At 42.9% G+C, this 288,358-nt stretch overlaps 7 protein-coding genes across 13 annotated transcripts in view; 2 read left to right on the forward strand and 5 right to left on the reverse strand.

Moving 5' to 3' along the window:
- Nucleotides 1–13,294: 13,294 nt before the first annotated feature.
- Nucleotides 13,295–73,832, reverse strand: eef1akmt4 (EEF1A lysine methyltransferase 4). The gene is made up of 3 exons (XM_062976855.1): nucleotides 73,593–73,832; nucleotides 52,090–52,373; nucleotides 13,295–14,124 (listed from the first exon to the last, which is right to left on the reverse strand). The coding sequence occupies exons 1-3, from the start codon at nucleotides 73,762–73,764 to the stop codon at nucleotides 13,837–13,839; spliced, it is 744 nt and encodes a 247-aa protein (XP_062832925.1). The 5' UTR covers nucleotides 73,765–73,832; the 3' UTR covers nucleotides 13,295–13,836.
- A 2,721-nt stretch (nucleotides 73,833–76,553) lies between these two features.
- Nucleotides 76,554–87,749, forward strand: alg3 (ALG3 alpha-1,3- mannosyltransferase). 2 transcript variants are annotated; one of them, XM_062976854.1, is made up of 10 exons: nucleotides 76,691–76,803; nucleotides 77,993–78,087; nucleotides 80,046–80,145; nucleotides 80,260–80,407; nucleotides 81,124–81,284; nucleotides 82,130–82,250; nucleotides 83,597–83,802; nucleotides 84,850–84,925; nucleotides 85,071–85,216; nucleotides 87,323–87,749. In XM_062976854.1, exons 3-10 carry the CDS (start codon nucleotides 80,072–80,074, stop codon nucleotides 87,492–87,494), a joined length of 1,104 nt encoding a protein of 367 aa, XP_062832924.1. In that variant the 5' UTR covers nucleotides 76,691–76,803; nucleotides 77,993–78,087; nucleotides 80,046–80,071; the 3' UTR covers nucleotides 87,495–87,749. The 2 variants fall into 2 exon arrangements, with proteins under 2 accessions (XP_062832923.1, XP_062832924.1); XM_062976853.1 differs by lacking the exon at nucleotides 77,993–78,087 and having other exon boundaries at nucleotides 76,554–76,803.
- Nucleotides 86,702–171,303, reverse strand: vwa5b2 (von Willebrand factor A domain containing 5B2). 2 transcript variants are annotated; one of them, XM_062976850.1, is made up of 22 exons: nucleotides 170,722–171,303; nucleotides 154,281–154,457; nucleotides 145,326–145,487; nucleotides 144,202–144,421; nucleotides 140,197–140,351; nucleotides 129,850–129,981; nucleotides 125,305–125,429; nucleotides 119,218–119,394; nucleotides 116,072–116,182; nucleotides 113,881–114,083; nucleotides 110,820–110,934; nucleotides 110,305–110,490; nucleotides 107,651–107,840; nucleotides 105,591–105,880; nucleotides 104,203–104,425; nucleotides 102,451–102,792; nucleotides 101,140–101,277; nucleotides 97,210–97,329; nucleotides 93,666–93,734; nucleotides 92,897–92,966; nucleotides 90,701–90,812; nucleotides 86,702–89,561 (listed from the first exon to the last, which is right to left on the reverse strand). In XM_062976850.1, exons 2-22 carry the CDS (start codon nucleotides 154,417–154,419, stop codon nucleotides 88,896–88,898), a joined length of 3,945 nt encoding a protein of 1,314 aa, XP_062832920.1. In that variant the 5' UTR covers nucleotides 154,420–154,457; nucleotides 170,722–171,303; the 3' UTR covers nucleotides 86,702–88,895. The 2 variants fall into 2 exon arrangements, with proteins under 2 accessions (XP_062832920.1, XP_062832919.1); XM_062976849.1 differs by having other exon boundaries at nucleotides 144,190–144,421.
- Nucleotides 171,304–209,201: 37,898 nt separating this feature from the next.
- Nucleotides 209,202–224,210, forward strand: LOC103279721 (uncharacterized). Of its 3 annotated transcripts, none has more exons than XR_010004888.1 (3): nucleotides 209,202–209,413; nucleotides 215,800–216,162; nucleotides 218,216–219,615. XR_010004888.1 is itself a non-coding variant. In XM_062976841.1 (3 exons), the coding sequence occupies exon 3, from the start codon at nucleotides 222,250–222,252 to the stop codon at nucleotides 223,381–223,383; it is 1,134 nt and encodes a 377-aa protein (XP_062832911.1). In that variant the 5' UTR covers nucleotides 209,276–209,413; nucleotides 220,206–220,293; nucleotides 222,225–222,249; the 3' UTR covers nucleotides 223,384–224,210. The 3 variants fall into 3 exon arrangements, 2 of the variants coding, with proteins under 2 accessions (XP_016851173.2, XP_062832911.1); XM_062976841.1 differs by lacking the exons at nucleotides 215,800–216,162; nucleotides 218,216–219,615 and adding exons at nucleotides 220,206–220,293; nucleotides 222,225–224,210 and having other exon boundaries at nucleotides 209,276–209,413; XM_016995684.2 differs by lacking the exons at nucleotides 215,800–216,162; nucleotides 218,216–219,615 and adding an exon at nucleotides 222,225–224,210 and having other exon boundaries at nucleotides 209,273–209,413.
- Nucleotides 224,211–226,994: 2,784 nt separating this feature from the next.
- Nucleotides 226,995–235,782, reverse strand: phf13 (PHD finger protein 13). 2 transcript variants are annotated; one of them, XM_003224335.4, is made up of 5 exons: nucleotides 235,498–235,782; nucleotides 230,034–230,126; nucleotides 229,319–229,883; nucleotides 228,901–228,945; nucleotides 226,995–228,686 (listed from the first exon to the last, which is right to left on the reverse strand). In XM_003224335.4, the coding sequence occupies exons 1-5, from the start codon at nucleotides 235,555–235,557 to the stop codon at nucleotides 228,460–228,462; spliced, it is 990 nt and encodes a 329-aa protein (XP_003224383.2). In that variant the 5' UTR covers nucleotides 235,558–235,782; the 3' UTR covers nucleotides 226,995–228,459. The 2 variants fall into 2 exon arrangements, with proteins under 2 accessions (XP_003224383.2, XP_008114447.2); XM_008116240.3 differs by lacking the exon at nucleotides 235,498–235,782 and adding an exon at nucleotides 235,168–235,322.
- A 2,905-nt stretch (nucleotides 235,783–238,687) lies between these two features.
- abcf3 (ATP binding cassette subfamily F member 3) lies at nucleotides 238,688–271,710 on the reverse strand. 2 transcript variants are annotated; one of them, XM_062976842.1, is made up of 21 exons: nucleotides 271,558–271,710; nucleotides 266,838–266,985; nucleotides 266,298–266,377; nucleotides 265,013–265,065; nucleotides 264,186–264,283; nucleotides 263,182–263,304; nucleotides 261,895–262,161; nucleotides 261,717–261,797; nucleotides 259,792–259,851; nucleotides 259,292–259,348; nucleotides 257,823–257,845; nucleotides 256,545–256,600; nucleotides 256,055–256,255; nucleotides 255,439–255,515; nucleotides 254,256–254,300; nucleotides 252,905–253,037; nucleotides 251,555–251,643; nucleotides 251,054–251,145; nucleotides 249,891–250,023; nucleotides 248,148–248,235; nucleotides 238,688–239,837 (listed from the first exon to the last, which is right to left on the reverse strand). In XM_062976842.1, the coding sequence occupies exons 1-21, from the start codon at nucleotides 271,631–271,633 to the stop codon at nucleotides 239,679–239,681; spliced, it is 2,139 nt and encodes a 712-aa protein (XP_062832912.1). In that variant the 5' UTR covers nucleotides 271,634–271,710; the 3' UTR covers nucleotides 238,688–239,678. The 2 variants fall into 2 exon arrangements, with proteins under 2 accessions (XP_062832912.1, XP_062832913.1); XM_062976843.1 differs by lacking the exon at nucleotides 271,558–271,710 and adding an exon at nucleotides 270,667–270,822.
- A 4,960-nt stretch (nucleotides 271,711–276,670) lies between these two features.
- Nucleotides 276,671–288,358, reverse strand: part of LOC107983914 (cytochrome P450 2J2) — a 22,963-nt gene continuing 11,275 nt past the window's right edge. Inside the window, exons 4-9 of the mRNA XM_062976852.1 lie at nucleotides 287,317–287,477; nucleotides 284,966–285,142; nucleotides 282,223–282,364; nucleotides 281,930–282,117; nucleotides 280,169–280,310; nucleotides 276,671–278,347 (exon numbers count right to left, since the gene is read on the reverse strand). Of these exons, the coding sequence (XP_062832922.1) occupies nucleotides 278,157–278,347; nucleotides 280,169–280,310; nucleotides 281,930–282,117; nucleotides 282,223–282,364; nucleotides 284,966–285,142; nucleotides 287,317–287,477 (1,001 nt within the window). The 3' untranslated portion in view covers nucleotides 276,671–278,156. The remainder of the gene's footprint in view (nucleotides 278,348–280,168; nucleotides 280,311–281,929; nucleotides 282,118–282,222; nucleotides 282,365–284,965; nucleotides 285,143–287,316; nucleotides 287,478–288,358) is intronic.

Below are 288,358 nucleotides of genomic sequence, written 5' to 3' on the forward strand. Positions count from 1 at the left end.
TGCTGCTCAATCACATACCGTGTTTCCCTGAAAATAAGACAGTGTCTTATATTAATTTTTTCTCCCAAAGATGCTCTAGGTCTTATTTTCAGGGGATGTCTTATTTTTCCATGAAGAAGAATTCACATTTATTGTTGAACCAAAAAATTTGAACATTTATTATATACTGTTCAGTAGTTGTCATCACAAACCAGCATAACCAGACAAACTGTGAATACTATCTAGAATTTCTTGTTACTACCATTATTTCCATGTACAACACTCTGCAATACGTACATTTACTGATCCTGCATGCTCTGGTGTTCTGTTTGATGGGCATGCTTCCAAACAAAACCTTTGCTAGGTCTTACTTTTGGGGGAGGCCTTATATTTAGCAATTCAGCAAAAGTTCTACTAGGTCTTATTTTCTGGGGATGTCTTATTTTAGGGGAAACAGGGTAGTCATTTCTGACTCTTGGTGACCTCATGGACCAGTCCACGCCAGAGCTCCCTGTCGGCCGTCACCGCCCCCAGTTCCTTCAAGGTCAAGCCAGTCACTTCAAGGATACCATCTTGCCCTTGGTCGGCCTCTCTTCCTTTTTCCTTCCATTTTCCCCAGCATTATAACCTTTTCCAAGCTTTCCTGTCTCCTCATGATGTGGCCAAAATACTTCAGATTTGTGTCTAATATCCTTCCCTCCAGTGAGCAGCCATTGGGCATTATTTCCTGGAGGATGGACTGGTTGGATCTTCTTGTGGTCGAAAGCACTCTCAGGATTTTCCTCCAACACCAAAGTTCAAAAGCATCTATCTTCCTTCGCTCAGCCTTCCTTATGGTCCAGCTCTTGCATCCATAGGTTACTATGGGGAATACCATGGCTTTGACAATGCAGACCTTCACTGCCAGTGTGATGTCTCTGCTCCTCACTATTTTATCAAGGTTGGCCATTGCTCTCCTCCCAGTTAGAAGAGTTAGAAGATAACCAGTTAGAAGAGGCCATAAGGGCCATCCAGACTAATCCCATTCTGCCAGGCAGGAAGATGCAATCAAAGCATTACTGACAGGTAGCCGTCCAGTCTCTTTTTAAAAGCCTTCAGGGAAGAAGACTCCAACACAATTCCAGGAGCTTTGGCTACTGTTTTTCCTAATGTTTAGGTGCAATCTCTTTTCCTGCTATTGCAATCCATTGCTTTGTGTCCTAGTCTCTAGTGCAGCAGAAGACAAGCTTGCTCCATCTTCAATATGGCTATCATGTCCCCTCTCGACCTTCTCTTCTCCAAGCTAGATGTTATCTAAGAGGCTGGATCTAGCTTAGGGCTGGGGTCCAGCACTCCAAAAAGTTACTTTGAAAGTTCAGACTAAATTCCAGAGTGGATTTATCACCTCAGTGACAGGGAAGCCCTAAGCCATCAATGCAATAAAGATCAAGAGGTCAAAATTATATATAAGTGGCTCAGGTGACCCTGTGATAGATCCATCCTCCAACTCACCAACCCCAGTGAGCATTGGTCATGACTGGTCCTAATCCTGAACACCACAGTTAGTAGGAAAGAGAAAGACAAGAGAGATGGTCTCACATAGGAGAAAAACCAACAAGGTGCACAAACAGCATGGTGTCAATCACTGCATCTTAAACTGTGGGTCCTAACCCCAAATGGGATCCCCTGAGCTCAATGTTGAGGTTGCGAAACATTGTCAACAGTGAAAGGTTTCTGAATGCCACCCATTTACACAAATCTGTTAGAAATAATGTGCAGTGTTTACAGTGGACTCTGCAGAAAATGCTTCAGCTGTACTTCATTAAGAGTGAGAATCAGCCTGTTTAGCAAACTTTGCAATCAGTTTGAAATTTAATTATATTGGAAAGGAAATATGGAAGAATTTTGTTTTACGTGACAGTGGCAGCTCGGATAGTATACGCTAGATACTGGAAAACCCCTAAGGTACCTCCCTTAGCAGAACTGGAACAATATACTATAGAGTTGCTGATGATGGACAAAATAACAATGCACTTAAGAGGAGAACCTTTAGAGAACTTTGTTAAGGAATGGCAACCAATGATCCAACATTTCAATGTAAAATTAATCTAAAAATATACATAGAGGAAGCTAATAGACTGAAGGCAAGGAGGAAACGGATATAAATTTGGAACTTATAATATCACTATATATACTATACAAATAGAAGCCTGTGACCCCTTATTGTAAATATATTGTCTGAGAAATGATTATGAAAGACTAATAGATGAAAGTATTGCACTGTATGCAACAAACACTCGCAATGTATGTATATTTGAATGAATGAAAATAAATAAACATTATATATACAAAAAAAAGAAATTTGATTATATGGGTAGTGCAGACTCATATAATACAGTTAAACTGCATTAGATGAGTCTACACCAGGCATGGGCAAACTTTGGCCATCCCTCCAGGAGTTTTGGACTCCAACTCCCACAATTCCTAACAGTCTACCAGCTGCTAGGAATTGTGGGAGTTGAAGTCCAAAATACCTGGAGGGCCAAAGTTTGCCCATGCCTGGTCTACACTGGCCACATAATGCAGATTCAAACAGCAGTTTTGGCTTCTTCTCCAAAGGCAGACTTGCTGAAGGTCACTCAGTGTGTTTTCATGACCCGTTGCTTGGTCTCCCTTCCTAGAGAGAGTCGACCGGCACTCTTCCCAGCCTCCATCATATGACAGCCAGTTTTAAAAAATTTATTTCCAGCAAGCCTTTGGGAACTGACAGCTCACGGCAAAAGGGATTTTCATAATCTGCTGCACGGAATGTATTTGGTTTGTTTTTATAAATGTGCATGCTTTAAATGGCGTTTAAATTAGTTTAATTATATTTTAGCTAATGCATTCGCAATATAAATTTTTACAGTGTTAACGTTTGTAAGTTACCTCGAGTCCCTAGGCTGGGGAAAAAGAACAGCTATAAATAAAATAATCCTATGCTTGCAATCCTATGTTAAATTTCTAAAAGCCTACATTTATTACTGTATATACTCGAGTATAAGCCTAGTTTTTCAGCCCTTTTTTAGGACTGAAGAAACCCCTCCTCGGCTTATACTTGGGTGAGCTTATATTCAGGTTGGCTTATACTCAAGTATATATGGTATATTTATTATTATTTTCTATTATTATTAGTATTGTTACATTTATTATTTTACTCTGTTCATTATTATTACATTTATTATTTTACTCTATTATTGTTGTTACTTTTACATTTATTTTACTCTGTTTTTATTATTAATAATATATTTATTATTTTACTCTATTATTACATTTATTATTTTGCTGCATTTATTATTATTATTATTATTATTATTATTATTATTATTATTACTATTAAAGGGATACATAAGCACATTGACATTGAAGAAGATGAAAATAATGATTTAATAAGAGTTGAACAGTCATATCTTAAATTACAATTTGATGTAAAGATTCAAAAACATTTAAACTACTGATGCCTCAATTAATGTAATTTTATTGGTATCTCAGCTTATACTGGAGTCAATGTTTTCCCAATTTTTTGTGGTAAAATTAGGTGCCTTGGCTTATATTAGGATCAGCTTATACTCGAGTATACCATATATACTCGAGTATAAGCCGACCCGAATATAAGGCAAGGCACCTAATTTTACCACAAAAAAAAACTGGGAAAACATTGATTCCAGTATAAGCCGAGGGTGGTAAATTTCAGAAATAAAAATAGATAGCAATAAAATTACATTAATTGAGGCATCAATAGGTTAAATGTTTTTGAATATTTACATAAAGCTCAAATTTAAGATAAGACTGTCCAGCTCTGATCAAATCATTATTCTCATCTTCTTCAATGTAAATGTGCTTATGTATCCTTTTAATAATAATAGAGTAAAATAATACATGTAATAATAATAATAATAATAATAATAATAATAATAAATACAGGAAAATAATACATGTAATAATAAATAGAGTAAAATAATAAAGGCAATAATAATAATAATATCAGAGTGAAATAATAAATGTATTAATAATAATAAAAATAGAGTTAAATAAATGTAATAGTAGCAACAATAATAGAGAAAAATAATAAATGTACCATATATTCTCGAGTATAAGCTGACCCAAATATAAGCCAACCAGGACCCTCACCCGAGTATAAGCCGAGGGGGGCTTTTTCAGTCTTAAAAAGAGGGCTGAAAAACTAGGCTTATACTCGAGTATATACAGTATATGGTATTTGGCTGCCCTTACGAAAGCAGGACACTGTTATATCCAATTTACAGACCAGGAATCAAAGGCTGACAGATGGAAGATGGGTCCAAGGCCATACATTTCAGTCCATGGGTCAGTTGGCACCTAGATTCAAACATCTCAAGTCGGAATTGTGAACTATATGATAGTAACTGCTTAGTAATCCAAAGCACTAGAACAGATTTTTTTAAAAAAAAATTATCTAAAAAGCACACCACACATTTAAAAAAAATCAAAATACTAACACCTTTCCTTTCTTGAGCATTATATTAAACGCTTAACTGCTCTGAGAAATTATTTCAGCATAAATTGCTCAAACCAGGGGATATACGTAGATCATGCAGATTGACAAATGCTTCCAAGTAGCTTACGTTTTGCATTGCAGAAAAATAGGGAAGCTCGAGTATTCTGTGCATTGAAATGCAGTTTGCAACATTTACTGAATTATACATTTTATATTCAAAACAGAGAGATTGGGAACGGGAAAGAGATGCGTCCACGGATTACGCCAACAGCCTCGGATAGCCTTGCACGAGGAGAGAGACAACGCCGATGAGATCTTATTAAAAACCCTCGCTTTTAATTCACAATTAAAAGGCAGGTGTAAAATCAATTAATGCAGCCTGCCCTGCTCGAAGGAGGAGACGTAGGAAGCGGGCAGGGAGAGGAGCCTTTGTTTGCATTGTATTCCCAAACCAGCATGCCCGCAAAGTGCTGGCAGATGCCACGGCAAACATTACCAAACCATATTGGCCGGCATGAGCCTAGGAACCCAGCCAAGATCCTTCTTAGTTGCATGTGGACGGTGTAAGGGACTGCAAAGGAGGGAAACTGAGAGAAAAAGCAGGTCATTAAATCATATCCATGCCATCTGGAGAAGAAGAAAAAAGAGTATTAAATGTGTTGAAGGACAGAGGAAGGAGGGCGCCGAGGTTTTCTAACCGAGCATCATTTGCGCCGAGAAAATGACTACTAAGTACCCAGCGCTGGCTTTTTCTGCTGCAGCGCTGGGCCTCCCAATTATTCCAGAGGCAGAAACAGGATTAAAACAATTTGCTGGCAGCAGAGGATAAAAAAGAAAAAGCCTCTATCTCTGCCTTCCTCTATCCCGCTCCATCTCTTCCCCAAACACTCCTGTGAGATTTAAATCACAGAGTGAAAGAGAGCAAGAGAGAGAGAGGCACATCCAGCCGGGCAGTCGGCTTCCTCTCTCTTGCTCTCCCCGAAGATGGATGGAGAGCATTAAAATGATTCACCGCTTCTGTGGCACTTTCATTAACATCCATAAAGAGGCAGGGAGCTGGACTTCCTCCAAAATTAACCAAGAGGAGGGGGCATGGCGGGGAAGGGGGGGGGGGCTTTGCCAGGAACTGGCTGCCTATAATGCTCTGTGACACCAATGCCCTTTGCACAGCGCATGGCCTGCCCTAGACCTTGGCAGGAGGGAAAGGTGGGAATTGGAAAAAAACCACTGCTAGAAATGAGTAGGCAATCCCAGGCATGGTTCTTCAGGAGCCCCAGTAAAAGGAGAGTGAAATATTTGAACTCTTTTAAGGTCCAACATTACGGAATCATCCTGCCGCACCTCAGGTTAGCTTCCCCTTGCTATATACACCAGACTGTACACAGATTGAAGTCTTTAGTAGTTTATTAGAAAATACAAGATAAAAAGTTCTTTAAAAGCAAAAGTTGTTGAGAGTCATCCTGGACTACTTAAGTCTAAATGTAGTCAGATAGATGATAGAGTTAGATTGAAGGAATCCTTTCCCTGTTTCCAAAGCATGCCTAGGTAGGCTTTACTGTGTTTCACTCTATACGTCACATCCCTTACTTTGAAGTTAGTGGAAACGTGAATCTCTACGGACACTTAACTTCTCATTGGTCAGAATGTCTTTTATGGCCCCAATAAACTGGACCATGAGGTCGGAACCATTTTGGTTCTCTCTTCTCCCTTTGTTCTTCTAGCTAACAAGCAGCATCTCGCCATCTCTCCTGGCAAGATGTAACTATTTAGATGTTTGTTATTTTTCCTTTCTTATTTTTCCTTAGAAACCAGTCTAGAGTAGACTAGATAGCTCCCAAGCCTTTCTATCTACAATGGAGTTCTTTTTACCTGAATAAATACTTTTTGAACTTTTACTGAGACTCTGCAGTCCATTGCAATCCTAAATAGACAAAGACTTGCTCACCCCGTGTAAGTAACTGCTGCATTTGAAAGCTTTGCTTTTGCTACTCTGATGATTTGTGGTGGAATCTCCCCCAGAGAGGGTTAAATTGAGTCTAACCGCTCAGAGATTACCACAACAAAAGTAAAGTTCCAAAAGATCATTACAATATAAAGCCTTAGAGAATAATCCAAGAAATCACAAGGAATAAACAAAGTCCCATTAGAGCATGACAAATTCCCAAAAACATGAACACAAAGGCTGCTAGATAATCCAGGAAAACCTGAGCTTGCTTCTTGGTTAAACGAAAGTTGCTTTGACAAAGGTTTGTCTCCAAACACACTGCTTTAATACCCTTTGCAAAGCATGAAAGCATTCCCTTGGCCTCTGACCTCCTTCTTGTTTGCTGTTCTCACTCCTCACTCCTCCGAACCCTGAATTCCAAACAGTCAGCTCGATCTAAAGATTTCGTTTCATCAAGGTCAATCTGCTCATTAGCGTCTGCCTGCTTGCTATCAGGCTGAGAACTGTCCTCCTTTTCTGAGTCAATTTGCACCTGGCTAGTTTCAGTATCATCAACATCATTCCCTGCTGTGGGAAAACTCTGTTCCTCATCTTCTACAATAGGGACATCCTGAACCTGATTTTGAACCTGAATCCCATAATCCCCATCAGAGTCAATCTGAGGTTCTAGCTGAGTCACAACACATCTAGGCCACCGGGTTGCTGTGAGTTTTTCGGGATGTATGGCCATGTTCCAGGAGCATTCTCTCATGATGTTTCGCCTGCATCTGTGGCAAGCATTCTCAGAGCTTTGTTCAGAGGTCTGTTGGAAATGAGGCAAGTGGAGTGTAAATATACCCATGGAATGTGCATGGTGGGAGACAGAACCCTTGTCTGTTTGAAGCAAGGGTGAATGTTGAAATTAGAAAGCTTGATCAGCATTGTGTAGCTTTGTAGCTGGAGCCCCCAGTGGCACAGCGGGTTAAACCGCTGAGCTGCTGAACTTGCGGACCAAAAATTTGCCGGTTCGAATCCGGGCAGCGGCATGAGCTCCTGCTCTTAGCTCCAGCTTCTGCCAACCTAGCAGTTTGAAAACATGCAAATGTGAGTAAATCAATAGGTACCGCTCCGGCAGGAAGGTAACGGCACTCCATGCAGTTATGCTGGCCACATGATCTTGGAGGTGTCTACGGACAACGCTGGCTCTGTCGGCTTAGAAATGGAAATGAGCACCAACCCCCAGAGTTGGATGCGACTGAACTTAATGTCAGGGGAAACCTTTACCTTGTAGCTGAAAAACCAATCGGTGAGGGTATTTGCATAGAGGTACCCTGGCTGTTGTTGCCTGGAGGCATACTTTGTTTGGGTTAACTGGCACTTGATGTTTGCTATCTGGAATTCTCCTGTTTCCTAGTGTTTATAAAACCAGAATCAAGACAGCACAAACAACAAATTATGGGTACCAGCATTAAACTTTAGAGTTTTTTTTACAAATATACTGGTAGCCAGATTTTGTTCATTTTCATGGTTTCCTCCTTTCTGTTGAAATTGTCCACATTCTTGTGGATTTCAATGGTTCTCTGTGTAGTCTGACATGGTAGTTGTTGCAGTGGTCCAGCATTTCTGTGTTCTCAAATAATATGCTGTGTATACACCCCCCAACAAAGGAATCAGCCAGGCCTTGAAGCTGCAAGGCCTTTCAATGCTAGTCAATGTGGCCAGTTGCAACATTCACACTTGCCTCCAATATATAAGAGTTCTTTCTCCCACCCTGGACCTTCCACAAATAAATAAACTTCCATTGTCTAGTTTCCAATATACCTCACAAGCTCTGAAGATGCCTGCCATAGATGTGGGCGAAACATCAGGAGAGAATGACTCTGGAACATGGCCATACAGCCCAGAAAACTCATAGCAGTCCAGTTATCGGATCTCACAACCAAACGAAACCTCCATGTTCAGAGACAGCATGACACCGAATCCCAAAACTGGAAGAGGAGCAATGGCAGGGCTCACAGTTTTGAGACTAACCTTGCAGGCACTCTGGGAACATCTGGTTGACCAGATGTTGGCCGAGATGTGAATCTTGGTCTGATTTTTCATTGACGCAATAGCACTCTCTCTAGCAATGGAAATCTGACTGTTGTGTCCTTTTAGATTCTGAAAAGTGGAGCAGAGAGTGAGTACAGTTTCAGACTTTTGGGGGTAATATGTCTCCTGGTTGTTGTTGGTTTTTTTTACAGTGGTGGTGAAATGTCATAAAGCTACTTTCAAAAATAACAAGTATGAAGTGGGAACAGCAGAAATAGACAGATATATAAATATTAATACAGATCTGATGTAGTGAGTATTCTAGGTGCTGCTTATGTACTTTTGTCGCAGCATTTTTCAGAAGCATTTCGAGTGGAAATTTTCCAAATTTTATGCCAGAATGTTTTCTTTTTGAAATAAGGAGCCAGACAATCAGCATGCGAGTCTTTCCACTGTCAACAGGTCGGGTATCCCTTATCTGAAACGCCTGGGACCAGAAGTGTTTCTGGTGCTGGAATATCTGCATTTGCATATATGTACATAATGAGCTACCTCGAAGATGGGGCCTAAGTATAAAAATGGAATTCATTTATGTTTCATGGGCACCTTATACACATAGCCTGGAGCTACTTTTATACAGTATTTTTTTTTTTTGAAATAGTTTTGTGTATGAAACAAAGTTTGTGCAGACTGAACCACGAGGAAGCAAAGGTGCCACTAACGTAGCTAATCATGTGGACAATTTTGAATTTTGGAGTATTTTGGATTTCTGGATAAGGAATTCAGTGTTCCCTCACTTATCGCGGGACGCTATATTTATTTTAATATTTATTATTTATTTACAGCATTTATATTCCGCCCTTCTCACCCCGAAGGGGACTCAGGGCAGATCACATTGCACACATAAAGGCAAACATTCAATGCCTTTAACATAGAACAAAGACAAACAAACATAGGCTCCAAGCCGGGCCTCGAACTCATGACCTCCTGGTCAGAGTGATTCATTGCAGTGATTGATTGCAGCTGTTCTCCAGCCTGCGCCACAGCCCGAGCCCTATACATTGTTTTAGTAATTATACACTATTTTAAGTCTTTATAAACCCTTCCCACACACTTATACACTACATAACCCTTTCTCATTCCCATTCCCGGAGAGGGGTAATTTTATTAATGATTAATTATTAAGGGTTGCTTTGCTAGTGCTTTTGGTTCACAAAGGCAGAAGGGGTTGGACTAAATGGCCCAAGGGATCCCTTCCAACCCTCTTTTTTATTATTTTGAAACACAACAAGATGAGTCCACAGCAGACACTCTGTCTGTTGTATTGGATCACATGTTGGACACTTCCCAAATGTCTAGGACTGTGTGATGTATCGGCGAATAATGCGTGCAGATCCCAGTAAGGTGGCCTTTTGCAGCTGGCAGGTGGGGATTTTGTCAGTGCCAATTGTGTTTAAGTGCAGGCCAAGGTCTTTAGGCACTGTCTCCAGTGTGCCGATCACCACTGGCACACCTTGACTGGCTTGTGCCACAGTCTTTGCAATTTGATCTTTAAATCCTCATATCGTGTCAGGTTTTCCAGTTGTTTCTCTTCAATCCTGCTGTCCCCTGGGAGTGCAACATTGACAGTCTATACTTTGTTTTTTAACACGATCGTGAAGTCAGGAGTCTTGTGCTCCAAAACCCTGTCTGTCTGAATTCGGAAGTCCCAGAGTAGCTTGACATGTTCATTCTCTGTCACTTTTGATCCCACCAGTTCTTTGTCACAGGCAGATGGTATTTGTGGCACAAGTTCCAATGAATCATCTGAGCAATGGTGTTATGTCTCTGCTTGTAGTTTGTCTGTGCGATCTTCTTGCAGCCGCTGAGGATGTGATCTATTGTTTCATCTGCTTCCTTGCAGTCTACATTTGGGATCTATCATCGACTTTTCTATTTTGGCTTTGATAGCATTGGTTCTAATGGCTTGTTCTTGGGCTGCCAGAATCAGGCCCTCCGTCTCCTTTTTCAAAGTTCCACTTGTGAACCACAGCCATGTTTTTTCTTTGTCAATTTGGCTCTCGATTTTTCCCAGGAACTGTCCGTGGAGAGCCTTCTTTCGCCAGTTTTCTCTTTTGCTCTGGATTGTTTATTATTATTATTATTATTATTATTGACACAACGACGTTGTATGACACAGCAAACAAGATAGATATGCTGGATTTCATATCACAAAATCACAAATCGAACACTTCCCAAGTGTCTAGGACTGTGTGATGTATTTTCGGATGATGTGCCTTTTGCAGTTGGCAGAACGTAATTTTGTCAATGTCTATTGTTTCCAAATGCTGGCTGAGATCTTTGGGCACGGCACCCAATGTGCCGATCGCCACCATTTTGTTATTTTACTTCAAAATAATATATGTGCAGTGTGCATAGGAATTTGTTCTTCAGACATGGGCAAACTTCAGCCCTCCAGGTGTTTTGGACGTCAACTCCCACAATTCCTAACAGCCGATAGGCTGTTAGGAATTGTGGGAGTTGACGTCCAAAACACCTGGAGGGCCGAAATTTGCCCATGACTGTATTAAGAGTTTGGAAACTTGCTCCTTTTTGTCTGCAGTCCTACACAAATCTACCTGTGAATGAGTTCTGTTGAATTCAATGTGGTTTGTTTCTGGGTAGATATGTATAGCTATGTGCTATTTAAAACACTGAAAGACACACATTCAAAAAGTTGATTTCTGTGCCCAGAGCTACCTGCTGTGCTCCCTCGCTGAACTCACACATTAATCACAGCAAAAACTCAAGTTCTACCTATATTTAACCCAGCTACGATTTTCCTAAAACTAGAGCATGCCATTCACATGGGCAACTGTCTTAAATACAAGCCTCCTTCTCCCCATTGCTTCCCCCAAACCTGCACCACACTGACACATTTTGTGTCTTTAAAAGGAACTCGGTAGGGTTCTAGATCTCATTAGCATTCACAAATTAAAACTGGAGAGACGGCTCACGCTAAGCACCCAGAAAGCAAATGTGCAGTGCTTAGCTTTCCGATTTTCCTCTCCAGTCCATCAACAACTGCTCCCTTAGTCCTCAAATCTTAATTCCTCGGCACAAATGGACCAAATGCAAAAGGTCTTTACTTTGAAAACAGGAATGGGTAAAGTATGGCTTCCAGTTTGGGGACTGGAGGAAAACATCAGGAGGTGAAGGTAGAATTATTATTTGGGGATTTTGCCCTCTTCCCATAAAAACAACCCTGTTCAGCAGTGGAACTCTCTGCCTCAGAGTGTGGTGGAGGCTCCTTCTTTGGAGGCTTTTAAACAGAGGCTGGATGGCTATCTGTCGGGGGTGCTTTGAATGCGATTTTCTTGCTTCTTGGCAGGGGGTTGGCCTGGATGGCCCATGAGGTCTCTTCCAACTTTATGATTCTACGAGGGTTGAATGAAAAGTAATGCCTCCACCTTCGCAACTCCTCAACAGATGGCAGTCCTGGTCTGCGACAGGTACTGGCTTGTTCAGTAGACTCTCCTCTATAGTTCCATTTGGCAGGAAGCCTTAACATTGAACGGTTGTGTTGTTAAAGTGCCAAGTATGGAACCCTGCACAGACTTAAGCAACGTGCAGTCATTGAATTCTTGACAGCAGAAGGTGTCGCCCCAAAGGAGATTCATCAGAGAATGCAAGCTGTTTATGGTGATTGTGTTGATGTGAGCACTGTGTGTCGTTGGGCGAGTAAGTTTTAAAATGTTGAGGTGGGAACATCTGACTTGCGTGACAAACAAAGAGTTGGATGTCCTGTGACAGCAACCACCGAGTTTCACAAGCAAAAGGTTGACAGATTGATTTAGGACGTTCGTCGTATCACTCAGAGAGAAATTTCAAGCATAATTGGCATTTCACAAGAACGTGTGGGTCACATTATTGCTTTGCTTGGCTGTTGGAATATCTGAGCACAATGGGGATTGTGAGACGCTGGTTGCGGAAACAGAATTGACTTCTTCCGTGACGGCTTCAGAAAACTTGTTCATAGTTGGCAGAAATGTATCCAATTGTCTGGTGATTACATGGAAAAGTGAACAGTGGTAGTTAAAGAGCACATTCTAAGGATTATTTCTGCATTTGATTTATTAAAATATTCCCATCCAAACCGAAGTAACGAAGGTGGAGGCATTGCTTTTCATTCGTATGACTACAATGTTCATCATGCTGGTTTAAGATGATAGGAACTTCAGGAAAAACACCTGAAAAGCACCAGGCTGGCAAAAGGTGTTCCAGAAAACTCACCGAACACCTCACTAAGGTCCCTTCTACACTGCTATATAATCCAGATTATCAAAATCTACATTATCTGCTTTGAACTCGATTATCTGAGTCTACACTGCCATATAATCCAGTTCAAAGCCGACAATCTTGATTTTACTCGTATACAGTGTTCCCTCACTTATCACTGGGGTTAGGTTCCAGGACCACCCGCAACAAGTGAAAACCCGCAAAGTAGGGACACTATATTTATTTTAATATTTATACATTATTTTAGTAGTTATACACTATTTTAAGTCTTTATCAACCAATGGTGTGTTGATAAATCACCTCCTTCTCTTCCCGTTGCCGCTTGGGCTCCTTTTCTCTTCCTTTGGCTTCTCCTTCTTCCCTTCCTTAGGCTGTAAATTGAATTTTCCTATGATTTATAATACTCTTTTGGAGTCTATTGAAAAACCGTGAAATAGCGAATCCGCGAAGTAGTGAGGGAACACTGTATAGCAGTGTAGAAGGGGCCTAAGAATCCCACACTCATGGCTGTTTTCTCATTATCATATCCAGGATGATAAGGTGAAAAAAAGATGCAAAAGAGGGGGAAAAACATAAGAGACAATGACTATAATTTGGCAGTGCCAGCTGCTGTTTATTTAAAAAATAATTGAAAATAGAAACTACTCCAAAGTTGGCAAAGAGGATGGCTCCAAAGCCTGGATTTTTCCTCTTCAAAGAGAAGCCTGCCGGGAAACTGCAAAGCACATCCCAGCACCACCCCAGTACAAACGGGGACAAGATCATGGCACACAGATAAGATTAAAAATAATCCCAGGGATCCTTTTGGCCCTCTTTGCACAAGCTGGTTCACAACTCCAAGGTGCAAGCAGCAGGATCCATTCAAAGTGGGAGGGAAAGATGTTCTTTTCTACCACGGAGTTGGCATCGGAAAATGTCCCTATTCTGCTCCGAGGGGAGCTGGCACCTCTCGCGAACCGCAGCGATGGCATCAGATTTTTAAACAAGAACCGATGATTAAATACGCCAAAGAGACCTGGAGACATTTTGGCAGTGGACAGAGCAGGCAGATTGGTGTATTAGTAGCATGTGGTCCCACAAGCGGTTTGACATAAATGTCTGTCCGACATGCTTCCTCCTTCCCAGGAGCTCACAGCTCAATGGTGGAGAGGTAGTTCTCGCCGTCTGAGTCTTGGAGGAAGCGGATGGGGCTGGGGCTCCTGGGGCGCAGGTGGAGGCTCTGCCCCAGTGCCAGGTCAGAGGGGGACAGCTCCTCACCCTTCGCCATGACGTAGAAGAAGTAGTGAAAGCCATCTCCATATGTGGCATGTCGAATGGACCACCCATAGGCAGCTTGGGCATAATGGCGCTTGCGGAAATGAGGCTGAGCAAAAGTGATGGAGATGAAGCGCCCACCGGGCCGTAGGACTCGGCTCACCTGGAAGAGAAGAGGAACAAAGTTACAGAAGACTTACAGAAGACCATAGACACCAGAAGAGCTGCAAGAACAAGCCATGGGAGTAAAGACAGAGACCCACCCAAAGGAAAGGTGTTCTTACCATACATCAAGGGAAACTGATGAAGAAACACAACCTACAAACTATCTACAGACCCACTAAGAAAATCCAACAAATGCTATTTGTTGGATCCTCTCACCTCTGCAGGAGTCTACCGTATACCATGCGGCTGTGGACAAGTCTACATAGGGACCACCAAATGTAGTATTGCCCAAACATGAATCAAGGAACATGAAAGGCACTGCAGACTAACTCAACCAGAGAAGTCAGCCACAGCAAAGTACTTGATGGACCAACCTGGACACAGCATACTATTAGAGAACACAGAAATGTTGGACCACTCCAACAACCATCATGTCAGACTACACAGAGAAGCCATTGAAATCCACAAGCATGTGGACACTTCCAACAGAAAGGAGGAAACCATGAAAATGAACAAAATCTGGCTGCCAGTATTTAAAAAACTCTAAAATCAGAACAGTAATAAAGAACAACACTTTGAAAACAGTGGAATTCCAGACAAGAAATAATCAGGACCTCCCAACAAAGGATTCCCTCAGGCAAGAAGCAGCCAAGCTTTGAAGCTGCAAGGCTTTTCAATGGTTATAAGGTTATTAATTGCGACATTCACACTTGCCTCCAACAGACAAGAATTCTTTCTCCCACCCTGGTACTTTCACAGATATATAAACCTCCCTTGTCCTAGTTTCCAACAGATCTCACAACCTCTGAGGATGCCTGCCATAGATGTGGGTGAAACATCAGGAGCGAATGCTTTTGGAACATGGCCATATAAGCCCGGAAAACTCATATCAACCCAGTGATTCTGGCCATGAAAGCCTTCGACAACACACAGAAGACTCTACACTCGGCTGGACATCTCCTCTGATCCTCTTTCTCTCTTCCTGCCAACCACATGATAATTTTAGAATACAAACAGTTTTCATTTTCTATCCATCACGGCTACTAAGACCTCACAACCTGACATAATCTTGACCAAATCCATTATGGTTCAGACAATGTTTCACTCTGTGTGTTTGCATCATGGTAAGACCTTTGGTCAGGAGGCTTCTGGAAATTCCCCTCCTTTCTCTTCTCACAGCTGTCTCCCTTCCCAGTACATCTCATTTGGTATGCCTTTTTCTGGTTTGTCTCCTCTTTGTCTGGGCAACTGCTTATTATTCCTATTCCCTCCAAGAGTAGCCAAAGCTGAGGATGCCAAGAACCAAAGGGCAGCACTTTGTTGCTGTTAACTGCCATTAAGTTGACTTTGACATACGGTGACGCTACAAATGAGTCACCCTGTTATCCGCAGCCTTGCTCAGGTCTTGCAAGTTCAGGGCAGCCATGGCTTCCTTGGTTATGTCTATTCACCTATAATACAATCTTTCCCATTTCCTACTGCATCCTACCATACCAAGCATCCTTGTCATTTCTAATGAGTCATGTCTTTTCACAGTATATCCAAAATACTGTGAGGAAGATGTCAGTCTCAGCTTAGTCCTCTTGACTTCTAGGGAGAGTTCAGGCTTGATCTGCTCTAGAACCTGTTTGTCTTTTGGCAGTCCAGGGGATTCATACTTTAGCACTTAAACACAGAATATTCTATGACAGCAATTCTATGGATGCAATTTTGCTGAGGATCAAGTGAGAGATCTGAACATCATAAGGAGTGACTCAGGGGATGCAGACCACAGTTCAGTAGTGAAGGAAACAGTAGGAGACTCCTCCACTTTGTTCTTTCTCCCATTGTCCAATTTCAGACTGCAATTTCAAGCATTTCTCTTTGAGATCAGTGCACATATCTTCTCCGATACAGCTGAGATTTGGCTCCATCTAGTTACTTAGGTACTTCTTAGCGTAGTTTGATTTACACCACAAAACCAGGATTCAAACTTTCTCCACCAATCAAGGCTCAAAGTAGCTTACAAATTAAAATAATATATGGTTAAAACAGAAGAAGGATAAACACTGCAATGGAATGACAACTGTTTCCCCAAGTGTGCGAATGAAACATTCAGCCATTGTCTTATCCAATGTCCAATCGATTTCCTAATAGGTGACTAAACCATTTCCCGTAAGGCAGTGGTTCCCAACCTTTGGGCCTCCAGGTGTTTTGAACTTCAACTCCCACAGTTGAGAGGAGACATGATAGTCATGGATAAATATGTGAGAGGAAGTCATAGGGAGGAGGGAGCAAGCTTGTTTTCTGCTGCCCTGCAGACTAGGACGCGGAAACCACAGGAAAGGAGATTCCGCCTGAACATCAGGAAGAATTTCCCCACTGTGAGGGCTGTTCGGCAGTGGAACTCTCTGCCGCAGAGTGTGGTGGAGGCTCCTTCTTTGGAGGCTTTTAAGCAGAGGCTGGATGGCCATCTGTCAGGGTTGCTTTAAATGTGAATTTCCTGCTTCTTGGCAGAATGGGGTTGGACTGGATGGCCCACGAGGTCTCTTCTAACTCTATGATTCTACGATTCTCTTATTTGTCCCAATGTTCATGGTAACTTGCACAACAAGATAGTCTAACTCCAATACCGGTACCAGTTAATGGTGGTCTGTATGTGTATTCTTTCAAGACTCTTGTTGGCTTATGGTAAGCCTACACCAGGGGTCCCCAAACTTTTTAAGCAGGGGGCCAGTTCATAATCCTTCGGACCGTTGGAGGGCCGGACTATAGTTGGCCACCGAGCAATAAATAATAATAATAATAATAATAACAACAACAGCAATAATAATAAAAAGAGGGTTGGAAGAGACCCTTTGGGCCATTGAGTCCAATCCCCTTCTGCCTTTGTGTACCGAAAGCACAAGCAAAGCACCCCTGACAGATGGCCACCCAGCCTCAATGTTAATAATAATAATAATAATAATAATAATAATAATAATAATAATAATAATAATAATAACAACAGCAATAATAATAAAAAGAGGGTTGGAAGAGACCCTTTGGGCCATTGAGTCCAATCCCCTTCTGCCTTTGTGTACCGAAAGCACAAGCAAAGCACCCCTGACAGATGGCCACCCAGCCTCAATGTTAATAATAATAATAATAATAATAATAATAATAATAATAATAATAGCAATAATAATTTTAAAAGGGTTGGAAGAGACCCTTTGGGCCACTGAGTCCAATCCCCTTCTGCCTTTGTGCACCGAAAACACAAGCAAAGCACCCCTGACAGATGGCCACCCAGCCTCAATGTTAATAATAATAATAATAATTAATAAAGAGGGTTGGAAGAGACACCTTGGGCCATTAAGTCCAACCCTCGTCTGCCTCTGTGCACCAAAAGCACAAGCAAAGCACCCCTGACAGATGGCCACCCAGCCTTAATGTTAATAATAATAATAATAATAATAATAATAATAATAATAATAATAATAATAATAATAATAATAATAATAAGGGTTGTAAGAGAAGAAGAGACCCCTTGGGTCATTTAGCCCAACCCCCTTATGCCCTTGTGCCATGGGGGCCGGATGAATGGCTTCGATGGGCCGCATCCGGCCCCCGGGCCTTAGTTTGGGGACCCCTGGCCTACACATTTCATAGGACTTTTTTTCCATTAGGATCACTGCCTTTATGAATTGTGCACGGACACCCCAATTTGACTAAAGGCAAACCATGGAAGTGTGGTCAGATCCTTTCGACCTCATCTCACTAGAGTTTGGATCCACTTTAAATCTACTTCAAACCCACTTTAAGAGCTCAGCCAGAAAGGTCCTGGGCCTCACCAAACTACAAACCCAAGAATTCTGCAGAAGACAGAAACTGATTTAAAGTGGATCCATGCTCTGGTGTGATGAGGCAGTAAAAGGGATTTTTTTCCCTTGAAGCCACTACTCTGTGCGCTCCAAAATGTGGAGAGAATTATGGAAGTGGCTTCAACCAGGTCCATCTGGCACCCCAGTTCAATATTGACAAGTTGGAATGTGTCCAGAGGAGAGCAATCAAGATCGTAAAACGTTTGGAAACTAAGCTCCGTGAGGAACAGCTTAAGGAGCTGCGTATGTTTAGTTGGAGAAGATTTGAGAGAGGAAAGCTGAGTTTAAGAAACGAAGGGATGTCATGCAGAAGATGGAGTGAGCTTATTTTCTGCTGGTCCAGAACCCAAAGCATGAGATGGATTCAAATTACAAGAAAAGGGGCTCCACCGAAAAATTAGGAAGACCTTGACAATTATACAGGAATGGGCCAGGTTCAGCCCACTGGCTGCATGCATCCCTCAAGTAATATTTACAGCCCTTGAACAACTCAAGATCAAAAGGTTTTGTTGGAAAACACCCAATAATGCAATTGGGGAAGGGGCATTTTTGCCATATTAAAGACTTAAAAAAACCTCACACAAACCAGGAGCTATTTCTAATCACTTCCATTTGGGGGGGAGGAAAAAGGTCTCTTTTGGGTTTAAAATTACCCACAAGGGCTTTAAAACATGGTGGAAATGTCCCCACAACCCCCCGAGAGTTGGGGTGCACTGAGGAGTATATACTACCATGATACCTCTGATTAATAGCTACCATTTGTATCCATGTCCCATTCGCCCCGCCAGCTCAATAGACATTTGAGCAATGATCAATCTATTTGCCCCCAAGGAACTGGGAAATTGACGCTTCTGTTCAATATTCGATGTTTTGTTTTAAGTCTGATGTAACAGGTTGAGTTTTTAATTCAATTTAATTTGTTAAGTCATAATTTGTCTTTATATTTATGTTTTATAGGTTGTCGATTTTTCTTGTTATGGGTGTATTGTTATGTTCGGGCATTGAATGTTTGGAATCCATCCTGAGTCCCTCCAGGGAGATAGGGTGGAATATAAATATATTATTATTATTATTATTATTATTATTGACACAACGACACTGTATGACACAGCAAACAAGATAGATATGCTGGATTTCGTATCACAAAATCACAAGTCGAACACTTCCCAAGTGTCTAGGACTGTGTGATGTATTTTCGGATGATGCGTGCAGATCCCAGTAGGGTGGCCTTTTGCAGCTGGCAGATCGTAATTTTGTCAATGTCTGTTGTTTCCCAATGCCGGCTGAGATCTTTTGGCACGGCACCCAATGTGCCCATCACCACCGGGACCACCTGCACTGGTTTCTGCCAGAGTCTTTGAAGTTCAATCTTGAGGTCCTGATAGCGGCTGAGTTTTTCCTGTTGTTTTTCGTCAATGTGACTGTCACCTGGGATGGCAACATTAATGATCCAAACCTTTTTCCTTTCCACCACTGTGATGTCTGGTGTGTTGTGTTCCAGAACTTTGTCAGTTTGGATTCGGAAGTCCCAAAGTATCTTTGCGTGCTCATTCTCCAATACTTTTGCAGGTTTGTGATCCCACCAGTTCTTTACTGCAGGGAGATGGTACTTTACTGAAGGAAAATTTTAGGGACTTCTTGTGTTAGTAGGCTGTCAGTTCTCCTAAAGTTGCTCAAATCTGCTAGAAAAGCGGTCCAATAGTGGACTGAAGGAAACTGGACTCTTTCCCTGAAGGTTTTCAAACATAGGCTGGATGGCCATCTTCTTTGAGTGCTTTCATTATAGCTTCCTGCCTGGACAGGTTTTGGACCACATGGCCCTTATGGTATCATTCCAATTAGAGTAGTCTCACTTATCCAACACTCGCTTATCCAACATTCTGGATTATCCAACGCATTTTTGTAGTCAATGTTTTCAATACATCGTGATATTTTGGTGCTAAATTCGTAAATACAGTAATTACTACATAACATTACTGCATATTGAACTACTTTTTCTGTCAAATTTGTTGTATTACATGATGTTTTGGTGCTTAATTTGTATAATGATTACCTAATTTGATGTTTAATAAGCTTTTTCTTAGTGCCTCCTTTTTATCCAACATATTCGCTTATCCAACATTGTGCCGGCCCGTTTATGTTGAATAAGTGAGACTCTACTGTATTGGATTTTATAATTTCCCAGTTGAGGCTTTTAATGGGAAATGCCTGGAACTTGGGAGCTTTTGGCATGCAATTGTGTTTTCTCAGCTGTGCTGCATCCTCTACCTGTAAATAGTAAAAAAAGCATGAGCAATGGCCATGACGGTGCAGAGAAGGGAACAAGGCACTCCACTTTCCTAACCGCTCGGTAAGCAGCACCCAATTGCCACCGATTGCCGCCGCCCTCTCCTCTCCCCAACATCCCTGAGCCAAGATCTTAGAGAAACACTATGTCCAAGGTACACCCTGTTTGAAGCCGAGTGGACTTGACCCTTTTAATCATCATTTTTCTCCTCGCTGGAACTAAGCTCTTGCTAATAGGATGGAAAAGAACATCAATTTTCTTGCTTGGCTTTATCCAAAGTCAAAGGCATTTACGGCCAGCTCCGCCGTGCTCAGCATGCTAAGGCGGCCGCTGGGTTTCTCTCTTGGCGGCCAGCATTTTCCTGGCTTGCCTCCTTCCTGCCTTCCCCTCACCCCATATTTTGCCACGGCAAAGACGACGACTACGGAGCCGGGAAACACCCCCGCACTCCGCCTCCCTCCCTCCCGCCACCATGACAGGTGGGGATTGAATGCCCTTCATCTCTCCATGACTCACCCGCTAACCAGAACAGCCTGTAGCGGAAGGAAAGGATGGAAGAGTCCTCTTCCAATGGAGCACAGGGGACAAAGGAAGAAAGGCAGAGAGATAAAGAAATAAAGAAAGATAGACAGGTTTCTGAAGGCAGGGAACGAAGACACTCAGGACCCTAAAGCATGATGGTGACAGCTCTGGTTAGGACAGTGATGGCCAACCTATGACACGTGTGTCAGCACTGACACACCTAGCCATTTTTGCTGACACGCTGCCGCATGCAGCTTGATTGGATGACTAATGTCTTTTGTGGCCAAATTTGGTGTGATTTGGTCCAGTGGTTTTGTTGTTTACTCCATGGGAATTATGCACATTACATACATACATACATATACCTATATATATAAAAGAGTGATGGCATCAGGGCAGCGGACAAAACAACAAAACTACAGGCCCCCCAACCTCGAAATTTGACAACACAACCCATCATTCACGGCTCTAGGTTGATACAACAAAAAGAAAAGAAAAATAAAGTCCTAATTACAGGGAGAGGAATAATAGTTTTTATCCAATTGCTGCCAGTTAGAAGGCTAAGCTCCGCCCAGGGCCATAGCCAGAAAAAATTTTCGGGAGGGGTTTTGAAAATTTGGGGGGGGGGGGTTGAACCTCTAGCACACACCCCTCCCTGCTACAAACCTGTCAATATCTGCTTGAGATAGTGCCTGGAGGGACTCTTAATGTTTTGTGTCTCATAGACTTAGGATGGGGATTTGGTTAACCAGTTAAAATTCATGAGTAAACCAGATTTTTTTTATAACCTGAAAAATTTCGGGGGGGGGGGGATTTGAACCCCTAAAACCACCCCCTCGCTACAGGCCTGGCTCCGCCAACTTGGTCTCCTAGCAACCGACTCAGCCCAGGGGACAGGCACAGTTAGGCCTTACTTAGGCCTCTTCCACAGATTATCAGATTTTAACTGGATTATATGGCAGTGTAGACTCAAGACCCTTCCACACAGCTATATAACCCACTTAGAATCTTATATTATCTGCTTTGAACTGGATTATTTTGACTCCACACTGCCATATAATCCACTTCAGTGTGCATACTAAACATAAAGACTACCATACAACAGACATTCAATACCACCACTACCTCAACAATTTCTCACCAACACCACCAGACAATGCCACAGCAACGTGTGGCTGGGCACAGCTAGTGTGTGTATATATATATATATATATATATATATATATATATATATATATAAAATTATTATTGTAGAATATTATTATATTATTACTATTATATTATTATATTCATTATTCATGATTACATTGAAACTACAACCGAGAGAAATCAGCGTGGAAACTGCAAGAGGTACCATAGATTGTTGTACATGGTAATAACGGTAGTAAATAGTTTTTGATTTATTAAATACAGTTATATATTACAATTCTATATTTCTGTTATTTAAACTATATGGACAGGTTGCTCACCTGTAACCATGTTTCTTCGAGTGTACTCTGTGAATTCACACTAATGGAGAGGCTGCGCCTGCGCAGGTCCCAACGGAAACTCTTCCCAAGCTGAAGTTCAAATTTTGGCGGTAGCCACGCCCCTCCGTCCCCGGAGGGCATATAAGGCAGCCCTCGGCGTCTCCTCCCCAGTTCCTACGCCGCTAAGGCAACGAGAAAGGAAGAGGGTTTGCCAGAGGGGAAGGAAGGGCGGGCTTGTGTGAATTCACAGAGTACACTCGAAGAAACATGGTTACAGGTGAGCAACCTGTCCTTTTTCTTCGTGTACTCTGTGAATGCACACTAATGGAGACTAGCAAGCTTAGGTCTTGGAGGCGGGCTAAGCAAACCCTGACAGCGAGAAACTGTCCAAACATATGTTTATTAACATCAGAACATGGTCCGAGGACCCAATAAAGTATCGCATCAACACACGCCAGACACCGAGAGCAGCCCGGTAAGGCATGATATAACCCTTTAAGAGCACATGTGCAAGTAGGAACATCATTTCCCAAAGGGGGGGAAAGGTATTTGTAAATAAGGCACAAATTGTCAAGAGAGCAGTGCAAACATGTAACGAACAGGAGAAACAACAAAAAAGGGTTGCATGAGAATAAACACCCGCAGAGAAGTCATAAATGTATAAAGTTAAGACAAGCATGAAGATAAAACTGCCCTAGCAAAGGCTGAATCCTTCAGAGTCCTTTGGTCTACCCTATAGTGGGACACAAATGTAAGGGGGTTGGACCAGATCGCTGCCCTGCAGATGGAGTCTAGGGGAATGCCCCTTAGGAAGGCAGTCGACGTGGAGAGGCCTCTCGTCGAACGCGGGCGAACCGACGGAGGGGTTGGGCGTTTGGCTAGTTCATAGGCCAGTTCGATGGCCTGAGCAATCCAATGGGACAGTCTTTGTGAAGAGATAGGATTCCCCAGCTTATCTGGAGCGTGGGCCACGAAAAGTTTAGGGGTCTTTCGAATGTCCTTAGTACGGTCCCGGTAGAAGAGAAGTGCTCTACGCACATCAAGGAGGTGCAGTCTCCGCTCAAGGGGAGACGAGGGGTCTGGAAAGAAGGCAGGAAGGACAATGTCCTGGTTAAGGTGAAAGGCCGAGACCACCTTGGGAAGGAAGGTGATGTCCGGACGGAGAACGGCGCGGTCGTGATGAAAACGGAGGTAAGGTTCATCAACCCGAAGGGCGGCCAGCTCCGAAGGCCTGCGCGCTGAAGTTATGGCCACCAGGAAGGCAACCTTCCAAGACAGGAGACGAAGGTCGGTCGAAGCCAATGGTTCGAAAGGAGAAGCAGTGAGCTGGGAAAGGACGAGCTCGAGGCTCCAACCCGGAGTAGGAGGCTGAGACGGCGGGCAGATGTTATTGTAGCCTTTCAAGAAGGTTTTTACAAGGTGATCGGAGAACAGCGATGGTCTACCATGTTGTTGAAAACACCAGGATAGAGCGGCCAGGTAAGATTTCATAGAGGCAAGAGAAAGTTTTTGATCTGCCAGAGACATAAGGAAGTCCAGCACAATCGGTATCGAGGTTGGGAAAACAGTAATTTTTCGAGAGCGAAGAAAGGAACGAAAGCGAGAAATTTTATAAGTGTAGGCCTTGGTTGTAGCCGGCTTGTGAGCTGCGCGGAGGACCTCCTGTAGGTTATGCGGGAGGGAAGTCAGGCGAGAATCCTCCAAGCAGTGAGATGTAGAGAGGAGAGATCCGGGTGCAGGATCTGGCCGTTCTCTCTGGACAAGAGATGAGGTAGAAGGGGCAGAGTGAAGAAGGTCGCTTTGGAGAGGCGAAGAAGAGCCGGGAACCAAGATTGACGGGGCCAGGCTGGAGCTATCAGGATCGCCGACATCGGTACCGACCGGAGTTTCTGTAGGACCCTCGGTATGAGAGGAAAGGGCGGAAAGAGATAGATCGGTTCCGCCGACCAGTCCAGAAGGAAGGCGTCTCCCAGGCAGCCTGGAGAGGAAGATGGGGGAAGTCTCGCCCCGTACCGAGGCAGTTGAGCGTTCTGAGGAGAGGCGAAAAGGTCTAGAGTGGGAACACCCCATTTGAGAAAAAGAGAAAGAAGAGTCTCGGGATCGAGCATCCACTCGTGGGAGGAAGTCGTCATCCTGCTGAGGGCGTCTGCCAAGTTGTTCTGGGTCCCGGGAAGGTGAATCGCCGAGATTTGAATGTTGCGGGCTATGCACCAATACCACAGCTGGGAGGAGAGAAGCATCAGCTTCCTTGAGCCCGTGCCGCCCTGTTTGTTGATGTAGAAGACTGCTACTGTGTTGTCTGATTGGACGAGGACAGATCTTTGGGAGATCAGGCGGGAGAAGGCTTTCAGAGCCTTGAAGATGGCAAGGAGTTCCAGAAAGTTTATGTGATTGGCCTTCTCGGAGGGAGACCAGAGGCCTCGAACAGTGAGACCTTTCATGTGGGCTCCCCAGCCGAAATTGGAAGAGTCTGTGGTTATGGTGGTGGAGGGGGGAACCGGGTGGAACGGGAGACCCCTGCAGACGTTGGAGAGGGATTTCCACCAGAGAAGCGACCGACGAACGTGGGGCGGGACCGAGAGGAACCTCGAGTTGGGGTGGCGAAACGGCTTGAAAACGTCTATGAACCACCTCTGCAGAGTCCGGAGATGGAGCCTGGCCAACGGGGTCGTGAGGACTGTGGAGGCCATGTGGCCGAGGAGAACCTGGATGGACCGAGCCCGAACCCTCCGGTGGGTCTCGCAAAAGATGATCTGTTGTCGAAGGGCCAGAAACCTGTCTAGCGGAAGAGAGACAGTCTGAGCGATTGAGTCGAACAGAGCGCCGATGAAGCGGATTTTGTTCGACGGGGTGAGGTGAGATTTTTCGTGGTTTAGCTGGAGACCGAGAGATTTTAGAAGAGAGAGGGTGTAGTCGACGTGACGTCGGAGGAGGGCAGGGTCGGATTCGACCAGAAGCCAGTCGTCTAGATAAGGGAAGACTGTGATTCCCTGGAGCCGGAGGTGGGCCGCCACGACAGCGACGACTTTGGTAAAGACCCTTGGGGCCGTAACGAGGCCAAAGGGTAAAAAGGTGAACTGGTAGGTCTGGTCGAGAACTTTGAAAGAGAGGAAGCGCCTGTGGTTCTCTCGAATCGCCACGTGGAAATAGGCGTCTCGAAGGTCTATAGATACGAAGTAGTCTCCGCGCTGCAGCATCGGGAGGATGGAGGCGATGGAGACCATCCTGAACTTGGTTGGACGTATGAAGGCATTGAGCATGCGTAAGTCCAAAATTGGGCGGAGGCCCCCACCCCTCTTCGGGACCGTAAAGTACCTGGAGAAGTAGCCTTGAGGGTCCTGTACCGATGGAGAAGGCCGAATAGCCCCTTTGGCGAGAAGGGCGTCGACCTCTGCGAGAATTTCTTGAGAAGGGTTGGAGAGAAGGACCTGACCCGTGGGCGGGAGTTCCTCGAACTCTAAGGCATAGCCTTCTTGGACAATTTTGAGAACCCAGGCATCTGAAGTAATAGATTTCCACCGGTGAAAGAAGGGAGCCAGGCGATCTAGAAAGAGACCAGGAGGTTGATTCGGAGAAGAGGAGAGGAGCTGAGGAATGAGAGCTGCATCGGTACCGTAAAAAGAGTCTTTGGAAAAAGAGATGGCGTCAGGAACGCCGGAGAGGTTGACCAGCGGTGGGGGTGGCCCGGCCGCGCTGTCTTTGTGGTTGAGCAGCCCGACGGGGCTGTTGACGGTTGTTGTTGTTCGATACCGAGGGACGCCTGAAGGATTGATGGCGGTAAGAAGGAGGCGGGAAGCGTCGAAAGCGTTGAGGAAACCACTTGGTGCGGTGAGCTTGGGGTTGATCACCGCATTTAGTGGCCAGCACCTTAAAGTCATGGTTGGTTTTGAGCTTGTCGTCGGTGCCAGAGTTAAAGAGGCCCATGGCGTCGAAGGGGAGGTCCTCGATGACCTGCCTCGAGGAGGAAGACAAACCAGACGACCTCAGCCAGGCGTGGCGACGAATGGCGATGGCGTGGGCAATCATCTTGCCGGCCGTGTCTCCCGTATGCTTAGCCATCTGGATTTGATGATGCGCTAATGAATCGGCCTCTTGCTGGAGGGTGGACATAACCGACCGGTCTTCGTCGGACAACTTCGAGAAGAAGGGTTGAGCTTTTTCCCAAAGGATCTGCTGGTAGGCCCCCATACAGGCCCCATAGTTCGCCATCCTACAAAGCAGAAGGGCTCCGGAGTAGAGCTTCCTACCGACCGCGTCGAACCTCTTGCCTTCCCTGTCTGCAGGGGTAGTGGATTCACGACCGGAGGACTGAGAGGCTTTAACAACCATGGAATTCGGGTCGGGATGGTGCTTAAGCCACTCTAAAGTGTCGTCGTCCGTACGATACCAGGACTCGATTCTCTTCGAGGTAGGAGGGATCGAGGAAGGAGTCTTCCACGAAGACTGGATGACATCTAGGAGATAAGGCAAAAACGGCAGGAGCGTGGCCGGAGGGGCCTGGGCTTGGACCCGTTTGAAGACCGGGTCAGTTACTGCCTTGGAAGTCTGTTTGATTTCTAGACCCAGGGCATCCGCCATTCTAACCATTTGTTCGGAGAAGGCCCGAATGTTGTCGGTAGGCGAAGGAGGGTCCACCTCATAGACGTCATGAGGAGGAGAGAGATCAAGGCCCAAGGATACCACCGAGGCCGAGAGAGCGGAATCAGGTCGATCTATATCGATCTCATCGTCCCCAGCCCCTTGAGGGGACTGAGGGGGAGATGACAACACAGTCTCTGGGGGCGGCAAAACCTCAAGAGCAGGAGCCATCTGCGGCCGAGTTTCTTTGGAGGCCGAGGCCTGGGCCGCTCGAGCCAGGCGAGTGGTTTGTCTACCCCGTTCCGGTGTCGAGGTCGGGGGAAAAAGCTGTTGACGGGACGAACGCTGAGAAATAGCAGGTCGAGGAGATGGCACCCTGACCACTGTCTGAGTGGAGTGGTGGGGTGAGTCCTGCAATTCGCCATCCGAAAGTTGTTGAGGAGAAGGTTGGCGAGGTCGCTGAGCTGGAGCGATCGGAGAGGATCTTCTAGAAGAAGTCGCCGAAGAAAGGACATCCATCTTGGAGGAAGCGGAAGAGGAAGAGCGTTGGGTTGCCCTCTTCTTAGCGAGTGGTTGCTTAGATGGAACCCTCAGGGATTTACCCGGTGTGGGAGGGACCATTGCTGAGTCGGATTGGGTCCGACGAGCTTCCTCGTGAGCTCTTTTAAAGGCGATCTTCATCGCAGAGGACGACGGAGGAGCCCCGAGATGGGAACGAGCCGAGGACACGGAGGCCACCGAGCTCGATGTCGAGGAAGGGCCGACTCGACCAGAACGTGTCGACACCGTAGCCGTGGTGAGAGTGCACGGTGGTTTAGCGGTCTTAGACGACCTGGAGGCTCTGGACGCCCTAGACGAGGCCGAGGGAGCTTTAGCTGTTGAAGCCGACATCGATCCCGGATTAAGCGGCGGCTTCGTGCCGGAAGTCGACGGAGCGGGTTCAGGGGCAAGCGATTTTTCGTAGAGCGCCGCTCTAAGCCTCGCGGCTCTATTTTTTCTAGCCTGGGCCGTTAGGGCCAGGCAAAAACGGCAGGTACCGACGACATGTGCCTCCCCGAGGCAGTAAAGGCACTTGGCGTGGCCGTCGGAATCAGGAATTTTAGCGGCACACTGAGTGCAGCGCTTGAAGCGAGTCGTAGACATGAGAATCCGAAGTGAACCTTGCGGCGGAAAAAAAGGAACTGGGGAGGAGACGCCGAGGGCTGCCTTATATGCCCTCCGGGGACGGAGGGGCGTGGCTACCGCCAAAATTTGAACTTCAGCTTGGGAAGAGTTTCCGTTGGGACCTGCGCAGGCGCAGCCTCTCCATTAGTGTGCATTCACAGAGTACACGAAGAAAAAATATTGTGAAATTATGTTTTTTTTCTCCAAGTGACACACCACCCAAGTCATGCTAGGTTTTTTGGTGAATTTTGACACACCAAGTGCAAAAGGTTGCCCATCATTGCGTTAGGATATGAGAAAAATGCCAGGTGCTGTAGGTTCTATTTCAGAGGAAGGAACCGGCAACAGTACCCCACAGTATTCCTTGTCCAACTATATATTCATGGGGTCACCATAAGTGAAGGAGTCGCAGCGCTTGTGCTGTCTGGACTGCTGACCTAAAGGTTGGGTTGCTGACCTAAAGGTTGCCGGTTCGAATCCATGAGATGGGGTGAGTTCCCATCTGTAAGTTCTAGCTTGCAGGGACATGAGAGAAGCCTCCCAACAGGATGGTAACACATCTGGCCATCTCCTAGGCAATGTCTCTGTGTAGACGGCCAATTCTCTCACACCAGTATGTTCTCAAGTCACTTCTGACATGATAAAAAAAAAAAAACATAAGTGGCCAGGAAACTTGAAGGCATTATGCATCCATATATGCATGCATCCATACATGCACGCCCATACACATACATGCTTTATGGGGGCTTGTTCCTAAAATTGCCCAGAGTTTGGCAATTGTACTTTTTTAGACTGCAATTCCAATCATTTTTACCCAACCAAAGGACAATTTAAATGGTATTACCTCCAAAAAGTAATGTTCCCAAGCTCTGAAATGATTCCTGCTATCCAAAAATCCATATCCCTCCAGCATGGCTACTAGGAAAAATTCTTGGAACCATAGTCAAAACAGTAAGTTTTCCCAAACTCTGAAACTCCTGCTGACCAGAAATCCATCATTCTTCCAGCATGATGGCTGGATGAAATCCTCAGAATTATACTTTTGCAAACTCCGAAACTGCTCCTGCTATCTAAAAAAACCCCACCCTTCCCCAGTATGCTCAGTTATGTGAGTTACGTGCTTTCAAATTGCCTACTGACATTTAGGAAAGAAAATTCACAGATGGTTTTGTGAATTTTGAAATATTGCTTACAGCACCTGGGATTCATTCGTAGTTTCCCAAGTACCAACCAGGGCTGCCCTGTTTAGCTTGCAAGATGATGATTGACATTTGTTTATATAATGCCATTACTGTACATGGCGCATGACAAGAAAAAGAACAAAATAGATGCCTGTCCCCAGGTTTACAAATTTATTAAGGCATGACACACAAGGAAAACAGGATGGTAATGTGGGAAGGGAGTAAGTCCAGCAGATATTGCCTCTTTATTTTCTCTGCAGTCAGGACCTTTCATCTGCCTGGAGGAAATTCTCAGATCTGAAGCCAAACCACTCTACTTTTCTCAAGTTCTGAAGCAGCTCTCCCATACCAAAGCGTGCCCTTCCCTAGCATGCTGGCTGGAGGAAATCCTTGATGCTTTGCTTCAAAAGGTAACTTTCTCCAGCTCTGAAGTTGTTCCTGCTCTCTGGAAATCCATGCTAAATTTCCAGAGTTGGTTTAAAAAGAAAGTGGTGGGGTTGAACCACAGATTTGAAGCATTACTCTCTTCCTCTACCCCGGTGGAATCAACCACTTTATTATAAAAAGAAACTGCCATTTCTTGATGTCCTAGTCATCTACAAACCCAATCAATAATTGGGCCACAGTTTTCAGAAAACCTACATAAAAACTCCAACCATCACCCAAGTCAAAAAGGAAGCACAAGTAAAGCCCTGGCAGAATGTGCCAAAAAAAATAATCTGTGAACCCCACCTCCTCCAAGGTGGACTGAACCACGTAAACTGGGTTCTACAGGACAATGGTGACTGCAGCACAGACATCAGAAGAGCTTCAAGGCCAAGAACAAGCCATGAGAGTAAAGACAAAGATCCACCCAGAAGGAAAGGTGTTCTTACCAAATATCAAGGGAACCACTGAGCACATAGGGAAGCTGATGAAGAAACACAACCTACAAACTATCTACAGACCCACTAAGAAAATCCAACAAATGCTATGCTCAGCAAAGGACAAGATGGATCCTCTCACCTCTGCAGGAGTCTATCATATACCATGCAGCTGTGGACAAGTCTACATAGGGACCACCAAATGCAGCATTGCCCAAGCACGAATCAAGGAACATGGAAAGCACTGCAGACTAACTGAACTAGAGAAGTCAGCCATAGCAGAGCACTTGATGAACCAACCTGGATACAGCATATTATTGGAGAACACAGAAATGCTGGACCACTCTTAACAACCACCATGTCAGACTACACAGAGAAGCCACTGAAATCCACAAGCATGTGGACAATTTCAACGGAAAGGAGGAAACCATGAAAATGAACGAAATCTGGCTAACAGTATTTAAAAAAATTCTAAAATCAGAACAGTAAATAAGGAGCAACACTCTGAAAACAGGGGAATTCGTGACATGAAACAATCAGGGCCAGCTCACATCTCCCAACAAAGGATTCCCCCAGACAGGAAGCAACCAGGCTTTGAATCTGCAAGGCCATTCAGCGCTAATCAAGGTGATCAATTGCAACATTCACACTTACTTCAAACAGACAAGAGTTCTTTCTCTCAACCTGGGCTTTTCACAAATATATCAACCCCACTTGCCTAGTTTCCAAAAGACTTCACAACCTCTGAGGATGCCTGACATAGATATGGGCGAAACACCACGAGAGAATGCTACTGGATGATGGCCCTACAGCCCAAAAAAGTCACAGCAACCCACTTTATTATACATTGTTGAAGGATAGTAAGTGGGAGAAGGAAAGAGCAGCAAACTTGCACTACGTGGAATCTCAGAGGGATGAACCAACCAAGAGCAGACTTCAAGTGGATAATGCCTCATGCTGGTAGAATAATATAGCATAATAGCTAAGACAGTCCTAGTTGTAAGGTGTTTCAAGATACAGAGCTGCCATATAACAGGCCAGATTATTCACCAACCTGATCAAACACAGTCTATTCGCCAGCATCTCCTCTGTCCCAGAACGTAATACCTAGACCTTTTAAAACTAGTTCAAGAGACTGAACCAGTGACATCTCAGAATACACTGTGTGCATAACCACAGTGAAGTGGCCTCTTTGTTCCTCCTTTCAAAGACACATACCCATCTGACTTCCTTACCATGAAAAGATTTGGGCTGATGTTTGAAAAATGCTGAACCTCTAGTACAATGGTTCTCAACCATTCTAATGCCGTGACCCCTTAATGTAGTTCTTCATGTTGTGGTGACTCCCAACCATAAATTTATTTTCGTTGCTACTTCATAACTGTCATTTCACTACTGTTGTGAATCGTAATGTAAATATCTGATCTTCAGGATGTATTTTCATTCACTGGACTAAATTTGGCACAAATACCCAATACAAATTTGAATACTGGTGGGGTAGGGTGAGGTGGGGAATGATTTTGACATTTGGGAGTTGTAGTTGCTGGGATTTCACCTAGAATCTGTCAGAGTATTTGCAGCACAGCAGTAGTTAGATGGAAGCAGAACAAAGAGACACTCAGAGATGTTGGTAAAACTGTTTACAAAGTTTTACTGTATGCAGCAATAATCAACACAAACAGACTTGCAGACGACAGACGAACACAGGACTGCTCTGTTCTCCAACATAACTTGATTCGAACTCTAGGCAGACAGAACTCAACTGAACTGATGCAATCGTTATGCACAAACACTTGTGTCTGGATACTCCCTAGTTCCAGCCACACATCAAGGTCATCATAGCTTCTTGGCAATTAACTCTTTCCACATTATGGTACATTCTGGATGATGCAATCAGTTGCAATACAAGCATGGCACAAATTGCATTTAAACACTATCAATACACAAATCCCACATTAACAAAATCAAGAGCATTCTGAACTCCACCAAGGATGGAAATGAACCAAACATGTTGCACAGAACTCCCATGACCAACAGAAAATACTGGAAGGGTTTGGTAGGCATTGACCTTGACCAAATTCCAAACAACGATGGATCTGAACCAAACTTGGCACCAATATTCAATATGCCCAAATGTGAACAATGGTGGAGTTTGGGGAAAACACACCTTGACATTTGGGAGTTGTAGTTGCTGGGATTTATAGTTCACCTACAGTCAAAGCGCCCCTTGAACATCACCTACGATAGAATTGGGCCAAACTTCCCACACAGAACCCGCATGACCGACAGAAAATACTGGAGGGATTGGGAGGAATTGGCAGCGATTTAGGGGAGATGGAGATTCTAGCAGATTGGACTGGATGCAGATTCAGGGAGATATGAATGGGTTGAAGGACAAGAACTATGAAGCTCTCCAGGTACAATTATATTCCAAGTTCCAGAAGCCCTGATCAGGGTGCTGGGAGATGCAGTTTAACCACATCTGGAGGTGCACACAATTCCCAACCTGCTACATATCAGAATACAAAGTAAACTGGTAAAAAAAAATCCCCAAACTAAAACAGTTTAAATCTCCTTGATAATGATAAATAGCATCACAATACTAAAACATGCAGCTCATCAATTTTAAACCCTTGTCCATATCAGGCAGGCAGTTGCTAAAGGTCTGCTTGAGTAGAAAGGACTTTGCCCGCTGGCGCAAAGACAGAAGGGAGAAGCCACGGAGAATGTGGTGAACTGGAATATAATCAGAGAAAGCAAGCTACAGATGTCAAATACATGAACCCAGCCTTGTTCAAGGTCTCAGCAGCTTCATGCCGATGTGACCGCTCCTAAGGATCCCTCAGGGATCGAGGCCAAACAGGTGATCTGTGGCTCGAGAGTATTCCAAAAAGCAAACCTTGATTTTGCCATTTTATATAAGGGATACCATTTTATTACGCCATTGTTTATAACGGGATTTAAACATCTGCAGATTCTCATATCCACTAGGTGTGTGTGTGTCTAGGAATCAAATCCTGACAAATATCAATGGCTTGCTATAAGTACATTGTGTGTCGAAGGCTTTCATGGCCAGAATCACTAGGTTGCTGTGAGTTTTCTGAGCTGTATGACCATGTTCCAGAAGCATTCTCTCCTGACATTTTGCCCACATCTATGGCAGACATCCTCAGAGGTTGTGAGGTTTGTTGGAAACCAGGCAAGTGGGGTTTATATATCTGTGGAAGGTCCAAGGTGAGAGAAAAAAGTCTTGTCTGCTTGAAGCAAGTGTGAATGTTGCAATTGGCCCCCTTGATTTTGGTTGGTTTTCCCCTGACGTTAAGTCCAGTCGTGACCGACTCTGAGGGTTGGTGCTCATCTCCATTTCTAAGCCGAAGAGCCGGTGTTGTACGTAGACACCTCCAAGGTCATGTGGCTGGCATGTCTGCATGGAGCGCTGTTACCTTTCTGCCGGAGCAGTACCTATTTATCTACTCACATTGGCATGTTTTCGAACTGCTAGGTTGGCAGGAGCTGGGGCTAACAGCGGGCACTCATTCCACTCCTGGGATTTGAACCTGGGACCTTTCGGTCTGCAAGTTCAGCAGCTCAGGGCTTTAACACACTGCACCACCAGCATTGAATCACCTTGCAGCTTCAAAGCCTAGCTGCTTCCTGCCTGGGGGAATCCTTTGTTGTGAGGTGTTAACTGGCCCTGATTGTTTCTTGTCTGGTATTCCCCTGTTTTCAGAGTATTGTTTTTTATTTACTGTCCTGATTTTAGAGTTTTTTTAAAATACTCTAGGTAGCTAGGTTCATTTTCATGGTTTCCTCCTTTCTGTTGAAATTCCAGACAAGAAACAATCAGGGGCAGTTAACACCACTAAACAAAGGATTCCCCCAGGCAGGAAGCAGCCAGGCTTTGAAGCTACAAGTCTATTCAATGCTAATCAAAGTGGCCAATTGCAACAATTCACACTTGCCTCAAACAGACAAGAGTTCTTTCTCCCACCCTTGGACATTCCACAGATATGTAAATCCCACTCGATTAATTTCCAACAGACCTCCCAACCTCTGAGGATGCCTGCCATAGATGTGGGCAAAATGTCAGGAGACGATGCTTCTGGAACATGGCCCTACAGCCTGGAAAACGCATAGCAACCCTATAAGTTTGGTTCATTCCAATTCTCATACAATTCTTTGCATGATCCTGTGGTTGGTAAAATGAGAGAGAAAGCAAAAAAAAAAAGCTCCTTCCTGTTTTCTCTAAACAGAGTACCTGTATAGCACCTTGTATTCTTCCTAGCCTTTTTGTCACGTTTCCTTGAAGGGGATTCTGCTCTAGCCCCAGATCATTTTGACTGCCCCTTGCTTGGCAAGTCCTTCTCAGAGAACTCTGGGAGCAGATGAGGTTAAGAGATAACTCCAGCCAAAGAAGAGAGAGAAAGAAAGCAAGAGAGAGAGAGCGCACACAGTGATATATGGGAGTAGAGAGAGCAGGAGAGTCCGCCAGAAACAAAGGCATCACAGCCAAGAATGTCTCTCCAAATGCACACATGTCCAAGAAAGATTCTCAGGATGCTAGGCTTAAAGATAAACAAGAAAATTCTTCTCATCATTTCTCTTTGCAAGCAAAAGATCCAGATAAGAATATTTTGGGGAGAGGGAGACTCTTCATAAAATACTAGCGTTGTCCAGGTTATTTAAAAAAGTTAATTTTATAATTGTACAAAATGCATAACGTTGTGGGTGAATTACATCATGCCAAGTTAACCCCGAAAAGCTCCATCAGTACTTAAAGTTTGTTACGTTGGGCAAGTTTGGTAGGGTTCACTGTACTCTCTGGCTCTAGGGTAAACTACAACTCCCACTATGATGAGTTAGTCCTCTCAAACCCCTCCAATAGGTTGAGTTAGTCATGGGGGTTCTGTGTGCCAGGTTTGGACTAGTTCCATCATTGGTGGAGATCAGTTTCTCTGCTTGTGGGTGAACTACAACTCCCAGAAAGGAATGTCAGCTCCCTCCCCACCAAACCCCTCTAGTAATCAGATTTCGGCATATCAGGTATGTGTACAAGTTTGGTCCAGATCCATCGCTGTTTGGATTCACAGTGCTCTATGGATGTAGGTGAACTACAACTCCCCCAAATCAAGGTGAATTTCCTCCAAAGACCACCAGTATATATTAATTTTTTTGCTGGTCATGGGGGCTCTGTATGCCAAATTGGGTCCAATTCCATCTTTGGTGGATTTCAGAGTGCTCATTGATTGCAGGTGAACTATAAATCCCAGTACCGACAACTCCAAAATGTCCAGGCCAATTCTCCACAAACCCCACCAGTATTCAAATATGGGCATATCGGATATGCATGACAAGTTTGGTCCACATCCATCATGGTTTGGGTTCATAGTGCACTCTGGATGCAGGTGAACTACAACTCCTATAAATCCCTCCAAAAACCACCAGCATTTTTTGTTGGTCATGGGGGTTCAGTGTGCCAAGCTAGTTCCAGATCCATCGTTGGTGGAGTTCAGAGTGCTCTTAGACTGAAGGTGAACTATACATCCCAGTACGTACAACTCCTATAAATCATGGCAAATAGTATATTCAGTTGCTGATCAATTCCTCTGTTTGCTATGTGCCATAGAAAAGAATAGGAAAGGGTTATGGGAGAGGCAGTGGGTGGGGTCATGCAAATTCCACACCAATGGAGAGTAAGAAGCACTGGGATGTCTGTGGTGGAGGAAACACATGCAATTTGGATGAAATTATCCGCTATGAAAGCCTTCGCTTGGGTGGTGGGCAGGATGGTGTTTGTGGAGGACATTGGCAGGGCTCTTGGACATGTTCTTGGTGCTCGCTATAACCTGCAATGTCATTGGAGGGAGGGCCATTGGTGTCTCCTGTGTTCGCTCTTGTTTAATTTCTGTTTTGTTTTTATCTTATGTTTCATTATGTTATTGTTACTATTTTACTGTATTATCATGTTACTGTGTATGCTGTGCTTTTACTCTGTTGCATTTTTGTCAGCTGATGATGCGTATTATGTATCCTGAATTTTATTAGGTCCCTTTTATTCGGGTATTTTAACTATGATGTTATTTTTAATATAATAAAAATATATTATATTATCCTGAAGTCCCCCCCACCAATGAAGTCGATTGAATTGTACTTGGTGGTTAATTGATATTATTACTGCTGTATTAACTCCTGTTTTATTGTCTTATTGAGTTTTATTTTTTGTATATTGTGCAATGTATTTATGCTGTTGATTTTGTAAATTATGCTGGTCGGACCTTGCCCCATGTGAGTCGCCCCGAGTTCCCATGGGGAAATGGTGGCGCGGTATAAAAAAAGTTTTATTATTATTTATTATTATTATTTTATTCCGTTTTATTGTAATTGCCTGGGCTTGGCTCCATGTTAACCGCCCCGAGTCCCTTCGGGGAGATGGAGGCGGGATACAAAAATAAAATAATAATAATAATTATTATTATTATATTTTATTATGACACAGCAAACAAGGTAGATATGCAGGATTTCGTATCACAAAATCACAAGTCGAACACTTCCCAAGTGTCTAGGACTGTGTGATGTATTTTTGGATGATGCGTGCAGATCCCAGTCGGGTGGCCTTTTACAGTTGGCAGATCGTGATTTTGTCAATGTCTATTGTTTCCAAATGCTGGCTGAGATCTTTTGGCACGGCACCCAATGTGCCGATCACCACTGGGACCACCTGCACTGATTTCTGCCAGAGTCTTTGAAGTTCAATCTTGAGGTCCTGATAGCGGCTGAGTTTTTCCTGTTGTTTTTCGTCAATGCCACTGTCACCTGGGATGGCGGCATCAATGATCCAAACCTTTTTCTTTTCCACAACTGTATGTCTGGTGTGTTGTGTTCCAGAACTTTGTCAGTCTGGATTCGGAAGTCCCACAGTATTTTTGTGTGCTCATTTTCCAATACTTGTGCAGGTTTGTGATCCCACCAGTTCTTTACTGCTGGGAGGTGGTACTTGAGGCATAAGTTCCAATGGATCATTTGGGCCACATGGTTGTGCCTCTGTTTGTAGTCAGTCTGTGCAATTTTCTTACAGCAGCTGAGGATATGATCAATGGTTTCGTCGGTTTCCTTGCACAGTCTGCATTTTGTGTCATCAGCTGATTTTTCGATCTTGGCCTTAATTGCCTTTGTTCTGATGGCTTTCTCCTGGGCTGCAAGGATCAGGTCTTCTGTCTCCTTCTTCAGTGTCCCATTTGTGAGCCATAGCCAGGTCTTCTCCTTGTCAGCTATTCCTTCAATTTTGTCAAGGAACTTTCCATGCAATGTTTTGTTGTGCCAGCTGTCAGCTCTAGTTTGTAGTGCGATTTTCTTGTACTGGTTTTTTGTCTGCTGTGCTTTGAGGAGTTTCTGATTTTTGACTTCAATCAAAGCAGGTTCTTCACTTTGCTTTACATATTCTGCCAGGGCATGTTCTTCTTCTTCTTCTTCTTCTTCTTCTTCTTCTTCTTATTATTATTATTATTATTATTATTATATTATTATTATTATCATCATCATCATTATCATTATTGTGGGTGCTATAGCTTTTTGTGGAGGCAGGAGGTTGTCTGTGTAAGTGGACACCCCAGCCACATACACACACACATATATATTCACTTTTATTATGTGTATATGGATTACCAGGCATCCGCTTTTAGACAAGCAGAGGTACACAGCACCCATGTTTATTTGTACAGAAGCCAAACTAGGGGTGGGTATTTCATGAGTTACGATCAGAGCTAGAACTGAGTTCAGGGCTTGTGTAAATTGAACACAAAATGATGACAAGGGACTTAGTAGGGAAGATTAGTAGGGAAGGCAAATGGGGATGCCAGGGTGGGGAAGCATGCAAGCCTAATTTGCAGGAAAGGGAGAAAGAGAGGAAGGCTTGTTATAATGCTCAAAACAGATTTCGCTCTCTCTCGCTCTCCTGCACACTCACTCACACACATACAGCCAAACGGAGAAAGGAAAAGATGAAAGAGCCCAATCAGACCCCATCATACTCATTGAACAAAATCCAATACGAGCTCCCCCTCCGACACTGTGAACAGAACAGGGAAGGCGGTTGCTTAGAGACAGCTGCAAGGAAGTTTGCCAGCCAGCCGCTGCTATTCAGGCATCTCTGGGGGGCTCTTTAATTGGGGGGGGGGGGGAAGGAAAAACAGTAGGGAGAAGTCTTGCTTCTCTATCTAGGGTAGCGACTCCAGCATTAGTTCCCCTTTTCTCTATTGCTTTGGAGTTGTTATCTGTTTGGTAAAAAAAGCCAGGCAAATGATCCAGTCTTCACTCTGCTTCACACCTGTCTTTCCTTGGCTGTTGTGTTTCTAAATGCTCTGGATGTAGGAGTGATGGGTGTTGCAGTCCCGACAACTCTCCAGGGTATCAGCTTGGGGGGAGATCTAATGGAACGGTAAATCCATATCGAGGCTGCAGAAACTCAGAATGTACCAGATTTTTAGAATCCTAGAGTTGGAAGAGACCTCATGGGTCACGTAGTCCAACTCAATTCTGCCAAGAAGCAGGAAAATCGCATTCAAAGCACCCCCGACAGATGGCCATCCAGCCTCTGCTAAAAAGCCTCCAAAGGAGCCTCCACCGCACTCTGGCACAGAGAGTTCCACTGCTGAACAGCTATCAACAATTAGGAAGTTCTTCCTAATATTCACATGGAATCTCCTTTCCTGTAGTTTGGAGCCATTGTTCCGCATCCTAGTCTCCAGGGCAGCAGAAAACAAGCTTGCTCCCTCCTCCCTATGACTTCCCCTCACATCTTGATTCATGGTCCTTATCATGTCTCTTCTCAGCCTTCTCTTCTCAGCCTTCTCTTCTGCAGGCTAAACATGCCCAGCTCTTTAAGCCGCTCCTCATAGGGCTTGTTCTCCAGACCCTTAATCATTTTATTCACCCTCTGGACACTTTCCAGCTTGTTAACATCTCCTTTCAATTACGGTGCCCAGAATAGGACACAGTGTGATTCCAGGTGTGGTCTGACCAAGGCAGAATAGAATAGAGGCGGAGCATGACTTCCCTGGATCTAGACACTAGACTCCTATTTATGGAGGCCAAAATCCAATTGGCTTTTTAGCCGCTACATGACATTGTTGGCTCATGTTCAACTTGTTATTTCTCCATCTTTCTCCAGGTGCAAATTGTTCCAGAGTTCCAAAGGCAGAGCATCTATCAAAGTGGTTCTCAACCTGTGGGTCCCCAGGTGTTTTGGACTGCAACTCCCAAAAATCCCAGCCAGTTTGTTTGTTTGTTTGTTTATTTATTTACAGTATTTATATTCCGCCCTTCTCACCCCGAAGGGGACTCAGGGCGGATTACAATGAACACATATATGGCAAACATTCAATGCCAACATACAAACAACATACATTAGACATACTCAGAGGCATTTTTAACATTTTTCCAGCTTCACGATTCCGTCCACAGGGGGAGCTGTTGCTTCACCGTCCAGTAGTGGCTGTACTTCCGCATTCCTTTCCTCGTGTTTTGCTGGCAGTTTTATGATGTTGTAAATTAGCCTCCCACATAAAGCGTCCCTAAATTTCCCTAATTGACAGATGCAACTGTCTTTCGGGGCTGCATAGGTCAACAGCAAGCCGGGGCTATTAATGGCCGGAGGCTTAACCCGACCCGGGCTTCGAACTCATGACCTCTCGGTCAGTAGTGATTTATAGCAGCTGGTTACTAGCCAGCTGCGCCACAGCCCAGCCCCAGCTCTTAGGATGGAGACCCACATCTCCTTACCTATTACTGTGCATAATGTATAGAATTATGCATATGATGATTAACAAAATGTAGATCTGACAGATCCCCACCCTAAGGGATTTGCAGCAGTTCTTCTCCAACCCCAGCTGTGGCCCACAAATAAACTCTACTCTCCATTTGCAGCGCAATGCCCAGCAAAACACCCAGCCTGCACCTTCTCCCTCAAAAAAGAAATCCCAGGATCATTTGAGATCGCTCTGTCACCACAGCTCTTGGGGAAATGGAAGCACATCCAAAGCCGCTGTATACAGCCGGCTTCTGTGCCTAACAGCAGAGGTCAATTGGGGATGCCGCCTGGCAACTCCACATCTGGGGAGGTTCTCCGTTCCTCTGGAAATGCAGAGGGAAGGGACAGAAGGTGGCCAGGACCTGGTAAAGCATGGCTAGGACTTGGAAGCAGGAAGCCCATGTGCCTATTTTGGATTGGGAAGGGAGAAGGAAAACATTGATTTTGCCACTGTCCAGCTTCTATTAAAAACAACAACAAAAAGATCCCTGTTATTGGAAGAAAACCTCAATTGAGGACATAAAAGACAAATAAAAGCAGGACAAATAAAATGGGAACTAACCTGTTTGATGTTGACGTCAGCTACGTGCTGGGAGCTTTCCGTCAAGGATTAAAAAATCTTATATCCCAATGCCTGACATTTAAAATGGCTTAGTTAAGAACACTGCAGTCTTCGTGAGTAGATTGTTTTAGTTTCCTAGGGTTCCAATGACTTCAAATCTTCAGAGAGCCATGCTCAACTTTTATTGCTACTCTATTTAGAAACAGAGCGATGGACACATGCATTCACACTAAAAGCAATGAGGAAGGGGAATGGTGAGATAAGGGATCTAATGGAAAAGAATCACAGACCCCAATAGCCACAGAAATAGACAATCAAAGCACTCCTGATGGATGGCCATCTAGCCTTGATTTAAAAAACCTCCAGAGAAGGAAACTCCAGTGGTCTCCAAGGTAGGTATTACACTGTCAAACAACTCTGGTTGCCAGGATAATCTTCCTAATGCTTAGATGGAACCTCCTATTGTATGATTCCATTGCTTTGTATTGCAGTTAATGGAGCAACAGAAAACAATCTTGCTTCATTTTTGACATGGCGTCCTTGCAAAAATTTGAACATGGCTATCAAGGCACATCTTAATTGTCACTTTTCCAAGATAAACATGGCCAGCTCCTTAGGCTGCTCCTCACAGAGCTTGGCTTCCAAACCTTGGGTCATTTTGGTCATCTTCCTCCAGACACTTTCCACTGGTCCATATCCTTCTTGAATTGTGATGCCCAGAACTGGGCACAGGATTATTCCAGATGAGGTCTGCCCAAAGTTATTGTTAGGGATTCCTCTTCTTCAGAAGAGGAAGGGGAGCAGGAAAGTGTTCAGGAATTAGAGGCGGAGTTGAAACTTGGGCCCTCCAGGTGTTTTGGACTTCAACTCCCACAATTCCTAACAGCCTACCGGCTGCTAGGAATTGTGGGAGTTGAAGTCCAAAACACCAGGAGGGCTGAAGTTTACCCATGCCTGCTCTAGACTCTTTGATGGATATTCATATGTGAGGCACAAACAGAGACATGCTTAGGTTTCACCCCAATCCACTTGTTGAATTCCAGGGCCAGAGAAGCAGATGGAGAAAACAGAAGAACGGCCAGCCTCAGGGGAGCGTGCTTGCTCCATTAATGTTTAACATTTACACAAATGATCAGCCACTGCCACAAGGGACAAAGAGTTCCATCTACGCTTACGATCATGCCATCACTGCCCAAGCAGGAGCTTTGACATTGCTGAATAGAAGCTCTCTGAAGCTTTAGGTGCCCTTACTGCCTAAAACAGGGGAAACCAGCTGATTCCCAAGCCATCTAAAACACCTTAAGAACAGACAAGCATCTCAAGCTTTGAGGATTACCTGAGAAGGAATCCCACTGGAACATTGCAGAACACCAAAATACTTGGGAGTTACCCTGGACCATGCTCCGACTGACAAGAAGTACCGCTTGACTATCAAGCAAAAAGTGGGTGCTAGAAATAATATCATATGAAAACTGTCTGGCACAATCTGGGGATCACAATCAACACAATGAAGACATCTGCCCTTGTGCTTTGCGACTCTGCTGCTGAGTGCACATGCTCAGTGTGGAATACACCTCACCACATTAAAATAGTAGATGTGGCTCTTAATGAGACATGCCACATTATCACAAGATGTCTACGCCCTACGATGCTGGAGAAATTATACTGTTTAGCCGGTATTGCACCACCTGACATCCATTGGGAAGTAGCACCCAATAATGAAAGGACCAAGGCAGTGACATCTCTGGCCCATCCTCTGTTCGGATATTAGCCAGCAAGCCAATGCTTTAAATCAAGAAACAGCTTTCTAAGATCTACAGACTAAGGCCCGGGGGCCACATGCAGCCCATCGAAGCCATTTATCCAGTCCCCGTGGTGGCGGTTCCCTCCTCCTCCTCCTAGAAAGGCAAGTACAGCTTGGTGCACGCCTTCCAAAGCTTTGCTTGTTTATAATGGTATTTTAATTATTATTTAATTAATTAATTTTAAGACGTGCTCTGCTAGTGCTTTTGGTACACAAAGTCAGAAGGGGGTTGGACTAAATGGCCCAACGGGTCTCTTCCAACCATCTTTACTATTATTAATATTATTATTATTATTGACAGAAGGACACAGTATTACACAGCAAATGAGATCTATATGCATATCACAAAATCACAAGTTGAACACTTCCCAAGCATTTAGGACTGTGATGTATTATTATTATTATTATTATTATTATTATTATTATTATTATTATTATTATTGACACAAAAACATTGTATGACACAGCAAACAAGATAGATATGCTGGATTTCATATCACAAAATCACAAGTCGAATACTTCCCAAGCGTTTAGGACTGTGTGATGTATTTTCGGATGATGCGTGCAGATTCCAGTAGGGTGGCCTTTTGTAGTTGACAGATTGTAATTTTGTCAATGTCTATTCTTTCCAAATGCCGGCTGAGATCTTTTGGCACAGCACCCAATGTGCCCATCACCACTGGGACCACCTGTACTGGTGGTTGTTTCTTCTTCTTCTTCTTCTTCTTCTTCTTCTTCTTCTTCTTCTTCTTCTTCTTCTTCTTCTTCTTCACATTGTGGCTGGGTGGCCATCTGTCAGGGGTGCTTTGCTTGTGCTTTTGGTGCACAAAGGCAGAAGGGGGTTGGACTAAATGGCCCAAGGGGTCTCTTCCAACCCTCTTTATTATTTTTATTATGATTATTTTTGTTCCTATTTTTTTATTTCAAAATAAGATATGTACAGTTTGCACGGGAATTTGTTCTTAGTTTTTTTTAAAAACTATAGTCCGGCCCTCCAACGGTCTGGGGGACCATGAACTGGCCCCCTGTTTAAAAAGTTTGGGGACCCCTGATCTACAGAGATACTCGCAGGAACACCTCAGCAAGCGAGAGTCCAAAAGTGGCAGATTAAAACCCAGAGCATCAAACCATAACTGATACTGATGAGAGATTCCTTCCTGGACACACAGAAGACTGGGAGACTTGGACGGCACTGAAAGGACTGCGTTCTGGCACCACGAGATGCAGAGCCAACCTTAAGAAATGGGGCCACCAAGTGGAGTCCACGACTGTCAGGACCCAGGCTGCAGAGCACCAATAACCATACACAGAGGCCAGAATCTATCTAATATCTTTATTGTAGGATTATATAAAGTTAATAAAAACAAGTGTAGAAAATAGTCCAGAAGTAGACCTTTCAGGAAAGGTCAAAACTAGTCCAAAGAAACAATGTCCAACATGAAATATTAAGGTCCAAAGTTGTAATCCAGTAACCGAAACACTCACTTTGCCAAGCAAAGTGAGGGGAGATGACAAGGTCCTTTAGTCCATAAAACTTGAACAGGGCTAGGAAGTAAACTTGATTCTTGGAACGCTAGGCTTAATTCAAGGCAACAAGAAACGAGGAGCAAGAACAGGATCCGTGGTAAATACGTGGCGAGGTCCGGAAGGCAAGGCAAGGTCCGTGGAGCAAGGCAAGGTCCTGGGAAGCAAGGCAAGGCTGGAAATGGGAGCGCGGGAGTAGCGTAGTCCACACACAACCTACTCCCGAAGCTGACGAATTGACTCCGCAAGGTTCCTACGTGGGCAAAACACCTAAATAGGGTCTCGTTTTCCCACCAAAGAACAATTCTCTGGGGAACCAGAACCGAAAGCCATTCTCTGTGTCCAGATGCATGACTCCCTAAAGTTTCCCATGGGAAGCAGGCTTAATCAGCTGAATGCCTGGCAGCGATCCTAGCGCTCCTGCGAGAAGCCTCCTGAGCGCTTTTCTGTTGTTTATAATAATCACGGCGAGAAAATGGGGGAGATTTCGGCTCAAGGCTTGTTTGGCAGACTTCTGGAAGGCAAATCTCCTGCAGGTGCAAGGGCTCCAATTCTGGCTGAAAAAGCTCCAATTCTGGCTGAAACGGTGGGAAACCTAAGTTTTCCTCTTCATCTGTCACAACAGTGCTAGGAACAGGACTACAAGGCCCATGAGACATCACAACGACATGCGAGTGTGGAGCAGAGCAAACCATAGACCACCCATTACAGAGCAGCCAGAGCCCTGCCACATGCACAATGCAGGACCTTGTAATACCCTGTTTCCCCTAAAATAAGACATCCCCAGAACATAAGACCTAGTAGAGGTTTTGATAAATTGCTAAATATAAGGCCTCCCCCGAAAATAAGACCTAGCAAAGTTTTGTTTGGAAGCATGCCTGCCGAACAGAACATCAGAGCATGCAGGATCGGTAAATGTATGTATTTACCATAGATAGTTGTACATGGAAATAGTGATAGTAACAAGAAATTCTTGATAGGATTCACAGTTTGTCTGGTTATACTGGTTTGTGATGACAACTACTGTACAGTATATAATAAATGTTCATTTTTTTTTGTTCAACAATAAATGTGAATTCTTCTTCATGGAAAAATAAGACATCCCCAGAAAATAAGACCTAGTAGAGGTTTTGATAAATTGCTAAATATAAGGCCTCCCCCGAAAGTAAGACCTAGCAAAGTTTTGTTTGGAAGCATGTATGTAGCATAGATAGTTGTACATGGAAATAGTGGTAGTAACAAGAAATTCTTGATAGGATTCACAGTTTGGTTATGCTGGTTTGTGATGACAACTACTGTACAGTATATAATACAGTAGTCTCACTTATCCAACACTCGCTTATCCAACGTTCTGGATTATCCAACGCATTTTTGTAGTCAATGTTTTCAATATATCATGATATTTTGGTGCTAAATTCATAAATACAGTAATTACTACATAGCATTACTGTGTATTAAACTACTTTTTCTGCCAAATTTGTTGTCTAACATGATGTTTTGGTGCTTAATTTGTAAAATCATAACCTAATTTGATGTTTAGCAGGCTTTTCCTTAATGCCTCCTTATTATCCAACATATTTGCTTATCCAACATTCTGCCGGCCCGTTTATGTTGGATAAGTGAGACTCTACTGTAAATGTTCAATTTTTTGTTCAACAATAAATGTGAATTCTTCTTCATGGAAAAATAAGACATCCCCTGAAAATAAGGCCTAGAGCATCTTTGGGAGCAAAAATTAATATATGTCAGGACCCTGACTGCAGAGCACCAATAACCACGCGCAGAGACCAGAATCTATCTAATATCTTTATTAAAGGAATATATAAAGTCAATAAAAACAAGTGAAGAATAAAGTTCAGAAATAGACCTTTCAGGAAAGGTCAAATATAGTCCAGGAAAATAATGTCCAGAAGGTGATATTAAGGTCCAAAGTTATAATCCAATAACCGAAACACACACTTGCCGAGCAAAGTGTGGGGAAATGACAAGGTCTTTTAGTCCATTGGAGCTTGACAACAAGGCTGGTAAACAAACTAGATTCTTGGCAAACAAGACTTGATACGAGGCAACAAGAAGCAAGAACAAGGTCCGTGGCGAGGTCCGGGGAACAAGGCAGGCTTGGAACTTGGTCCTGGAAACAAGGAACTGGAGTTGCGCAGTCCACACACGATCTCACTCCTCAAGCTGACGAGTTGACTCCGCAAGGTTCCCCTTGCGGCAAAACACCTATATAGGATCTTGTTTTCCCGCCAAGGAACACTTTCCCTGGAGAACAAGAAGTGAAACCCAAACTGTGTCCAGATGCATGACTCCTTAGAATTTCCCAAGGGAAGCAGACCTAATCAGCTAATTGTTTGGCTGCGATTCTGGCGCTCCGGCGATTCGCCTCCCTAGTTCCTCTATCTCTATTATAATTGTCCCGACGAGAAAACGGGGGAGAATTCTGCCCAAGGCTTGTTTGGCTGACTTCTTGAGGGCAAACATCCTCCAGGTGCAGAGGCTCCGATTCTGGCTGAACCGGTGGAAATCCCATGTTTTCCTCCTCATCTGCCACAATAGTACTAGGAACGGGACTACAAGGCCCATGAGATATCACAATATAAGACACTGTCTTATTTTCGGGGAAACACGGTAGCAACACCAGAGGCACTCCAAGTGGCCAGCTACTGGTCAAAGGACATTTAGTATAATGCCAAGTTTTTAACTTTGTGTTTTTAAATACATTACACTTGTACCTTTGGTTTGCTTCTGATATAATAAATCAGAAGCAAAGGAAGAAAGGAAAACATATTCTGCACAATGACTCTGGAAGAGTGTCTCCCCACCACATTTGCTTTTATGTCCAGGGAGAGCGAGAAAGGAAGATGCTATCCTTGGGAAGCCACGGCTCCCGAGACCCGGCTCCCTGCCATCTTTCCTTCCGAACCCCACGCCACCGCCCAATCCAATAGAGTTGCCACTGCTTTGGACGCGGCATACCAATTAATAAGGGCCTGGAGGCATTGCCTGTCCCCATTGCAACGCCAGGGCCCAGTCAATACGGACGGACGAGCGTTTCCATAGAAACAGGGAGAACTGTCGCTGGTCAGAGGAAGGCAGGAAGAGAAAAAGGAAAAGAGAGAATCACTAAGCTAATGAGATGGAACTGGAACTGGGAGAAAAGTGGGGAAGTTAAGAAGGGGGAGAGGGGTGGAGGTTAGAAAAATAAACGTATCTCCAGAATCTCCTATGCAAGAACTCTCCCCCGGCCCCCCAAGGGACATTTTGGATTGAAAACAAACCCTCTTGTTTCTCTCCAAAATCTTACAGAAAATGCCCCAAAGCACCTCCCGAAGGCTGCCACCTCTAACCAGCCGACATAAAAGAAGTTCTGTGTCTAAAATACACTGCGTGTGCCATCTGCAAGCAAGCATTGGGGACAACGGGGCATCTCCATGGCAACTAGACCTGGATGTTCGGGTTTCTTTGGGGGAGAATTTAAACTATATTGCATATCCCGGTGTGCATGGATCATGCTGGCCTGAAGCCCGTTCCAGAAAGCAGTCTGTAAAGACCCTGAATATGTACCGCTGGGGTGGGCGATCAATGGCACTTTCTTGTCGAAGGCAAACCACCCATAGTTGTAGCGGTATGATCCCACTCTACACGCCACCAATTTGCACTTAAAACAGGGGCATTTCCCACCGTCATGGCTGGGGAGATTGGAAGTAATGCGTCTCAGGCCATCTGATGTGGAAGACAGTTGTTCTTATTATTGTGTGCCCTCAAATAGTTTCCAAATAGGTAAAGGTTTTCCCTTGACATTAAGTCCAGTCGTGTCCGACTCTGGGGGTTAGTCTCATCTCCATTTCTAAGATGAAGAGCTGGCGTTGTCCGTAGACACCTCCAAGGTCATGTGGCCGGCATGACTGCATGGAGCACCGTTACCTTCCCACCAGAGCAGTACCTATTGATCTATTCACATTTGCATGTTTTCGAACTGCTAAATTGGTAGAAGCTGGGGCTGACAGTGCGCGCCTGGATTCGAACCTGCAACCTTTTGGTCCACACGTTCAGCAGCTCAGCGCATTAACACACTGCACCATCGGGTTCCCCTAGTTTCCAAAGTACACTGACCTTAAGGCAAAACTAGGCTTTCTTGACAGGATTTGTTTATGAAGTTTGCCATGGCCTTCCTATGAGTCTGAGAGAATGTGACTTGCCTAAGGTCATCCACTTGGGAAGGGGATTCGAACCCTGCTCTCCGGAATCGTGATCTAATGCTCATATCACTATATCAAGAAATATATGTATACAGTAGAGTCTCACTTATCCAAGCTAAACGGGCCGGCAGAAGCTTGGATAAGCGAATATCTTGGAAAATAAGGAAGGATTAAGGAAAAGCCTATTAAACATCAAATTAGGTTATGATTTTACAAATGAAGCACCAAAACATCATGTTTACCACAAATTTGACAGAAAAAGCAGTTCAATACGCAGTAATGTTATGTTGTAATTACTGTATTTACGAATTTAGCACCAAAATATCACGATATATTGAAAACATTGACTACAAAAATGGCTTGGATAATCCAGAAACTTGGATAAGCGAGGCTTGGATAAGTGAGACTCTACTGTATATAAAACTAGGGACTAAAACTAAGTAAGTAAAGGTAAAGGTTTTCACCTGACATTCAATCTAGTCGTGTCCAACTCCGGGGGTTGGTGCTCATCTCCATTTCTAAGCCAGAGAACCGGCGTTGTCCGTAGACACCTCCAAGGTCATGTAGCCGGCATGACTTTATGGAGCTCCATTACCTTCCCGCTGGAGTGGTACCCATTGATCTACTCACATTTGCATGTTTTGAACTGCTAGGTTGACAAAAGCTGGGGCTAACAGCGGTATGGTGGTTGGTGCTCTTTAAAAAGGTAAAGGTAAAGCTTTCCCCTGACGTTAAGTCTAGTCATGTCCAACTCTGGCAGTTGGTGCTCATCTCCATTTCTAAGCCGAAGAGCCGGCGTTGTTGGTAGACACCTCCAAGGTCATGTGGCCAGCATGAATGCATGGAGCACCGTTACCTTCCCGCCTGAGCGGTACTCATTGATCTACTCACATTGGCATATTTTCAAACTGCTAGGTTGGCAGAAGTTGGGGCTAACAGCGGGCGCTCACTCCACTCCCCGGATTTGAACCTACAACCTTTCGGTCCGCAAGTTCAGCAGCTCAGCGCTTTAACATACTGCGCCACCGGGTGCCCCTAGTTTCCAAAGTCCACTGACCTTAAGACAAAACAGGATAATAATAATAATAATAATAATAATAATAATAATAATAATAAAACTTTATTTATACCCCGCCACCATCTCCCCACAGGGACTCGGGGCGGCTCACATGGGGCAAGGCCCAACTAGCACAATTTACAAAAACAACAGCATAAATGCATTTGTTTACGAAAGGTTTGCCATGGCCTTCCTATGAGTCTGAGAGTGTGTGACTTGCCTAAGGCCTTCCACTTGGGAGGGGGATTTGAACCCTGCTCTCCGGAGTCGTGATCTAATGCTCATATCACTATATCAAGAAATATATGTATATATAAAACTAGGGTCTAAAACTAAGTAAGTAAAGGTAAAGGTTTTCGCCTGACATTCAATCTAGTTGTGTCCAACTCTGAGGGATGGTGCTCATCTCCATTTCTAAGCCAAAGAGCCGGCATTGTCCGTAGACACCTCCAAGGTCATGTAGCCGGCATGACTGCATGGAGCTCCATTACCTTCCCACCGGAGTGGTACCCATTGATCTACTCACATTTGCGTGTTTTCGAACTGCTAGGTTGACAAAAGCTGGGGCTAACAGCGGGAGCTCACCCTGCTCTCCGGATTCAAACTGCCGACCTTTCGGTCTGCAAGTTCAGCAGCTCAGCAGTTTAATCCGCTGTGCCACAGGAGGATCAGAACCAAACCAAACTAAAACTAAACCAATGCTAAAACCCAATACCAAATTCTTCCCCAAAGTGTTAAGGAACAGGGCTCAAATTCATGTCCATTGTGTAGAATTGTTCTTTTATTTCCTGGAAAGGTTGCTTAGGACCAGCACTAGTCCAGGGACAACTGTCTTGAGTGGCACCGCTCTAATGCCTTGACAGACTACAAATCCCAGCATCCCACAAGAAGTTGCCATAGAAGTTAAAGTGGGATATGGTGCCATCAATGTGTAGCATAAATAGGCTATGAAAATCAACTTTGTCACTATTATCCAAGCTCTATTATTGTTGTTATCCCACTTTCCCAATAATGTCATTCAAGGCAGTTTACAAACCAGTTTGATCCCTTTATTCGTTGGGGAAATATTCTCAGACTTTCGGCATATCCATTCACACACATGTGTAAAACTACAGATAATAATAAACCCTACTGAAGTTAAGGATTTGTAGCTCAATAATATACATTCTAGAGGACTCAGAAAAGACCTAGAGGGAAGATATTTTGTTGAATGTGGATAACTGAAACCGCAGATACCAGTTCGGCAGATACAGGCCTCATACTATAACAGCACAGATGCTGGCGTGAAAACATCCATGGAAATGTAAATATGAAAGTTATATTAAAAAACCATCCATCTCTCTGTAGGGATAGAACCATCTAAAATCCAATAAAAGGCAATATAAAGGACAATACTAGACATTATAAATAATATATAACGAATGAATCCACACACAAAAAGCAAATAAGACTTTCCATTTGCCAGTGGAAGGAGAGCAAGAAACACCAAGGTGTTCCTCTCTTTTGTTTCCACTAAACAAGACTGAAAAGGAAGCGAGAGAGAGAAAAAATCACCCCTTTCCTAAAGACCTCAAAGGCCTAGATATGAACATTAATAGCGAAATAGACCGAACCTGAGACATAAAGGTCTCTATGTACGAGGGTTGAATGAAAAGTAGTGCCTCCACCTTCGTAACTCCTCAACAGAAGGCAGTCCTGGTATGCGGCAGGTCCTGGCTTGTTTAGTAGACTCTCCTCCACAGTTCCATTTGGCAGGAAGCCTTAGCATTGAATGGTTGTGTTGCTAAAGTGCTTAATATGGAACCTTGCACAGACGGTCCATCAATGCGACTTAAGCAATGTGCAGTCATTGAATTCTTGACAGCAGAAAGTGTCACCCCAAAGGAGATTCATCAGAGAATGCAAACAGTTTATGGTGATTGTGTTGATGTGAGTCCTGTGCGTCGTTGGGCGAGTAAGTTTAAAGATGTTGAGGTGGGAACATCTGACCTGCGTGACAAACAAAGAGTTGGACGTCCTGTGACAGCAACCACCGAGTTTCACAAGCAAAAGGTTGACAAGATTGATTCAGGACGATCGTCGTATCACTCAGAGAGAAGTTTCAAGCATAATCTGCATTTCACAAGAACGTGTGGGTCACATTATTGCTTTGCTTGGCTATCGGAAGATCTGTGCACGATGGGGACTGTGAGACGCTGGTTGAGGAAACAGAGTGTTGACTTCTTCCGTGACGGCTTCAGAAAACCTGATCATCATTGGCAGAAATGTATCCAATTGTCTGGTGATTATATGGAAAAATGAATAGTGGTAGTTGAAGAGCACATTCTAAAGATTATTTCTGCATTTGATTTATTAAAATATTCCCATCCAAACCCAAGTAACGAAGGTGGAGGCATTACTTTCCATCCAATCCTCATATCATAACACCTCAGGTTTTGCATTCAGAATAGTTGCTGGAAGAAAAAATAATGGGTGCTATTTTCAATGGACTTGCTCCTCAGTTTGTTTCCTTGCTTGCTCTGAGCTTGATATTTTAATTTTTCCAGACCTTGAGGGTCTATGCAAGCTTGGAGGTGGGTGGGTTTGGAACAGAGCCATGTGATGACAAGAGGAAGATTTGAGCACAAATGAGAAGTGCACAGAATAGAACATGACAGAACACCAAAGAAGAGAAGGGAAGAATACAGAGTAGGATGTAGAGCAAAGCCCGTACAGACACTGCTCATCACCCAAGATAAGATAACATCATAATCTTAACTAGAATTAATTCTAAATCACATCTGACTTTAGATGTACAGTATTCATTCCACTTTCACAAGGGTTAGGGGCACAGGACCCCCATGACAATGGAAAAAAATGAATAAAAAAACCCTGAGAGAAGATTTCACTAGAAATCTCTAAAAGTCCAACGACAAGCCTTTATGGTAGGTATGGGCCAACTTGGGTCCTCCAGGTGTTTTGGACTTCAACTCCCACAATTCCCAACAACCGATTTGGCCCATGCCTGGTCAAGAACCTACACAAGCCAAGGGTAAAAACAACCCTTCCATCCAGGTCAAGAGGACCAGACATGCCTGGATCAGCAGGACTTCTTGCTGCTCACCTCCATCAGCACCTTGTCCAAGAGCTGCGTGGCTTCATGGGAGACGTTCCAAGGATCCTTTTCTTCCACCATCAGGGAGTCCAGCGTACCTTTCTCCAAGACCACATCAAAGCTCTTGTCCGTGAAGGTCAACGCCCGAGCATCCATCACTGCCCAGTGCAAGCCTGGGCAGTGGGCATAACGGTTCTTCATGCTCGTGATGCATGCCACCGAGTAGTCTATGCTGGTGATGTTTGTATATCCAAGTTGAAAGAGGTCATAACTTAGAGCACTATTCCCGCAGCCTGGAAGAGAGAGGTGGCCTTGAGTTAGTTATTTTCAGGTGTTTTCTCACACAGATGGACATTATCAGGGCTGTTACCTGGAGACAAAGAACAACTAGACCTCCACATATTTTCCGTATCTATATGACAGTCAAGAGGTAGCCTGGCCTCAACAGTGATGTCTTAGCCTTAAAACATCCATTGCCACACTAGAAAGAAGCGTATGGATACAGCTACCAAAAAGTACTTCACCAACTTCACCAGTGCATGGTTGATGACTTTCTGGCAACAGAAGATCCATGATTAGTTTGCTATTAATGTACAAAATCTATGAACATTATGGTTTGCAACTCCTTGACCCCAAGAGCTGACAATTTATAACAAATACAAGAAAAATCATTGCTAGGGTATGGAAGGTATCGGATTCCAAGATTAATGTGTTGTTGAAGGCTTTCATGGCCAGAATCAATGGGTTGTTGTGAGTTTTCCAGTCTGCATGGCAATGTTCCAGAAGCATTCGTTCCTGACGTTTTGCCCACATCTATGACAGGCACCCCAAGAGGTTTTTTTTTCGTGTCAGGAGCAACCTGAGTTGCTTCTGGAGTGAGAGAATTGGCTGTCTGCAAGGATGTTGCCCAGGGGACGCCCGGATGTTTTGATGTTTTACCATCCTTTATGGGAGGCTTCTCTCATGTCCCTGCATGGAGCTGGAGCTGATAGAGGGAGCTCATCCATGCTCTCCCCGGGTGGGATTCAAACCTGGCAGCCTTCAGGTCAACAACCCAACCTTCAAGTCACAAGGCTTTTATCCCCTAGGCCACCAGAGGCTCCTACCCCCCAAGAGGTGTGAGGTCTGTTGGAAACTAGGTAAGTGGGGTTTATACACACACACACACACACACACACACACACATTTGTGGAATGATGTCCAGGGTGGAAGAAAGAACTCTTGTCTGTTTAAGGCAAGTGTGATCATCTTGATTAGCATTTAATGACCTTGCAGATTCAAAGGCTAACTGCTTCCTGCCTGAGGGAATAATAATAATAATAATAATAATAATAATAATAATAATAATAATAATAATAATATAAAACTTTACTTCTATTCCACCCTATCTTCCTGAAGAGACTCAGGGTGGATTCCAACAAACAACGGCATACATTCAATGCCTTCAAAAAAAAACAACAAATAAATATTGGCATAATAGCCTAACAATCCCAACACCACATATGAATACAGGGTTAAAAACCTAACATCAAATTAAAAACCTAATATCAACAACCTAATCCAATATAGTCAGACAGAATCAGACAAAAAATTATATGGTGATTTAAAATCTAAATAAATGTTCACAGTAATTTACAAAAGCTAACTGAAGTTCAACAGAGTTGTGTGGGTTGGATTATGTGGGATCTTTTGTTGGGAGGCGTTAGCTGGCCCTGATTGTTTCATGTCTGAAATTCCCCCCTTTCAGAGTGTTGTTCTTTATTTACTTTCCTGGTTTTTTAAGAGTTTTTTTTAATACTGGTAGCTAGATTTTGTTCATTTTCATGGTTTTCATGGTTCCTCAGACAGGAAGCGGCCTGGCTTTGAAGCTGCAAGGCCATTCAATGCTAATCAAGGAGATTAACTGCAACATCCACACTTGCCTCAAACAGGCAAGAGTTCTTTCTCCCACCCTGGACATCATTCCACAGATAAATAAACCCCACTTGCCTAGTTTCCAACAGAACTCACAACCTCTGAGGATGCCTGCCACAGAGGTGGGCGAAATGTCAGGAGAGAATGCTTCTGGAACAGGGCCATACAGCCTGGAAACCTCACAGAAACCCAGATTCTAGGATTGTCTAGGAACTTTAAGAAACTACCTTTGAGCATGTGCAAAGTGCATTCCTTCACCATGCTCAGCTGGCATTAAGTGAACAGAAAACATCTAACTTTGGGGTGAACCTCAACTATGGTGTTCTGTATAAGAAGTGAGCCAAGCAACCAGTTATCTTTCCAAAACTCCAAAAATGAACCTTTGAGCCTTCCCTCTAAAACTGGCAACCACAATTGGCTGGGAGGTTTGGGGAAGCAGAGCCGAGTGGGTGCCTTGGATTACAATTAGCTTAATTAGAGATGCAGCAGCATATAATGAGTGGGTTGCAGCAGGCACTTTAATTACTTTCTCACCAGGGTGGAGATTGGTACACCGGGTTCTTACACATACATGGGGGGACTCACTGGGATCCTAACACCCAAGGGCAGGCCATCAAAACCATCCTGGCTTTTCCCCGGCATTGCCTCCAGTCCCTGGGATTCTGGCCCAGTTCTTCCTTCTTCACCTCCTCTTCCTCCCACTCATTGATCCTAATGTACAGTGCATGATGCAGTCTGCAAAGTAGATATGTTTCGCTCAAGCCAGATATCTATGCAAAATTTCAACTCTAAGATTCTATTCTTCATCACTTCATACATTTGTAGTCCTTATGGATGCAGCTTACAGATGTTATCAAAAAATAAATGGTTTACTACTATTACTACAGTTTATTGGAATTTCTACAAGTCAGGAACTGAGAGAGGATGATGGGTTAATTGGCTACGGAAAAGAATTAACTTGTACGGCTATGGAAAAGAGTTATTTTTGTTGTTGCATGCTTCCAAGTCATTCTATATATCTGTGGAATGATGTCCAGGTTGGGAGAAATAGCTCTTTGTCTGTTTGAGGCAAGTGTGAATGTTGCAATTAGGCTGGGCTGTGGTGCAGCTGGTTAGTAGCCAACTGCAATAAATCACTACTGACCGAGAGGTCATGAGTTCAAAACCAGCCCAGGGCCGGATTGAGCACCCAACCATTAAATAGCCTAGCTTATTGTTTACCTAAGGAACCCGAAAGACAGTTGCATCTGCCAAGTAGGAAAATTTAGGGACTGCTTATGTGGGGAAGCTAATTTAACTAATTTACGTCACCATAAAACCATCCTGCAGTGTGCGTGTGGAAGAATGAGGAAGTATGTGTTGTCGAAGGCTTTCATGGCCGGGATCACAGGGTTTTTGTATGTCTTTCGGGCTGTGTGGCCATGTTCCAGAAGTATTCTCTCCTGACGTTTCGCCCACATCTATGGCAGGCATCCTCAGAGGTTGTGAGGTACCTCTGAGGATGCCTGCCATAGATGTGGGCGAAACGTCAGGAGAGAATACTTCTGAAACATGGCCACACAGCCCGAAAGACATACAGCAACCCAATGAGGAAGTACTCCATCAAGGACTCGGATGTCATGGTGGATGATGAAGCCTAAGCTCCCCCTGTAGCCAGAATTGAGCATGCCCTCATGAAGCCGGAAGCTGAAAAACATTAAATAGCCTCTGTGTCTCTGTCTGTATGTCGTATGTCTAATGACATTGAATGTTCGCCATGTTTATGTACATTGTGATCTGCTCTGAATCCCCTTCGGGGTGAGAAGAGCAGAATATAAATACTGTAAATAAATAACAAAATTATTAATCACTTTGATTAGCACTTAATAGCTTTGCAGCTTCAAAGCCTGGCTGCTTTCTGCCTGCGAAGCAATGAAAACCATGAAAATGAACAAAATCTGGCTACCAGTATTTAAAAAAAAACCTTTAAAATCAGGACAGTAAATAAAGAACAACACTCTGAAAACAGGGGAATTCCAAACATGAAACTATCAGAGCCAGCTGACACCTCCCAACAAAGGATTTCCCCAGGCAGGAAACAGCTAGGCTTTGAATCTGCAAGGCAATTAAATGCTAATCAAGGTGGCCAATTACAACATTCATACTTGCCTCAAGCAGACAAGAGTTCTTTGCCTATTTCCAAGTGGCCTTTAAAGCAACACTATTATGTTCGGTCATTTTATGTCAAGACTTTTTTAGATGGGGCTTTCTACTTTTTTCCTCTGAGCATAAGAGAAAGTGACATGCCCAAAATTACCCAATAACTTTCCATGGTTGAGTTGATATTTGAACCCATGCTTCCGGAGTGCTAGCCCAACATTCAAACCACCACATCATACTGTTTTCTTATTAAAGGAATAGATTTAACACAGAACTATCATACACCCACTGGATAAAACATACAGAAATGCAGCTTTTTGTAGTGTGTTAATCCCAACAATACCCGTCTACTACTCTATTTCCCGCACCTTCATTCAATAGCTGTGTGTGTATACAGTGAAGCTTTGGGGATTTCCCATTCTTCCACAATGAAAGGAAATTTCTACAATGATCCATTTCGATTTCAGAATGGTAAGACCAGAAAAACTGAGGCTAACTTTCCCAGCACGGCTTTGGAAGAATGAAACTACATCTGAATCACAAGCAGGCTCAAGGTTGCATGCTTTGAGAGCATTCAATTGTACAAGTGAGGTATTATTATATTCCTGTGTGTTGATGTCACACAATTGAGAGTTGATTAGAAACAGGAACTAGGTTTCCTCTTGGACAACGAAGGCTTTGGCTTAATTCTTAAATTCACACCTGCAACTGGAGCCAACCCCAAGGTCGTGCAAACACATTTGATTGCATCCAGTCTCTTGTTAGTTGAGCCCAAGCCTTTCCTTCTAACCTTTCGCAGCCTCTTCTGTGTTGCAATTTACAATAGCAAGGTGTTCACGAACTAGGAAATGCCCTTTTGCTTTTACATTATGTTACTCTGCAAACTATCACAGATGAGGTATGTGATTATCATTCTTCCTACCAACAAATTCAGGTAGGGAGTAGACAAACAATGACCACAAGGAAGCAAAGAGGTACAGGGGGTCTTTGGTATCTGTTGGGAGTTTCATTTCAGGACCCTCTGTGGATACCAAAATCTGTGGATGCTCAAGTTTCATCTATCTATATATATAGATATATAGATAGCCGGGCTGTGGCGCAGGATGTTGAGCGGCTGCAATAAATCACTCTGACCATGAGGTCATGAATTCGAGGCCAGCCCGTGGCAGGGTGAGCACCTGTCAATTAAAAATTAAAAATAGTCCCTGCTCGTTGCTGACCTAGCAACCCGAAACATAGTTGCATCTATCAAGTAGGAAATAAGGTACCACTTATAAAAGGTGGGGAGGCAAATTTAACTAATTTACACCCTGGAATGAGGAAGTGCCATCAGAGTGGATGATGAAGCAGCTGCCCCCCCCCCCTTTCGTGGCCAGAATCAAACATCCCCTCAGAAGAAGGTTAAATTGCCTCTGCGTCTGTCTGTCTCGGTCTCTGTTTGATGTGTTTATGGCCCCTACTGGGATCTGCACACATCATCCGAAAATACATCACACCATCCTAGACACTTGGGAAGTGTTCGACTTGGGATTTTGTGATACGAAATCCAGCATATCTATCTTGTTTGCTGTGTCATAATAATAATAATAACAACAACAACAACCATCATCATCATCATCATCGTCATCATGATGATGTTGTCGAAGGCTTTCATGGCCAGAATCACTGGGTTGTTGTGAGTTTTTCGGGCTGTATGGCCACGTTCCAGTAGCATTCTTTTCTGACATTTCATCTGTATCTGTGGCTGGCATCTACATAGATTCTGTTGGCAAGGAAGCAATTGCAGTGTGTGTGTGTGTGTGTGTGTGTGTGTGTGTGTGTATGGATGGATGGAGAAAAAACCCTTGTCTGTTGAAACCAGTGGTTCCCAACCTTTGGGCTTCCAGGTGTTTTGGACTTCAACTCCCAGAAATCCCAGCCATCTTATCCGCTGTGAGGAACTGTGGGAGCTGAAGTCCAAAACACCTGGAGGCCCCAAGTTTTGGAACCACTGGTTTAAAGCAAGTGTGAATGTTGCAATTAGTAAGCTTGAATAGCATTGAGTAGCCATGAAGCTGCAAAGTCAATCAGTGAGGGTTTCAATGACTCAGCAAAAGCTGCAGTTCAATAGAAGCAGGTGTGCCTGTAGTTTAGTATGGTTCAGTGTAAGAGAGGCCCCAGTGAGAGAAGGCCTAAATGTTAGTAGGCCTCAGTGTGAGGTAGACCTCAGTCTGAGAATGCCTCAGTGTGAAGAGGCCTCGGTGAGAGAAGGCTTCAGTGTTAGTAGGCCTCAGTCTGAGAATGCCTCAGTGTGAGGAAGGCCTCAGTGTGAGGTAGGCCTCTGTATGAGAAGGCCTCAGTGTGAAGAAGGCCTCAGTCTGAGAATGCCTCAGTGTGAAGAAGGCCTCAGTATGAGAAGTCCTCAGTATGAGAAGTCCTCAGTGTGAAGAAGGCCTCAGTATGAGAATGCCTCGGTGTGAAGAAGGCCTCAGTATGAGAAGGCCTCAGTGTGAAGAGGCCTCTGTGTGAGTAGGCCTGGTGTGAGAAACTTCAGTGAGAGAAGCCCCAGGTTGAAGGCCTTGTGTGTAAAGCTACTGTGTGAAGCTCCTGTGTAAGTTTGTTGTGAGAGGAGGCTCTGTGAGAGCGAAGCTGTTTATCTGCTTGAGAAAGAAGCCCAGCGTCGAAGCAAAGAAGGAAGCATAAAGAACTTTATTTGTGTTATGGAAACAGTGTTTTTGTAAATAATGCAACCATATTATTTTGCTACAAAGAAAAGCCTCCAAAGGAAGATAACATTGGTCTGTGCATTTTTACTGGTGCTGGCTCATGTTGCTGCTAATAAGTTACTCTCATGTACATTTATGGGGAAGGTCTTTTGTTAATAAGCCCACTCGCCCAGGCATAGCAGTATCATTCCTAAACCCAAAGGCAGACGAAAAACCATTCCAGCTGCCACTGCCCTGGATTTGGAGGCAGAGAAGACATAAATACAAATATATATATATTCTTTCCCCGCTCCCCCACGATAACATCATATTTCCCAGTATAGCAAATATTGGGCTACTGTTAATCACACATCAGGCAGACGGGTCCTCTAACAGGATCAAGCGATTAGAGCCAGTTAATCCCAACCTGCTTGGAAAGGCTGGCCTCCCTCCCCGCATCAGATTAGGGAACTACCAGGTTAAAAGCTACAGCGGCAGCAATCAGATGAGAAAGATAAACCATCAGGTGGGATTAAAGGAGGCCCTCTCCTTCCCAGCTGCACTTTCCTTTCCCGGTGGGTAAGCCGGGATTCTTTTAATTTGCTGGTTATGTCCAGGCTGGAGGGACGTGCAAAGCACACGGCTCTGCAGAAAGACACACACACACGCATGCATGCACACGCGATGCAAGTGAAGGCAAGCACGCCAATATCGCTTAGCGAGAGAAATTCCAAAATCCATAGTGTGGCATTATCTTTACTAGGCCAACCCGAAAAGAAATAAAAAACTTTTCTTGGAGATCATTTGCCCTTTTCCTGCAGAGATGATGGCTCAGAAAGGAGTATGTGATACTAAAAGTCATGTTGAATCTTAAAAAGTAAGGCAGCGGAAACAGTCCAGAGATGCTCCGATGGGACTTGCTTCATGCACAACGTGTTAAGCTGTACCTGGAGCAGCCTGTAGGCTTTCTGCGAATGGGGAAAAGAGCTTGATTATGGAAATGTAGCATCTATCTCCACACTCTTATTAACTGGCCGGCCAGTTAACATTCCCTCCCACATTTTGCAGAGGAAAACTAGGATACGCTTGGTCACATAATCCTCACAAGCATACTGGAGACGGCAAAAGGTATCCACAAGGCAGAACATGCAAACCAGGAGAGGCTGCAGCGGTTTGCTTCAGCCTGAGGCTAACGGGAAGAGCAAGGTTCACTTCATTTCTCTCCTCTCTGCCACCAAAACAGCAACAGAAACAGAGGCATGTGATGCCAAGTCATTGACCCAAATGTGCAAGCCAAGCCATGTGCTACCAAGGTAAACAAACAACAATGCAACGTGTTGTCGAAGGCATTCATGACCAGAATCATTGGGTTGCTGTGAGTTTCCCAGGCTGTATGGCTATGTTCCAGAAGCATTCCCTCCCGACATTTTGCCCACATCTATGTCAGGCATCCCCAGAGGTTGTGAGGCCTGTTGGAAACTAAGCAAATGGGGTTTATATATCTGTGAAATAATATTCAGGGTGGGAGAAAGAACTCTTGTCTGTTTGAAGCAAGTGTGAATGTTGCCATTGGCCACCTTGATTAACATCAAATAGCCTTGCAGCTTCAAAGCCTGGCTGCTTCCTGCCTGGGGGAATCCTTTGTTGGGAGGTGTTGGCTGGCCCTGATTGTTTCCTGTCTGAAATTCCCATTTTTTGAGCGTTGCTCTTTATTTACTTTCCTGATTCTAGAGTTTTTTTTTAAAATCTGGTAGCCAAATTTTGTTCATGTTCATAGTTTCCTTTTTTTCCTTTGAAGTTGTCCACCTGCTTGTGGATTTCAATGGCTTCTCTGTGACCACCATGACAGATTACAGAGAGAAGCCACTGAACTCCACAAGCATGTGGACAATTTTAACAGAAAGAAGGAAACCAAGAAAATGAGCAAAATCTGGCTAGGTAAAGGAAAAGCTTCCCCCCAAAGTTAAGTCTAGTCGTGTCCGACTAGACTTAATGTTGTCTAGATGCTCATCTCCATTTCTAAGCCAAAGAGCCAGCATTGTCCATAGATGCCTCCAAGGTCATGCGGCTGGCATAACTTTAACTATGCTGTATTCCGCCTCAAGTAGAAACATATTATTATTATTATTATTATTATTATTATTATTATTAAAATACCTTATTCCCTCAATTGAAGAGTTCATTGGCAGCTATCCAAGGGTACATCTACACTGTAGAATTAATGCAGTTTGTCCCCACTTGGACTGCCATGGTTTAATGCTATGGAATCCTGGAATTTGTAGTTTGGTGATAGACTAGTCTCCAGAGCAGCAGGAAGAAGCATGTCACCTCTCTCAATGGGACATCCTTTCAAATATGTGAACATAGTTTAGGATTTGAGATACACAGATGACTTTTGCATATACTACTGATATTTAATAGAAGATGCATAAGTTTGTATTCGCATGGGGTGGACTAGATGGCCTTGAGGACCCTGCACCCCATAATGTATGAGTCTATGATTGAATTATTATTCTTTTTGCTCTGCATGTTCCAAAAAGGCAATTTTGCATATACAAAATGCTGCACTTTTCTTTTTTTGGGAGGGTGAGGATAGCAAAGAGAATATGGATTTTGCATAAAACCATCTTAAGAGTACAAAGGCTTCCTTACCAGATTTAGATGTTTGGAGAATTCTGGGCAGGATCGTTTGGTACGACATAAATTTGTAATAATATTTTAGTTTGTAGATAAATATTAAAACAGGTATATTTTTGTGCTCGAGGCAGCCAGCCAAAGCTAACTTGAATATTTAAGGCTTGCGCAATTAACAATCTGCATAACATTTTCACGGCAGATGCCAAATTAAGAGTTGGCAGAAGAAGTTACTCTTACTCCACAGTATAAACCATTAGCGTGAAAAGCCTGAGTCAGCCTTGGAAAAAAGCCTGGCAAACTGCTTCAAATAACAAAGGCCAATAGAGGATATGTGTACATGGGGGCAGGGGGAATTAAAATATTTGTTTTTTACTCTTCCCACCATTGCGTTTCCAATCTCAATTGCTGTAATCACAAGGACTAGAAACCAGCCATTATGTGACCAAAGTTCTTCATCTTTACCTCTAATATCCTTCCCTCCAGTGAGCAGCCAGGCAGTATTTCCTGGAGGATGGACTGGTTGGATCATCTTGCCAAGGTCCAAGGCACTCTCAGGATTTTCCTCCGGCATCGAAGTTCAAAAGCGTCTCTCTTCCTTCGCTTAGCCTTCCTTATGGTCCAGTTCTCGCATCCATAGGTTACTACGGGGAATGGCATTGCTTTCACTATGGGGACCTTGGTTGCCATTGTGATGTCCCTGCTCTTCACTATTTTGTCAAGGTTGGCCATTGCTCTCCTCCCAAGAAGGAAATGTCTTCTGATTTTCTGGCTGCAGTCTGCATCTGCAGTGATCTTCGCACCTAGAAATATAAAGTCTGTCACTGCCTCCACGTTTTCTCCCTCTATTTGCCAGTCATCAATCAGTCTGGTTGCCATGATCTTGGTTTTCTTGATGTTTAACTGCAGCCCGGCTTTTGCACTTTCTTCTTTCACCTTGGTGATAAGGCTCCTCAGTTCCTTCTCACTTTCAGCCATCAGAGTGGTATCATCTGCATACCTAAGGTTGTCAATGTTTCTTCCAGCAATTTTAACTGCAGCCTTGGATTCATCAAGCCCCACACATCACACGTTGTTGACCATTATAGGCCTTCCGTTCACCGTTATAGGCTTTCCATTCACCATTATGAGAGGAGACATGATAGCCATGTACAAATACGTGAAGGGAAGTCATAGGGAGGAGGGAGCAAGCTTATTTTCTGCTGCCCTGCAGACTAGGACACGGAACAATGGCTTCAAACTACAGGAAAGGAGATTCCACCTGAACATCAGGAAGAACTTCCTCACTGTGAGGGCTGTTCGACAGTGGAATTCTCTCCCCCAGACTGTGGTGGAGGCTCCTTCTTTGGAGGCTTTTAAGCAAAGGCTGGATGGCCATCTGTTGGGGGTGCTTTGAATGCGATTTCCTGCTTCTTAGCGGGGGGTTGGACTGGATGGCCCATGAGGTCTCTTCCAACTCTACTATTCTATGATTCTATGATTATAGGCCTTCCGTTGACCATTATAGGCCTTCCGTTGACCATTATAGGCCTTCCGTTGACCATTAAGGCCTTCCGTTGATCATTAGAGACCTTCTGCTGCCATTAGAGGCCTTCCGCTCACCATTATAGGCTTTCCGTGCACCATTATAGGCCTTCTGTTGACCATTATAGGCCTTCTATTGACCATTATCGGCCTTCTGTTGACCATTATCGGCCTTCTGTTGACCATTATCGGCCTTCTGTTGACCATTAGAGGCCTTCCGTTGACCATTATAGGCCTTCCGTTGACCATTAAGGCCTTCTGTTAATCATTAGAGACCTTCTGCTGCCCATTAGAGGCCTTCCGCTCACCATTATAGGCTTTCCGTTCACCATTATAGGCCTTCTGTTAACCATTATAGGCCTTCCGTTGACCATTATCGGCCTTCTGTTGACCATTAGAGGCCTTCCGTTGACCATTATAGGTCTTCCATTGATCATTAAAACCTCCGTTGACCATCGAAGCCTTCCGTTGACAATTAAAGCCTTCTGTCGAGAATTATAGGCCTTCCACTGACCAATATAGGCCTTCCGTTGACCATTATAGGCCTTCCATTGACCATTAAAGCATTCCGCTGACCATTATAGGCCTTCCGTTGACCATTATAGGCCTTCCATTGACCATTATAGGCCTTCCATTGACCATTAAAGCATTCCGCTGACCATTATAGGCCTTCCGTTGACCATTATAGGCTTTCTGCTGACCATTATAGGCCTTCCATTGACCATTAAATCTTCAGTTATAAAGACACTCAAGTGGTCTACAACTTAATATGGAACTCCCTCCAATGGAAAACTCTGCTGGCCTTCTGTTTACTGGGTTGCTGTGAGTTTTCCGGGCTGTATGGACATGTTCCAGAAGCATTCTTTCCTGATGTTTCACCTGCATCTATGGCAGTTCATTCCCAGAGGTAATGAATAAGGTATGTTGGAAACTAGTCAAGTAGGATTTATATATCTGTGAAATGTTCAGTGTGGGAGAAAGGACTCTTTGTTTGTTTGAGGCAGGTGTGAATGTTTCAACTGGCCACCTTGATTAGCATTGTAGCTTCAAGGTCTGGCTGCTTACTGCCTGGGGGAATCCTATGTTGGGAACTGTTAACTGGCCCTGACTGATTCATGTCTGGAATTCCTGTTTTCTGAGTGTTGTCCTTTATTTACTGGCCTGATTTTAGAGTTTTTTAAAAAAAAAAATATTGGTAGCCAGATTTTGTTCATTTTCATGGGTTTCTCCTTTCTTTTGAAATAGTCCACATGCTTGTTTATTTCAATGGTTTATCTGTGTAGCATGACATGGTAGTTGTTAGAGTGGTCTAGCATTTCTGTGTTCTCAAATAATAAAGACCTTTATGTTTACACAGGACTTTGGTTCTTATCTTGTTGGCGCCGAAGGATATTTTAATGCACTTTCATTATGTTTTATACATGTTATAAATTGTTTTAAACTAATGTTTTAACAGGATTGTTTGTTGATAATGCTTTAATTCTGTTACAGAACTGCTGTAACATGCAGAACAACATTACATGGCTGAATAGCTGCTTGAACCTTGATCTCCAAAGTTATAGCCCAACACCTGAATCAGCTGGCTCCTAAGCTTTGTTTCACCAATATTATATGCTGCCTTGGCTCCATTTTGGGAGAAAGGTGCAATATAAATTCAACAGATAAATAAAACAGAAACGTAGCTTTTAAGCAATTGAGATGAGATTTGGAAGAATCCAGAAAAGTGCCTTCATATCACTGTACCATCACAACAAAGGGAGCCTGACACAAACCGAGACACTGAAAAATGAAGTTTCTAGACCTCTTGCATCTATTATCAGCCTGGCAGAGGAAGTGACACCTAACATTCCCGCTCCCAGAAATTCTTGCAATAAATGACACAACTAACAGACAAGAGAAAAACACCTCTACTGCACCTTCATAACAAATAGTCCCTGACAGGAGCCCATTAACGCCTGAAATTCTGTAGAAAGACAAGCACACTGGAAAGACCCGGTTTGCAAATCCCACATTGCCCTCCAATGGTGGCCAGGAGCAAGAGCACACTGTTTGTTTACACAATGTCATCTCTGCCATAGAAATGCAAAGGGCTTCATTGCGGTCCCTTCTGCACTGCCATATAGAATCCAGATTATCTGCTTTGAACTGGATTATATGTATTTATATATTTACATCATTTTTACCCTGCCCTTCTCACCCGGAGGGACTCAGGGTGGTTTACAACAGTTGGCAAATTACACTGCCCAAAATACATTCAATAAAACAACGACATATCAATAAACAATAAAACAGTACTATATAAATTAAAACTCTAATTAGACTCTATTAAACCATGAATTATAAAATTTAAAAATGCATGTACAGTAGAGTCTCACTTATCCAAGCCTCACTTATCCAAGCCTTTGGATAATCCAAGCCATTTTTGTAGTCAATGTTTTCAATATATCCTGATATTTTGGTGCTAAATTCGTAGATACAGTAATTCTAACATAGCATTACTGCGTATTGAACTACTTTTTCTGTCAAATTTGTTGTATAACATGATGATTTGGTGCTTAATTTGTAAAATCATAACCTAATTTGATGTTTAATAGGCTTTTCCTTAATCTCTCCTTATTATCCAACATATTCGCTTATCTAAGCTTCTGCCGGCCCGTTTAGCTTGGATAAGTGAGACTCTACTTTATAGTTAAATTATACGGCAGTGTAGACTCAGATAATCCAGTTCAAAAAAGATAATGTGGATTATCTGCTTTGATAATCTGGATTATACGGCAGCGTAGAAAGCCCTGCACTTCATGTTTTTTTCCTTCCTCTGTTTTGTGCGGCTCTGAAAATCTCTTTAAAGTGGAATATTCTAGCCTTTCAAGGAATCTGAAGCCCTTTTCTCCAAGTGTGAGACAGAGAAAGAGCCTTGTAAAGAGAAATGCTAAAGTTCATTCTTTTCTTCTACATCTGAAAAGGATTTGTACAAGTGATCTTGGAGTCTCAGATCTGAAAATGAACAGGAAACAACAGTGTGATGTAGCAGCTAAAAAGACAACATGATTCTAGGCTGCATCAATAGGAATTTAGTGTCTTGATCAGTGATGGCCGAGCTTTTGCGCTTGGTGTATCAAAATTCACCAAAAAACCTAGCATGACTTTGGTGGTGTGTCACTTTGAGAAAAAAACCATAATTTTGCAATATGTATAGTTTAAATAACAAAAATGTATAATTGTAATATATAACTGTATTTAATAAATCAAAAACTATTTAATACCATTATTTCCATGTACAACAATCTGTAGTACCTCTTGCAGTTTCCACACTGATTTTTCTCTATTCTAGTTTCAATGTAGTCATGAATAATGAATAATATAATAATAATATAATAGTAATAATATGATAATATGCTACAATAATAATAGAATAGAATGATATAATAATCAATCTCTCTCTCTCTCTCTCTCTCTCTCTCTCTCTATATATATATATATATATATATATATATAAATGTAATGTGCATAATTCCCATGGAGTAAACAACAAAACCACTGGACCAAATCACACCAAATTTGGCCACAAAAGACATAGTCATCCAATCAATCTGCATGTGGAAGCATGTCAGCAAAAATGGCTAGGTGTGTCAGTGCTGACACGCGTGTCCTAGGTTGGCCATCACTGGTCTAGATTGAGGGAAGTCAAGGTCCAACTCCATCCTGTTTTGGTCAGACCTCACTTGGAATAATCCAGTGTCCAGTCCTATGTACCAGATTTCAAGGAGGAGGTTGATAAGCTGGAAGGTGTCCAGAGAAAGGTGACCAAAATTGTCAAAGGTCTGGAAGCCAAACTCTTGGAGGAGATGCTTAGGGAGGTGGGTCTGATAAGATTGGAGAAGAGAACATTAAGAGGGGTCATGACAGCCATTTTCAATATATGTCATATATGAGGGAGGGGGCAAGCTTGTTTTCGGCTGCTGTAGAGACTAACACCCAGTGCAATGGATTCAGATTGCTGGAAAAGAGATTCTTACCTAAACATTAGAAAGAAATGGGTTGCTGTGAGTTTTCCGGGCTGTATGGCCATGTTCCAGAAGCATTGTCTCCTGATGTTTTGCCCACTTCTATGGCAGGCATCCTCAGAGGTTGTGAGGTCTGTTGCAAACTAGACAAGTGAGGCTTATATATCTGTGGAAAATCCAGGGTGGAAGAAAGAACTCTTCTCTATTGGAGGCATGTGTGAATGCTGCAATTGGCCACCTTGATTAGCATTGAATGGCCTTGCAGCTTCAAAGCCGCCTTGAGTCCCCTCAAGGAGTTGAGAAAGCCGGGGTAGAAATGTGTAAATAAATAAATAGTCATTATGCTTAGTCCTTGGTCCTTTCCCGCCACTGTTCTTCTATGTTTAATTGGACATGCTGAGAATGGTGCTATCGTGCAACCATTTGAATATTGGGTTGCTGTGAGTTTTTGGGCTGTATGGGTTTGTTCCAAGTATCATTCTCTCCTGGCGTTTCTCCTGCCTCTATGGCAGGCATCATCAGAGACTTGTTCAGAGGTGTGTAAAGCAATCGGGGAGTCCTTCTAAGGACAAAAGGTCTTAAAGGGACCGAGAGAGACCACATAGGAATCAGGGGCTGCTGTAGATGAACACAGAAAACGTGGTACAGTATACTTAAAGCGATAAATAGGGAATTTATACAGCCTAGCAGATTATGTTGAAATGCAACTCCTTTATCAGCACCAGCAACGGGCTTGAATGCTGAAAGCTCCTGTCCAGGAATACTCAAATGTGTTGTTGAAGGTTGCTGTGAGTTTTTCGGGCTGTATGGCCATTTTCCAGTAGCATTCTGTCCTAACGTTTCGCCTGCACCTGTGGCTGGCATCTTCAGAGGTTTCTTCAGAAGTCTGTGGGAATGAGACAAGTGAAATATATCTGTGGAATGTTCAGGGTGGGAGAAAGAACTCTTGTCTGTTTGAAGCTAGTGTGAATGTTGCAATTAGCCAGCTTGATTAGAATTGAGTAGCCATGCAGCTGCAAAGCCTGATTGTTGCTGCCTATGAGCATCTTTTGTTTGGGAGGTATTAACTGGCACTTGATTGGATTGCTGTGAGTTTTCCGGGCTGCATGGCATTCTCTCCTGACATTGTGCCTGCATCTATGGCAGGCATCCTTAGAGGTTCCGGTCCCCTTGATCAGGTTGTGTAAGTGTTATTTATTGCTATATAATTGTAATTGTATGCTACCGAGCCCAATTCAAAGTGCTGGTCTTGGCCTACAAATCCCTTAAACGGTTCTGGTCCAATTTACCTGTCCGAACGTATCTTCCCTTATGAGCCCACAAGAACCTTAAGATCTTCTGGAGAGGCCCTACTCTCAGTCCCACCCGCCTCACAGGCACGGCTGAGACAGGGCCTTCTCGGTGGTGGCTCCCCGGCTGTGGAACTCCCTACCCAGTGACATTCGGCAGGCCCCATCCCTTTTGGGGTTCAGAAAAAAACTGAAGACCTGGCTATGTACGCAGGCATTTGAAGAATAAGCATGTGTTGGCTTCGACGCGGTCTGAATTACGGCTCTTGTATAAGGTCTGGTGGATGAATGGCATAAGCACTTTGCATTGTTTTAAACTTGTATATTGTATTTTATGACTATTTTATGACTGTTTTAACTGTTTTAATCGTTTTAGTTTATTGTATATCCGTGTAACGGCATCAATTGCCACTTGTAAGCCGCCCTGAGTCCCCTCGGGTGAGAAGGGCGGGGTATAAATAATTGAAATAAATAATAAATAAATATTGTTTTACCTTGCTTAATAATGTGTTATTATGTTGTTATGTAATGTATGTGTGGTTTTCATGATTGGAAACCGCCCCGAGTCCCATCCGGGAGATAGGGCGGTATATAAATAAAGTTTTATTATTATTATTTTTAATTAATTTTTATTATGATTTTCAAAACTTTACAGCGAAAGAGTGAGAACAAGTTTTTAAAGGAAAGTGAAGAAAAAGAAAGTAGAGCCAAAATTCCCCCCACCTACCACCCACCAAAAAAAAGAAAAAGAAATAATAATAATAATTAGGAAAAAAATAGAAATAAAAAGCAAAATAATTGTTGACTTCTGTTCCTCTTCCTTTACCCCATACCTATCTAATCTTCGTATATCATAAACTTCTGCAAATTAATTACATTTTCCTCTATCTATATAGGATCCGTCCTTCATACTATTGTTAATTTATTTTCTGGGAGATAGGGCGGTATATAAATAAAGTTTTTTATTATTATTATTATTATTATTATTATTATTATTATTATTATTATTATTGTGACATCTGTTGAAAACCAGGCAAGTGAAGTTTATATACAGTAGAGCAGGGGTCCCCAAACTAAGGCCCGGGGGCCGGATGCGGCCCTCCAAGGTCATTTACCTGGCCCCCGCCCTCATTTATAATATAATATTTTATATCAGTTTTAATAATATAATATATTGTATATACATATAGGGAACCCTGGTGGCGAAGTGTGTTAAAGCACTGAGCTGCTGAACTTGCGGACCAAAAGGTCCTGGGTTCAAATCTCGGGAGCGGAGTGAGCACCCGCTGCTGCTCCAGCTTCTGCCAAACTAGCAGTTCGAAAACATGCCAATGTGAGTATATCAATAGGTACCGCTCCGGTGGGAAGGTAATGGTGCTCCATGCAGTCATGCTGGCCACATGACCTTGGAGGTGTCTATGGACAACACCGGCTTTTCGGCTTAGAAATGGAGATGAGCACCAGCCCCCAGAGTCAGACATGACTGGACTTAACGTCAGGGGAAAACCTTTACCTTTTACTATGTACATATGATATTGATAATAATATTATCATTTTATACAATATAATATTAATAATAATACCATATAATAATATTAATTATATGTTATATATTACTTATAATATTACAGTACAGTGGTATAGTTCAATCTATATATATAAAAGAGTGATGGTATCACGGCAGCGGACAAAACAACAAAAGTAAACACCCCACAACCTCAAAAATTGACAGCACAACCCCTCATCCATGCCTCTAGGTTGATACAGTAGAGTCTCACTTATCCAACATAAACGGGCCGGCAGAACGTTGGATAAGTGAATATGTTGGATAATAAGGAGGGTTTAAGGAAAAGCCTATTGAATGTCAAATTACATTATGGTTTTACAAATTAAGCACCAAAACATCCTGTTTGAAATACAAAACCCCTGGAAGCTGGGAACACACTAATATACTGTAGATTAATCATCTCTAGAATCCCATATTGAGCAGAGCAATGGCACACTGGGAAACAAAAATTTGCTAAATATTTGATATTGGTCAACTGTCTCCAGAATCTCACCTGGAGCTGGGTGGCTCTGTGTTGGGAGGAGGGCTTGGCCCCTCCTCCCTTCAGAGGCTCTCCAGCCTGGCAGAACGGGGCTGGGCTGGAGAGCCTCTGAAGGGAGGAGGGGGTCTCTTGTGTTTCTAGGGTGCTATGCCTCTAATGATTCTTGCTTGGGTTAAAAGAGGAGGAGGAGGAAGAAGACAGAAGTGCAAGTTGCTGCAAGGCTGACAGGGGTAAAAGAGGGAGAAGAGGGAGGAGGAGGAGGAAGAAGAGTGCGTGGGGGAGAAAAAGGAAGGAGAGAGAGAGGGGGGATCTGGAGCAAAATGTGTGTGTGTGTGCAGGAGGAAAGGGGGGTCCTCCGCCCACCCACCCAGGTAAGGAGATTACAGAAGGCAGCCAGCTGCTTTGGCTTCTCTCCCTCCCCATTCTTTCCTTCCAATCACGAGCCATTTGGAAACAAGGCCGGTTTGGAGACACGAGGCTCTGCCTGCACCAAGAGAAAGAGGGAGGAAGAGCCATGCGTTTCCTTTTTTCCCCCTCCTCCCTCCCTCCCTCCCTCGCATATAAATGGCCCCCCATGGGATGATTTACCCCCCTTCCCTCCCTTCCCTTCGGAGATGCGCTTTCCTCCTTCCAGTTTTTTCGAAAGGGAAAGAGCCACAGCTCTCACCTTGGATTGAGTGAAGGATGCAATGTTTCCAATTGGCCACTAGATGGCGTCGGATAATACGGAGTGTCGGATAAGCGGAAGTCGGATAAGTGAGACTCTACTGTACAACAAAAAGAAAAGAAAAATAAAGTCCTAATTAGAGGGAGAGGAATAATTGTTTTTATCCAATTGCTGCCAGTTAGAAGGCTAAGCTCCGCTCACTTGGTCTCCTAGCAACCCACTCAGCCCAGGGGACCCTTTACCTTAACTACCACCAATTCCTCAATACTTTATTTCCCATACCACCATACTTCGCCACAGCAATGCGTGGCTGGGCACAGCTAGTATCTAATATATAAAAGAGTGATGGCATCAGGGCAGCGGACAAAACAACAAAACTACAGGCCCCCCAACCTTGACATTTGACAATACAACCCATCATCCATGGCTCTAGGTTGATACAACAAAAAGAAAAGAAAAATAAAGTCCTAATTAGAGGGAGAGGAATAATTGTTTTTATCCAATTGCTGCCAGTTACAAGGCTAAGTTCCGCCCACTTGGTCTCCTAGCAACCTACTCAGCCCAGGGGACAGGCACAAGAGTTTGGAGAGACCCCTAAGGGCCATCCAGCCCAACGCTTTCTACTATGCAGCAGGACACAATCCAAGCATTCACAACACATGGACAACATATAAATACTATACAATACTACAGGGACATAGACCCCCTCTATCCTCACCACTTTCACAGTACACAAACAACCAAATGCATACTAAACATAAGGACAACCATACAACAGACATTCAATACCACCACTACCTCAGCAAGTTCTCACCAACACCACCAGACTTCGCCACAGCAACGCGTGGCCGGGCACAGCTAGTAGTAATATATAATGCTAATATTGTGCTATGCTAATAATACAATATATTGTATTACATACAGCTGCTCTGAGTTCCCTTTGGGGTGAGAAGGGTGGGATATAAATGTAGTAAATAAATGTAGTAAATGAATAAATAAATAATTTTGGACTTAGGCTCGCCCAAAGTCTGAAATGACTTGAAGACACACAACAACAACAATCCTAATTAACCTGACTATCTCATTGGCCAGAAGCAGGCCCACACTTCCTATTGAAATCCTGATAGGTTTATGTTGGTTAAAATTATTTTCATTTTTAAATACTGTATTGGTTTTTCATTGTTATTGTTGTTGTTTTGCACTACAAATAAGACGTGTGCTGTGTACATAGGAATTTGTTCGTTTTTTTTTTTCAAATGATAATTCGGCCCCTCAACAATCTGAAGGATTGTGGACCGGCCCTCTGCTTTAAAAGTTTGGGGACCCCTGCAGTAGAGTCTCACTTATCCAAGCCTCGCTTATCCAAGCCTCGGGATAATCCAAGCCATTTTTGTAGTCATTGTTTTCAATATATCATGATATTTTGGTGCTAAATTCGTAAATACAGTAATTACAACAGAACATTACTGCGTATTGAACTACTTTTTCTGTCAAATTTGTTGTATAACATGATGTTTTGGTGCTTAATTTGTAAAATCATAACCTAATTGGATGTTTAATTGGCTTTTCCTCAACCCGTCTTTATAATCCAAGATATTCGCTTATCCAAGCTTCTGCCAGCTCGTTTAGCTTGGATAAGTGAGACTCTACTGTATCTGTGGAAAGTCCAGGGCGGGAGAAAGTCTTGTCTGCTTAAGGCAAATGTTAACTTAGCAATTGGCCACTTTGGTTAGCATTGAATGGCCTTGCAGCTTCAAGGGTCGGGCTGTGGCGCAGCTGGCTAGTAACCAGCTGCAATAAATCACTACTGACCGAGAGGTCATGAGTTCGAAGCCCGGGTCGGGTTAAGCCCCCGACCATTAAATAGCCCGGCTTGCTGTTAACCTATGCAGCCCCAAAAGACAGTTGCATCTGTCAAGTAGGGAAATTAAGGTACGCTTTATGCGGGAGGCTAATTTAACTAATTTACAACATAAAACTGCCAGCAAAACATGAGGAAAGGAATGAGGAAGTACAGCCACTAGTGGACAGTGAAGCAACAGCTCCCCCTGTGGCCGGCATCGTGAAGCTGGAAAAAAATGTTAAATGCCTCTGTGTCTGTCTATATATGTTGTTTGTCTGTTGGCACTGAATGTTTGCCATATATGTTCATTGTAATCTGCTCTGAATCCCCTTCGGGGTGAGAAGGGTGGAATATAAATACTGTAAATAAATAAATAAATAAATAAATAAGGACGGGCTGCTTACTGCTTGGGGAATCCTTTGTTAGGAGGTGTAAGCTGGCCCTGATTGTTTTCTGTCTGGATTACCCGTTTTCTGAGTGTTGTTTTTTAGGGCCATGCTGTGGAACAATAGGAGCTACAGCAGGCATGGGGCCGACTTGGGCCCTCCAGGTGTTTTGGACTTCAACTCCCACAATTCCTAACAGCCTGCCGGCTGTTAGGAATTGTGGGAGTTGAAGTCCAAAACACCTGGAGGGCCCAAGTCGGCCCCATGCCTGCTGTAGCTCCTGTTGTTCCACAGCATGGAGCTCTGGCAGCCCAAGTGGTGCCAACGCGCATCAATCCTGCAGTGTAGACAGACCCCCCACTTCCGAGAAGCCCACTCACCCAGCACCAGGACGGAGTCTCCTGGCTTCACCTCCGCCTCCAGCAGACCTCGGAACCGCTCCAAGCCCCCGAACCATTCTCCCGGCACCGCAGCCCCTTCCAGCCGGTAGCGAGCCTCCCAGAAGCCGCGGTCTCGGTAGCCTGCATTGGATTCAGGCAGCTGCCTCGCCATGCGGCCGGAGCAAAACCACGTGGAGCTTCCGGAGGCCAGTTTCCTGATTGTATGCGCACGCTCGCTGAAAAGGCGCCCGACCAGAAACGTAGCCTGATTCTTCTTAAGGCAAGTGTGAAGGTTGCAGTTGGCCACCCTGATTAGAATCGAATGGCCTTGCAGCTTCAGTGCCTGGGGGGATCCATTGTTGGGAGGTGTTAGCTGGCCCTGATTGTTTCTTGTCTGGAATTCCTCTGTTTTAAAAGTTTTCAAAGTCCTGACTTTAAAGTTCTTTAACACTGATAGCCAGATTGTGTTCATTTTCATGGTTTCCCCCTTTCTGTTGAAATTGTCCACATTCTTATAGATTTCAATGACCTCTCTGTGTAGTTTGACATGATGGTTGTTAGAGTGGTCCAGCATTTCTGTGTACTCCAATAATATGCTGTGTACAGGTTAGTTCAAGTGGTCTGTTATGGCTGACATCTCTGGTTGATTAGTCTGTAGTGTCTTTCATGTTCCTTGATTCGTGTTTGAGCGGGAAGCAGCCACGCTTTGAAGCTGCAAGGCTATTCAATGCTGATCAAAGTGGCCAAGTGCAACATTCACACTTGCCTCCAACAGACAAAAGTTATTTCTCCCCCTCTGGACATTATTTCACAGATATATAAACCCCACTTACCTAGTTTCCAAGGTGGTGAAGTGTGTTAAAGCACTGAGCTGCTGAACTTGCAGACCGAAAGGTCCCAGGTTCAAGCCCCGGGAGCGGCGGGAGCGGCCACTGTTAGCTCCAGCTTCTGCCAACCTAGCAGTTCGAAAACATGCCAATGTGAGTAGATCAATAGGTACCGCTCCGGTGGGAAGGTAACGGTGCTCCGTGCAGTCATGCTTATGGCCGCATAACCTTGGAGGTGTCTATGGACAACGCCGGCTCTTCGGCTTAGAAATGGAGATGAGCACCAACCCCCAGAGTCAGACATGACTGGACTTAACGCCAGGGAAAACCTTTACCTTTTACTACCTAGTTTCCAACAGACCTCACAACCTATAAGAATACCCGCTATAGATGTGGGCGAAGCGTCAGGAGAGAATGCTTCTGAAACATGGCCAGACAGCCCGGAAAACTCACAGCAACCCAGTGATTCCGGCCATGAAAGCCTTCGACAACACATGCACATCCTTGTTATATTGAGCCTCTCCAAGCTGAGACAGAAAACTCACACAACCTAATTCCATACAGTGTTTTATGTGTTTTAATTATTCTGTAACCTGCCTGGAGCCACGAGGAGAAAATATGGTTTATTTTATGTTCCAGCATTGAATCTTTGCCATATATATGTTGTGCTCTTCCCTGAGTCCCCACTGGGGTGAGAAGGCCGGAATATAAAGGTTTTAAATAAATAGATATATATATATTGTATAGAAATATGTTTTAATATGTAGCTTTTATAGAAGTATATTTTGTGGTATTTTTTATGTGTGTGTATAAAGGTAAAGGTTTTCCCCTGACGCAAAGTTCAGTAATGTCTGACTCTGGGGGTTGGTGGTCATCTCCATTTCTAAGCTGAAGAGCCGGCGTTGTCCGTAGACACCTCCAAGTTCATGTGGCCAGCATGACTGCATGGAGCGCCGTTACCTTCCCGCCAGAGCGGTACCTATTGATCTACTCCGGGCTGTGTCACAGCTGGCTAGTAACCAGCTGCAATAAATCACTACTGACCGAGAGGTCATGAGTTCAAAGCCCGGGTCGGGTTAAGCCCCCGACCATTAAATAGCCCGGCTTGCTGTTGACCTATGCAGCCCCGAAAGACAGTTGCAGCTGTCAAGTAGGGAAATGTAGGTACGCTTTATGCGGGAGGCTAATTTAACTAATTTACAACATCATAAAAACTGCCAGCAAAACACGAGGAAAGCAATGAGGAAGTACAGCCACTAGTGGACGGTGAAGCAACAGCTCCTCCTGTGGCCGGAATCGTGAAGCTGGAAAAATGTTAAATGCCTCTGTGTCTGTCTATACTGTATGTTGTTTGTCTGTTGGCATTGAATGTTTGCCATATATGTGTTCATTGTAATCCGCCCTGAGTCCCCTTCGGGGTGAGAAGGGCGGAATATCAATACTGTAAATAAATAAATAAATAAATAAATACTCACATTTGCATATTTCCAAACTGCTAGGTTGGCAGGAGCTGGGGCTAACAGCGGGCACTCATTCCGCTCCTGGGATTTGAACCTGGGACCTTTCGGTCTGCAAGTTCAGCAGCTGAGTGCTTTAACACACTTCGCCACCAGGGCTCCTATATATGTATTTACACACACACAAGGAGTGGGGTGAGTTCCCTCTGTTAGCCCCAGCTTCTGCCAACCTAGCAGTTCGAAAACATGCCAATGTGAGTAGCTCAATAGGTACCGCTCCGGCGGGAAGGTAACGGCTCTCCATGCAGTCATGCCGGGCACAAGATCTTGGAGGTGTCTACGGACAACGCCGGCTCTTCGGCTTAGAAATGGAGATGACCCCCAGAGTCAGACATGACTGGACTTAATGGGGGAAACCTTTACCTTTACCTTTAACTGTATTTCAATATTAATGACAAGTCAATACAGACAGCTCCCAAGTTATGTACAAGATGAGTTCTGTAGGTTTGTTCTTAAGTTGGAAGTTTAAGTTGAAACAGGTACATTTTAAATGTAATTCCAGATCTATCTATCTAATATCTACTCTCTCTCACACACATCATCATCATTATTATAAACTTTGAAGTGTGAGAGGCGGAACTGTATGTCCCGGGCACGTGTTGCGGGGGAGCGCTTTCTCGGTGGCGCCGGCTGGCTGAGGTGGCTTCTGCTGGTGGCGGTGCGGCGGGGAGATGGCTCCGGGTCCCGGGCTGCGTCGGAAAGGCGCCTCCCCGGCCTGGGCGCCGCTGCTCCTCCCGGGCCTCCTGCGCGGGGCCTGGCGGGGGAAACGCCGGCTCCTCTTCGAGCCGCAGTACACGCCGCTGGTGGCCGCCTGCCTCTGCCTGGCCGAAGCCGGGCTCTGCCACTGGGTCATCCAGAGGGTCTCCTGTGAGTGAGCGAGCGCGGAAGGAAGGGCTGGGTGGGTGGGAGGCGCAACCAGGCCCCGGGGCCTGCGGGACTTCGCTTCCCAGAAGCCTTCCGCATTCGTCAACGCAGCAGAGGCTTCTGGGAGCTGAAGTCCCAGAGCCTGCAAGGCCACAGGGAAGCAGCCAGCAAAGTCCCAGGAATCAATACAGTTTGGCATCACTTTAACTGCTACGATTCTGTATTATTATGGTATCTGTGGCAGGCATGGGCAAATTTGGGCCCTCCAGGTGTTTTGGACTTCAACTCCCACCATTCCTAACAACCAGGCAGTTGTGACAAACAGAGGCAATGTGGATCAGGGACACTTTCCATTTTGCCTAAAACAGGCAACAATAAGACCAGTCCTGAAGAAAGTATCCCTTGATTCCTCAATTCTGAATAACTACCGGCCAATTTCAGATTGGAGCCTCCAGTTTTTTGTTGTTGTTTTTTTCGTGTCAGGAGCAACCAGAGTTGCTTCTGGAGTGAGAGAATTGGCCGTCTGCAAGGACGTTGTCCAGGGGACGCCAGGATGTTTTGATGTTTTACCATCCTTGTGGGAGGCTTCTCTCATGTCCCCGCATGGAGCTGGAGCTGATAGAGGGAGCTCATCCACACTCTCCCCGGGTGGGATTCGAACCTGGCAGCTTTCAGGTCAGCAACCCAACTTTCTAGTCACAAAGCTTTAACCCACTTCGCCATCAGGGACTCCCAGTCGGTGTAGCTGGGGGACTCCAGCTCGGACCCCTGGTCTTTGGCCTGTTAGGTCCTGCAAGGCTTTGTTCTATCCCCCATAATAATTAATAATAATAATAATAATAATAATAATAATAATAATACCTTTATTTTTATACCCCGCCCCATCTCCCCGAAAGGACTCGGGGCGGCTTACATGGGGCCTGGCCCAATAAAACAAACACATAACAGTAACAAAGCAATAAAACAATTATCCCAGTAAAAAAACATCAACATCAATAAAAACAATCATTAAAATCAACAAGCAGGATACAGTGTTAAAAACAGGAGACTAGATATACAGATATACAAGCTATACAGAGGATCCTATGGACCCAACTGAATGTCTGCAATGATGGGGCCTGCTGCATAACATCTGGAAAAGAATTCTACAAAAAGGTTATGCCAAAGTGGTCATTTCCCTTGTACCTCCCAGCCTAACTGGTTTCAAGCAGACATACAAGCAGCCCAAGAATCTAAGAGAAGGCAGGACATGACAAGAGGAGAGGTGTGAATTAACAACAGTTGCAGGTAAGCAACCTGTCCTTCTTTGTGGTCTCTAATGCTTTTCAACATTTACATGGAACTGCTGGGAGAGGTCATCCAGAGTTTTGGAGTTTAGTGCCATCTCTACACAGATGACACTCAACTCTACTCCTCTTTATCACCAAATTCCAAGGAAGCCTCTTGGATACTGGACCATGTCTGGCCGCTGTGATGAGGGCTAACAAGCTGAAACTTAATCCTGACAAGACAGAGGTCCTCCTGGTCATTCTCAGGGCCAGTCGGTGTATAGGGTGGCAACCTGTGCTCGATGGGGTTACATTCCCCCTGAGGATGCACGTCCGCAGTCTGGGGGTCCTCCTGGACTCAGCGCTGACGCTTGATGCTCAGGTGTTGTGGTGGCCAGGAGGGCCTTTGCACAATTAAAGCTTATGCGCCAGCTGCAACCGTACCTCGAGAAGTCTGACTTGACCATGGTGATCCACGGCGTAGTTACCTCCAGACTAGACTACTGTAATGCTCTCTACTGTCCGGAAACTGCAGTTGGTGCAAAGGTTGGAGGCCAAGTTGTTAACTGGAGCAAATTACAGAGAGTGGTCAACCCCCCCCCCCCCCCCCCCGTGTTATGTTTCCATTCTCAATTCAAGGTGCAGGTGGTGATTACCTACAAAGCCTTGCAGGTCCCTAAATAGTTCGGGACCTGCCAATCTTCACGATTACATATTCCCATATGAACCTGCGTGACCACTAAGATCTTCTGGGGAGGCCCTCCTTTCATTTCCGCCTCCATCACAAGCGCGGTTGATGGAGATGAAGGAGAGGGCCTTCTCGGTGGTGGCCCCCCAGCTCTGGAACTCTCTCCCCAGGAAAATTAGACTGGCACCTACTTTGTCCACTTTCCATAAAGACCTTAAAACGTGGATAATTTGGACCCCCCAGCCATTACTCAATGTCTTACTCTTGCACTTTTCCACTCTTCCCTGCCCTATAGTTATAGTGTTTTAATTGATATTACTCTTCTATCCCTAACTTATAATCTGGCTCCTGCATTTTATCCATCAGCCCCTGTCCGCCTGAATTTAGTACTGATTACTATGTCAGGCTATTGGTTGTTTGTGAATGGTTGTTTTATGTTGTTCTATGATGTTTTTATAAATTTTAGTGTGCTATATTTTTAACTATGTCTGACCGGGCTTGTCCTCATTAAGCCGCCCAAGTCCCTTCGGGGAGATGGTGGCAAGATACAAAAATAAAGTTATTATTATTATATCATAAGAGTCAGGAACAGAATGGGGAGGCTTTATACAATATGTGATCTAGCCTCTGTCACGCTTTGCCTCTGTTTGTCACAACTTCTCCTTGCCTTTTCAAGTTGCATAACAATTTTCAGCTGCATCCATCATATACAGAGTATGTTATGCTTAGAGTATGTTATGCTTAAGGTCTCTAAAGTCATTATTTTACTAAAATGTATTCAATTATGAAGTGTCAAATATCCTTCAGCTGTCTTCCCATATACAGTAGAGTCTCACTTATCCAACATAAACGGGCCGGCAGAACGTTGGATAAGCGAATATGTTAGATAATAAGGAGGAATTAAGGAAAAGCCTATTAAACATTAAATTAGGTTATGATTTTACAAATGAAGCACCAAAATATCATGTTATACAACAAATTGGACAGAAAAAGTAGTTCAATACACAATAATGTTATATAGTAATTACTGTATTTACGAATTTAGCACCAAAATATTGCGATTTATTAAAAACATTGACTACAAAAATGTGTTGGATAATTCAGAATGTTGGATAAGTGAGAGTCTACTGTACTGGTAAAAATCCATCATAGACCTTCCAAAAATAATTCCAGGCGTTAGCAAGATATCAAGAAAAAGAGCGACCACCAAACACACTTTGGTATGGTTCCTTGTTATGTCAGATAATGTTAGAGCCTATATTCATGCTTTTCCTGTGCTTTCAACACAGATACAGAGATTGACTGGAAGGCCTACATGGATGAAGTGGAGGGTGTTGTCAATGGGACCCTGGATTACACACAACTAAAGGGAGACACAGGTCCCCTTGTGTAAGTACCAGTGACTTCATGGAGATAGAAGAGTTTGGTTGGGTCTATCTAAAGCTAAAGTATGGGCAACTACTACACCTTCAGTTCATTCTTTCTTCACCTCTCTTTCTGCAGGTACCCTGCTGGCTTTGTTTACATTTTCCTGGTTTTCTATTACATGACTGATCATGGCACCAACATCCGCCTGGCCCAGTACCTTTTTGCAGGCCTTTATCTCACTACGCTGTTTCTGGTTTTCCGCATCTACAGCCGAACGAATAAGGTTAGTAGCTGCTGCAAAATATGACAGAAGTGCTAAAGAAGATTGCTTCTCCTGTTACAGATAGGAGAGACTATCACAATGCATTCATCCCTTGTGTGGCTTGTATAACCTAGAAACTACAAAGCAAAGGGCTTTGAGGATAGTGGAAGGGGAGGGATGCTTGGGAATTGGCTTGCTGAGATCTTGGTGTGTTTTATATATATTTTGGGTGCGTATCGCCCTTTGAACATTAATAACTATAAAAGAAGAGCAAAAGACTAGGCCTCTGTCCCAAGGAGTGGCCAATTTAATTCGATACTGAAGATTTAGGTGTCATTAAAACTTCTTTCTAATCCTCACTGCATTTGTGGTGGTTTCTGTAACTACATGTTTGAAGAGGTGTTGTGGTATCCTTCTTCGGTTCCTTTCTTGTACCAGATACATCCAAGACCTATCATTTTGGGGATAGAGGGAAGGGAAAAAGAGGTCTATGGTTATACAGGAATATGTTTGCTATTTTTGTTAGTACTGTGTCAATTAAAGAAAGGCCAAGTTGCATTTTTAGTATTTGAACAGACTAGAGTCCTTCTCTTGGCACAACTGCCAGCCTCCCTATGAGAATTGCCTCTCCTCTCCGCTTGTAGGAATGAATGTTGGAAGTAGTAACCAGTGGAACCATTTGGCATTGGGATGGCAGTCGGAGACAAGCGACTTATCCTTTTGCCTTTCTGTGGCAGGTTCCTCCCTATGTCTTCTTCTTCATGTGCTGCGCTTCCTATCGCATCCACTCCATTTTTATCCTGCGCCTCTTCAATGATCCGGTGGCCATGGCAATCCTCTTTCTGGCTATCAACCTCTTCCTGGAGGATCAGTGGTCCTGGGGCTGCTTCTGTTTCAGGTAGTATCATCATCATAAGTAGCAGCAGCTGGAATTTGGTATGGAACGTAGATCTACAGGAATGGAAAGTTATGTTGAGAAGTTCTGCAATATTCATATTTAATAAGAAGCAGTCTTAACATAAGTATGTAAGGGAGTCATTTAAGTGACTATTGGGCATGGGGATATTTGCACATCAGGACACGAGCTAGCCATTGGCATCGTGCATCAGTACAGCCTGATGTTCACTAGGACTCCCTTGACAATGCTCAGATATAGAGGATTGCAGGTTGTCCGCCTCATCTTAAAACCTTCTGTCTGTGAACCTGTGCTTGGTTAACTCGGCTCTCTCTCTTCATGTCACATATAATTTTCTAATAATCAATTAAACACTTCTGCTTCTTATCTGGGCCTTCAACTCCCAGAAATCCCAGCCATTTTACCAGCTGTTAGTAATTGTGGGAGCCGAAGTCTAAAACACCTGGAGGTCCACTGCTCTAAATCAATTTCCTTCTCACAGTCATTCCAGCTGGAGCTTCTTCCAAGGATGGGCAGATCATGAGTGATAGGCAGATGTAGAGCAATGCATAGATGTAGGAACTTGATCAATTTGTGCTGTTGAAACTTCATCAAGTGTTAGAAATCTTCACCAATGCTGAAAGGCAATAGTAATAGATAAGGTATATAGGAATGGATTGCCATCTTTTGGGGGTGCTTTGATTGTCTATCCATTCATGACAGGAGGTTAGGTTGGATAGCCCCTGTGGTCTCTTCCAGCTCTAGGATTCTACCTTTCTAAGGCACCAGAGTAAGGACTGTGTTAATTTCAAGCACCAATGAACCTCTGTTGTCTCTTCCTCCTGCAGCTTGGCTGTGTCTGTGAAAATGAATATTCTGCTCTTTGCGCCAGGTCTCCTTTACCTCCTCCTGTGGCGCTTTGGTCTGCTTCGTGCCATTCCCAAGCTTGCCATCTGTGCTATCTTACAGGTAAGAAAGACAAAGGAATTGCCCTGGTTAGATGGCCTGTTTTGCTTTCAAATAGACCAAATTTCAATCCCTGTCATCCCCAGCTAAAAGATTTGCAAGGAGTCTTTAAGGGAAAGAAATTAAAAAAAAATTGCTGGTGATACAGGAAGTGCCAAAAATACAACAGTTGCTTTATTCTCAGTTTTATGAATAATAAACAGGGGTTTTGATGGGGGTATTTTTAGGAAAGCCCACTTCTAGTTAGACCAGGCAATGAACGGCTAGATAGACAAACAGTATAACTTTTCACAGAAAGCAGCTATATACACAAGTAATGTAAAATTTGGTGCTTTAAAAATTATTGGATTTATATTCTGCCTTTCCCCACAATTTCATGATCCTTTATGTAATTAGGCATTATTATATGAGTTTTTGCATTCAAATATTTGCATAATATTCGAAGAAAGACACTCAACTGCACAAAACAAATATGGGTATTTGTATTTCTAGTATTAGATTTCTGTGGTGGAGGGGAAATCATGATTTATGAAAGTGGAAGTAAGAAAGTTGCCCCTCCTGCAAGGATAGGAGAAGACATCACACGTGTATCTGAACGCAGCGTTGCTCTCACAAAGATTGTATCAACATGAACAACTTTTAAAAAGCCAAAATCCCTCCCATGAAATCATTTCTTTTGCACTTGCTTTCCCGCTCCTCATCTCTAAGCAGCTTGGAGAAGCTATTCCTTAATTGCAAGCCTTGTTGTCTCAATTTCAATTGCACCTCGATAAACATTCATCTTCCCCATTTCTTGCAGTTCTGGCAGGTTCCCATGGGAACGGCCTTCACTGTTCTCTTGGGAACTGCTAGGAGATTCCAAAACATTTCTCCCTGAGCCTTCTGACCAGGCTAAACAGTAGGCATTTCTTGAAAATAGGCAATGTGGCAGGCAAGAATATGGTGTGTAAACTGTTGCCTTCTAATTCTATTGAGTAGTCCTATTTATGCTGAAGTACATCTACACTGTGTTTGGGTTGCTGCAATGGTTCAATCAGTAACCACCATGGTTCAGTCATGGGAATTGTAGTTCTACAAGGTATTTAGCCTTTTCTGCCAAAGAATGCCAGTGCCTCACCAAACTATAGCTCCCAGAATTCCATAGCATTGAGCCAGGGCCATTCAAATGGGGTCAAACTGCATTAATTCTACAGTATAGATAAATCCCAGGCTTCAGATCTGTCTAGCTGTGCTGTTCATTCTATGATTTTTCCTGTATAACTCTTCTACTCGCTTCACTTGAGATGTTGGACAGTAATTACCATGACATCCTGGAGGAGGAGATTTAAACATTTGGGTCTCTCTTGCAGGTGGTTTTGGGGTTGCCCTTCTTGGTAGTGAACCCCGCCGGGTACTTGACCCGTTCCTTTGACCTGGGCCGCCAGTTTCTCTTCAGGTGGACGGTAAATTGGAGATTATTGCCAGAAGAGATTTTCCAACACCGGGCCTTCCACCTGGCCCTGCTGGTGGCCCACCTGGCTGCCCTAGGGCTCTTTGCACTCAACAGGTGGCACAGGTGAGGGGCGGTGGCATGGTGGTCATGCTCAAGCTGCTGAATGATGCCTTATGTCTTCCAGTTTGCGGAGGGAGAGGTTATGTCTAAACATTGAGTCAGTATCTGCAGTGTCCAGTGTGAGAAAAGAGATATGAATGTCTCTTTGGTGCATGTGACCCCACCCAATTTGTTGCTTATTTTATCTTGATAATTATACCTTTAAGTTCTGTATTCAGTTAAAGAATTTGCCTTTGGGACTTGTGAGATCAGGCTTAAGACTTGTTTTCTAGTGTTCTCCATTCATAAAGTACCATCCATCTTTGCTTCTTCCTATCCTGGGATTGGCTGGGATAGGAACTGCTTTGATTGAGAGTTAGCCTAATATAATGCAGAAGATGGAGTTGAAGCAAGGAATCTAGGATTAAGATCCCTCCATACCCACAAAACTCGTGAGAACTATTTTACTCAGTCAGACCCAATCATACATGAAGACCTTGTTCTGGAGATTTCAATGAGTTCCTATAGCTAAGATAATGATGCATTTATCCTACATATTGGAAGTCTTTACAATCAGAATGTTCAAGAACAAACATGATGCAAAAAAAGGCTAATGAAGAGCTATTTGTACATTCACAAATGAGCATGGGAGCAAAATAGGCTTATGGCAGCTTTCTGAACTGCCATTCCCATCTGGAATTGTGTGTGTTGTAGTCCAGAACATCTGGAGAACACCAGGTTGGAGAAGATAGGTTTGCGGAATCACCTCCCTTAAGCTTGCAATTCGGATGACTCCAGCTAGTATCTTTAGCTACTGGAGCTACAAAGGTCTTAGGACTGAGCAGAAGGGGAGTCCTTCATGAGTTCAAATCGGGAAGCTTGGGAAGGAGATAGACATATGCAGAACTTGAGTAAGAATGTCCAAAATCGAGGTGGGGATGACTTAACCCAGAATCTCATCTCCTCTAGTTGAGGAGAGTCAGCATAGCAGCGAATTTTTGGTGGGCATTACAAGGACACATTTCCCAAGGGTCAAAAAGTCCATGCTTTTCTCTGCTCCATCCCTTCCAGATCAGATGAAAGTATCCTGTCGCTGCTGAAGGATCCATCAGAGAGGAAGGCACCTCCACAGCCACTCTCTACCAATCATATCCTTTCATCAAAGAAGGGTGACAGGATATTTTGAAACCTTGGTTTGAGGGTTGGAGTGGGAAGAGTTGACATCATCAGAAGTGTTCACAAAAATGCCCTCTGATCTCGACATGATATAATCTTACCTTAACAGAAGGCCACAGGTAGTCTTTGCTCTCTTCACCTCCAACTTCATCGGCATTTGCTTTAGCCGCTCTTTGCACTACCAGTTCTACGTCTGGTATTTCCACACTTTGCCCTACCTGCTCTGGTGTACGCCTCCCAAGACGCTCCCCCAACTGCTCAGGTATGTACCTGTATGGGCCGCAGAGGGAAGGGACAAAAGCCAAGGGCCATTATCATACCTCCTTTCACACGTGTCATGCTGATTAGTACGAGGGCTATCCAGAAAGTATGTTACGTTTTGGAATTAAAAATTAACGAAGTATAGGATAAAATATTTATTATATGCAGTTAAAAGCCATACTTCAATAGTACCTTTAAACATAGTCCCCATTCAAAATTAGGCCCTTTTCAGAGCTATTAATGAGTTTAGAAAGTTCCTACCCTCTGCAGTTTCCTGCTGCGTCCTGAAACTCAGCCAGCTGAAGAATGAATGCAGGAGGGAGGAGCAAACAAATCAGCCGCTCTCACTTCTTTTGCAAGATCTCAAGAATCAAAACATTGAGGCTTTCCCTTCTTGCCAGCTCAAGGAAAAGGCGTGGGTTTATCTCTCCTTCCGAGGAGGAGCAGCCAGAATCGGCCAGGGCTTGCTTCTTAGCAGGGGGTTGGACTAGATGGCCCATGTGGTCTCTTCCAACTCTACTATTCTATGATTCTATGAGTTTGTATTCCAATTTGTTGATCTGTGTTGTTTTGGTTGCTATTGTTACTAGCTATATTTTATTTTTGTTGTAAGCCGCCCTGAATCCCTTTTGAGAGAGGGCATGGGATACAAATAAAGATGATGTTGATGATGATGATGATTTCTAAGGTTTTCAGTATCTCATTTTCTGCAATGCTAAAAGTGTGGGATTGAAAATAAAAATTAAGTGGGAGCAAAATGTTGCTTGCTTCCTTCCCTCCATAGTTGCATTTCTACAGAAACTCGTAAATTGCAGGAAACTTTTGGATACATGTACAGTAGAGTCTCACTTATCCAACATTCGCTTATCCAATGTTCTGGATTACCCAACGCAGTCTGCCTTTTAGTAGTCAATGTTTTTGTAGTCAGTGTTTTCAATACATTATGATATTTTGGTGCTAAATCTGTAAATACAGTAATTACTATGTAGCATTACTGCACATTGAACTACTTTTTCTGTCAAATTTGTTGCGTAACATGATGTTTTGGTGCTTAATTTGTAAAATCATAACCTAATTTGATGTTTAATAGACTTTTCCTTAATCTCTCCTTATTATCCAATATATTCGCTTATCCAACGTTCTGCTGGCCCGTTTATGTTGGATAAGTGAGACTCTACTGTATTTCAGGAAAAAACTGTATTTTTTAATCTGAATAGCAGTCTGAACTACTAAATAGAAACATTACAGTGAAGTCTGGATCACCCCAAAACAAACACAGCAAAGCTATTTTGAGTGGGGATAATAACCAATTTAGTCTTGTTAAAATTGTTCCAAGAGTCAAATCAAAACAATTATCAATTGGAGAGAATGAAATGCCAACTCCAAATTAAATAAACTTTAATACTAAAAGCCTGGATAAAGAGGCTATTTGTGTTCTATTTGCAGTGTATAATGCTGTCTGGTATACAATTATTAAAAGTAAAAATGAGTTCGTAAGTTTTATTTTCAATCAAACAGAACAGAGCAGTTGATGATTGGGGATCTTGGAAGTCTCTCATTCATAGAGTTGTCATAAGTAGAAGTTGATTTGATGGTGAATGATAACAAAGGGAATTATCCAAGTGTCTTGTGACATCATAAAGACATAATTCATTTCATGGAGTTTATTCTGAGTTACAGACATACAAATACAGGGTTGAAGAGGGAAGGATTCAGAGGATAACGAAATGTCAACAACAGAAAAAGTGACAACTTAGTTTACATGGTGTAGGTTATTTAAAAGAAAGGCTGGGGGTGGAGAAACAAACATTTTAAAGAAGAGAATGATAAAACACGGAACTAAACAACACAAGTTCCTACACTATTTGGCCTATAAGTTTATATCATATAACCAAAAATTTGCTTGCAGAAAATCCATCTAAAGAAGGCAGTGTGAAAAATAAAGGCTGGATAAAGGAGTGTTTTAGACCCAGAAGTTGCCTGTATTTCAGAATTCTCCCTCCCGTTTAGCAAGGATGTTTTTACTGAGCCTTGTATTGCTTGCCTGTGTGACCCCTGCCCCAAAGCTGAACTCCCTGGGCTGCTTCTCTCCCCTTTCCTTCTTCAGGGTGCTCATCCTGGGCCTGATAGAGCTCTCTTGGAACACATATCCCTCAACGGTTTACAGCTCAGCCGCCCTCCATGTTTGCCACGGCATCATCCTCCTGCAACTCTGGTACGGGACGGCATCCTCCCTGGACTCCCAGAAAGAGAAACAGCCTTTGAAAAAAGCAGAATAACAACTGGATGTCAACAGCCTCTGACGGTGAAAGGCCAGACACCCAGGGAGCCTCTGCCTGGGTTGGACATTACTCTAGGAAGCCTGCTGACGGTCAGTTTCCAGTACCTCCTGGAACTTGTTGCTCAGGTGTCGCATTCACCTTCTGCCCCCAAAACTGTATTTTGACTGGAGAGAAGGTGGGAAAGAGTAGATACCTGCCCGCAGCAATGTTGGACACTTTCAATAAAAATAGCCCAGGCTTCTTGCCCTCTTATATTTTGTGTTTATCTTATGGTTACAGCTGTTGCATTACCAAAAAGTTGCCACATCCTATAAAAAATCTGCTTTAAAAAGCAAGCCATTTTCAGCACTTGATAAAATATGAATGTATAGTAACACATTCTCGATGCATAAGCAGTACCTACATCAGTATAGCCGAACAAGCTGGAAGCGAGAATTACAGATGGGATTTCACCCTTTTGCTCTGGCAAATCATTTCTAATACTCTGCAGCACCTAAGGGAAATTTAACCAATGTTTTCATAAATACATTTTAAAAATAGGATTCATCCTTAAGGGAGCAGCCAGCAAACAGGCCAATATAGTTAGTTCTGGAATGTAGTTATCTTGGGAATAATGGAGTTGATTGTTTTATGTTTTCAAAGCACAAAAGTGTCTGCATATGTCCATTGAGACCTGTGAGCTGTAGTGAAGAGAGAGAATGAGCCACGCATACTTTGCACCAAAAAGATCCCAGGATTGTTACTCATGTTTCAGACAGCAGGACTTGGAAAGACATCTTATTTGAACCTTCAAGAGTTGTTATCAAATGGAGTGGGCATTTTAGGGTAAGATAGAGCACTGGTTTGACTCGATATAAGGCAGTTTCATATGTTTATATTGAGTACATTAGAAAAATGTTTTATGTCCAAACTGTTTGAACTCTCTCCATGCAGATAGCTGTATACTGGGTTGTCTACTAAAGAACTCCGCCTTGCTCCTCCCCATTGTAGAGGGTTTGGGGAAAACATTGAGAGTCCATTCAGAAACTTCCACTGACACTATTGGGCCTACAGAAATGGTGGCCTTGAAACAAAGTCGATTGTCATTTTGTCAACAATATTAATCTTTTTTCAAGGAATTCCAAGTTTCCGTGGAATGCAGTTGGCCTGATACTACATACAGATTCAATTAGAAAGTTTCAGAGATGAATCATCTGTAGTGAAATTGAAAATGGTCCTGGATCTCTGTAACAGCCCAGAGCTAGCAACTGAGTTTGTCTTCAGGTGTCACTTAAGGAAAACAACAGCTGGTGCAGGCCAGAAGTCCTTAGCTTTGAAAGACAACGCTGACACTACTGACTCTGAACAAAGGCCTTTTTATTGGCACCTAAAGCCGAAGGCCCAGCCTGCTCAGTTCCTTCACATGTTGTTTGGGTTGTAACACAGCATGTTCAACTTGATGTTTTCATCCCAGTGGCGGAGCAGCAGGAAGAGCTGGCGTGCCGCCCCTTTAAGGGCAGCGACATCTACCCCATCCGGCAGCTGCTGTAACCGCAACCAGGCATCAGCCTTGGCCGCTAGCAGCTCCCACTCCACGAAGAACCCAGCGGAGCGGTGCTCCAGCCACGCAAGCGCCACCGCTGTGGCCCAGCTCATGCTCTCCAAGTCGGCCTCTTCCGGCTCCAAGCCGATCTCTGGCAGGCTAATGCTGGCTTCTGAGACATCAGGGGAATGGTCGCAGGCATCCGTCTCCGAGCCACGTCCACTGTCGGCCTGTGCCCACACGGCAGCACTCGGGACCTCGGAGCATGTGCTCTGTGAGTGAAGTGAGCACGACCGCATCGCCCCCTCCTTGCCCATCCCAACGTTGATCTCTTCTCCGCCATCCATTGACAGCTGGTTTTCTGACGGTTTTGGGGTGCTCTTGGCAATCAGGGCCCATGGAGAAGTGCTGGAGGCAGGGCTGAGGCTGGCGCGGTGAGAGGCGTACGGAGAGGCCCGGCGCAAGCGGTCCAAGGGAATCTGAACCACCTCCGCAAAGCTCTCTGTCAGCTGGAACATGCCTGCTGCTTGCTGAAGCTTCATCTGTGGAAGTGGAAGAAAAGTAAAATTGGCAATTGTAGGGTTGGAAGAGACCACAAGAGCCATCTAGTTCAACACCATTCTGCCAGACAGGAACACCCAATCAAAGCTCTATTGACCGATATCATTCAGCCTCTGCTTAAAAACCCTCAGAGAAGGATAGTCCAAACTAACTGCTGAACAGCTCTTGCCATCTGGAAGTTCTTCCTAATGTTTAGGTAGAATCCCATTTTCTGCAACATGAATCCGTTGCTGCATTGTATCCTAATCTCTCCAGCGGAAAACAAGTTTGCCCCTCCTGAATATGACATCCTTTCAAATATTTAAGCATAGTAGTAGTAGTAGTAGTAGTAGTAATAATAATAATTATAATAATTATAATAATTATATATTTTATTTATATTCCGCTCTATATCACCGAGGGGACTCAGGGCAAATTACAGAACACACATACGGCAAACATTGAATGCCATTTACAATCAACAAGGACAGACAATACACAAATAGAGGTAAAGGCATTTATTTCCCATCTTTTCCATTTCTGGCATCTTGGAGGCTGTACTTGACTCCAGCCATGGCGGGTGGGCTGTCGTTCCATCTTCCAGGCCAAGGAGCTTTGTTGTCCTTAGACATCCTCAGGGTGCCTTTTTATTACCTCCCTACTAAAAGTGGAACCTATCTATCTCCTCGCTTTTCTGCTTTCGATCTGCTAGATACCCTATCAACCTTTTCTTCTGCAAGGTGACCATCCCTAGCTCCCTAAGCCACTCCTCATGGGGATTAATTGTTTCCAGCTCCCTTTCACTTGAGTGTGCTTACATGGCAGAACTGGTGGACTGCAACCCAGCCCCTAAAATTGAGCAATAGACACATGTGGCACAAGGGAAAGGCAGAGTTATGCTTGCTAGATGTTTCAAATGCAAACTCCCCCAATTATTGATTACTAGTCAATGCTGACAAGGGATTATAGCAGCCCAAATCATTTTGCAAAGGGCTGTTTTTCCCTACCCATCACAGTGTTTCACATGCTCAAGCCACACTGATCAGAAGAACCCATACAGTTTGACAGACCCATACAATTAACTTTTATGTCCACTGGGTTGAGCAGGTATAGGAAACAGAAGGAAAGAGGTGATCTTTACCAGAGGGAGGTAGTCATGGATGGCACTGTTGCAAGGCGAAAGCTCACTTTCAGGAGTAAGACATTGTGGGCGCAGAGCCAGTCCCGGTCCTTTTCGCCGGCTGATGCTGAATCTGCAAGTAAGGATTTCACCATTAAAAGTGCCAGGGCATTAACTAACTCTATATACACCATCCTATATCACTCTATAGCAGGCATGGGCAAACTTGGGCCCTCCAGGTGTTTTGGACTTCAACTCCCACCATTCCTAACAGCCTCAGGCCCTTTCCTTTTCCCCCTCAGCCGCTTAAGCGGCTGAGGGGGGAAAGGAAGGGACCTGAGGCTGTTAGGAATGGTGGGAGTTGAAGTCCAAAACACCTGGAGGGCCAAAGTTTGCCCATGCCTGCTCCATCGTAATTAGCACCTGAAGATATACTATTGGGACTAGCCTTTCTTCACTTCATCAATATATATTTTATGGTAGATGAGTATCATTTCATTACATTTTCATTAAAGAGCAGTTAGAAATCAAATCTCTGCTAATCTAACACATCTTCAGCCAGATAGGGGACTTTTAATTTTATTTTTCAGTAGTAATATTGAGATTCTGCTCCCTTCCTAGACACCATTCTTTATTAATGTTACTGGATGATGGTCATCTAAATCCATTAAATTTATGGAGAACTTTGTATTCACAGCCTGAATGCATCTGAAATGCATATCAACCTCTGATCCAGTTTCTAAGCACAAGTACAGGAAGATCTCAATCTACTTTCTGCCCATGTCTTTCTGAGGAGCAATAATGCCTCCTGTAACAGAGTCCAAAGCTTCATAGATCCATTCATCTCTTTTTGGTCTTCTGCTTGACAACTAGGAATCTCATGTAAACCATGTGTCTCTTTCTAAGCTCTGATGATATGAAGCTTGTCAGTTCCACTATTTCCTTTTGCCAAAATCACCAGTGGTTGGATTTGCCCCTTTTATGATTATCTGTTGATCAAGATACTCCCCGCTCCTTCAGATCCCTTCCAAAAACAAAGTACTTTATTGTGTCCTACTACCCTGGTTCTCCTTCATTGCCGTCTTATTTTTCCTGTCCACCTCTTGTTAAACTCATCTGAATGGTAAGGTTTATTTTTAAACACTCTGTTGGTGCTTAAAATTCAAAGCATAAAAAGGAATTCTTAGAACGGAGTCACAAAAGGCATTTGAGTTCTCTGTTGACGGCAGAGAGTGCCTGTAAACCAGTGTTACAGTTACAAGTGTGTAACCTAGAATTATGTATCCATCACTAAATTGTATTAATAGTACCTGTGCATTTACGACCATGGCACTATTTCTATGATCCCAATATTTTGTGCAATCCTGCTTTACAGAGCAGCAACCACTGGAGCAACAGAGATCTGTTCTTCTACTGAGCAGCATACTGAGCTATCCAATGAGAGGTGGGACTTGGAATGGATTTTGTAACCTAGAATTACAAATCCATCACTAAATTGTATTAATCGTACCTTTGTATTTACAATCATGGCACTATTCCTGTGATCCCAGTATTTTGTACAATCCTGCTTTACAGAGCAGCAACCACTGTGAGCAACAGAGATCTGTTCTTCTACTGAGCAGCATACTGAGCTATCCAATCAGAGGTGGGACTTGGAATGGATTTGGTAACCTAGAATTACAAATCCATCACTAAATTGTATTAATCGTACCTGTGTATTTACAACCATGGCACTATTCCTATGATCCCAATATTTTGTTCAATCCTGCTTTACAGAATAGCAACCACTGTGAGCAACAGAGATCTGTTCTTCTACTGAGCAACATACTGAGCTATCCAATGAGAGGTGAGACTTGGAATGGATTTGGTAACCCAGAATTACAAATCCATCACTAAATTGTATTAATCGTACCTTTGTATTTACAACCATGGCACTATTCCTGTGATCCCAGTGTTTTGTACAATCCTGCTTTACAGAGCAGCAACCACTGTGAGCAACAGAGATCTGTTCTTCTACTGAGCAGCATACTGAGCTATCCAATGAGAGGTGGGACTTGGAATGGATCCCATACAGTACCTGATCTAGGATCTCGACCTTCTGAGAATGTTATCTGGTTTAGCATGATTTTAATGGCTAGTCTTCTTTCAGTTAAACAAAATGATCATCCTTTCAAGGATCTCCCCTCCCTGCCTTAGAGATATTTCTTAAAGTATTACCTGGAGCCTAAAAAGTTCTCCATTGACTTCTGAGAGCCTACAGAGGCAGGTGATGGACTGGAATCAACACCTAGAAAGGCAAACAAGAAACACAAGTTAGGGCCTGGGAAACAGCAGCTAGGGATGCATACTTCAAATCACAGTTGGGTCCTAGCCCTTCAACCCCCATTGAGCTCCAAACATTGATGAGAGAACAGAGAGACTTCTGGGTTGCATCCAGCACATGGAATCATCAAATCCTAGAGTTGGAAGAGACCTCACGGGCCTTACAGTCCAACCCCCTGCCAAGAAGGAAAATTGAATTCAAAGCACCTCGACAGATGGCCATCCATCCTCTGTTTAAAAGCCTCCAAAGAAGGAGCCTCCACCACACTCCATGGCAGAGAGTTCCACTGCTGAACAGCTCTCACAGTGAGGAAGTTCTTCCTAATGTTCAGGTGGAATCTCCTTTCCTGTAGTTCGAAGCCTTTGTTCCATTGTGTCCTAGTCTCCAGGGGAGCAGAAAACAAGCTTGCTCCCTCCTCCCTATGACTTCCTCTCACATCTTGATCCATGGCCCTCATCATGTCTCCTCTCAGCCTTTCTTCTGCAGGCTAAACATGCCCAGCTCTTTCAGCCACTCCTCATAGGGCTTGTTCTCTTGACTCTTGATCATTTTTGTCTGGAGAACAAGCCCTATGAGGAGCAGCTTAAAGAGCTGGGAATGGTAGGTTCCTCATCATCTCATAATGTCTTTCAACTCCCAAGCATCAATTTATGTAGGACTTACCATCAGGAGGACAGTTTTGCTTTTCTTGGGCAGTAGAAGAGACGCTGATAGGAGAAGGAGGAATCTCTTCTAAAAAGCAAAGAATTGCATGTATTAAACTAATTGGCGCAATGTCGCGCATGCATTTATTGGTGCCAGGTGGTCTGCTGAAGAAAGTGTGTCAAGGTTAGTCGGACTCTAGTGGAGCGTCAAGGCAGACCAGAAGCTGAAAGTAGAGCACACTATGTTCACACCAATCTAAAAGAGGATGCAATGAGCAGTCAAGCATGGCAGGCTGAGGAGGAGGCTGGTATATATTTAGAAGTATGTGGCGTGTATGTCTTCCAACAAGCATCAGGAACCATTTCAGAGAATCCTTTTTTATAATGTTGACAGTTCCCAGCACTCAGGATGGCTATGTGCAGTTGCTGGGAAACGGAGCTCATTTTAGCTCCAGAAAGTACAACTATGGACAAAAATAATTTTGGAAAAACTTTATAAGGAGGTACAGTATTTGATCAGGACAAAGTGGTAACATGTGAATGCTCAACTTCTTTCCAATCAAAACCTCCTTCTTGCAAAATTCCTAACTAGAGGGGGAAATAATGACACTTCTTCTATTTCATCTCCCGAAGGCAGAAAGGCAAGCCTGCAAGAGAAGGAAATCAGTATCCCTTCCATATGATATGCAGTGAAGTTATAAAAGTACATACACACAAGGCAAGATTAGATGAGATCTCTATGTCTTCGCTTACATCTCACACATTTTTCCATGGCAGCCTTCCGCAACTAAATACCCTCGAGATGTGTCGCAGGACAACTGCTATCATTCCTAGCAAAATGCTAATTGGAGTTCATGGGAGTTATAGATCAAGGCATGTCCAATTGGAGGAGACTGGTTTAAGGAATGCAAGAAAACCACACTACAAACTAGAGCTGACAGCTGGCACAACAAAACATTGCATGGAAAGTTCCTTGACAAAATTGAAGGAAAAGATGACAACGAGAAGACCTGGCTCTGGCTCACAAATGGGACCCTGAAGAAGGAGACAGAAGGCCTGATCCTTGCAGCCCAGGAGAAAGCCATCAGAACAAAGGCAATTCAGGCCAAGATCGAAAAATCAGCTGATGACCCAAAATGCAGACTGTGCAAGGAAGCTGATGAAACCATTGATCATATCCTCAGCTGCTGTAAGAAAATCGCATAGACAGACTACAAACAGAGGCACAACTATGTGGCTCAAATGATTCAAGTACCACCTCCCAGCAGCAAAGAACTGGTGGGATCGCAAACCTGCAAAGATAATGGAAAATGAACACACAAAGATACTGTGGGACTTCCGAATCCAGACTGACAAAGTTCTGGAACACAACACACCAGACATCACAGTTGTGGAAAAGAAAAAGATTTGGATCATTGATGTCGCCATCCCAGGTGACAGTCGCATTGACGAAAAACAACAGGAAAAACTCAGCCGCTATCAGGGCCTCAAGATTGAACTTCAAAGACTCTGGCAGAAACCAGTGCAGGTGGTCCTGGTGGTGATGGGCACATTGGGTGCCATGCCAAAAGATCTCAGCCGGCATTTGGAAACAATAGACATTGACAAAATTACGATCTGCCAACTGCAAAAGGCCACCCTACAGGGATCTGTATGCATCATCCGAAAATACATCACACAGTCCTAGACACTTGGGAAGTGTTTGACTTGTGATTTTGTGATACGAAATCCAGCATGTCTATCTTGTTTGCTGTGTCATAATAAAATAATAATAATCTTTATTTATACCCCACCACCATCTCCCAGAGGTACTTGGGGTGGCTCATAAAGCACTCAAGGTGCACATGCACAAAATACAAAACGTGCAGAAACAACATAAAACAATGACAACCAACATGGTACTATCCCTATAAGAATTCTGTTCTGCAATAACATAATACGTCAACTGACCATTTAGAAATAGGAGTATAGGCACCCAAAGAGAAGGGGCACACAAAGTGACCAAGGAGATACGAACGTAGCAAATATCAGGAGTTCTAGTTTGAATTGTTTTCAGTGTCAAATTCCCTGCAAAATGGGAATTGAAGGAAAATTTTGGAGAGGTCAGAATTCATATTTGGAGGACCGATGTTTTCATTTTGCTTCCTTCCTGTTACATCAACAAGAACAGTGCCAAGTACAGCACGTTTCCCATTCCCAACACATCCACACTCCTTTGTTTATTTACATTTGTTTTTTTTTAATCTGCCTCCCATTTTCAGCATCCACGTATATCTATTCCTATTTTCTAAAAGTCCAGGAAATATATTCATTGGTAGCTGTGTTGGCCAAATACAGCAAAATACTGTACAACAAAATCCACAAAATAGTGAAACTATTTGGCCAACCTAAATGTTCAAAATGCATCATGCAACTTTTGAAAGCATCAATGGCTTCTTCATGAGGCAAAAATGTTAAAAATTAATACAGGAGAAGAAACGTGATGATGTTAGAATCACAGGTCTACATTTTATTCCAAATGTTACTTCTATTGTCAGTGAAGATGGTCTGGAAGGGTATCAGTGCTCTATTTCTTGGCCATGTGGGACAAAGGGCAGTAATACACTGGCAGTAAAATGTCAAATCAGTTAAAGTTAAGTTACTTTGCTGCTACTAATGGATTTGAAGTTGCTCACCTTGCCTCACATTCATATCAGACCTTTAGGCGCTTTGTTGATTTAACACACAAGAGCAAATATTGGCAAAGTACTGTGAATATGATTTTCTGTTTACCTGATGGGAGCCAGGGATGTGAAAGAAGTCTTTCCTGCTCCTTTACCAGATTCATTTGTCTTTCTGAATGGGATGGACATGAAGCCCGTCTTCTGCAGTGTATGTGTGTGTCCCCACATATATGCATATAACAAAATCAGGCAGGTTGCAATCCAAATGGAGAATGAACTAGAGAAATGGTGGCTTTAGTTGAGTCAATCAATATGGGATGCAGCTCTATGGATATCACTGAATGGCAAAATAACAAATAAATGGGCCTGAAAGCAAATTCAGCCTGAATTCTCACTAGAAACCAAAATGATGAAATTGGGACCAAGATATATTATGAGACATCATGATTCACTAGAAAGGGCACTGGTAAAATGAAAGAAAGTTGGAAAAGAGCAAAACCGCATCACAGGTGGATCCAATTGATGAGCCACAGCTTTGAGTTTGCAAAACCTGAGATGATAATAATAGGTTTTCATGAAGTTCTCTGATTCATAGGGTTGCCTTCAGTTGAAACTTACTTGACAGCATATACTGTAATAAGAACATTGGTTTGATTTTACAATGATTGTTTCCTGGGAAACTGATGCAGGACTGCTGGTGGATTTCCATTACGCTTTGCTTGTATATTTCTAAATAAAACAAATATGGAGAGATGGGGCCACAAACCTCCAGTGCTCCCCTGGTTGAAGAAATCTAAAACCCTGGATCTTTCACTTTGCCAAGAAGTGAGAACATAACAATGTGTTTGAATTAAAAAAAACACTCCATTTACAGACCGGAGAGATGAAGTAGAGACATACCTGTAGAAGCAGGAATGTCATCCAAGTCCTCTGAATCTTGCCTCTTTCCCAGACCGATGGAACAACTGCGGTGATGCCGGCTGGCTGACCGGGACCCTTGCTGGTAGCCATATAAGCCCTCTGGAAGAAAGCACAGTCCTTCCAGGTGATTAAATAAATAGAATCTCTTTTGAGAAAGAAAAATGGGGTAAGATGATAGTATTGATAACAACAACGATGGTTGAACTTTGGGTTCAAGCTGGATTGGGCCCTGCAAGTCTATTTCCCAATAAAAACATATTTTGGCTTCGAAGTATATGCTATTGTACCAAGAACAAAACACTGATTACATTTTCTGCTTTTACTGGAAACCACTTGGTCAGAGATTCCAAGGAAATAACAACAACAACAATAACTTTATTTATATCCTGCCCCTTCTCCCCAAAGGGACTTGGGGCAGCTCACAACACAAAAACAATATGCATAATATCAAAACAAAAGGCTGCAAATCAAAAACAAAAGACAATAAATAATACAACATATCCACTACGAATAGGGTTGGCAAATGGATCTAGGATAGAGCTTTTGTAACCTGAATCCTTAATATATCTTGGAGCAAGGCAAGGGATCATAAACCTCCTTTGAACAGGACTAAGGTTCCTGTGCAACCTTACTTTCCAAAATCCAACTTTCAGCCAGTCATTCACTTCCAACCCAGTTAAAGCCTCATTGGGAGAAAGAGTATGGAGGAACCTCCATTTGGAGGCTTTGTTGAGTCTCCTCCCTTATTTCCACTAATGAGTACTGTTGGGAGGGCTGGCTGCAACATAAAGTTGGAGTTTAGGATGCGTAGAAGGACAAGGCCTTCCATCCTGCTTGAAGTTTGCCTTGTCCTGCTCCAAAATACATTAAGGATTGAGATTAGGTAAAGGTTTTCCCCTGACGTTAAGTCCAGTCATGTCTGACTCTGGGGGTTGGTGCTCATCTCCATTTCTAAGCCGAAGAGCCGGTGTCGTCCATAGACACCTCCAAGGTCATGTGGCCAGCATGACTGCATGGAGCACGGTTACCTTCCCGCTGGAGCGGTACCTATTGATCTACTCACATTGGCATGTTTTTGAACTGCTAGATTGGCAGGAGCTGGAGCTAACAGCTGCCGCTCATGCCACTCCCGAGGTTTGAACCTGGCACCTTTCGGTCTCCAGCTCAGTGCTTTAATGCACTTCGCCACCGGGGCTCCAAGGATTGAGATTACAGGAGATCTATCCTGAGCCCATTCTAGCAACCCTAACTGTGAGCGAAGATTAGAATGAAACTGAGAGTAAGGGAAACTGGGTAGAGAAGTTTGTGGTTCCACATGTTATGAAGAAAGTGGATAGGGAGATCTTTTTCTCCATTCTTTATAAAAACAGTCGATAACCAAATTGTGTTATCCATTGAAGACAAATGGAGGGATTTCAGGAATGACTTTTTTATAGAGTGAACTAGCTGTGCCCGGCCACGCGTTGCTGTGGCTTAGTCTGGTGGTGTTGGTCAGTCTACATTAGGTTGTATTTATGCTGTGAGCTCCACCTTCTTTATACTCACATTAGTAGTAGTATTTGAAGTCTGTTACCTTCTTCAATTTTTGTGTTGATTGATAATTGCTTGAGATCCCTGTTGTCTTTTGTTTGTTGTTAGTTGTAATGTCTGATTCTGCTGAGTGCGGTTTATATTTTTATTGTGGTACAATAGTCTTTTTGTTGTTTTGCCTGTGTAGGTGTTTATTATTATTGTTGTTGTAGTGGTCATGAAGGCTGGATAAGTTAGATGCTACTGTATTGTTTTTTGGAGGCCCAGTGTAGCACTGACTGGCCTCTCAGCCTCAGTGCCTGGCTGTTTCTTGCCTGTGATGGTGTTGATTCTTATTGTTGTTGTTGTTGTCATTGTTATTATTGTAATTGTTTTTTTGGAGGCCAAATGTGAATGTAGGGATTGGGGAGGTGGATGAGTTGTGTTGTCAAATTTTGTATTTGTTATAGTCACAATGCGTTGTTGTGAGTTTTGTCGGTCCGGATTGTGGTTTTGTGGTGTGGTTGTGTTGTTACAACTGAGAGGCAAGGCTTTTGTGTTGTGTTGCCAAGTTTTGTATTTCTGGGGCGTTTAGTTGTGTGCCAAGTTTTGTATTTCTGGGGCGTTTAGTTGTGTTGATATAGTCACGATGCACTGTTGTGAGTTTTGTGTGTCCGGATTGTGGTTTTGTGGTGTGGTTGTGTTGTTACAATTGGGGGGGAATGCTTTTGTGTTGTGTTGCCAAGTTTCGTATTTCTGGGGCGTTTAGTTGTGTTGTTATAGTCATGATGCGTTGTTGTGAGTTTTGTGGGTCCAGTGTGGTTTTGTGGTGTGGTTGTGTTGTTACAACTGGGAGGCAAGGCTTTTGCATTGTTTTGCCAAGTTTTGTATTTCTGGGGCGTTTAGTTGTGTTGTTATAGTCATGATGCATTGTTGTGAGTTTTGTGGGTCCGGATTGTGGTTTTGTAGTGTGGTTGTGTTGTTACAAATGGGAGGCAAGGCTTTTGCATTGTTTTGCCAAGTTTTGTATTTCTGGGGCGTTTAGTTGTGTGCCAAGTTTCGTATTTCTGGGACGTTTAGTTGTGTTGTTATAGTCATGATGCATTGTTGTGAGTTTTGTGGGTCTGGATTGTGGTTTTGTGGTGTGGTTGTGTTGTTACAAATGGGAGGCAAGGCTTTTGCATTGTTTTGCCAAGTTTTGTATTTCTGGGGCGTTTAGTTGTGTGCCAAGTTTCGTATTTCTGGGGCGTTTAGTTGTGTTGTTATAGTCACGATGCATTGTTGTGAGTTTTGTGGGTCCGGATTGTGGTTTTGTGGTGTGGTTGTGTTGTTACAACCGGGAGGCAAGGCTTTTGCGTTGTGTTGTCAAGTTTTATATTTCTGGGGTGTTTAGTTGTGTGCCAAGTTTCATATTTCTGGGGCGTTTAGTTGTGTTGTTATAGTCACGATGCGTTGTTGTGAGTTTTAGGGGTCTGGATTGTGGTTTTGTGGTGTGGTTGTGTTGTTACAACCGGGAGGCAAGGCTTTTGCGTTGTGTTGTCAAGTTTCGTATTTCTGGGGCGTTTAGTTGTGTTGTTATAGTCATGATGCGTTGTTGTGAGTTTTGTGGGTCCTGTGTGGTTTTGTGGTGTGGTTGTGTTGTTACAACTGGGAGGCAAGGCTTTTGCATTGTGTTGCCAAGTTTTGTATTTCTGGGGCGTTTAGTTGTGTTGTTATCGCATGATGCGTTGTTGTGAGTTTTGTGGGTCTGGATTGTGGTTTTGTGGTGTGGTTGTGTTGTTGTAACCTGGAGGCAAGCCTTTTGCATTGTGTTGCCAAATTTCGTATTTCTGGGATGTTTAGTTTTGTTGTTATAGTCACTGCGCAAACAACTTTATCATTTTATATATATAGATGGGAAAAGTGTGGTATTCAATGGCAAATGGAGTAACGATGGCTACCAAACTCCAGAGTGGCTGAGGCAGCTTTTAAAATCAAATTGGAGAAGGATAAGGGCTCTCTTTCACACACACTACATAATTATAGCACTGCTTTGGCTGCATCTATTAAATCTTGTAGATTGGTCTAAACTACACATTCAATAACATATTGCCTTGACAGTTACAATGGAATCATAGTGTTATAACTGTATAATGTGAAAGGGCCCTGATGCTGTTGCTCTTATCTCCAGCAGCACACATATTATGCCTCTATAGATTGCTGGACATCATGAAAGGTAGAGGCCAGCTGCATTCATGTCCTTTTCATACACTTCCCACCTTAGACTTCTGGCACACTTTGGTGGGAACAGAACGCTGGACTAGAGAAGCTTAACTGAAGAGGGGATATATTGTGATTCCAGGAAACTCATTTTCCAACCCTAAGAAGTGGAGCCGTGTCCCTCCACTCCAAGCGTCCTACCTGTGCTGCGAACCTCAAGGGCTGATGGCAAGGTCTCCTGGGTGGAAGAGTCCACAGGCACGATGGAGGTATAAATGGAGGGTGTGTTGCAAGCCTTGCTGGACTGCATGGCCTTAAGGCGGAATCTCCGAGAGAAACCTGGACAGAGGAAGCGACATGATCTCCCAAAGGCATACATTTAATTATGTTTACATCTGGAGGCTGCAGTGCTAGGGAAGAACTGAGAAGGGAGTAGGGACACTACTTTCACCATAAGAAATTTGCACAAATTTCTAGTGGGTGGAAGATTTAGAAATACAGTTCAGGCATCCAAAGAAAAGGGACATGCAAACTGACCAAGGCAACACAAACACAGCAAACAGAGGAGTTCTGGTTATAAACCATTTTCAGTTTCTCATGATTTGCAATGCTAGTAATTTGTGGACTACAGGAAGATTTCATTGGAGAGTACAAATCTCATCTGGAGTGGGAGCAAAGCCTTATTGCCTCATTATGGCAGAGGCTACGGCATCCATGTGGCAGAATCATATCACAGTCATATGAATACTTCTAGTTAGCTCTTCAAGTTGTCAAATTACAGGCAAGAAATGTATGTAAAAGGCCCAAAGGTTGTGCCCAAAGAACTTTTTTTTTCAGCATACCAATTTTTCAGGTTTTTTTTTTTTGCAGGAAGGGAAACAACTTTGAAAGTTTCACCATCCACTTTTTAAAAGTTGCCCTACAGCAATGATGGGCAACCTTTTGCACTTGGTGTGTCAAAATTCACCAAAAAACCTAGTATGACTTGTGTGGTGTGTCACTTCGAGAAAAAAACCATAATTTCCCAATATATATAGTTTAAATAACAAAAATATATAATTGTAATATATAACTGTATTTACTAAATCAAAAACTATTTACTACAATTATTTCCATGTACAACAATCTATGGTACCTCTTGCAATTTCCACGCTATTGCAGTTTCAATGTAGTCATGAATAATGAATAATATAATAATAATATAATAGTAATAATATAACAATATACTACAATAATAATAGAATAATAATAGAATGATTATATATGTGTGTGTGTGTGTGTGTGTATGTGTGTGTAATGTGCATAATTCCCATGGAGCAAACAACAAAACCACTGGACCAAATCACACCAAATTTGGCCACAAAAGACATTAGTCTTCCAATCAATCTGCATGCGGCAGCAGGTCAGCAAAAATGGCTAGGCGTGTCAGTGCTGACATGCGTGTCATAGGTTGGCCATCACTGCCCTACAGCAAAAGCCATACAGAGACCCAGGGAAGAACAGCAGGCTTACCATGCTCCAGCTCGGCTTCTCTCTGGGCCACGTTCTCATTGTCCCGGATGACCGAGCCAGCAGTCAAGCGGTGGAGCAGCTTATCCCAGGCTTTGCTCTGCTCTTGCTGCTGGGAAGGCTCTTGGCTGTCTTTGGCAAGGAGGAGGGAGTCCAAGGCAACGGTCACTTCCCATGAGACGGGTTTTCCTGCACTGAGCGCATGGATCACCACCTGGCACCGGAGGGGTGGCCAAGAGCTGCCCTCAGACTCTCCCGGTTCGGTGGCTGCTGGTGATGGGCTGAAAAGATACGGAGGCTCCAAAAGCATGTCCCAGTCCAAGTTGGCAGGTGACAGCATGTTGCCTAGGAGAGATGAAGACATTGGAGAATAAGGTTAGATTCTGAAGGACAGACATCCTACCTAAAAACTAAAAAGGGGCCGGGCTGTGGCGCAGGCTGGTAAACAGCTGCTGCAATAAATCACTCTGACCATGAGGTCATGAGTTCGAGGCCAGCCCGTGGCGGGGTGAGCACCCGTCAATTAAAAATAAAATATAGCCCCTGCTCGTTGCTGACCTAGCAACCCGACAGATAGTTGCATCTATCAAGTAGGAAATAAGGTACCACTTATAAAAAGTGGGGAGGCAAGTTTAACTAATTTACAATGTTGGAATGAGGAAGTGAGGAAGTGCCATCAGAGTGGATGATGAAGCAGCTGCTCCCCCCTGTGGCCAGAATCGAACATCCCCTCAGGAGAAGGTTAAATTGCCTCTTCGTCTGTCTATCTGTTGTCTCTGATGTGTTTATGGGCATTGAATGTTTGCCCTATATGTACATAATGTGATCCGCCCTGAGTCCCCTTTGGGGTGAGAAGGGCGGAATATAAATACTGTAATAAATAAATAAATAAATAAATAAATAAATAAATAAATAAATAAATAAATAAAAACTAGAAGGACCCTGGCACACTACACTAGTATCACACTATTATCCCACTCTAACTGCTATGTTTGCAGGGAGGGGGATTTAGAGTTCTCTGCCAGCAAGCTCTTGGTCCTCATGAAACTACAAACTCAAGAATTCCATACAGTCAGTTAAAGTACAATAATATCTGTAAGCTTTCCGAAGGAAGTGATGGCCAGTTGCACCTGGAACTGAAGAATACATCTGCAACATTCCTTGGGTCTTGCATTAATTGGCACCTAATTGTAAGAAGGACACATATAATTTGGAGCAGGTTCAGGCAAGGACAACAAGGTATGAGGAATAAAGCATATGAGGAGACATTGAAGGAGGTGGGCATTATAAGGCTGGTGAAGAGAAGACTGAGCGGGTAACATGGTAAAAACCGCAAGTACTGTCGAAGGCTTTCATGGCCGGGATCACAGGGTTGTTGTATGTTTTCCGGGCTGTATGGCCATGTTCCAGAAGTATTCTCTCCTGACGTTTTGCCCACATCGATGGCAGGTACCTCACAACCTCTGAACATGGACCTTGGAACCTTGGAACATGGCCATACAGCCAGGAAAACATACAACAAACCTCAAGTATTGTCACAGAGAGGAGGGAAGAAACCTGTTTTCTGCTGCTCCACAGAGTAGAATCAGGTCTAAACGGTTTGAATGTAAAATAAATGTCTCTGGATGGCATCAAAAGGAAGCTGGACAGCTGCCTGCTGGGGATGCTCTGGTTGGACTGGGATCTTTGAGGGCACAAAGGTCCCCTTTCAACTCTTTGTTTCCATGATGCTATCCTTTCCTCCCCATCACTCACTTGAGTCAGCAATGCCCTTGGGCATCTTCTGCAGCTCCGGCCCAATCTCGTCTAGCTTTCCTTCCACGGAGCGGTTGCGTTTCTTGGACACTTTCTCCAAGGCCCGGCGCAGCCGATGGGCGTCCAGCTCACCATGCGGGGAAGAGAAGCTGCGACCACACAGGGCAGCGCGGGCCAGGGCCTTCTTCCGCACCAGCTCCTCAGAGCTTGCAGCCACCGACACCTGAAGCAAAGGCAAATGGAAGAGGGTCAGGCTGGGAAAAGTCTACACCTGCTCTCTCAAAAGCAGAAAACAAATGAATCTTTTCTGTTTTGGGTTGCTGTGAGTTTTCTGGGCTGTATGGCCATGTTCTGGAAGTATTCTCTCCTTACGTTTCACCCACATCTATGGCAGGCATCCTCAGAGGCTGTGAGGTTTGTTAGAAACTAGTCAAGTGGGGTTTATACATCTGTGGAATACTGTCCAGGGTGGGAGAAAGAACTCTTGTCTGTTTGCGGCAAGTGTGAATGTTGCAATTGATCACCTTGATTAGCACTGAATAGCCTTGCAGCTTCAAAGCTTGACTGCTTCCTGCTGGGGGGGCATCTGTCCTGTTTTGTCTTACAAGAACAGCCTTAAAACACTGTGGTAAGTAAATGAAACTGCTTTACTTCAGCAAAATGTAAAGTACAATACACTCAGTGGAATAATGCAAGAGGTAGCAAGGAAGTCTTAAGGCAAACCCAGTTCTTAGTCTCTGATAAACTCCCAAATCAAATAGCAATCTTACTTCAGACAAAGAAACAGCAATAAATCCAGATGCAGACTCGAAGCAGGCACATGGGGAGCGAAGGCATTAGAGTCAGTTTCTTACCAGCAAGAGCTGGCTGCACCTGCTTCTGCTTTATAGCCCCGAGTCCCCTCACAGTTGCTAGCGCAGTTCCTAATTACTCAGCTGCATTTCTGGCAGCTATTCTAGCTGAACGACATCTCTGCTCTGTTTCCTTTCACCTCTCCTGAAAAGTGGGTACAGTAGAGTCTCACTTATCCAACACTCGCTTATCCAACGTTCTGGATTATCCAACGCATTTTTGTAGTCAATGTTTTCAATACATCGTGATATTTTGGTGCTAAATTCATAAATACAGTAATTACTACATAGCATTACTGTGTATTGAACTGCTTTTTCTGTCAAATTTGTTGTATAACATGATGTTTTGGTGCCACCGGGGGCTCCTAATTTAAAAATACAATTGAATAAAACATATAGACATATTAAATGACAATTTAAAAACTCAATTAAAACAATGCTCATCAACTGGTGGCAATAAGCTACTGTAGTTTTAAGAAACAGAGAAATGCGTTTTCAGTGGCTGCTAGATTGGGAAGGAATTCCCACAAGCCGCACCTTAGTACCAGCACCAGTCTTATCCTGGGGGAGTGGAGCGGATTTGGTGGAGGAATTGCACAGGGAGACACTCTTCTGGCCTTGCTGAGAGTTGCTCTCAAGGGCTAAGGAGCTCCCCTCCGGAGGAACATCTCTGGAACCTGTGGACTCGCTGCTGGTGGAGCTGTGGGAGAACAAGCCCTGGCTCTGGTCGGTGCTGACGGAGCAGTGAGTGAGCACATACTGCTCCTGGATGTAGGAGGGCTGGTAGATCCGTTTCCAGATGTCTCCGCCAGACACTGGATCCCCACCTGTCATGGAGAAGGGATTGGGGTGACTAGCATAGAGAACTTCGTACAATATCCATTTTCCTTATACTCACCAACATTTCACATATTAAAAAATGGGGCACGTGTGGCCAAACAACACCAGAGTGTGGTTGTTGTGACTCAGCCACAGTATAGCCAGAGTCAGGATGAAGAAGGGGATTCTGGGTTTCAGATACAAGAGCCAGCAGTTGATGGGTTTCAGATAAAAGAGCCAAAAGATGAGGGCATGGGAATGCAGGCTGAATCAGAGGTTGGAGAATTGCAGTTTGAGCAGACTAAACTGATGACCCCAGAAGCCATAGATAACAGCCAGGATGACATTCCCATGGGAATTAATGAGCAAGAGAGCTCTCAAGTCCCGGTTCAGGTGCAAGATAACGAAGACCTTGATTTATCTAGGGCGGACCGTCTGTTATGGAAAGGTTCTCAGGTCCATAGGAGTGAGAGGCTAGCGGGAAAGAAAGAGGCCAGTTCTCGGAAAAGAAATGCCTTTCTCGGGTGCTTTTAAAAGTGTGTGTTTGCAGATAGCTCGTTGTCAAAGCAAATCCTCGCTTCATCTGTGTGGATGTTCTTGTTTCATGCTTAGGAAGAGTTTTCCTGGATATTTGTACCTTTGGGCCTTGTTTTTGGGATCTACTAAGCTTTTGCCTTATGGATTATTAGACTGCTATGGCTTATGGACTAATGAATTTTCATTACTTATGAACTATTTGGATTCCTATTGACTTTTCTACTGCAACTTTGAAAACCTTTCAACTGTCTGCTTTGATTTATATATTTGCTTTTGCTCAATAAAACTTCAAAAGACTGTCTTCTGTGTCTGGCTGGGTGCCTATAGCAAGGTGAACTATTCTGAGGTGCGACAGTGGTCAACATGGCAAAAATTATTCATGAGGAGGAACAGAGAAGTTGGAGAGGTCGTAGCCATTTGCTTTTGCCTGAGGTTCCTTCTACACTGCCCTATAATCCAGATTATCAAATCATATATTCACATTATCTGCTTTGAACTGGACCATGTGAGTCTACACTGCCATATAATCCAGTTCAAAGCAGATAATCTGGATTTTATATGGCAGTGTAGAAGGGGCCCGATTCTACTTGGAAGAGCACAAGTCTGCTCCCTTCTATTACTGTCCCTCTGCAGAGTTAATTGAGAGCAAGTCAATTTGCAGTAATTAGAGCAATATTAAAATAAAGGGGAAGATGGGGGAAAGAGAAAGTGGGACATTTTAAAAACAACTGAAAAATGGAACACAGAGGGTTAATATGGCAACCATGTTTACATACCTGTTGCAGATGGAGCAAGCTTGTTTTCTGCTGCTCCAGACTAGGACAGTGGATTCAAATTACAAGGATAGAGTTTCCACTAAACATTAGGAAGGATGTCATAATGGGCACAGCTGTTTGACAGTGGAATAGACTACCTCAGAAGATACTGGAGTCTCTTTTGGAGAGGGCGGACTCTATTGGAATTGGTGTAACTGTGGATTCTCAGATACCACTTTTGAACTAGATGGCCCTTGAAGTCACTTCAAACTCAATAATTCAGTGAAATAAGGTATTTTCTCCTCCAAAATCAGAATTCCCCAATTTAGCACCCTGAGATAGACATGGTGACAACTCTCATCACTCCCAACTAGCACAACCAAAGACCACACTGTGTGTGGCTGATGAGATACGTTGTCCAAAGGAAGGATAGGGAGGGATATCCACCATGAATGCCACCCCTGCCAACCCCACAGGTGTACTCACTTTTCATAGACTCTTCAGCAGAGAACTCCAGAGATATCTCACGAGAAATGTCATGGAGGGCTTTACAGATGTCTGGACTCTCCCCAACTGGCTGTGCCTGGGCCTCTTCCTGCCCTACTGCTTCGTCCTGGGACGGGAACACTGAACCTGCAGAGCCCCGAGAGAGACTCCGGCACATCTGCTCTCTGCCCTGGGGGAAAGGACCGCCAAGTAAGAAATGACTGCAAGCATGGAAGACGCTTCTATCTTAAGAAGTGGGTTTACATCCATAAAATCTCATGCAAAAATAAAAACCAATTGGTCTGAAAGACATTGTCACATTTTTTTCTGCCTCTTCCTTCCTCCTTTTTATTCCTCCTTCTTACAAGAAAAGAAATGTTAGTTCCCATCTCACCTGCCCAAATTACAGGACTATTAAGTAAATGGGTTCCTGGTTACACACCAAACTAATATATACCCACAAGTACAATGATAAATGGTCAATAAACAGATATAAAGCATAAACTTATATTGAATGAAGTACAATCAGTACAGAATTTACAATGTGATGTTAATGTTCCATGCATCAAAATGAATATATGACTAAACAATGTTAGCTCTGTACATAAATTTTCACTCGTTCAATTAATCAGTTGAAACTGAAGAGCATGTAGAACACACACACACGACCGGTTTCGACTTAGTCTTCTTCATGTGTGTTTATCTGAGAAAATTATAATGAATTAATAGGAGCGTATTGTCGGAGTAATTTAAGCAACGCAGCAGCAGTTGGATGAAGTCAGTGGAATGCTGAACGAAGTGACATCAGATACGATGGTAAAACTATATACAAGTTTTACTGAAAGCAGTAATCAAGACAAACAGACTTGTAGACAATGGACACAGGACTTGACTCTCAGCAGACAGCACTCGACTCAACTCAGAACAGAGCAGATCAGAACTGATGCAATCAGCAATGCACACACTTGTGTCTGGATACTCCCTGGTTCCAGCCACACATCAAGGACATCACAGCTTCTCAGTAATTAACTCTTTCCAGACTATGTTACACTCTGGATGATGCAATCAGTATGCAATACAGACAAGACACAAATTTCATTTAAACACTACCAATACACAAATCCCACATTAACACATATAACATATAACCCACCTTGAAAAAAGATAAATTTGAGAGAAGAATGTAAAGTGTGTTTCATGTGAATGTACAATTGTAAGTACTTATATCAGATTTATAATTATATTTATGTGGATGTGTTATACGCTCCTATTAATTCATTATAATTTTCTCAGATAAACACACCTGAAGAAGACTAAGTCGAAACCGGTCGTGTGTGTGTGTTCTACATGCTCTTCAGTTTCAACTGATTGATTGAACGAGTGAAAACTTATGTATAGAGCAAACATTGTTTAGTCATATATTCATTTTGATGTATGGAACATTAACATCACATTGTAAATTCTGTACTGATTGTACTTCATTCAATATAAGTTTATACTTTATATCTGTTTATTTTTTTAAAATGTTTTTTATTAGTGTATATAATAGGTAAATAACATCGAAAGAGTGAGAACAATGCTTTTGACAGAAAGTGAAGAAAAAAGAGGAAAAAGAAAAAAAAGAAAAAGAAGAAGAAAAAAAACCTATTTTTTTTTTTAAAAAATGACTTCCATCTTCGCCTTTGCGTTTCCCAGTACATAATAATACGAGAGGATGATCCAAAAAAACAAACAAAGTAGTATTGAATCAACCTCTTTGTCTATTAATAAAGGACAAACCCTCAAAAAAGATGAGAGTTTTCCTTGTTGTGGCTTAGTCAGTGCTTCTTTGCTTTACTAAACGCTTACAAGAAGAGACACTAGGATATTTCATCCTTCTGATCTTTATCACTTAGATTACAACATCCCTTTCTTTCGTATTCTTCTACTTTGGACCAATCTGTGTGTCTTATCGGCGTCCCCGTGTTCTTCTTTAGTAAAAAAGTTAATTTATCCATATCCTTTATCTCTTTCACTTTCTGCAGCCAATCTTCCATAGACGGCATTTCTTTTTGCTTCCATTTTTTGGCAAAGCTCATTCTAGCTGCAGTTATTAAATATGTAAATATAATGTCATCGTTAGTATCTAAGCGTATCTCCTGGTCCGTTATTCCCAATAAGTAATACTCCGCTTTCCTAGGAAAATTTATTTTAAGCATTTTTTGACAAATTTTATGGACCTTCTCCCAATACTTTTTTGTTTCTTTACATGTCCACCACATGTGAAAATAACTTCCCTCTTGTTCTTCACATTTCCAACAATTTTTTGAAGTATTCGTATACATTTGGTTTAATTTCTTTGGTGTAATATACCAGCGGTGGAACATTTTTAGCCAATTCTCCTTCAAGTCCATTGCATATGTATATTTCAATTTTTTTTTTCCAAATTGATTCCCACTCTGCTAAGGTTATTGGTCTTCGTATATTTACTTTATATCTGTTTATTGACCATGTATCATTGTACTTGTGGGTATATATTAGTTTGGTGTGCAAATTACAGGACTACCAATGGTTTTTTTGGAAGCCTAATTGCAGAAACTTTCCACTAGGTAAGAGTGCTGCATAGTTCCCATAGTAGAGAAAGTGGCCCTATTTTAAAGGAACGGGGACCCAACTGTTGGCTTCTTGTCTCGGAAGCTGGCAATGTGGTAAAGGGTGCAGTAGCTGATGAGACGGTCTCCTGGATATAGGACTGCAATCTCGTTGGGGGACAGCAGGGCCTCCATGGTGTCCGGCACATACCAGTCAATCGTGATGTCACTTACGGCGGGCTCAATGGCCTTCTTCAAAGACTTGATCAGCTGAGGAGGAGGAACCAGAGATGTTTATCCAGCACTTGAGTCACATGACTCATTACATTATGCAACACAATTGTTGTTCTTGGGTTATAAATGTCATTTTCTAATTGGGTCTATCATAAAAACATGGGAAAAGTTTATTAAACTGCAATAACTTTGCAGCATATTTTGCACATCTCATAGAGCAGGCGTCTGCAAACTTTGGCCCTCCAGGTGTTTTGGACTTCATCTCCCACAATTCCTGACAATACTGTGTAGGCATTGACTATTAACCTTGCTGGGTTTTGAAACCATTGTCATAACCTAAGCCTTTGCAATGGCTTAGCACATACCTTAGGCTGCAGTCTTTCTCCAGGATTTAGGAATTCAGCTCGACCTCTGCTGACTTTGGCCAATCCTTGCAGAAGCCTATGGCAGGCCCCGGAGCCCAGGCCAAAGGTGAAACACCTGTAGGAAAGAAGTCCGTGGATTTCAGAGATAGCAGCTCTGTTTCAAGACAAAGTTCATTCCATTTCAAAATCAGTTGGGTATATATTGTTAAGGTGCTTGGCAACATTTTTAATCTGCAAAGTATTTTGCAGAAGGGCTGCTCAAACTAATGGTCCATGGACTGATGCTGGGCTGCAAACCACTGGCTGCCATCCTGCAATGAATTTCCAGGAAAGAAAACAATAGAGATGGGAAAGTCTGGCATAGTGGTCTAAGTATTGGACCAGGATTCCAGGAGACCAGGTTTCAAATCCCTTCTTGGCTATGGAAACTAATAGGATGTCATATCCTATTAGTCAAAGCCATATTCTCTCAGCCCTGAAGTAAAGCAATGTGATCCCATTCCAAATAAATCCTGTGATAAGTTTGACTTAAGGTCTCCTCCCTAAGTTGCCTACTGCTATACATCTAGCTCAGGCATGGGCAAACTTCAGCCCTCCAGGTGTTTTGGACTTCAACTCCCAGAAATCCTAAACGCTGGTAAACTGGCTGGGATTTCTGGGAGTTGTAGGCCAAAACACCTGGGGACCCAGATTGAGAACCACTGATTTAAATTAACCAAATATTCCCCTACTGCCTCTTTACCTATTCAATTCTGTATTCCCCCTACTGCATCATCTGATCCATTATGCCAAATTGAGTACTTTTAACCTTTTGAGAGAAGACTGAGGCAAAGAAGGCATTGAGTAGTTCTCCCTTTTCTCTGTCCCCTGTTAGCAGTTCACCATCACCAGTATGTGGTGGCACTATCTTTTTTTGTTCTTTCTCATAGACCAGTGGTTCTCAACCTGTGAGTCCCCAGATGTTTTGGCCTTCAACTCCCAGAAATCCTAACAGCTGGTAAACTGGCTGGGATTTCTGGGAGTTGTAGGCCAAAACACCCGAGGACCCAAAAGTTGAGAACCACGGTTACAGACAAACTCTTCTGCCCTCTGCAGCAAAGAGTGCGTAGCTTTGAATTCCCACACCATAGCAAAGCCAATGCTCCTGTATGATAGATTTGAACAATTTTTTTCCCCATGCCATTATGCCCTGTCTCAGCAGCTGCCATTGCTCTGGGGAAAAGAAGAGCAGCCAGCAACTGCATTTAGTCTTCCCACACTGCTATTCCTTGTGTGCCATGTCTTATTAGGATTGTAAGCCTGAGGGCAGGGAATGTTCAGATTAATGATTTGCAAGCTATCCTGTCAGGCTATCTGACTGAAGGGTAGGATATAAGTACTTTAAATATTATTTTTCCTTTTTAATGATTTCTCTGAACAAGAGGCAACATCATGAAGAGCCATATGACAGGCAGAAGCCAACAGCTTAGGTCTTTCGCATTATCACATGCACTTAAAAGTGTCATTTTCAGTTCGGTTCAGCTGCCAAGGCACTAGGCAGATTCAGATTAGGATGGGCAACTGGATCAGGACCACGAGTTGGGTTTTCTGATCCGGGGATCCTTTAAGAGATATATATTATCTATATCTATAAATCCAATTCTGTCTTTTAAAAGTAAACACATGTGTTTAAATACGTGTAAGGGGAAGCTTCAGCCAATTTTTAAAAGTTTATTTCCGTTGCTGTACACTTCATGGAGGGGTGTTCCTCTCTTCTGTGTTGGGCATGGAGTAGAGATAGCATGGGCCAAAACAACACACTTGGGAGGCTGCATATGGCCCAGAGGCTTCACTTTGCCCAGCCCTGGCTTCGATCTGCTACTCATCCTCATGCTTCGTCCCCAGATTGGTAATATGAGAATGATAATACTCGCCAAATGGATGCCATTGCTGCAAAATATTTTTTTCAGCTAATGTAAGTGAAGTGCTTTCAACATTCTGAAGAACTGTGTAAGTGCTTTGCGTTATTGATCTTTGTGTCAGACACGACTATATTGAAGGCACAGGGTTTCTGTCCATAATAAAATTTGATCTTGATCCAACATTCTTCATGGAGTGGTAGTAATTCCCTAAAATTTAAATACATATACAGCATTTTGACACCACTTTAATTGCTTTGGCTTTATCCTATGGGACCCTGGGACTCTTATTAGGTATTTAATGGGCTGCAGTGGTGAAATGGATTAAACCCTTGTGTTGTTGAACTGCTGACCTGAAGGTTGGCAGTTTGACTCCGCAGGACAGGGTGAGCTCCCACTGTTAGCCCTAGCCCCTGCCAACGTAGCAGTTCAAAAAGATATAAATGTGAGTAGATAAATAGGTACCGCCTCAGCAGGAAAAGGCAAAAAGACGCTCCAAGAAGTCATGCCAGCCACATGACCAGGAGGTGTCTATGGGTAACGCAGGCTCTTTGGCTTGGAAATGGAGAAGAGCACCTCCCCTAGAGCCAGAGATGAGCACTACTTCCAGAGCCAGAAATGAAAGGAGAAGCCTTCACAGACAAAGACAAAGGCTTCTCCTTTCATTTCCGGCTCTGGAAGTGTCTCATTGTTTTTCATTGTAACAAGGCACTAAATGTTTGCCTGTGTCGGTTTATATGCTCTGAGTCCCCTCAGAGAGAAGGGCAGAATATAAATAAATTGTTGTTGTTGTTGTTGTTGTTGTTATTATTATTATTATTATTATTATTATTAATTCTGTGTTGAAGAGTTCTAATACAGGCATGGGCAAACTTGGGGCCTAAAGGTGTCTTGGACTTCAACTCCCACAATTCCTAGCAGCTGGCAGGCTGCTAGGAATTGTGGGAGTTGAAGTCCAAAACACCTGGAGGGCCAAAGTTTGCCCATGCCTATTCTAGTGCCTCATAAAATCATTGTGTTGGAAGGGGTCCTATGCACCATTGAGTCTAACCCATTGCTCCATGCAGGTTCTCCAGCTCATCAGTTGGATCCCTGGCCTCTTTCTGAAGATGTCCACAGAAAACCCAAAATTGGGTTCAAACACAATTGAGAGGATTGTGTACCTGACAGTGGCTGCCTGCCTCCTGACTAGCTCAATGATTCTGCCTGTGTTTCCAGCCCCGCTGCCCGTCAAGAGGAAGAGCTGCCGTGGGAACCCGCGTTGAAGAGGCTGACCCAAGATCCAGGTCAGAGCAGCCAGGAGGTTGGGTCCACCCAAGTCTGTCCGTAGCTTCCGGATGTATTCGCTGGCCATCCTGAGAGTCTCCTGTGGACACAGAAGGATTCGATTATGGTCTAAATCTCACACTCAGATAACTATGAATACAGGAAGAGATATAGATATTTTAACGAATCCAATTTGTAGTCCCAACATGAGTAGCCCCATTGACACAACTGGCTAAGTTGGCTAAGGCTGCCGCATCAGAACTATCATAGCCCTGATATTTTAGTCCAAAAGTTGAGACTTAGGGAGAATCACTTGTGATTCCATGATACATTTATTTATTTATTTAGAGTATTTAAATTCTGCCCTTCTCACCCCGAAGGAGACTCAGGGTGGATCACAGAACACATATACAGCAAAAATTCAATGCCAATCATAACAATGGCAAGACAGACAACAGATAGAGCTATATATATAAGCTTTCCCATCTTTCGGCATCTTTGGAGGTTGTGCTCAGTTCCAGCCACCTGGGGGTGCTGTCGCTCCATCTCCCTGCTGAAGAGCTTTCTTTATTTTTGTAAATGTCCTTTTTCTGATCGAAATGCTGAACCTAAATACCTCCCCACTTTAATGTCCTCTTTATCTACTCACATTGTTTTCAAACTGCTAGGTAGCCAGAAGCTGGGCTAAAGGTCAGGAGCTCACCCTGACTCGGGCTTTGAACTCTAAACCTCCTGGTTGGCAAGATTTATTTCAACTTGGTGATTAACCTTCTGTGCTAAAGCACAACCCTGAAATGGGGTTATAAAGTTGATATTGCAAGTGAAATTGCAGTGATATGAAACATAAGACATTAAGATTGTGTAATTGCTTGCCAGAAGAAATTCAATAACTGTCGGAACGTAAGATGCAATTGAAGACCCATCTCTTCCGGCAGACCTATCCAGTCAATTTTATGTTGTGGATTTTAATCTATATTCTAACTTTGTGTATCTTGTTGTATGTGTTTTAATAGAGCTTAATCTCTTGTTTTAATGATGTCGTACCCAGCCTTGAGTGGCAGGGAAAGAAGGGTAATAAATGTATTATTATTATTATTATTATTATTATTATTATTATTATTATTATTATTTTATTGTATGACACGGCAAACAAGATAGACATGCTAGATTTCATATCACAAAATCACAAGTCGAACACTTCCCAAGTGTCTAGGACTATGTGATGTATTTACGGATGATGCATGCAGATCCCAGTAGGGTGGCCTTTTGCAGTTGGCAGATCGTGATTTTGTCAATGTCTATTGTTTCCAAGTGCCGGCTGAGATCTTTTGGCATGGCACCCAGTGTGCCCATCACCACCGGGACCACCTGCACTGGTTTCTGCCAGAGTCTTTGAAGTTCAATCTTGAGGTTATTTTGTTAACACATTCCAACAAAAAACCCTCTTTTTAAAAGAGAGTGTTGTATTTTACTAAATCTTGGCCTCTTTTCTTTTCTTTGTGTCTTGATTTTGAGTCCTGTTCCTGGGATTATGCATTAGATAGACAGTATCATATCTAGTTTCTTAAATTGGTTATCATGGTTTTCTACCAGCAGTGTGTCTCTGCCTGCAAGTGTTTATTTTAAGTTGAACTAACTCTGATTCTTTACTCTGAAGAATGCAGGTAATGTGGCCTGATTGCAGAGTGAAAATACGATTTAGCTCAATTCCTTCTCATTACAGGTAAGACAGAGGTGAGCATGCATGGTAGAAGCCAATTCCTGCCCCATGGCAAGATTTTATGGAAACTTTATGGGACTGAACCAAATGCTCTTACATCAACATGGCCTTCTCTCATCTCCAGCAGGATAAACTTTTGCAAAATAACCCAATGTATGCTAGTCTTATAAAACACACACCGTGCAACTTTTGTTGGCTAGAAACCAGGTCATCCATGCATATGATTTTGACCACAAGGGCTGATGATGCAACATTTCCATCCAACAATAGCATCAGACTAAAAGTGCAGCATCCCTGCAGGCTCATAGCTTGTGGCCAGATGCAGTTAGCAGGGTGAACCAGAAACCACAGAATATCAAATTACTCACACTATTGCAGGGCTTGCTTGCAGAAAAGAGAGGCTTGATGCAGGAGCCAAAGCCAACAACATTCAACAAGGTGCCAGAAGGGAGACTTTTCACAGCCACCAAGAGAGCGTCCTGTGAAGAAGAAGCAAGCAAATCCCATGAGATTTATTTTTAAAAGGATAAAAGGTAAAGGTTTCCCCTGACGTTAAGTCCAGTCGTGACCGACTCTGGGGGTTGGTGCTCATCTCCATTTCTAAGCTGAAGAGCCGGCGTTGTCCATAGACACCTCCAAGGTCATGTGGCCGGCATGACTGCATGGAGCGCCGTTATCTTCCCGCCGGAGCGGTACCTATTGATCTACTCACATTGCCATGTTTTCGAACTGCTAGGTTGGCAGGAGTTGGGGCTAACAGCGGGCGCTCATTCCGCTCCCGGGAATTGAACCTGGGACCTTTTGGTCTGCAAGTTCAGCAGCTCAGCGCTTTAACACACTGTGCCACCAAGGGCCCCCTTAAAAAGGATACAAAAGTTATGTAAATAAAGTTTCCCTGAGAGTGATTGCATATTATAAGCCTTCTTGAACAAAAACATCTTGGACTGCAGGTGAAAAAAGAGCATCTCTTCAGGCATTCATAAAATCTCTGTGTTGACGATTGGACATGAATGCCAATCGTTGCCAGTACCTGCTATGTTTTTGATGCATTCTCAACATCACTGCGAATGAGCTTTGTTCATTCTATTTCTACTATCAAAAGTGAGGCAGTAAAACAGATTGAACTTTTTCTAGATGCACAGTGAACATGACCTAGATATTATAATTCACAGAGTGTGGCAAGATCATTTTCGGCCCAACTATAGCTGTTGTAAACCCATTTGTCACGGACTCTGCAAGTTCTGTCTGACTGCATCATAAAAAAATCTTCTGACACTTGACTAGAGTGATGTGCAAAATGACATTTCTGGGCAATTCATCACAACTTCTCAAGGAACTATGTCAGCAAGTTTGACGGCAGAAGAGTTTGATAAGAGAACTGACTTTACGTGTCTCCGCTGTCAATACGATCTGTCTGTTTTTGCACCGTGTTACTTCTTTTTAAAGACATTTTCACAAAGACAGTCATTAGGGTTAATTAAGAGATATTACTCATGCGCTGGCTAACAGAAATGTAAAATAGTTTAATTATGATATCAAGGCAAAATTTCGCAAGCAGAGCAGCTCTCTTTCTTTTCTTCACACACTGTTCCCAAACCATCCATCACACAAGATTGGCTGCAATCCAAGCTAATATGAAGTGCAGCTAAAAGTAAGATTTCATGAAGCATGGAGCTGAATGCCACCTTCTCCACTCCCCATCCCCTGAGGAAATCACAATTAGCCAGAAGTCTCTTTCCATTTCAAGCTCTCCTTTTTGTTCCACCTAAAAGGAGACGCGGGGGAATTATACACTCTGATCTGAAGGTAAATCATGCCTCTTGAAATCATCCGGAAGAATGATTCTCAATTGTGGATATAAAATTAAGAGAAGTAGCTCTAGGGCAGCAATAGATGGCTGTTCTGGGTTAAGAGGCCACGTTTAGCAGTGGGGAGGGAGCTGCATTTTCTCAAAAAACATTCCTGAAAATACATCCCAGGTGTGTGCGGCAGACTGCATATTTTGGCCCTCTCCATAGACATGATGGTCAACTTCCAAATAGTATCCTATTGTAAAATAAAAGGTATCTCCTGAATTGTATTTCCAAAGGAAAAAGTCATTCTTTAGCTTTAATGGCTGGGCAGTATTCTGAATTTCAACTGTTGTTGCCTCGATGCATCACAAGCAACATTTCTTCTACATATTCCTTCCCAGTTTTCACTCGGCCAATCCATCCTTGGTTACTTCTTGTTTTTTTTGGCTCTAAGCCCAGTGGGTAGACCACATGTTCCCTATTCCTGCTTGAGACAAGACTGAGCTGGATGAACCAATTGTGTGATCTTCATAAAATTGTTTTGCTGTGAATTTTTCGGGCGGTATGGCATGTTCTAGTAGCATTCTCTCCTGACGTTTTGCCTGCATCTGTGGCTGGCATCTACAGAGGTTCTGTTGATAGTGAAGCAAGTGGAGTGTGTGTGTGTGTGTGTGTGTATCTCTATCTATCTATCTATCTATCTATCTATCTATCTATCTATCTATCTATATACATATATACAGTAGAGTCTCACGTATCCAACATAAACGGGCCAGCAGAACATTGGATAAGTGAATATGTTGGATAATAAAGAGGGATTAAGGAAAAGCCTATTAAACATCAAACTAGGTTATGATTTTAGAAATTAAGCACCAAAACATCATGTTATGCAACAAATTGGACAGAAAAAGTAGTTCAATATGCAGTAATGCTACATAGTAATTACTGTATTTATGAATTTAGCACCAAAATATCACGATGTATTGAAAACATTGACTACAAAAATGCGTTGGATAATCCAGAATATTGGATAAGCGAGTGTTGGATAAGCGAGACTCTACTGTATGTGTATGTATGTATGTATGTATCTATCTATCTATCTATCTATCTATCTATCTATCTATCTATCTATCTATCTATCTATCTGTGGGATGTCCTGGGTGGGAGAAAAAACCCTTGTCTGTTTGAAGCAAGTGTGAATGTTACAGTTAGCAAGCTTGAATTAGCATTTGAGTAGCCAGATGTATGCAAACTCCATCAAGTGAGGGTGTCTGCATAGAGGTAGCCTGACCTTTGTTGCCTGGAGGCATCCTCTGTTTGGGAGGTGTTAACTGGCACTTGATTGTTTGCTGTCTGGAGTTCTCCTGTTTCTGAGTGGTGCTCCTTATTTACTGTCTGGATTCTAGTGTCTTTTTTATATATACTGGTAACCAGATTTTTGTTCATTTTCATTGTTTCCTCCTTTCTATTGAAATTGTCCACATGCTTTAGATTTCAACGGCTTCTCTGTGTAGTCTGACATAATAGTTGCCAGAGTCGTCCAGCATTTCTGTATTCTCAAATAGCATTTTGTGTCCAGGTTGGTTTACCTAGTGCTCTGCTATAGCTGACAGCACATGAGAGAATGCTCTGGAACATACAGCCCAAAAAAACTCACAGTAACCCAGTGATTTCAACCATGAAAGCCTTCAACAGCACATGTTTTCTATACTCTTTTTTACCTTGATACCATCCAGGCAGAGGTCGCTCACGCTGCTGCTCCGGTCAATGAGGAAGAGCATTTCCCGAGTGACGGTGTGGAAATCAGTGGAAACGCTGCTCATCTCAGGGCAGAAATTCAGCATCAGGACAGGATTGTGGAAAATGTCTTTGTGGAATCTCTTCTGGACAAAGGACACCTGGGAGCCAAGAAGGAAAGAATCAGCAAAGTTAAAGCCTTCCTGTGATGGGACCATTTGGCTTTTGCTTTAAAACTTTCCAATGCTGTATTTTTCACTGTTGAACAGTAGTTAGTTATCAGAAAGGTCTTCTTAATTTTTTCATTTCATGTAATTTCAATGCTCTGGTTTGTGTCCTATCAACAGAAAACAAGCTTGCTCTTCTGATATTTGGAAGAAGGGTATTTTATTTTTGCCTTTCATGCATAGAGCTTATATAAGTCCAACTCACTCAGCTGTTCCTTATAGGAACAGATTCCAACCTTTCATTATCTTTAGCAAACCTCTTCTGGGCTCAGTTTGGAAAATACTGGTTTCCAAAGTGGGCACAGTACACCTTGGATGTACGTGTCTGGTCCTGATCAAAGCAGAAAGTGTGATATTACTTGATCTGGATAAGACACTTGACTGTTCCAAATAGAAGAGATACGTTTAGAACTGGCCTAAATACCCTAAAGGTACCAGATCACATTTGGTTTTAGATGCTAAGGTGGGGCAGCCCTAGTTTGTATTTGGATGAGAAACCACCAATGAATACCAAGTACCAGAAACTATATTTCAGAGGAAGGAACTGGAAAAGGCACTTTTCTCTGCCTAATATTCTCTGCCTAACAAAATCCTATGGAACTGATGAGGTCGCCATAAGTTAACAGATTTCTTGAAGGCTCATACCACAGACAGTTAGAAGGGATGTTGCAGCTTGACATTCCTCTGTTAACCGTTGCATACTTTAATGCACCTTTGCTCAGTCTGCTGCCTTCCAGATACAGTGGACTGCAAACCCCATCATCCCCAGACACTATGCTGGCTGGGATAAGGTAAAAGGTAAAGCCTTCCCTTGACGTTAAGTGCAGTCGTGACCGACTCTGGAGATTGGTGCTCATCTCCATTTCTAAGCTGAAGAGCCGGCATTGTCCATAGATACCTCCAAGGTCATGTGGCTGGCATGACTGCATGGAGCGCCATTACCTTCCTGCTGGAGCGGCACCTATTGATCTACTCACATTTGCATGTTTTCGAACTGCTAGGTTGGCAGAAGCTGGGGCTAACAGCGGGCGCTCATTCTGCTCCCGGGATTTGAACCTGGGACCTTTTGGTCCGCAAGTTCAGCAGCTCAGCGCTTTAACACACTGTGCCACCAGGGGCCCCGCTGGCTGGGATAGAGGGGCTAGGAATCCCGAACAATTTGGTGCAGCAAGTTGGAGAAAACTGTTTATACTCTGGAAAGATCATCCGTTCATTAGAACTCCTTTAAGTCCAGTTTGTGCCTCCTGCAGAATTCTGGGATTTGTCATTTGGTGAGGCTGAGTTGTTTAAAGCCCCCTCCCTAAAGCAAATTTAAAGTGGTTTTAAAGTGGATCTAAGCTCTAGTGTGATGAGGTCCTTAGAGGAGCAAAAATGTAGGACTCAGAGATAATGATTTGCTAGATACAGTTGCTGAACACAGAGGCTCCACTGTTTGAGTGAACCACTGAATGGCAAATGAAGAGATGCATCCATACATAGGTTCCCCTAACCAGTGGTTCTCAATCTGGGTCCCCAGATGTTTTGGATTTCAACTCCCCAAAAATCCTAACAGCTTTGTAAACTGGCTGGGATTTCTGGGAGTTGCAGGCCAAAACATCTGGAGACTCACAGGTTGAGGACACTGCCTTAATCCTTTTCAAGATAATTATACAGCAGTGTAGAAGGGGCCTGATAGTTTATAAATAAAATAAAATAAAACATTACACACACACAAACGGGGAGATGATAGATAGATAGATAGATAGATAGATAGATAGATAGATAGATAGATAGATAGATAGAGGTATAGATATAGTTATATATGTTTGGGACTGTTTAACTTGTTTCAATGCTATGTGTAAGTGGCTCTGAAATTTGTGATACAGGGCTGGGTATAAACATTTTAACAAGAACAACAATAATAATATAGGAGCCACATCAGCATAAGCTTTACAGAATTATTTATTTATTTATTTATTTACTACATTTATATCCCGCTCTTCTCACCCCGAAGGGGACTCAGAGCAGCTTACAAATCAAATGAACATACAATATATTATTATCATAGCACTAAATAAGCATTAAATTACTATATTGTACTATATCATTATATGGTAATATTATTAGTAATATTACATTTAATAAATAATATATAATTAATATTATATTGTATTATCTATCTATATATATAAAAGAGTGATGGCATCACGGCAATTCACAAAACAACAAAAGTACAGGCCCCCCAACCTCAAAATTTGACAACACAACCCATCATCCACGCCTCAAGGTTGATACAACAAAAAGAAAAGAAAAATAAAGTCCTAACTAGAGGGAGAGCAATAATTTTTTTTATCCAATTGCTGCCAGTTTAGAGGGCTAATCTCTGCCCACTTGGTTGCCTAGCAACCAAGGGACAGCCAGGTTTCAGTTAGGGGACAGGCAGATTTAGGCCTCACTTAGACTTCTTCCACAGATTATCTAATTTGCACTGGATTATATGGCAGTGTAGACTCAAGGCCCTTCCACACAGCTATATAACCCATTTATAATCTTATATTATCTGCTTTGCACTGGATTATCTTGACTCCACACTGCCATATAATCCACTTCAGTGTGCATTTTATACAGCTGTGAAGAAGGGGCCTCAGATAATCCAGTTCTAAGCAGATAATTTAAGATTATCAATATACAGTAGAGTCTCACTTATCCAACGTAAACAGGCTGGCAGGATAAGTGAATATGTTGGATAATAAGAAGGGATTCAGGAAAAGCCAATTAAACATCAAATTAGGTAATCGTTATACAAATTAAGCACCAAAACATCATATTATACAACAAATTTGACAGAAAAAGTAGTTCCCTGCGCAGTAATGCTATGTAGTATTTACAGTAGAGTCTCACTTATCCAACACTCGCTTATCCAACGTTCTGGATTATCCAACGCATTTTTGTAGTCAATGCTTTCAATATATCATGATATTTTGGTGCTAAATTCATAAATACAGTAATTACTATATAGCATTACTGTGTACTGAACTACTTTTTCTGACAAATTTGTTGTCTAACATGATGTTTTGGTGCTTAATTTGTAAAATCATAACTTAATTTGATGTTTAATAGGGTTATCCTTAATTCCTCATTATCCAACATATTCGCTTATCCAGCGTTCTGCCGGCCCATTTATGTTGGATAAGTGAGACTCTACTGTACTGTATTTACAAATTTACCACTAAAATATCACAATGAATTTAAAACACTGACTACAAAAACATTGATTATGAAAAGGCAGACTGCGTTGGATAATCCAGAACATTGTATAAGCGAATGTTGGATAAGTGAGATTCTTCTTTAATATGAAATAATTACTGGGATAGAATAATGCAGAACAATATAATCTCTAAAACCAGGACAGTAAATAAACAGGGGAATTCCACACAGGAAACAATCGGGGCCAGCTAACACCTCCCAACAAAGTATTCCCATCATCAAAGTCTGGCAAATCCTGTTTTCTCAGGGCCACAGACAGTAGAAGCACATAAAATATCGCAAACAACACCACTCTGAAAACAAGGGAATTCCAGACAGGAAACAATCAGGGCCAGCTAACACCTCCCAACAAACTATTCCCATCATCAAAGTCTGGAAAATCCTCTGTTTTCTCAGGGCCACAGACAGTAGAAGCACATAAAATATCGCAAACAACACCACTCTGAAAACAAGGGAATTCCAGACAGGAAACAATCAGGGCCAGCTAACACCTCCCAACAAAGTATTCCCATCATCAAAGTCTGGAAAATCCTCTGTTTTCTCAGGGCCACAGACAGTAGAAGCACATAAAATATCGCAAACAACACCACTCTGAAAACAAGGGAATTCCAGACAGGAAACAATCAGGGCCAGCTAACACCTCCCAACAAAAAATTCACTCAGGGAGGAAACAGCCAGGCTTTAAAGCTGCAAGGCCATTACATCCTAATCATTTTTCCTAATTGCAGCATTCATACTTGCCTCCAACAAACAAAAAAAACCAATCAGAAATATTGTATATTCACAACTTTTAGGAAATAATATCCCCTGATGGCACAGCGTGTTAAAGCGCTGAGCTGCTGAACTTCTGGACCGAAAGGCCACAGGTTTGAATTGGGGAGCGGAGAGAGCCCCCACTGTTAGCCCCAGCTTCTGCCAACCGAGAAGTTCGAAAACATGCAAATGTGAGTGCATCAATAGGTACTGCTCCAGCGGGAAGGTAACGGCGCTCCATGTAGTCCTCCCACATGACCTTGGAGGAGTCTACGGACAACGCCGGCTCTTTGGCTTAGAAATGGAGATGAGCACCAACCCCCAGAGTCAGACACGACTGGACTTAATGTCAGGGGAAAACCTTGACCCTTGACCTTAACTACCACCAATTCCTCAATACTTTGTTTCCCATACCACCAGACTTAGCCACAGCAACGCGTGGCCGGGCACAGCTAGTATATATATAAATGAATGATGGCATCACGGCGACCAACAAAACAACAAAACTACAGGCCCCCCAACCTCGAAATTTGACAACACAACCCATCATCCACGCCTCTAGGTTGATACAACAAAAAGAAAAGAAAAATAAAGTCTTAATTAGAGGGAAAGGAATAATTGTTTTTATCCAATTACTGCCAGTTAGAGGACTAATCTCTGCTCACTCCTAGCAACCAACTCAGCCCAGGGGACAGGCAGATTTAGGCCTCGGCCTCTTCCACAGATTATCTAATTTGCACTGGATTATATGGCAGTGTAGACTCAGGGCCCTTCCACACAGCTATATAACCCATTTATAATCTTATATTATCTGCTTTGAACTGGATTATCTGGACTCCACACTGCCATATAATCCACTTCAGTGTGCATTTTATACAGCTGTGAAGAAGGGGCCTCATATCATCCAGTTCTAAGCAGAAAATATAAGATTATCAATATAATATGTAATAATTACTGTAATATAGAATCATAGAATCATAGAATAGTAGAGTTGGAAGAGACCTCATGGGCCATCCAGTCCAACCCCATTCTGCCAAGAAGCAGGAAATCGCATTCAAAGCGATTAATAATAATACAGAACAATATAATCTCTAAAATCAGGACAGTAAATAAAGAGCAACACTCTGAAAGCATAAGCCACAGCAACACGTGGCCGGGCAAAGCTAGTTAGTAGTATAATATTATATTCCATTATAATATTATTATCAATATTATATGTATATACAATATATTATATATTTATAAATTATTATAACATGCTGTGCTATAAAATTAGCATAGCATGTTGCTATGGCACAGGAGACAAGATAGAACTATCTTCCTGTCTCTTATAAATACATTATGAATTTACAAAGGACATGGCTTTTTTGTGATAGTCCCAACCTTGGGATGCCTTCTCAAGGAAGACAGGATTAGCATCAATCTTTAGTTCTCTTTGACACAAAATTAAAGTGCTCCACTTTGCTGATACACTTAATTCCAGAAGACAGGAATCTTAACCAGCCTTGTGAAATTCAGTCACAGAGAAGCTTGACAGACCCCACTTCAGGAAATGCCAGCACATAAAAATTAAATCATGCTTTGTCTGGGTGCATCCTAATGTGGTACACTCCCAGGAGGGCTCTACTACAGGTTTTCTTCTTTGTGAGCCTCCAAATCATTTCTGACTAATGGCAGCCCTAAAGCAAAGCTATCGTGGAGTTTTCTTGGCAGAACATTTCCAAAGGGGATTTGCCTTTGCCTTTCTTCAAGACTGAAAAAAAAAATACGAGCTGGAAGAGATCGCAAAGGCCAATCCCCTGCCAGGCAGCAATACACCTTGTGTTCCTCCGCTCTGCGGCTTACCTGTCTCTCCCCATCATTGTCTTTCTTGGCAATACGAGCGTAATCCCTCCGGTTCCTGATGTGTGTCTCATACTCATGATACGTCATGGCACCCTCTTCAATGATGAGGTGTGGATAATGTGGTTCTCGAGAGGGGAAAATGGTAAAGACGTTAGAGATCCACGACGAGTTCCAGCACCTTGCAAATGGAGCTGTATTCAGATCCCATGAAGGCACTCATGGAGTCAGTTTGTGGCTTTGGACAACTCCAAGGCTTGGTTTCCCCATGGGACTTTTGCATACTAAAACACAAACCTAGAAATACTTTGCATAAAAGACATCTATGCACAAATCTGAGAGGTCCCAGGGGAGGAGGCATGCAGAAATAGATCCAGGAATGTAGTTCCAGCCAGGGGACAAATTGACCCTCTCCTATATATATATATATATATATATATATATATATATATATATAAAAAGAGTGATGGCATCAGGGCAGCGGACAAAACAACAAAACTACAGGCCCCCGAACCTCGAAATTTGGCAACACAACCCATCATTCACGGCTCTAGGTTGATACAACAAAAAGAAAAGAAAAATAAATTCCTAATTACAGGGAGAGGAATAATAGTTTTTATCCAATTGCTGCCAGTTTGAAGGCTAAGCTCCGCCCACTTGGTCTCCTAGCAACCTACTCAGCCCCGGGGACAGGCACAGTTAGGCCTCACTTAGGCCTCTTCCACAGATTATCAGATTTGAACTGGATTATATGGCAGTGTAGACTCAAGGCCCTTCCACACAGCTATATAACCCATTTAGAGTCGTATATTATCTGCTTTGAACTGGATTATCTTGACTCCACACTGCCATATAATCCACTTCAGTGTGCATACTAAACAAAAAAACTACCATACAACAAACATTCAATACCACCACTACCTCAACAATTTCTCACCAACACCACCAGACAATGCCACAGCAACACGTGGCTGGGCACAGCTAGTATATATATATTAGAATTTGCTTTTTCCACGAGTGGTTGAAGAATAAGGAATCTGGAGGATCAAAGAGCTTAGTCCTACATTCTGGCTCCCTCAGGCTATTGTTTCCCTGTTCTTTTTCTTTAAGTGTATACCTTGATATAATGCAAAATTGCCTAGTCATTGGACACAATCCTGTGGGATGCTAAGTCAGAGCAATTAAGCTGACATAAAACAGCAATAGTATATTGGCCTATGATCATGTCCATGGCTTGCACTAGAGCAGGCATGGGCAAGCTTCGGTCCTCCAGATGTTTTGGATTTCAGTTCCAACAATACTCACAATAGGCTGTTAGGAATTGTGGGAGTTGAAGTCCAAGACACCTGGGCTAAAAATTGCCCATGCCTAAACTAGAGTAATTATGCCCGAAAGTGAATGTGAGGTATTGGTGTCACTTATGGACAAGGGCTCTGGAAGAGCAAGATGGGAATGTCCCCAAGCTGGTCTATATATATAAAAAATGTAATGTGCATTTCTCCCATGGAGTAAACAACAAAACCACTGAACCAAATCACACCAAATTTGGCCACAAAAGACATAGTCATCCAGTCTATGTCTCTCAATAAAAAAACCCTATAAAAATAAAGTTCAAATTACAGAGGACAAGGAAGAGCCGTTCTCCCCTGGCTGCCAGTCAGAAGGGTAGGCCTTGCTCACTTCGCGTCCTAACAACCGCCTCAGCTACAATGGCTGAGGGTTTACTTAGGCCCATACCACTCATACCACGAAATCCAGCACATAGTCCGGGCTGTGGCGCAGGCTGATAAAACAGTCAGCTGCAACAAATCACTCTGACCAAGAGGTCATGAGTTCGAGGCCAGCTCGGAGCTGTGTTTGTCTCTGTCTTTGTTTTATGTTAAGGCATTGAATGTTTGCCTTATATGTGTGATGTGATCCGCCCTGAGTCCCCTTTGGGACTATAAATAAATAAATACTATAAATAAATAAATAAATAAAATATTAGCCATGGAGACCCATTGGGTGACTTTGGGTAAGTCACATTGTTATGGTTGAGCCTTCTGGCTCCGGTACTGGGAGACGGGGTCGTAAGACTCCTCGAGAGTCAGACTCTTTTGAGGAGCGTGAAAGGAAACGGCTCCAGGACTTATTTGCAGAACCAACAGATGAAGACTCATTTGAGGGTTTTACCGAGGGAATGGAGGAAGAGATGGTTAGCTCAGAGGAGGATGACATGGAGTGGACTCGGGTGAGGGAGGATTTGGGTGTCACCGGCACTGATAGCATGGGAGGCGATTGGCGGGTTGCAGGATCAGACCCATGGACGGGCTGGAGGGATGGAGCGGGATCCACAGCTGGGGATGCTGTGGGGCGTAGTCAAAGGTGTTTTAGCTCTGATGAGGATGATGATGATGAGGCACCTGGAATTAGGATAGCAGCTGACAGCGATGAGGAGTTATGAACTGGGATAAAATGGGGTTTAGGATCAATGGCTAATTGCGTTGGGCAAGGTAATCTGGACGAACGCTTGGGATCTTGTTGGGGAACTTCCTGAAGACGGGTGTGATTCGTTGCTGGATACCTTGGACCTCCGTTGTCTTTTTGACGGACATTAATTACCAACTCTGGATTGACGCTGGACTGACTGACTGACTACGACCTTGGACTATCCCTTCTGTGGCTATCGGTGGAACTCGTGGAACTTAGACGCCTGCACTTGGCTTTCGACCTCGGACCGGACTGGGACCCTGCTGACCGCCGTGATCCTGATTGATGTGCCTGGACCCGGATTTCGCTCGTTGCACGGAGGAGTAACAGCCTAAGTTACTCATCTGTAGCTTTTTGGTAGCAGAGAGTAATCTGCTGCCAGCGTTTGATGTTCATTTTGACCTTTGTTTACCAACTTTTGTTTGTTTAAACTGCCAGGCTGAAGTAAGCATTTTTGAGTTAATCTGGATTAAACTCCTGTTTAATCCGGTTTATTCCTTCGAACCGTTTTAGTTCAAACGGAGCTGTTTCTGTTACTTTTCACACTGAAGACAAGTGTTTGCCTAGTCCTTTGTTTTCTACGGGCATTTTTGTGTTCTGTAACTTTAATAAACTGTGTTGTACTCTATTTGGTGGCGTTCTGTCTATGACACACATGCTGTCAGGATGAGAGGAAAGCAATGAAAAACCACATCTGATTATATCTTGCCAAGAAAACTCTTGAGTTGGAATCAGTTTGAGGACACATAGCAGCAGTCGATAAAAGAAGGAGGGAAAAGGCCAAAGATGAAGCATCAAGGAAGAGAGAAAGCACTGAGAAAAAGGCTACTTAGAGCCAAAGACGACGTCTGCCTTGGCTCCTCTCCAATACACAGTTTTGACAATAGCACAACCACTAGTATGGAGTAACAAGGAACCATTCCCATTTCAAAGTTATAGCACTTTGATTTCATACTCACTACCATAGTACCTATTATGGGACCCTGGGATTAGTAGTTTAGGTACTTAGAATACCCCATACATGGGTATTCAGAATCATCAACTCGAAATCTAGACATTTTAGTCAAATCACCAACCCAAAAACCTGGGTTTTTCAAATTTTGTTACATAATGTTATCCACAGGCCATATCAAAATTCATAATTTGCCCCATTAGCCTGCTCTTGAATTATCCATGAGGTTGACCTATAAAAGGTAAAGGTTTTCTCCAGTCATGTCTGACTCTGGGGGTTGGTGCTCATCTCCATTTCTAAGCCGAAGAGCCGGCATTGTCCATAGACACCTCCAAGGTCATGTGGCCACTGGCATGACTGCATGGAGCGCTGTTACCTTCCCGCCGGAGTGGTACGGTACCTATTGATCTACTCACATTGGCATGTTTTCAAACTGCTAGGTTGGCAGAAGCTGGAGCTAACAGCGGGCGCTCACTCCGCTCCCGGGATTTGAACCTGGAACCTTTCGTTCTGCAAGTTCAGCAGCTTCAGTGCTTTAGCACACTTCGCCACACTTCATGTATGGGTCATATACTCATGACCTATACATGAGTATATATAGTACAGTAGAGTCTCACTTATCCATGCTAAACAGGCCGGCAGAAGCTTGGATAAGCAAATATCTTGGATAATAAGGAGAGATTAAGGAAAAGCCTATTAAACATCAAATTAGGTTATGATTTTACAAATTAAGCACCAAAACATCATGTTATACAACAAATTTGACAGAAAAAGTAGTTCAATATGCAGTAATGTTATGTTGTAATTACTGTATTTATGAATTTAGCACCAAAATATCATCATATATTGAAAGCATTGACTACAAAAATGGCTTGGATAATCCAGAAGCTTGGATAAGTGAGGCTTGGATAAGTGAGACTCTACTGTATTTGGAAGAGAGAATTTCAGGAGGAATCTGACAGAAAACAACTGAAATTTTCCCATCTACATAACCACTGAAGTACAGGAGTTTTCTCTTTGCCGGTCATAGTGACCTTACACACCACACAGTTATATTCTATTTTAACTACCACAGCAACAATTTATGGAATAGGCATTATGTTTACAGAGTTGTATGCTTCTCTTACCACATGGATACAAGATAATCTCCAGGTTCCGATCACATTTGTGCTGCTCTGCCAGCGTAATGCATATCGTTGAAGCAGAGCTTGCAAATGGATTCGCATCAGCTCGAAGGGCGTGGGACGGGCTCTCCAGTCCTGCAAAAGCATACAAAAAGGGAGGAGAAAGAGACAGGGCTCAAATCATTTCCACTGTATGTGGTATCACATCCTCTAAAACTTCCCAGATTGAAGGAGATATTCCTGTTTTATGCTGAGGAAGTGCTGCTTCACAAAGGAGATGACTTGGATGTTCAAAGATGTGCCGCTAGAGCAGAGCTTTCCAAAGTGTGTGTAGTGACACATTAATGTGTCGGCTGCAGTGCATGGGTGTGTCACACAAACACAATGAGAAACCTATGAAATAAACAATAAATCATAGATTTCAAAATACTGCATATACTCGAGTATAAGCCTAGTTTTTCAACCCTTTTTTTAAGACTGAAAAAGTCCCCCTCGGCTTATACTCGGATGAGGGTCCTGGTTGGCTTATATTTGGGTCAGCTTATATGAGAATATATGGTACATTTATTATTTTTCTCTATTATTATTGGTATTATTACATTTAATATTTTTCTCTATTATTGTTGCTATTATTACATTTATTTCACTCTATTATTATTATTATTATTATTATTATTATTATTACATTTATTATTTCACTCTGATCTTATTATTATTGCATTTATTATTTTATTCTATTTATTATTACAGTAGAGTCTCACTTATCCAAGCCTCGCTTATCCAAGTTTCTGGATTATCCAAGCCATTTTTGCAGTTAATGTTTTCAATATATCGTGATATTTTGGTGCTAAATTCCTAAATACAGTAATTATAACATAACATTACTGCATATTGAACTACTTTTTCTGTCAAATTTGTTGTTAAACATGATGTTTTTGGTGTTTAATTTGTAAAATCATAACCTAATTTGATGTTTAATAGGCTTTTCCTTAATCTCTCCTTATTATCCAAGATATTCGCTTATCCAAGCTTCTGCCGGCCCATTTAGCTTGGATAAGTGAGACTCTACTGTATTACATTTATTTTACTCTATTATTATTATTATTACTTTATTATGACACAGCAAACAAGATAGATATTCTGGATTTCATATCACAAAATCACTTCCCAAGTATCTAGGACTTATTATTATTATTATTATTATTATTATTATTATTATTATTATTATTATTATTACATTTATTATTTCACTCCGATATTATTATTATTGCATTTATTATTTTACTCTATTATTACATGTATTATTTTCCTGTATTATTTATTTATTATTATTATTATTATTATTACATGTATTATTTTACTCTATTATTATTAAAAGCATACATAAGCACATTTATATTGAAGAAGATGAGAATAATGATCTGATCAGAGTTGGACAGTCTTTTCTTAAATTTGAGCTTTATGTAAATATTCCAAAACATTTAACCTACTGATGCCTCAATTAATGTAATGTTATTGGTATCTATTTTTATTTCTGAAATTTACCACCCTCGGCTTATACTGGAGTCAATGTTTTCCCAGTTTTTTGTGGTAAAATTAGGTGCCTTGGCTTATATTCAGGTCGGCTTATACTCGAGTATATACGGTATCTAAATGAAAGATTTTCAAGAGATAAGTTATGTTCCCACACATTTCACTATTACAATTTCTATATATGCCTGTGTTTTCTATAAGGGTTGGTTTAACCCAGGCATGGACAAACCTGGAGGACTGAAGTTTGCCCATGCCTGGTTTAACCTCTAGTTTACATATTTTATGTTTCTTTCTTTGTGACCCTGCATGTGTGTGTGTGTATCTGTCAGTCTAGGCAAGCATCTCCCCATCCAGGACAACTCAAGTTTTAAGACCTACAGGGAAGGGTTTTCTCTTAGTCTCATCATTTTTGCTGGCATGTATGGCCCCTTCCTTGCTTTATTTCCTCTACCAACAAGTGAATATCTTTTCATTCAAGTGCCCTTTGAGAGTTAAATTACATAGCAGACGTGTGTTTGAAGCATAGAAGGTTAAATCACCAGCTGAAGTAAATCTTGTCAATCAAAAGGTTGACAGTTTGAAGCCTGGGTCAGGGTGAGCTCCTGAACTTTAGCCCAGCTTTCGCGTATCTAGGAGTTCAAAAGCAAAAAATGTGAGTAGATAAATAGGTGCTGGTTAAAATCAGGGAGGTATTTTAAGGCACCCATAAGGAAATGCCAGAAAAATACAGGTAATTTCACCATCCCCCAGCCTGGGCTGGAACCAAGCACAAGCCTCCAAGATGCCGAAGATGGAAAAAGCCTATATATACCTCTAATCTATGTACAATTTTCAGTCTTGTCAGTGTACAAACGGCATTGAATGTTTGCCGCATATGCATGTTCTATGACCCACCCTGAGTTCCCTTTGGTGTAAAAAAGGCAGAATATAAATACTGTACACCAATAAATAAAATAATAGATATGGAGGGCTGACCAAACATATATGTACGTATGTATCAAAATGCATGCAGATGTAAAAGTATCTATGTAAAAATATGCAAAAGAAATTTGACTCTTTTTTCATAGCAGATCCCATGTTTTTAATGCTTTAAAGGATGCTATCTGCATTTATTTGAACTAAACATCATGTACATCTGTATCACCATATGGCTGATGGAGAACCTTTTCTTTGTGTAGATTTTTGGGTGGATACACCAGTAATTTACCATATATAGACCAGGTATTTACCATTTACGTGAATGTCCCTTTCTATCTCCTGTATGTTTTTACTCTCAGCTCTTATGGACTTCCCACTACAGTAGAGTCTCACTTATCCAACGTTCTGGATTATCCAACGCATTTTTGTTGTCAATGTTTTCAATACATCATGATATTTTGGTGCTCAATTTGTAAATACAGTAATTACTACCGTGTTTCCCCGAAAATAAGACAGTGTCTTATATTGTCACGACCCAGGCTGCAGAGCACCAATAACCAAACACAGAGGCCAGAATCTATCTAATATCTTTATTAAGGAAATGTATAAAGTTAATAAAAGCAAGCGTAGGAAATAGTTCAGAAGTAGACCTTTCAGGAAAGGTCAAAATTAGTCCAAAGAAACAATGTCCAATATGAAATATTAAGGTCCAAAGTTGTAGTCCAATAACCGAAACACCCACTTTGCCAGGCAAAGTGAGGGGAGATGACAAGGTTCTTAGTCCAAGGAACTTGATGTAAGGCTAGGAAGTAAACTTGATTCTTGAAACACAAGGCTTGATACAAGGCAACAAGGTACGAGGAACAGGGACAAGATCCGTGGTAAATACTTGGCAAGGTCCTGGAAAGCAAAGCAAGGTCCGTGAAGCAAAACAAGGCTGGGAACGTGAACGAAGGCTTGGAAACAGGAACGAAGGCTTGGAAACGGAGTAGCGCTGTCCACACACAACCTACTCCAGTTGCTGACGAATTGACTCCGCAAAATTCCTTCAGGGCAAGGAACCTAAATAGGGTCCCGTTCCCACCAAAGAACACTTCTCTGGGGAACCAGAACCGAAAGTCAATCTCTGTGTCCAGATGCATGACTCCCTAAAGGTTCTCATGAAAGCAGTCTTAATCAGCTGAATGCCTGGCTGCGATTCTCAGGCTTCTGCGATTAGCCTGTTGAACTCCTTTTTGTTGTTGATAATAACTACGGCGAGAAAATGGGGGAGATTTTGACTCAGGGCTTGTTTGGCAGATTTCTGGAAGACAATCCTCCTGCAGGTGCAAGGGCCCCAGTTCTGGCTGGGAAAGTTCCAATTCTGGCTGAAATGGTGGAAAACCCAAGTTTTCCTCTTCATCTGCCACAACAGCGCTAGGAACGGGACTACATGGCCCATGAGTCATCACACTATCCCCCTCCTCAAGCCCCCTCTCAACATAGGGCTCTCTCCCCGAGGCGCGAGGCCGCGGCTTGGCGGGGTAGGTCTGATGGAAGCGGCGGGTTAAATCGGGGGCATGGACTGTGGAAGCGTCTTCCCAAGAACGTTCCTCGGGACCAAAACCCACCCAGTCAATGAGATATTGAAGGCGGCGGCGGTGAAAGCGAGAATCCAAGATGTCCTGAACCTCGAATTCCTCCTCCCCATCCACCAGAATACGAGTGTGGGCCGGCCGGTCTACATCAGGGCGCACACCATCCGCCGGAAGGAGCAGAGAGCGATGAAACACTGGGTGAATGCGCATAGAGCGCGGGAGTTGAAGTTTAAAAGTCATGGGGTTAAGTTGCGCCACCACTGGATAGGGCCCAATGAAACGGGCATCTAACTTCCGGCAAGGGCGATGGGAGGGCAAAAAGCGGGTGGACAGAAGAACCCGGTCTCCTACCTTGATTTCGGGGCCCGGCTGGCGATGATTATCAGCGTGGCGTTTATAGTCCTCCTTGGCTTGGTCTAGTTGCTGGAGCAAAAGTTGTTGCACCGCTGTGAGTTCCTGTAGCCAGTCCTCTGCTGCGGGAACTTCTGAGGTTTCAATGACAGAGGGAAAGAAACGTGGATGGAAGCCGTAGTTTGCAAAGAACGGGGTTTCTTTAGTTGAAGCCTGGACACCATTGTTATAGGCAAACTCTGACAGCGGTAACAGGGAAGCCCAATTGTCCTGCTGGTAGTTCACATAACAGCGAAGGTATTGTTCCAAAGTGGCATTGGTGCGCTCAGTTTGCCCATCCGTTTGGGGATGGTGAGCCGAAGATAACCGTGAGTCTATGCCCAATAGTTTTTGTAGTGCTTTCCAGAAACGAGAGGTGAATTGGGACCCACGGTCTGTGACCAAACTCTTGGGCAATCCATGCAATCTGAAAACATGTTGAAGGAATAAGTCTGCAGTCTCTTTGGCCGTGGGAAGGCCATCGCAGGGAATGAAATGGGCTAACTTGGTAAAAAGGTCCACCACCACTAGGATCGTGGTGAATCCACAGGAAGGTGGTAGATCAGTGATAAAATCCGCAGATATTATTTCCCATGGGCGAGATGGGGTAGGAAGGGGATGTAGAAGCCCTGAGGGCTTTTCCCTTCTTGTCTTGGAGCGCTGGCATACTGGGCAGGTATTGACATATTTTTCCACATCCTTGCGGATCTTGGGCCACCAGAAATCTCTTAGGATTAAATGCATGGTTTTAAATAGTCCGAAATGCCCTGCTGGCTTGCAGTCATGACACAGACGAAGTGCCTTTTCCCTGCCCGGTCCTGGAGGGATGTAGACATGATTTCTATAGCAAAGTAACCCATCCTTAAGCGAAAAGGGGAAATGTAGTCCTTGGCGAAGTTGGTCCTGAGCCCAGGCATCTGCTTGTTGACTGGCCCTGATTTCCTGAGCGCAAAGGGGCCCTGGAGTAGAGGGAGTTGATTCAATTGGAGTGGATTTAGTGTTTCCCACTGTGAGCGTGGCAAAGTTCTCGGGCTGCAGCAGTTCGGACTCAAAGGTCTCTTTGCGCCCTGCAGCATACTCCGGTTTCCGTGACAGAGCATCTGCTTGCTTGGTCTGGGCTGGGGTTACATAATGGATTTGGAAGTTAAAACGTTCAAAGAATAAAGCCCAGCGTTGCTGCCTCTGATTCAGCTTGCGGGCAGTTCTTAGATGCTCTAGATTCCGATGATCAGTATGGACCTCAATGGGAAATTTGGCCCCTTCTAACCAATGTCTCCAAGTTTCAAAGGCTGCCTTTATGGCCAAAAGTTCCTTTTCCCAAATAGTGTAATTTCTCTCTGGAGCGGTCAGTTGACGGGAGTAGAAGGCACAAGGGTGAAGATGATCTCCCACTGGTTGTAGGAGTACAGCCCCAATTGCCACATCGGAAGCGTCCGCCTGCACGACAAAAGGGGTTTCAGGATCTGGGTGCTGAAGGATTGGCTGGGACGTGAATAATTTCTTTAGTTGCTGAAATCCTTTCTCTGCTTGTTCCGTCCAGCGGAAAGGCTGTTTCCCACGGATGCAGCTGGTGATTGGATCAGACCAGCGGGCAAAATCTGGAATGAACTTGCGGTAGTAGTTCGCGAACCCCAAGAAACGTTGCACCTCTTTCTTGTTGGTTGGCGCCCGCCATTCCAATACTGCTGAAACCTTCGCCGGGTCCATGGTGAGCCCTAGTGGCGAGACACGGTATCCCAGGAAATCTACCTCTTATAGGTCAAAAGCGCATTTTTCCAGCTTGGCATAAAGTCCATGGTCCCGCAATCGTTGTAACACCATTCTGACGTGGTTCTCATGTTCTGCTTGTGATCTAGAAAACACCAAAAAATCGTCCAAGTAGATAATCAGGAACCGGTCTAGATAATCCTGAAAGATGTCATTGACAAAATGCTGGAACGTTGCGGGAGCTCCACATAAACCGAAATTCATGACCCGGGACTCGAATAAACCGAATTTAGTCTGGAAGGCGGTCTTCCACTCGTCCCCTTCCCTGATGCGAATTAGATTGTAAGCTCCTCGAAGATCCAGTTTGGTATAAACCTTGGCCCCTCGAAGCCGGTCTAAGAGGTCCGAGATCAAAGGCAGGGGATATCGGTTTTGTTTAGTGATATTGTTCAATGCCCTATAGTCCACCACCAAGCGCAGGTCCCCTGACTTCTTTTTCACAAACATCACTGGGGAAGCGGCTGGGGATTGAGAGGGTCTGATAAACCCCTTGCGGAGGTTTGTCTCTAAGAACTCCCTGAGAGCTTCTTGCTCTGGTTCAGTCAGGGAGTAGAGGTGCCCTCGCAGGATCGGGGCCCCCTCCACCAAATCAATGGCACAGTCATAAGGTCTATGCGGGGGTAGTCTCTCGGCTTCTTTTTCATTGAATACATCCCAAAAGTCTGAGTATTTCTTGGGCAAGGTGATGATGGGCTCGGCGTCTGTGGTATGGCAGACCTTGGCTACAAGACAATGGTTTTGGCAATATTTTGAAGCAAACTGCAGTTCTCTGTTGGACCAGGAGATGTTTGGGTCGTGGAGGGTCAGCCATGGAATTCCCAAAATCACAGGGAAATGGGGAACCTCGGTAACAAAGAAGGAAATCTCTTCCATGTGTTCCCTTATCCACATTCTGGTGGGTTCTGACCATTGACTTACTGGACCTGTCTTGAGGGGGTGGCCATCGATGGCCTGCACCACACGGGCGTTCTTGAAATCGTGATATTGTAATCCCAGAGAGTCGGCATACTCTCTATCAATGAAATTGTTAGTGGCTCCTGAGTCTATCATGGCATGGATCATGACGGGTCCTTTTTTCGCTGACCACAGGGTGACCACTAGGAGAAATAGGACCCCGGTTGGCGGCTCTTGAGTGGGGTTTTTGACCGGGTTGGCGAGCCTCTCTACGCCCGGTCGCTGGCTTCCCCCGCCGGTTCCGCGCCAGCCGCCTCAGACGTCTTCGCCTCCGTGGAGGACGCCGCCGCCAGACGGGCGGCGGGCTTCCCTTTGGCTGGACACTCTCTTGCAAAGTGGCCCCCGTTTCCGCAGTACCAGCAGAGATTTAGGCGTTGGCGGCGGGCCTTCTCGGCAACATCTAACCTGGGACGCACATTGCCCAGCTGCATCGGCACCTCCTCGTTCCCTCTGGGGTATGGGGCTGGTGGCGGGGGCCTCCACACTGGACGCGGCTGGATGCCGGTGGGAGCGGAAGGTTTCGCTCCAGCCCTACCGCTCTGGCCTCAGATCCATTGCTTTCTATTGGCAAGCATGACTTCAGCTCGTAAACATTGTTCAATGAGTCCTTCAAGAGAGTGGGGGGGATCCACCTTGGAGATTTCCTCCAGCATCTCGATGTTGAGACCCTCCCGAAACTGTCCTCTGAGGGCTATGTCGTTCCAACCGGTGTTATGGGCCAGCACTCGGAACTCGGCTATGTACTGGGACAAGGGTCTGTCCCCTTGGGAGAGGCGCCGGAGTTTGTGGCCGGCCGCCTCCAAATTGTCCTCGATCCCCCAAGTCGCCTTAATGTGATCCAAGAAGTGTTGCGCTGATCTCAGATGTGGGGAGACTTGGTCGAACAGTGCCGTCGCCCAGTTGGCCGCTGGCCCGTCTAGGAGACTGTAAATCCATGCCACCTTGATGTCTTCTTGGGGAAACTCGGCATTACGGGCCTCTATATAAGCCTGGCATTGGCGACGGAAAACATGAACCTTAGAAGCTTCTCCAGAAAACTTGGTCGGCAACGCCAAGGCCGGGAGACGGACCCCGCGCTCCTTCAGGCCCCTTATTTCTCCCTCCTGCGCATTGAGCTTATCACGGATTCGGTCCACTTCATCCTTGTCAATGGTGTAGCTGAGCGGCTGGCCACCCGGCCCGGCTCCGGTAGACATTCTGGCCTAGGTTAATTGGTGCTTAGGGTGGCGGAGTCAAACTGTCACGACCCAGGCTGCAGAGCACCAATAACCAAACACAGAGGCCAGAATCTATCTAATATCTTTATTAAGGAAATGTATAAAGTTAATAAAAGCAAGCGTAGGAAATAGTTCAGAAGTAGACCTTTCAGGAAAGGTCAAAATTAGTCCAAAGAAACAATGTCCAATATGAAATATTAAGGTCCAAAGTTGTAATCCAATAACCGAAACACCCACTTTGCCAGGCAAAGTGAGGGGAGATGACAAGGTTCTTAGTCCAAGGAACTTGATGTAAGGCTAGGAAGTAAACTTGATTCTTGGAACACAAGGCTTGATACAAGGCAACAAGGTACGAGGAACAGGGACAAGATCCGTGGTAAATACTTGGCAAGGTCCTGGAAAGCAAAGCAAGGTCCGTGAAGCAAAACAAGGCTGGGAACGTGAACGAAGGCTTGGAAACGGGAACGAAGGCTTGGAAACAGGAACGAAGGCTTGGAAACGGAGTAGCGCTGTCCACACACAACCTACTCCAGTTGCTGACGAATTGACTCCGCAAAATTCCTTCAGGGCAAGGAACCTAAATAGGGTCCCGTTCCCACCAAAGAACACTTCTCTGGGGAACCAGAACCGAAAGTCAATCTCTGTGTCCAGATGCATGACTCCCTAAAGGTTCTCATGAAAGCAGTCTTAATCAGCTGAATGCCTGGCTGCGATTCTCAGGCTTCTGCGATTAGCCTGTTGAACTCCTTTTTGTTGTTGATAATAACTACGGCGAGAAAATGGGGGAGATTTTGACTCAGGGCTTGTTTGGCAGATTTCTGGAAGACAATCCTCCTGCAGGTGCAAGGGCCCCAGTTCTGGCTGGGAAAGTTCCAATTCTGGCTGAAATGGTGGAAAACCCAAGTTTTCCTCTTCATCTGCCACAACAGCGCTAGGAACGGGACTACATGGCCCATGAGTCATCACATATATTAATTTTTGCTCCCAAAGATGCTCTAGGACTTATTTTCAGGGGATGTCTTATTTTTCCATGAAGAAGATTTCACATTTATTGTTGAACAAAAAAAATGAACATTTATTATATACTGTACAGTAGTTATCACCACAAACCAGCATAACCAGACAAACTGTGAATTCTATCAAGAATTTCTTGTTATGACCATTATTTCCATGTAAAACCATCTATGGTACGTACATTTATCAATCCTGCATGCTCTGGTGTTCTGTTCGGCGGACATGCTTCCAAACACAAACTTTGCTAGGTCTTACTTTCGGGGGAGGCCTTATATTTAGCAACTCAGCAAAACCTCTACTAGGTTTTATTTTCTGGGGATGTCTTATTTTAGGGGAAACAGGGTACATAGCATTACTGTGTGTTGAACTACTTTTTCTGTCAAATTTGTTGTAAATCATGATGTTTTGGTGCTTAATTTGTAAAATCATAACCTAATCTGATGTGTAATAGGCTTTTCCTTAATCTCTCCTTATTATCCAACATATTCGCTTATCCAACGTTCTGCCGGCCCGTTTACATCGGATAAGTGAGACTGTACTGTACTTCTTGGCAAATCATTCCAAAATGTATAAAGATTGAAATATTGTGGTCACAACATAGCAGGCCTCTCCAGCTCAGCTCTATCTGTGTTTGTAGTTGCATTGTTTGTTTGTTATTAACAGAGAAGCACCTAATTTCCAGCATATTTACAGTGCTTTCATGGAGCTGGTTAACATTTCATCACAGGTTTATTTTTTACCTTAATGCCTAATCCACAAAGCAGTCAGTCATTCCTCAACACAGAAAGACATTTTTACTATGCTGTGAATGCTGTACTTCTTGAAGAGATGGGAATTAAGCCAAGTCCTAATGGGATTACTTCCCTTGCCTGTTTGAAGCATATGCTCTAGGCTCTCCGAAGCTGCTCTTGCCTCCATCCTCTTTATTCCTTTCTCGTTGTTTTCACAAGGAAGAAAAGGCTAGGTTCTGTATATCCTACCTGCAAGTAAACAGGGCCCCTTAACCAGCATCTCAAAGGTGAACTCGTAGGGAAAGGGATTGTAAACCTTTCCCCGGAAGACGTCGGTCTCCTTGGGAGGCACGAGGAATGACTGCTCACTCTTCAGACCGGCAGACCCAAAGCAGCTGGTGGAGCTGAAGGAAAAAACAAAGATGCACATGAAGGCCACCTGATGTGAACCATAACAGGATTCAGCTCAGTTGGACCTGGGAGATCGGCACACTCATTATTCTGTTCATCCCAAGGTCTAGAAAGAGAGCTCCCCAAAAGTGGGTTAAACTAGAATGTTTCTGAGATATTTTTCCTCTACGTAGTTAGGTGTGTGCATATAAAGGGGCCGGGCTGTGGCGCAGCTGGCTAGTAACCAGCTGCTATAAATCACTACTGACCGAGAGGTCAGGAGTTCGAAGCCCGGGTCGGGTTAAGCCTCCGACCATTAAAAAAAAATAGCCCCGGCTTGCTGTTGACCTAGCAGCCCCGAAAGACAGTTGCATCTGTCAAGTAGGGAAAATTTAGGTACGCTTTATGCGGGAGGCTAATTTAACTAATCTACAACACCATAAAACTGCTCACAAGGAAAAGAATGAAGGAAGAACAGCCACCAATGGACGGTGAAGCAACAGCTCCCCCTGTGGCCGGAATCGTGAAGCTGGAAAGATGTTTAAAAATGCCTCTGTGTCTGTCTAAAAACTGAATGTTGTTTGTCTGTTGGCATTGAATGTTTGCCATATATGTGTTCATTGTAATCCGCCCTGAGTCCCCTTCGCGGTGAGAAGGGTGGAATATAAATACTGTAAATAAATAAATAAAGGGGAAAATGTGCCAAGAGGAAGGCGCACCAAGGCACCCCTGATTGGGATTGCCTTCTACCTGGGAACCAAAGCCCTCACAGTGGAAAAACATGTGGGTCAAGAATAGTAAAGGTAAAGGTTTTCCCCTGATGTTAAGTCCAGTCGTGTCTGACTCTGGGGGTTGGTGCTCATCTCCATTTGTACGCCGAAGAGCCGGCGTTGTCCATAGACACCTCCAAAGTCATGTGGCCAGCATGACTGCATGGAGCGCCGTTACCTTCCCGCCGGAGCGGTACCTATTGATCTACTCACATTGGCATATTTTCGAACTGCTAGGTTGGCAGAAGCTGGAGCAACAGTAGGCGCTCACTCCGCTCCCGGGATTTGAACCTGGGACTTTTCGGTCTGCAAGTTCAGCAGCTCAGCGCTTTAACACACTTCGCCACCGGAGCTCCTGGGTCAAGAATAGGGCTCCACAATCACCTCCGTATCCACTGCCAAGACACTACATTTGGAAGGCCATCATACCGGACAACAAGGGATCGCGTAAGTAAGTAGGTAAAGTAAGCATATAGAAATGCAAATACAGCTTAAAGAGCAATAATATCTTTAAAAAAATAAATAGGGAAATCTCACTGATATCCTTTTGTAAATTCCCTAATTCCCCAAATCCATATAAATGCAACCTCTCCACAAAATGCTCAAAAATGATTCTTTGGAGAAGCAGGGAAATCTTGTTCGTTGCTGAAGACGGGCACATGCTAGATTCTGTCGAAGGAAATTGTATTTATGTTGTGACTCAGCCTTTGCCTTTGTGTGGCTCTGATGTGCCTTTGTGTGACTCTGATGAGGATTCTGGGTTATATGTGCATAATGATGGGATTCAGGATGGTTTTGAAGACTCTGAGGCTGGGAATTATAGGAGTGTTCCTACTGTGGGAAATGAAGAGCAGGGAGTTGTTCCCATGGGAAGAAATGATGATGTTGTTTCTGATGACAGAATTCAGGTGCAGGGAGCAGAAAGGGAGGGTAGCTCTTTGCCTCTACCTGATAACACTAACAAGCTCAGTGGCCTTGACTCTGAGGCTGCATCTCTCGATCTCGATCGGGCTACAAGACTGGAATTTAGAGGGTTGTAGAGAAGTCAAAGGGCAAAGGAATGCCTTTATGTCATGCTTTTAAAACAGTCTGCTGAAAGAGAGATCTCTGTCAATGCAACTTCATTGCTTGATCAAGAAGCAAGTCTGCTTTCCTGTATCAAGTTTGCTTTCCTGTATTACCATGTGGATATATTCTGTTTGCTGGGACTTTTGGCTTCTATGAAAAGGACCTTGTTTTATGCTCTATGTTTCTATGGACTTATTGCTTACAGCCTTGTTTTGTACCTACCTTTTGGAAATGAACTTTTACCTTTTATGAACTATCTTTTGCCTATTTTATAAATAAACTACAAAAGACTACTTTCTGTGTGTGGCTTGGTGTCTTTAGCAAGGTGAAGCCAACCTGAGGTGCAACAATTTATAAGGACATTCAATAAAAGATTTATCTTAATTGTCAGATCCCTGCTTTTCAAAGACATGCTAAATATAATTTAGGATTGAGTTCGGTTTGAGTTGGGTGTAATATTAGAGTACCATTCCCCCCAAAATGCCTTCCATAACAGTTAAGGGATTGTGGAACTGTAATTCAGTAGATCTGGAGGCAAACAGGTATTGCAAAGATATTTAGTCATTTTATCCTTATGCTGAATTGTGCACAGATAGCCCTGGTCTTCTTTTTTGACACACCAATTACGCCTTTGTGAACTGGTTATGGGAGAAAGAAGCAGGAAGAATATAACTGGATTTGAACACTAATGTCATGGGACTCCCAGGCAGCTCCCAGTTCACTTTTTAAATGTATTATTTGTGACAAACACACACAGATGACATCTAGATAAGACTTTTTTCATACAATAATATATGTCATTCATGGAATTTAATATAGGCGTTAGATATCAACCGGAGTTCTATTGGTGTCTTCTGCATGTGTACAAAAACTAAATATTTGGATCAAATGTGGAACATCCATATTCAGTTCATTTACTGAAACAGAGTTGGATATATTGGTTGTTCATTCAGGAGCACTTTTAGCTCCTTGGTGTTGTGGTAATCTCTGAGCGGTTAGACTCAACTTAACCCTCTCTGGGGGAGATTCCACCAAAATGCAGCAGAGTAGCGAAAGCAAAAGCTTTCAAATGCAACAGTTACTTACACAGGGCGAGCAAAGAGAAGCCTTTCAACTTAGGATGGCAATGGACTGCAGAGTCTCAGTAAAAGTTCAAAAAGTATTTATTCAGGTAAAAAGAATTCCATTGTAGATAGAAAGGCTTGGGAGCTGTCTAGTCTACTCTAGACTGGTTTCTAAGGAAAAATAAGAAAGGAAAAATAACAAATGTCTAAATAGTTACATCTTGCCAGGAGAGACAGCAAGATGCTGCTTGTTAGCTAGAAGAACAAAGGGAGGAGAAGAGAGAACCAAAATGGTTCCGACCTCATGGTCCAGTTTATTGGGGCCATAAAAGACATTCTGACCAATGAGAAGTTAGTGTCCCTGGAGATTCACGTTTCCGCTAACTTCAGAGTAAGGGATGTGACGTAAACAGGATAGAGTGAAACACAGTAAAGCCTGTCTAGGCATGCTTTGGAAACAGGGAAAGGATTCCCTCAATCTAACTCTATCATCTATCTAATTACATCTAGACTTGAGTAGTCCAGGGTGATTCCCAACACGTGGTTCAGTTGCACAGTGTTGCTACTCAAGGCAAGAGTCGCATTGCGCAAATAAGGTATCACTCCGTATGTGAAGATCTACACTGCCGAACTCTGATGTAGGATTTTAGCTATAATCTTCCTCTTACAACCTTTCTGTCTTTCCCTACCATTTTGTTCTTCTAAATTAAAGGTACAGGAGAAACACCCTGTTTTCACTCTGGGAATACCACTGTAAGGCTATCTACACATAGATAATGTAATGCTCAAATTAAGAACCTGTAAAGAGCTGTATGAATGCTCTGTCCTTCCGTGTCCTACCCGTGCCATAGCTGCTTGTAAAGCTCTTAGGAGTTCCTGGAAGTCCTCAAGCCCCCTTCACCCCTATTGTCTCCGCTGAACATAGACTCGGAGAAAGCCATGAAAATCACCATAGAGCCAACCTGTCGTCACACAAGCCTCTTGCCTCACTTTCACTTTCGGGGATGGTATCGATGAAGGGCATGAGAACGGATGGGAAGAGGACACGCAGCGCCCCGTTCGGAAGAGTGGCCAGCTCTTGGCTGCTGCTTAGGGTCACAGTCAAGGTCTCCGAGGGCCCAATGGGGCCGGTGCTGATGATGAACGTGGAATGGGCCAAGTCTTCATCAAGGACCAAGTGACCTGGACAGAAGGCAGAAAGGAGGTAGTTAGGGAAAGCCCTTCAACAGATGCATTGGAGAGACCATTGTCATATGTATGTCAGAACCTCAAACTAACATAATTAATTGAATTGACTATAGTATATAGCAGGCATGGGCCAACTTTGGTCCTCCAGGTGTTTTGGACTTCAACTTTGGGGCCGGGCTGTGGCGCAGCTGGCTAGTAACCAGCTGCTATAAATCACTACTGACCAAGAAGTCATGAGTTCGAAGCCCGGGTCGGGTTAAGCCTCCGACCATTAATAGCCCTGGCTTGCTGTTGACCTATGCAGCCCCGAAAGACCGTTGCACCTGTCAATTAGGGAAATTTAGGGATGCTTTATGCGGGAGGCTAATTTACAACACCATAAAACTGCCAGCAAAACACGAGGAAAGGAATGAGGAAGTACAGCCACTTCTGGACGGTGAAGTAACAGCTCCCCTTGTGGCCGGAATCGTGAAGCTGGAAAAATGTTAAAAATGCCTCTGTGTCTGTCTAATGTATGTTGTTTGTCTGTTGGCATTGAATGTTTGCCATATATGTGTTCATTGTAATCCGCCCTGAGTCCCCTTCGGGGTGAAAAGGGCGGAATATAAATACTGTAAATAAATAAATAAATAAATAAAATAAAACTCCCACAATTCCTAACAGCCGGAAGGCTGTTAGGAATTGTTGGAGTTGAAGTCCAAAACACCTGGAGGGCCGAAGTTGGCCCATGCCTGAGCTATCCAGTGTACTAAACCTTATCTCCCAAAGGAGTTAAAGCCCCTTTAAATATTTAGACTAAAACCTGGAGCAAATTCACTGTCCCAATGACACGGAAGTCTCCAGTTTCACGCCCCACTTGTGTCCATTTCATCAGTGTCAAAGGCAAAGCACAACCAACCGTTGGTGCAGCGGAGTGGCTGGTTCCAGCTGGCGTTGCAGTCAAGGCAGCACTCCTCCATCCGGGGCCGGTTCTGGATCTGGAAAGTGGAGGCCCTGCTTCCTGTGGCAGCTTCAAAGCTCGAGACCACTTCCGACTCCTCCAGCGGGTAAACAAATACTCCTGTTGTAAAAGAAGTTGGGCTGAATCCCAACTGCAGAAAAGGCACACAATGTGCCACCCAGTCCCAAAACAGACGTAGCACAATTGGACGACCTCAGCTTAATCTACAGCCACTCTATTATCTCTTAATGCTACCAGAAGGAGAACTGTTCTGCCCCCACACTGGCTATTTATTTGGAAGGTGTCTGTGATGCAGGGAAGAGATCGAAAGCTACACATTTGAAGTAAAAACAGCCATGTATTAAATAACAGATCTCAAACTTCCTCTCTTCTAGAGTTTTACTGCCAGTCTTTGTGAAGGGAGTTAAAGTCCGTGAAGCACAACTGCAGTTCTGTCTGGATGTTATTTTAATATAGTTTCAATCGGATCTCAATCTGTTATATTTCTGACTCGGCTTTACTTTGTGTTTTTACATTTATATAACTTTGATGTTGTTGGAAAAATGAATGGATTTCTTTTTACCTCAATAAATGCTTTTAAACTTTAAAGCTAGCTTTGCGGTCCTTTGCCTTCCTGAAGACATAGAGGCCTTCCAAAACTCACACCGCGTAAGTCTCACTGCTGCATTTTACTCTGCTATTTTAATGGGAATTTATCTCATAAAGGGGGTGATTAGAGCTTAGCGGCTCATCAGTTCCCAACAGATATAACTTCAACGATTTGTATGGCTTCGATGTGACTTGTGTGACTTGCATAGCTTCGACATGACATTTTATTTTGTGGTTCTTCCACTTTCCTGACTCTTCACCTTCCAATACCTCACTGCCTGACTCCTCAAGGAGCTAAAAGGGACTTGGCTAAGGCTCTGCCCCTGAGAGGAGCCTTAAAGAGATATGTCAAGGGAGGTTTCAAATACAAGGAGGAAGAGGCTATCTAGAGCAGTGGTTCCCAAAGTTATTTGGCCTACCGCCCCTTTTCCAAAAAAAATATTACACAGAAATTAATTTTTTTTAATAGTAATTAAACAGAAAGACATATGTATTAATGTTTCTACCTTTTTTGTAAAATATAGTAAAGAAAGGTGTAAATTAGAAACATTGAAGTTTGAAATTATGAAGCTATTTTTTGAACTCAAAATAGAAAAGTAATACAAAAAAAAAATCACCTGTGGCCATCACCGCCCCCCTAGATCTCTGCCGCGCCCACCAGGGGGCGGTAGTGCCCACTTTGGGAATCATTGGTCTAGAGCAACCCCACAAACTATACATAAAATACTAATCTCCTACAACTAAATGAGGGCTTAACAGGAGTAAACAGTGGGAAATCTTGTTTAGGCACAACAAGAACTATGAAACAAAATAATGCTTGTATAGCTGTCCTGCTTTTTTTTCCCTTCCATTTTTTAATTGGAAGGATGAAGATAGAAGAAGCAAGGGGGGGGGGGGAGTGGAGACAGACAATAACCCAGGCATGGGCAAACTTCAGCCCTCCAGGTGTTTTGGACTTCAACTCCCACTACTTTATTTCCCTTGCACAATGGGATTTCCTCAAAAATAAATATCTCAGAAATCAGATTAAGCCTGTATTAACCTTCCAGTGGTTATTCAGAATGCGAGGCACACTATGTTGTGACTCAGCTGAAACCTCAGAGTGACTCTGATGGAAATTATGGGATTCAGGTTCAAAATGAATCTGATGGGAATTATGGGATTCAGGTTCAGAATGTCCCTGTTGTAGAAGATGAGGAACAGGGAGTCTTTCCCACAGCAGGGAATGGTGTTGATGATACTGAAACTAGCCAGGTGCAAACTGACTCAGAAAAGGAGGACAGTTCTCACTCTGATAACAAGCAGATTGACGCTAACAAGCTGGCTGGCTTTGATGAAACTGAATCTTTAGATCGAACTGGCCATTTGGAATTCAGGGTTTGAAGGAGTGTTAGAATAGCAAACAAGAAGGAGGTCAGAGGTCAAAGAAATGCTTTAATGCTATGCAAAGGGTATTAAAACAGTATGTTGGGAGACAAACCTTTGTCAAAGCAACTTCTCGCTCAAGTCAAGAAGCAAGTTCTCGTTTTCCTGGATTATCTTGCAGCCTTTGTGTGTTCATGTTCATGGGACTTTGTCATGCTCTCTTGTGACCTTGTCTATTATTTATGATTTCTTGGATTATTCTTTGAAGCCTTGTTTTGTAACAATCTTTTGGAACTTTACTTTTGCTTTTGAAGAACTATTTATTTTCTATTTCCTAATAAACTACAAAAGACTTTAACCTGTGTGCAGCTTGGTGTATATACCAAGGTGAAACTAGCCTGAGGTGCGACACACTAAATCCAAGATATAGAGATGAGGAAAACCATGTTATGATGAACAGATGTCTTCCATCATCTGGCAGAGCATCAATAGAGTGAGGGCTCAAACATGTCAACAAAGAACTAAACTATCTATGCTCTATCCCAGTGATGGCCAACCTATGACACGTATGTCAGCACTGACATGCCTAGCCATATTTGGAGACACAGTGCCGCATGCAGATTGATTGGATGACTAATGTCTTTTCTGGCCAAATTTGGTGTGATTTGGTCCAGTGGTTTTGTTGTTTACTCCATGGGAATTATGCACATTACATTTATATATAGATAGATATAGATAGATATAATAATTATTATTATATCATTCTATTATCATTCTATTATTATTGTAGTATATTATATTATTACTGTCATGGAACCAAGTCCCAGGGCTGAATTTCCAAGCCCTGGACTTGGAGTCATAACATAAATAATCCTAGAAGCACCTGGCAGAAGAAGATAGAATGAGCCTGGGAACTCGGGGTTGAAAGTATAAACAATTCTAATTGGTATAGTGTGTGGGAATAGTAGAAATGTGATACAAGGGGTGGGGTTTGATGATGATATTTGCGTGTGGTGTTACGTGGCATCAGAGGTGATAAAAATGATTGTATGTAAACATTAGGTCATTCTCGACTTTTCCAAAGTCATGTATTCTTCAATAAAGATTGGATTTGAGAGCAGCTATCTTTGATCTGCGTTCAGACTGGTCCTTTGAAGTGAGCCTGACATTTAAGTCGAGAATCCCGTTCTCACCCTCCTGCGGATTCGCAGTGAAGTGATAATGAATGAAGAAGGAGATCAAAGCCCAAACGGAGCAGGGAGGCCTTTGCCAGGGGCCCGGCCGTTGGGGGAAGAGACGCTGCAAGCCATAGCTTCCTCTACGGGGTACCCCAGGCCGAACGGCGTGACCCAGAGGATTCCCAGAGGAGGAAGAGGTGTCTCTGCGGCTGCAGAAACCAGTTGGGGATCTGGAGGAAGCATGCCGGAGACCGTGGCCCTGCGGTTATCCATCCTGGAAACTAATTTATCCAGGCTGTCAGAAACCGTGGGGAGGTTGGTGCCACTATTGGAAGAGAATCTCCAAAAGGAGCCCACCCGATATGGCGCCGAGAGAGAGCCAAGTAAAGAAGGAGATTGGAGCCAGAGGGGCCAGCGCGCCTCAACGCAGAGCCCCGTGGCGGCGAGGGGCGAGGGGGATGAAGAATACTGGCAGGAACTGGAGTTCCGAGACAGAATGGCGCGCGAAGTGGAGCGCCAGCAAGCTCTGGGAACCCTGAGGCCGCCAACTCCAACAGAACTTCCAACCCCTCGAATGGGCGTCGGGGTGGAAAGACCACTGGGGCCAGGGATAGGGTCCAGTGGATTAGCGGACGAAGGCAGAGAGGAGCCGGAGACCCAGGAAGAGGAGGAGGATGTGCCGTACGACGAGGGAAGGCGAGGTGCGGGGGCTACAGCGAGGCCCGCATTCGGATGGGTGGAAGGGCCGACAGCAGCGGCAGAATTTCGGGAGCCGCGCAGAACGACCGCCGGAGTGGGGCGCGGCGTGTTCAAAGGGGCCGTCCAAGGAAACCCGATGCAACCCTTCCCCATGCCTCCCAGACAGCATCAACGGGCCGCAGAATGGATGCAAAGGAGGGAAGATCTCAAACTGGAATACGGAGGGGAATAATCTGAACTGAACTTTTTCCTCATTAGCATCAGAGGATATATGGAAGACAGTGCACACACCTTCCCCTCCGAAGCAAGCATGGTTCGGGCCATCGGCAACACACTAAAGAGAGGAGCGGCCAGCTGGTATGTGCAACTACACGCCAGACGCGACCCATGCCTGAGGTCAGTACCCCGTTTCCTCGCCGCACTGGAAAACCGGTTCAGAGACCGGCTAGAGCAATTGAGGGCTCGAGACCAGCTTAAAGGAATAAAGCAGAGGGACAAAACGGTGCCCGAGTACGCAGAGGAATTCCTCCATCTCGCGGAAAGGGTACCAGAGTGGTCTGAAGTGACCAAAGTGGAGATATTTAAAGAGGGACTACGCCCCGAGGTTTTTAGTTGGGCAGCGCACAGAGACGACCCAGAAACACTCCAGGGCTGGATACAACTAGCGGGGCGCGTCGAATCCACCCTGGCCCAAGTAAAGCGTTTCAGGGGCGGCGGCGGCCAGCAAAGACCGGTGGCGAGAGGTCGAGGAGAGACGAGGAAGCAGGAAAGGCCCGGAGGGAGGCCGGGGATCCCCTTCAAAGGAGATGACAACAAACCCAAGCCGGGATGCTTTGTATGTGGGAAGACGGGCCATCGAGCAGCAGAATGTTGGGCCCGGAAGGGGGAGCCGCCAAAACCCTCAAAGCCCAAGCCAGCAACCGGGAGGCGAGCGGAGGAGGAGGTGCGAGCCCCAGAATCTCCGGAAAGGCTGGTGAGTCGAGACAAACGCATGCTAGTAGTGCCAATCTGCCTATCGGGGCTAGAGAATCGGGCCACCTGCAGGGCATTCGTGGATTGCGGTTGTTCTAGGAACATTATAACTCCGGAACTAGCAGGAGCGCTGAAATGCCAGCAGACGTTGCTTGACTCCCCAATTGCATTTTCGCAGCTAGATGGATCAGTTGCTGCTGGGGAAGTATCTACAAAGGAAATACGGGGGGTCCCATGTAAAATAGGCAAATGGGAAGGAAGAATATCTTTTGTGATAGCCCCTATTGCCACATACCACGTAATACTAGGGATCCCATGGTTCGAACAGGCAAATCCTGAAGTAGATTGGAGAGGAAAGAGCCTAGCATTTAAAAAACAACAGACGCAATGGGAGATAAGCAAAATAGCAGGAGAGGAGGACGAGGGAGATGAAGCAGGTGAAATAGACCCACAGCTATTGCCACCTGAATACAGAGACTTTGTGGATGTTTTCAATCAGAAAGAGGCAAGTAAATTACCTCCCAAGAGGAATATAGAAGTAGAAATTGAAATAACCCCAGGAGCAAACTTACCAAAACCAAAAGTGTATCCCATGTCTGTGCAGGAGAAGGAGGAATTGAGGAAATATATTGATAAGAACTTGGCGCGAGGCTTCATTAAGCCATCCAATTCTCCTCTCGGAGCCCCAGTGTTATTTAGGAGAAAGAAGGACAACTCCCTAAGATTGTGCATTGACTATCGCAATTTAAATGCAATTACTAAGGACAATAAATACCCTATGCCCTTAGTAAAGGATTTAATTACCGTATTGAAGAAAGGGAGCATATTTACTAAACTTGATTTAATTGAAGCATATCATAAATTAAGAATCAAACCCGAGGATACTTGGAAAACTGCATTTTCCTGCGCATTCGGCCATTTTGAATATAAAATTTTGCCATTTGGGTTAAAAAATGGCGGCAGTTGCTTTATGCAGCTTATAAATGAAATACTGCACCCATTGTTGTACCGAGGGGTATTCATATTCCTTGATGATATCTTGATCGTGAGCGAAGATAAAGAAAAGCACGTGGAATTGGTCCGGGAAGTTTTACAGAGACTAAGGGAAGCAAAGCTGTATGCAAAACTGTCCAAATGTGAATTTAATAAAACTCAAATTGACTTTCTGGGGTATCGGATATCTCCAGAAGGGTTAGCTATGGACCCGTCTAAAGTATCAGACGTAAAAGAATGGGGAGTACCCCAAACAAGGAGGCAATTGCAATCATTTCTGGGGTTTGCAAATTTTTATAGATCGTTCATAAAAGGCTTTGCACAAATAACCGCACCCCTTACTGAACTTTTAAAAACAAAAGGGAAAGGGGAGACAGCAAAAGTGAAAGCTCCTGGCGCCAAACTGAGTTGGACGCCAGAATGCCAAAAGGCATTTGAAACCCTAAAAGGATGCTTCACAGAAGAACCCGTCCTAAAACACCCCGATATCCGGAGCCCTTTCATAATCCATTGCGATGCTTCAGACTGTGCATACGGAGCAGTACTATTGCAAAAGGATCAAAATGGGAACTTAAAACCTTGTGGATATTTGTCCCGGAAGTTCAGTGAAACTGAAAAATGTTGGCCCATATGGGAAAAAGAGGCATTAGCCATATTAAAAGCCTTAGAATGCTGGCGACACTTCCTCGAAGGGAGCGGAATCCCATTTGAAATTTGGTCTGACCATAAGAACCTCCAGTATTTAAAATCTCCTCGAAAATTGTCCCCCAAACAAATTAGATGGGCACAATACTTCAGCAGGTTCGATTTCCAATTAAAGTTTTTCCAAGGGAAACAGAATGTCTTGGCAGATGCTCTTTCACGCATGCCTCAACACGAAGGCATAACCACAGCAAAAGAGGGAACAATATTCTCTGATAAACAATGGGGCTTAGCTGTCAGGACAAGAGCGCAAACCCAAAGAGAGAACACTGCTATTATTGAATTCGAGGGGGAAAATAGTTGGGGAAAAGAACTGAAACAGTCATACGAAGGAGATCAGTGGATCGCATCCAACGCAGAAAAGGGGGAGCAGAAGGGGGGATTTTGGTTTGTGAACAAGAAACTGTATATCCCAGCAATATTAAGGATTAAGATTTTGCATCGTTTTCACAATAACCAGAGCGCTGGTCATACAGGAATTACAAAAACAACAAAGGCAATAGCAAAACATTGTTGGTGGCCAGGAATGAGGAAGGACATAAAGAATCATGTTGTTCAATGTGATGATTGTGCCAGAAATAAATCGAGAGGAGGGAAGCCAATGGGATTATTACAAACAGTAGCGGAACCTACCAGGCCTTGGGAATGTGTAGCTATGGACTTTGTGGGGGAACTGCCGGTTAGCAAAGGACATCGTTATATTTGGACAGTATTAGACCTGTTTTCTAAACAGGCCCACTTTATAGCACTGACGAAATTACCATCGGCAGAGAAACTAGCTGAATTATACATAAACCATATTTACAAACTTCATGGATGTCCCAGTAGAGTGGTCAGTGACAGAGGGGTTCAATTTACAGCAAAATTTTGGGAAAAATTCTTGGAAATGCTAGGAGCAGAAAGAAGTCTAAGTTCTGCTTTTCACCCCATGACAAACGGGGCGGTAGAACGTACTCAACAGACACTTGGGCAGTTCCTTCGAATGTACTCTAACATGAGACAAAATGACTGGTCTAAGTGGCTGGCTTTTGCAGAACTAGCTTTTAATTCGACTATACATTCAGCAACAAATAAAACTCCCTTTGAAGTAGTTTACGGGTATGAAATACAGCCTCTGCCCCAGTTGCCAAAATGGACAGAGAATGAAGAGACAGGGGCAGGGAAATGGAAAACTCAAATGCTAGAATGCTGGAGTCAAGTGACTGCATCCTTAAAGGAAGCACACAAAAAGTATAAAACCTTCGCAGACAGAAAAAGGGTGGAAGGCTATAAATTGGAGAAAGGAGATTTAGTGTGGTTAAGTACCCAAAACATCAAATTGGGGCTACCTTCGAGAAAATTGGGCCCCAAATATATTGGACCATTCAGAATACAGGGTGTTATCAACGAAGTGACTTTCCAGTTGGCATTGCCAAAAAGTTTAGGGAAAATACACCCAGTATTCCATCGCAGCTTACTGAAAAAGTATATGGGTACTTTGGACAAAATGGACACATAGAGTTATTGTTTGATTTATTTCAGGATTGTGATGAAAGAAGAACCGAAGAGGAGGACGAAGAAAAAGAGGGCGCCATGTCATGGAACCAAGTCCCAGGGCTGAATTTCCAAGCCCTGGACTTGGAGTCATAACATAAATAATCCTAGAAGCACCTGGCAGAAGAAGATAGAATGAGCCTGGGAACTCGGGGTTGAAAGTATAAACAATTATAATTGGTATAGTGTGTGGGAATAGTAGAAATGTGATACAAGGGGTGGGGTTTGATGATGATATTTGCGTGTGGTGTTACGTGGCATCAGAGGTGATAAAAATGATTGTATGTAAACATTAGGTCATTCTCGACTTTTCCAAAGTCATGTATTCTTCAATAAAGATTGGATTTGAGAGCAGCTATCTTTGATCTGCGTTCAGACTGGTCCTTTGAAGTGAGCCTGACATATTACTATTATATTATTATTATATTATTCATTATTCATGACTACATTGAAACTAGAATAGAGAGAAATCAGCGTGGAAACTGAAAGAGGTACCATAGATTGTTGTACATGGAAATAATGGTAGTAAATAGTTTTTGATTTATTAAATACAGTTATATATTACAATTATACATTTTTGTTATTTAAACTATACATTTTGTGAAATTATGGTTTTTTTCTTGAAGTGACACACCACCCAAGTCATGCTAGGTTTTTTGGTGATTTTTGACACACCAAGCGCAAAAGCTTGCCCATCATTGCTCTATCCTATGATTCTGGCAATATGCACCAAGCATCTGAAGCAAAAGAAATAAAAGAAGTGAAAAGGCTACTGCAATATCTATTACATCAGACACAGCATCACCTATCACTAATGCAGGTATGAGGTAACCTGTCACTATAGCTCCAGAAATGTCCTTACCATCCACAGGCTGCTGCTCCAGGTTGATGTAAGTGAGGTGGACGGTGAGGCCCAGGGAATAGCCATTGGCACAGGCTTGGACACACGAACTCTGTAGCGGAAGGGCAGTCCAGGCTGGCAGGCAGTACAAACCTGGCATGGTCTTCAGGCAGAACTAGCAAGGCCCACTACCTGGAGCTAAAAAAGACAAGGAAAGAATAATGACACAGCTAAATCAACGAGGAAGGGAGAGACGAGGGTCTTTTTCCATACTAGAGGGGAGGACTTGTTTGGAAAGCACGGGGAAAATGATCAGGAGGCTGAAATTCTGTCATTATCTCTCTAGCTAAAATAGTCTTGAGTGTTTTTGTATTAAAAGGGGGAAGCAAAAACGAGTCAATGAAGGTACAAGACTGCATTCCCCAAAAATAAGACCTAGTAGAGGTTTTGCTGAATTGCTAAATATAAGGCCTCCCCCGAAAGTAAGACCTAGCAAAGTTTGTGTTTGGAAGCATGCCTGCTGAACAGAACACCAGAGCATGCAGGATTGGTAAATGTAAATACCATAGAGTATTGTACATGGAAATAATGGTAGTTAACAAGAAATTTTTGATAGGATTCACAGTTTGTCTGGTTATGCTGGTTTGTGATGACAACTACTGTGCAATATATAATAAATGTTCATTTTTTTGTTCAACAATAAATGTGAATTCTTCTTCATGGAAAATAAGCCATCCCCTTTGGGAGCAAAATTTAATATTAGACACTGTCTTATTTTGGGGGAAACACAGTACTTCTTTTTATTCTGAATTGGGCCATCCACATCTTTGTTATTGAGCACCTTCAAGTCATTTCCAACTTATCACAGAGTTTTCTTGGCAAAATTTGTTTAAAGGGGCTGGTGTTCCTGGTTTGGAAACTATTATTCTGGTTTAATTGTGTGATACTTTGTTTTTGTGGCTGCCACAAATTATGTTGAATTGGTTGAGACTCAATGAGGTAGTCATTGAAAAACTAGAGAAAAGGTGTTGCAGGATGTCCTGCAAAATGAAAGTTTTTGCAGTTTAATAAACCTTTCCCCATGTTTTTATGATAGAACCCTTTAGGAAATGATATTTACAACCCAGGAATAAAAATTGTGTTGCATAGTGTTATCCAATAGTGTTATCCAATTGGGGTTTTGCATTTTCTTTCTCACGATGACCTTTCCCTTCCCAGAGTTATGATAGTGAAGTACAGTATTATAATCCCTGAAAAATATTACACTTTTTTAAAGTGCTCTTTTCTCTTCCATGCATATGGATAAATTACTCAGGTAACCTCCGTGGGTGGATTACGGGATGTTAACAGCAGCTGCCATTCTCTATGGCTTGGCCTCATAGCATGGCTGGGCTCCACAGGCAACTCAAGCAAACTGGGAGGTGGTCAATACTCTGAAAATAAACCCTTGTTTCCAGGGAACCTTGTACATAGCTGTCCTTGCAGTGTTGGTTAATCTGGAGAGCTTCGAGCCAGCTGCTCTTCACATGAAAGGTGGCATGGAAAAACAAACAGATACCACGCAAAGCAGGCATTCAACCCTGAACATGCTGAGATTCGAGGTGTTTCTTGCTCTTTGCAAAGTAAAAGGTCGCCTGTTGAAGCAGACTGTTTTGTTGCAGACAGAGTGATCTCCACGAGCAGGAATAATCAAATGAATGCATACAGCAGGGGTCCTCAAACTTTTTAAGTGGAGGGCCGGTTCACGGTCCCTCAGACTGTTGGCGGGCCGGACTGTGATGAAATAGTCCAAAATGAGGATTGTTGTTGTTGTGTGCCTTCAAGTCATTTCAGAGTTAGTTCAACCCTATGTCTAAAGTTTAGGACAGAGGCCAGGTCAGTGACCCTGGAGGGCTGCATCCGGTCCATGGGCCTTAGTTTGGGGACCCCTGATCTAGATGATCTCATAAGACCACAGGTAAGCCAAGAGACCTCCAAAGACCATCTAGATCAGGGGTCCCCAAACTAAGGCCCGGGGGCCGGATGCGGCCCTCCGAGGTCATTTACCTGGCCCCCGCCCTCAGTTTTATAATATCATATATTGTATATGCATATAATATTGATAATAATATTATAATGTAATACAATATAACACTAATAATAATACCATATAATAATATTGATTATATATTCTATATTACATATAATATTGCTAATAATATTACAGTATAGTGGTATAGTTCAATATAGTAATATATAATGCTAATATTGTGCTATGCTAATAATATAATATATTGTATGTACATATAATTTGTAAGCCATTCTGAGTCCCCTTTAGGGTGAGAAGGGTGTGATACAAATGTAGTAAATAAATGCAGTAAATAAATAAATAATAAATTTTAGACTTAGGCTCACCCAAAGTCTGAAATGACTTGAAGACACACAACAACAACAACAACAACAACAACCCTAATTAACTTGACTATCTCATTGGCCAGAAGCAGGACCACACTTCCCATTGAAATCCTGATAAATGTATGTTGGTTAAAATTGTTTTTATTTTTAAATATTGTATTGTTCTTTCGTTGTTGTTGTTGTTGTTGTTGTTGTTTTTGCACTACAAATAAGACATATGTAGTGTGCATCGGAATTTGTTTGTATTTTTTTTCAAATGATAATCCGGCCCCTCAACAGTCAGAAGGATTGTGGACCGGCCCTCGGCTTAAAAAGTTTGAGGACCCCTGATCTAGATGGTCTCATAAGACCATAGGTAAGGAAAGGGACCCTCAAAGAACATCTAGATAATCTCATCAGGCCATCAGAAGACCATAGATAAGGAAAGGGCCCCCCAAAGGGCATCTAGACAATCCCATAAAACCATAGGTAAGGAAAGGGGCCCTCAAAGACCATCTAGACAGTCTCATAGGACCATAGGTAAGGAAAGTGACCTCCAAAAGCCATTTAGATGGTCTCATAAGGCCATGGCTAAGCAAAGAGACCTCCAAAGATCATCTAGATGGTCTCATAAGACCATAGATAAGGAAAGGGACCCTTAAAGGCCACCTAGATGATTTCATCAGGCCATCAGAAGACCATAGATAAGGAAAGGGCCCCTCAAAGACCATCTAGATGATCTCATCAAGCCATCAGAACACCATAGATAAGGAAAGGGATCCTCAAAGACCATCTAGATGGTTTCATAAGACCATAGGTAAGGAAAGGGCCCCCCAAAGATCATCTAGACAATCTCATAAAACCATAGGTAAGGAAAGGGACCCTCAAAGGCCATCTAGACAGTCTCATAGGACCATAGGTAAGGAAAGTGACCTCCAAAAGCCATCTAGATGGTCTCATAAGGTCGTAGCTAAGCAAAGAGACCTCCAAAGACCAGGCAGACTTCTCACAGAGACACTCCAAGTGGCCAGCTTCTGGTCAAAAGAAATCTAGTAGAATGCCAAGTTTTGAATTTTGTTTGTGTTTTTTAAATATATATTATAACTGTACCCTCAATTTGCTTCTGACATGATAAATAAATAAATAAAATGAATCCTACTAGGAGAAAAACCAGTAATAGAGAAGGAAAACACCTGTAATTTAAAGGAGGTATAATTCAAGTGGAAAGCTTTAATTTGGAGATCAGTCAACTGAAACCTGAGGCCCGATGGTCTTGTCAATGATGATGGAAACACAGATGACAGTGGTATCTATGGGAGATTTTAAAATATAAAAATAATAAACATCATAAAAGCATGGATTTGGCACCCAAGAAAGAGGATAAAATTTGCACTTCCAAGAATTTGCAACACTTTATCAGTCAGCTCGTGTATATTTAATATTTACAATATATTTAATATTTACATGGTGCACTTTACCCAGTCTACTTTTAAAACCCCTCCGTTTTAATCCATGTTTTTGTCATTTGTTTTTATTGGGTAATGTTTAAATTTTTATAATTGTGCATGTCTCTTGTCTATTGTTGTGTTTTATATTGCTATTGTTTTTATTCGGGCTTGTCCCCATGTAAGCCGCCCTGAGTCCCCTTTGGGGAGATAGAGGCGGGGTATAAAAATAAAGTTGTTGTTATTATTATTATTATTATTATTATTATTATTATTATTATTATAAAAGAACCATTTTTAAACATTGGAAGAGATGATAGTCAAGCCATTTTCTACTGCTGCAGAGGCTAGAACACAAATTAATGAATTCAAATTGCAAGAAAGATTCCATTTAAACATTAGGAAGAAGGCTTTTTCTGTGAAAGCTGTCAAACAATGGAACAGGGTGGTAGACTCTTCATCTTTGGAGGTCTTTAAGCCACGATTGGATGACTTAAAAGGTGCTTAAACGGTGTCTTCCTGCAAGGCAGGGGGTTGGGCTAGATGACCCTTGCATTCCCTTCCACTTCTATCATTCCATGCGATAGACGTGTTCCATGACGCTGATGGGCGACAGCTTCACAGAGCTGTTTACCAAGGACTTATCATGGAGGTTCCACTGGGTGCTTTTATTTTATTTAATCATCAGTACCCTTTACATTTATCTTCTCAAAGTAAACAAGATCCATCTGGTCTTTATATGTTTAATGCAGGCAGCTGGGAGGCCCTGTGTCATGAATAAACAGACCGACCGACAGGTTCTCACCCCGTGATTTGCCTCTCCCTTATCAGTCCTGCAGAATACAGGGCCTGCAATCATTTTAATATTATTCAAATCCTAGATTTTTACCACATTCACCTTGCAAAATATTCCTTTTCATCACCAGGTTCTGGGGAGAGTGTTGTAGATAGCATGATGGGGTGTGCATGCATGTTGCCTGAAACAAGTGCAAAGTTCTGGCTCAACCTATCGAATAATCCAGGGGTCCCCAAACTAAGGCCCGGGGGCCGAATGCGGCCCTCCAAGGCCATTTACCTGGCCCCCGCCCTCAGTTTTAGACTTAGGCTCGCCCAAAGTCTGAAATGACTTGAAGGCACAAAAACAATCCTACTTGATTATCTCATTGGCCAGAAGCAGGCCCACACTTCCCACTGAAATCCTGATAAGTTTACAGTACGTTGGTTAAAATTATTTTTATTTTTAAATATTGTATTGTTCTTTCATTTACTAATATTGTAAATAAAATATTGTAAATGAATGATATGGTAATAATATAATATATTGTGTATACATATAATATTGATAATAATATTATAATGTAATACAATATAATATTTATTTATTTATTTATTACAGTATTTCTACCCCGCTCTTCTCACCCAATAGGGGACTCAGGGCGGCTAATAATAATAATAATACAATATAATAATATTGTATAATATAATAATATTAATTATATATTATATATTAAATGTAATATTACTAATAATATTACAGTATAATGGTATAGTATAATATAGTATTATATAATGCTAATATTGTGCTATGCTAATAATATAACATATTGTATGTACATACAACTTGTAAGCCACTCTGAGTCCCCTTCGGGGTGAGAGATGGTGGGGTATAAATGTAGTAAATAAATAAATAAGTAATTGTTGCTGGGGTTTTATTTTTTTTTTTGCACTACAAATAAGACATGTGCAGTGAGCATAGGAATTAGTTCGGTTTTTTTCCCCAAATGATAATTCGGCCCCTCAACAATCTGAGAGACCATGAATCGGCCCTCCACTTAAAAAGTTTGAGGACCCCTGGAATAATCTATATATATAAAAGAGTGATGACATCACGGCGACCCACAAAATAACAAAACTACAGGCCCCCCCAACCTCGAAATTTGACAACACAACCAGTCATCCACGCCTCTAGGTTGATACAACAAAAAGAAAAGAAAAATAAAGTCCTAATTAGAGAGAGAGGAATAATTGCTTTTATCCAATTGCTGCCAGTTCGAGGGCTAAGCTCCTCCAACTTGGTCTCCTAGCAACCCAATAAAAAATAATAAAAAACACTAAAAATTAATACAATAAAATACTATAATAACAGAAAATAACTAAAAATAATACAAGGAAATAATAAAATATAATAAATAAAAATATAACTTACAATAAAATTAATAAAAAATTGCAAATAACGTCAAATAAAAATTACACAACAATTTTTAACCAATACCACCACCACTTTGCCACAGCAACGCGTGGCCGGGCACAGCTAGTCATTTGTATACATGAATAATCTTCATAGAATCATATTATTGGAAAAGATTGCATTGGTCAGCCAGTCTAATCCCATTTTGCCATGCAAGAATAATCAATCAGAAGACAAATAGCCATCCATCCTCTGTTCAAAAACTTCAGAGGAGAGTAAACCAAACTCCAAAGCAGCATACTCCACTGTCAAACAGCTTTTACTCACAGGAACTTTTTCCTAATGTTTAGGTGGAATCTCTTTTCCTGCAGTTTATATCTATTGCTCCATGTCCTACAACTCATCACATTAGAGCTTAAAGAGAAGGTAAAGAGTGCACATCCCACTTGAGATCCTGTGGCTGCTTCTTGCAGAATTATGGGGTTTTGCAGTTTAGGGAGCTCTAGTGTGATAAACAAAAAAAAAACAAGCTTGCTCCCTCCTCAGTATGACATCCTTTTAAATATTTAAACATGGCTATCATGTCAACTCTTGGCCTTCTTATATCCAGTCCAAACATACACACCTCCCTAAGCCTCACAGGGCATCTTTTTAAAAACCTTTTACCATTTTGGTGTTTGAGGCCACAATCATGAAAGTTACATAGATAACCGCAGGAACACCTCAGCAAACAAGAGTCCAAAAGTGGCAGACTAAAACCCAGATGACGCCGGATGAGAGACTCCCTCCTGGGCACACAAAAGTCTGGGCTACTTGGAAGGCACTGAACAGACTGCGCTTTGGCACCACGAGATGAAGAGCCAACCTTAAGAAATGGGGCCACAAAGTGGAGACCACGACATGTGAGTGTGGTGAAGAGCAAACCACAGACCACCTATTGCAATGCATCCTGAGCCCTGCCACATGCACAATGGACTTTCTTATAGCAACACCCAGAAGCACTCCAAGTGGCCAGCTACTGGTCAAAGGACATTTAGTATAATGCCAAGTTTTAAAAACTTTGTGTTTTCAAATACATTAAAATAATATAAAAGGGTAATGAAATTTCGGCCTAGGACAAAACAACAAAACTACACATCCCAGAAACACTAAACTTGGCAGCACAACCCCTCATCCATGCCTCTACGTTCATACAACAAAAAGAAAAGAAAAATAAAGTCCTAATTAGAGGAAGATGAATAATTGTTTTTAGCCAATTGCTGCCAGTTAGAAGGCTAAGCTCCACCCACTTGGTCTCCTAGCAACCCACTCAGCCCAAGGGACAGGCAGAGTTAGGCCTCACTTAGGCCTCTTCCACACTGCCTATAAAATACAGATTATCTGATTTTAACTGGATTATATGGCAGTGCAGACTCAAGGCCCTTCCACACAGCTATATAACCCATTTATAATCTTATATTATCTGCTTTGCACTGGATTATCTTGACTCCACACTGCCATATAATCCACTTCAGTGTGCATTTTATACAGCTGTGTAGAAGGGGCCTCATATAATCCAGTTCTAAGCAGATAATATAAGATACTTTATTTCCCATACCACCATACTTCGCCACAGCAACGCGTGGCCGGGCACAGCTAGTACATTATAACTTGTACCCTTGGTTCGCTTTTGACACGATAAAATAAATAAATCATGAAAGTTACTGAGAGTACCAAAAGACACTGTGGTTTAGATGGCTGACAAGAGGCTTAACAGATTTAAACAACAAGGTTCCTCAACAACCCTAAAAATGTCCCACAAAAGCCTTACACCAGGAATATTAATAACAACAGTAATGCCAGGGGTAGGGCTTTCGTTTTTACTGGTGCAAAAACTTTCCATAATCTTTCAATCCTCCCTTATTCATCATCACGTTTTATTTCAATCAGGCCACACAATAGTACTCTGTGCTGCTGCTGTGAAACTGTGTCTGGTTGCCGGTTGATATTATTATTTATTGTTACAATATTGCTATTTTATCCTATTTTATATTGTAAATTGCTTTTTATGTATTTTTATTGTGTTGTCAAGCCTTGCCCCATGTAAGCCGCCCCGAGTCCCCGTGGGGAGATGGTGGCGTGATATAAAAATAAAGTTATTATTATTACCATATATACTCGAGTATAAGCCGACCCGAATATAAGCTGAGGCACCTAATTTCACCAAAAAAAACCTGGGAAAACATTGACTCCAGTATAAGCCAGGAGTGGTAAATTTCAGAAATAAAAATAGATACCAATAAAATTACACTAATTGAGGCATCAGAAGGTGAAATGTTTTTGAATATTTACATAAATCTGTAATTTAAGATAAGGCTTTCCAACTTTGATTAAATCATCATTCTCATCTTCTTCAATGTAAATGTGCTTATGTATCCTTTTAATAATAATAGTGTAAAATAATAAATGTAATAAGACTAACAAATACAGTCAAATAATAAGTGCAATAATAAATAGAGTAAAATAATGAATGTAATAATAATAATAATACAGTAGAGTCTCACTTATCCAACATTCGCTTATCCAACGTTCTGGATTATCCAACACATTTTTGTAGTCAATGTTTTCAATACATGATGATATTTTGGTGCTAAATTCGTAAATACAGTAATTACTACATAGCATTACTGCCTATTGAACTACTTTTTCTTTCAAATTTGTTGTAAAACATGACGTTTTGGTGCTTAATTTGTAAAATCATAACCTAATTTGATGTTTAATAGGCTTTTCCTTAATCCCTCCTTATTATCCAACATATTCGCTTATCCAACGTTCTGCTGGCCCATTTATGTTGGATAAGTGAGACTCTACTGTAATATCAGAGTGAAATAATAAATGTATTAATAGTAATAAAAGTAGAGTAAAATAATAAATGTAATAATACCAGTAATAATAACTGTACCATATATACTTGAGTATAAGCCAACACGAATATAAGCTAACCAGGACCCGCACCCGAGTATAAGCCAAGGGGGGGCTTTTTCAGTCCTAAAACAGGGCTGAAAAACTAGGCTTATACTCGCGTATGTACAGTATATATTATATTTGTCTTACTGGGGACATAAACCCTTGTGCCGGCTGAACTGCTGATCTAAAGATCTGAAGGTCAGTAGTTCAAATCCACGAGACAGGGTGAGCTCCCATCTGTCAGCCCCAGCTTCCAATACGGGGACATGAGAGAAACCTCCCACAGGATGGTAACACATCTGGGCATCCTTTGGACAATGTCTCTGTAGATGACGGATTCTCTCACACCAGAAGCGACTTGCTCGCTTCTGACATGATTTAAAAAATTGTGGGCACGCTGAACTCCAGTATTGAATAAGAGACAGGATATATATGAAATATTATATTATTGTTTGTTGTTGTTACGAATAAATGATAGTAATAGGCACTGCATGCTTCCTTCAAGACAATGTCCCAGCCATCCCACAACCACTGCAGATCCTAGAATCATTTGCGTGGGACTCATTGAGATCAGGGATAGCCTTCTGCTTAATGTGATGTCTGGCTAGACTGTGGTGGTTCCCAACCTTTGGTCCTCCAGGTGTTTTGGACTTCAGCTCCCACAATTCCTGACAGCTGGTAAACTGGCTGGGATTTCTGGGAGTTGAAGTCTGGAGGACCAAAGGTTGGGAACTACTACTAGAGCAGTGATGGCCAACCTATGGCACGCGTGTCAGCATTGACACGCCTAGCCATTTTTGCTGACACGCTGCCGCATGCAGATTGATTGGATGACTAATGTCTTTTGTGGCCAAATTTGGTGTGACTTGGTCCAGTGGTTTTGTTGTTTACTCCATGGGAATTATACACATTACACACACACACACACATATAATCACTCTATCATTATTATTATATTATTATTGTAGTATATTATTATATTATATTATTATTATATTATTCACTAGCTGTGCCCGGCCACGCGTTGCTGTGGCAAAGTGGGGGTGGTATTGGTTAAAAATTGTTGTGTAATTTTTATTTGACGTTATTTGTATTTTTTAATTAATTTTATTGTAAGTTATCTTTTTATTTATTATATTTTATTATTTTCTTGTATTAGTTTTAGTTATTTTCTGTTATTATAGTATTTTATTGTATTAATTTTTTCGTGTTTTTAATTATTTTTAGTGTTTTTTATTATTTTTTATTGGGTTGCTAGGAGACCAAGTTGGAGGAGCTTAGCCCTCTAACTGGCAGCAATTGGATAAAAGCAATTATTCCTCTCTTTCTAATTAGGACTTTATTTTTCTTTTCTTTTTGTTGTATCAACCTAGAGGCATGGATGATGGGTTGTGTTGTCAAATTTCGAGGTTGGGGTGCCTGTAGTTTTGCTGTTTTGTGGGTCGCCGTGATGCCATCACTCTTTTATATATAGAGATTATTCATGACTACATTGAAACTACAATAGAGAGAAATCAGCGTGGAAATTGCAAGAGGTACCATAGATTGTTGTACATGGAAATAATGGTAGCAAATAGTTTTTGATTTATTGAATACAGTTATATATTACAATTATATATTTTTGTTATTTAAACTATATATATTGCGAAATTATGGGGTTTTTTCTCGAAGTGACACACCACCCAAGTCATGTTAGGTTTTTTGGTGAATTTTGACACACCAAGTGCAAAAGATTGCCCATCATAGTACTAGAGCATCCCCATCAGGGAGCTGTTGAGCCTCTTTCTGAAGACATCCAGAGATGGAGATCATGCCACTTCTCAGTGAAATTGGCTCTGCTCCTAAACTGGTCTCAATGTTCAAGACTTCAATTCAGAATTCAGTCAAAACCTACTTTTCTGAAACCTGAAGCATTAGATTTATCCTCTGAGGCAGCAAAGAACAAGCCTTTGAGGCATTTTTAAAAGGACACCATACCTCTCTTCAGTCTTCTCTTCACCAAGCCTAACATGCTCTACTCCTTCAACCTTTTCTCGTAGTTTTTTTCCACCATGCCTCTCACACTATGTAACAGAATTTGAAAAATTTTCTGTTCCTGGTTTGAAAGTGTTATTTCCTGTTTCATTGTGTGCTACTTATTTTGAAAGTACAGTAGAGTCTCACTTATCCAACTCTCGCTTATCCAACATTCTGGATTATCCAACACATTTTTTGTAGTCAATGTTTTCAATACATCATGATATTTTGGTGCTTAATTCGTAAATACAGTAATTACTACATAGCATTACTGCTTATTGAACTACTTTTTCTGTCAAATTTGTTGTATAACATGATGTTTTGGTGCTTAATTTGTAAAATCATAACCTAATTTGATGTTTAATAGGCTTTTCCTTAATCCCTCCTTATTATCCAACATATTCGCTTATCCAACATTCTGCCGGCCCATTTATGTTGTATAAGTGAGACTCTACTGTAGTTGTTATGCTCCGGAAACTTTGTTTTTGTGGCTGTCACAAACTAAGTTGAATTGGGTTGTTGTATGTCTTTCGGGCTGTTGAATTGGTTGAGTCTCTATGAGATATTCATTGAAAAACTAGAGCAAAATGTGCTGCAGGATGTCCCGCAATGCAGTTTAATAAACTTTTTCCGTGTTTTTATGATAGAACCAATTAGGAAATGGCATTTATAAACAAGAACAAAAATCATGCTACGTAGTGTTGTTATTCATGTTGCCCTTCTCTGAATTTGCTCCAACTTGGTTATCGCCTTCATAAAATGAATCATCCAGAACTGAACATAGCACTCCATATGAGTCCAAAATACAGGTGGATTATTACTTCCCTTGATTAGGAAACTATGGTTATGTTAATGCAGGCTAAGATCACATTTGTCTTCTTTGCTGCAGCACCACACTGCTGGCTCATGGTCAACTTACAATCAACAATATTCCAAAGATACTTTTCACATATAGTACTGCAGTACCCTCCTCGAGCTGTGAGGAGAGGTGGGCAAGAAATAAAACTGTTATTGTTATTATATCCACTATCCTAAATTTGTGTATTTGGATTTTGTGTCCTAAACGTAGAATTTCTCTGTGTTGAATTTCATTGCATTAGCTTCAGCTGTTTTCTAGTTCATTGAAGTCTTTCTGAAGTCTATTCCTATCACCCCAGTTGTGCATTATTTGCAAATTAGATAATGATTCCCTCCACCCCATTATCCAAAAATAATTATAAATATTGAAAACATTCCAGATGAGACCTCTTTACAATGTGAAGCCAACACAAGCCAAGAAACCAATATAGTTTCCCTACCAACTATAGATCTATCTGATGGTGTTCCATGTTTGCTAATCAAAATATTCATGGGGGATCTTATCAAATGCTTTTCTGAAATCAAGATAAATAACAACCAGAGCATCCCCTCTATCAACTAAACTACTGATTCAATCTAAGGGCCGGGCTGTGGTCCAGGCTGGTTAGCAGCCAGCTGCAATAAATCACTCTGACCAAGAGGTCATGAGTTCAAGGCCAGCCCGTGTCAGGGTGAGCACCTGATAATAAAAAATAATAAAATATAGCCCCTGCTCATTGCTGACCTATGCAACCTGAAAGACAGTTGCATATATATCCAGTAGGAAATTTAGGTACCACTTACATGTGGGGAGGCTAATTTACGACACCATAAAAATCATCCAGCCGCCGTTGGAATGAGGAAGTGCCGTTGCAGTGGATGATGAAGCAGCGGCTTCCCCTGTGGCCGGAATCAAGTATACCCTCAGGAAGCTGGAAGCTGGAAAAGGTTTAAATTGCCTCTGCGTCTGTCTCTGTTCTATGTTATATGGCATTGAATGTTTGCCTTATATGTGTACAATGTGATCCGCCTTGAGTCCCCTTTGGTGTGAGAAGGGCGGAATATAAATATTGTAAATAAATAATAAGAAACAATCAGGGCCAGTTAACACCTCCCAACAAAGGATTCCCTCAAGCAGGAAGCAACCAGCTTTGAAGCTGAAAGGCTATTCAATGCTAATCAAGGTAGCTAATTGCAACATTCATACTTGCCTCAAGCAGACAAGAGTTCTTTCTCGCAATCTGGACTTTCCACAGATATATAAACCCCACTGTCTAATTTCCAACAAACCCCACAGCTCTGAAGATGCCTGTCATAGATGTGGGTAAAATGTCAGGAGAGGATGCTTCTGGAACATGGCCAGACAGCCCGTAAAACTCACAGCAACCCAGTGATTCCTTCCATGGAAGCCTTCAACAACACGATAATAAGTTTAGTTTGCCAGGATTTGTTCTTCACAAACCCTGGTTGGCTCCTACTAATTGTTGCATTGTCATTAAGACAGTCCCAAACAAACTCCAGAATGATAGAATCATAGAATTGTAGAGTTGGAAGAGACCTCAGGGGCCATCCAGTCTAACCCCCTGCAAGAAGCAAGAAAAATCTCATTCATTCATAAGTCTGTCTTGTTTATCTTTCTGAGCCAGAACCCTTCAAGCACTTTCAGATTATTCCATGGATTCTTGTAGCTTTATAAGCACCACCCGACCCACCCACCAGGAAAGCAAAAGCAAAGCTATGAAGAGAAGAGTTCAGAACCTGCAAGCAAAACCAAAGGCGTTGTCAAGTACTTACAATGATGCCGCAACAAGTGGTTACACCTAAAGCGCAAGCGATGTCGCTCACCTTCTGGATAGGCAGCTGTGAAATGGGAGCGGTGCCGGGAACAATAAGCCAGCAAAACAAACCCGAAGAGATTTTTCTTTCCAGGATTGCGAGATAAGGACATTACTCTAACTAGGGATTATCTCACACACTTCACTAGCTGCCCTGAGTCTGCCCTTCTTACACTAAGCTCCGCTTCTTCTCTTTGTCCTCTTTCCCACAACTTTTGATGATGCCGATTATACTATCCAGATTCTTACACCAACCATCAGAACTTTCCCATCTGTTTGGAACTGGAGTCTTGAAATGATATTGGACTCAGTGACGCATAATATTGGACCCTGGGACAAGATAAGTTAGCATGAAGACCACGCCTCCCAGTCGATTCCCAGACTTTCCAATCCATCAAGAAAAGAACAGGGTTGTTGTATGTTTTCTGGGCTGTATGGCCATGTTCCAGAAGCATTCTCTCCTGATGTTTCGCCCACATCTATAGTAGGCATCCTCAGAGGTTGTGAGGTATGGAGAAACTAATCAAGGAAGCAGGGTTGTTGTATGTCTTTCGGGCTGTATGGGCATGTTCCAGAAGCATTCTCTCCTGACGTTTCACCCACATCTATGGTAGGCATCCTCAGAGGTTGTGAGGTATGGAGAAACTAAGCAAGGAAGGTTTATATATATCTGTGGAAAGTCCAGGGTGAGAGAAGAACTCTTTGTCAGTTGGAGAGCAGTGTGAATGATGTAGTTAATCGCCTTAATTTGCATTGAATAGCTTCGTCTCCTGGCTTCTTCCAGCCTGGGGGCATCCTTTGTTCAGAGTCATTAGCTGCCCCTGGTTCCCATGTCTGAAACTCCTCTGTTTTCAGAGGAGCTATTCAATGCGAATTAAGGTGATTAACTACAACATTATTATTATTATTATTATTATTATTATTATTATTATTATTATTATTTTATTGTATGACACAGCAAACAAAATAGATATGCTGGATTTCGTATCACAAAATCACAAGTCGAACACTTCCCAAGTGTCTAGGACTGTGTGATGTATTTTCGGATGATGCGTGCAGATCCCAGTAGGGTGGCCTTTTGCAGTTGGCAGATCGTAATTTTGTCAATGTCTATTGTTTCCAAATGCCGGCTGAGATCTTTTGGCACGGCACCCATGTGCCCATCACCACCGGGACCACCTGCACTTGCCTATACATTATTATTATTATTATTATTATTATTATTATTATTATTATTATTATTATTATTTAAACTTATATGCCACCACTCCCCTGGGCTCGGGGCGGCTTACAAGAAAGGCTAAAATCTAACAATTTAAAAACATCTTTAAAATATCTTTTTTAAAAAAATCTTAAAAACACTCCCCCAAGGCTCGGAGTGGCTTACAAAAACAAGCTAAAATCTAAGCAATTGAAATCTGAACATGACAAATCTAAAATCTAAACATGACAATAATAATAATAATAATAATAATAATAATAATAATAATAATTTATTCTTGTACCCCACCCCATCTCCCTGAAGGGACTCGGGGCGGCTCACATGGGGCCTTGCCCAACATCACAATATAAAATCAAAACAAAAACACAAATTTACAACAATAAATCAACAATATCGGTAAAACAATCGAAAAGGACAATCTTACAAGATAAAATGTTAGAACAGGTATATCAAACACAACAAAGAGTTCTTCTCTCACCCTGGACTTTCCACAGATATATATAAACCTTCCTTGCTTAGTTTTTCTAATATACCTCACAACCTCTGAGGATGCCTGCCATAGATGTGGGTGAAACGTCAGGAGAGAATGCTTCTGGAACATGGCCATACAGCCTGGAAAACGTACAACAACCCTGTGATCCTGGCCATGAAAGCCTTCGACAACACAAGAAAAGAATAGTTAGGATCCTCCAACCGAAACCATTCTCCGTTGTAATAATTTGAGGCCATAGGTATGTGATGATGCGAGAATGAGACCTGGAGATATGATTTCCTTTTGTCTGTCTTCTTGGAAAATTGCGTCAAAAACTCAGCCTTAGAAACCATGTAAAGTTCAGTTTTATACACCATGGATTGGGAACACTCTCCATCTCCCTTTATCTATACTTTGTATTTGAAAGCTCTGGGGTAAACTTTGGTTTGCGTGGTGTTTTGGACTTCAACTCCCACCATTCCTAACAGCCTCAGGCCCTTTCCTTTTTCCCCTCAGCCGCTTAAGCGGCTGAGGGGAAAAAGGAAGGGGCCTGAGGCTGTTAGGAATGGTGGGAGTTGAAGTCCAAAACACCCCGTGGACCAAAGTTTATCAATTCCTGTTTTAGACCCTGGCACTCTTTTTGCTTTTCCATGGCACCAAATGATCCATGTTAAGTCATTCCCATCAACCTCCTGTTTGGGACTTTTAACAAAAGACATCCAGGAACATTTCCTAATACATGATGAGCCATTACAGTAAATAATTAATGTGGCACATGTTCAATACAGAAGTGCAAGTCTGCCTGCGGTGCAGCTCTTGCCAACACAGCTGAAAGGTTTGGTGTGCCATGGTCCCCTTTTTTTCCCATTCACAAAAATATATGGGTTAGGTCTGCAAAGTGGGCCTCTCAGTCCCTTGGACATAATGGGGAAGATTCGCTTTGCAAAGAAGCAAATGATGGCTATCTTTAAAGTATGGCTATCTTTAAAACAGGCACTTATGACCCACCCCAAATTATCCCACTCCAAAAGAGACACAGACAATTATCCCATCTGGATGCTGTGTCTAAAACAGTCCTTTTCCCACTAGACTAAGTTATCCAACAAAATTGCCTCGTCCAGGGCTTACCTAAGGAATGACACGCACACTCTGCAGTCTCAAGCAGCCCAATTTGGGAAGAATTCATAAGGATGTGAAAAAATCAGCACATTTCTAGATGGACTCCTCCTTCCGTTAGCAGCTTAGTTTTCTTCCAATCTCTGCTCTCTCTTTTTCTCTTCCAAAAAGAAACCTGGCAAATGCCCTGTTTTCCTTCGCGACTGCTTGCCTATACATACTCGCTCCCTCTCTGCTGCAGACTCTCTCTAGTACTGGTTTCTCGGTGATGATGATGGTGCTGCTGCTGCTGTAGCAGCTACATCTCTGCTTCCTCAGTGCCAGAAGTAAAGGCACCGAGCAACTCCCAGGCTGGCCTAATTAAAGGGCCAGGCTGCCTGCATCAGTCTGACAGCTCAGTTGGCAAGTAGGGTTTTGCATCCTCTCCGGACGATGAAGTCTGCCTATCAGAGGTAGTTCAAAACAGGACGAAAGCCTCAGAAAGGCATCTTGACTCGAGTGAGATAAGACAATGGGCAGAGTATGCAGGAAGGAAATCAAAACAAACAGTTCCAAACAAACACACAACCATAGACTCCAAATCCTGCACTGAAAGACAGCAAATCCTTTGGAATAATCACGTATCTTTCTGAAAATACATTGTTTATATTTGTAGCAAATATCAGTGGCCTTTTTAGTTATAATAGAATATATAAAGCAAAATGAAGAACCTGCTTTGATTGAAGTCAAAAATCAGAAACTCCTCAAAGCACAGCAGACAAAAAAATCAGTACAAGAAAACCACACTACAAACTAGAGCTGACAGCTGGCACAACAAAACATTGCATGGAAAGTTCCTTGACAAAATTGACGGAAAAGCTGATAAGGAGAAGACCTGGCCCTGGCTCACAAATGGGACCCTGAAGAAGGAGACAGAAGGCCTGATCTTTGCAGCCCAGGAACAAGCCATCAGAACAAATGCAATTAAGGCCAAGATCGAAAAATCAGCTGATGACCCAAAATGCAGACTGTGCAAGGAAACCGACGAAACCATTGATCATATCCTCAGCTGCTGTAAGAAAATCGCACAGACAGACTACAAACAGAGGCACAACCATGTGGCCCAAATGATTCATTGGAACTTATGCCTCAAGTACCACCACCCTGCAGTAAAGAACTGATGGGATCACAAACCTGCAAAAGTATTGGAAAATGAGCATGCAAAAATACTGTGGGACTTTCCGAATCTAGACTGACAAAGTTCTGGAACACAACACACCAGACATCACAGTTGTGGAAAAGAAAAGGGTTTGGATCATTGATGTCGCCATCCCAGGTGACAGTCGCATTGACGAAAAACAACAGGAAAAACTCAGCCGCTATCAGGACCTCAAGATTGAACTGCAAAACTCTGGCAGAAACCGGTGCAGGTGGTCCCTGTGGTGATGGGCACACTGGGTGCCGTGCCAAAAGATCTCAGCCAGCATTTGGAAACAATAGACATTGACAAAATTACGATCTGCCAACTGCAAAAGGCCACCCTGCTGGGATCTGCACGCATCATCCGAAAATACATCACACAGTCCTAGACACTTGGGAAGTGTTCGACTTGTGGTTTTGTGACACGAAATCCAGCATATCTATCCTGTTTGCTGTGTCATACAATAAAATAAAATCTTAATTTTTATATCCCGCCTCCATCTCCCCGAAGGGACTTGGGGTGGCTAACATGGGGCCAAGCCCAAGTAATAATCACAATAACACAAAATAAAATACATACATAATGCAAATCATCAAAAGCAGAAATTAAAACCAGATAAAAACACATTTAGAAGTACAGTAGAATCTCACTTATCCAAGACTCCAAGGTTCTGAATTATCCAAGGCATTTTTGTAGTCAATGTTTTCAATACATCGTGATATTTTGGTGCTATAATTCGTAAATACAGTAATTACTATGTAGCATTACTGCATATTGAACTAATTTTTCTGTCAAATTTGTTGTATAACATGATGTTTTGGTGTTTAATTTGTAAAATCATAACCTAATTTGATATTTAATAGGCTTTTTCTTAATCCCTCCTTATTATCCAAGGTTCTGCCAGCCCGTTTAGCTTGGATAAGTGAGACTCTACTGTAACAAGGATTAAAACGAGAGCGAACTGGACCTAAATGCGAGGAATGTATATTGTAAACATAATAGGTGAGGTAAGTGGATAAAGTGCTGCATTTCATGGGAGATTTTGGAGTGAGAAACCTATGAGATTATTTCCAACTGTTGGAGCAGAATAAGAATGCAGTTGAAGCAGAATCACTTTAAATCAGTAGTTCCCAACCTTTTTTTGGCCAGGGACCACTTGACCGGAGACCACTTTGACCAGGGACCCCTCTCCAACGTTAGTACCAAAAGGGTTACGAATCAGTTTTTGGTCAACTTTCGATTCAGTTTGGTTATTTGGGGTGCTGATAGACCACGTCAGCTCTAGTTTCTGATACAGAACATATGCCATCCAGTAGATGCCATCTGCTCGCCCACAGAAAATCATATTTAATAATCTAGAGCTGGTTTTCCCCGCATGTCTCGTGGACTTTATTTCAGGTTTCGTGGCCTACCAGTGGGCCATGGCCTACAGGTTGGGAATCACTGCTTTAAATAAATATTTGGTATCAAATTTGTGGAATCTCCCATTTTATTCCTCATGCAAAAGACATGAAATTTGATGGTGGGAGACTCAGGGTGGTGTTATCGACCGCGTTTGGGGGATCGGGCCCCTTTAGAAGGAAGCCGATCCGGTCCTGAGGGAACGGACCTTGGCGAAGCCAAAAGAAGAATATAAGCCGCAATACAACCTGAAGCCTGGAATGAAGAAGGTCCGCCAAGTTGAAGGAAAATCCGCCAAGGAGTTTTTATTTAGCAATTCAGCTGAAAAGGACGCTAATAGCGATCATTCAATCTACTAGCGTAACATATGTTTCAAATAAAGCCATATTTATACAATGTTTCGGTCTGACAGCCCTTTGAATTTCCCGCCCCGCTTCCCCGCCCATCTGATCGCGGATAGGCTGAGAGGTTGAACGAGGCGGGCTTTCGTTTCCCGCCTTGCTCTGCTGGCCCAATGGGGAGCCGCTTTTTGTCCCTATTCGGGCCAATCAGAGAGGAGGAGGCGGGAGCTATTGAGACAATGAGGTGACCGGACAGGAAACATCGGATTAATTCTGGCCCAGCCAATTTCTAAAGGAATTTATGACACCCATCAAGGATGTCCGGGGTCCTGTCACGTCCACAGATTTTAGATATGTCTTTGGGGTGTCAGACGGGAAGTGGTGATGGGTGGTGATGAGCCATCATTGATGGCCCCACAGGGTGCCTTCCTGCGGCGTCCTGGCCTGGGATATGATAATGTTTGCCTTGGGGCGAGTCACCTTTAGGAATTTGGTGGCTCGCCCTATATTGTCCATGCGATCGGAATGAGATTGGATTAAACGGTGGCAGATTATCCTTTTGTTTTTGGGAAGGGAGGTCTGAGTCATAGGGCTAGAGTTCAGGTTGGGGTCATAATATTTCCCATTTGATTTCATGATCTGACAATTATATGGGATAAAATGAAAATTAAAATAAAGTTGGAACATAAACCCTGCTGGGAAGAATACATATTTTCCAGGGATCCCAAAGAGTATAAATACATATAGGCAGATAGATCTCGAGGAAATAAAGGGGAATCCATAAAGGGGGGGGGGGGGTGACATTGCATAAAGGGGAATCATGAATGGTATAAGCAATAGAAAACATTTGATAAGGACGAAGTTCACAACATCTGGGGAACCCGATATGGAGATTCATAAGAGTGGAGTTCTAGCAGCATACTTTCACAATCCATGAAGTTAGCCCAACGATTAGAAATTCATACAACAGTGAGTTAGGAGAGGGTCCAAATACATAGAATATGAAAATTCACAAATACATGAGGGAAAAGAGTTCATCTGTGATGGGAGGAATTCGTAGAGGTGTCATAGGGAAGAGGCACATGTGGGTTGCAGTCTTTGGAAGTATAAGATTTCATAAGTCCAGGGGTAGGTCTGGGGAAGAGTGTTCTTCTCCTTCATAAAATCATGAAAAGTATGAATGAAACGTGGAGGGCACCCGTCCGGGCATCCCCTGGCAGCTGTAGAGGGTGAGGGTCCTTGGAGAACTATGTCTCCCCCGCGAGAGAGCGATTCCCCCATCCCCAGTACACAGAAAGGGGCTAGGGTTCTCTTAATCCCGTTTCGCGGGCTGCGGGGAGAGAAAAGTCCGAGATAAGGCAGTAACTTGGCTTGAAAGGAGCCGTCGGTCTCGTTTGACAGTCAGCTGTTGAGGTGCCGAAAACTGGACCGATTCCGGTTCTGCTGGTTGTCTTCGAGTCAGGAGCCTTAGAAAGGGTTAGGACTAAAAGAGGAGCGTTCTAGGGGTAATTTTGATAGAGATATGAGCCAATTTGTATCGTCCGCCATGTTAATCTATGGCGGAGAAACCTCAACCGGAGTTTAAAAGGACGGGAGGGAGAGGAACTGCATGCAAAGGAAGGAGTCAGAGGGAGATACAAAATAACCAGATAGAGAGTGTTATTGTTAAAATAAATGCTACTTTTATTGGGGGATTTTGTTACATAGTTCAGGGAAGGGGAAAATGAAGGAAAAAAGTCTTTTAATAATAGTCTGCTGCGGTCCCACTTCGTTCTTTTGGAGAGTAATCTATGGAACTCTCTGCTGCGTTTTCAAATCAATTTGAAAGCCGGGGCGACGGTTATCAGTGGGAATACCATTTTCCCATCTGTTCATAAAGTTCCTGGAATGCAGCACCGACCCACAATAAGGAGCTCGATTTAGGTCACACCTTTGGCTGTGTTAGGAGCCCCAATAGCGAAGTGTGTTAAAGTGCTGAGCTGCTGAACTTGCAGACCGAAAGGTCCCAGGTTCAAATCCCGGGAGCAGAATGAGCGCCCGCTGTTAGCTCCAGGTCCTGCCAACCTAGCAGTTCGAAAACATGCAAATGTGAGTAGATCAACAGGTACCGCTCCGGCAGGAAGGTAACGGCGCTCCATACAGTCATGCCAATGGCCACATGACCTTGGAGGTGTCTACGGACAACGCCGGCTCTTCGGCTTAGAAATGGAGATGAGCACCAAACCCCAGAGTCAGACATGACTGGACTTAACGTCAGGGGAAACCTTTACCTTTTTACCTTATGGCTGTGTTAATTTACTGTGTTGAGCACAAAGTATCTCATTTCCTAAAAAAAGTTTCCAAAACTCTAAAAACAAAAACATTTAAAAATAAATGGTTTTGGTCTTTTTGAGTCCTAAGATAAGAGGCTTTCCTATCCCCACAGCTCTAGCGGACATGGAAGGAAACCCATTAAAACAAAAGCAGAAGACAGTGGTTTTCATTTGTTTCACCATTTGTTCTAAAAGGACTGAGAACAAGTTACTTGCATGCTGTCGAATAAGCTGTGTCATTATTTATCTAAACAGTAGTCTTTTCCTCTTTGGCATGCTTTTTTCGCTCTGCGCGGTAGGTTTTTCTTGGCAAGCTTTGTTCAGAGGGGGTTCGCCTGTGATTTCCTCTGAAGCTGAGAGACTGTGGCCTTTTCTACACTGCCATATAATTCAGATTATCAAATCAGATAATCCACATTATCTGCTTTGAACTGGATTACGTGAGTCTACATTGGCATATAATCCAATTCAAAGCAGATAATCTGGATTTTATATGGCAGTGTGCCTTGCCCAAGGCCACCCAGTGGGTTTCCATAGCCAATAAGAAGTTGAACATTGTTCTCTAGAGTCATAGTCCAGCACTGAAACCAGATACATTTTGCTGGCTGTCTTTCCACCTAAGATCCGGAACTTTTTCTATTTCCAATTCTCCATCCTGTCCTTACTTTGGGACTAGCCAGATACCTCAAATTGTTTGAACTCTCACCACAAAAGAGCCACTGTCCCATACAGTGTCTAAACAATCCAGCTCCCACCCATTCATTATTGCTTTTCGTAAATTACTCAACACAATTGACTCGTTTAGAGCTTACCTGGGGAACGGCACACACACATTGCAGCCTTGACCAGCTCAATCTGGGATGAATTTGTAGACAAGAAGTAAAAACTATTTCTGGATGTGCTCCTCTTTCCACCGAGGATAACTAGGAGTTTAGGTTTTTTGCATGGATTCAGTATCCAGAGATAGTTGGAAGAACAATGTTTACAGGATTACAAAAGAGATTTTTTTTTTCGTGTCAGGAGCAACCAGAGTTGCTTCTGGAGTGAGAGAATTGGCCGTCTGCAAGGACGTTGCCCAGGGGACGCCCGGATGTTTTGATGTTTGACCATCCTTGTGGGAGGTTTCTCTCATGTCCCCACATGGAGCTGGAGCTGATAGAGGGAGCTCATCCACGCTCTTCCCGGGTGGGATTCGAACCTGGCAGCTTTCAGGTCAGCAACCCAACCTTCAAGTTACAAGGCTTTTATCCCCTAGGCCACCGGAGGCTCCACGCAAAAGAGATAAAGAAACTGCAGGTAGAAGTAGGATGTCTTTGCTCCCATCAAGGTATGCATTTCAACATTTTGGAGCAGTTTCAGGATGAAAATCTTGGGATTCTTGCTGAACTCCTGCTGTTGCTTAAAGAGGATCTTGACTTGCTGCCAAAATTCTGCATTATTCACCTGTATGGTCACAAACAAAGAGGGTTTAAGATAAATTAAAGCATATTCAGAACAACAGTGTACAGGGACAGCACCTGCAGAACTCTTACTTTGCATCATGTGGCCGCACAACTCATCCTCCCAGTTGAGAGATGGGGACATTTCTGCTGACCAGGGCAGGAAAAAGAGCTTTTCTTTTGGCTGCTGCCCCAAAGACTATGCATTTAGCCTCTGCATGCAACCCAGCAGCACACCCACCAATCCCATTAGTGTAGTCCACATTGACAAGACAGTTATTATTGATATACTGCAGGGCTCTCTGGCATCTGCTCTAAGGGTGGGGGACCTCCAAGAAGAACGAGAGATGATCACACTGCTGCTTCGTTTATCTACCGTGTTTTGAAAATATGTTTCTAATACTATTGCATCACATAATTAAATATTATTGTATCATATTGTTAAATCAGAGTCAGAATCATCCCTAGCATTTCATTTTCTGATTTCTGCAGCCCGTCTTGGCTTGAGTGTTCTTCCTTATTAAGAGCCTTGGCCATCTTGACCTAAATCCTGTATTGTTCGGACAAACATATTCCAGTTTTTAGTTGTATTGTCGAAGGCTTTCATTTTCGGAATCACTGAGTTGCTGTGCGTTTTCCGGGTTGTATTGCTATGTTCCAGAAGCATTCTCTCCTGATGTTTCTCCCACATCTATGGCAGACATACTCTGAGGTTGTGAGGTCTGTTGGAAACTAGGCAAGTGGGGTTTATATATCTGTGGAAGGTCCACGGTGGGAGAAAGAACTCTTGTCTGTTGGAAGCCAATGTGAATGTTGCAATTGGCCACACTGAATATCCTTGCAGCTTCAAAGCCTGGCTGCTTCCTGCCTAGTTGAATCCTTTGTTGAGAGGCCAGCTAACACCTCCCAACAAAGGATACCCCAGGCAGGAAGCAGCTAGCCTTTGAAGCTGCAAAGCTATTCAGTGCTAATCAAGGTGACTAATTGCAACATTCACACTTGCTGGGAGGCCAGCTCACACCTCCCAACAAAGGATTTTCCCAGCCAGGCTTTGAAGCTGTAAGGCTATTCAATGCTAATCAAGCTGGAAAATGGCCACATTCACATTTGCCTCCTACAGACAAGAGTTCTTTCTCCCACCCTGGATATTATTCCACAGATATATCAACCCCACTTGCCTAGTTTCCAACAGACCTCACAACCTCTGATATTGATACAGTAGAGTCTCACTTATCCAACATAAATGGGCCGGCAGAATGTTGGATAAGCGAATATGTTGGATAATAAGGAGAGTTTAAGAAAATGCCTATTAAACATCAAAATAGGTTATGATTTTACAAATTAAACACCAAAACATCATGTTATACAACAAATTTGACAGAAAAAGTAGTTCATTACACATTAATGCTATGTAGTAATTACTGTATTTACGAATTTAGCACCAAAATATCACAATGCATTGAAAACATTGACTACAAAAATGCGTTGGATAATCCAGAACGTTGCATTAGTGAGACTCTACTGTATTGAGGATGTTTAATACTGTTTTAATATTTGCGTATTTTAAGTTGTATTGTAATGCTTTTAACAGTGAGCCACTTTTTGTCTCCGTAATGTAGAGAAAAAGCAGGATAAAGATAAACCTACTAATAATAGTAATCTACTTGGAACTGGATTATATAAATCTCCACTGCCATATAATCCAGTTCAAAGCAGATAATCTGGATTTTATATGGCAGTGTAGAAGAGGCCAAAGACAAGCTTAACGTAATGGAACACACTTTTACTGTACTGTACATGTATTTTAATTTTTATTTGAAGTATTATTTCTTCTATTTTTTTGCCAGTTGCTTGAGAGTTCTGGTTTCTTGAGTTCCGGTTATCTGAGGCCCCTTCTACATTGCTATATAATTCAGATTATCAAAGCATATAATCCACAGTATCTGCTTTGAACTGGATTATATGAGTCTACACTACCATATAATCCAGTTCAAAGGAGATAAACTAGATTTTATATGACAGTGTATGATTCTCCTGTACTAAGTTAAGCAGAGGAACTCTGGAATTTGTGAACCGAATTTAGGAGGTCCCGTTAAAAAGAGGAAAATCAAATGGGCAAGCTGTGAAGGGCAAGACTCAGCATCTTCCTTTCCTTTCTGTCTTTCTGCGTTAACTGAGTGCAAACTTTTTCCCAGATTACCGGAAAGCCTTGATTAGATTTTCATCTAATCTGGTATCGAGAGATAGCATTTTTGATGGCTGCTTCTGATCTATGGAATTCTTTCCTAACAGAGGCTCACTTGTTTGCTTCTCTGCTCCTTTTCCATCGAGTAGGCAATATATGAGGGTTGAAAGAAAAGTAATACCTCCACCTTCGTTACTTGGGTTTGGATGGGAATATTTTAATAAATCAAACGCAGAAATAATCCTTAGAATGTGCTCTTTAACTATCACTATTCACTTTTCCACATCATCATCTGACAATTGGATACATTTTTGCCAACGATGAACAAGTTTTCTGAAGCCGTCACAGAAGAAGTCGACACTCTGTTTCCGCAACCAGCGTCTCGCAGTTCCCATCATGCACAGATCTTCCGATAGCCAAGCAAAACAATAATGTGACCCACACCTTCTTGTGAAATGCCACTTTAAATTTCTCTCTGAGTGATACAACAATCTTCCTGAATCAATTTCTCAACCTTTTGCTTGTGAAACTCGGTGGTTGCTGTCACAGGACGTCCAACACTTTGTTTGTCACACAAGTCAGATGTTCCCACCTCAAGATCTTTGAACTTACTCACCCAATAATGTACAGTACTCACATCAATACAATCATCATAAACAGCTTGCATTCTCGGATGAATCCCTTTTGGGGTGACACCTTCTGCTGTCAAGAATTCAATGACTGGACTTCAAAACAGACTGGACAAACTTTATAAAATTCCTAACAAAAAGAAGAATGGATTTTATGATAGACCTGTCTACTATATAAAGTAACATATAAAGTAGATTAAACGGAATACATAAAGACACAATTAATGAAAGAGACAATTCTGAAGCCAAGATGGGAAGTATACCCCATTTTTTTCTCTTTTTTCTTCTTTTTCCCCCCTTTTTTTGAGGTCTTTTTTTTAAAACCTCTATTTCTATGTTTATTTTTTCCTCTTGATACTTTCCCACTTTTCTATTGATATATTGTCCCACCATTTTCAATGTATTATGTTTCACTATAAAATAAAAAATTATTCACAAAAAAAAGGAATTCAATGACTGCACATTGCTTAATTCGCATTGACCGACCATCTGCACAAGGTTCCATACTTCGCACTTTAACAACACAATCATTCAATGCTAAGGCTTCCCTCCAAATGGAACTGTAGAGGATAGTCTACTGAACAAGCCAGGACCTGCCGCATACCCGGACTGCCATCTGTTGAGGAGTTATGAAGGTGGAGGCATTACTTTTCATTCAACCCTCGTATTTCTATTGAAACAGGTCTTGGGGTATAGGGAAATGGAACAGATTGGGCATGGGCAAACTTTGGCCCTCCAGGTGTTTTGGACTTCAACTCCCACAATTCCTAACAGCCTACCTGCTGTTAGGAATTGTGGGAGTTGAAGTCCAAAACACCTGGAGGGCCGAAGTTTGCCCATGCCTGATCTAGTATGACCTGCTGCCATACAGGAATCAATTGCTGAAATATTCTCAACTTCTATTATAGACATCCCAAGAAGTTTAAGCTCCACTCCTAGACTTCCCAAGGAATTTACACTCCAATCCTACGAGTCTATTCCACTATTGAATTTCTCTCACCATCATAAAGTTCTTACTAATGTTTAGGTGGACATCATTCCCATGGAACTAAACCCCAGTGGATACCAAAGCCCCACTATATCATCCAAATACTCAGACCCTTCTCATGAACCCTTGAGGATGGGCCATCCAGTCCATACCAACATGTTGTTCCCTCTATTCACAATGAATTATCTTGGAGCAAGATGCTAACCTTCTTTCTTATCGCAAATTTGAAATGTGCGATGCTTATCTAGGAGAACAGGGACATGACCTCCACAATGTCAAGCCAGAGATCATCAGCATGGAGGGTTTGTTAAGGAAAAGTAAATCCTATACAGATGGACTCTCGCGGCCGGTGGTGAGGTTGCCCTAGCAACTCCAACCTTGCCTTTGGATATTAAGCAGCAGAAGGTGCAAAGTGACAGGGATCTGTTAATCCTCAGCCTAACTAAAGGGAATAAGGTGTCCCTACAGAGATCACATAATTTTCTGGGATTAAAAAAAAGCTCAAACTCAGGGACATTGTTTTTAATTAGAAAACAAACCTGTTTTATCTGTGATCTAGCACAAAAGCCCAAGTGATGAAAAAGTATCATTAAGAAAATAATCAACACTCTTTACGTTCACTCCCTTCTATGAATCGTGTGTCTAGGAAAAGTTTACTAACAATGTTTCGACAGCAGAGACATATGTAGGTTCAGAAAATTCAGTTTATTTACTAGTTTTTGATTTGAGGGGTTCCCTTTAAGTTCTTTCTCAGTAACAGTAGAGTCTCACTTTTCCAACATTCGCTTATCCAAGCCTCTGGATTATCCAAGCCATTTTTGTAGTCAATGTTTTCAATATATCGTGATATCTTGGTGCTAAATTTGTAAATACAGTAATTACAACATAACATTACTGCGTATTGAACTACTTTTTCTGTCAAATTTGTTGTATAACATGATATTTTGGTGCTTAATTTGTAAAATCATAACCTAATTTGATGTTTAATAGGCTTTTCCTTAATCCCTCCTTATTATCCAAGATATTCGCTTATCCAAGCTTCTTCCGGCCCGTTTAGCTTGGATAAGTGAGGCTCTACTGTAATTCAATTTCCTTATTAATAGTATCAATCATTTCGTTTTTAATTCTTTTTCTATATGAGCTTTATTGGATCAAATGTCCTCTCATGACCGCTTTATAAGGGTTCCAAATGGTCTGCGTTTTTGTCTCTGCCTTGTCATTTATATTAAATAATTCTTTTGTTAAGTTTTTAATTTTGTTTATATCTTCCTCCAATTTTTATTAAGTTTTCATTTAATCTCCATTTCCTGCGTTCATTTCTGTAGTTTATAGTCATTTCTATTGGGCAGTGGTCATTTAGCTCATGGGGAATTATTCTTATGCTATTTACCCTGGTACTTATTGTTTTGGAGGTCCATATCATGTTGATCCTCGACCAATTTTTATATCTATTGGAGAAGAAAGTGAAATCTTTTTGGGTTGGATTGTGCTCTCTCCATACGTCTTGTAGGTCAAACTCATTCATAAATGAAATGAAGGTTCTAGGGAGAGATCCTACTTCTTGATTTTTCCTTCTATTGTGGTGGTATGACTTATCTAAACTATTGTTCATTACCCCGTTAAAGTCACCAAAGATATGATGTGGTCAAATTCTTTTTGGTTGATGTTATCTCTCAGCTTTTTGACAAAGTTCATTTTTGGCCCGTTCGGCACGTATATATTGCAAATTAATATCTTCCTTGTGCCCAACAAGATATTGGGCCGGGCTGTGGCGCAGCTGGCTAGTAACCCGCTGCAATAAATCACTATTGACCGAGAGGTCATGAGTTCGAAGCCCGGGTTGGGTTAAGCCCTCGACCATTAAATAGCCCGGCTTGCTGTTGACCTATGCAGCCCCGAAAGGCAGTTGCATCTGTCAAGTAGGGAAATTTAGGTACGCTTTATGCGGAAGGCTAATTTAACTAATTTACAACATCATAAAACTGCCAGCAAAACACGAGGAAAGGAATGAGGAAGTACAGCCACTAGTGGATGGTGAAGCAACAGCTCCCCCTGTGGCCGGAATCGTGAAGCTGGAAAAAAAATGTTAAATGCCTCTGTGTCTGTCTATACTGTATGTTGTTTGTCTGTTGGCATTGAATGTTTGCCATATATGTGTTCATTGTAATCCGCCCTGAGTCCCCTTCAGGGTGAGAAGGGCGGAATATAAATACTGTAAATAAATAAATAAATATTTACTGCTAATATTCTTCCCTCGTTATCTTTAAATTGAAGTTCTGCAGGGAGCTTATTATCTATGTATAACACTATTCCCCTTTTTTTTCTTTTTGTCTAATGAATAAAATTCGTTTCCTAATTTCTCCTGGTGTAGGTATACCTGAGTTAGTGAAGTTGATATGTTGTTGAGCATTACTTTATTAACATAACATTTCATAATGCAGTAATGATGCAAATGTTGCACCCTAGCACTGAGACACCCATTCACACAGCACCACACCAGAGGACAGTCGTCAGATAATAAAATGTTTATTGAAGAAAGAATATAAAAACTAGAAAAGAGACGGTCAGGATATAACATGCAAAATACGAATTAAGCCAGAGCTCAATAACAGCAATTCAAAAATCCCAGGGAAAAATCTCAGAACCAAGAAATCTAAAAACATAGAAATAATCCAAGGTAATTTCCATGAACATGAACACAGGACTCTCTCCCAGGGAAACAAGAATCTTGATCATTCAAGAACGAGGAACTTGGAAACATGAACAGGAGGCTGATTCCTCTTTAGCAATGTTGTCTCCTCTGAGATGCTTGAAGCCAAAGCACTTACAGTAGAGTCTCACTTATCCAACATAAACGGGCCAGCAGAACGTTGGATAAGCGAATATGTTGGATAATAAGGAGAGATTAAGGAGAAGCCTATTAAACATCAAATTAGGTTATGATTTTACAAATTAAGCACCAAAACATCATGTATACAACAAATCTGGCAGAAAAAGTAGTTCAATACACAGTAATGCTACGTAGTAATTACTGTATTTACGAATTTCGCACCAAAATATCATGATATATTGAAAACATTGACTACGAAAATGCGTTGGATAATCCAGAACATTGGATAAGCGAGTGTTGGATAAGTGAGACTCTACTGTAATTTGAGCCCGTCCAGGTTCCCATGAAATCGTGTCTAAGGAACTTGGATTTCAGGGCCTTATATCGGATTCGCTGGGAAGAACTAGTTTACATGCTTTTCACACCCTGTGTTCTCAAATCTAATCTACACTCCCATGAAACCTCCTCAACCTCCTGTCTTCCCAACACTTTTTCTCTAGGAACCCAGTATTTTCAGTTTTACCAGTTGCCTGGGAACGATCTGAAGTATTCAAAGTATCAGCTGGGTCATCATGACCTGTCTGCAATTCTCCCTGAAACCCCTCATCCTCTGAATACGCTGATGTTTGCCAAACTACGACAGTGAAAAGAATAAGGACTTATTTTCATGATTGGTGGACATGCCCGGAAACGACGAAATTTTGGAAGAAACACAAATTTTTTTACAAAAATCATTTTCTATGAGTCCAGAATATTACCTTCTAGGTTTAAAAGAAACTATAATAAACTTCAACAAGAATGACTATATAATTTTTACATACATATCCACAGCCGCAAGAATAACCTTTGCCAGATTGTGGAAAGTAGAAGAAATCCCAACAAAAGAAGCTTGGTTGGAAAAAATAAATGAAACATGGACAAACTAACTTATTTAATGAAAACAAATGGAGGTAAACCAACAAGAAAAACAGATTGGAAGCTTTTTGAAGAATACAAAAAGAAAGCAAAGGATTAAAGAAAATAAAAAAGGGAGAATCTGAGAAAAGAAACCATAAAGAGACCAAAATATAAGAAATAAATGATACTACAAAGAAGAATAACACCACAATAAGTAGAAGAAAACGGAAGACCACAGAGACTTTCATCCCCAACCAATCCATACCCCCTTTTCCCTATATGTGTATGTATGTGTGTATGTATATATGTGTGTGTGTGTGTGTGTGTGTGTGTGTGTGTGTGTGTATGTGTGTGTGTGTGTGTGTATATATATATATATATATATATATATATATATATATATATATATATATCCTGTTTCCCTGAAAATAAGACAGTGTCTTATATTAATTTTTGCTCCCAAAGATGCGCTAGGTCTTATTTTCAGGGGATGTCTTATTTTTCCACAAGGACGAATTCACATTTATGGTTGAATTTTTAAAAATGAAAATTTATTATCTACTGTATAGTAGTTGTCATCACAAAACAGCATAACCAAACTGTGAATCCTTTCAAGAATTTCTATATTCTATTATATTTTATTGCTATACTGTTTTAAAATTACTGTTTTAAATTTCTGTTTGTATGTAAATTTATGTTGTTGTCGGGCTTATCCCTGTGTAAGCTGCCCTGAGTCCCTTCTGGGAGATGGAGGTGGGATACAAGAATAAAGTTATATTATTATTATTATTATTATTATTATTATTATTATTATTATTATTATTATTTCTTGTTACTACCTTTATTTCCATGTACAACAATCTATGGTATGTACATTTACCAATCCTGCATGCTTACAAACAAAAACTTTACTAGGTCTTACTTTCGAGGGAGGCCTTATATTTAGCAATTCAGCAAAACCTCTACTAGCTCTTATTTTCTGGGGATGTCTTATTTTCGGGGAAACAGGGTATATATATATACTAGGCTTGCTCAAATAATTCGTTTTCCCCGTTTACCGTTATTGATTCGTTATTTTCGGATTTTTTGAAGCAATATTGAATCTTGGCTGTCCACACGCCTGGATATCGCGGTTTCGAACCGCGATTGGCCGTTTTCCGTAATGGCGCCTTTTTTTTCGTTTTTAAAAAATGCTTTGTCAAATCATCCAAACTTTTTTAAGTCCACTGGGGCAATCTAGTGTGTTGTTTGCACCTTGTAGCCAATCAGAGAGCACGTTTAACCAGGGGGAGGGGCTGGTAGGACGTGCTTAATGAAAACAGCGTGCACACGCCTCGTGGCTCAGTCGCACTGGGACTTTTGGAGAGGGTGGAAGGGTAGATTGGTGTAGGCAGGCAGGAAACATTGCTGCGTCACAGCATGGCTGTGTGAAGACCAGGACAGGAGAAAAGGTGGGGTGGTCTGTGGCTGAGTTTGGTGGTGTGGGTCTTAGGTCTTTCTATTTGTTTTGTTGTTGCAAACTTGCAAAGGGCTGTCCTGTGGGTGTTTTTCCTGTTCAAAATACAACTCCTTTTGGGGAAAGAAAAGGTTCCCTTTGTGCCTTGCCTTGTGTGTGTGTCTGCCAGGGACGCTTTGGGAAAGAGTTGCATATCCCATCCTGTTCAAAATACAACTCCTTTTGGGGAAAGAAAAGGTTCCCTTTGTGCCTTGCCTTGTGTGTGTGTCTGCCAGGGACGCTTTGGGAAAGAGTTGCATATCCCATCCTGTTCAAAATACAACTCCTTTTGGGGAAAGAAAAGGTTCCCTTTGTGCCTTGCCTTGTGTGTGTGTCTGCCAGGAACGCTTTGGGAAAGAGTTGCATATCCCATCCTGTTCAAAATACAACTCCTTTTGGGGAAAGAAAAGGTTCCCTTTGTGCCTTGCCTTGTGTGTGTGTCTGCCAGGGACGCTTTGGGAAAGAGTTGCATATCCCATCCTGTTCAAAATACAACTCCTTTCGGGAAAATAAAAGGTTCCCTTTGTGCCTTGCCTTGTGTGTGTGTCTGCCAGGGACGCTTTGGGAAAGAGTTGCATATCCCATCCTGTTCAAAATACAACTCCTTTCAGGAAAATAAAAGCTTGCCTTTCTGCCTTGCCTTGTGTGTGTGTCTGCCAGGGACGCTTTGGGAAAGAGTTGCATATCCCATCCTGTTCAAAATACAACTCCTTTTGGGGAAAGAAAAGGTTCCCTTTGTGCCTTGCCTTGTGTGTGTGTCTGCCAGGGACGCTTTGGGAAAGAGTTGCATATCCCATCCTGTTCAAAATACAACTCCTTTTGGGGAAAGAAAAGGTTCCCTTTGTGCCTTGCCTTGTGTGTGTGTCTGCCAGGGACGCTTAGGGAAAGAGTTGCATATCCCATCCTGTTCAAAATACAACTCCTTTCGGGAAAATAAAAGGTTCCCTTTGTGCCTTGCCTTGTGTGTGTGTCTGCCAGGGACGCTTTGGGAAAGAGTTGCATATCCCATCCTGTTCAAAATACAACTCCTTTCGGGAAAATAAAAGGTTCCCTTTGTGCCTTGCCTTGTGTGTGTGTCTGCCAGGGACGCTTTGGGAAAGAGTTGCATATCCCATCCTGTTCAAAATACAACTCCTTTTGGGGAAAGAAAAGGTTCCCTTTGTGCCTTGCCTTGTGTGTGTGTCTGCCAGGGACGCTTTGGGAAAGAGTTGCATATCCCATCCTGTTCAAAATACAACTCCTTTCGGGAAAATAAAAGGTTCCCTTTGTGCCTTGCCTTGTGTGTGTGTCTGCCAGGGACGCTTTGGGAAAGAGTTGCATATCCCATCCTGTTCAAAATACAACTCCTTTTGGGGAAAGAAAAGGTTCCCTTTGTGCCTTGCCTTGTGTGTGTGTCTGCCAGGAACGCTTTGGGAAAGAGTTGCATATCCCATCCTGTTCAAAATACAACTCCTTTCGGGAAAATAAAAGCTTGCCTTTGTGCCTTGCCTTTCCCTGGGCTACGGGTGTGTGTGTGTCTGCCAGGGACGCTTAGGGAAAGAGTTGCATATCCCATCCTGTTCAAAATACAACTCCTTTTGGGGAAAGAAAAGGTTCCCTTTGTGCCTTGCCTTGTGTGTGTGTCTGCCAGGAACGCTTTGGGAAAGAGTTGCATATCCCATCCTGTTCAAAATACAACTCCTTTTGGGGAAAGAAAAGGTTCCCTTTGTGCCTTGCCTTGTGTGTGTGTCTGCCAGGGACGCTTTGGGAAAGAGTTGCATATCCCATCCTGTTCAAAATACAACTCCTTCGGGGAAAATAAAAGCTTGCCTTTGTGCCTTGCCTTTCCCAGTCTCAAACACCTCCAGGGCTGCGTGGGAGTGTGTCTGCCAGGGACGCTTCCTGATTTTCCCAAGCCAACTTTGGGAAAGAGTTGCATATCCCATACTTTCCTGTAGAACTGGAAAGTACAGGTATCCCCTTGTAAATAAATAAAACTAACTAAATGTTATAGACTACGCTTTTGCAACAGTAAATTGGCCAGAATATAACACGTTGCCAATCAAGATTCAACAAATATTTCCCACCAGTAACACAACACCTTACCATCATCCCTTCTGTTACCTGAAAACACTCCCCTTGACATGAAGCGCTCAGCTGTACGCGGGTCTGGGGGAGCAAGTCCTAGTAGTGGTCAAGCCACGGCCAGGACACTGTGGGGGGCCAAAAAAGTTAAGGTGGGTCCCATACGTCTGGAACGCCGAACTATGGGAGTGGGTGGACTTGATGAAGAACCAGGCTGTTCTAATGCAGACAGTTCACAGGCATCCACCCGGAGCCGGCTGTCGCATGGAGCTGAGACAACTGGACGATCATTGGAACATACAGGTGTTGCCGTCCTGGAACTACAGGTGGTGGATAGTGAGGATATAGATAACCCCACCCCTCCCCCAGCTACTGACAGTGAGGAGGAGGTAGAGGAGGTACTACCATCAAAACGTAGACTTTCTCATGCTGCTGAAAGGGTGCCCACGACTCCCATCTCTGAGGGCGTCGCCACAGTGGCTGTGGGGAGGCCAAGGTCATTTATTTGGGACCATTTCCATGTCCACTCTCAGAGTTCTACTTTGGCAGTTTGTAGACACTGTGGGGCAAATATCAGCAGAGGCAGAGACACGAGACATCTTGCGACCTCGGGGTTGAGCTCTCACATGAAGCGACACCATCCCTCCATTTCGCTGGGAGGGGGAACTGCAAGCCCTTCCAGTGGCAGCCTTAGCACGCAAAGTTCACCAGGTGAAGATAGTGGAAGGCGGACACAGTCCACCTTGGAGGATTGGGCCATTCCATTACACAGAAAGAAAACGGGGGAAACATTGCTCACACCCCAGCAGATAACCCAAACTGTGGGAGAGATGATTGCCCTAGATCACCATCCCTTCCGCCTGGTAGAACAAGAAGGCTTTGTACGCCTTATGAAACGACTGTGCCCCCGCTACAAAATCCCCTCCCGTCACACCTTTTCCAGAAAAGTAATCCCCGGCTTGTACGAGGGCTGTAAGGAACGCATTATCCAGATGTTGCGTACCGCCATGGGAGGACACATCCATTTTACCTCTGATATTTGGTCAAGCTTGGGAGGAGGCCACTCCTACCTCTCTCTCACGGCACATTGGTGGGAGAAGGAAGGCACTATGGATACATCCCATCGTTGGGCACTCCTCGCATTGGAGGTAGTTGATCGTGATCACAAGGCAGAGACCATCTGCAACTATCTGGAAAACATGATGGGGGAATGGATGCAGTGTAGGCCGGAAGAAATGAGGAGGGGCTTTATGGTGACGGACGCAGGGAAAAATATGATCAAAGCGGTTGAAAGTGCCGGGTTTCAGAATGTGTCCTGCATGGCCCACTTGCTTCACAATACCGTCAAGGAAGGTTTAAAGAGCCAGGAAGAGCAGTCGGGCAGCAACACAAACATCTCCCTGCTGATCGAGCGCTGTAGAAAGATCGCGGGCTACTTCCACCGGAGCATCAAGGCAGCCCGGCAGCTGAGAGACAGGCAGAGCCTTGAAGGCCTCCCGCAGCACAAGCTGCTCCAGGACGTCTCGACTCGGTGGAATTCAACCTTAAAAATGCTCGAACGCATGGTCGAGCAGCAGAAGGCGGTACACGGCATCTCCCTCACTTTGGTTGCGCCTGTTAGCAAGCTTGTTCCAACTAAGCAAGAGTGGGACACCATCTCCCAGCTAGTAGACGTACTAAAGCCATTCAAACATGCCACTGAGACACTTTCGGAATCAAAAGCTCTTCTGAGCCAGGCAGTGCCCATGGTCTTGAGGCTAAGGAGGCACCTAGAAAGGCTTGGGGCCGGTCGAACAATGGACTCCCTGGCTGGACCGCTGACACCGCCGGTCCAGGAGGTGGTGAGGAGGTTGTCCTTTGCTGTACGGAAACGGCTAGAGCCACTTCTTTCCAGCAAGGTCCATATGCTGGCGGCCTTGTGTGATCCATGGCTAAAGTACAACGTCTGCCCAAAAGACTTTACCATGTGGAAGGCCCAACTTGTTGACCTTGTGAGGGAGGTCTTTGCTGCCAGGGTGGAGGAAACGGGCACAGCGGCCCCTCTTCCAGAACTGCCTGTCACCCCAAGCACTAGCGCTAGTGGCGAGACGGAAAGTCCCGCGGAGCCGGTAGGGGGTTGCCGTAGGGATACGGATCTCCAGCCGCGAACAGGAAACGTTTTCTTTGCAGAGACGGTGGCCATACTTGCCTGCTCTGAAGAATCCTCTTTGCTGGCTTCTGCTCAAAAGGTAGACTCGGCCGAATGCTCGGTCAACAGGTACTTTGAGGAGCCTCCGGAGATAATTTCTTGTGATCCATTGTCCTATTGGGCTTCACGCGAACACATGTGGCCGGATCTGTCGCACGTAGCCCGCCAGTTCCTCAGCTGTCCTCCCACCAGCGTCCAGAGCGAAAGGGTCTTCAGCCTAGCGGGAGATGTAGTCACGCCCCACCGCAGCTTGCTGGACCCTCAAACAGTTGAGAAACTTGTTTTCCTGAAGGCCAACCTTCCTGTGTTGAATTTCCCAGATTTGGATTTTGAGACCGACTGCTCCTAGAGCAACAGTTCTCCTCCTTTAACCAACTCTGCTTCAGAGTAACTTTGGCCAATTTTTTGGGCGTCCGGGCGGGGGGGTGGCCCCTTTGGACTCTGTCCAACAACTCTCTCCTCTATCCTACAATGCTTTCCTCTCTCTTTTCCCTTCCTTTCTCCTCTTTTTCATCACTCGACGTTGCCCCACTGACGTTTTTGGGTTCATCCATCTCAAGGGGCCGTTTCACGAATCATGTAATCATGGAATCATAGAAAAGTAGAGTTGGAATAGAACTCATGGGCCATCGAGTTCTCCCCCAAGAAAGACGCAGGAAGTATCATTCAAAGCATCCCCGACAGATGGCCATCGAGCCTATGCTTAAAAGCTTCAAAAGAAGGGGCCTCCAACACAGTCCGGGGGAGACAGTTCCACTCCCGAACAACCATCGCGGAGAGAAGTACTATCTTTCATTTGTCCCTGTTGAACTTAATATACTTTTGGCCCATCTCTGTATTCGGAAGTTACAAAACGTTTTCTCTCATGTAATACTGGCTCTGTAGAGGTTGAAGGATATTCTGTGGAAAATTAGACCATAAAAGCCAAGGTAGATAATGCTTCCTCTTTGTGTTCTGTTCGGATTTCATTCAATTCCCTTTTTATTTGGCGGGGGGAAATATTACCATCACGAGCCATGACTGTTTGGTCTTCTACAGATCCTCGCAGCTCCTGTACAGAAAGAGCACTGTTATATTTGATGTGGATACTTCAGATAATCATTTCAGGTGTAGGAATACGCCAGACTCTCACTTTACAGAGGTATACTATCTGTCCATCTGAACCTTTGAGGATGTCTTTATCCACTGGAATTACTACACCTCGACTTGGGACAGAACTTCTCTAAATTGTCATCTTTCAGTGTCCCATTGTCTAGAGCGGGTGTGGTTGCCGCAGTGGTCATGGGACGGCCGCCTTTGGGTCCCCTAGCCCTCTGCCCGCTTACGCGGAGGGTGCCTTTATAACTCGGAGGGGGGAATCATCAAAGACAGTGGTACTCCTCCGCCTTTGCCAGCATTTCTCCAAATGGTTGTCTAGTGTCCCTTCTCCTTTATATGCCGTGGTCTACGCTGTGGTCGTTAAACGGCCGCTTTTGGGTCCCCTCCCCCTTTGACCTGGCACGCAGAGGGTGCCGTTCCCCCTTCAGGACGTGTGCCTTGCGGCTGCTGTAGATGTTTGGGCGCAGGTTACGCCGAGTGGGAATTGCCTTTTGCTGGCTTGTTGGGAAAACGATAGAAGAGGTACACGGCCTTCCCCTTGGGTGGTGGGGTGTTGCTGTGGGTTGAGGCTTAAGTCGCAAAAACAAAAAACTTTGTGGGAGGGCCGTGCCGAATTCTCCGGGATGCATGCCGGCCAACTGTGGCCGGCTGGCTCAGGGTGGGGTCTTTGCTGCCCTTTGTTTTTTTCCCTTACTTTTCTTTTCTTTTTGCTGCCTCTCGGACTACGTGACGCCAGACTGTAGAGGTATATGCCCTTCCCCCTTCAGGGCGTGTTCCTTTGCGGCTGCTTGCAATGTGTGGGCGCAGGTTACCCAGAGTGGGAACTGCCTTTTTCTGGCTTGTTGGCAGGACGATAGAAGAGGTACACGGCCTTCCCCTGGGGTGGTGGAGTGTTGCTGTGGGTAGAGGCTTAAGTCGCAAAAACAAAAAACTTTGTGGGAGGGCCGTGCCGAATTCTCCGGGATGCATGCCGGCCAACTGTGGCCGGCTGGCACAGGGTGGGGTCTTTGCTGCCCTTTGTTTTTTTCCCTTACTTTTCTTTTCTTTTTGCTGCCTCTCGGACTACGTGACGCCAGACTCTAGAGGTATATGCCCTTCCCCCTTCAGGGCGTGTTCCTTTGCGGCTGCTTGCAATGTGTGGGCGCAGGTTACCCAGAGTGGGAACTGCCTTTTTCTGGCTTGTTGGCAGGACGATAGAAGAGGTACACGCCTGGGGTGGTGGAGTGTTGCTGTGGGTAGAGGCTTAAGTCGCAAAAACAAAAAACTTTGTGGGAGGGCCGTGCCGAATTCTCCGGGATGCATGCCGGCCAACTGTGGCCGGCTGGCTCAGGGTGGGGTCTTTGCTGCCCTTTGTTTTTTTCCCTTACTTTTCTTTTCTTTTTGCTGCCTCTCGGACTACGTGACGCCAGACTCTAGAGGTATATGCCCTTCCCCCTTCAGGGCGTGTTCCTTTGCGGCTGCTTGCAATGTGTGGGCGCAGGTTACCCAGAGTGGGAACTGCCTTTTGCTGGCCTTTGGGTAAAACGATAGAAGAGGGTGGAACGATCAAAGACAGTGGTACAGTCTCCCATCACCCTGAGAGGTTGTGATTGACGCTGTTGCTGCGGAAAGGCCGCCTTTGGTTCCCCTTGCCCACTGTCCGCGCACACGGACGTTGCCGATTGCCCGTCAGGGCGTGTGCCTTTGCGGCTGCTTTCAAGGAGTGGGCGCAAGTTCCGTCTCGTGGAAACTGTTTCTTGCTGGTCTGTTGGTAATAACGAGGGTGGAGTGATCACAGACTGTGGGACAGTGTCCCATTCACCTTAAAAGGAAGTGTACTCAACGATGTGGCGGCAGAACGGCCGCCTTTGGTTCCCCTTGCCCACTGTCCGCGCACACGGACGTTGCCGATTGCCCGTCAGGGCGTGTGCCTTTGCGGCTGCTTTCAAGGAGTGGGCGCAAGTTCCGTCTCGTGGAAACTGTTTCTTGCTGTTCCCCTCGCCCTCTGGCCGCGCACGCGGAATCACTGAAAGAAGTGGGACAACTTGGGCTTTACCACTTCTCAAAATTGTCTTCTTTTACTGTACCATTGCCTTGTGCGGGTGTAGTCGAGAGCATGTGATGATAATCTTACGCAGAGTAAGAAGTAGAGAATCAATCCACTCAGAATCTCTTTTGCTATTAAAAACAATTACTTAATAATGCCTTCATGTTTCCTTTGGAATCAACATTTCTGCTTTGTTTCTACTTTGAATTACTTTCTACTACATTACACACTATATCTTTCATAATTGTACTTCCTCAAGTGTCAAGGACAGAACGCCACAAGATTCAAAGTAACAGAGTTTATTAGATTACAGAACTCAAAAATGCCCGTAAAAACACAAGGGCCAGGCAGTTTTTTGCCTTTAAGCGCAAAAAGGGACAAAAGTAAATGTTCAAAAGATAAACCGGATTAAACCGGAGTTTAATCCGGGTAAAAACAAACTGCTTGCTTCAGCCTAGGTATTAACAGAACGAAAGCCAAGGAACAAAAGATACAAAGAATGCAACTAATTGGCAGCAGATTCCTCTCTGCTGCCAGCACTGTGCTTAGAGTAACTTGCGTCGCTCCCACACACACACAGTAGACAGGATCTCCAACACGAGCAATTCAGCCAAGGATTGTAGAAGTAGAGTAGACCAGTTCCGTTCCGTAGATCAAAGCCAGAAGCAGACGTTTGTAGTTTTTCCAAGTCCAAGAAGGGGGGGAAGACAAGCCGTGGTCAGTTCAGTCCGGGTTCTCAAAGCAGGAGATGGCGTCCGTCAGAAAGACGACGGAAGGTCAAGCTAATAAGAGTAAACACAGGTTTGCACAAACAAATGCCCACACAATCCCTCCCGCCGTCTGACCTTGGATTCCAATCAACTTACGTCTCAGCACAGGAAAGCACACAAGTCTTCAGGGAAGCGTCCCACACACACACGGATCCCAAGCGTTTGCCCAGATTACCTTGCCCGACGCAATTTGCAATTGCTCCCAAGCCCCATTTTATGCCAGTTACAAATCTTCATCACTGTCAGCTGTCCTCCTTAACCCGGGCGTTTCCTCATCACTTTCCTCGTCAGAGCTGGAACACCTCTGACTACGCCCAACAGCATCTCCAGCTGTGGATCCCGTCCCATCCCTCCAGCTAAGCCATGGGTCTAATCCTGAAGGTCCCCATTCATCTTCTGCCCCATCATGGCCAGTGGCCCCCAATTCCTCCCTTACCCGAGTCCAATCCATCTCATCCTCCTCTGAGCTAACCAGCCCCTCCTCCATTCTCTCCGTAAACCCTTCGAAAGATTCTTCGTCAGATGGTGCTGCAAATATGTCTCGCAGTCTTTTTCTCTCTCGCTCCTCGAGAGTATCTGACTCCCGAGGAGTCTTACGCCCACGTCTGTCAGTAACAGAGCCATGAGGCTCAATCATAACATCAAGTTTACTTAAACTGTATGTATACCAACTGAAGTCATTTCCCTCTATCCAGGTCATCTGCAGGAGAACTTTAATAACCCCTGAAGAACACACTAGTCTTACCTGCAGTGGAACTGCATGGAAACATGTGCCTAACATCAGAGCCTTAAAACCTTCCTCCTCCAAAAAGCATTATAGGTCTGTGTGGTCGTTTGTAGCCTATTTAAGAATAGCTTGACAGGCCAATAGTATTTCGCACTGTATAGTTTTTTAACTGTCAAACTACCTCCTCTTCAGTCCTCGGACTCGAGCCGTGTTTTTACACCACTGTTTTTTAAGCTGGTAATGCTGTATGCTGACTGTGACTTCAGTTATATCTTATGTCTTATTGACCCAACATGAACACAGAAGAGTCTCACTGATCAAAGCCAAACGGGCCTACCACTGCTGAAATAAGCAAATTTCTTGGATTGGACTTGTTGAAGAAAAGCATATAACACATCATATCAGGTTATTATTATCCAAATAAAGCACCATAAATGCATGTTATACAACCAAGGAGACATAAGAAGTCGTTCTATATGCTGAAATGATATGTTGCTATTGCTTACTTTATGAATTTAGCTGCAAAATATCACAATATAATGGAATCATTGACTACAGAAATGGCTAGATTTTTCCAGAGGCTAGACGGTTTGCTGTTATGGAGTGTATCTTTGTGTCATGGGTTGTGGTGTGTGGGCGTGGGGCCGGCCAACGGTGGCCGGCCCCCCGGGTCTGATGGGCTTGGGCCCACATTTTGAAAGCAGACGTGAAGAAAGCATGCCCTTCCCCCTCTGGGTTCAGCGGTGTGGGCGTGGGGCCGGCCAACGGTGGCCGGCCCCCCGGGTCTGAGGGGCTTGGGCCCACATTTTGCAAGCAGACGTGAAGAAAGCATGCCCTTCCCCCTGTGGGTTCAGCGGTGTGGGCGTGGGGCCGGCCAACGGTGGCCGGCCCCCCGGGTCTGAGGGGCTTGGGCCCACATTTTGCAAGCAGACGTGAAGAAAGCCTGCCCTTCCCCGTGGGTTGCGGCGTGTGGGCGTGGGGCCGGCCAACGGTGGCCGGCCCCCCGGGTCTGAGGGGCTTGGGCCCACATTTTGCAAGCAGACGTGAAGAAAGCCTGCCCTTCCCCGTGGGTTGCGGCGTGTGGGCGTGGGGCCGGCCAACGGTGGCCGGCCCCCCGGGTCTGAGGGGCTTGGGCCCACATTTCCTTTTTTTTGTTCTTCTCTCTCTTTCTCTGGGAAGGGTGCCGGCCAACGGTGGCCGGCCTAGTATTTTAAAGTGTGGGCCTTTTTGGCGGTGGCTTTTTCTGTCTTTTCTTTGGTCTTTGCTGCCTCTCAGCCTACGTGGCCGAGTTTCCCCCGATGCACCGCCTCTCTCTTCTCTCTCGGCTGTCGTTCTTTACCCCTTTATGCGAGTTTGCACCGAAGCCTCCTTTGGGGCGGCGGCCCCTCTTTCTTCCTGTCTGGGAATCGTGCCGGCCAACGGTGGCCGGCCTAGTATTTTATAGTGTGGGCCTTTTTGGCGGTGGCTTTTTCTGTCTTTTCTTTGGTCTTTGCTGCCTCTCGGCCTACGTGGCCGAGTTTCCCCGATGTACCGCCTCTCTCTTCTCTCGCCGGCTGTCGTTCTTTAGCCCTTTATGCTATTTTGCACAGAAGCCTCCTTTGGGGCGGTGTCCTCTGGTTTTTTTTCTCTCTCTCTCTCTCAGGGATGCGTGCCGGCAAACAGTGGCCGGCCCGGCTTAATGTATGGGCCTTGTCGCCTGTGGCTTTTTTCTTTCTTTTCTTTTCTTTTCTTTTCTTTTTGCTGCCTCTCGGCCTACGTGGCCGAGTTTCCCCCGATGCACCGCCTCTCTCTTCTCTCTCGGCTGTCGTTCTTTACCCCTTTATGCGAGTTTGCACCGAAGCCTCCTTTGGGGCGGCGGCCCCTCTTTCTTCCTGTCTGGGAATCGTGCCGGCCAACGGTGGCCGGCCTAGTATTTTATAGTGTGGGCCTTTTTGGCGGTGGCTTTTTCTGTCTTTTCTTTGGTCTTTGCTGCCTCTCGGCCTACGTGGCCGAGTTTCCCCCGATGCACCGCCTCTCTCTTCTCTCTCGGCTGTCGTTCTTTACCCCTTTATGCGAGTTTGCACCGAAGCCTCCTTTGGGGCGGCGGCCCCTCTTTCTTCCTGTCTGGGAATCGTGCCGGCCAACGGTGGCCGGCCTAGTATTTTATAGTGTGGGCCTTTTTGGCGGTGGCTTTTTCTGTCTTTTCTTTGGTCTTTGCTGCCTCTCGGCCTACGTGGCCGAGTTTCCCCGATGTACCGCCTCTCTCTTCTCTCGCCGGCTGTCGTTCTTTAGCCCTTTATGCTATTTTGCACAGAAGCCTCCTTTGGGGCGGTGTCCTCTGGTTTTTTTTCTCTCTCTCTCTCTCTCAGGGATGCGTGCCGGCAAACAGTGGCCGGCCCGGCTTAATGTATGGGCCTTGTCGCCTGTGGCTTTTTTCTTTCTTTTCTTTTCTTTTCTTTTCTTTTTGCTGCCTCTCGGCCTACGTGGTCGGGTTTCCCACGATGCACCGCCTCTCTCTTCTCTCGCCGGCTGTCGTTCTTTACCCCTTTATGCGATTTTGCACAGAAGCCTCCTTTGGGGCGGCGGCCCCTCTTTCTTCCTCACAGGGAAGCGTGCCGGCCAACGGTGGCACGCCTAGTATTACAACGTGTGGGCCTTGTCGGCCTACGTGGTCGACGTGTTTCCCACGATGCACCGCCTCTGTCTTCTCTCGCGGCTGTCGTTCTTTACCCCTTGGTGCAATCTTGCACAGAACCCTTCTTTGGGGCGGCGGCCTCTATTTCTTCCAGTCAGGGAAGCTTGCCGGCCAACGATGGCCGGCCTAGTATTTCAGTGTGTGGGCCTTGCCGGATGTGGCTTATTCTTTCTTTTCTTTTATTTTCATGAAATCAGCGGGGGAGGATGGGCGGGTTGTGTTTCCACAGAACACCACTCAAAGAAACAGTTAGCGGTATCCTATACTGTTCTAAATTGCTCGACAACAAAATGATAGAATCATAGAAACATGGCACCAAACATCATATAATCATAAAGCTAGAAGAGACCATCCAGTCCAACGCCATTCTGCCATGCAAAAACAATATACAGTAGAGTCTCACTTATCCAACACTCGCTTATCCAATGTTCTGGATTATCCAACTTATTTTTGTAGTCAATGTTTTCAATATATTGTGATATTTTGTTGCTAAATTCGTAATTACTACGTAATATTACTGCGTATTGAACTACCTTTTCTGTCTAATTTGCTGTTAAACAAGATTTTTTGGGGCTTAATTTGTAAAATAACCTAATTTGCTGTTCAAAAGGCTTTTCCTTAATGTCTCCTTATCATCCAACATATTTGCTTATCCAACGTTCTGCTGGCCCGTTAATGTTGGATAAGCGAGACTCTACTGTATCCAGAAATATCTGATGCTGTAACCGATATATCATTTACCGTCCCGGAATACTAGCCAGATGGCCCATGAATGGTCACAAAAGTCATAGAAATATGGTCACAGAAGTCATTGAATAATAGAAACATGGTCCCTAAAGTCATAGACTCAAAGAACCAAGTAACAGAATCATCCCAAAAGTCCTAGAATCCTAAAATGATAGAATCATAGAGTCATGGCGCCAAACATCATAGAATCATAAAGGTAGAAGAGACCATCCAGTCCAATGCTATTCTGCCATGCAAAAGCAATATAACACTCTTGCAGGCTTCATCATTACTGGATCCGTCCTTCAGGACTTTGGCAAACGTTGGATGTGCAATGTTGCTATTTCATCCAAGGCAGAAATTCAACTCATTCTTGGATGGACAAACAGAACCACAACTGCTAACGTTCCCTTAAGGCAGTGTTTCTCAACCTGTGGATCTCCAGGTGTTTTTACCTACAAGTCCCAGAAATCCCAGCCATTTTACCAGCTGTTAGGATTTCTGGGAGTTGAAGGCCAAAACATCTGGGGACCCACAAGTCGAGAACCACTGCCTCAAGGGAGAAACTGTGGCATTACCTCCGAAGTTAAAAAATTGGAAAAACCAAACTCTTCCTTGAAAAGCTGTGATTGTCTAGACATGTGGGGGTTAAATCTAGGGCAAAGGAGGGTAAAAATAGATGGGAGGGTCCAATGTGAAAGGTTTGGAACCCCTCCCCTTATATATAAAACAAAGACTCCGCCTCCAATATGTGGCATTCAGTGTGTGTCCACACCAGGGTAGAATTGGCACCATGCTCTCCAGATCAGCCATGCACGTGCCACATTATGCCCCTTCCATGTTCAGGGAGTTTGACAGATGGAAGGGCTATCTGAGCCTTGCGAAAGTGGTTACGGAGATCATCGCGGAACGCAAGAAGGTCCCATTTCCATCTCAGAGTTGGGACACAATGGAGTACGACATGCAGCTAGTCCTCAACGAGGACAACTTTGAAACAGCATCACAATGGGTTAATGGAAGCAGTTCCAGCAGCAAGAGCTCCAAAGGTAGTGCCAATGGCCAGGCTTCCCAAAACAAGGAGATTTGCAATTTCTGCAAACACAACGGGGAATCCAAGCAGGTCTATTCGTCCCACCGGCTGAAGGGGATGGACGGCACCGTGGAGTGCCCCATCTTGCGCAAATACACCTGTCCGCTCTGCGGTGCCACGGGCGAAAAGGCCCATACTTTAAAATACTGCCCACTGAGCCAAGGGAAGAGGTCGCTGTATCGCAAGTGCGGACGTAACTCGGCTGGACGCAAGGTGAGGAGATAAGAAGATCAGGAGAAGACCGAAGCATTTATTCTTAGTTTTAGTTTGACTTTGTAAAAGAACAACATTTGATTTCGAGCATCATTAACACTCTTTACATTTCCTCCCACTTTGTTTCAGGTTTGGAGAATGGAAGCCCAATTCTCTTAGACTACATTTGTGAGTCCAGAAATGTTTTTTTATGTATATTGTTGCCTTCTTTCACATTTGTTGTACCTAGGTTAATTATATTGTGTTTCTTTTAGATGTGTCAGTTGCCTAGTGTGATGACTCATGGGCCCTGCAGTCCTATTCCTGACAGTATTGTGGCAGATGAGGAGGAAAATATGGAGTTTTCCCCAGATTTCCGGTCGGAGTCAGAGCCTTGGCAGCTGCCTGAAGTTCTAGTCCAAGAACCAATTAAACCTGACCTTGGTGGGAACTCTCCCCCTTATGGGAGAAAACAGGCTTACACGACTGATAGAGGATCGAGAGAAAAATTTAGAAGTAGTGCTCGCCTTGCTGCCAAATATGCCACTGATTAGAAGTATTTCCCCTGAGAAAATACGGGGAGTCTTGCACCTGCAAGCTGGTTTCCTTCGCTCCCTGTTCTCTAGGGAAAGTGATTGTTGTTTGGGGAAACGAGACCCAATATAGGGAAATTGCGCGAAGGATTCCTTGCGGAGTCAATTCGTCAGCTCCTGGAGAGAGGTCATGTGTGTGTGGACTTCGAATCCTGTTCCTTGCCTCCTGAATCTAGTTCCAAGCCTTGTCCTCGTCTCACGGATTTACCACAGATCTTGTTCCATGCTTCAAGTTGCTTTGCCTTTAGCCACAGCTCCAGCCACGTTCCAAGTAACTTTCAGCCTTGTGTCAAGCTTCATTGGATTCAAGACTTTTGCTGTTTTCCCAACGCTTTGCTTGGCAAAGCGTGTGTTGCGGTTATTGGATTATAATCTTTGGACTCTAATATTTCATATTGGACAATAATCTGCTGGACTATATTTGGCCTCATTTGAAAGGTCTGCTTTTGAACTTTATTCTACACTTGTTTTTATTGACTTTATATATTCCTTTAATAAAGATATTAGATAGAATCTGGCCTCAGTGTATGGTTATTGGTGCCCAGCAGCCTAGATCCTGACACCTTGTATCATGCTTTTTTATACATATAATCATGTTTTTTACATATGTAATATCACGTTCCTTTGACATCTGTAATTGCCTTATATCATATTTTATATTGTGTTTTATATATGCAGTTACTTTACATGTTTCTTTTATGTATGGATGTATAATTTTTACATGTTTAATTATATTATTTGCAACTATAATTGCCTAATATCATGCTTCTTTTATATATGCAATGACATCATGTTTATTTAACGTATATAAGTGCCTTATATCATGTCCGGGTTATCATGTGTGTCTCCAGAGGGATGCAGCCCTATCCTTTGCAGGGAAAATATAGAAATATCTTCTAAATGGCTACTGTCTAGAATTTTGTTTTGTAAAGAAAGGAAAAGTTTATATGCTATTGGAAAGAAAGATACTATTTTATGTTTAAATTTTGGAAAGGAATAGAATTGGTTATTATTACTGTGGTCTAACCTTCAATTGTTTGCAAGTTGTTCTAAAGTTTGGATCGTAGAGTTTAATAAACAGAGTTTATGGTTTTGGCATCAAAACTGTTCATGTTGTGCTTAAATGGGATTGAATTTTCTTTAATTTGTGGCCCATAATAGGCTGGTTATAAGCCTGATCTGGAAGGCAGCCAAGGCAAAGACCATTGAGCTGCTGAACTTGCAGACTGAAAGGTCCCAGGTTCAAATCCCGGGAGCAGAGTGAGCGCCCGCTGTTAGCTCCAGCTTCTGCCAACCTAGCAGCTTGAAAACATGCCAATGTGAGTAGATGAATAGGTACCGCTGTGGCGGGAAGGTAATGGCACTCCATGTAGTCATGCCGACCACATGACCTTGGAGGTGTCTATGGACAACACTGGCTCTTGGGCTTAGAAATGGAGGTGAGCACAACCCCCAGAGTCAGACATGACTGAACTTAACGTCAAGGGATACCTTTACACACACACATATGCAGGGACTACACCAATTTAACAAAGTTTCAGCCACAAAAACAAAGTTTCTAAAGTAGAGCAATGACTTTCACAGTAAAGACAACCCAATTTAACAGGAAATAAGACTTTCAAACCAGGAACAGATTTCTGCAATTATTAAAAAATGGTTTATTATAAAAGCTATGAAAATTTGCCAAAAATCAGAGGATAAGGGAAACGTTCCACATTTTGGTGAGCTATCAGTGTTAAATGTGTTCTACCACTGTACCAAGTTTGAAGAAGATCACTCAAAAAATGAGGGCGGGAGAGCCCCCTAAGTCCCCCCCCTTCGGGCTGTTTTCGGGCCACCGCGCATGCGCGTCCGCCATTAACGAATTAATTTCGAAAATAACGAATTTTCGTTAATTTCGAAAAATTTTGGGGGCCAAATTCGTTATTAGCAACAAAAACGAAAAACTGCCCCCTCTAGTTTTGAAACGAGTTTAGAATCAAATTTTTCATGGATCGATCAAGCCTAATATATACACGCACACATACACATATATATCTTTTTCTATTTCTATTTTTCTTTCTCTCTTTCTTCCTGTATCACTTTCTTCTTCTCTCTCTATCTTTTCCCTTTCCCTGAGCTCTTTATCCTCATATTTTATTCATGTATGTTTAAGAAAACTTAATAAAAATGTATTCAATTAAAAAAAAGGAATTAGGAATAGTTTCTTACACTACACAAAGAGAGCAGTGCCAACACATGTTTTATTCAAAACATTTGAAATCAAAATGTCAGGTCACTGAAAGACTTGCATGTGTAACAAAAAGGATTCTGAAGGCAGCTGCTGTTTAAATTGTCTGTTGTATATAAGCACATACATCAAACATAGCATTGGTTACAGTAGATTCCCATTCTTTCCCAGCTCAAGATTTATTGCATCACTTAATGCAAACACACTGCTGCAACCTTATACCCAAAGCCTGTTTCCCAGCCCTTCACTGTGATGAAGATGCTTAAAAAAACTTCCAGTTAGGCAGAATTTAAGGAAGAAAAGGGTTCTAGGAGACATAAAGAGACTTGATATTTTAAAAAACAGCTTCTAATTTGTTGACTGGGGTGTGCCTGTACATCCTAATTGATCTGCACATGGCCCCGTCTTATCACTCTGACATTTTAGATCATTTGACTACCTGAGATTAGCATCTGTACAACTCCATCTCGCTAATATATTACAGTCAGCGAGTTTAATGGAATATCATCTGCCAAACACATATCATTAAACATGCACATACACCAAGGCAACAATTAGCAAGATCCAGCACATTATTTCGATGCGACAGGCCTTTTAAAAGTCAATCATCAAATACTTATCTAAACAGAAAAAGAAGACTTTATTTCTCTGAGAAAAGAAAGCAGGGAAGGTGTCAGTCTAATTCAGACATGAGAAAACTTCGACCTTCCAGGTGTTTTGGACTTCAACTCCCACAATTCCTAACAGCTTACTGGCTGTTAGGAATTGTGGAAGTTGAAGTCCAAAACACTGGGAGGGCCAAAGTTGGCCCATGCTAGGAATGGAGTTTCAGAGTCTGGGAGCAGTCAGTGAGAATTCATAAAATCATAGAATCATAGAGTTAGAAGAGACCCCAAAGGCCACCCAGTCCAACCCCATCCTGCCATGCAAGAACACACAATCAGAGCACTCCTGGCAGATGGCCATCCAGCCTCTGCTTACAAACCTCCAGAGAAGGAGACTGTGCCATACTTCGAGGAAGCAACATATTCCATTGCCAAACAACTCTTACCACTAGGAATTTCTTCCTAATGTATGTATGTTATGTTAATGTGGGATTTGTGTATTGATAGTGTTTAAATGCAATTTGTGCCATGCTTGTATTGCAACTGATTGCATCATCCAGAATGTGCCATAATGTGGAAAGAGTTAATTGCCAAGAAGCTATGATGACCTTGATGTGTGGCTGGAACTAGGGAGTATCCAGACACAAGTGTTTGTGCATAACGATTGCATCAGTTCAGTTGAGTTCTGTCTGCCTAGAGTTCGAGTAAAGTTCTGTTGGAGAACAGAGCAGTCCTGTGTTCGTCTGTCGTCTGCAAGTCTGTTTGTGTTGATTACTGCTGCATACAGTAAAACTTTATAAATAGTTTTACCAACGTCTCTGAGTGTCTCTTCGTTCTGCGTTCCACTGCTTCCATCCAACTACTGCTGCGCTACAAATACTCTGACATGTTACACTAGTATCTAACAAAATTTGGAAGAAATTCCGTTCCTATTTTGAAAGTGTTATTTCTTCTTTAATTGTGTGATACCTACTTCGAAAGTAGTTGTTCTACTCCAGAAACTTCATTTTTGTGGCTGCCACAAACTACAGTACTCATTTATCCAAGCTAAATGGGCCGGCAGAACCTTGGATAAGCGAATATATTGGATAAGAAAGAGGGATTAAGGAAAAGCCTATTAAACATCAAATTAGGTTATGATTTTACAAATTAAGCACCAAAGTATCATGTTAGGGTTAACAGAAAAAGTAGTTCAATACGCAGTAATGTTATGTTGTAATTACTGTATTTACGAGTTTAGCACCAAAATATCACAATATAATGAAAACATTGACTACAAAAATGCATTGGATAATCCAGAACCTTGGATAAGCGAGTTTTGGATAAGTGAGACTCTACTGTATATCGAATTGGCTGAGACTCTATGAGATATTCATTGAAAAACTATAGCAAAATGTGTTGTAGATGTCCTTCAAAAACAACGTTTTTGCAGTTTAACAAACTTTCCCCATGTTTTTATGATAGAACTAATTAGGAAATGACAATTATAACCCAGGCACATTCATAACACAGTGATACTGGCTAGGCTGATGTAATCTAGAAGCTGTAGCTCAAATTGAACTTCTCCTGAGTCGGAAGTTCTTTCAAAGTCCCTTCATAGCAAGAGAATTTTGATAGGAGAGAATGCGCCCACGAAAGATGAGCTTGACCAAAACCCATCTTGAGGAGCTGGACTTATTGCACAGGTCTTATTGCTTCTCCAGATTGTTTTGTTTGGGCCACATTTTTCATTAACGCATTTGTCATGGCCTTTGGCAAACACAATAGGTTCACTGAATGAATAATTTACAGCACTACGCCTCATTGTATGCATCAGTTCTGTTCCAATGGCTGTTTTATTCTCTTATGTAGAACCATATTTAGGTGCTAATACAGGCATGGACAAACTTGGGCCCTCCAGGTGTTTTGGACTCCAACTCCCACAATTCCTAACAGCCGGTAGGCTGTTAGGAATTGTGGGAGTTGGAGTCCAAAACACCTGGAGGGCTCAAGTTTGCCCATGCCTGCTCTAATGTCTTCAGGCAAAAACATTGGGGAAAAACATACATGAGAATAAATCTATGTAACAAAATCTGAAATACATTTCTGTTCCTGTTATAATAATAATAATAATAATAATAATAATAATAATAATAATAATAATAATAATAATAATATACTTTATTTATATTCTGCTGTATCTCCCAAGGGTACTCAGGATGGATTACAGAACACACATACTATGAGCATTCAATGCCGTTATACAATTAACAAGGACAGACAATACACAAACAGAGGTAAAGACATTTCACATCTTATTTCCAGCATCTTGGAGGCTGTGCTCAACTCGGTCCATGGGGTGGGGGTGAGGGGTCCTGTCGCTCCATCTTCCATGCCGAGGAGCTTTTTGTTGTCCTTAGACAACTTCCCATTCCTTAAGGGTGCCTTTTTATTACTTCCCCCTAAAAGCGGTATCTATTTATCTACTCGCATTTCTGTTTTTGATCTGCTAGTTGGGCAGGTGAGCTGGCATTGATGGCGGGTGTTCACCCCGACCCAGGCTCGTACTCCTGACCTGTTGTAGTTCAGCCTGTGATTGTGTCTGATGTCAATGGGGATGATGGTTTTCCGGGGCCTGTGTCTGATGTCACTGGGGATGAGGGTTTTCCTGGGCCTGGGTCAAGTCCAGGCCTTGCTGAGAGGCCCGAGGAATGGAGAGCTTCTCCTGTAGACGCTCAAGGTCAGATTCCTGAGAGAGGCCCACAGCAGCCTTTCTCTGAGAAACTGTCTTCTGAGGATGATTTATCAGGTGTAGAAGTTAATGAGATTGAAGATAGAAGACAAGACTTTAGTAAACTAAGGGAAAGTTTTCAAGCTCACCAAAAGTCAGCCCATCTGTGGGAAAAGAGGGATAAGAAATCATTATCCGGTTGTAGAGGAAAACGAAATCCTTTCATTTCACGAGTCACGAAAGGCTTTAAATGAAACAGGGAAAATGATTTTAGCTCAGGGTTGTTGTATGTTTTCCGGGTTGTCTGGCCATGTTCCAGAAGTAGTCTCTCCTGATATTTCGCCCACATCTATGGCAGGCATCCTCAGAGGTTGTGAGATTTTAGCTCAGTTTCGGCAACATTGAACCTTCATGACAGTCTTGCTTCCAAGTGGATTTTTAGTTTCATGTTTCAGATTTTTCCAGGTTCCTGATCAACATATTGGATTTTCATGCTGATTTGTTCTTTTGTATTTTGCATTCTTGTTTTTGCCTTTGTACCTTGAAGTTAATTGACTATTAATTACCTGTTTTTGGACTGAATTGTTTCTTTCAATTTAATTGCATTACTTGCATATATCTTTTAATAAATTGCTTGCTGATTTTATTATACTGGTGTGGTGCTTAAGGTCAGGGGTGTTTCTGCTCTGGGACTCAACATGAGCTTTCGATCTGCTGGGTTTTCTGCAGCACAGCAATTTTGCCCGCTGTGCTAAGCCCGGCCCCTAAAAGTGTTATTTCCTGTTTAATTGTGCAGTACTTACTTTGAAAGTAGTTGTCATATCCTAGAAACTTCATTTTTGTGGCTGCCACACACTATGTTAAATTTGTTGAGACTCTATGAGATATTCATTGAAAAACTATAGCAAAGTGCAGGATGTCCTTTTTTTTGCAGTTTAATAAACTTTCCCCATGTTTCTACAATATAACCAATTAGGAAATGACATTTATAACCCAGGAACAAAAAATCTGTTACATAGTGTAATATGTTGAATACTAAAAAAAAAAAGAAAAATCTGTATAGATAGAAAATTATGACAAATCATCTTGAAGTCTGTCAAAATAAACCACTACATGGTCAGTTCTTTAAAAGTATAGAATGGAAAATTGAAGAATAGAATATCTGGAAATGGCTATAGAGCAGCACACTGAAAAATAAGAACGGAAGGGCTTGTATCTGTGGTTCAAGAAGAGTTGCTTCAAACAAATAATATCAAGGCAAATATTGAAAAAAATACAGAGCAAATGTTTTCGTATATCAAGAAAAAGACGGTGCTATTGACCACCTTATCTGTTCATGTTGCAAGATCAAACAAACTGAATATAAGACATGCCATGATAAGGGAGCTGCAGTGATGCATTGCAAAGTATGCAAAAAAGGAGAGATTGTTTTCCATCTACAAAGAACTGATGGAAACTTATGCTTCCCTGAAAGTTATCAACATATTCCAGAAGCATTCTGTCCTGACGTTTCACCCACGTCTATGGCAGGCATCCTCAGAGGTTGTGAGGACTGTTGGAAACTAGGCAAGTGGGGCATATATATATATCTGTGGAATAATGTCCAGGGTGGGAGAAAGAACTAATGCCTGTTTGAGGCAAATGTGAATGTTGCAATTGGCCACCTTGATTAGCATTTTTTTCATGTCAGGAGCAACTTGAGAAACAGCAAGTCGCTCCTGGTGTGAGAGAATTGGCTGTCTGCAAGGACGTTGCCCAGGGGATGCCTGGATGTTTGATGTCTTACCATCCTTGTGGGAGGCTTCTCTCATGTCCACGCATGGAGCTGGAGCTCACAGAGGGAGCTCATCCACGCTCTCCCTGGTTGGATTCAAACCGACAACCTTCAAGTCAGCAGTCCTGCCAGCACAAGGATTTAACCCATTGTGCCACCGGGGGCTCTTGATTAGCATTAAATAGCTGTCTCAAACAGACAAGAGTTTTTTCTCCCACCCTGGACATTATTCCACAGATATATCAATCCTAGTTTCCAAGAGACTTCACAACCTCCGAGGATGCCTGCCATAGATGTGGGAGAAGCGTCAGGAGGGAATGCTTCTGGCACATACCCAGCTCACAGCAACTTGTTCATCGTTGGCAGAAATGTATCCAATTGTCTGGTGATTATGTGGAAAAGCGAATAGTGGTAGTTAAAGAGCATATTATAATGATTATTTCTCCATTTGATTTTTTAAAAATATTCCCATCCAAACCCAAGTAATGAAGGTGGAGGCATTACTTTTCATTCAACCCTCGTAAACTGGTAGAAAGGTTTAGGCAATGATAGTGTGAATAATCCAAATTTGGTTGAGTTCATAGTTGCAGTTCTGAAAGAACTCTTATTTTTTCTTCTCACAGACTTGGCATGGGGATTTGGTTAACCAATTAACATTTTTAATAGTTTTTATTGAATTTAAAATTTTTCATACAACAATTACTTTTATCACATAGCAGATATTTAATGTATCATACAATACTTGCATCATTCTTTTAACCAGTTAACATTCATGAATCAACCAGGTTTTCTTTTTTTACCTGAAAAAATGCATGTTGCAAGTTGTTTGGTTGGTGTCATGTTGCAATTTGCTTCTGGTTGCAAGAGAATCAGCTGTCTACAAAGATGTTGCCACTCAGATTATTACGGATTGATGATGATAAATAAAAGCTCTTACTGTGCCACCTGCAGAACAATAACATGCCACTCAGGTTTGCAGAACAAAAATACAGAAACTTTACTAATTCCAAGAGATAAAAAAAAAGTAGTATTTACAATGGTCCCTTTAATTGCTTACAGACAGTCATAAACAGTCCTTTCTCAGTCCATAAATCTGCTTCAGAGAAGAATACAATCCTGGTTCTTCACCCTCTTTTCTCAGCAGCAAACAGGCCTCAAAATAGCAAGGCCTCTCTGAGTAAACAACTCTCTTCATTGGCAATACTGAAAAACTTGACTAATGGGATAGTTGGCCCAACAGCGCCCTCTCCTGGTTAGAACCTTCTATTCCTCAAAGAAACATAAGAGCCGAATGGGACTTTCCGGCTTGCTCTAAACCCCGCCCACATGCTCTGACGTAGAAAAAGGGGCGGAGAAAAAGGAAAAAAGGGGAAAAGCGTCCCCTGCTGCCTTAAGCTTGACGCATGCGAAGTTTATCCTTGCCCCGCCCACCCCTATTTCCCGCCCGCGGATGGAACAGGCGGGCTTCACTTTTCTTTCGTTGAGCGCGGGGGGGAGGTACCAATCTGTTTGCGGGGGTGAAGAAGGAGCAGACCTATAGGTGAGTATATTGCTCTTTTGCCCATATCATTGCAATGGAGGAAGAGGTATTTTATTTGCTTCTTTGTATTGTTTAATATATTAATATAATATATACAATATACTAATACTAACAATTATTAATATAATATATATTTGATATGCGCATATGTATGATATATACAGTATATATATATATATATATATATATATATATATATATATATATACCTACAGTAGAGTCTCACTTATCCAAGCTAAACGGGCCGGCACAACGTTGGATAAGCGAATATGTTGGATAATAAGGAGGGATTAAGGAAAAGCCTATCAAACATCAAATTACATTATGAATTTACAAATTAAGCACCAAAACATCATGTTATACAACAAATTTGACAGAAAAAGTAGTTCAATACGCAGTAATGCTATGTAGTAATTAGTGTATTTACGAATTTAGCACCAACATATCACAATGTTTTGAAAAATGCATTGGATAATCCAGAATGTTGGATAAGTGCGATTCTACTGTATGTATATATATGTGTGTGTGTGTGTGTGTGTGTATATATATATATATATAAACATTGTAATTTAATAACACAAATATATATAATTTTAATAATTATTAGTATTAGTATATTGCATATCATATTAATAATATATATTAATATATTAAATAATATTAATAATTATTAACATATATATGTGTGTGTATATATATACACAGAAATAATATTGTAATATAATAATACAAATGTATATAATTGTAATAATTATTAGTATTAATATCTTGTATATATTAATATATAAGATATAATGTTATATATATTAACATATTAAATAATATTAATAATTATTAATAATGCAATATATATAATATATTATTATATATTATATATACTACAACTTATGTAGTACAGCATATTATATGATTCTTACAGTATAATATACTGGTGGTGTATTATATTTATTGTGATATACTATAGTACTATAGTACAATATAATAATATATAATATATATATATATATATATATATATATATATATATATAAAACTAATGTTGTATAGTACAATATAATAACATAATACGTAGTGCTATGCTAATAATATATTATATTGTATTGTAATGCAATACAATATAATACTAATAGTAATACAAAATAATAATTTTTAGCAGGGCTCCATGCAGTCATGCCGGCCACATGCCCTTGGAGGTGTCTATGGACAACGCCGGCTCCTCGGCCTAGAAATGGGGATGAGCACCAATCCCCAGAGTCAGAGACGACTGGACTTAACGTCAGGGGAAAACCTTTACCTTTACCTAATATTGTAATATAATAATACTAATACATTAATTATAATACTACTCGGTTGCTGTGAATTTTCTGGGCTGTATGTCCATGTTCCAGAAGCAATCTCTCCTGACGTTTTGCCCACATCTATGGCAGTCATCCTCAGAGGTTGACTATTGTGGGAGTTGAAGTCCAAAACATCTGGAACGCTGAAGTTTGCCCATGGCTGCTGTAGCATCTTGGAGACTAAAGGTGTGTCTACACTGTAGAATTAATGCAGTTTGACACCACTTTAACAGCCGTGACTCAATGCTATGGAATTCTGGGATTTGTAGTTTGCTGCGACTGAGATTCTTTGGCGGGGAAGAATAAAGGTCTGATAAAACTACAACTCCCTTGATTCCATAGTATTCAGCCTTAGCAGTGAAAGTGGTGTCAATCTGCATTAACTCTGCAGTGTAGATGTACCCTAACTCACAGAACAGAGTTAATAGCATGATGCTACCAGCTTCATTCTCTCAATTGCTCTCTAAAGTACAACAAGGTCTCTTTTATTCCAGACTAACAGGGTTACGTCTTTGAAATATATTTTTGAATTACGGTGCTACAAGATTTCTGGACCAATATGGCAACGTCTTTGAATTATGGCTTGTCTATGTGTGTCTTCCTGTATTTTATAGGATTTTCTTAGGCAAGTTGTTACTTAAGTTTCAAGAACTGCAAATGGAAATTCAGTCGGTTCAAAAACAGCTTGGAAAGAGCTATGTCCAGGCGTGTCTCTGCAGCAATGCTTTTAGTCACCCTTGAAAATCCAGGCACCGAGATCAGTTTCGTTTCCCTTTTGCTCTCTCCCACCCCTCCCAGTCATAGCAATTAAATCTACTTGGCAAGGATCTCTTTAGTCTTAAATGGGTTTTCTGACAGTCAGGTCTTCATGGAGAACTGAAAAAGTGAAAAAACTGTGAAAAAAGTGAAAAAAAAGTTTTTTAAAAAAGTGAAAAAAAATAATCTATGAGTTTCAAGTAGAGAAGATGTTTTGACTCCCTCATTTAGTTACAGAGATGGAAGTATACATTCAGTCAATCAATCCAAGGAATTTATGTTTGTAAACATCAGATGAAGTGGTCCATTATTTTTGGAACTAAAATCAGTTCATCCTAAAGATAATTCCTTTTTTAAACTTTCTATCAGATCAATACTAAAGCGGCTTGTACAATATCCCAAAGTGTGAGATAGCCATGGCTATTCAGGCTCTAATTGGCCAATTCAATTCAAGGGTTATCATCATCAATATCCGGGCAAATGACCCAGGCCTTTGTTTTTCTCTTTGATCTCTGTAATTGAGGAGGGGGACACTCTGGATTCTACTTTCAATGAGATCCATCCTTGTGGTCCATATAACACTATGTAATTGTGATCTTTCTGGGTTATAAATGCCATTCCCTAATTGGTTTTATCCTAAAAACATGGGGAAAGTTTAATTAACTGCAAAAATATTTCGGATCTTGTTGGCTTTTGATTAATTCCTTCTGAGGTTTATTTGAGATGCTAGATCCCCATCTATATTGCCATATAATGCAGTTTGAACTACATTGTATGGTCAGTGCAGACAGATATAATAATAATAATAATAATAATAATAATAATAATAATAATAATAATAATAATAATAATTGTATGACACAGCAAACAAGATAGATATGCTGGATTTCATATCACAAAATCACAAGTCAAACACTTCCCAAGTGTCTAGGACTGTGTGATGTATTTTCGGATGATGCGTGCAGATCCCAGTAGGGTGGCCTTTTGCAGTTGGCAGATCGTGATTTTGTCAATGTCTATTGTTTCCAAATGCCGGCTGAGATCTTTTGGCATGGCACCCAGTGTGCCCATCACCACCGGGACCACCTGCACTGGTTTCTGCCAGAGTCTTTGAAGTTCAATCTTGAGGTCCTGATAGCGGCTGAGTTTTTCCTGTTGTTTTTCGTCAATGCGACTGTCACCTAGGATGGTGACATCAATTATTCAAACCTTTTTCTTTTCCACAACTGTGATGTCTGGTGTGTTGTGTTCCAGAACTTTGTCAGTCTGGATTTGGAAGTCCCACAGTATCTTTGCATGCTCATTTTCCAATACTTTTGCAGGTTTGTGATCCCACCAGTTCTTTGCTGCTGGGAGGTGGTACTTGAGGCATAAGTTCCAATGGATCATTTGGGCCACATGGTTCTGCCTCTATTTGTAGTCTGTCTGTGCGATTTTCTTACAGCAGCTGAGGATATGATCAATGGTTTCGTCAGCTTCCTTGCACAATCTGCATTTTGGGTCATCAGCTGATTTTTTCGATCCTGGCCTTAATTGCCTTTGTTCTGATGGCTTGCTCCTGGGCTGCAAGGATCAGGCCTTCTGTCTCCTTCTTCAGGGTCCCATTTGTGAGCCATAGCCAGGTCTTCTCCTTGTCAGCTTTATTATTATTATTATTATTATTATTATTATTATTACTATTATTATTTGTTTTTCTGTCCCGCCTCCATCTCCCCGAAGGGACTCAGGGCGGCTAACATGGGGCCAAGCTCAAAGAACAAAACACAAACATGATTCAAACATAAGTAATCAGTTTAACAAAAACAGAATAAAATAAAACGGATTAAAACACAATGATACAATACAAAACAAAAGTTAAAATCAAGTGATAAAGTAGTATAAAACATAATTGTTTAGCTAAATCTTGGAAAAGTACAGTTTGCTTGGTTTGGAGCACACGATCCCTAAAAAGCTTAATAATATAATTGCTATTATTTTGTACCTGAGAAAACACCTCTTTAGAAATCTCTACATCCTCCAGCATGACTCTTATGATCACCTGTGGTTATTGTACTGTGTCGCCGAAGGCTTTCATGGTCGGAATCACTGGGTTGCTGTGAGTTTTCAGGTCTGTCTGGCCATGTTCTGGAAGCATTCTCTCCTGATGTTTTGCCCACATCTATGGCAGGCAACCTCAGAAGTTGTGACGTCTGGGGTTTACATATCTCTGGAATAATGTCCAGGGTGGGAGAAAGAACTCTTGTCTGTTTGAGGCAAGTGTGAATGTTGCAGTTGGCCACCTTGATTAGCATTGAATGGCCTTGCAGCTTCAAAGCCTGGCTGCTTCCTGCCTGGGGGAATCCTTTGTTGGGATGTGTTAGCTGGCCCTGATTGTTTCCTGTCTGAAATTCCCCTGTCTTCTGAGTGTTGTTCTTTATTTACTGTCCTGATTTTAGAGTTTTTTTAAAAAAATACTGGTAGCCAGATTTTGTTCATTTTCATGGTTTCTTCCTTTCTGTTGAAATTGTCCACACATGCATATGGATTTCATTGGCTTCTCTGTGTAGTCTGACATGGTAGTTGTTAAGAGTGGTTCAGCATTTCTGTGTTCTCAAATAATATGTTGTGTCCAGGTTGGGTCGTCAAGTGCTCTGCTATGACTGACTTCTCTGGTTAAATTAGTCTGCGGTGCCTTTCATGTTCCTTGACTTGTGTTTGGGCAATGCTGTGTCCGGTGGTCCCTATGTAGATTTGTTCCCAACTGCATGGTATATGGTAGACTCCTGCAGAAGTGAGAGTAAAACAGGGAATTCCAGACAGGAAACAATCAGGGTCAGTGAACACCTTCCAAGAAGGAATTCCCCCAGCCAGGAGGCAGCCAGGCTTTGAAGCTGCAAGGCCATTCAGTGCTAATCAGTGTGGCCAGTTGCAACATTCACACTTGCCTCAAGCTAACAAGTGTTCTTTCTCCCACCCTGGAGAAAGATATATAAACCCCACTTGCCGAGGGGTTTATATGGCAACCTCTGCCACAGATGTGGGTGAAACGTCAGGAGAGAATGCTTCTGGAACATAGCCATGCAGCCCGGAAAACTCACAGCAACCTAGTTATTTTCCTCTTTTTATTCCCAATCATGCCATGGGCCATCTTCCTGTTTGCACAGATTCTGCCTGTATTGCAAGCAAAATGCAGACTTAATAATGGCATCAGGAGCCTTTATCGATCTCCTTGTAAAGGAATCTCCTTCTTGTCCTATTGCTTTCCATTTCAGCAAGCAACATGTTTTTCCTTCTGAAGCATGTTTTCTCATGTGATGCCCCAAATGTGATGCCTTCAGAGTAATAATCTAGAACTGACCCATTAAACTGATGGAACTTATCCAAACGTAGACATCATTTTGTATCCTTGTGGCAGTTCTAAGGAAGGAGAGACTTGTCCCCACTGAATATATCAAAAATCCCTATTCTGTTTGTTCCAATTATTATCTCTAGTCACTCCCCAACCACTAGAGGGTCCTGGTGGTGGGATTCAAACCACAAGAGAGGCATTAAAACTACAATAACAACGGGAAGAAAAATAACACTAAAATAATAAATAACAAGACTGTGGAGGCTTCTAAAGCTTGGTGCTGTTCAGACATTTGGATTACGAATTCTGGGCTCTAGGGTGCATCTAGATTGCAAAATTAATGCAGTTTGCTCCCACTTTAATTGCCATGGCTCAGTGCTATGGATTCCTGGGATCTCCAGTTTGGTGAAGTCCCAGAACTCCTTGACAGAAAAGACCTTGCAAAACTACAACTTCCGGGATTCCTTAGCCTTGAGCCACGGCTGTTAAAGTGGTATCAAACTGCATTATTTCTACAGTGTAAATTCCATCATCTGAACCACTACACCGTGCTTCTCAGCAGAAGTTATTTATATTCTTTATCTCCAGACTCTCTTGTCTACAGTGGGAAATTCGCAGTGTTTTTGTAGCTTCAGTTTCTCTCAGGACTTTGTGTTTCAGGAAAGGAATTGTTTACACTTACTTGGATATCTGTTGTTGTGTGTCCTCAAGTCATGGGCAACTGCAGATGAACTGACTCCGTATTTGTGTAAGAAGAATAATAATAATGACAATAACAATAATAATAATAATAATAATAATAATAATAATAATAATAATAATAGGGAGCATTCATATCCAACATTTGAAATACCTAAAAGTATTTTTCCTGTGCAGATGAAAAGCTTTTCCTTTCCTGTGGTGCATACATGCGTTCTGTTCCTGTTTTGTTGTTATTGTTTGCCTTCAAATCTTTCTGACTTAAGGTGACCCTAAAACTTCTTGAGAGGTTTTGTCCAGAGGGGAACTGCTTTTTGCTAAAGATTCAGAAATTAAGAAGCAACTGAAGACCCATCTCTTCTGGACGGACCTACCCAGTCAATTTAAAGTTGGGAATTTTAATCTGCTTTTCATTAGTGGATTTTAATTTGTATTGTCTTGTTACATGTGTTTTGGTAGTGTTTTATCTCTTGTTTTAATGATGTTGTGCCCCACCTTGAGCCACACGGAGAAGCAAGCAATATAATAATAACAACAACAATAACAACAACAACAACAACAACAACAACCTTTTTGTACCCCACCTCCATCTCCTCGAAGGGACTTGGGTTGACTTACATGGGGATGATGTTGTCGACCGCACTTTAGGGGATCGGGCCCTTTAGGAGAGACCCGACCCGGTCCTGAGGGAACGGACCTTGGCGAAGCCAAAAGGAGAATATAAGCCGCAATACAACCTGAAGCCTGAAATGAAGAAGGTCCGCCAAAGGTGAAGGAAAATCCGCCAAGGAGTCTTTATTGAGCAATTCAGCTGAAAAGGACGCTAATAGCGATCATTCAATCTACTAGCGTAACATATTTTTCAAATAAAGCCATATTTATACAATGTTTCGGTCTGACAGCCCTTTGAATTTCCCGCCCCGCTTCCCCGCCCATCTGATCGTGGATAGGCTGAGAGGTTGAACGAGGCGGGCTTTCGTTTCCCGCCTTGCTCTGCTGGCCCAATGGGGAGCCGCTTTTTGTCCCCCCTCGGGCCAATCAGAGAGGAGGAGGCGGGAGCTATTGAAACAATGAGGTGACAGGACAGGAAATATCAGATTAATTCTGGCCCAGCCGATTTCTAAAGGAATTAATGGCACCCATCAAGGATGTCCGGGGTCCTGTCACGTTCACAGATCTTAGATATGTCTTTGGGGTGTCAGACGGGAAGTAAAGAAGGGTGGTGATGAGCCGTCATTGACGGGCCCCCCCAGGGTGCCTTCCTGAGGCGTCCTGGCCTGGGATATGACAATGTTTGCCTTGGGGGCGAGTCACCTTTAGGAATTTGGTGACTCAAGCCCTATATTGTCCATGCGATCGGAATGAGATTGGATTAAACGGTGGCAGATTATCCTTTTGTTTTTGGGAAGGGAGATCTGGGTCATAGGGCTAAGGTTCACGTTGGGGTCATAATATTTCCCATTTGATTTCATGATTTGACAATTATATGGGATAGAATGAAAATTAAAATAAAGTTGGAACATAAACCCTGCTGGGAAAAAATACATATTTTCCGGGGATCCCAAAGAGTACAAATACATATAGGCAGATAGATAGATTTCAAGGAAATAAAGGAGAATCCATAAAGGTGGGTGACATTGCATAGAGGGGAATCATGAATGATATAAACAATAGAAAACATTTGATAAGAACGAAGTTTACAACATCTGGGGAACCCAATATAGAAGTGGAGTTCTAGCAGCATGATTTCACAATTCATGAAGTTAGCCCAACGATTAGAAGTTCATACAACAGTGAGTCATGAGAGTGTCCAAGTACATAGAATATGAAAATTCATGGATACATGAGGAAAAAGAGTTCATCTGTGATGGGAGGAATTCGTAGAGATGGCATGGGGAAGAGGCACATGTGGGTTGCAGTCTTTGGAAGTATAGGATTTCATAAGTCCAGGGGTAGGTCTGGGGAAGGGTGTTCTTCTCCTTCATAAAATTATGAAGGTATGAATGAAACGTGGAGGGCATCCGTCCGGGCACCCCCTGGCAGCTGTAGAGAGGGTAAGGGTTCTTGGAGAACTATGTTTCCCCAGCGAGAGAGCGATCCCCCCCCATCCCCAGTTCACAGAAAGGGGCTAGGGATCTCTTAAAACCATTCCGCGGGCCGCGGGGAGAGGAAAGTCCGGGATAAGGCAGCAGTTTAGCTTGAAAGGAGCCGTCGGTCCCGTTTGACAGTCAGCTGTTGAGGTGCCGAAAACTGGACCGATTCCGGTTCCGCTGGTTGTCTTCGAGTCAGGAGCCTTAGAAAGGGTTAGGACTAAAAGAGGAGCGTTCTAGGGGTAATTTTGATAGAGATATGAGCCAATTTATATCGTCCGCCATGTTAATCTATGGCGGAGAAAACCTCAGCCGGAGTTAAAGGGACGCGAGAGAGAGAGAAATTGCATGCAAAGGAAGGAGTCAGAGAAAGATACAAAATAACCAGATAGAGAGTGTTATTGTTAAAATAAATGCTACTTTTATTGGGGGATTTTGTTACATAGTTCAGGGAAGGGGAAAGTGAAATAAAAAAAGATCTCTTAATAATAGTCTGCTGCGGTCCCGTTCCGTTCCTTTGGTGAGCGATCCACGGAACTCTCCGCTGCGTTTTTAAATCAATTTGAAAGCTGGGGTGACGGTCATCAATGAGCCCAGTCAACATAGTTAAAATATAAAATTTGAACATACTAAGTACACACATGGTACATAGAAGTGCATAAACAATAACATAAAAACAGAGAAATAAGAACAATTATAGCAAAAATAAATCAACCATCAAACCAACCCATGAAGTTGAAAAATGCAATGCATTTATTATTATTGCCTTCCTCTGAAGCTGAGAGAGTTTGACTTGCCCAAGGCCTGTTTATTTATATACTGCTTTCTCTCTCTACAGAAGAGACTCAAAGCGCCTTGCCGTAAAAATGAATGAAATGCAATTTAAAAATACACAAACATTAAACTAGAATTAATTATTGATTGTAATAAAAAGTAATTTAGTATTTTCCTGGTACATCAATGGTCTCAAATACACATCTCCTACAAAAGTCATTGTGGTGGCGCAGTGGGTTAAACCCTTGTGCTAGCAGCACTGCTGACCAACCAGTTCGAATCCGGGGAGACTGGGTGAGCTCCCCCTGTCAGCACCAGCTCCCCATGCTGGGGACATGAGAGAAGCCTCCCCCAGGATGGTAAAACATCAAACAGCTGGGTGTCCTCTGGGCAACGTCCTTGCAGATGGCCAATTATCTCACACCAGAGGCAACCTAACACAAACAAAGCTAAGGTAAAGGTAAAGGTAAAGGTTTCCCCTGACGTTAAGTCCGGTCATGTCTGACTCTGAGGGTTGGTGCTCATCTCCATTTCTAAGCCGAAGAGCCGGCATTGTCCGTAGACACCTCCAAGGTCATGTGGCCGGCATGACTGCATGGAGCGCCGTTACCTTCCCGCCAGACATTTGCATGTTTTCGAACTGCTAGGTTGGCAGGAGCTGGAGCTAACAGCGGGCGCTCATTCCGCTCCTGGGATTTGAACCTGGGACCTTTCGGTCTGCAAGTTCAGCAGCTCAGCGCTTTTAACAAACTTCACCAATGGGGCTCCATACACACAAAGCTAAACAATATATTTTTTGGGCTGGAGTTATACTTTAAAATGTACCTCTTCCTACAGACATACAAATTCAACTTAAGAACAACCTTGTTCATAACTTAGGAACTGCCTGTCCAGCATAAAGAGCTGTCTTGGAGAAGGGACCCAAGTCTAAATGTGAAATTCATTCATTCCTGAACATCTCTAGGATAATAGTGGAATCTCTTTCTCTGGAGTTTTAAAAGCAGAGGCTGGATGGCCATCTTTCAGGAGTGCTTTGATTGTATTTTCCTGCATGGCAGGAGGTCAGACTGGATGGCCCTTGGGTCTCTTCCAACTACAGTAGTCTCACTTATCCAACACTCGCTTATCCAACGTTCTGGATTATCCAACGCATTTTTGTAGTCAATGTTTTCAATACATCGTGATATTTTGGTTCTAAATTCATAAATACAGTAATTACTACATTGTACTACATTACTACAAATACAGTAATTACTACAGTAATTACTACAGTAATTACTACTATTTACTACATAAATACAGTAATTACATCACTGCGCATTGAACTACTTTTTCTGTCAAATTTGTTGTTAAACATGTCTTGGTGCTTAATTTGTAAAATCATAACCTAATTTGATGTGCAATAGGCTTTTCCTTAATCTCTCCTTATTATCCAACATATTCGCATATTCGCTTATCCAACATTCTGCCGGCCCGTTTATGTTGGATAAGTGAGACTCTACTGTAATTTTTTTTACTACTGTATTAAGATTCTGTGATCTTATACACACACCCTAAAGGTAATTTTATATACAGTTTTAAGTTTTGTGCATGAAACACTTTTTTGTATATTAGTAGCATCAGAAAGCAAAGGTGTCCACCCAGGTGGACAATATTTTGGATTTCCAGACATGAGACGTTCAACCTGTAGCCATCATGATGTGGTCATCATGTCACTTTTCAGTCTTTTCTCCAAGCTAAACATATACACGCAGTTGGCAATAGGGAGGATTTCTTTTTCTTTACTTTTTTCTGGTTTTTTGTTACAGGGGAAAAAAAGAAAGACAGAAAAGAAAAAAATATTGATTAAGGGCCTTTGGTTCAAGGAAGGATTTGCAAAGACCTGTTGCTGAAGCAGTAAGTAAAATTGCACTTGAGGTACAGTTCTCAAAATCATGGTCTGCCTTTTTTCTCTGTTCCTCCCATACTCTCAAGTCTTGTATAGAAGGACCTTTGTTGCCTCCCTTCGAGATGTTTCAAAATCCCCCAGAATGATGACCCCCATCAAGGGCCAATTTCCTCTCTTTTGTGATGTAAAGCTCACCTGCCTGCTGAAGAGAAGAACCAGAAGGATTGCCATTTCTGTTGCGCCTGCAAGAGATATTGTTAAAAGAGCAAAGACCCTCTTTATGGTATCTAATCCCCCAATTTCCCTCAATTAAGAGGCAATCTGGATTAACAATGAATCCTCTATGGATACCTTTATGCCAAACACCTGTTCAAGCGATGGGCTTGTACAGTTTGAGCATCCCTTATTCAAAATGCTTGGGACAAGAAGTGTTCAGGATTTTGCCTTTTTTCTAATGATAGAAGACTTGGGGATGGGACCCAGGTCTTACATGAAATACATTTGTTTTATATATGTTTTATACACATTCCCTGAAGGTCATTTTGTATACCACATCTTAAATAATTTTGCAGAGGAAATAAAGTTTATGTTTCATCAGAGATGCTATTCAACTGGGCAGTTTTGGGTTTGAGTATTTTGAATGTCAGAATCCTAGTTGTGGGATGCTCAGCCTATATTTAAACGGAGCATGCAAGTTCACAGTTAAAAACAGTTTGCAGCAGTGTAGGACCTTTTTTTAAAGCCCTGAATTTATATATATAGAGCCAGCCCCTGGTGGCACAGTGGATTAAACCGTTGAGTGGCTGAACTTGCTGACCGAAAGGTTGGCGGTTCGAATCTGGGGAGCTGAGTGAGCTCCCGCTGTTAGCTCCAGCTTCTGCCAACCTAGCAGTTCAAAAACATGAAATTGTGAGTAGATCAATAGGTATGGCTCCGGTGGGAAGATAATGGCGCTCCATGCAGTCATGCCGACTACATGACCTTGGAGGTGTCTACGGACAACGCTGGCTCTTTGGCTTAGAAATGGAGTTGAGCACCAATCCCCAGAATCTGACAGGACTAGATTTGATGTCAGGGGAAAACCTTTATATATATATATATATATATATTATACACACACACACACACACACACACACATATATATACACACACACATACACATACACCACACACATAGTAGAGTCTCATTTATCCAACACTCACTTATCCAACATTCTGGATTATCCAACGCATTTTTGTAGTCAATGTTTTCAATACATTGTGATATTTTGGTGCTAAATTCGTAAATACAGTAATTACTACATAGCATTAATGCGTATTGAACTACTTTTTCTGTCAAGTTTGTTTTATAACATGTTTTGGTGCTTAATTTGTAAAATCATAACCTAATTTGATGTTTAATAGGCTTTTCCCTAATCCCTCCTTATTATCCAACATACTCGCTTATCCAACATTCTGACGGCCCATTTATGTTCGATAAGTGAGACTCTACTGTATATATATATATCTTGAGAGAACAGTGAGCTATCTAGGAATCTCTAAGGCCCCTTCTGCACTGCCATATAAAATCCAGATTATCTGCTTTGACCTAGAGTATAAACCTATAATCCAGTAGACTCTTATAATCCAGTACAAAGCATATAATGTGGATCATCTGCTTTGAGAATCAGGATTATATGGCAGTGTAGAAGAGGTCTAAATCTTCCAGTGTTGTTGCCTTTAGGAGGAAGTCACACTGGTGGAGCTAGATACTCCAAAAGAAAGGATTTAAATCAAATCCACAAAAGTCAAAATCTGTAAATGTATATCAAAACGTAAACGGACCTTCTTGGCCTCTAAATGGAGACGACCCTTTCTGAGGAATAGGAAACCACCGAGGTGGTGTGTCTTTCCAAGCTGTTTGCATCTCTCAACCCTCTTATTTTCTGAACCTACAGATTGTGAATCCGTCCCCTAGAAGCCATGGGAAGGCCTAGGAAAACCTCTGCTGCCGTCTCATCTCCACGACCTGCTGCCACGGCGCCCAAAGTAGCCCCGGCTGCCCCTCCGTCTTCCGCTTCCTCCAAGTCTAGTTCTGCAAGCCGGGGAACTAAGGCCAGCTCAGCTGCTAAAAGCGAAGGTGTCAGGCAGGGGGGAAAGCAAGCCTATACCCCAAGTGTCAGAGGAACAGACCAAACTAGATCCACAACTACATACGGTGGGGAGCAAGGAGATGGGTGGAGTAGCCGTGCCACAAGAGCCAAGACCTCCACGGCTGCTGGAGGAACCAGCTCTTCTTCCAAAGCTGCTGGTAGCACTCTGCAGGCAGCTCCCAAAACCCAAGGCAAATCTGCTCAAACTCAAGGCAAATCATGTCACCTGCCACCACCGCTCTCCGCAGAAAAGGTGGTTGAAATAGAGCAGAAGACCCGGGGTCAGCGGAACAACCCAGAATGGTACCTGTGTAGGGAAAACCGCATCACGGCCTCCGTGGCTTCCAAAATTGCCAACAGCAAGTTTGCCAATGGGCGGACCTCCGAAGTGCCTCAGTCGTACCTGAAAGATGTGACGCGGTCCGGCCCCCGAGTTCAGACCCCAGCCATGTCTTGGGGCATCCGGAATGAGAAGAAAGCCGTAGAGTCCTACGAAGCCCTCAAGTCCCGCGAGAGCCACAAGGCCGTGAAAGTGGACGACTGTGGCCTCTTCATCGACAAAGAGAAGCCCTGGCTGGGCGCCAGCCCCGATGGGATTCTCAAGGAAGCCAAAACTGGCAAGGAGATTGGGATTGTGGAGGTCAAGTGTCCTTACAAGCACAGAGATAAGACGGTGACAGAGGCCTGCAAGGACAAAGCCTTCTGCCTGGAGAAGAAGGGGGATTCCTACTCACTGAAGAAGACCCATCCCTATTACACCCAGGTGCAGTGCCAGATGGGAGTCACTGGCCATGACAAAGCAGACCTTGTGGTTTACACCAACAAGGAGACTGCAATTGCCCCGGTCGATTTTGATCCAGATTTCTGGGAGAATACAGTTCCCAAACTAGAGAAGTTCTACACCGAGGCTGTGGTCCCTCATGTGCAGGAGAAAACTGTTGCTGCACGGGCTAAAGAAGAGTAAAGCTGCTAAGAGAGCCCAAAGTTTGGAAATAGTTACTTGTTTGGACTACGACTCCCAGAACCTTCAGCCAGAATACTGGGCAGTGTAGTTCAAAATGTAAAATCCCTAAGCTTTGAGGAATCTGTAGATCCTCTGTTTAGAAGAGAAGCCTTCAGCCTTGAACCTGATCACCTTTCTGTGCCTTAAGATGTCTTTGCAAATAGTTCTAGAAAGCCTTACTTCTGCCTCCTGTATTGCCATAATTTTCACTTGACCATCGAATTTGCAAGGAAATTGCATTAGATGATTAGTGACTGGGTTTCTTATTTGTCCATGGTGAATGTGTCCACTGCACTTGTTGCTTCTGGATGAGGCAAAGATTTCCACAGTTGCCTTTCCGCTTATCTAGCAGCAAAAGATTCCTCCGAAATTTAAAATTCTTGCTATTGTCAAAAAAAGAACAAGTGTATGATGTAGAGCTGTAGATATTTACTACTGAATAGTATAATCCTTTTTTCACATTGTATACATTTGAGCAGTTATTTCTGATGCTGTGATATGGTCTGAGAAAGTTGTACACTCCCATTTGAGTACAGGAGAACTGCCATCTTGCCTTCGGGAGGCGCCTTGAAGCTTAATAAGCCTAAGCATCCATTTTTCATATTTACCAAACTAGCTTTAAAGAACTGCAGTTTTGTTTAGATCCAAAGCTTAGTTTTTAGTTGCTTTGGAAAGAGGATGTAGTGTGCCAACGAGTTAAATTGTGGAGGACTATTGTATTTTTCCATGGCTTCTGTTGTACAAAATGAAGCATATATCCCAATTAAAAATATATATACTTTGGGCAATTTTGTCTTCTAGTATTGACACTGGGTTAATGGGCTGCTCATTCTAACTCTCACTGTCCTTTCCTAACAACACAATGTTTAGTGGTTTCACAGATACAGCCTGAGGTCCTACATGGTTGAACACAATGTAATAAGACTTTTGAGTGCAGAAGTTTCCTTATCAACAACAAAAACCATACGCGAGCGATGGATTTGTATTTCCATGTCACTAAGAGGATGTTGGGTTTTGTGTGACCCATTCTAAAGCATTGAAATATTTGTAGTTCAATGATATTTGAGGTCCCACCCTTTTGTCTTTGTTTCCATCCACCAATGGGACACAACTTGGAAACTGAATTTGGTTGAAAGAAGTTCTCAGCCTTCTGTTTTCAAGTAACAGGTCTGACTGTTTATTTATCACTGCAAATGGGAAAGACTGGAGCATAATAAAATAATAATACAACTATATATCGCTCCTTCTCCTCAAGGACTTGGGAGTTTCCAACATGAACATAAAAAATATTCAATTGACAAAAAACACACAACAAAGCATAAGATGAGAAAGCCACTAGAAAAATGTAAGAAGTCATTGCCTTTTGAAATTCAAGCTTGTTCTGTCCCTAAATTTTAGGATACAGTATTTCTGCATTTTTAGAAATCTTGTAGACTGCCTTGAGTCCCAGGTTTAGGAAGGAGTGCAAAACAAAGTAATGGAATGGAATAAAATAGGTTGCTCAATGAAGTTGTAACAAAAAAAAGCAATTGTTTTGGTACTGGTTTACTGGCACCTTATAGGCAGCTAAAGCTAAATGAAAACGTTAATGCGTTCTGCTTTTCTAATAAACATGTCTTCAACATTGCTGTCTGTAGTAAGGAATCCAAACATAGCCAATATAAGTCATTAAAAAAACCACTGAGGAAATTTTAAGGGAAATAGCTCAATGCCTGTTCTGAGTAAATCAGCGGAAAGCATAAAAACTAATAAGCAGTACAGAGAAGAAATCTTCTTGAAGAAAAATCAGCATAAATCCTTAACATCCTGCAGTTCTTTTGAGTTTCAATGTTCTAGATTTCAGTTGAAAAGGAGAAGTGTATAAGATAAGAAACTAGGACGTGCCCTTGACCTGATTTGCAAAGATAACTGAATACTCCTACTGTGTAAATAAGATATCTGAAGCAATTAAAAAGATTAAGGCAGGTAAAGCACCAGGTCTGATAGCCTTACATTTATTTATATAAGAAGTTGGAGGAGGAGGAGCTTTATGCAATGATCAGATACGAGAACCCTGAACATTCAGCTGAGGTGCTATCAAGGACTTGTGTGATTTTAAGTAAACTCTGTCTTGTGGCTACTATAGTTGAATCCTTTCTTGGCATTTATTTTGGAGGTAATTAGGCACGATCATCTTGGGCAAGGCTGTTGTTACCCACTGGGTTTTCAAGGCTGAGTCAGGATTTGAACCCTGGTTTTCCATAGTCCTAGTTCAACACTCAAGACTAAGACAACATGCTGGCTCCTCAGTTTGTAAAGGGTACATCAAAGGCATACCATTTATAAATTATTTCATTTCCAAACTGCAGTGAGGAGTTATGTCTCTGCAACATCAACCTGCTCACTCAGGCTTTGTCATTTGTCACTAATGCTATAAAGATGAATGTATAAAGGGGCTGTGTCGAATCTATTGTCACAATCAAGATGGAAGGCCATTGACTGAGGCCCCTTCTCCACTGCCATATAATCTAGAATATCAAGGCAGATAGTCCACATTATCTGCTTTGAACTGGCTTATCTGCCTACATTGCTATATAATCCAGTTTACAGCAGATAACCTGGATTTTATTTGACAGCATAGAAAGGGGCCTGAGACTGGGAAAGCATAACCCATCACATATTCCCCCAATGGGCCTCCCCAGTTGTTCACACTGGTGAACAGCATTGGATCACACCCATCTTGCTTCAGTGTCAAGATGACTTATACTTTCCAACTCCTTTGGGCCAGTCATCACCACCACCCATGACCCACTTATTTTTGTAGCTACATGTTATTTCAAGGTTTGAATCGGGTTCTTTTTAAAAAGCTTTTGTTGAGCCATTTCTGTGCCTGAAGGCAAAACATCATACAGCATCTTTAAGTCCTTCTGTTCCTCAGAGGGATGCCAGCATCAAAACTAAAGCTAATTGGCCCTATGGCAAAGGAAGGTCTCATCAGGTGCTGTGCTGCAGGGAAAGGAGAGAAATTAACAACAGGCAAGTTGAAAAGATTCCCTTTCCCCTGTCTTAAAAAAAGGGATTGGGATTCAAACCATAGTCCACATTGCAGCAGGAACAAAACTGGAAGCAGGCTACTCCTTTGTTAGAGAAAAAAAAACCTAATTTCCAAATTCCTAACTAGTGGAGTATGAGAAGTATCCCATCCACATATATCCTCTGCCAGTGCAAGGAAAATACCTTATTTCCAGTTCTATGGAGTCTTATCCTTGATGTTTTAAAATTTGAAGCAAGAGGTTTTATCAAATACACTGAAAAAATATGTGCTTGACACTACTCTGTACATACATTTCACAAAAGAAAACTTGGAATTAGTGCATGAAGGTCTTTGCTGGATCAAACAGCACTGTCAATCAATATCCCAACTGATTTAAGCATCTGGTGGTTGAAGGCAGAAAATGTCAGTCTTCTGCAGTTCAGTGAAAAGGCCTTTTCCAGGCTGTATCTTTGCTTGACAGGGAAGGTTAAGTTATTCACCTATATTTTTGTCCTCTTTTCAGCTGAATCCCAATTGGCATGAAGTGAAACAAAAAACATGACTGTTTAAAAGTACTTTTATTCTATACATATCACTCCAGACACTCAGCACAGGACAAAGACCAGAATATTCTACATACATCTTTATAATAGAAAGTGACTAACTATAAAAGTGTAAACACTTCAAGGGGAAAAGGACTTCTGATTGAATCATGGTGTAGCTTTCCAAATTCTTCCTACAGCATGACAAGTGAGCAGGCTGTCCTTAATAGGACGAGATGGATCCCTCAAACAATGAAAACGGGTGCGGTTAAAAGGATGGCCAAAGGTTTGGTGGTGTGTGCAAGAGGTGTGTGAAAAAGAAGGCACGTAGGGTCAAATTGAAGAGGTTCAGCGGACTGGGTACAGAGTGCAGGTGGACCCATCTTCTCTCCAAAACAAGCAGTAGTTTGCTGGCATGGTATCCCCATGAACAAATAAATTTGCATAGTAGACAGGTTGCTTTCCTTTAGCATTCCCAAAATATCACTAGCAAATATCCTTAGCAACGAGAAAGCAGCTTGAAAACAAAAGCAGGACCCAATCTGCTTATTCAGTGCAGCTCACTGCCATACCTCTAATTTTCTTACAACTCCAAACATTCAGATCCCAATGAAGCAGTCACCAGCATCTCTACCATTAACAGCTTTGGTCTCTTTCAGCAACTCCTGCATTCCATTCAAATAAGACACTAGTGCAACTGCAATTCTTGGGTAGGTGTGTGGGGAACAGGAACACTTGGGACGTAGTCTAGGAATCTGTATACAAAATATTTACATTAAATGACTATTGCCATTCTTTTCCCATTAGTAACTAACCTGACCAAGGCCTGGAACAGCTAGGTTGCCAATAAGACAAGCTCATCAAAAGAATAAGGAACAATGACCACAGTCAGTACCAATTTGAAGTCAATTGCTCCACGAGACTGTTCACTTGGCAGTGTGCATGGGAAAACAACTGCCCCCTTTAGCAGGTGCTTTACTTCTGTGAAAGGGCCCCTAAAGCTTCTCAACTCTTTTTAAAAATTACAGCACTGGGATAAAAGTAAGAACTGAGGACACAAACCTAGAGTCTGAGCAGCCATTCATACCATAGAACTCACTGTGAGACAACTACTAGTTTGCTGAGGAAAGGCACCAACTCACATCTCCACAAGGGCAAAAAGGCTGTTGGCCGACTTAGTGCACTGTGCACTGGAATCCACCAAACCAGTGCAAAACTTTGGTCTGCCAGGTGCCTTTGCATTTGTTGCTCTAGGGACACCCTGAGATCTCAACAGCACAGTTCACAGGCCTTTCAAGAAGGGAACATCATGTGTCTCCCTCTCCCCACACAGTCTTGAATAAGACATATACAGGTGTATTATTGACTTGGAAAGCAGGGAGCCCTCACCTGTCCCTTAGGGAAGTGGCTGCATTTTGATTGTCTTGCCAACAGAGATTCAGTCCATGTTTAAAGAGATCCCACCCACCCCCCGTACCAAAGTCAGTCGCAGAAGCGCTTGCGAGGGATGGTGCGGGCTCTGTTTGATCGGCGAATCTCCTGCTTTGCATCACGGCATCGCTGGCAGATGAAGATGTCAGGCACGTTGGATTTACGTATCTTGGCGCATGAGAGGTGGATCCAAGTGGTGCACTCGTTGCACTCTATCATAGGCCTCCCAGCAAAAGGCTTTAAGCAGAAGCAAGTGATGAGATCCCAGGCATCATCCTCTGCAAAGGAAAGCAGCACAGAGTTAAAAGTAGAACCTAAGTTGTCTTTACGTGCAACTGATACACCCATATTAAAGCCTTCAGTATAATACTTGTAAGAATTGTGATTCTTATTGCTCTAGCATGTTGCCTCACAACATCTCCCATGAAATGCAACACAGGCAAAATACATCTTTTGCTGGAAGATAGCAATATGAATAGAATTTCTACTTACCATCTGTTTTGGTGTCTGAGGGTCCAGCAAACTCCTCACATAATGCTGTAGAGAAAAAAAGAAGACCATGTAAACGGGAATAACCACATTGGTGTTAGTATTCCGAACCTGACTGTACGATTCACTCTGTGCCAACCAAGCCTCATGAACAATTATTGACAGTTTTATTAGAACTCCCATGTTACCTGACACTTTGAAATTAAGATTGAATGAAACCTTAAGATCATTATATCTCTTCCCTAATGCACATCTCCAAAGCTCCCTGGTAATCTTAAGGGAGCAGCTGCATAAGAGTAAATAGTTCTTGGGCTAAACAGGCCAGCACTGAGTATTGTATGGGGAGGGGCAAAGGATAGGGAGTAGAGATTATACATCCAAGTTCTACTTCTTTTCCATTTTTAATTATTTGCACACTTACTACCAATGTGGGAGCCATCTTGGCTGAGTTCTTCCTCACTGCCTTGCTCTATGCTGTTCCAACAGGACCGACCGACTCTTTCTTCCTTGCATATATCTTGCTGCTCAGATTTCTCAGCTGCCTGAACCTCAGGGACCCAGTTATTCTCTTTTATGTATTGCTCCAGGAGAGATTTCGGCTGGAATGCTTCTCTTGGGGGACTGGATTCAAGCTCTCCTGCTTTTCCATGAATTTCCTCTTCTGTTTGTTCAGTCTTTTCCTGCTTCAGGTCCTTAAAATCTATCTGCATGATCCTCTTGTCCACCTCTTGACCCAAGGTGCGCTTTTTTGTGGATGGCTTCCTTTTCTTTGTTTGTTGGGGTCGGCTTGTGCAGAAGCTACTAGAAATACCAGAATAGCCGAGGAAGAGATCTCCAGATCCCTTGCATGTGGTGTTCCTACTTCCTCCATCATCAGACAGGGCCTGAGAATCACAGGACTGGGAGGAGGTCCAGCTGTCACCATCCTGGGTGCTGCCTGTGCTGTTTTGGGGGCTCATGTTACCCCTATAGGGCCACGGTTCGTTCTAGAAAAGGAAAGAAAAAATAACAGTGACTTCTAGGGCATTTCACAAAGTTCAGACTGGAAAGAAATGGGGTCATCAGCACCTACAACATAAATTGATAACAGAACAGACATTTATCCCCACTAGTGGTGAACTTTTAAGTCATCTTACCTCATTTGGATATGGGATGTAGCCTGCATAGGCTAGCACAAAGGTGCAGAACTGATTGAAATCTTCTACAGTTCTTTGTCTTTTCTGTGGTGGCTACAAAAACACAGAGATGTATGGATTAGAATGTGAGTTGTAATTAAATTACACAAAACATAATTTAATCACATGGCAATTTGGAGCTGAAAGCATTTCATTTAAGCAACCATAATAATACTTTGAAAAGAGCGCCTCCAGGACTAATATCACCTACACACCTGCAAAGGCAGCTCTCACTGTTTCTAAACCTCACATTTTCAATTTTATCAACAACTCCTAGGACGGGACTGTTCACAGAAAAAACATAAAGTGTGCTGTTGAAACACATGTAGCTGTCTTTTACTGAATCGATCTATTGGAGTACCTTTTATATCTAACAGCAATTCTCTATGAGTCTTCCCCAACTCTAGCAATAATTGACAACTGAATTCAGGGCCCTCAAGATACAAAATGTGTCCACCCACTAATGCACAGTCATCGCCCCTTCCCTAATGGAGGCAGGATCAGTGGGGAAGAAACCCTGCCATAAGCCTACACAGGGGAAGTTATGGTTACTGAAACTTAATCTACCCAGCAATACATGAAGTTACTGGAGCACATACAGAGACCAATTTTGCCATCATATTTTCTTCAAGGCCTAAAGGGAAGTGAATTGGTTTAATCTCCAAGGAAAGGAACTCTCTTGCTACTTTTTAATGATAACAATGATAACAATGCTATTCCATTTTCGATAATAGCATGGAAATGTCAAAGCAGTTCCCGATGGATCCTTTATCCCAACATAGAAAACAAGGCAGTCTCACCCTGCAGACAAAGAGAAGCAGCAGATCAAATTCCAGTCATAACAAGGCACAGGACTGCCATCCTCCCCCTTATCCAAGCATCCCATGGCAACCACTCAAAACCAAGGGTCACAGACCAAGGCTTCCCTTCACAAGGAATGGACTCCTTAAAGAAGGTTTGTTTACCACTGTAAGAAAGACACAAAATGACTCCCTCAAACACCTGCACGGCAAAGGAACTGGTGCTATCCAAGCTATGTAAAACTCAAATAAAACACAATTCCTTCCTTTCTCCCTCAGCACCCAAAAGATCATCAATACTAGTTTAAAGAGAGCACAGAAGCTATTCCTGCAATATCAAACTTGAGGAAAGAGTGGCAGAACAAACTGCAAGTGGCATCTTATGCCTGAAAGCAAGCTTATGGCTTATGCAGAGCTAATGGTCAAACCCCTGGAAAAACCCCTTGAAATTTCTCACACACCTGATGCTTTCAGGACTTTATTTTTGGTCAGCCGCAGGCAATACAGCCAAATAGAAAGGAACATGGGGATTGTAGGCTAAATGTAAAAAATACCTCTGACAAAAAATACCTTTATTCAAGTCGAAAGCACTGTAAAAAGCTGTTTTTCCCTTTAATTCAGAAGACATTCATCTTTTCAGGAAGCAATAAGAAAGCCAGACCAAAATTCACAAGCCCATGTTCTCATGTTCCTTATAGACATGATCACGATCCTCACCATCAACCTTGTCTCAGGTTGAACATAATATCATGCGCAGAGACCGATTCAGACATTGAAAGGGCTTTGATGAGCAAAAAAAAAACCCCTCAGGAGTCATAATCATATAGTTATAGTATTACATAAAGCCCTAAACAGTTCAGGACCTGACGATTTGAAAAAAATCGCATTTCCGTATACAGACCGCCACAAGCACTGTGGTCAGGGGAGAAGGCCCTGCTCTTAGTCCCACACACCCCTTCTCAAGCATGGTCGGTGGGACCGAGAAAAGGGGCTTCTCCTTGATCACTCCCCACCTCTGGAACTCCCTCTCCAAAGAATTAAAAATGGCCCTCTCTCTCATCTCCTTTAAAAAGCTCCTGAAAACCCACCTATGCACTTTAGCAAATGGAGTAGATTGATTACATTTCATTATATACCATTGCCAAAGTGTTAAATACTCAACTTCGCTTATACGACCTTAGCTTTAATCATTATCCCTAGTCAAACTTTTTAAAGAGCTTTTAAGAATTTATGATGTTGTAAAGTGTGGATTGTATTATGCTTTGTTTATGTTTCCATGTTAATTTTTTGAATTGAATGTTTGCCTGTGTTTCTTATACTTTAAGCCGCCCTGAGTCCCCTTGAGGAGACAGGGCAAGGTAAAAATAATGTTTTATTGTTATTATTTGATACACAACAAGATTAGTACACAGCAAACAAGATCACTCTGCTGGCTGTTGTATTGGATCACGTGTTGGACACTTCCCAAGTGACTAAGACTGTGTGATATATCCGCGAACAGTGCGTGCAGATCCCAATAGGGTGTCCTTTTGCAGCTGACACAATTGTAATTTTGTCAGCGCCAATTGTGTTTAAGTGCTGGCCAAGGTCTTTAGGAACCTCACCCAGTGTGCCCATCATCAATGGGACCACCTTTACTGGCTTTGAAACATGCAACCTGAGTGGAGGGAGGGAAGGAAGGAACCCCCAAAAGTATAGCACCTCTCCCCTTACTGCCAAGGTCAGGGGAAACGAAGAAGGCCCCCCTTTCTTGGTCCTTTCTTTTGGGGTGTGTCATGTATGAGTGCGGTCTGGATACGGGAGTTGCACAGGATTGCAAGGGAAAGGAGCAGGAATGGGAGGGGTCCTATTATTAACAATACAGTAGAGTCTCACTTATCCAAGCCTCTGGATTATCCAAGCCATTTTTGTAGTCAATGTTTTCAATATATCGTGATATTTTGGTGCTAAATTCATAAATACAGTAATTACTCTTTATTATCCAAGATATTCGCTTATCCAAGGTTCTGCCGGTCCCTTTAGCTTGGATAAGTAAGACTCTACTGTATATTTATTTGTTCGTTGATGTATTTATTTCATATCAAAACATTGCATAAGTTAGTATAAAACTGATTAAAAAATGGAAGGAGCATAAGTGGTTAAATATCTTTTGACCAAAAATGGGCAACAGCTATCACATTGTTTGTAGCCTCAAACAATTTTTCCTCTCTACATGAGGCACGACACTGCGGACAAGCATGCAGGTGTGGAGTTGTCTGCTCTGCTCCACAGTCACAGTGGAGGATTCTTTTAGGTAGTACCCTTTTGCCAGGTTATCTTTTGATCTGCCCACTCCACTTCTGAGTCTGTTCAGGGACTTCCAAGTTGCCCATTCTTGGTTTGCCCCTGAAGGCAGACCTTCGTGGGGGGCCATCCAACTGGGATTTCCTGGCTTAGCTGCTCAAAGGGACGCCTTCGCTGTTGCTGGGGGAACGTCAAGAGGAGTGGTGGTCCTCATGAAGCTTTTCTTTGATGCAATGTATACATTGCTTCCCTGTCTCCAAGGGCTCCTGAGGTGAAGATAATATTACAGTAGTCTCACTTATCCAAGCTAAATGGGCCAGCAGAAGCTTGGATAAGCGAATATCTTGGATAATAAGGAGGGATTAAGGAAAAGCCTATTAAACATCAAATTAGGTTATGATTTTACAAATTAAGCACCAAAACATCATGTTAGACAACAAATTTGGCAGAAAAAGTAGTTCAATATGCAGTAATGCTATGTTGTAATTACTGTTATTTACGACCTTAGCACCAAAATATTGAAAACATTGACTACAAAAATACATTGGATAATCTAGAACCTCGGATAAGCCATTGGAGACAGCCATTGGATGACCAGCTTCATTATAATTCTATTCTGAATTTTACTAGGTCCCTCTTATCTGGGTATTTTAATCTAATGATTCTATCTTTATATTGCTGCTGCAGTCCCCCCCACTGATGAAGTTTGACTGAATTGTATTGGTGGTTGTTTGATATTATTACTGTTGTATTAACTTTTGTTTTATTACCTAATTGTGTTAACCTGTGTATATTGTGCTAATGTATTTGTGTTGTTACTTTTGTAACAATGTGAGCCACCCAGAGTCCCCACGGGGAGATGGTGGCGGAATATAAATAAAGTTTTATTATTATTATTATAAGAGAGTCTTGGATAAGTGACACTCTACTGCAGGGGTCTCCAAACTAAGGCCTGTAGGCCGGATGCGGCCCCCTAAGGTCCTTTACCTGGCCCCTGTCCTAAACTTTAGACTTAGGGTTGACCTAAATCTACCTGGTCTTTGGAGGTCCATTTGCTTATCTATGGTCTAGATGGCTCTTGGAGGTCACTTTCCTTACCTATGGTCCTATGAGACCGACTAGATGGCAATTGAGGGTCCCTTTCCTTACCTATGGTCTTATGAAACCATCTAGATGACCTTTGAGGGTCCCTTTCCTTACCAATGGTCTTATGAAATCGTCTAGATCAGGGGTCCCCTGTCCTAAACTTTAGACTTAAGGTTGACCTAAGTCTGAAATGAAGAGCACCGGTGGCGAAGTGTGTTAAAGCACTAAGCTGCTGAACTTGCAGACCGAAAGGTCCCAGGTTCAAATCCCGGGAGCGGATTGAGCGCCTGCTATTAGCTCCAGCTTCTGCCAACCTAGCAGTTGGAAAACATGCCAATGTGAGTAGCTCAATAGGCACCGCTCTGGCAGAAAGGTAGTGGCACTCCATGCAGTCATGCCGGCCACATGACCTTGGAGGTGTCTACAGACAACACCGGCTCTTTGGCTTAGAAATGGCGATGAGCACCAACCCCCAGAGTCAGACATGGCTGGACTTAACGTCAGGGGAAACCTTTACCTTTTAAGTCTGAAACAACTTGAAGGGACACAACAACAACAATCCTAATTTTGGACTATTTCATCATGGTCGGCCCCCCCAACTTTCTGAGGGACTGTGAACCGGCCCTCCACTGAAAAGGTTTGAGGACCCCTGCTCTACTGTATATCAAGGCATAATGCTTCAGAGGGGAAGATGGGGGTGAAATGGGGACGGTAGCAAGCTAAGGCTATCAAGGCGAACTTGGACCCTCCCTCCAGGTGTTTTGGACTTCAACTCCCACCATCCCTAACAGCCTCAGGCCCTTTCCTTTTCCCTCTCAGCTTGGAGGGAGGGCCCAAGTTCGCCCATTGCATGTTCTATTGACATCTCCCGCCAACAACACCCTTGCTGAAAAGCAGGAAAGGGGTTTCTCATAGTCAGCACGCACCTGCATAGGTCTGGTGGCCCCGAAGATGGAATAAGGAGGGGGAGGGAGAGAGAGAGAGATCCTTATCTCGGTTCTTATCTCGACTCCCGCCTCGAACAGGAGGGGGGGAGCAGCCACGCATGCGCGCTAAGTCCCAGCCGGCTTTGGAAAAGGGGGAAAAAAAAGGCGCGAGACGGTCGGCTGCGGGGCCACGCCCCCCTTGAGAGGCTCGAGGAGAGGAAAGGGGCGGGGCCTCCCTCGCGCCAAAGAGCCCTCTTTCTCCCTCCCCCTCCCTCTCCCCGCGGCCTTGTCTTTCCACACAAACGTAGGCGCCGGTCTCGATTTACTTACTGGAAACATCCCCATGATGGTTGTGCTTGAGTTCACCTCGTCGAAGCCTGTCCCGCTCATCTTCCTTCGCCTACTTGCCTGCCTTCCCTCCCTCTTCAACCGGCGTCCGTCCTCGAGCGGCAGCTCCTCCTCCTTCGCCGCCTCAGCCTCGACTCCGCCTCCCAGGCTGGGCTTGGCGGGAGGCGCAACCACCTCCAAGGCGGAGGGGTGTCCCTGGCAAAGAGGACTCGGCCCTCAATGGTTGGGTACCCGGATAATCCCTCTCTCCTCCCCCCTCTTTCATTTTGATATGGTCTCGCCCACTTGGAAAAGGAGAATGAAGGCAAAGGCGGGAGTGGTTCGGTCCTGATTCAGTGGGCGGGACCATGATCGGAAATAAAGGAGGGGTGTTCATGACAGAGAGAAGGGGCGGTAAGGCAGCGGCACCGGAAGCGACCCTATCCATTCTCCCCTTCTGTGATGACTTGGGCTAGCCCACTGCAAAAGCGTGTGAAGGAAGAGCTTAAAGCGGTTCAGTCCTCGTTCAGGCGTTAGAGCGGAAAGGGATAGATTCGGGTTTTTTTTTCAGGCCCAGAGGACCACAACATCGGACTTTCTTTGGCAACGAGAGAGGGAAATGGACGCTTTCCCACCTCAGGGACGGCATCGTGACGTCAGGTGTTTTGAAATGACGTCTGTTTACGTCTGGGAGGAGTTTTGATATGGTCTCGCCCACTTGGAAGGAATGGAGAATGAAAAGGCGGGCAGGCCTGTAGCCAAAGTGGGAATGGGCTTAGGGGTTTAATTCCCCTCATCAATTGGTTCTGCTTGCTCAGGCCTGGGCAAACTTGGGCCTTGCAGGTGTTTTGGACTTCAACTCCCACCATTCCTAACCGCCTCAGGCCCCTTCCTTTTCCCCCTCAGCCGCTTAAGCGGCTGAGGGGGAAAAGGAAGGGGCCTGAGGCGGTTAGGAATGGTGGGAATTGAAGTCCAAAACACCTGCAAGGCCCAAGTTTGCCTATGTCAGAAATATACACACATTTTCTCCATTGTGTGACTTGTAAGGAAGGCATCCGGCTCCCATTCAACACACTTGAATCAAAAAGCCTTCCAGAATTGAGAAAGTCCTCAAATCAGCTGCCTTATGCACGAAGACACCACCCAAGCCCTCCTGACAGATGGACATCCAGCTTCAAACACTCCAGAGAAGGAGCAGTGTATCATCCCTCTGTTGAACAGCTCCTGCCATTAGTAAGTTTCGGAGCTTGGAATATTGGGACATTTTGCAATGCTAGCACATATAGTAAATAAATATAGTGGCCTCCAGGTGTTTTGGATTTCAACTCCCACAATTCCTAGCCTGTTTGCCCATGGGTGCGGCAGAGCGCCCCGGTGGCGAAGTGTGTTAAAGCACTGAGCTGCTGAACTTGCAGACCAAAAGGTCGCAGGTTCAAATCCCAGGAGCGGAATGAGCGCCCGCTGTTAGCCCCAGCTCCTGCCAACCTAGCAGTTTGAAAACATGCTAATGTGAGTAGATCAATAGGTACCGCTTCGGCGGGAAGGTAACGGCGCTCCATACAGTCATGCCGGCCATGTGATCTTGGAGGTGTCTACGGACAACCCTGGAGTGTCACCTCCTGCCTTAGAAGGGAGTTGGTAGATCCATGTATAACCCTGGTTTAAAGCCTTGGTGAAAGAAGCCTCATGATCAAAAGAGGAAGGGAGAGACCCTAGATATCATTGGCTTTTCCACTTCTGCCATTCATGCCATAGACTTGAGCTCCTAAGCTAATCATATTTATCTTACTACTTTCATTTATTGAGAAGTCCTGATTTAGAATATTTAGTTGTGGTGAAGGGTAGGGTGCATCAGGAGGCAGTAATGGGACAAGAGAACCATTGTATATCCTGGAAAAAAGTACAATTTGTTCAGAGCCTGTGGTTTTCAACATTTGCCTCCCCTCCGCTCCCTTTTTGATTTCTGTTATCAGAAGTCCTAGCATGCAGGGTCAATAGCAAAAGATTCTAGGAAATGAAATACAAAACGTGTAAAAGATGAAACATTTAAGCCACACAGAAAATCATAAACTAAAGGTTATTATAAATATTAAAAATAAGTTTCACTGTTGCTTGTACAAAGATATGAAAATTACCCAAATGTGTGTGGAGACATCACAATGTCCTAGCCTAGCAAAAGCCCTCCCTCCATCCTCCTCTGGCCTCAAAGGGAGGGAAGAACCAAACCAGGAGTATCTACTGAACTTAATCCCCTTCCCTCCCCCACTGCCATTCCCTTTTCCTTGTCTGTTGTGTCTTTAGACCATTAGCCGGAGGCAGGGAACTCACAATGTAACCATTTGTAAGCCATTTCGAAAGCATTTGTGACTGAAAAGCAGGGCACAAATACTCTAAATAAAGGCAACTCCCCTCTGAACAAATCTTGCCAAGAAAACACTGGTACATTCACCTTCTGGTCACCACAAATTGATAGTGACTTGACACACACATCATACATCAAAACCATTGCAGGTTTTTCAAAACTACACCATTTTAAAGGCTTATAAGACACCTGTATAAGGAGAAAAACTAAGTATGTTCAGCAATGTTCCCTGACTTCACTGAGAGACAGTAAGCACTATCCCTACATAGACCTAAAGATATGCATCTGGATTATTTTCTCATTTAACACCTGTTATGTGGAAGTTTTTCTCATTCCTGAAAGCCAGGTCACAGCAGCAATTGGATTTGTATCTATTGCTAAGTGTAAGTCCTAAGAAGAACCGTCCTACCAGGCCCGTAGCCAGGATTTTGTTTCGGGAGGGGCTGGGATTTTGGTTGGGGGGGCGGGGGGGTGAGTCTGAACGGGAGAAGGTCTAGCCTAGCAAACCTTTTGTATCGTTATCCCAATACCCCCATGCATATGGGATATATTGAGCATGGTGATCAGATCATGATATGAATAAACATAACAGTTTAAATAATAAATGTAAGGCCTTCTCGCGGACCACCCTGAGAATTTGGGGGGGGGGGGGGAGCTGAAGCCCCTCAAGCCCCCCCCCCCCCCCCGGGCTACATGCCTGAGTCCTACCCATAATGAAGAGATTTGCCATGGGCATTTTTATAGTGCACTTTGTGAACACAACCCTATTTTGTTTCTTGGTCATCTGCTGAAGTAAAGTTACACACTACGAAAAAGAAGATAAAGTCCAAAGCCAGAGAAAGCCCATTTATTTACAGAGCAACCTCAATGCTGATGAACACAGAGTTTACCTTCAAGATAAAACCATTTCAATTACCAAGACATGGTGTGTTAGCTGGGAGAGACCTCAGTTCTGCATGGAATTCAGACCTCCTTTGGAAGGCCAGAGACTGGTGTGGGTATGTGGCACCCTTAAGGCAGAAGCCCAACCGCAGAAAGATCAAGATTGCCACCTTCTGGCAGAGTGGAAATAACCTTGTATTTCTTCCACTTCTACCGTAAGAATCCTAGTTACCCCTCCCTTCTAAGTGTGAAGGGAAAGAGGGATCCCTTTTAGCACGCAAAGGCATCACCTTCTGAGTAGAAAAAGAAAGAGAAATGTTAAGGCCAAGCTATGAAAACCAGAAGTGCTTCATAAGAGGCTCTGGCTTGTGTTTCTGACAGTTAAATGAAGGAGCTGAGACTCTTCACAGGGTGGAAGGAGAGAAGGAAAACCCCCTCATCCTGACCATTACAAAGGTGAGCTTGGAGTCCCAGCCCTCTTCCTGGAAAAGCTATTCAAATGTGCAACATTTAGCAGCGCTTACACCCCCAAACCTTCTGATGCTCACTGAGCACAAGTGCAGAAGGGGTTCAACCCTACAGACAGGCTGAAAGAGAGAAGGACTGCCTTACAGCAGATACCTCTCCCCTTCTGCCCTCCTTCACTAAAGCAGCACTGAACACTCCCACCTTTCTCTTGGCTGTCCTTTGGTCCCTGCCCAGCAGAGACTTGGCACACATCCCACAGCAGCAAGGTTCTCCTTCCTCTTCCCCTTGGCATTCCCCAGCAGGTAGGAGTTGGTTTCAGGGAGATGGAAGCTTTGACCCAACAGGAGACTGGACAGCTGATGTTCATACTATGATGGAGGTGGAATCCCTGCTGCATCATCAGGAAGGATGAAGGCTGCCGGGCAGCAGCTTCCGCTCCAAACCAGCTCATGCACACCGCCGGGTATCTGCTTTATAGAAATCCCTCCTTCCGGAACTGCTCTTGAAGGATGTCTCTGTACTCATCAAAGCCACCTTCGATGCGTTTCACTGTACCCTCTCCACACACCCACAGCCCCTGGCACACCAACCGGATGAAACGTTCATCATGGGAAACGAGGATCAAACCTCCCTGGAACAAAATGGAGGAAGAATGTCTTAGACCAGGGTAGGGAATCTCAGAATCACATCAGGCACATTGTATCCCTCCTATCACTGTTTTTATGCTTTGATGCTACTCCAGAGCTCTGGTTCTTTTGGTCTCTTGCCACTACAAGCAGTAGCCCTCTTTCTTACTGGAGACATGCCTTTACATTATGGAGTTATCCTCCAAAATGAGGCAGAGTTAAAACAGGCCAAGGTAAATTGACTACAAGTGAACACAACACATTGTGTGCACACAAAAAAGTTAACTGACAAAATTTGAGACAGTGCATTTAACAATACTGCACTAGTAGAGGACACAGGGACTTGTGGCAGAATTTATGCAATTCCTAGAGAGAGAACTCTGCAAAAGTTAAAGAGAAAAATGTAAGCAGATAGTGGGCATGGTAACTCCAGTAATTCATAAATTGCCTGAATGCACACAGTATGCATCAAGGAGACCACAGAGAAAGACAGACATTGATCCTTTGGCTTCCTCTTAAGTGATTTGGCATGGAGGAATGTTGTATTTATTTGGATCTACTTCCTTAGGAGGATAGCTCAGTTGCCTCTCTCCCTCTGCCCCCCTTCCCCTACAATTTTAACCACAGTATCTGAAGAGAGGCTGCTGGCATTAAAAGGAAGCAGGAGTGCTGTGTACATGACAGTCTCATCCACAAGGGCAGTAGAGCACAGCCTCTATTAGGGGGGAACACCTATTTCCAACATAAAGTACTAAAGTCAATATCAGAAAACCCACAATATATGAAATGCACAGGTGCCTCCATTCCATTTTGTTTGGTTTCCTATCCAAACCATTTGGATGTGGTTGTTTCTGAAAAGTGTGCAGAATCCTCAGCTGGGTTAGAAAATGTAGTCAGATTGCTAGGTTTTTTTTAAAGCAGCTGTGTAACCCCTTTCTACTGAAAGGTTCACCAATTGTAAGTCTATTTTGGACACAATTAAAGCAATTGATTATAATACACACAGTCCTCCAGAACTTAAGCGTCATATTCCCTCATGCTCTGCTTGGGTTTTAAAATCCACAGAAAAGTTCTCCTCTCTATCCCACTAATACCAGGATTATAATAAGAACATAAGGATGGGCTTTTATAGTAGCTACTCCCAAGTGGAGGAATACAAGGCTACAGAAGGTCAGGCTGCCTCCACCTATGCTGTCCTCTTGCCCAAAGGCAAAGCTCAGACATTTTTACTCAAGATATTTTAATTCTGGCATTTAAAATCTACTTCACAGAAATGCCAACTTAATTTGGTGATTGCTATTGCTAGTTGAAAATAGGGAGATTACATTGTTTCTTGTTTTCCTTTTTCATTGTGCCTTATATTTATTAAACGGCAGACTTAAAGAGAGGAATTGGGTTGTTTGTGCAGTGCCTAAGAATGTTACTCTACCTTTGTGTTTTAAGTTTTAGGGAAAAGTATTTTCTAATTGTAACTCTCAATTTCCCCTTTGGCACCATTAAGATCTGTGAACTAAGTCTATTTTGGCTCAGGCAAAGGAAACTAAAGACACAAACATCTACTTCTTCTGGATAAAGAGAGGCTTCCAAAGGGTGACCATTAATCCCTTCAGTTTCCCCCAAATGCCTTGTTTCTAGCACAAAGTATGATTTCCCCCCCTCTGTCAGAACCCAGGCTGCAAGGCACCAATAACCATACACAGAGGCCAGAATCTATCTACTATCTTTATTGAAGGAGTATATAAAGTTAGTAAAAACAAATGTAAAAGTTAGTCCAAAAGCAGACCTTTCAGGAAAGGTCAAAATTAGTCCAAGAAAACAATGTCCAATATGAAATATTAAGGTCCAAAGTTGTAATCCAATAACCGAAACACTCACTTTGCCAGGCAAAGTGAGGGGAGATGACAAGGTCCTTTAGTCCATGAACTTGAGCAAGGCTAGAAATTAACTTGATACTTGAAAACAAGGCTTGAATCGTGGCACAAGGTAACGAGGAACAAGAACAAGGTCCGTGGAATTACTTGGTAAAATCCGTGAAACAAGGCAAGGTTTAGTCCTGGAAGGCGAGGCAAGGTCCGTAGGTAAACAAGGCTGGGAAACAGGAGCGAAGGCTTGAGAACAAGGACAAGGCTTGAACAGGAACGAGGCTTGGAACGGAGCGCGCTGTCCAGACACAACTCGCTCCGGAGGCTGACGAATTGACTCCGCAAAGTTACTTCGCGGGTAAAACACCTATATAGAGTCTAACTTTCCCGCCGAGAGCAGTTCTCTGGGAACCAGAAACGAAAGCTAATCTCTGAGACCAGATGTTTGACTCCTTAAAGATTCTCATGGAAAGCAGGCTTAATTGGCTAAATTCTTAGCAGCTATTCTAGCACTCCTGCGCGAGGCCGCTTCCAAACCTCTCTGTTGTTTACAAAACTCATGGCGAGAAAACACAGGAGATGTAGATTCAGGGTTTGTTTGATATACTTCTGGAACACAACCCTCTTGCAGGTGCAAGGTTCCCAGATCTGGCTGGGAAGAATCTGTCTGGGAAGAATCCAGTTCTGACTGGGAAGGTAAAAAACCCAAGTTTTCTTCTTCATCAGGCATCACAATGTCATGAGCAGGACTACAAGGCCCATGAGTCATCACACTATCCCCCTCCTCAAGCCCCCTCCCAAACTGGGACTCTCTCCCCGAGGCGCGAGGTCGTGGCTTGGCGGGATAGGTCTGATGAAAGCGACGGGTTAGATCAGGAGCATGGACTGTGGAGGCGTCTTCCCAAGAGCGTTCCTCAGGGCCAAAACCCACCCAGTCAATGAGATATTGCAGGCGGCGGCGGTGAAAGCGAGAATCCAAAATGTCCTGGACCTCGAACTCCTCCTCCCCATCCACCAAAACAGGAGTGGGAGCCGGCTGGTCTCCATCAGGGCGCACACCATCCGCCGGAAGGAGCAGGGAGCGGTGAAACACTGGGTGAATGCGCATTGAACGCGGAAGTTGGAGTTTGAAAGTCACGGGGTTTAATTGCGCCACCACTGGATAGGGGCCAATGAAACGGGCATCTAACTTCCGGCAAGGGCGATGGGAGGGCAAAAAGCGAGTGGACAGAAAAACCCGATCTCCTACCTTGATTTCGGGGCCCGGCTGGCGATGTTTGTCCGCATGACGTTTATAGTCCTCCTTGGCTTGGTCCAGTTGCTGGAGCAAAAGTTGTTGCACCGCTGTGAGTTCCTGCAGCCAATCCTCTGCTGCGGGAACTTCTGAAGTTTCAATGACAGGGGGAAAGAAACGTGGATGGAAGCCGTAGTTTGCAAAGAACGGCGTTTCTTTTGTAGAAGCCTGGACTCCATTGTTGTAGGCAAACTCCGACAGTGGTAACAGAGAAGCCCAATTGTCCTGTTGGTAGTTTACATAACAGCGAAGGTACTGTTCCAAGGTGGCATTAGTGCGCTCCGTTTGCCCATCTGTTTGGGGATGATGAGCTGAAGATAAGCGAGAGTCTATGCCCAATAGTTTTTGTAGTGCCTTCCAGAAACGAGAGGTGAATTGGGACCCACGGTCTGTGACCAAACTCTTGGGCAGTCCATGCAATCTGAAGACATGTTGGAGGAATAGATCTGCAGTCTCTTTGGCCGTGGGAAGGCCTTCACAGGGAATGAAATGGGCTAACTTGGTGAAAAGGTCCACCACCACTAGGATCGTGGTAAATTCACAGGAAGGTGGTAAGTCAGTGATGAAATCCGCAGAAATTATTTCCCATGGGCGAGATGGGGTAGGAAGGGGGTGTAAAAGCCCTGTGGGCTTCTCCCTTCTTGTCTTGAAGCGCTGGCATACTGGGCAGGTGTTGACATATTTTTCCACATCCTTGCGGATCTTGGGCCACCAGAAATCTCTTAGGATCAAATGCATGGTTTTAAATAGTCCGAAATGCCCTGCTGGCTTGCAGTCATGACACAGACGAAGTGCTTTTTCCCTGCCCGGTCCTGGTGGGATATAAACATGATTTCTATAGCAAAGCAGTCCATCCTTAAGCGAAAAGGGAAAATGCAGTCCTTGACGAAGTTGGTCCTGCGCCCAGGCATCTGCTTGCTGACTAGCCCTGATTTCTTGAGCACAGAGGGGCCCTGGAGTAGAGGGAGTTGAATCAATGAGAGTGGATTTGGTGTTCCCCACTGTGAGCGTGGCAAAGTTCTCGGGTTGTAATAGTTGGGATTCAAAGGTCTCCTTGCGTCCTGCAGCGTATTCCGGTTTACGTGACAGGGCGTCTGCTTGCTTGGTTTGGGCTGGGGTTACATAATGAATCTGGAAGTTAAAACGTTCAAAGAATAAAGCCCAACGTTGTTGCCTCTGATTTAGCTTGCGGGCAGTTCTTAGATGTTCTAGATTCCGATGATCAGTATGGACTTCAATGGGAAATTTGGCCCCTTCTAGCCAATGTCTCCAAGTTTCAAAAGCTGCCTTTATGGCTAATAGTTCTTTTTCCCAAATGGTATAGTTTCTCTCTGGTGCGGTTAGTTGACGAGAATAAAAGGCACAAGGATGAAGGTGATCTCCCACCGGTTGTAGGAGCACAGCTCCAATTGCCACATCAGAGGCGTCCGCTTGCACAACAAAAGGGGTTTCAGGATCTGGATGCTGAAGGATTGGCTGGGACGTGAATAATTTCTTTAGTTGCTGGAACCCTTTCTCTGCTTGATCAGTCCAGCGGAAGGGCTGTTTCCCACGGATGCAGCTGGTGATTGGGTCAGACCAGCGGGCAAAATCTGGAATGAACTTGCGGTAATAGTTCGCGAACCCCAAGAATCGCTGTACCTCTTTCTTGTTGGTTGGCGCCCGCCATTCCAATACTGCTGAAACTTTTGCCGGGTCCATGGAGAGCCCTAGAGGCGAGATGCGGTACCCCAGGAAATCTACCTCTTGTAGATCAAAAGCGCATTTTTCCAGCTTGGCATAAAGCCCATGATCCCGCAATCGTTGTAACACCATTTTAACGTGGTTCTCATGTTCTGATTGTGATCTAGAAAACACCAAAAAATCGTCCAGGTAGATGATCAAGAACCGATCTAGATAGTCCTGAAAAATGTCATTGACAAAATGCTGGAACGTTGCGGGAGCTCCGCATAAACCATAATTCATAACTCGGGACTCGAATAATCCGAATTTAGTCTGGAAGGCGGTCTTCCACTCGTCCCCTTCTCTGATGCGAACTAGATTATAAGCCCCCCGTAGGTCCAGCTTGGTGTAGACCTTGGCTCCTCGAAGTCGGTCTAGTAGATCCGAGATTAAGGGCAGGGGATAGCTGTTCCGCTTAGTGATATTGTTCAATGCTCTGTAGTCCACCACCAAGCGCAAGTCCCCTGACTTCTTTTTTACAAACATCACTGGGGAGGCGGCTGGGGATTGAGAGGGTCTGATGAATCCCTTGCGAAGGTTTGTCTCTATGAATTCCCTGAGAGCTTCTTGCTCCGGTTCAGTCAGGGAGTAGAGATGCCCTCGCGGGATCGGGGCCCCCTCCACCAAGTCAATGGCACAGTCATAAGGTCTATGTGGGGGTAATTTTTCGGCTTCTTTTTCATTGAATACATCCCAATACTTGGAGTACTTCTTTGGCAAGGTGATAATGGGCTCGGTGTCTGTGGCATGGCAGACCTTGGCTACGAGGCAATGGTTTTGGCAGTACTTTGAAGCAAACTGCAGTTCTCTGTTGGACCAAGAGATGCTTGGGTCGTGAAGTGTCAGCCATGGAATCCCCAAAATCACAGGGAAATGGGGGACCTCAGTAACAAAGAAGGAAATCTCTTCCATATGTTCCCTTATCCACATCCTGGTGGGTTCCGACCACTGGCTTACGGGGCCCGTCTTGAGAGGGCGGCCATCGATGGCTTGCACCACACGGGCATTCTTGAAGTCATGATATTGTAATCCCAGAGAGTCGGCATACTCTCTATCAATGAAATTGTTGGTGGCTCCTGAGTCTATCATGGCGTGGATCATGACGGGTCCCTTTTTTACTGACCATAAGGTGACCACTAGAAGGAACAGGACCCCGGTTGGCGGCTCTTGAATGGGTTTTTTGACCGGGTTGGCGAGCCTCTCTACGCCCGGTCGTTGGCTTCCCCCGCCGGCTGTGTGCTAGCCGCCTCAGACGCCTTCGTCTCCGTGGAGGACGCCGCCGCAAGACGGGCGGCGGGCTTCCCTTTGGCTGGGCACTCTCTGGCGAAGTGGCCCCCATTCCCGCAATACCAACAGAGGTTTAGGCGTTGGCGGCGGGCCTTCTCGGCGGCATCTAATCTGGGGCGCACATTGCCCAACTGCATCGGCACCTCCTCGCTCCCTCTGGGGTATGGGGATGGTGGTGGGGGTCTCCACACTGGACGCGGCTGAACGCTGGCGGGAGCGGGGGGTTTTGCCCCAGCTCTACCGCTCTGGCCTCGTACCCACTGTTTCCTGTTGGCAATCATGACTTCAGCCCGTAAACATTGATCAATGAGTGCTTCAAGAGTTTGGGGAGGATCCACCTTGGAGATTTCCTCCAGCATTTCAATGTTGAGACCCTCCCGAAATTGTCCTCTGAGGGCTACATCGTTCCAGCCGGTGTTGTGGGCCAGCACCCGGAACTCGGCTATGTACTGAGACATGGGTCTGTCTCCTTGAAAGAGGCGGCGGAGTTTGTGACCGGCTGCCTCCAAATTGTCCTCGATTCCCCAGGTCTCCTTAAGGTGGTCCAAGAAGTGTTGCGCTGATCTTAGGTGTGGAGAGGCTTGGTCGAACAGTGCCGTCGCCCAGTTGGCCGCTGGCCCGTCTAGAAGACTGTAAACCCACGCCACCTTGATGTCTTCTTGGGGAAACTCGGCGGCACGGGCCTCTAGGTAAGCCTGACACTGGCGGCGAAAAACTTGGACCTTAGAGGCTTCTCCTGAAAACTTAGTTGGCAATGCCATGGCCGGGAGGCGGATTCCGCGCTCCCTCAACCCTTTTATTTCTCTATCCTGCGCGTTGAGTCTGTCACGGATGCGGTCCACTTCGTCCTTGCTGATGGTGTAGCTAAGTGGCTGTCCACCCGGCACGGTTCCGGTAGACATTCTGGCCTTGGTTAATTGGTGCTTATGGTGGCGGAGTCAAACTGTCAGAACCCAGGCTGCAAGGCACCAATAACCATACACAGAGGCCAGAATCTATCTACTATCTTTATTGAAGGAGTATATAAAGTTAGTAAAAACAAATGTAAAAGTTAGTCCAAAAGCAGACCTTTCAGGAAAGGTCAAAATTAGTCCAAGAAAACAATGTCCAATATGAAATATTAAGGTCCAAAGTTGTAATCCAATAACCGAAACACTCACTTTGCCAGGCAAAGTGAGGGGAGATGACAAGATCCTTTAGTCCATGAACTTGAGCAAGGCTAGAAATTAACTTGATACTTGAAAACAAGGCTTGAATCGTGGCACAAGGTAACGAGGAACAAGAACAAGGTCCGTGGAATTACTTGGTAAAATCCGTGAAACAAGGCAAGGTTTAGTCCTGGAAGGCGAGGCAAGGTCCGTAGGTAAACAAGGCTGGGAAACAGGAGCGAAGGCTTGAGAACAAGGACAAGGCTTGAACAGGAACGAGGCTTGGAACGGAGCGCGCTGTCCAGACACAACTCGCTCCGGAGGCTGACGAATTGACTCCGCAAAGTTACTTCGCGGGTAAAACACCTATATAGAGTCTAACTTTCCCGCCGAGAGCAGTTCTCTGGGAACCAGAAACGAAAGCTAATCTCTGAGACCAGATGTTTGACTCCTTAAAGATTCTCATGAAAAGCAGGCTTAATTGGCTAAATTCTTAGCAGCTATTCTAGCACTCCTGCGCGAGGCCGCTTCCAAACCTCTCTGTTGTTTACAAAACTCATGGCGAGAAAACACAGGAGATGTAGATTCAGGGTTTGTTTGACATACTTCTGGAACACAACCCTCTTGCAGGTGCAAGGTTCCCAGATCTGGCTGGGAAGAATCTGTCTGGGAAGAATCCAGTTCTGACTGGGAAGGTAAAAAACCCAAGTTTTCTTCTTCATCAGGCATCACAATGTCATGAGCAGGACTACAAGGCCCATGAGTCATCACACCCTCTCTGTAACCTCCAGGAGCGAAATGCACCTTTAAAACAGATTGAAGGTTTTCTTGTATTGTTAAACATACCTCCTCTTCAAAACCAGAAGTAGACTTGCAGTGATAAAATTTGAATTATTGCAAGATCCTTCAAAAACCACCTTTGACCAAAAAGTAGAGCACAATTATAACGAAAAGAAAAGCTTTTACTGATCATCACCACCGCTCACAATGGGAAAGACTTACCCGGAAAGCGTTGAGTGCCTTTGCCAGGGACTCAATTGTTTCCATGTCAAGGTGGTTCGTTGGTTCATCCAGAATGTAGAAGTTGGGGCTGGAAGGAAATGGAGATTCAATGGAGATTATATTGGCAGCGGTTTGAAAAAGTCCCAAAGCAAGCTTAGAATAAGATCCTTCCATCAAACGGCAGGCTTCCAGCATGAACATGGCCAGGAATGGATGAGGCTGCCCAGAAGTTTTAATGCGGGGCTTTTCCTGACCACTAGGCCACTTGATGCAGAAGTGTGACTGGAAATGAGCTCTGAGAGAATCCATTGCAAACTGCTATGCGTGACAGTTAACTCACATAAGAGTCTAGAGGAAAGGATAGAGCAAATGCCTGGCCATCTGTTGAGAGTGCTCTGACTGTGTCTTCTTATATAGCTGAATGGGGTTGGACTGTGGTCTCTTCTAGCTCTATGATTCTGCTTTTGAGAAAGGGGTATCTGTTTTTGGTGTTTTGTTGGCCAAGGAGTTCATCAAGCCCCAGTTTTATTTTTTTTACTTTTAAATTCCTTTATTTTAAATGTATGTAACAGTGAGAATGTTCTAAAACAGTTAAACAGCAGGTCACCTTTTGGTGGTTTAAATAAACAGGAGGTTACATGTTTGGTGGTTTAAATTTGCCATTGCTTTTACACATGAAACTAATACATGTTTTACAAGTTTTATCAAATATAGATCTCCCTTCATTTCACCTTTTCGTAATCTTAATTTAAATGTTAACTTTTCTGATAGAGCTATTGTTCATATTTTGTTTAATCAATTTTTTTATTGTCAGATTCTCTAACTTTTTCCACATTTTCACTACAGTAGAGTCTCGCTTATCCAACACTCGCTTATCCAACGTTCTGGATTATCCAATGCATTTTTGTAGTCAATGTTTTCAATATATCATGATATTTGAGTGCTAAATTCATAAATACAGTAATTACTACATAGCATTACTGCGTATTGAACTACTTTTTCTGCCAAATTTGTTGTCTAACATGATGTTTTGGTGCTTCATTTGTAAAATCATAACCTAATTTGATGTTTAATAGGCTTTTCCTTAATGCCTCCTTATTATCCAACATATTCGCTTATCCAACATTCTGCTGGCCCATTTATGTTGGATAAGTGAGACTCTACTGTATTTCAATACTTGTGGCATATAGCAGGAGCAGTAAAAGATTTTTATTTACCAGATCCCTTTTCTCGTTTTCCAATGTAGAAATCATTAATAGAGCACCCCTGAAGTGTATTGTTTCTCCCATTATTTGAGAAAGGGGACTCTGTTGATGTTAAAAGAGGACATAACCTCCTTGTAACCTATTTCTAAAGTGAAGTTTTGCTCTTGAAGGCTTCCTGCAAAGGCAATACATCAATCATACCATTTTGTCCAGAATTTTGGAAGTACTTGGGACAGTGTGTCTGCATGGAAAGAAGCGGACTTCCAACCCTATGATTCTCTAAAAAGGAGGCAGGAGGGGGCAAAAAACATCAAACCAAACCAGCCCCCAAACCAGCCATAATGTAAACATGGCTGCTTGTTTGAGCTTTGGTTTGATCCAGGACATGACTGCTCATTGGATCTTCCTTCTAGGAACGCTGGTATTTTATGACTGCATGATAGCCTCACAGATAAAGCAGCGAGTTTAAAAGCACAGGAATGCATTTGCTTCATTAATTACTGCCAAATCACATCACTGAAGGAAACATGAGAATTACCATGGCATGGTCATCTGGGCAAAAGCCACTCTGCTCTTCTGGCCTCCAGACAGGCTGGCAACAGGGCGGACGGCTAGCTCTCCAGAGACTCCATAGCAGCCCAGTTGATGACGGTATTCTTCCTCTGTCTTCCCTGGAAATAAGGTGACAAGTTCATGAAATGTATAGTGCTCACTTTGCCAATCAATACCCGTCGCTTTAAGCATTGCAATAGTATTCTACTAAGTGCGGGGGGTCAATTTTGCGAGTTTGGGGGCCACAAACAAAAATTGGCTGCCAATTTTCTATCAAAGATGATAGAATCACAGACTTGAAAAAGACCACATGAGCCATCTAGTCTAACCCCATGCCATGCTGGAAAAGCACAATCAAATCACTCCTGACAAATAGCCATCCAGCCTGTTTAAAAGCGTACAAGGAAGGAGCTTCCACTGCACTCTGAGCCAGAGTGTTTCACTGCTGAATGGCTCTTATGGTCAGGAAGTTCTTCCTAATGTTCAGGTGGAATCCTCGTCCCTGTCATTTAAGCCCATTACACTCATTTCTATTAAACAGAGGCTGGATAGCCATCTGTTGAGGGTGCTATGAATGCGATTTTCCTGCTTCTTGACAGGGGGTTGGACTGGGTGGCCCATGAGGTCTCTTTCAACTCTTTGATTCAAGGATTCATTTGCATCCTGATCACACACAAGTACACCAAACCTTGTCCTAGTGGCAAATTGACTTCAATATTGGATTAAAAGAGATTCAAAACAAAGCATGACAGAACATTCAGATATACTGTCATGCATGAACTAGAGTAAGAGCTAGGAAAGAAAGAGCTTGGCTATTAGAATGTGGGTGGCAAGTAAGTCAGAGATTGTATTTTGGGGCCTCAGGTGGCTGTGTGCCTGACTTCAGCTCCAGAAAAGCAGGGAAAGCAAATCTGTTGCTATACAGAAGGATGCAATTTCATGTCCTCTTGAATGCTTTCAAAACCTCTGTTCATAAAAGGGTTGGGGTCCACATACACAGGATGAGCCATCTCAATATATCATGGGTTTCAGTAGAGACATGGTAACTGAAATGCAGTGAGATATACTTTTTCCTTTTCATATCTATTGAACTTGGGTCAATATTCATCCTCCAGTCCACACTACCTCCACAATAATGCCAAAGCTCACCTGGGAATTTCTTTGCTAATAATTCTGTGGCACTGATGTCCAAATCGAGCTGATCCACATGGTGCTGACTAAAATAGCCAATCTTCAGATTCCTGTCAAGTCAGAGGAGTGGGAAAAACACTGTTGGTGGCTGAGATATTTTTAAAGTACAACCTTCCTCTGCTGAAAATGGTAGACTATTTTTAGGGAAATCTTACCCCTCTAAAATGAAAAAAAAAGATTCATATGTAAGTTCAATATAGATGAGATCACCATTGAAAAGTAATTTAGAAAAAAAATCCTCAACCTCCCTTGGATTGTTCTAATCAAGCTTTAAATCCATACATCACTAGAGGATTATGGGAGGATTCCCCAGTAGACAAAAGACAATACTGAGCATATATACCAGATGGCTCTCAAAAATCTAGGTTGTTTCTAGAACTTAGCAACTTCTGAAGATTTTCCCTCTCCAGTCTTTCCCCCCACATCTCTACCAACTCTTCTTATTCCTGGTGAAACTACCTGTGGGCATGCCTAATTCCATGTACAGGTGCCAGCTCTCCCATCAGGATCTTTAGCATAGTAGACTTCCCAGCTCCATTTTCTCCTACCTAGAGAAAGGGGAAAAAAGAACATATGAAACAGTAAATCAATGCACTTCAGAGCCTTGTTCCTGGGTTTGTAAGTTTGGGGGAAAAGGGCACTATATGGTGTGTGGTAAACACCTCTGGTCAGATGAGGTATGTACTGCAACATACATTTCTGTTATGCAAAATGCGAACTCAAGTTAAGTGGAAGAAAATGTTGCATCACATGTATTTCATCAGACATTTGATGAGGACCTGGCAGAGGGCCTTTTTATGGCTGATCTCAGAAAATAGATTTTAAAGTTCCATTACAGGCTAAGTCAGGTTCTCAATTCATCTTCCACTTACAGGCAGAGATCTTTTTATTCCAAAGTCCTTGGCCAATGTGGCAGTGATGGAAAGGTATTTCAGTGCTGGATGTTTTATTCCTCCCAACTTTTCATAGTATGTTTTAAAATGCTGATCTAATCTTATAGCAGATTTAATTGTTTTTAATAGAACAGGTGGCTGGTTTTTAACTCTTGTTTTAATTTATCGTGTAAGCTATCTTGGCTTCGGTGCTTAGAAGAATGTGGGATACAAGTAAATATATACATTCCTTTGCCCTACTGAGAACAGTTGAGGATCCCAATTCAGCTACAGACACAAAGGCAAAGCTTTCCTATATGCAGGAGGATCACCAGAAGATTGGTAAGAATTTTCCATTTTATTCCATTCTATTTAATTCCCAAGTGCTTGTTAATATTTGCACTTTTTCATGACCTCTTCACTGAATGAACACATTAATCCTTGGCTGTGATACTTCTAGATCTACAAAGGAAGTGTCACACTGGATCTTTTCATCAATGACATCCATACTGCATCACTCCAGGTTAAAAAATCACATTAAATTCACAAAGTGTGGATATTTAAACTGAGATACTGTGATTTTTAGCTTTGAATAGGTTTTAATGGATTTTAACTGTGAATTTTTAATACTGTTATATTTTATTCTGTTCAATGATTGCTTATTTGTTTATTTTAAATTATGTGGTCATAAACATAATCATCATCATCATCATCATCATGCATAAGGCGACTTGTCAGTTTTGCAAGGTTCAATCTCCCATTTCTTTCTCTGAGGTCTTTTTAATGCCTAGAGAATTTTGTGAGCCAGTTTTATCTGACAATCCAAAACAATTTCTGTAGAATAATAATTCACAGGAAAAAAACTTTTATTATTCTGTTTATTTTCATTCTTTTCCCATTGAAAATATCAAATAAAAAAGAAACTCTCCCTCCTTACCACACAGATGCGGGAGTCAAGGTCAGCAGAGACAGAGAGGCCACGGAAAATGAAGTGATCAGGCTCATAGTAAAAGTCTACTTCATCCAGCTGCAAAATGGGAGGTGAGAACTTCTCAAAGCCATCTGGGAACCTGCAGGAAGAAGTACAAGTGAGCTGAATACATAAGGAAGGTACATAAAGGCCCTTTCCCTGGCAAGGAAATACCCCTTTGTATCATTTACTGTTCCTAGCAAAGTTTCAGCAATATAGAAAATATTTAATGGTAGTAATAGTAATAATTAACACATATAAATATCCTGCATCCTTCCTACATAGAGCAAATCTATACTCATGTAGTTACGTAGCAGTGGCAGTAAATCACATTTTCTCAATACTGACATTGTGCAACAAATTGCACCCGCAAACTGCTTTCTCACTGTCCTATTGCTTAATGATGTATGTGTAATGGCTTGTTTGGCCCAGTGAATAAAATGGCATGGTGAAAGTACTGATGAATAGGTTTGCACTAAGAATAAACAGCCACTTTTTTTCAACAGACACACTTACAGAATTCCACTTACACAACTGTGAACTGAATACAGATGTTACGAAAAGGTCTACGCCAGTCATGGGCAAACTTTGGCCCTCTGAGTGTTTTGGACTCCAACCCCCACAATTCCTAACAGCCAGTAGGCTGTTAGGAATTGTGGAAGTTGGAGTCCAAAACACCTAGAGGGCCAAAGTTTGCTCATGACTGGTCTACACTGTACAACTGCCTGTGCAAGGGCACAAATATGTCTGTAAAATACCAAGACGATTCCAGCTATAGTGCTTTTTGTGTTTAAGTCATGTCATGTACAAGATGGGTCCAGCCTAAGACATCCTTTCATAGTCTTATGGACTCCAGAGCTGCTGGCCAACACTTAATATTATCCCTAGCTATTGGGGGATGACAGGATTTATAGTTCAACAATTCTAGAGTATATATGCTTGGAGAAACTAGACCAAGCAACATGTTCCAGGCATCCAGCTGTGGCTAAAGAAGTCTGGTTCTTAGATGGGAAAAAGTTGGGAGTCCCATGCTTGATTTTCATGGGAGAAAAAGAGTAATATAAGGTAATAACAGATAATCTTCTTCCAATTATTGCAATAGGGAGGCTGTATTATGGAAGTCTGAAGCTGAGAAGGGGCACCTTGTCCAAGGCCACTCAGTGATTTTGTCTCAGAGGCCAGAAGAAAGTAGTGGTAGGAGATCAACGCTGACAAACATCAACTCCATGGACCCAGAAACCTGTGCAGCCCTTAGAAAAAGCAGCTAGGAGAGTGCTTCTCACCCCACCTCTTTTATGTTAAATGAAGTACCACTTACTTAAATGTCACCTCAGATTCTTTGTCTACAGGCTTCAGTTTTGGCCTAAGAGAGAAAAGAAAGGAAGGCGCATTACAATCAAGAGGGATGAGATATGCAAAGATAGATCTCACGTGCATGGATCTAAATGCTTGGACAATCTCAAGCCAGAGTGCCCACATGTCGGAAGCTCCATCCTTTCATTCAAACTCTTTTGAACCAGAGAGGCAAGGCTGCCTCCCTTCCCCAAATCAAAGTTTTCCTTGGCTTGGTATGGAAACCACATCATATTCTCACGTTTTGTGGTAAGGCAGGAGGCCACCCAAACATTTGGAAGGACGTCTTTACCATAAGAACTGTCTGACAATGGAATGAGATGTCTTGCAGTGTGGTGGACTCCCATTCTTTTAAGGTCTTAAAAGAGTGGCTGGATAGCTTTCTCTTGGGAATGTTTTTGTTGCATATGGCAGCGGGTAGGACTATGTGACTTTGCTGTCCCTGGATTGACTTCATAAATGTCAACCAAGTAAAATGGAGGTAGAGATAAAGAAAACCTTAATATTTATTCAATTTCTATCCCACTTTTCTCTAAAAAGGACACAAGACGGCTCATCCATGATTTCAAACAGAGTACATTTAATTAAATGTACTATATAGTTTTTTAAATAAAGTAAATAAGCTGCCATTTAGAAACAGTGATACTTTATGGCATTCTTTTTTGGCCTTTATTGTTGGTGGAAGGAGATCAAGGAGTAGCACAGTCTGGTTTCTTGTATTAGAGAGTGCCACAGCTTGGGAGCAACTACTGAGAAGGCGCTCTCCTATGTCCTCAACCAAATATACATGTGGAGGTGATGAAAATGAGAGGAAGACTTCCTTCAAGGATCATAAAACCCAAGCAGCTCATGTGGGGAGGTGCGGTATTTTGAATAATCTGGACCTACAACATATAGGGATTTGAATTGTGCCTGGAAACAAACTGGCATCCAGGGAAACTATTACAAAAGGGAAGGATTTGCGCTCTGCAGTTTCAAATGTATTCTATTCTATGGAATTTTGTCCCAGCAACTACTTTGGTGGCTGTTTTCAGATGCCCCTTCTATCTGCAAATCCATTGGCCTTTAAACAGAACCATGCAAGAGTTATCCTAGCTTCCCTTTGCCTGCCATGCACAATGCTCAGCCCAGCGGGTAGCAATACTCACAGTTTCTCCAGCAGTTTAAGCTTGCTCTGTACTTGAGATGCTCGGTTTGCATTATAGCGAAATCGATCAATAAAGACCTACAGGAAAGAGAAAATAATGCTCTCTTAGGAAAGAGCTGTAAGCACAAGCACATGGTCATACTCAATGGTTTTGACCATTTCTGGTAGTACAAGAATATCCTGGTGATTTTGTATGGGATGAATTTTGTTTAAAAAGAAGCAGCCCTGGAATTCATTTAAGCTATGCAATGAGACTCCAAAGCAGGCCATATTTCTCTGGCTGTCAAAACAATATTTGGGCCCAAAAATCAAGGTGGCAACCATAGAAGTGGTATATAAAAAACGTTGCCACTTTGGAACTATACCCATCTGAAGAAAAAAGACTTAAGGTTATTGGGGAAGAATGAGAGGACAAATTACTGCACTTGTGTCCAGCTGACATGGTTTGAGGATAAAAATGCTCCCCAAATTGTACTAATGTATATTTTGTGTTTGGGAGAGGGGCAAGGACCCCAATCTGACTTCTGCCATCTTATTATTTACAGGTATTCCAACAGCAGGACTGGGTATGCACTGTCCCTATTCTAATCACACTCTGCTCCACTGCACAGCTGCACCTGGATGTGTTCCCGATATTGCTTCTGGGCCTCATATTCACGCTGTTGGTTCTTCAGCCGCTCTTCTTTGATTTTGACAAAGTTTTCAAAATCACCACGGTAGCTGTCAAGCCGTTGCGAGTGCAAGTGGATAACATCAGTGGCCACAGCGTTCAGGAAATTCCGATCGTGGGACACCACTAGGATCGTTGATTGCCAGGTCTAGGAGAAACAAAAGGGAAACTTAGCCTGCCAACGTGGAAATTATAGCGAGAACTAAGGACTAAAATTAGTTTCCAAAGACAACTACACAATAGCCACAACTTAACATGCTCATCTAAAACCACAAAGAAACCTGTGTCAGCTCTACATGCATTCCAAAAGCTCAGAGTCAGGCTTCCCATAGCTATCAATTATGGGCCATCCTAGGAGTTGTAGGGCATATTGTAGTAGAGGACACCATGTTTGGAAAGGCTACACAACATCTTGTGCATTCAACTGCTTTACAGACCTGGAGATAGTTTTCCAGCCAGATGATCGCCTTCACGTCCAGCATGTTGGTTGGCTCTGTAAATGGACAAAAGGGAGTTATTTTGGAAGAAACACAGTAAGAAATGAAAAGAATTCAACATATGGAAAAGAAACAAACTTAAAACAGGAGGCTGATATGTAGCAAACTGGGAATATAACTCTAGGGAAATGCCAACACAGTGTACACATATGTCCTGAGTTCAGTCCTCCAAGACCTTCCAATGAAAGCAGTCAGGTGCTCTTCTTTTCATTCTGGTTTGGAAAGGCAGTTGCACTTAACTATTCACTTTCAATCACATTAAAGTTAGTAGCTTTCAAACAAGTCATGGTCTGGATGCTAGTTTTAAATCACAGCTTCATAGTCTATCTCATTTAGAAGCCAATAACTAAAGTTCCATCTGTGGATCAACTGTAGTAAGAAGCAACGAGGCTGGAGCTCATGTATATTTCTGGTTATCAAAGTGAGATATGACCTTCAAAATAGGGGTCCAGTTTTGAGGTTATTCCTAAAAAAGGTTGCCTAAACCAAATGTCACACTAGAAACTGCTGAGAGTTCTGTGGAAATGGCCAGGAGAAGCCACACAAGAGGAGGATGTGTGGTGCATGCAAGCTCTTATTATACACTTACTATGCAGCAGTGTTGGTTAAGAGGGCCCACCAGAGAGTATACTACCTGAGACCTCTAAGGAACTAACAACTAAATGAAAAACTGCTGGTGATTTTCTACGGTTGTGCTATAGAGTGTGTCCTAACCTACTGCATCTGTGTATGGTTTGGTAACTGCCCAGTGGCAGATAGGAAGGCACTCCAAAGGGTCACCACTACTGTATAGAGAATCACTGCTTGCTCTCTCCGCTTTTTGGAAGAACTTTCTAAGTCCTGCAACCTTAAGAAAGCTCAAAGCCTTCTTAAGGACTGACCTCACCTAGCATATTCTTTCTTTAAATTATTACCATCTGGCAGACGGTACAGGGTGACAAAAACAAACAGAGTGAGATATAGCTTTCATCCTAGAGCTGTAACTATATTGAACTCCATGGTTTCACATTGATGTGGCATTGGGGGTTGTGCGGTGGTGGTTGGAGTGTGGAGGGATGGGTGTGTTATTTAGTGATGTGTGGTGGAGAAAGCATTTAATTTCATTGTACAAAGAATGTATAATGGCAATAAAGTTATTCTATTCTATTAACACTTAGCATTCCAATGTACCTTATACACTGTCCCTCTTTCTTCTTCCCATTTCCAGAAAAGACTTACCATCAAGCAGGAGGAGGTCGGGCCTATGGGAATCGGGACCAGCAGGATGCAGAAGTGAGTGGGGAACAAAGAAAGAAATAATATCAATTCTGATGCTCAAACTGAAGATGTTTCAACAAAACTATTTCTGACAGATCATTCTGTGGGAAATCAAGTCTTTACAATAGCACTAGTAATTTTGGCTTGGGGATCCTAGAAATGCTTATGCTAGCAACTCCTGCCTGGGCTTTTGTAGAGTTTTGCATCATATACCCAGGAGGTCTATGACTCACTGTTCAAGTATTTCCACATTTATAACTGGCAGACTGAAAGCCATGCTCTAAAAATTACACAGGTTTTTAATTACGCCAACATAATTTGGGTTTTTGAAAAATCGAAGTTGAAATTCATTTAAAACTGGAAAGATGAGACTGTCATTTCAAAGAAGGGAGATCAGAGATAAAGATCAGTTGTCTGGGGACTGGGGCTGTGTTGGCTGTTAAGAGGTAAATGGTGCCTGTCTAATTAAAATGATGTCTGTGCTTTTCAGAAATTGCAAAGAACCCAACTATATATTGTAGCTACTTGTGAATAGAAATGCTTTATTATTATTTCTTCCTTCACTCAATTTTTAAAATCCTCTAGGTGTCCCCACCACCAACAATTTAAGACTTTTAGCCGCAGTGGCCTGTGGCTTCAATGACTGAGTCAATCCACCTATCATGCAGTCTTTCCCTTTGCCTGCTACCTTCCAATTTCCCCAACATTATCAACTTTTCCAATGTATCAGTGCTGTTTTTTAGGGTTCATCTTATTTATTGTTGCTTAACTCAGCTTTTGCTACTTGACTTTTTAAAGCTAATTTCTGAAAGTGACACTTTTATTTTAAGCCATTCTAAATCTAAGATACTGTTTCATAAACTAAATACCTCAAGTGATGGATAGATTACTCTCATACACAGGATGAGCCAAAGGTCATTAAAAGGATCTGATTTTTGATAACCTTTTGAAAATGTTTTTTTTAAAGATGTATCATGTAATGCAATGCTATATCCTATATGTACTGTATATGATGCTATGGTATTGTAAATTAAAAACAAAAAATAAAGAAGTTATTAAATATTGAAACCCCTTTGTGACTGCTGACCCACTCTGTATATATTCCAAAACTCAGGATAGCATAAAAAGCTGCACAAGAATTCAAACATCAATTTCAACCCCACTGCCCAATGCATATGTAGAAAAGTGGCTCTTCCATGCTGGTGAGAAAAAAGATAATTTGACCACAACTATTCAAGTAATTAGCACTATTTCTTCCATGCTGCAATTACTAATTCCAAACTTTAATACATAGTGGCATAGCTATGTGCACATCTAAGTGCTTCTCACTACTGCCACAACTTTTCAAATTAACGATTCAAACCTGCTCAAATAATTCATGCATTTTCAAAATATGAACCCAAATTAGAAAACAAATCAATATAGAATACCTGGCGAAAAGGGCACGAGCTAAAGCCAGCCTCATTCTCCAGCCTCCTGAGAACTCTCTGAGAAGAGGAAAAAAACAAAGGGAGAATCAGATTCCTTGTGCCAAGGAAGTGGCAGTTAAGTTAAAAGTTAAGACAAAAGATTTAATAAACAAAGAGTCACAGCCATGTTGGTGCCAACTGAACTTCCAAGGAAAGGTTGTTCAACAACCTGGATGCCAGAGTAGAGAGGGCAGTCTCCCATGTCCTAACATAGACCACTGACGCCCTAAACCCCACTGGTAAGATGTAGAAGAACATCCCTTAAGTTGTCTTCAAGCGTCAAATATGAGCGCTCCTTCATTGAAGTCTCAAGGGTTTTAAATGTCATCACAAGTATCATGGATTCATACTTGGAAGTGTATTGGCAATGTGCTCTTGAGTCCCACCCAAGGTCCTTTTCTTTTGAAAGGCAAGACTCACAACAGCTAAAGTCACTGTTGCCTACAGGAGAGATTACTTACTTGGTTGTCTGTTGCTGCATCTTTGCACTGAATCCCAGTCCAGCCAGAATAACCGATGCTCTGTAGACAGAAAAAAATAGCAAACGCGATTTTCCAGTTATTGTAGATGTAGTCAATATATGATTGCATGAACAACAGTCAAAGACTTTACAACCACATGAGACAGTGATATAAAGTAAACCAAAAGTAGAAAACACCTTCTGTATGGCGTACTTGACAGATCGGACATACAACCAGCAACAGCGTCTACAGTAGTGTTTCTCAAACTCCGCTCCTCCAGATGTTTTGGACTTCAGCTCCCAGAAATCCCAGCCAGTTTACCAGCTGTTACGAATGGTAAGAACTGAAGTCTAAAACATCTGGAGGAGCAGAGTTTGAGAAACACTGGTCTACAGACTACGATTTTTCCCAGGTAGGAGTACAAGATCAATGTTATGACTGATGCAGTCAATAAATGGGAACCAAACTGGTAAAGATCTCGGACAGTTTATGCGAATCTTGTCTTACAATTTCTTCAATCGGCCATATAATTACTTGCTGTAATGTCAAGAATTTCTGTTGGGAAACTGTTTACTACATGTATTAATAGATAATAAGCTGAAGAGCTATTGGAAGGTTGGGCTGTGGCGCAGGCTGGTGAGCAGCCAGCTGCAAGAAATCACTCTGACCAAGAGGTCATGAGTTCGAGGCCAGTTCGGAGCCTGCGTTTGTCTCTGTCTCTGTTCTATGTTAAGGCATGGAATGTTTGCCTTATATGTGTGCAATGTGATCCCCCCTGAGTCCCCTTCGGGGTGAAATATAAATACTGTAAATAAATAAATAAAGGGGAGTATCACAGTAACACCGCCAACTCTTCCAAACAAACTATAAAGTGCAATAATGTGGCATTTTCAAAAAAGCTATCTTAATTGGTTTAATTCAAGCACTCCTAACAGATGGCCAGCTTGCCTCTGCTTAAAATTCAGAGAAGAAGACTCCACCACACTCCCCGGCAGCATATCTCACTGCCAAACAGCTATTATCTAATGTACAGGTGGAATTCCTTTTCCTGGCATTTGTATCAATTGGTTGGTATTTTAGTCTGTTGTGGTTTATTCGTTCAGTCACTTCTGACTCTTCATGACCTCACAGCCCACATTAGAACTCCCCACTCTTAGCTCCTTCAACGTCAAGCCAGTCACTTCAAGGATAGATTTTAGTCTCCAGAGCAGCAGAAATGTGACATCCTTTCAAATACTGAAACATGGCTCTCATATACCCTCTCAGCATTCTTCTCCTCAAGCCAAACATACCTAACTTTCTAATAAAGTTTCTCATAAGGTTTGGCTTCCAGATCTTTGATCATTTTGGCCAACTTTCTCTGAACACATTCCAGCTTATTAATATTCTTCTTGAGTTATGGTGCCCAAAACTGGACACAGATGAGCCTAAATTCTATTAATCTAGGTGACACGAGCCTAAATCCTATTACTATTCCTGGCTAGAAAGGACTCACTGAGTTAATTGGATTTACCACTGTGGTGATTTACTATTCCAACAACTTATTCAACGAGTCTGCCCTAGCTAGGACTAACCAACAGGATTTCAGCCACCAGTTACTTGGGGACTGACATTTCTCTTGACTTATCTGAGAGCCAGTTTGAACCAACACCAGGCTCAAATGAGGAACTGGCACATGGATGTTTACAATTGTTTTAATATTCTTGTTTTGAAGTGTGCTTCTGTTTCCTGTTAACCTTTTTTGTTTTAAATCAGCAGAGTGCATCTTATGCATGTCAGAAGTTTTTGTTTTCTGGACCCAGACCCTCAGACTGATCTGTAATGGCATGTATGCATTTTTATCAGTGATCGTTCCATTCCATAGACAACTCCACACATGATGAAGATATGTGTACCATCCCCTACTAAAAGAAACAATACCTTACCTTGCTGGGGCCTTGTCCGCCTCAATCTCTTCTAATGCAGCATAGATTTCGGATAATCTGGTGCCTTCGGTACCTTCTCCTCTGAAATAGGAAAGGATGAAGTGTATATGGCAAATTAAGTTAATCAAAAGATACCTTAAAGTGGGCTGGGCAGCATATATCATGACAAAACAGTTACCTTCCAGAATTCACTCGGGTTGTCAGCTCCTTTTCCTCTTTCAGCAGGCTTTCACGGGTAGTGTCACACTCTAACACACTCTGCAAGGCTGGCGTATCATCCCCTGCCACTTCCTGCTCAACATGAAGGATGCTGATGTGGGAGGGGATACGCAAACTACGGCTGGCAATCATCTTCAACAAGGTGGTCTTTCCCAGCCCATTCCGGCCCACCAGGCCATACCGCCGTCCATAGGCCAGGTTCAAGTCTGCACCTGTGAGGAGGACGCTGAAACAAGGGAATGTACAGGCCTTAGGGAAGTCTGGGTTTGGGCTATTATTGTCCCAAAGTAGGGTTTATCATAAAACAGCACAAAACCTTTGAAGCAAATTTGAACTCCAACCAATGCCATATGGTACAATGACATAACGACGCCTTGTGAGAGGAGACACAATTACATTCACATGGTATCGACCACTTCACCTTCAGTATCAACTTCAAGTAGCAATATGTTTAAGCTCTAAATGCAAACCGCTCCTGACGTTTTACTCTATGACTATCTCTCTTCAAGGGCTTTTAAAGCTTTTCCACCCACTACATACTTAATATTTTTTACATGACCCCAGGTATATAGGTAGATATAAAATAGGAATATAAATTGACCATTTATTGGTAACAAATCTGCATTTGTCAGGGTTGCTAAATAGGACAATTTCCCTTTTATGTGGAGCACAGCTGAAGCATTTTCTGCAGAGTTCATTGTAAACACTACGCAACAGATTCGTGTAAAGTCTAAAACAGCCACTGGGTGATGTTCAAAAACCTTTTACTGTTGTCCACTATAAATACAAGTAATTGCTAACAGATTTGCGTAAGTGGGTGGCCAAATTTTCCCCATTTGGGGTCAGAATCCAGAGTTTCAGAAGCAGTACTCTAGAGAGCCTCTCAAAAGCATGCCAGTACAGCAAGGCTTACATCTGACCAGTCCAGGGCTAAAAAAAACAACAACTTGGTGTCCTCCAGATGCTTCAGACTGAAACTGCCATACTTTCTTACTAATGGCCACAGCAGTTGATGCTAAATCTTATAGACTGTAAAGGGAAAGCACTAGCACTTTGAAACAGGGCCAGTCACACTATGGAAAATAGCCATTCAGCAGAGTGAGACATGTTTTCAGTGCCCAGTCTAAGCTGGCAAATTTTCCAGACTACTTTAAAACATAAGCATATAGATGAAATCAATATTCATAGATCCTTGTTTGCAGCCAGTTGGTTTACATCCCATCTTTGGCTCCTCACTAGGACTCACCGCTCACCGAAGGACACATCGAAGTTTTCAATCCGCACATCATAGGACTTGTTCTTGCCTGATGTCTCCAGGCGCGTCTCTTTCTTGCTGGCAGCTTGACTGGCAGACGCCTCTTCAAGCACTCTGTTGCCAGCAACAAAACAAAAGAGACCATTTATTCAGGGGAACACAAAAATAACTTTCCACGACATGGAATGCATTGGTCTTCCCAAGAACAACACCACTAGTTTTAACTGTGATGGTAAGCTTGTATCTGGGCTGCTGCATTTCAGATTGCAGATGTGGGTTTGCAGGACAGAATGTTTCTTGCCAAACAATGTTTTCTACAAGGGGGTGAGCAAAGTGCAGTCACAGACTGCAAGTGGCTCCTAACTTGTTTTTTCACACATCGCCTCAACCTTTGAAACCTGACAGCAAACAATAGTGGCGAGGGAAAAGGTAATTGAAAAAATGGATGTAAGCGTACTGCTTCTACAGGTATTTGCCATCCTGCCATTACTGCTATCTTCCCCACAGTCAATCTGTTACCACTGTTGCCTCCTTTGCTCCAAGCCAATCCCTGAAGGAGAAAACGACAACTTCCAACAGTCAGTTCTGATGCATACAAACTCTTTCTTCTGAGATGCTTTTAAATCTCAGAAAGATGTGGGAAAGGGGCAATAAGTAAATCACCTTTCCTGCAGCATAGTAAATTTGGTCAGTGCTCTAATTTCTACCTCAAAGTCAGCTGTAGGCTGTGGTATCTAATCTTTCATCAAAGTATCTGTGTAGCAGAATGTGGCTGACTGCTAAAGGGAAGGAACATAATATGATGCCTCACCCCTCTCTTTCAATATCAATAGAAAAATGACCCATTTTCAGCAGCAAGTTATCTGAATGTAGCAAAAAGATTCAGTTCACAGGCTTTGCCTTTGCTTGCTGCAGGGTTCTCAGGAAGTCCCACCACAGACTCTTGATAAGCAGCTAAGCCTTTCCTGCTCAAATGTGATAGTCCCTTTACTCACAGTGGGTTCCCAGATTTAGAAGAATCTCGCTCCTGCTTCTTATTCTGCTTTGCCTTAAGGCGAGCCTCTGCCTTCTCCAGCTTCTTAGAATTCACCATCTAGAGATGGAGCAAGAGCAAACATTAGAAGTGGTCATCATCTCCCAAAGTAAACACCACTTGCTTGAGTTATCTGGATCTGCTTGTTTCATCAGTACAGTTCTTCCCCACAACATCTCATTCTCTATTTAATAGCAATACACCAAAGGGGACTGAATTGTTAGAAGAGGAAATGTAGGTGTATCAAACACCCTCTCTTGCAACATAGGATTACACGAGGAGGCTTTTTGGTGCTCCTCCACACGACAATTACAAAAGTAACAACACCAACACAACTGATCCTGATGTCTTAAGCAAAGAGGCCACAACACAAGGATAAGTCTGAAGAAGTAGCTACATTACACCACAATTTGCTGTTTGATGCGACACCCAGAATTATGTGCTGAAGACTCCTTGTTCCTTCCTACAGAGAGATCTCAGTGCCTTATCAAACTGCAAATTATTTATAATGCAGATGTACTCTACTCTTTATATCAAAAGAAAGATATGCCACAACACGATCTCTCCTAGAAAAGAAGAAGATGGGATACAAAGAGCTTCAAAGGAGAGGATGGGCAAACTCTAGCTCATAGCAGCACTGGCCGCCACAGTCAATGGTGAAGAATATTAGGAGTTGTAGAGCTGCATTTTATCAACCCTGCTTTAAAGAGTAGGAGGGTCCTTGTCATACATCCCAAGATGACTTGGCATCAATACCAACAGGGTCTCCCTGCTATTGCATCCCCTTACCGAGTTCTGGTTTCTCTTCAGCAGCAGCCCTGGCAGCACATCCACACCGGAATCTACAAAAAGAGAGTAATGTCCTCTTAGGGAAAAACTACACCCCATATACAACAAAGATGAAGTTCTGATTTACTGATGCATTGACATACAGTAGAGTCTCACTTATCCAAGCCTCGCTTATCCAAGCCTCTGGATAATCCAAGCCAGTTTTGTCATCAATGTTTTCAATATATTGTGATATTTTGGTGCTAAATTCGTAAATACAGTAATTACAACATAACATTACTGTGAACTAAACTACTTTTTCTGTCAAATTTGTTGCATAACATGATGTTTTGGTGCTTCATTTGTAAAATCATAACCTAATTTGATGTTTAATAAACTTAATCCCTCCTTATTATCCAAGATATTCACTTATCCAAGCTTCTGCCGGCCCGTTTATGTTGGATAAGTGAGAGTCTACTGTATTATTTATTATTGAATTTATACTCCACCTTTCTCCAAAAATGGGGTCCAAGGTGTCTTAAAGGAATAAGACAAGATTAAGCTAGAATCTTATTTTACAGGGGTTAAAATGAATTAAATAATATTATTAATAAAACCTATACACAAACACACTCTTCCACCATGCTCATAGATCGCTGACCTGTTATGCTGGTGCATGACAGATCAAAGAGGAAATGGGAATGAGATTATGCCTACAGAATGCCTTCTCAAGTAACCCTGACCCCGCTCAGTATCTTGCAGCCAGAGTGCTCCACTTTTTGGGCACATTCGTAGTACACAATGAGTGTTATTACACTGGAACTGTCATGGCAGCATCCTATGTAATCTTGGGATTTTCAGTTTAGGGATTGTCTCATCAAACTCCAAACTCCCAAGACGCTATCACAGTAGTTGAAGTGGAATCACATTGCTACTATTGTGTAGTGTAAAAGGACCCCAGTATACACAAGAAGAAAGCAAAATGCAGCTTTACAGGCTGCAAGGCAGCACTTGGGCTTTTTGGCAGGTACCTCTTCCCAGTATGAATTGATCCAGAACCAGGGCAAAAAGCAAGGTCTCCCATTCCCACAAAAAGGGAGAGAATGGAACAGAAAAAAGAAACTGAGACAAAGCTTGGAAACCACCGTTTTTGGGGGCTATTGCTCTTAAAATATACAGATGGCATGGCCACTGCTTATGTTGGCTAGGTGATTTCAGTCCCACAAAAACAACTTTTACAAGCTTTGTTCTTATTTTCTAAACTAGAGCGTAGAGAAGCAGGTTCCTCCTTACCAGTACTACTCACCATAATTGTCTGCCATCTTAGAAATCTGAATTGGGGCATCCAGGAGCACCTGCGTGTCTCTTCCAGAGTTTTCACTGTCCCTGCCAGACATACCAGAATTAATTAAGAAGTCCCATATCTTCCACCCACTTGTCATTCTATCTTGCTCTCCAAAGCTGACAGGCCACAGAGGAAACATACACGAGAATATCTTCAAGTTAACTCTGCCTCTATCATAGATTTTCTTGGCAAGATTGATTCAGAGGAGATTCCTTTGGCTTCCTCTTAGGTTGAGAATGTCTGCAACTTCTTCAAAGTCACCCAATGTGATTCCATTGCCAAATGAGGATCTGAACTGAAATTTCTACAGGTCCTACTATGCCATGCTGGCTCTATACTAGGGCACTTAGCATTCTGTATTTCCACTAATGTAAAGACCTTGGCAAATTGCATTTTCATATGTTAAACTTTCAGCATCAGTTCCATCCCTTGTGCCTGTTTATAGATGCTTGCAAAGAGTACTTTAATCTTTCCACCCAATGCCCATTGAAGAGAACTTACAGGTGGAGAGTATTATACATTCGCTGGCAGATAGCACGGATGTCCTCATCATCTTTGGAATCTCTGGAGATGTCCTGCAAAAGCTCTCCAACCGCTTCAAACAGATCATCCACTGACTCAAAGTCTGCGCTGCCGCTATGCAGAACCCCTGCCAAGGGAACACAAGAGATCACTAAGGCATGGATCAGCTGTGGGTCACATTTTGGGACTTAGTCAGCAACCAGTTCCAACATGTCCACCCACACCTGTTACCCAAATCACTGCCATCCAAACTGTTCAGCTACACGCCCATATATGCTTCGCCTCAGAAGCAAAGGGAGATAGAGGAATTGAACAAGGGATGTGCCCAGTGTTTTCACCTGTTGATCTCATAACCCAGGATTTGGGGTGTTCCAAAGGTCAGAGGGCCATTATGGGACCTCCTGATCTTTAGTTGGCCACGACACTGTCATTTTCAGACTTAAAAGTGATATCCTGGGAATAAGAAGCCACTGTTTTGAAACTTATTTTCTGTTGGGGCTACAAAACCTGCAAGTTCAAAATTGGATTGGGTGAGGGAGCAACATCGCTTCTTTCATCTTTTAAAAGCGGAAAGGGAGTTGGTGTTTGGGACATCAGCAAGGGCCCAGTTCAATGGGGTGCCCCCCAAGAGGCCACATAATTCACAACCTAACTTTAGTCATTAACTAAAGTATTTCAGTAACCTTACAATAATTCGTCTATTATTGACCAATGCATCTTTGACAACCTGATATGGGGAACTGGATATCCCCCCCCCCTGCAAATCATTCTGCCTTTCTTCAAAATTGGGACTCATGGTGGCATATTTTTTTCATTTTCTAAATGAACTGCATTACTGTTTACCAACAGCTCCAAGTTTCATTTACTGATCTCTGACCTGGCAATATTTAGGATAGCACACTATAACCTCAGCTACAGTTGGATGGTTTTTCTCTTTGCCTCTTTCAGGGCCTAAATAGTTGGGTTCTGCAGTAATATTGCCCATTCTAAAACAGGGATGGGTGCAATATAGCACTGAGACTTTCTGTGATCCCCGATGATGTCCTAGAGTCCACTAACTACTCTTTACCAACCAAAAAAAAGATGAACTGATTATTTGGAAAGGTTCCAGGAGAGACTATCTGTCTTTTTAAAAAGTTTCAGCCTCTGCTCGTAGTTTAAAATAGAAAATAATCTGCTTTTCAAACCATACGTGGACTTCTGTCCAATTGTAGTTGTTTAAATCTTCAACCTTTCGCTCCCATCCCACAAAAAATTAACCACATGCAGCTAAGAGGTGGAAGAAATTCACAAAGGTAGCAGAAGATTTAAAATCTTGCTTCTTCAGATGAAAGGCTAAAGCAGAACTATTACATATTTTTGGAGCCAAGAGGGAAATTACCTATTAGTGAAGATGATTTTCCAGCCATTTATATTTGTATCCCAGAAAGTTAAAAAAATGAGGGAGAGTTCTCTCCCTTCTCACCCACTTAAGAGTGCACATTTCAACTACAAGCGCAATTGTGAAAGCAGAAGTAAGGAATAGTTATTTAATTCAGAGTAAAACAAGTATAATTGTGCACATCCAACTTATAAAGTGGTTCAGATATCTATACTTTACTTTCCCCTAGATTAACAATCTTGTGTGCACAAGCTAAATCCGTTTACAGATCTGTCCTTTCCCATTGCTTGTTCTGGCCAGCCTGAACTCTGAAAAGGTTGCCTAGTATCAAAGCAAGTCCTTGGGAGAATTTGTAAGAGAAGTGGGACAGTGAACACACAGAGTGCTTTATCAGCCTGGAATTACATGTTCTATCTGGAGGCGGTTCCAGTCCTTCAGAGAATAGCTAGCTGGTTAAGGCTGCATGCTTATCGGAAAATATCTCCAATAGAAAATGAGGGCATTCCAACATATTAAGGATCACATGATACAAATTAGATATGTCAGAAGAATGGCATTTCCATAAGCCTGCATTTAAGCTCAGAAAGTATTTTACGTCCAATGTGTTGTCGAAGGCTTTCATGGCCTGAATCACTGGGTTGCTGTGAGTTTTTCAGGCCGTGTGGCCATGTTCCATTTTATGTCCATTATAATACAGATGGACATTGGATCCATACGTATTAGGCAGGAAAAATGAAATGCAAAGATACCGAATGGGTTATGCCTGCCTGGCTTGACAAGAGTCCATGTGAGAAAGATCTTGGAGTCTTCGCAGACAAGTTGAACATGAGCCAAGAATGTGATGCGACATCTTTATATTCATGGTTTGAAAGGAATAAAAGTTAAGCCTGAAGAAATTGGGGTTGTTAAACTACATAACTTCAAAGTGCAAATTCCCACAACAGGATTTATCTTCAAGGCATGCAGGGCTCACTACATGATGATATGTGGGGTTTTCCAGGTTTTATAGTCTCAAAATTGAGTCCTCCAGTTCAATAACTGTTAAAGTTAACTATCTAGATCAGGCACAGGCAAACTTCGGCCCTCCAGGTGTGTTGGACTTCAACTCCCACAATTCCTAACAGCCTACTGGGGGGCTGAAATTTGCCCATGCCTGATCTAGATTGTCAGCAATACAAATGAACATGTTACAAGTTTAAAAGATGTGGAGTATGCCTGCTCTGTTTGGCACAAGTCTGTCCATGGGAAGCAGGTGAACATAGTACTGAACAAAACATGCAGAATAATCACAGGATGTCTTTACCTGTTGATAAACTCTACAAGCTAGCTGGCACTGTCCCCTCTGATGTGATGTGAGAGAAGCAGAAGCTTTCCAAAACTTGAGGTGCTCTTACTGTCTATTATAGGAAAAATCAGCTGATTCCTAATCCATCTAAAACACAGAACGTGTGCTTTCACCTTAAGAACAGACAAGCATCTTGAGCTCTGAGGATTACCTGGGAAGGAATCCCACTGGAGCACTGCAGCACACCAAAATACTTGGGAGTTACCCTGGACCATGCTCTGACTTACAAGAACTGCTTGACTTTCAAACAAAAAGTGGGTGCTAGAAATAACATAATATGAAAACTGACTGGCACAACCTAGGGATCACAACTAGACACAGGGAAGACATCTGCCCTTGCGCTTTGCTACTCTGCTGCTGAATACGCATGCCTAGTGTGGAATACATCTCATCACGTTAAAACTCTTAATGAGACATGCCGCATTATCAGAGGATGTCTATGGAGAAATTATACCGTTTAGCTGGTATTGCACCACCTGACATCTGCTGGGAAGTAGCAGCCAGCAATGAAAGGACCAAGGCAGAGACATCTCCAGCTCATCCCCTCTTTGGATATCAAACAGCATGCCAACACCTTAAATCAAGAAATAGCTTCCTAAGATCTATAGAGATACTCGCAGGAGCATCTCATAAAGTGAGAGTCCAAAAGTGGCAGGCTAAAACCCGGAACCTCAGTCAGTGGCTGATACTGGATGAGAGACTCCCTCCTGGGCACACAGAAGATTGTACGGCCTGGAAAGCGCTGAACAGACTGAACTCTGGGACTATGAGGTGCAGAGCCAACCTCAAGCAATGGGGCTACGGAGTGGAGTCCATGTTCCCCTCATGTCTCACAGGTAACATTTATTTATTTATTTACATCATTTTTACCCCGCCCTTCTCACCCGGAGGGACTCAGGGCGACTTACAATAGTCGGCAAATTACATTGCCCAAAATACATTCAATAAAACAACGACATATTAATAAACAATAAAACAGTACCACATCAATTAAAACTCTAATTAGACTCTATTAAACCATGAATTGTAAAATTTAAAATGCATGTATAGTTAAATTTGTCCACTAACACGTTTTTGTGTACCTTGATTCACGTCGTATCGACCTCAGATGTTACTCCTCGAACGCTTGAGTACATAGCCATGTCTTCACGGCTTTCCTGAAACCTAGGAGAGTCGGAGCTTGTCGAACACTAATGGGGAGGGCATTCCACAGCCGGGGAGCCACCACCGAGATGGCCCTGTCCCTCGTCCCCACCAGCCGCACCTACGAGGCAGGTGGAATTGAGAGCAGGGCCTCTCCAGATGATCTTAACAACCTAGTAGATTCATTGGAGGAGATACGTTCGGACAAGTAGTACATCTCCAGCCTATCCCCTCTTTGGATATCGGCCAGCACGCCTTAAATAAAGAAATGGTTTTCTAAGATCTACAAAGATACTTGCAGGAACACCTCAGCAAGCGAGAGCCCAAACATGGCAGGCTAAAACCCAGAACCTCAATTAGTGGCACCACGAGATGCAGAGCCAACCTTGGGAAATGGGGCCACAAAGTGGAGTCCAGGACACGGGAGTGTGGAGAAGCACAAACCACAGACCACCTATTACAATGCAGCCTGAGGCCTGCCACATGCACAATGGAAGACCTTCTCATAGCAACACCAGAGGCATTCCAAGTGGCCTGTTTCTGGTCAAAGGACATTTAGGATAATGCTGCAAATGTCAATTAACATCTGTCTAACCCAGGCCTGGGCGAACTGGGGCCCGCCAGGTGTTTTGGATTTCAACTCCCAGCATTCCTAACCGCCTCAGGCCCTTTCCTTTTCCCCCTCAGCCGCTTAAGCGGCTGAGGGGGGAAAGGAAGGGGCCTGAGGCGGTTAGGAATGGTGGGAGTTGCAGTCCAAAACACCTGGAGGGCCCCAGTTCGCCCAGGCCTGATCTCCATCGTAGAATGAACGCAACCCGCCTTCCCCTCACCGGTCACGTAGTCGAACATCTCCCCGTCGAGTTCTGGGAACTCCCTCCGCAAGATGTCCGCGCAGGAGGCCGCCATTGCCAGCCCGGGCTTCCCTCAGACGCCGCTCCGGCCCCGTGACGTTGACGCCCGCCGCGGAGGCTGCCGGGAAACGTAGTTTGCGTCCAATCAGAGCGCGAGCGCGAGGGGAGGGGAGGCGCGCGCCGCCCCGAGTGGCCATGTCTTCGGCCGGCCGCAAGGGACGCTGGGAAAGGGAGCGGTTGCTATTGGTGCCTCTCAAAGCGGCTTTTTTTTTTTGTTGGACTTCAACTCCCAGAAGCCTCAGCTGCCTTGAATAATGATTAGGAGTTCTGGGAGTTGAAGTCTAAACCATGAAAATGAACAAAATCTGGCTACCTGTATTAAAAAAAACTCAAAAAAATCAGGACAGTCAATAAAGAGCAATACTCTGAAAACAGGGGAATTGAAAACATTGACTACAAAAATGGCTTGGATATTCCAGAACCTTGGATAAGCGAGTCTTGGATAAGTGAGACTCTACTGTATTAAAAAAAAACTCAAAAAATCAGGACAGTCAATAAAGAGCAATACTCTGAAAAGAGGGGAATTCCAGACAGGAAACAACCAGGGCCAGCTAACACCTCCCAACAAAGGATTCTCCCAGGCAGGAAGCAGCCAGGCCTTAAAAATGCAAGTACAGTAGAGTCTCACTTATCCAACACCCGCTTATCCAACACATTTTTGTAGTCAATGTTTTCAATACATCGTGATATTTTGGTGCTAAATTCGTAAATACAGTACAGTAGAGTCTCGCTTATCCAACGTAAACGGGCCGGCAGAACGTTGGATAAGCGAATACGTTGGATAATAAGGAGGGATTAAGGAAAAGCCTATTAAACATCAAATTAGGTTATGATTTTACAAATGAAGCACCAAAACATCATGTTATACAACAAATTTGACAGAAAAAGTAGTTCAATACGCAGTAATGCTATGTAGTAATTACTGTATTTACGAATTTAGCACCAAAGTATCACGATGTATTGAAAACATTGACTACAAAAACATTGACTACTAAAAGGCTGACTGCGTTGGATAATCCAGAACGTTGGATAAGTGAATATTGGATAAGTGTGATAATGCTATATTTAAAAAAACTCAAACAATCAGGACAGTCAGTAAAGAGCAATACTCTGAAAACAGGGGAATTCCAGACAGGAAACAATCAGGGCCAGCTAACACCTCCCAACAAAGGATTCTCCCAGGCAGGAAGCAGCCAGGCCTTTAAAATGCAAGTCTTTCCAATGCTAATCAAGGTGACCAACTGCAACATTTACACTTGCCTCCAACATGTTGCATGAGAAAACCAGCACCAGGTCCTTGGGACGTCTAGTTTACCTGGGTCAGGTAACTCACTGAAGTCTCCTTTTTTCTTTTCTTTTTCTCTCTCTCTGGCGCCTGCCGGAACACTAACCCAATGAAAGGCAAAGAGCACTGCTTAGATGCCTTTCCATCGTCTTCCTCTGAAGATCTATATAATGCGCCATGACAACCAGAGGTAGATTATCCCTGGCCATGACTTACTGGGAAGCCTGGCTTGTTAAAGGTACTTTGGAAAACTATGTCTCTCGTGTATATAATTTGCCCTAAACCCTCCATGTGTTTTCCTATGTGTTCCTATTTTGCCTATATGTTGTGTTAACCTAATGTTTTATGCTCCTGAGATCCCCATTCCTTCCCTTTGAGGGAAACTGTGTTCCTGAACGCAAAGATGTCTTGCATCCCACACAATTGTATAACCTGGGGGAAAGAAACTAAGCTGGGAACTTCCCCATCAAGTTCTCATTTTTTTGGACTTTCCCTGGACATTGCAATACAATACTTCTATTCAGGCCTTTGATGAATGGGACCTCTCGCATCGGAAGGCATCAGCATGTCTACAGCCAAACCCCAACCTCTCTCATTTTGCATGATTATGTCAGAACATGATCTCTGGGGTCTGGAATCGCTAGGCCAGCCCTATTAATAGGCCATGTCATGTTCATCTCATAAGACAATAGCATTCCTGGGTAGGGCCAGAGATGCCCTCAATCATTTTGTTATTTTTCCTGTTCAATAAAAGGAACCACATTTGTGTTGTCGAAGGCTTTCATGGCCGGGATCACAGGGTTGTTGTATGTCTTTCAGGCTGTGTGGCCATGTTCCAGAAGTATTCTCTCCTGACGTTTCGCCCACATCTATGGCAGGCATCCTCAGAGGTTGTGAGGTATGGAAAAACTAAGCAAGGAATGTTTATATATATCTGTGGGAAGTCCAGGGTGAGGGACCAGCATAAATGTTCCAGTTAATCACCCTAATTTGCATTGAATGGCTACGTCTACTAGCTACTTTCTGCCTGGGGGCATTCTGTGTTAATTGCCCCTAGTTCCCATGTCTCAGAGTGTTGCTTCTTATTTACTGTTCTGATTTTTATCGACGCTTAATCATTTATCATTTATCGACGCTTATTCATCCCTTGTCCCAACCCATGCTGGCCAGTGAGCCAAGCCCTCTCTGTGACTGGTCAGAATTAGAGCTTGGCTGCAGCCTGTGCCAGCTTGTGTATAAAAAGGGCTATGAAACTATTCTGTATGCTATCTACTTTGTGAATGAATCACTAGCTAGCATCTTATCTGCAGATAATAAAATCTTCCTTGGCTGAAAATCACCTTCTCTCCTTGCTTGCTGGCTAATTTCAATTGGGCCTAGTCTGTATGTTCGCTACAGCAGGGACTCACTCAAAATGGGCAGCTCAGGCTCATCATTTGCCTGGGTTTCTGCCAACAGGCTTCTCCGTGGTCTCACTGCCAGGGGTTGCCTCCTAAAATGGGGCCAACAAACAGACAAGAGTTCTTTCTCCCATTGTGGACTTTCCACAGATTTATAAACCCCACTTGCCTAGTTTTCAACAGACCTCACAACTTCTGAGGATGCCTGCCATTGATGTGGGTGAAATATCAAGAGAGAATGCTTCTGGAACATGGTTATACAGTGTAGAAAACTCACAGCAACCCAGTATTTCATCTCTTGTTTTAATGTTGTATTTCTCCTTGAGCTGTAGCAAGAAGCAGGTAATACATTTATTATTATTATTATTATTTGAAACACTACAAGATTAGTACTCAGCAAACAAAATCACTATGCTGGCTTTTGTATTGGGTCACACATCAGACCCTTGTCAAGTGTCTAGGACTGTGTGATGTATCGGTGAATAATGTGTGTAGATCCAAGTAGGATGGCCTTTTGTAGCTGACAGATGGTAATTTTGTCAGTGCACCAATTGTTTTCAAGTGCTGGCTGAGATCTTTAGGCACTGCAGCCAGAGTGTCGATCACCACTGGGACCACCTTGACTGTCTTGTGCCAGAGTCTTTGCAGTTCAATCTTTAAATCCTCATATCGTGTCAGCTTTTCCAGTTGCTTCTTGTCAATCCTGCTGTCACCTGGGATTGCAATATCGATGATCCATACTTTGTTTTTCCCCACGATCGTGAGATCAGGAGTATTGTTCTCCAAAACTCTTGTCAGTCTGTATTCGGAAGTCCCAGAGTAGTTTGACATGTTTGTTTCCTGTAACGTTTTCAGGCTTGTGATCCCACCAGTTCTTTGTCACAGGTAGATGGTCTTTGTGGCATGAGTTCCAATGGATCATCTGAGCAATGGTATTAGGCATCTCCTTGTAGTCTGTCTGGACGATCTTCTTGCAGCAGCTCAGGATGAGAGTCATTGTTTTGTCTGTTTTCTTGCAGAATCTACACTTGGAATCTGTAGTCGACTTTTCAATTCTGACTTTGATGGCATTTGTTCTAATTCTTTGTTCTTAGGCTGCAAGAAGCAGGCTCTCAGTCTCCTTATTCAAAGTTCCTTTTGTGAGCCACATCCATGTTTTTTCCTTGTCAGTTTTGCTCTGTTTTTCCCAGGAACTGTCCATGAAGAGCCTTCTTTTCCCAGTTTTCTCTTCTGCTCCACATTGTATTTTTATGGTATTCACTCTTTTCTTTTGCACTTTAAGCAGTTTTCTACCAATGACTTGCATCAATGTTGGTTTTTGATTGTCTTTTGCATAATCTGCCAGTGCATATTTCTCTTCTTAAAAATAATAATTATTATTATTTAATGCACTTCGCCCCGGTGGCGAAGTGTGTTAAAGCACTGAGTTGGAGACAGAAAGGTCCCAGGTTCAAATCCCGGGAGCGGTGTGAGCGGCCGCTGTTAGCTCCAGCTCCTGCCAACCTAGCAGTTCGAAAACATGTCAATGTGAGTAGATCAATAGGTACCACTCCAGTGGGAAGGTAACGGCGCTCCATGCAGTCATGCCGGCCACATGACCTTGGAGGTGTCTACGGACAACGCCGGCTCTTCGGCTTAGAAATGGAGATGAACACCAACCCCCAGAGTCAGACATGACTGGACTTACATCAGGCGAAACCTTTACCTTTACCTATAAATTGTAATCATGTAGCTTTTGCATCATTCATTTAAACCACTAGATGGGAGTATTGGACTGCACTAGAACAGGCATTTCCCAAAATTTCATTTGGACACTTTTTAAGTGTCTGAATAATAAACTTTATTTTTAACTCACCCTCTCTCCCCAAAGGGACTCACTTAGGAGGGAATTTCACCCAGGAGCAGTGATCTTGGTCAGGCAAACAAAATACAATAAAATCAAGAAAGGAGTGATATCTTAATGGCAAACTGAGGCCCCTTTCACACAGCTGTATAAAATCCACTTTGAACTGGAGTATCTGGCAGTGTAGACTCAGATAATCCAGATCAAAGCAGATATTGTAGATTATCTGTCTTGGTATTCTGGGTTATATTGTCACAAAAATATAATGTGCAGATTTGATAAATGTGGATTTAATATGTGTGGGTATGAATGAATTGTATGGAAGACAGGAAGGAATGAGAGCTAATAATTTTGAAGACACAGTTCTAAGATTAAGGCCTGCAATGACTAGCTGCCTGCTTGCTAAACTGTAATTAAAAATTGCTAATGAGAACTGAAGTGGTTTACCTGCCTAATAAACTGTGATAAGGACTGTGGCAGTGATAAGAGAAATGTTTACATCAAGTTAAGGAAATGTTTACAACAGTTAAGAAGGAAGTCAACACAGCCCTGCTTGTGTTTGCTAACACCAATCAAGAAGAATCAACATCTGGTCCAGGAAACTGAGATAAAGCCAGGATGGAGGATGTCTATCATTCATTTACAACTTTGGGACAACATCAGTACAATATTGCTATATACGTGACCTTATGATGATCCAGAAATTGTGGCAGACCACAGGAGTCTAGCCCACCCACCAGCTCTGTAGAGATGGTGTATTTGGGAGAGAGTCAGATTTGCAAGCAGTCTGGTGACTTTGGGCCTTCTTTTCTCAAGGGAAGATGAAGGAGTGCATTTTGGAGTCATTTTACGTTGCAGGGTGTCAGTTCTTCTGTAGGGAAAGCAGGATTCCGATCCTTGGCATTGTTCTTAGGAAAAGAGAAGTTTTGGAGTTTTGAAGTTTTGACGTTTTGGCAGAATAAGCAACAGCAGAGTCAACTGCTTGATTAAAAGTAAACTTGTCAGCACAATATATATAAAGGGAGATATGATCTAATCTTATGAAACAGAAAGTTTCATATATGGGAAAAAGTTAGGGGCCGGCACCAAAAACCTTCCCACCACCCATGTTTCAGAAGGCAATGATACGTGCATTGGATGACTGACATTATTTTATTTTATTAACATGTTTCTGATTCACTTCCCAGCCCACAAGGACTCTCAAGGCAATGGACAAATAAAAACAACAGAGAGATAATATTTTAAAAATACATTAAAAACAATCCTGGAACCCAGTTTTGAAACAGTTAAAACTGCACTTTTTAAACACTAAGAATGTAATGCGGAATAGCACTGTTTTGTCTGTCCAATGAAGCTGAAAAGAGAGGAGACCAGCCTAACTCCCTTGGACATGAAGTATAACAAGCACTGCTGCAGAGAAAGTCCTGTTATCAAGTTTTCTTGATAGCATTTGTTCAGAGGAGGGTTGCTATTACGGTCTCAGGAAGGTGGAATAGTATGTGATTGGTCCCAAGGTCACCCATTGGATTTCCATGGCTGAGCTGGGCTTGGAACCTTGGCCTCCAGACAGGGGCGGTTCAACCGCGAGGCAAACTAGGCAGTTGCCTGTGGTGCCATCCTGCAGGGGGCACCATTGAGGCAACTCCTGCCTCCACCGCCACGCTTGCCTCCACAAGGAAGGAGGTTGCCGCTTTGGGGAGCAGAGAAACGCTGCTTCTCTGCTCCCCAAAGTGGCGAACACCTTCCTTCTTGCCAGGAAGACGTTCACTGCTTTGCAGAGCAGAGAAACGCCGCTTCTCTGCTCTGCAAAATGGCGAACGCCCTCCTGGCAAGAAGGGCGTTCTTGCCACATTTGCCGCTTTGCAGAGCAGAGAAGCACCTGGAAGCCTGGAGAATCCCTTCAGTTAAATAGAAAATATATGACAAATCTATAGTAGCAAGAAAGCCACCTCAGGTCATGTTGTATACTGTATATAAATATTTATATCTTCTATGATAAACTGGAGCGGGGAATAGCACAGAGTTTATAGGGATGAGGATGAAATGTCAAGCCCATGACAGGCTCTTTACTCAGTTCTTTCACTCCTTCTGGCAGCTGGAGCCTGAAGACCCTGATCAGGTTGGTGAAGAAAAGGAAAAGCTCCATCTTGGCCATCTGCTCCCCCAAACAAGCTCGAGCACCTGAAAGAGAGGGGAAGTGAGAAAACAGCAAGTGAGCAAAAACCTGTCCTTCCTATTCTCCAGCAATTATGTTATTCATGGAATCATAGAACTGGAAGAATTCAAGAGCCATCCAGTCCAAATCACAAAATGGAACAGAAAGAAAACATCCTTTAAAAATACAGTCTGTAAAGCCAACAGAATAATGAAGACCATGTGCACAGCTTAGGATAGAAACTTGGGCTTCATTGCAGGGCCTCTGATGACTCTCCTCTAATGTGGCCAGTGTACGTAGTCCTTCAAATAATTCAATCATAAATCATTACAAAATCTTAGGAGACAATTAGATGAAAGGATAGAACTGCTTATTAAGAAGAATACAATTTTTTCTTAAATTTAGGGCAAGGCCACACATTTGCAATCAGTGTCATCACTAGGGTTGGTGTCACCCAGTATGGTAACTCATGATATCAACCCCCACTGACCTTCTCCCATACCAAAACATACTATAACTGAAGGGACCATAAGCCAGAAAATAGTAAACTTTTGCATATACAGCTTTGCCTCTGCATATATCATATTAGCCTTTTTATATAGACAATGTAAACATTTTGCATGAACCAAAGTAGTACGTGTAACAAAGGACCTGTGCCCCTCCCTTTCTTTTCGAGCTGGTGCTTTTCTCCAGAAAGTTCCAAGGACAGAAGCAAGCTCAGAGTAAACAAGTTAGGTCACTGATACCACCTGTGCCAAAGTAGTTGTGGAGGTGAAGAAGTCTATTGGTAATTGGTCAAGTTTAGATAAGCCATGATATATATTCTTTGTTTACTGCACCATGCTTCGCAGTGGCCATTTGCAAGTACAGACCTTTGTGTGTGTATGGCTGTTCGCCTGTCATAACTATGATAAAAATAAATACTTTGCTTTTGAACTCTCTCCTGAGACTGGATTTTCTGCCTGATTGCCTCCTGAGAGCCAGAACCCTTTGAGATAAATTGCCTTACATAACATTATAGTTAAAATACCAGAAAATTTGACAAGACCCATGAGTATATTAAAACCAGCAGTGACAAAACAACATTGCATGCTTGTAGGTTGCACAGATGAAATCGTGTAATCTGACGTTTAATTTTAACTGAGTAATGATGACAGCTGTGTCAAAATATAAGTTAGTGTTTTAGCCTTGTTGGCATATTGATAAATTACATGCAAGCTGGGCTTACAAAAAAAGGTTTTTGTGGTTATATAATATTGCAGGAATATTTCTGCTAAATAATACATTTCTGCTTAAAAACCACATGTCAAATTTATAGACAAGTGTTTTGGGGTCACCCAATGTGGTTCACATCCCCCTTGCACACATACACACACTCTTTGCAATGAGTAAACCCATCTTTTTACTTACACCAGGGTTTTCCTAGAGAGACAGCTTCAGCAATGAGACAGATGCAAATTAAGCATGTGTTTATCTTTCAGTGCCAAACAAAGCACACCTCCATGCAAAATAAACATGTAAGAACAACCATATGCCATGATAAACAGAGGCGTTTTAGCAGCTGGGGAAGCACCTCCTCAAAACATGCTGAATAATAGCTCGTTTGATTTGGAGTGAGATCCAGTGCAAACCTCCCATTGTTTAATTTATCTTACCAAGCATTATTGTCTTTTCTAGTGAGTACTGTCTTCTTGCGAAATGTCCGAAATACAACAGCCACAGTTTTGCCAATTTGGCTTCTAGGAAGAGTACATGCATGAATTGCTCTAAGACAGATTTATTTATCTTTCTAGCAGTCCGTGGCATCCGTAGACTTCTCCACATTTCAAAGGAGTTGACTTTCTTACCTGCGCCAAATGGCAAAAATTCTTCTCTGGCTACAAAATTCCCATCCTTGTCCAAAAAATGACTTGGGTTGAACTCTTCAGGGGTTTCCCAGTGCTTGGGATCCAGAAGAACTGAGCGCAAATCTGTGATGACCATGGTTTTCTAAAAGCAAACAAAAAAAAAATCATTCAGGAGGATACTTCCAGAAAAGTACTGTTTTTTGACTCAGTATTGCAAACTAAAATATCTATGCCTTGTAATCTGTCTCTCCCAAGCAAAATATATATTCTCATACATATGTTGGAAAATAATAATAACAACAAACTGTCCTTGTGTTGTTATCAGCGGAAGATTTATGCAATGAGAGCAGAGAGACATCAAACAGGCTGGGGCAAGAATGATCTTTGCATTCCTATAACTTTGCAGTGATAACATCTCCTTCATGAGCCAATAAAAACTCTGCCAACGTATTATACTTTACTTTCAATGCTCTTCCTTGACTCTACTATATAGTCTTTTGGAAATGAAGAAGATATTGGTATATTAAGGCAATGGCAAATTTCTTCTAAACAAACCTTTCAAAGAAAAACCCTCAGGGTTGCAAAAGGTTGGAAACGTCTTGGAGGCACGCCACAACAAAATTAAATAATTTTTTTAAAAATGCCAGGCTTTAGGTGCCTCCAGTCAGGCCTGTAGCGAGGGGGGGGGGGGGTTAGGGGTTCAACCCCCCCCCCCGAAATTTTTCAGGTTATAAAAAAAACCTGGTTTACTCATGAATTTTAACTGGTTAACCAAATCCCCATGCTAAGTCTATGAGACACAAAACATTAAGAGTCCCTCCAGGCACTATCTCAAGCAGATATTGACAGGTTTGTAGCGGGGAGGAGTGTGTGCTAGGGGTTAACCCCCCCCCCCCCGAAATTTTCAAAACCCCTCCTGAAATTTTTTTCTGGCTACGGCCCTGCCTCCAGTCACTGTAAATCACATAACATGCAGCAAAGTCCATCATAGTTTTTGAGGTTAGCTAGGGTTAGGCCTGGAGCAACAGTGGAGTTGAACTGTGGAGAAGGAAGATAACATTATTTTGGGAATATTCCAATGGCACTGAGATTATACAACAGTGGTGTGTTGAACTGATAGCATAAGAATATTATTTTACGAGACAAGATAGGCAAAGGTAAAGGTTTCCTCTGACGTTAAGTCCAGTCATGTCCGACTCTGGGGGTTGGTGCTCATCTCCATTTCTAAGCCGAAGAGCTGGTGTTGTCCGTAGACACCTCCAAGGTCATGTGGCTGGCATGACTGCATGGAGCACCGTTACCTTACCACTGGAGCAGTACCTATTGATTTACTCACATTTGCATTTTTTCAAACTGCTAGGTTGGCAGAAGCTGGAGCTAACAACGGGTGCTCACTCCGCTCTCTGGATTCGAACCTGTGAACTTTTGGTCTGCAAGTTCAGTAGCTCAGTGCTTTAACATGCTGCGCCACTGGGCGCTCCCATGAGAAGAGATAAAATCCTTAAATCATGTACTGAAAGGAACTCATCCACACAAATATATTTTAATCTGTGTTTGGCATTTAAACTTTTATCCCATGTCATTAGGCAGTTGGGATGCTGTGCATATTTGCTAGACTACATTTTTTTCAATTTCAGTTTTTTGAGGGGGAGAATGAGCTTCTCGATTATCAAAACTTGTAATGCATAGTTGTTATAGTGTCATCCTTAGATGTCCTTTGTTCTTGCGATACAAAAATGAAGCCATATCACTCTTCTGTACCTTGGGAATAGTGAAACCTCGCATGGTCACATCGGCTGCACTTCGTCTGGGGATCCCAACCGGTAGCATAAATTTGGCACGAAGCACCTCATGAATCACAGCATTGGTGAAGGGCAGTTTGTGCCGATCTTGGTAGCAGATTGAGTGGGAAGAACCAAAAACACTGACCATCTCCTTGTATACTTTTTCTGGGGAAAATAGGAGAAAGGACATTTTTTCTTGAATTGTAAAGTCTTATCTAAACTGCACAGGTTATCCTATATCTCATGCCTACGTCACGTCTAAGTCCTCACCTTGGATGTCTGGATAAACCACCATGAGGAGCAGAGCCCATTGCAAAGCAGTGGCAGTCGTCTCAGTGCCGGCTATGAAGAGGTCCAGAATACATTCTGCTAGGTTTGCATCGTCATAGGTAGAGTTGGGGTCATCTTTGCTCTGTTAAAAAATAAAGCAAGAAATATTGTGTAAAACCAATTGCACACTGTACTTCAAAGCTTATTGATTGTTTTTGAGGAGGGATATCAAATGCAGATAACCACGTGTTGAGATCGTAATCTATGATAGTTATCAGAGGGGAAAGAGAACTTTAAGGCTGCTTAAGAATTGAGGCCTTGGGAAGACATGGAAGAGAGCATTTTCAGCCGTGGCCCTCTAAATGTGGAATGTCTTCTCCTTGGAGACCCAAATGGTGCCAATCCTGGTTTCATTCTGGTTTCAAGTAAGAACATTGCTTTTTTTAATTAATATCTTTGGGAACTAATTGGCTTATTCCAAAATGCATGTGGTTTTTAAGCCCCTTTTCAGATTTATTTATTTATGGTATTTATATTCCGCCCTTCTCACCCCGAAGGGGACTCAGGGCAGATCACATTATATACATATAGGGCAAACATTCAATGCCCATATACACATAGAACTGAGATAGAGACAGACAGACGCAGAGGCAATTTAACCTTCTCCTGAGGGGATGTTCGATTCTGGCCACAGGGGGGAGCAGCTGCTTCATCATCCACTCTGACCGCACTTCCTCATTCCAATGTCGTAAATTAGTTAAATTTGCCTCCCCACTTTTTATAAGTGGTACCTTATTTCCTACTTGATAGATGCAACTATCTTTCGGGTTGCTAGGTCAGCAATGAGCAGGGGCTATTTTTTTTAATTGATGGGTGCTCATCCTGCCACAGGCTGGCCTCGAACTCATGACCTCATGGTCAGAGTGATTTATTGCAGCTGGCTGTTCACCAGCATGTGCCACAGCCCTGCTCCAGATTGCAATTGAACATCCTTTTTGTTTGAAATTCCAAATTGTTTAATTGATTTTAATTGTAGGCTACTAAGGAGCCCCAGTGGCGAAGTGAGTTAAAGCGCTGAGCTGGAGACTGAAAGGTCCCAGGTTCAAACCCCGGGAGTGGCGTGAGCAGCCGCTGTTAGCTCCAGCTCTTGCCAACCTAGCAGTTCGAAAACATGCCAATGTGAGTAGATCAATAGGTACTGCTCCAGCGGAAAGGTAACGGCGCTCCATGCAGTCATGCCAGCCACATGACCTGGAGGTGTCTACGGACAACGCCGGCTCTTCAGCTTAGAAATTGAGATGAGCACCAACCCCCAGAGTCAGACATGACTGGACTTAACGTCAGGGGAAACCTTTACCTATACGATATATAATAAGTGTTGCTGCAGGCTTTCAAGTCAATCCTTTCTGAATAATGGCAAGAAACCCCAGCGATAGGTTTGCCCCAAGATTGCTAAAAGTAAGAAAAGACTTGAAAAACTTGAAGGTAAACACACACCACTCCAGAGTCTTTTTGGCACCAGGTGTGGGGATTTGTATAACGTTTTATAACTTTCATGAAACCAAAAATATTTCTGAGCAGAATAATTTTCTGAAATATTCCTTGATGTGCACATGTGAGGCAAAAGCTGTGCCAAACTCCAGCCTGTGTGGTATTTTTTCCAACCAGGTTTCCAGTGTGTCAGGAAGCGCAATTTTTGCTCTTGAAATGAATGATGGAAATTTTTTTCCACCCCTCACATTAACCACTGGAAATTTGCACCCATCTTCCAAGTGCTCCAAGATCAGTGATAGGAACTAAATGAAATTAAGTTAGGGATTACTGTAAGTTAGAACCCCAGAGAAGAAAAAACATTAACTTAATTGACCTTTTTCTAAACTAGATGTCCACCCAGTCTACTGATCAAGGCAGAATCTGCAGTGCAAGATGTAACCAAAACATGTACAACAGGAGGCTGCCTTTACTGCCTATACTTTGGCAATAAAATGAAAAGCACAAATATAAGATAGGTGACACCTGGCCTGAGAACAGTTCATGGGAAAGGGATCTATGAGTCTTAGTGGACCACAAGCTGAACATGAGTCAACAGTGTTATGCAGCAACCAAAAAAGCCAATGTGATTCTAGGCTGCATCAATAGGAATATAGTGTCTAGATCGAGGTAAGTCATAGTCCCACTCTGTTTTGCTTTGGTCAGGCCTCCTCTGAAATAAGACTGTGTCTGTTTCAAGAAGGATATTGATAATATAGAAGGTGTCCAAAGAAGGGTGACCAAAATGATCAAAAGTCTAGAAGCCAAGCTCTACAACAAGCTAGGTTTGGTTTGGAAAAAGTAAGGTTGAAAGGGGATGGAATAACTATGTTTAAATATGAAAGGATGTCACATTGAGGAGGAGGCAATCTTATTTTCTGCTCTGAGTCCTGGTTTCAAATGGCAGGAAATAAGATTCCACCTAAACATTAAGGGGAAAAGCCCTTATGGTAAGAGCTGTTCAGCAGTGGGATATGATGCCTTATAGTGTGTTAGAGGTTTTTAAGCAAAGCCTGGATGGCCCTCTGTCAGGAATGCTTTGAATGTGTTTTTCTGCATGGCAGGGGGTTGGACTGGTTGGCCCTTGGGTCTCTTCCATTTCTATAATCCTATGATCTGAATCAAGAGTGATTATTATGCCGACTTCAGTGTGAGCTGCATGCTATTTGGGCACAAGATAGGAAAACATCTTGAGATGATGCTGGAGGCTCACTTTCTCTATTTGGAGTAGATAATAATCGATGAAATCCCGAGGCTCGTGGAGGGACTGTTGCTCCTTATGCTTCTTGATCTCTTTCTTTGTAAACGAAAGCACCAGCTTTGCAGAGTTTTGTGCCTTATGTTGAGGCCCTGGGAGTTTTTTCATCAGCCATGGAAATATTTCAGTGAGCTACAGGGAGTAGAAAAGAGAAAAAACTTCCATGTATTATCATTATTTGATTTGCATTCATTTTTCTCACAAATAATGCCAATCGGTTTGGCATAAGTTCTATCACAGGCATGGGCAAACTTTGGCCCTCCAGGTGTTTTGGACTGCAACTCCCACAATTCCTAACAGCCTACCGGCTGTTAGGAATTGTGGGAGTTGCAGTCCAAAACACCAGGAGGGCCAAAGTTTGCCCATGCCTGCTCTATCAGATAAACTTTGGAGATGGGTGTTTATAAATTCTGTATTCTATCACACTTGAAACATGAAGAAATCTCCCCATCTATATATATAAAAGAGTGATGGCATCACGGCGACCCACAAAACAACAAAACTACAGACCCCCCAACCTCGAAATTTGACAACACAACCCATCATCCACGGCTCTAGGTTGATACAACAAAAAGAAAAGAAAAATAAAGTCCTAATTAGAGAGAGAGGAATAATTGCTTTTATCCAATTGCTGCCAGTTAGAAGTCTAAGCTCCTCCAACTTGGTCTCCTAGCAACCTAATAAAAAATAATTAAAAACACTGAAAAATAATTAAAAACACTAAAAAATTAACACAATAAAATACTATAACAGAAAATAACTAAAAATAATACAAAAAATAATAAAATATAATAAAAAGATAACTTACAATAAAATTTATTTTAAAAAATACAAATACAGTAGAGTCTCACTTATCCAAGCTAAACGGGCCGGCAGAAGCTTGGATAAGTGAATATCTTGGATAATAAGGAGGGATTAAGGAAAAGCCTATTAAACATCAAATTAGCTTATGATTTTACAAATTAAGCACCAAAACATCATGTTATACAACAAATTTGACAGAAAAAGTAGTTCAATATGCAGTAATGTTATGTTGTAATTACTGTATTTACGAATTTAGCACCAAAATATCACGATATATTGAAAACATTGACTACAAAAATGGCTTGGATAATCCAGAGGCTTGGATAAGCGAGGCTTGGATAAGTGAGACTCTACTGTAACGTCAAATAAAAATTACACAATTTTTAACCAATACCACCACCACTTTGCCACAGCAACGCGTGGCCGGGCACAGCTAGTTCTCTATATAAAGAAACAAACAATTGTTAGTAGTCCTTGTAAGAAGTGGACTGGACAAAGTTCCCAACCTTCCATGCCAGGCTAGGAATGGATCCACACTCCACAGCTATAGCACTACAATTCCATTTCAGCTCTCACCCTGTGGAATCTTGGGAATTGTAGTTTAGTAACAAAGTTAGAATTCTGTGGTCCTGCAGACCAAGATACAGCGTGAAACTTATAATCTGTACTGTGGAAACATGGCAGTTAAATTGAGCTCATACTGCTATAACTTTTCAGTGTGGATATATGATTAAAAGTCCTTATTCCCAGGTCTACGATGATGGCGCATCAGGAAGTTGTAATATTTGTTGTTGCAAGTTGTTGGGTTTTTAAAAATATCCAAACAAATTTTCTGTCATCCCAAAATTGCAATATTTTATCTCCCATCTTTAACTGAGTTTCTTTTTTTAATCCTGCAACATGTAACAAAATGTATATTTTGGTCCTTTCACTCTCTCTTGAACCAATGGAACAATCAACAAAACCCATGGAGTAATTTTTGCAAGAAATCACTCTTTCGACCAGTGGTTCTCAACCTATGGATCCCCGGGTGTTTTGGCCTACAACTCCCAAAAATCCCAGCCATTTTACCAGCTGTTAGGATTTCTGGGAGTTGAAGACCAAAACATCTGGAGAACCACAGGTTGAGAATCATTGCTTTAGACCAACCTGGAACAACTCTTGTTCTTTCAGCCTGCCATATACCTGTTACAGCAAGCAGACTGTCAGAAAAGCAAGTTCGACATCAGAAATGTGTTTGAATGCATAGGAATTCAAATTCAAACTTTCCAGGTACATATAACTCTGCCTGCATGAAGTTAATCAACTCGTTTCCCTTTCTTCTACATCTGAATGCATGTGACCTCATGTTCTTTCTGGTCAATTTATGAAAAAAGCTGCAAATTTCAGAATTCTCTTCTCAATAAATGGTCCAAATTAATTTTGGCATCATTGATTAACACTCTTCTCTTAAGGTTGGAGTCTATGCCTGAGCCAGCAGGGAGGAAGCAAAGAGAACTCACGCCATGAGTAAAGCTGCCTCCAAATTTTAAGAGGAAATCAGCAGCTTCCATCATTTTCTGAAACTCTTCATCTTCAAGCAAAAATCGATACCCAAAAGATAAAACGCATATCAAACTGGAGACAGCATTAGTGATGGGAAGTAAAGGATCAAGCGGCTGCCCTGCAAGTGAAGTAATGAAAGATTTACATATTAATAGTCTTCTGTTCTTTATATTATTTTGCAGAGAGTTAGATTTCATGGCGGAGCTTTTGTTGGATTTTAAGTTTATACTATACAAGTAAGACTAAAAGATTATAGTATTGTATTCCAAAATGTACAGAGATTGTACATACAATTTTGGGCATGAAAGCATTGTAGCAGATGGAAGAACTTTGTGGGTTCACAACACTTAGGCCCCTTCTACACTGCCATATGAAATCTAGATCATCTACTTTGAACTGGATTATATGGCAGTGTAGACTCATATAATCCAGTTTAAAGCCAATACAGATCATGTGCTTTGATAATCTGGATTATATGACAGTATAGAAGGGGCCATAGTTTAAAAATCAGGGATAAAGTTAGGGTTTCATAGGAAAAAAGTTTGGGAATCACTGGCTTAGACAATTATTATATGATTTTTGCAGAATGTGCACAAACAAGTGTTGCATGCATTTGTCCAAATGGTTAAATTTATTCGAAACACAGAATTTTGAAAGTGTTGTCGAAGGCTTTCATGGCCAGAATCACTGGGTTGCTGTGTGTTTTCCGGGCTATATGGCCATGTTCCAGAAGCATTATCTCCTGACATTTTGTCCACATCTATGGCAGGCATCCTCAGAGGTTGTGAGGTATACTGAAAGTTGCTGATATCTCCATGGGATGATTTAGAGCAACGGTCCCCAAACTAAGGCCCGGGGGCCGGATGTGGCCCTCCAAGGTCATTTACCTGGCCCCCGCCCTCAGTTTTATAATATAATATTTTATATCATTTTTAATGATATAATATATTGTATATACATATAATATTGATAATAATGTTATAATGTTATACAATATAA

This window comes from Anolis carolinensis, chromosome 3 (assembly GCF_035594765.1).
Source record: "Anolis carolinensis isolate JA03-04 chromosome 3, rAnoCar3.1.pri, whole genome shotgun sequence".
NCBI classification, from domain to species: Eukaryota; Metazoa; Chordata; class Lepidosauria; order Squamata; family Dactyloidae; genus Anolis; species Anolis carolinensis.

Excerpts from the sequence above, each read along its gene's own strand:
- eef1akmt4 (XM_062976855.1), bottom strand. The coding sequence starts at position 73,764 with ATGGCGAGGCAGCTGCCTGAATCCAATGCAGGCTACCGAGACCGCGGC. Across the intron at positions 52,374-73,592 it reads AGACTCCGTCCTGGTGCTGG|GCTGCGGGAATAGTGCTCTA; the intron begins GTGAGTGGGCTT and ends TCTCTCTTCCAG. Across the intron at positions 14,125-52,089 it reads TGGACAAGGTGCTGATGGAG|GTGAGCCGAGTCCTACGGCC; the intron begins GTGAGCAGCAAG and ends CTTCTCTTCCAG.
- alg3 (XM_062976853.1), top strand. The coding sequence starts at position 76,608 with ATGGCTCCGGGTCCCGGGCTGCGTCGGAAAGGCGCCTCCCCGGCCTGG. Across the intron at positions 80,146-80,259 it reads GGAGACACAGGTCCCCTTGT|GTACCCTGCTGGCTTTGTTT; the intron begins GTAAGTACCAGT and ends CTCTTTCTGCAG. Across the intron at positions 82,251-83,596 it reads CCATCTGTGCTATCTTACAG|GTGGTTTTGGGGTTGCCCTT; the intron begins GTAAGAAAGACA and ends TCTCTCTTGCAG.
- vwa5b2 (XM_062976849.1), bottom strand. The coding sequence starts at position 154,419 with ATGCCAGGTTTGTACTGCCTGCCAGCCTGGACTGCCCTTCCGCTACAG. Across the intron at positions 97,330-101,139 it reads CCTTGAGGTTCGCAGCACAG|AGGGCTTATATGGCTACCAG; the intron begins GTAGGACGCTTG and ends GCTTTCTTCCAG. Across the intron at positions 90,813-92,896 it reads GAGAACTTTTTAGGCTCCAG|ATTCAGCATCAGCCGGCGAA; the intron begins GTAATACTTTAA and ends CCTTACTTGCAG.
- LOC103279721 (XM_016995684.2), top strand. The coding sequence starts at position 222,250 with ATGGGAAGGCCTAGGAAAACCTCTGCTGCCGTCTCATCTCCACGACCT.
- phf13 (XM_003224335.4), bottom strand. The coding sequence starts at position 235,557 with ATGAGCGGGACAGGCTTCGACGAGGTGAACTCAAGCACAACCATCATG. Across the intron at positions 230,127-235,497 it reads CCATCATGGGGATGTTTCCA|CCACCACAGAAAAGACAAAG; the intron begins GTAAGTAAATCG and ends GTGTTTTTGTAG. Across the intron at positions 228,687-228,900 it reads CTCAGACACCAAAACAGATG|AGGATGATGCCTGGGATCTC; the intron begins GTAAGTAGAAAT and ends TTTCCTTTGCAG.
- abcf3 (XM_062976842.1), bottom strand. The coding sequence starts at position 271,633 with ATGGCGGCCTCCTGCGCGGACATCTTGCGGAGGGAGTTCCCAGAACTC. Across the intron at positions 255,516-256,054 it reads AATATCGGGAACACATCCAG|GTCTTTATTGATCGATTTCG; the intron begins GTGCAGCTGTGC and ends TCTTTCCTGTAG. Across the intron at positions 251,644-252,904 it reads TTGACTCCCGCATCTGTGTG|GTAGGAGAAAATGGAGCTGG; the intron begins GTAAGGAGGGAG and ends CCCTTTCTCTAG.